At 42.9% G+C, this 264,130-nt stretch overlaps 16 protein-coding genes across 19 annotated transcripts; 10 read left to right on the plus strand and 6 right to left on the minus strand.

Moving 5' to 3' along the window:
* Positions 1 to 15,315: 15,315 nt before the first annotated feature.
* Positions 15,316 to 52,376, plus strand: cbfa2t3 (CBFA2/RUNX1 partner transcriptional co-repressor 3). Its single transcript, XM_061068923.1, has 12 exons — positions 15,316 to 15,419; positions 38,491 to 38,646; positions 41,286 to 41,527; positions 41,621 to 41,710; positions 42,622 to 42,803; positions 45,485 to 45,768; positions 46,662 to 46,747; positions 47,840 to 48,125; positions 48,574 to 48,642; positions 49,382 to 49,435; positions 51,029 to 51,219; positions 52,014 to 52,376. The coding sequence occupies exons 2-12, from the start codon at positions 38,517 to 38,519 to the stop codon at positions 52,374 to 52,376; spliced, it is 1,977 nt and encodes a 658-aa protein (XP_060924906.1). The 5' UTR covers positions 15,316 to 15,419; positions 38,491 to 38,516.
* A 7,290-nt stretch (positions 52,377 to 59,666) lies between these two features.
* Positions 59,667 to 63,098, plus strand: pabpn1l (PABPN1 like, cytoplasmic). Its single transcript, XM_061068934.1, has 6 exons — positions 59,667 to 59,741; positions 60,575 to 60,698; positions 61,206 to 61,273; positions 61,353 to 61,459; positions 61,575 to 61,662; positions 62,769 to 63,098. The coding sequence occupies exons 1-6, from the start codon at positions 59,667 to 59,669 to the stop codon at positions 63,096 to 63,098; spliced, it is 792 nt and encodes a 263-aa protein (XP_060924917.1).
* Positions 63,099 to 63,500: 402 nt separating this feature from the next.
* On the minus strand, positions 63,501 to 65,803 carry trappc2l (trafficking protein particle complex subunit 2L). The gene is made up of 5 exons (XM_061068940.1): positions 65,746 to 65,803; positions 65,276 to 65,448; positions 64,269 to 64,356; positions 63,726 to 63,805; positions 63,501 to 63,646 (listed from the first exon to the last, which is right to left on the minus strand). The coding sequence occupies exons 1-5, from the start codon at positions 65,776 to 65,778 to the stop codon at positions 63,601 to 63,603; spliced, it is 420 nt and encodes a 139-aa protein (XP_060924923.1). The 5' UTR covers positions 65,779 to 65,803; the 3' UTR covers positions 63,501 to 63,600.
* A 439-nt stretch (positions 65,804 to 66,242) lies between these two features.
* Positions 66,243 to 91,528, plus strand: galns (galactosamine (N-acetyl)-6-sulfatase). Its single transcript, XM_061068929.1, has 14 exons — positions 66,243 to 66,366; positions 66,589 to 66,712; positions 67,607 to 67,681; positions 67,814 to 67,916; positions 68,953 to 69,096; positions 69,830 to 69,896; positions 71,241 to 71,368; positions 71,495 to 71,634; positions 72,935 to 73,038; positions 77,091 to 77,233; positions 77,543 to 77,645; positions 83,268 to 83,389; positions 89,976 to 90,093; positions 91,189 to 91,528. Exons 1-14 carry the CDS (start codon positions 66,265 to 66,267, stop codon positions 91,273 to 91,275), a joined length of 1,560 nt encoding a protein of 519 aa, XP_060924912.1. The 5' UTR covers positions 66,243 to 66,264; the 3' UTR covers positions 91,276 to 91,528.
* A 486-nt stretch (positions 91,529 to 92,014) lies between these two features.
* LOC132999145 (chemokine-like factor) lies at positions 92,015 to 93,628 on the plus strand. The gene is made up of 4 exons (XM_061068939.1): positions 92,015 to 92,105; positions 92,545 to 92,700; positions 92,818 to 92,913; positions 93,307 to 93,628. The coding sequence occupies exons 1-4, from the start codon at positions 92,016 to 92,018 to the stop codon at positions 93,415 to 93,417; spliced, it is 453 nt and encodes a 150-aa protein (XP_060924922.1). The 5' UTR covers position 92,015; the 3' UTR covers positions 93,418 to 93,628.
* A 318-nt stretch (positions 93,629 to 93,946) lies between these two features.
* cmtm3 (CKLF-like MARVEL transmembrane domain containing 3) lies at positions 93,947 to 101,051 on the plus strand. 2 transcript variants are annotated; one of them, XM_061068937.1, is made up of 6 exons: positions 93,947 to 94,119; positions 97,742 to 97,897; positions 98,013 to 98,108; positions 98,204 to 98,321; positions 98,826 to 98,882; positions 99,046 to 101,051. In XM_061068937.1, the coding sequence occupies exons 1-6, from the start codon at positions 94,003 to 94,005 to the stop codon at positions 99,072 to 99,074; spliced, it is 573 nt and encodes a 190-aa protein (XP_060924920.1). In that variant the 5' UTR covers positions 93,947 to 94,002; the 3' UTR covers positions 99,075 to 101,051. The 2 variants fall into 2 exon arrangements, with proteins under 2 accessions (XP_060924920.1, XP_060924921.1); XM_061068938.1 differs by lacking the exon at positions 98,826 to 98,882.
* Positions 101,052 to 102,897: 1,846 nt separating this feature from the next.
* On the minus strand, positions 102,898 to 117,434 carry cmtm4 (CKLF-like MARVEL transmembrane domain containing 4). The gene is made up of 4 exons (XM_061068936.1): positions 116,730 to 117,434; positions 110,641 to 110,817; positions 104,667 to 104,765; positions 102,898 to 103,882 (listed from the first exon to the last, which is right to left on the minus strand). Exons 1-4 carry the CDS (start codon positions 116,913 to 116,915, stop codon positions 103,718 to 103,720), a joined length of 627 nt encoding a protein of 208 aa, XP_060924919.1. The 5' UTR covers positions 116,916 to 117,434; the 3' UTR covers positions 102,898 to 103,717.
* A 1,140-nt stretch (positions 117,435 to 118,574) lies between these two features.
* dync1li2 (dynein, cytoplasmic 1, light intermediate chain 2) lies at positions 118,575 to 134,555 on the minus strand. 2 transcript variants are annotated; one of them, XM_061068931.1, is made up of 13 exons: positions 134,258 to 134,555; positions 133,411 to 133,484; positions 132,802 to 132,918; positions 132,455 to 132,685; positions 127,281 to 127,444; positions 125,766 to 125,859; positions 125,468 to 125,603; positions 125,205 to 125,316; positions 125,000 to 125,059; positions 124,343 to 124,387; positions 124,088 to 124,205; positions 122,847 to 122,993; positions 118,575 to 121,999 (listed from the first exon to the last, which is right to left on the minus strand). In XM_061068931.1, exons 1-13 carry the CDS (start codon positions 134,341 to 134,343, stop codon positions 121,887 to 121,889), a joined length of 1,497 nt encoding a protein of 498 aa, XP_060924914.1. In that variant the 5' UTR covers positions 134,344 to 134,555; the 3' UTR covers positions 118,575 to 121,886. The 2 variants fall into 2 exon arrangements, with proteins under 2 accessions (XP_060924914.1, XP_060924915.1); XM_061068932.1 differs by having other exon boundaries at positions 121,908 to 121,994.
* Positions 134,556 to 138,234: 3,679 nt separating this feature from the next.
* On the plus strand, positions 138,235 to 143,168 carry si:dkey-56m19.5 (calphotin). Its single transcript, XM_061068927.1, has 2 exons — positions 138,235 to 138,358; positions 140,829 to 143,168. The coding sequence occupies exon 2, from the start codon at positions 140,839 to 140,841 to the stop codon at positions 142,561 to 142,563; it is 1,725 nt and encodes a 574-aa protein (XP_060924910.1). The 5' UTR covers positions 138,235 to 138,358; positions 140,829 to 140,838; the 3' UTR covers positions 142,564 to 143,168.
* A 22,771-nt stretch (positions 143,169 to 165,939) lies between these two features.
* nae1 (nedd8 activating enzyme E1 subunit 1) lies at positions 165,940 to 172,799 on the minus strand. The gene is made up of 20 exons (XM_061068928.1): positions 172,728 to 172,799; positions 171,814 to 171,917; positions 171,665 to 171,725; positions 171,546 to 171,576; positions 171,291 to 171,362; positions 170,956 to 171,035; positions 170,565 to 170,674; positions 170,223 to 170,332; positions 170,060 to 170,122; positions 169,895 to 169,958; positions 169,714 to 169,805; positions 169,508 to 169,567; positions 168,812 to 168,945; positions 168,161 to 168,236; positions 167,937 to 167,976; positions 167,241 to 167,327; positions 167,004 to 167,096; positions 166,582 to 166,696; positions 166,437 to 166,486; positions 165,940 to 166,340 (listed from the first exon to the last, which is right to left on the minus strand). Exons 1-20 carry the CDS (start codon positions 172,775 to 172,777, stop codon positions 166,231 to 166,233), a joined length of 1,602 nt encoding a protein of 533 aa, XP_060924911.1. The 5' UTR covers positions 172,778 to 172,799; the 3' UTR covers positions 165,940 to 166,230.
* A 1,690-nt stretch (positions 172,800 to 174,489) lies between these two features.
* Positions 174,490 to 181,083, plus strand: LOC132998159 (trichohyalin-like). Its single transcript, XM_061067657.1, has 7 exons — positions 174,490 to 175,440; positions 175,696 to 175,878; positions 176,023 to 176,226; positions 176,488 to 176,679; positions 176,740 to 179,502; positions 179,647 to 179,970; positions 180,088 to 181,083. Exons 1-7 carry the CDS (start codon positions 174,490 to 174,492, stop codon positions 181,081 to 181,083), a joined length of 5,613 nt encoding a protein of 1,870 aa, XP_060923640.1.
* Positions 181,084 to 182,802: 1,719 nt separating this feature from the next.
* On the plus strand, positions 182,803 to 189,233 carry ca7 (carbonic anhydrase VII). Its single transcript, XM_061068935.1, has 7 exons — positions 182,803 to 182,839; positions 183,634 to 183,831; positions 185,774 to 185,892; positions 186,339 to 186,434; positions 187,053 to 187,115; positions 187,242 to 187,397; positions 189,114 to 189,233. Exons 1-7 carry the CDS (start codon positions 182,803 to 182,805, stop codon positions 189,231 to 189,233), a joined length of 789 nt encoding a protein of 262 aa, XP_060924918.1.
* Positions 189,234 to 205,664: 16,431 nt separating this feature from the next.
* On the minus strand, positions 205,665 to 230,708 carry cdh16 (cadherin 16, KSP-cadherin). The gene is made up of 17 exons (XM_061068925.1): positions 230,664 to 230,708; positions 230,453 to 230,551; positions 228,145 to 228,279; positions 227,592 to 227,721; positions 227,233 to 227,391; positions 225,586 to 225,782; positions 221,260 to 221,385; positions 219,275 to 219,425; positions 218,097 to 218,309; positions 217,411 to 217,487; positions 215,066 to 215,257; positions 211,307 to 211,548; positions 211,087 to 211,217; positions 210,302 to 210,541; positions 206,853 to 206,969; positions 206,061 to 206,177; positions 205,665 to 205,765 (listed from the first exon to the last, which is right to left on the minus strand). Exons 1-17 carry the CDS (start codon positions 230,706 to 230,708, stop codon positions 205,665 to 205,667), a joined length of 2,472 nt encoding a protein of 823 aa, XP_060924908.1.
* A 794-nt stretch (positions 230,709 to 231,502) lies between these two features.
* rrad (Ras-related associated with diabetes) lies at positions 231,503 to 234,634 on the minus strand. The gene is made up of 5 exons (XM_061068933.1): positions 234,509 to 234,634; positions 233,973 to 234,365; positions 233,213 to 233,286; positions 232,887 to 233,091; positions 231,503 to 232,495 (listed from the first exon to the last, which is right to left on the minus strand). Exons 2-5 carry the CDS (start codon positions 234,343 to 234,345, stop codon positions 232,218 to 232,220), a joined length of 930 nt encoding a protein of 309 aa, XP_060924916.1. The 5' UTR covers positions 234,346 to 234,365; positions 234,509 to 234,634; the 3' UTR covers positions 231,503 to 232,217.
* A 1,561-nt stretch (positions 234,635 to 236,195) lies between these two features.
* LOC132998439 (ATP synthase F(0) complex subunit C3, mitochondrial-like) lies at positions 236,196 to 238,704 on the plus strand. The gene is made up of 5 exons (XM_061068087.1): positions 236,196 to 236,246; positions 236,504 to 236,603; positions 237,866 to 237,937; positions 238,043 to 238,242; positions 238,362 to 238,704. Exons 1-5 carry the CDS (start codon positions 236,206 to 236,208, stop codon positions 238,474 to 238,476), a joined length of 528 nt encoding a protein of 175 aa, XP_060924070.1. The 5' UTR covers positions 236,196 to 236,205; the 3' UTR covers positions 238,477 to 238,704.
* A 1,351-nt stretch (positions 238,705 to 240,055) lies between these two features.
* Positions 240,056 to 244,498, plus strand: nsun3 (NOP2/Sun RNA methyltransferase 3). 2 transcript variants are annotated; one of them, XM_061068453.1, is made up of 7 exons: positions 240,056 to 240,291; positions 240,860 to 240,963; positions 241,052 to 241,259; positions 241,341 to 241,536; positions 242,153 to 242,304; positions 242,893 to 243,014; positions 243,197 to 244,498. In XM_061068453.1, exons 1-7 carry the CDS (start codon positions 240,157 to 240,159, stop codon positions 243,531 to 243,533), a joined length of 1,254 nt encoding a protein of 417 aa, XP_060924436.1. In that variant the 5' UTR covers positions 240,056 to 240,156; the 3' UTR covers positions 243,534 to 244,498. The 2 variants fall into 2 exon arrangements, with proteins under 2 accessions (XP_060924436.1, XP_060924435.1); XM_061068452.1 differs by having other exon boundaries at positions 241,052 to 241,536.
* The last annotated feature ends 19,632 nt before the right edge of the window (positions 244,499 to 264,130 follow it).

Consider the following 264,130-nt stretch of genomic DNA (forward strand, 5'->3'; position numbering starts at 1 on the left):
GTAACCTCTGGGACGGAGACACCTGGTTCCTCTGTAATGGAAAGTGACAGATAACAGAGCAGGGAGGATAATGCTCTATATATTCAACCCTGATTTCTTTTTTATTTAGCCCTGGAAGGTCTTAACTCAATAGTAGAGCTATTTCAGGCGATCCGGGCCTTATCAAGCCGCCACCACACACGGGGATAATGAACTTGTCCCATCCTGGCACATTATAACCCTGTGAGTGTGTGAGTGTGTGAGTGTGTGTGTGTGTGCGCTCTGTTTTAACTCAAGAGGACAGCCTGTGTGTTGGTACATGGTGATGAAGGGCGCTTGGTTATCTCTACCTGGCGCCCCTTATCACATCTGCACATGTGACACCTTTCAATAACCCTCAGTCCCCAGCTCTCTCTCTCCTCTGCTCTCCAAAGAGACAGAGAGAGAGGGAGAGAGATGAAGAGATAGAGAGACTGTGTTGTGAGTGTATGTTCGTCTGCACAGGAGAGATGGTTGGTACGGAGATGATGAAAAATTGTGAAACCGAAACCTGAGAAGAGATGAGAGGGAAAGTGGTTGGAGAAAAAAGAGAGAAAGATACTGCGTACTCGTACTGCATTCGAGTAGAGTTTTGATCTTCTGTAACTGTATTTATTTATTCCAATATAGTACATGTATACAAGCTGCAGCCTCATTGTATATAAAATATGATGAATATATGGATTTTCTTTTGTACAATTCTTTTTTCTTTAGATTAAAAGTAGTGAATTCATCTAAAACAGGAGACTTGACATCCGATCACATGCATGTGATCATTTGCTCGTTGTGGGAACTGTTGGGTTTCTCTGTAATTTTCTAAGTTAATTGCTTTGAGATAATGTATGTTATAATTGTGACGTTGTAAAAATAAAATTGAATTGAACTGAAATAGACCAGAGTGCAATAAGTTAATTGGATACAACACTATGAGGATGAGGGAATATCTGCAGGTGATGGAACAATGAGACTTGTGGATAATGGTTGTTTATATAAAAGGGTTAGTTTATATAGTTTGTCACTGTAATAACATTGATCGGCTGCGGCTGGTTGAAGGAGCGAGTGGTGTCCCAATTTGGATCTGGTTTGTTTGGGGGGGGATACTCCCACTGAAGGGCACTTCAAATCTAGGGGTAGGGCCACTGGAGAGGAATTGGGAAAGGGCCTACACAGCCAAGTTATAATAAATCTGAAGTGTCTTTAAAGTAGGAATTTTAAAGTAGAGGAATTTCTTTTAACCTGTTTGAGTGTATGTGATATATAGGCCTAGATACCTTTACTCACAATCAGAGAAAATATCTGATAACATGTTCAATCACTGTAATGGAGGAAAAGAGCCAGAGAAAATGGGCAGCAAAAAAAAGAGAGAGAGAGAGAGAGAGTGAGAGAGAGAGAGTGGGAAAGGTAAGAGCGGGAAGTCAGAGAGCTAACCGGAGTGTGAATGGGCAGAGTATGGAGGAGAGAGCCAGGCCCGTTGGCCAGTTTCCAGTGGGGATAGTGGGTGTCCCTGTGCCAGCTGGCAGCCTGTCTCTCCCATCTGTGGAGCCTCGGAGAGTGTGCAGTAATCTCCTGGAGACAGCGGCTCAGCTCAGGCCAGATTTAAAGGGATATGGCCAGCTGGCCAGGCATGGACAGGTCTGTACCGGGGAGAGAAAGGAAGTGCAGGAGAAGGCCACGGAGAAAGGGGGGGATGAGCGGGCGAGCCGTGATGAAGCAGGTCAGGTGTAATGGCGAGGATGATAGGGGGAGCGGAGGATTGGTGGTCAGGGAGCAATAAAGAGCACTGGTAAGAATGATTATAGTCCAGCTGCCAGCAAATAATAGAACAGGCTGAATGTAATGTCCCAGCCTGTAACTGTGAAAACGACTGGGCTGCGCTGCGGTATCGAACACGTACCTGTGTCCCACCCGGGTTATGTAAGACTACACATCTCGCAGTATTGTCGCCTTCTCCCATCACATCACTGTGTCACAAAACCGATGAAGACAACTGAAGTGAGCGCTCCGTGCTTACTCCAGCAGCAGAGACACAAAACAAGCTGCGGGCCAAGTAGCTCTGCTCGGCGCTCGGTGATTGTTGCAGATGGCAATCAGAGCCCAGCTGGCCCGTTGGATGCAGCTTAAGGCCAACATTTCAAAATAATATCAATCTTAGCAAGTCATTTAATCCAGCATTATATTCACTGGGAACGTGTCCAATAAGATAAGGTAATTTCACTAATCCCAGCTAAAATGTTTATCCTCGCCGGCTTTGTTCTCCTTCCTACTATGAGCAAAATGCAATTCTAATGGAGAAATACTGTTTACGATTAATACGTATGTGAAGAATATTCATAATTTCTTATATTTCTGCTGCCCAGCTGTGAACTAATATAGGTTTTTCCCACTGAATGCATGTGAATGTCTGAGCGTGACGTCTTCCTACATTTCGAATGTGTGCCAGGTGAGAGAAGGGTGAAGTTATGAGGGAGACGGAGAGAGATTCCAGTTTACAGCTGGGGCCCGACTCCACGTGTCAACATGCGAGTGAAAAAACCACGGCAGGGAGAGATGCTTGAACACACAGACGCAGACAAATACACATATTGCAGTGATCAAAGACAGCAGCCATACATGCGCCTCTACATGCGCTCACATCTGAAAGCTATCTGGGAACAATATCACGCACACACGCAAACACAGGTGTGTGCAACTCGCACACAAATGCAGGGAGACACATGCCTGCGGCGATCGCGGAAGAATAAGCGAAGCCATGCAAATCCCCAGATGTGCAGGAAGACAGGGGGGAAGATGAGGAAGAGGGGACCGGGAGGAGGAGTGGAGTGCCTGGAAGGAGGGGAGGGGAGGGGAGAGGAGGGGTGTGATGGAGGGAGGGGACGGGGTGGGGAGGGCCGGGTGTTTACTACCATTTAAAAGGCAGTGGCTGCTGTGTGCAGATTAATAAACAGGAGGTAATAGCAGAAGGACTCTATATTTATTTTTTATCTTAAATGTTGCTTGTTTGTCGGGCTGGATGAATATTGACTGTGAAATTGGGATCAGGGTCGACACATGCCAGTGCTCTGCCTTATCTCTGGGATGCAGGCAGGCCCGGGGCCGTTATCACCGTGCCACAGTGGCGTGCCGGCACTCCAGCGCTCTCAAAGCCGCCACATTCCCTTTGTATCTGCCTGGAGAAGCCTGTTTACCTTTCACTGGCTTGATATTCCTATTAGAGCCGCTGACTATTTACTCACTGCCTCCTCCTCCTCTCCCTCCACTGGGCACTGTGCTGTCTCTCATCTCTTCCTCTTTCTCCTTCCCTCTCTCTCTCTCTGTTTGGCTATGCCTATCGAGCTCCTTCTTCGCTGTCTCTTTACAGTACATCTTTTTCTGCTGCCTTTGCTTCTGACCTTCACCATGACATAAAGTTCTAGACATGGTTTCACTGACCGAGAATGAAATGTCTGTGAACTGAGGGGTTACTTCCATACAGATATTACATAAATAATGAGACAGATTGTCTGACACTCTGCACAGTGGGAGCCTGTCCTCACCAGAACACTGACCATGTGTTCAGTCACTTTAAATAATGAAAACTGCTGGATTTTAACATCAAAGTTTACTCTTCATGTGTCGTCTCAACAGTGAACGTGTTTTTTTTAACCATGGTTATGTTTTCCTGACCTTCGCTTAAACATGACCAGACCTTAACCACATGATAAATGGTCTGAATTTACATATCTGTGATGGACTTGAAAAACCTTAAGTTCTTTTAGGTTTGGAAGAGAGCACTAGGATCTATGAGAGCTGATCAGAAAGAACAGCTAATAAAAAAGCTAACAAAGTAGCAATCTCTAATTATGAGGATATAGTCAGACTATATTTTATTAGATTTATCTCCTGCTCAAAAATACAAACAATCAAAGTCACGTGCATGTGAAACAAGGACAAATTTTGTTCGGGTGACATTATTTTTGTAAGGTTTCATTTGTGATCTCGGCTTCTTAACACGTTCTAAAATTGATTTAGGTATATTCTTTTACTACAAGTTAAACATATTAAATTGTTGAAAATAATTTATCAATTAATTTTAGATATCAAGCAATCATTTGTGTCACTTTCTCGCATTATGTACAAATTAAATTAAATACTTCACCTATGTACTACTTGCATAGTATATATTGTAGTACTTATACAACTTTCTTGGAAAACAGTATAATGTCAGGCAATAAAGGATTGATGAGATAAAAACTTTACCATGTAAAATATGATCCTACTGTTTCCTATAAACATTGTACCCTCTCTCTAACTGGTGTAGTTTACTGTTACCTTACAACTGCATGGAAACCTGTAGGACCACATAAATGAAACAGAAAGGAACTGGGTTTGGCAGCCAATCATTCATTAAAGCTCTAATACAATTAACAAATAACCTTCAAAAAACCTATCACAACAACCTATTGTTTCCCCTGCTCTCGTTTCCTCTCCTAAGGGAAGGACACGCAGATTCCTCCAGTGATGCCGGCCTCTTCTCTCGCTGCCATTTTGGTGGCAGTTTTTTGTTTGTTTTATCTCTCTCCTCCACGCAGGGTACGCTAAGGGGCTTGGGACGCGCTGTGCCGCATGCCATGCCACGAGGTGGGATAAGGAGCAAGCAAACACATGAGCAGCGCTTAGAAACCCTGATCAGAGTGTCTGCCAGGGTCCTGATAAGCTGACAGGCAGGAGAGGACAACGAGAGGGGCAAGGAATGGGCTGTGGCTGTGGGGACGAAAGGCTGTTGACATCGCAGGGTGCCCTCCCTCCCTGAGCACTGATGGTCGTGCACACGATGAAAGCCCCGAAGACTTATTTTTTAAATTGCAAAAGTCCCATTTCACAACCCGGAGGAAGAGTAACATAGTTGCACATTCATGTGTTCCTGAAAATGCCTAGAAATATTTTATATATTATTGACATGAGCCCATGGGAGTTTATTGCAGTCTGTTCATTCAGGATAAATGCACTCTACATTTTGGTGTAGGTATCTATTGTACTTAAGTGTTTGTCATCTTCCTCATATATGGAGGAGATAAGAATTTTAGGGGCTTTTTACCATCTATGATGAACTTGCCTCATCACCGTGTTTCCTTTGCACGTAACCATGACATCAAGAACAAATCTGAGGAGAGGGAATCCTCCAGCAAGTAGGCAGTAACTGACCCCACTTGTTATAACTATAGTAATAATCATAACTGAATTACATTTCTATTATCACTTCTAATATTAATGTTATATCACTTAAACCAGAATTTGCAGGTATATACAGTATATTTCTTAATCCTGGGTAAAATGATCTCCTTTACCATTGCCAGTAAAGGAGTTTGCGTCTGAAAAAGTGCAGTGTCAGCGTCTAGACTGACAAAAATAAAGAAGAAGAAAAATGTGAATGTTCACCTGGGTGTCATGTTTTCATCACTGTGGATTGGAGCCGGAGCTGATAGGAACCTGGGTCTTATTATTTGGCCCAGGAGTGTATTGCCATTACAGACAAAAGCATAATGTTGGTGGGTGGAGTATGGGACAGATTCACATGAGTGATGGTAACTACAAACTTTGAACTGCATTTTTACAAGAAGAAACTTTCTAAGATCAGGTGACATCATCTCTTCCCCTCTTTCCCTGAATTAAACGCCAATAAAGTGCTGCACATAAACTCTGCAGCCCAACATGTGATAAACGTCATGTAGTAAATCCACTTGGGATATTACAGGAAACATTTTCTTTTTATTATTTTGGATCCTGCACAACCCTAAAGTGTATTTTCATTTCATCTAACTACGGGAACATCTGCCTGTCTTTTGATGGTCGGTCAGTCCATCTGTCTGCTGATTAGTCCACATCTGTCCGTCTGTCTGTGTGCCAGCTTCTGGAGCCAAGGTGTGTGAGACATGGGCAACATTAACATCCGGTTGTGGAGCATTGGAGAGAGAGAAGACAGAAAACGATGAAGAGAGTGAGGCAGATGGAAGAAAAAAAAAACAAGAGATAACACACAAACACAAAGTCAAGTCACACTGCCCTGATATTCTCAATTGCAATTATCTAAAGAAATATGATTGAGACTGCTGCCAATGAGAGCAGCTGTGGCTCAGGACGCACCAGCAGACTGTTCACTCATCGGAGCGTCGATGGTCTGATCCTCTGGTTTCCATGTTGAAGTGGGCAAGACGCTGAATTCCAAACTGATCCTGATGGCTGCACCATCGGTGTGTGAGTGGTCGATTGATAGAGAAGCTCCAGTAGCTCTGTGTGAATGAGTGTGTGAACAGGTGACTGAAACCGATAATGTCCAGTGAGTTGAGTGGTCATTAAGACATAAACTCAGTCCATTTCCTTTATAACTTCTCACTGAAATACCTTCTGTAGGTATTGGTGATGTCATGCAAGACGACAAAGTGTCTTTATGGTTTCACCAGAGCCTGTTAAATACTTATTAAAAGCACCATGACCAGTTAGCAGCTGCTAAATAAGCCAGATTTACAGTTGGCTGCTTGACTTCATTCACTTTCCTTAGATCCTTAAATCCGTAGAGCCATCGAGGAAGGTGTCCGTCAGAGTGGGTCTTAAATCTTTAGCCTCTGCTAGCATGATATGAGCAAAACTCCCCTTCTTGTAGGAAAAATGATGATGTATAACCAATACCACGCTGAAATATCAGCTTTTATGTCTTGAAGCCAATATTTTTTTTAACCTTTTACCTCTATTCACTCCAGATCATTGAGGACCATCCAGTGACTGCCCTCTAGGTGAATTGCACAACTTCACGGACATAGCTCTGTGCCACTTTCATTCACAGTGTTGCACACAATAATGATGTACGACAATGTTGTAGTGATCAAATTTATTTAATATGCATTGCTCACTTCGACTAATCTCAGATATACCTTTAGAAATATTTCCAATCTATAATGAAACACATTCTTGAGAAGTAACCGTGCCAGCACTTTTTTCCCAACACCACATATGAGTTGTGTTTGAGCATCTGATCAGTTTCTATATCAGTGTTTTATCCCATTAGGCAAACCATGTGCTTCCCAACAAGTATAAACAAAGACTTGAAAGTATTTCCAAATATTGTTTGACCCAGGTCTGTTTACAGATCAGTGAGCTTTAATTGATGCTGTCAGCCATGGCTCACTTCCAGCCTCTCCTTTTCAATACAGAGACAATAACAACAGTATGGAGCTCAATAGCTCATATTCCTATGTGGCAGTAATATCTAGATCTTTCCTCCTCTCAGTGCAAATCAATGGCGCGAGATGGCCTTTGGCTTCATTTTTTATCTTTAATATTGATTGCTGTTCCACTTTGGAGTGCACTGTCAGTCCAATTACGGAGAATTTAATTGATTTTTCTTCACAAGCCGGGTTAGATTGGATTGGTTTATGCAAAGCAGATCAAACAGAAGTACTCCCTGGACTCGCTTCTATGTGTAAAATACAGCTCTAATGAGCAGGATCAGGAGTACACGTTCTGTACCTCCACCCATTCTCCCTTTGTTTCTGTCTCTCGGCAAAAAGTGAACACACACATACACACTCACACAAAATAGTGCAACACGTCAGCAGCAGCAGTAATTATTGTAAGAAGCCATTTTGACGATTCCGACAATGTTACAAAAATAATCATCTTCACCAGACCAAAGTAATTGCTGAGAATTATGCTGCTCATAGAGGGGAGGCTCCACTGTTGCATTTTCTCCAGAGACAGTTGAAAGTTATGGGCAAAAAACTGATAACTCGAACGATTGTATGTGATGAATAAAGCAGGTGTCTCTTCATTTAGGAATTCCACAATGACCTTCACAGGAGACCTCGACTAATGAAATATACATGACCCTGCACACAATATGTCAGACAGCGAGACAAGGCTAATTAGCTGCAGGTAAATTCTGAAGGCCCCCACTCTCTCCCATCTCTCTCTGTCGCTCTCACACGCACACGCACACACACATACACACACACACACACACACACACACACACACACACACACACACACACACACACACACCTTGGTCAAAGCTGTATCAAGTGACATTGCCATACATTTTATAATTGTTTTGCTTGTTATCGTCATAGGTTTTGTACAGAACCGTCTCAAGCTTCATGCTAAACAAATAATTTAATCCCGTATTCAGCTGTGATGACTCTCTGATGAGTCACAGCAAAGATTTATCTTTTTCACAAGGTGTGTCAGTATTTTGAACAAAAGTAAGGTTTTAAAAACAGAAACAAGCAGAACTGATAAAAGCCTCCAGCCTTGAAACAGTCATGAAGACATTTACAAATCAGTCCATATTTAGTGTGATATTGATCAGACTTCCCACCTGAAAGTCTGGACCTTGGTTTACATTTGATCTGGTTTGTGTTGGTTTCACATTGTAATTTAAACACCAGACATAAGACCTTTGTATGACATACGTATCCATTCATCATCACCTATGTGGAATGTGTCTACTTGACATCAATTGATTTGTAGACAAGCCGTGTCTGACATTGGCAAGCTATTGTATTGTTTTGGTGCTAGTGGAATATCATTATAGTTTTGCTAAGATCCTTGTTCAAACATCATATTGTTGGAGGTGAAGACTAAAAGCAAACCTGCAACCTCATTCAGCTTCTGTATCTCCTTCTATTGTTTGATGCTTTCTCTCAACTTCCTGCAACTGGTCCAATGGGAGACTCATTGTAGAGACCCACTGTGGACCCACTGTAGACCTAACTCAATTTCCCATTTAATTAATATTTGCTGGAGGACAGTGGGCTAATGTTTAATGGATGACTCTTCAGGCATGTGTAAGCTCGCTTGTTTGTGTGTCTGCAGTGAAGATGTGTTGTAGCCGTCTATCGCTTGTCTCCTCACTTAAATCTCTCCTTTCACATTCCTAGAGGCTAGTATTGGAGCTAACACGCCTCCTCTTTGCACCTTTGCATAGCCAAGTGTGTGTGTGTGTGTTTGTGTGCGTGAGTGTGACGGACTGAGAGGGAGATGGTGCTGTTTTCTGTGTCTCTGGGTGCCCCCTCGCTGAGCTGTCATCACTCCCTGGCACCGGGTACACATCACAGCTGCAGGGGAACCACTCTGCGGGGAACCTTCGTTTCCATCTGTCTCCAATTCACAGTGGCACCTATTTAGAGCGGCTGAGCGGCTGTGCATGCCACAAGCCACAAGAGAGAGAGAGGCTGAGTTTAGGGAGGTCAAGAGAAGTGGGCATCAATAGATCACATGTTGGAGTTCAGGGGCAGTAAGATTATGGGATTATACAGTATTTCACAGATGAATAATAAACCTGTCTTATAGGACGCTGTCATATTAATACATCAGGTCCAACATATTGGATTTTTCGTTTTATTACTTTCGCCACGGAGATTATATTTTCACATTTGTTTCTTAATTGATTTGTTTGTGGGTAAGATTACACAATAGCAACTTAACTGATGACCACAACACTTGTTGGAGGGAGAGTGTGGGTCAGGAGAGAAGCAGTTGCATTTTGATGCAGAATTTGTTTTTATAGCGTTTTCTTGCACCTTGAGGTAGGGTGTTTATACCCGTTTTCCCCATATTCCCACAAAATAATTCAGGGATCTTGATTGAATTGAAGGTGACTGTTGGGCCTTGGCGGAGGTATGCACTCTACTGAGTGCTATTCTAGTTTCTTATGTCATCCATTTGTCCCCTCTTACCTCTCTCTCTCTCTAATCGCCCCTATTTGCTTCCCATCTCTCCTCTCCTCCCCACTTTTCTCCACTCACCCCAGCCGGTCGAGGCAGATGGCCGCCTACATTTAATTTGGTTCTGATAGAGTTTTCTTCCTGTTAACGTGGGAGTTTTTCCTCTCAACAGTCGCCAAAGTTCTTGCTCATTGTGGGAACAGTTGGGTTTTGACCTTCTATGTAAAGTGCCTTGAGATAATGTATATTATGATTTGGCGCTATACAAATAAAATAAAAACTAACCAAACACAGTATGTTCATCCTCTTCTGCCAACAAGCAGCAAGTATATTCTAAAAGAACAGCACACGTACAGTATCAGTTTTAAACATCATTTTCGTTTGATTATTGACACATATACGTCTTAAATTGCTTAATATATTTTCAAAAACCACGATTAACCCTATCGATCCATATCAACATTTTGAGCATATACATCAGCTTTCGCGTGTGTCAGTGGGGGGGTATGTGAGTCCATTTTTCCATGAGTGTATACATTGTATATCCCTGAACTTGTGTTTGTGTGTGTGTGTGTGTGCGAATGTGTGGCTATGCAAGTATGAGAACGGGCTTAATTTAGCAGGTGTGCTTTGACAGTTCTTGAAAGAGTGCCAAGTTTGCTGTACAAAGGATAAGAAAGAGGAGGCGCTGGGTGTGCATCTGTGTGCAGCTCGACTGTGACAGATGGGGACGGTTTAACTTATAGAGTTCTGTTAAGATCTGGAGGTTTTTTCAGTGAAGCTGTCTTTGCCAAACAGGTGTATATTCTAAACACTCCGCAGAAAGGGAAGGTGAACAAGTCTCGACTGACTTATTTGTCTGGTAGCTGTGTCTCCACTGATATAGGGAATATGCCAGTGCATGCTGTGTAGCATTGTGTTCTCGTCTTTATGTGGGTCCAAATGTGTTGCAGTAACTCCCTTCTGAAGAGACATTATCCTTGAGTGTTCTCATTTATCCCGTCTGACTGTGGGCGAGTGGAGACGAATACAAACTCCAGCCACATCAATTTGCTTTGTTGAAGTCTTCCATGAATTGTTGTGGAAGCTCACGAGGTAACCGTTTAATTGAGGCTTTCGAATAAAAGGTTTTAAAAACTTAAGTTTCTAATCTATCAGTGAAACTATCAGTTTATTTTGCACCGTCGTGATCCACCAAACATAACATTACATTTACTCCTCTTTATTGCTTTTATTTAAACCCCCTTACAACTCAGAGACGGCACTTAAGCTACAGTACCGTAGGAAACCTTGATGTTGGCACTTAGCACTGAATCTGTTTAAAAAGACAACATGTAGGCGATTAGGTGACAAAGTGCAGAGAAAGTGCTAGTTTGGCATGTAAGGGTGTTAATGTATGAGATGAGGCGCTCTCCAAAAGAGATTAGCCTATATTTTGAGGGTTTCTTGAAGATAGAAAGGGACGACACTGCAGTGGTGGCATTTGGGAGGTCATTGATAAATCCTGTGATATTTAGAATATAGGACTAGATGGTGAATATACGTTTGAAGGTCTTCTGCACAATTTAAGTTACCAAGTACCAGTAGATGTTAGCAGGTGTTAGCGGCCACCAACGGATGTTAGGGTACGCTGAGGCTAAAGGTAAATCTGACTGGCTACTGGCTTGTATGGCAGTACTGGGAAAGCCATTTGGCCCAATCAGTAGATCAGATATTATTACCTCTATGCCTTTGTAATCACTTTAACTCAATTACAAGCCAAACCTTCCACAACCTTTAAGGGTTGTACTTCTTTGCCGTATGTGTCGGCTCAAAGGGCTTTAAGGACTGTGGCAGAGTTGAACAGTTCATCCAGTTAGTGGTGACCAGGTGTCTCAGAGGCAGACAAGACGCTTCACCAGATGGTCGCTTCTCACCACCAGACGCTCGCCGTCTCAACCGCTGACTTTCACATACTTAACTTCTGCTACGCAAGGTGAAAAGTTGCATCTGGCTTAAACCCTGACCGCAATGTGTTTGCCTTCGCTGGAGAGAAACGTGTTCCATCATTGTGAGGACATTGTCCTGATATGACCACGCTGACAATAACCATGGGTCGTAAACAAGAGACACAGATTTTATGCATTTTACTCAGGATTTCTGATATAGCAACAAAGTTTCAGATTATTCCGCTACTCTCCTGCATGCTGATTGGAGTTTTAAAGATGTAATGAAGTCCTGGTCTGTCCTCCTGCTGGGTTTACATTTGGCGAGGGGTGCCTGTGTGTCGCTGATAGAGGGATCTCTGTGACACGGCTGCTCTGGCCCGCCGCATCTGGGAGCCAGTTGCTGCAGCCGCCGGGGGGAGATAAGGCAAGGCTAGCAGCTCGCCTGTAACGCACATTTTCCCCCTCTCTGCCCTGCTCCACTCTCCTCCCCTGCTCCTCCCTCCCGTCATCCCTATGACCTTATCTCAGGGGAGAAGGCACCACTGGGTCGTTGCTGTGATAGCACCTGCCAGAACCAGAGCTGGCCTCTGGTGATTATGGGGGGAATCATTATCTCTCTCTCCCCAAAAACTCATTTTATACCTGCCAGCATCTGAGGGGAGAGGGGGCAAAGGAGCAAAGGCTTCTATAACAGGTAACACAGAGAAAATCCTGTGTGTGTTCGCCTGTGTATCGGGGGAGCAGGTTGGGATACGCAGACACCAATACATGCACAAAACCTCCAGCCTTTTTTTCTGAGTAGGATTTGAATTTGATGCAAATGTGATAAGATACAGATTCTATATGTTGATGGCTGATCGCCTGTTGTCAGCTTCATACAACCTTGCATGAGGGAAGAGGTGACCTCATCATCCTAAACGTGATTCCCATGTATATTTACTGAGGTTAAACTAACTATGACAAGATGTTCTGATTGATGCCATGTTGAGTTCAAGTAAAACAACCATTTGTATTTCATCTGATCATCTGCATCTCATCATCAGCTCCTCCTTTTTAATTGTGCTGCTTCTCCTCTGTCATTCTTTGTTCCCTCTCATTAGTTTAACAACAACTCTTAACAACAACTCTTTGTTCTTTCTCTTCAATTTTTTTCTCTCTCTTGCCACGATTATCTAATCAGTTTAAAACTGCAGAGGCAAATTCCTGTAGGTTCACATCATCCAATTACATGAGGTGAAAACCTGCCTTTACGCAACGAGAGCAGCCACTCTCCACCTGCCCGTTCACCTGAGAGGAGGTTTTCATTTCCCTTTTCCGTTTGCTGATTAGTGTCGGTACCAGGCTCTTCCACTGAAATCAAAAACAGTCCACGTCTAAATCTTGGAATGCAAACCTTAGAATTAAATTGATTTTGCATCGCTTAATATAGTCATATAAGATTCGAATGTTTTATGCATAAACACTTGTAAATGTGGGAAATCCCATTAGTTTAGCTGCTGGAAATAAAACAAAAACACCTAAATTTCATATTCTGGATGTCTCTCTCTCTCTCTCTCTCTCTCTCTCTCTCTCTCTCTCTCTCTCTCTCTCTCTCTCTCTCTCTCTCTCTCTCTCTCTCTCTCTCTCTCAGTTAGTATCTCTCACTTCCCCTCTGCTGATGACCATCTGTGTGTTGGTTTCGGCCAGGCACTTGGCACATCTGTGTACTCACATCCCCTCTCACTTCTCTCATCTGCGCACTACTTGCACCAACAAAAATACATGTGTGGGTGAGTGTGTGTGTGTGTGTGTGTGTGTGCAGCCGTGGGGAGTTTTGCTGTCACATGCAGACCGGCCACTCCGTCTGGTTTAAAGGGTTAATGAGTCCTGGGGGGGTGAGGGGTCAAGGGGTGATGGTTACAAAGTAGCTAGAGTTTCACATGAGAGTCGCTCTCAGCTGTCCAAACTTTGTAAAGTTTATTTTGAATCTTTGATTCCAAGTGTGCGACAGCAACGTTTCAACATGTGTTTCCCCGTCACCTCCCGAACCAGGCGCTGCTGTGTATCCTTTTTCTCTATTTATAGGTGATTGCTCACTGTTCCTCACATGGTGTTGTGTGATGGGGGTTGAATGAAAGTCTGTGCTCAAGAGCCACATCACATTAGGAAGGTGAAGTGATATGATCTTTGGTTAGAATGAAAAGTTCTCACGGCTCTCATCATTTACACCAGTTTATCGTTTCCAATAAACTAGCTTTAACCAAGTCACAGTCCCCGTCCAACACATAGTGACTGAGAGCTAAAGCAGCTGCTGAAGTCAATCATCTACCAGGCTATCAAGCCATTACTTTATTATATCATGATACCCAATGCACACATGAACCATCGTACACACACAAAATCTCAAAGAATAAAGTGAAAAACACAAAAGACCAGTGAAGAAGAGTTGATTAAAAAATATCCTAAACCTAATGTTGGATCCCTTGGAAAGACAATTACACACTCAACGCCTGATGAACACATGAGGAAGATGGGACTGTTCAAGGTGTGAAGGAGCAAAGTATCCTGGGAAGGAGAGTGGGGGGGTTAACTCAGGATGGAGGATGCAGGCAGGGAAGCGGTGGCTGCTGGCCGCAGACACAGCTGGTTCCTGACAGAGGAGGCCCAGGTCTTGCCGCCTGCTGCTATCACCACAGCCAACATGGCTGCCTGTCCCCTCCAAGAGCTGCAGCCCTGCAACATGCTGAAACCCACACAAACTGTTACACACAAACACACATACACACACACACACACACACACACACACACACACACACTTCTCTTTTGAGCCTCAGTCGCAGGGAGGGAGGGAGGAGGGTTCAGATGAGAGCACAGCCCCTCAGCCAGAGCCCAGAGGCAAGCTGACCTGCCACTGAGACACACTTATTCACAAACACACACACAGCCTTGGTGGCCTCACACCCACTCTGCTGGAGAGAAGAGCGGCTGTGAGAGGAGCGAAAAGAAGAAATAAGGGAGATGCACAAGGAAGGTCTGTCAAGTTCACCGACAGGAGACTGGCTTGTGACTGAGGACAGAGACGGTTAGTTGTGGGTTTTAATTTGTGATTATCATGCATGTTTCTAAAGTAAAGTTTCATGCAGATGCAAAGCAAAGACAAACTATCGGAGGATTGAGGGAATAAACGATGATGAGGACATGAGAAGAAGAAGAAGAAGAAGAATCAAACCTTGGTTGTTTCGCCTTTTTCACATTTTGGGGCTGTAACTCCAGAAAAGACCTTGTCCTTGCACATCAGTTCAGTGGTTCATACAAACATCGACTCTGGTGTCAAGGGGGAGAAACATGGAGAACCTCAAACGCACTTCATGACAAAAACATTCAACCTGGGAAACTACCCACAATAATTGAGCGGTTTGTGGAGCTAACCGTCTTGTGTGTCTGTCTGCCACCACATCTGGACCTACGGGTTGTCAGTGTTCACCGGAGAGCTTCACACCAACAGTGTGTCACTTAAACTCCAACAACCCCCCCCTCACCTCCCAAAGAAATTGGAAGTCGTAGCAGAGACCTTAGCGTGGAGATCTGAACGTCCGATCATGTCTGCTGAAATCAATTTGGAGCGACAGAAGAGGGCCGACCTGAGGAGCGGGACCTCTGCTTCTGCGTTCGCTCCACATGTGCCCACGGTCACGCTGATCAGCCACCGGGAGCTGAAGCACAAACACCGCAGACTCCAGCCTGGAAGCCTGGATCCCAACCTGGCACAGAGCAGCCACTACCGCTGCAGTGAAGGTAAGAGCTCGCTGTATCTTTAAAGGACCTGCTCTGGGAAATCTTTTGGCAGTGCGTTATCTTGATGAGTGATGGAGGGTCCCGCTGCTGTCTGGTCTCCTCATTAAGTTGGAGTGATTGACAGATAATCAGTTTGTGTTGACTTAGCGCTGCTTGCTATGAGGGCGATGTGAGGGTTGTTTCTTCTTGCTAGTTGAGCTGTTGTGTCATGACTGAAGCAGAGGTTTCAAGGTTAAAAAGACATCAGCCACTACCATCTATGTTTCGTATTACATGTAACATGGCTGTAGGGTCGTGTCCCAGGGCACTGATTGATTTTTTTTTTTACATTGAGGCCTTGTCTACACTACTGCGGATAGTTTTTAAACAGATATTTTCGCCTATATACACGACTTTCGTTTTTCAAAACAGAACCGTCCTGATGAGAACACAAAAAAGCGGGGGGGGGGATTGGGTGGGCGTCTTCCTTTGGGTTTCCCCATGCAGCTGCAGGGGAACAGAAGTAAGTCCTGGACTTTCACTGACGTCCCTCACTTCCTTCGAAATACACTTGGAGGTCACCAGGGTTCATCACAGGTAATAACGGTGGAAACTTTTAAAAGGGCATTTCGCGGATTTATGAGTGATACTCGAAATTCAGGAAAGAGAGGAAAAATGGTGTAATTGATTCTTAAAGGAGTTAAAACACTGAAGTCTGGCCTTTAGGTGAAAAATGAAAACCCTCACTTAAATCAGCAACGGGTTTGAGGAGAGAGAGATGCATTAACAGTCAGACATTAAAGGCCTAATTTTATAGACATATAAATATGTAGAAACTGTAAGCCAGCGTGAGGACTAATACCCTACGTAGTGAATTACCTGCAGCGACTGCCGGCTCTTGGCTGTAATGAGCTTTGTGAACGTTGCAGTGATAAGGCTTCTATAATTAGGCTTAGTCATAAGCATCCTCCCTGTAATTCTGCGATAAAAACCCAGTAGAACTCCTGGTGCTGGTGCTCCGGCCCATTTGTCTCACAAACACGCGCCGACGCAAACGCTGAGGAAATCAAAATGTGTCAATGTGAAATGTAAACACTGCTCTTTGTCTCAAGTAGTTCACCTGGTGTAGCTGCATGTGCCGTATGTGTGTGTGTGGTTATATAGTCCAACGATATGTTTACACTGTGTGAAGAAGCGGTAGTTGTGTGTGTGTCCGTGCACGTGAGTGTGAGCGCGCGCGTGTGTGTGTTTGTATGTGAGAGGTGTTGTGAGCTGCAGCATAGGCTTCCTGTGAGGGAGCAGATGTCGCAGAGCTCAGGCACAGCTGCGACGGGCGATAACCACGGTGGCAAGAATATGTCGGCACGCTGGCTCTTCTCCCTGGGTCTTATCAGCCGCACACACACACACACACACACACACACACACACACACACACACACACACACACACACACACACACACACACACACACACACACACACTCATATAGACACTCTACAATAAGGAAATAAGTAACAGCCACCCAGCACTAGCATATCCTCACAGCAGGGCCAGATAGAGGGAGGAAGGCAATGAGAGATGGTGAGAGGAAGAAAAAGGAGCAAGGACTAAATCAAGGGACTTTGATGGAAAGGTGCAGTGAATCCCCAACAAAGCCCTGGCTCATGTCTGCTGTATCATAGACTTCATAATTTGGTGCCAGTCCTAATCCTCTGTAGCTATGAATAGGCTATGCTTTACAGCTTTCTCTCACAAAAAAGAGGCATGACACCAGTAATAACTTATATATACCTGCACAAGTGCATATTGTCAACTACATCTTGAGTTTGTGGGACTTTACAATACAAGATCCATTTATATTCTTTTTAATTTGAGGTTTAAAGATCTACCAGACTGTATTTCAGTTCACTAACACACACGGTTTTAGATTTAGCAGATAAGTTTTATCTCTTTCTTGACATTTCCTATCAGTTTTGCTCTGTCACCACATATCAGCAGTGAAGCTGCTGAATAATGTCATCACCGACAGAACGATGGTGCAAAAGATTTGCAGACAGGTTCATTACACATGTGTTATGAAATGTTAAAACCTCACTGTTGATCTGAAAGTGTAGCGTCCTGTTTTAAAACATGCATTGCTTAATGACGACATCACTGTCTCTGTGGCACAGATCCAAGTGAATAAACATAAAAAGAATAACATCATCAATGTGAGCAACACGAGTTGATGATGATGATGATGATGCAAGAATAGAGAGAGAAGAAATGTGTAAATAGTAAATGGGGAAAAGAAAGTGAGGGGCATGTGGGAGGAGAGGCAAGGTGGTGATGAGGTGTGTGTGTGTGTGTGTGAGAGAGAGAGAGAGAGAGAGAGAGAGAGAGAGAGAGAGAGAGAGAGAGCGCGCAGTTATCCTCTCTATTTCCTCAGCACCAGCTCTGTGGTTTCTATGAGGAACAGATGTTCACAACTTGATACAGTGCCTCATCCCCCTCTACTCACTATCTCCAATGCCAGCACCACCAACTGTCTGCACACACACACACACACACACACACACACACACACACACACACACACACACACACACACACACACACACACACACACACACACACACACACACACACACACACATTCATGCAGAGCTGTGACTTTCTCATGTGAACGTATGAGGGACGTATTCACCTGCGGACTGAGGACTTTTTTATTGTCCATTTCCCTCTGTGCTCAGGCTGCATATCCTGCTCTTGAGTCAACACTTGATGTAATCAGGTGCCACTTCCTCCTCTGTCTGTTTGCACTTCTGTTGGTCAGCTGTGCTCTCTCACACTGGCCGAAGAAAAAACACTCTTTGCTTCAACTGCAGGCGTAGGGAAGTTTAAGTTCAAACATGAGATTCAAACATGAACATGACAATTTGCTAATTGCTAAAAGTCTGGGTGGCTCCTCTCATTGCTCTTAAAAGACTCTCAGTTCTTAATTGTATGGATTTCACTAGATGTTGGAAACGTAATGAAATAGATAAAAAAGGAATGAAGGCTAAAGCAAGTGAACTGTAATGTAGGTATTGCAATGGGTCATTATTTGCAAAGTGCTTGGAATACACAAAATAGCCAGACATAAAATACCAATAGCTGGGCATTGTCCATAGGGCTTTTATTAAAGCTGTTCTGTGGCAGAGACGACCCTGGAAGTCAAGTATTTCAAAGGCCATTATTCTTTCCAAAGACCACGGATTGAATTTTGAATTCCCATCATGTCTGGATGATTCAAACAACTGACACTTTGCTGCTCAATTGCAAACAAAATGTCAGCGGGTCTATGGAAGCAATTTGTAAAGGCAGCATTCCAACGTACGTGCTTGAGTGGGTGGGTCAATGATCCGTTACACCACGCCATATTACAGAAAGGCTCTCTCTCTCTCTCTCTCTCTCTCTCTCTCTCTCTCTCTCTCTCTCTCTCTCTCTCTCTCTCTCTCTCTCTCTCTCTCTCTCTCTCTCTCTCTCTCTCTTTCTCTATCTATCTCACTCTCTGTCTCTCTCTCTCCGCCTCATCCTCTTTCATAACATAATGGTGCTCGGGGACATACAGTACACACATTAAAGATGTTAACGCCCAAAGTGAGAGAACAACATCCTCTTCAACACAATGAAAACAACACGTGTGTAAATAACCAAACACATGGTCAGGGAGGATGCACGTGAGTCCAAAGGAAATGTCTCAAACACAAACCCCGATCATCTCCATCGACACTTAAATCAGCTTAAGACACCGCAGGTACTGTTTCTTTCTGTTTTAATTGAGTGGGCTGTTCCCTTTGTCCCTTCATGAGGCTTGGTGCCTTTAACGGTAAGTCCATGGCAGTGTCGTCTGCTCACTGTGCATGTGAGAGGAGAGGATAGGAGAATTGAGAAGAGCGCGTGAACACAAAGGGTCTAGCATTCCTTTCACTCGGCTCAGGGCCTTATCTCCTTTCAACACACTAGCCTGTGACTGCCACTATAGGAAAAGATTTACATTGTGCGAGGAGAGGAAATGCTGCAAACTTTCTCTCTCTCTCTCTCTCTCTTTGCTCTGATGCCGACATGCACACACGCAAACACACACATAAATACTCATTTCCACACCAGCACAATGGCCGAACCTGGTTCTTGTACCTCAGAGATGCCGTCAAGAGAACAGAGTGGAGAGCCGGGTGTGGATGGGGGTGTGGGGTGTTGGTGAGCCGACCAAAGGAGCAGACAGAGAGATAGAGGAGTGTGTGCGAAAGAGAGGACAAAGCTGTTTTTCCGTCATTAAGGCCATCAAAGGGACTTCCAGGCGCAGTATTATGGTTGCGGGGAGTTCATTGAGGCGAGCTCCCACCTTGTGCGCGTTCCATTGTGCAGTTTATCAGGCCGGCCACATGGAGTGTCAGCACTAACCCAGTGACCGCTCAACAAAAGGCCAAATTAAGAGGAGTGAGAGGCTGTCGCACGGGAAGGCTGACAGGTTGACTGACGCCATTCCCGAGGAGGATCGCATCCTGTCAATCTCGGATCCGTCACCTTGACAGGAATCCTTTCTTTGGATGCAACCCCCATCGCCCAACCTTTCTGTCACTCAAGGCCACACACAACACAACACACACACACACACACACACACACACACAGTGGCACAGCTCTTCCCTTTTCAGTATTCAGCACAAGAAAACAAATAAGCCACCTACTGTAAGATACTATGGAGCCACACATGCAATGAGAGGAGCCACCTCAGGCCGTAACTCTGAAAGAGAGAAAAAGAAATATAGAGAGTGGATTTCATTAACACTCCATCCATCTCCTTGACAACTGTACTTCCACCACGGTACGCTACACACTCTGCCTCTGACAGAGCCCGCCTGTAATGGCCTGTGCAGCTGTTTATATATGTAAACTTGATGTATTTCATTGTGTGACTGTGTGTGACTGTGCTCACAGCAGCAGCAGCAGCCTTACATTGAATTGATGTACTGTGTTGTGTTTACAGCTAAATCTCTGGCACTGGACCTCAGGTTACCTGAAGTTATTTCCTCCCACGGGCCATGCATGAAACCGAGAGCTGGGGTTTCCCCCTGTAAAATTGTTTTCACATATTTAACCAGACCTGGAGCATTTTTTTAAAAGGTCCTCACAGCTCCATGAGAAGGCTGCGTTTATGTTCGAGGCTGCGGAGAGTCGGGGACGAGCAGCTGTCTGTGTGTACTTTACAAGCTGGTCCTGTTTGTTCTGTAGACACAGGAGGGGTCAGGAGGGTGTCAGCTTTGTCTTCTGTCCCCCTCCATGGTCATGTGTGTGTGTGTGTGTGTGTGTGTGTGTGGGCGTATGTGTGTCCGGCAGAGGGAGAAAGAGGGCAGGTGGGTGGGCAGGGGGACTAACAGACCAGTGTGGACAGGTGGAGGATTCTCACCATGGATGGACCAGATACCTGCTACGTTCTCAGCCTCAGTTTATCTGCCTCACTTCTAAAGGTCATTCTAGGGAACTGTAAATGCAACAAAGTCTGCCAAAGGTAAATTTTTATCTATATGGTGGAGCTGAAACAATTAGTAGAAATATGAATTAATCAATAGAAATTAATATAACCTACAACAAATCTGAAAATCAATTAATTGTTAGACGGGTTTTGCTGATGAAAATGATCAAAACAGCCTTAAGACAGTTAAATAACATTGTTAATTGAACACCTTTGGCTTGTGGATGGTATAACAAAGCAATTTAAAGACGCCCCCTCACTTATTTTCCTGCATTTTATAAAGTAGATAATTAATAAACTAAATAACAAATAATATTGACTGATAAATAAATAAAGATAATATGTTTTTAACTATAATCAGTAGCACAACACTAGGCTACTGTATGAGCTACTAATTGAAACGTCAACAACCAGAAGCATATAAATACAAACAGCGCGTATAAAAAAGGAACATTAATCACTGTGATAATGGCACTATTTACTCTGCAAGACAAACACTGTCTTCCATCTATTCATATCTTTCCATCTTCACATCACTCCACGCGGCTGACGATTTATGACAACAGCTGACAACACAAAAGAAAACTACACACTTTACAAGCTATTCACTCTTCTACTGGTGAGTGTTCACACACGTGGGCAGAAACGTTATTTTACATTAATTATTCTTCTTGTGTGCATTTTGTTTTCCTCAAGTGTTATGAATAAAATAAATAAAATCTACAGTTTACAATGGACTCACTGCTGCCTGCCCTTGTTGTCCTCGTCGGCCCTGATATGAGGAAACAGCGCCCCCCATGGGCAGACAACGGGACAGTGACACTGAGATCATTGCTTTTTTTTATTCGACTGGTTTGAATTTACTGGACATGATCAAATTAGGTTTAGGGCGATAATTTTTAAAAAGGAAACAAAAAACATTTACATAATTAATAACATTTATATGGGGAATTTGAAGGCGTTTCATATTTACAGCCCATAAAAACTGATTATCAGTGCTATGCACGTGTCATTCTGCAACAATATAGATGATTGTATTGATAATAATAACTAATGAACCATTGTGGTGCTTGTGTGCTTTTGAATTGGGATCTTCTTCAATTTAAAACGGATTCCTGCATGTGTGGCTGCCAGCTCCTGCATCTGATGGTACCCGAGAGAGAGAGGGCGAGAGAGAGAGAGGGCGAGAGAGAGAGAGGGCGAGAGAGAGAGAGAGAGAGAGAGAGAGAGAGAGAGAGAGAGAGAGAGAGAGGTTAGGAGCTCCAGATGGTGTTTAAACGCAGACAGAAGGCTACAGCGAGGACAGAGAGAGAGAGAGAGGAGGAGGAGGAGAGAGCCGTGGATAGTGCGCACGGTGGCCCCGCCAGCTCGACTCATCACTGAAGACAAAACAAGTCCCAGAATTAAGACCATTGAGAAATCAGCAGACGAGAAAACACCAAATCGGCCGAGTGTGATTTTATTTTTGGAGGGAAATAAAAAAGAAAAGTGAGTATTATTTTCTCCAACACGGTCTGAAGTGTGAAGCTCGGCGCAAGATCGGCGCGTCGGAGCAGGAGCAGCAGCAGCAGGAGGAGGAGGACCGGCACCGGAGAACAGCTCGGAGAAGCGGAGGAGGAAGAGGAGACTGTGAAGAAACAGTTTTTTTTAATCTTGATTCCACAAAGGACACGAATCTACCCATCTCGTCGGATGCGACTTGCTCCTCATGACAAGCGGACTGTGGCTCAACTAAAGAGGACGGTTCCAAAGTTGTCACAGGGGGAATAAAGACGCACCCTGCAGACAACAGGATCCGCATCTTGATCGTTTTTATTGCATGGGAGCCAAGAGGAGACGATCTGTGGACAGAGTATAACCCGGTTTATAGTTTCGTCTGCGTAAAAACGAACCAAAAAGTGCGGTTTTTTTACGCAGCGTTAATTGCAAATCCGCTGTTTTCATTTATTCCTTCTCCCCGGATGGTGAAAATGAGCAAGAGAGAGGATTTACATGACTGGGGAGAGTTGTGATTTATTATCCACACATCCCAAAACACGAGACTGCAAAACCAAAGACAACAAGGATCCAACAGCCCTGCACAGTTTTCATTTTTTTTTCTCTTTCCATAAAACCCGAAGAGAGAAACACCTCATAATTTATTAAACCTGGAAAGTCAAGAGACCTTTTGAACTATCTCAAAAACAAACAACTAAACAAGGGAATAGTTCTCCACACTATTTACCAAATCGCTTTATCCCCTCGTTTCCCCCAAAAGAATGAGGATTAAGACGATATAAAAGGTGTTTCAGAGACTCTCTGGTGTGGATTATCACCGCTACCTCAGCTTGACTTCGACCTTCACAAAGTAAGTACAACCTGCAAAAATCTAAAAAAAGGCAAATCATTTAATTTTGCACTATGGTGTGAATTGTTTTTAAACGCACAGGGAGTTTATAATAGGATAGGTTTTGTAATAGTCCTTTAAATTGTTCATATTTCATATTTAAATGATCAAACTGATGAAATATCCTCAGCTGAAAGTCACATTTTTGATAATTTGAAGGTGAAGACAGACAAGGCTACTGTTGCATCTGTCTTTTTCTATATTCTTTCTATATTTTTTTTTACAAAGATCTATATTCATTTTGTACCTGTATTCAATTTAATTTCACCTTTGCATATACATTCTTCTTAAGTTTGTCTTTTATTTAAGTATGAACACATTTCTAATTAAGTAAATGTTGCTTTTAATAGATATAGAAACGGAGGCATGTGGACAGCACTGGAAACTACAGCAGAAGCATTGTTATTGTTGTTGTTGTTATACGATTATTATCTCTTTTCATTTACTTTTTCTGAGTTGTGGTTCGAGAGCTGAGGTGGAGAGGAGATGAGAGAGAGAGAGAGAGAGAGAGAGAGAGAGAGAGAGAGAGAGAGAGAGAGAGAGGTAGAGAGACACAGGGTGTGTGTGTGCTGTTTGCTCCATGAGCCTGTGCTGCACATCAGAGTGATGATTGAGACCAAGGTGATGACACAAAATCTTTGCTGTGTGTGAACCCGGCGTCCACCTGCACTGAACGGAGGTAAACGGGTGTGAAGGGATAAATTTAGACGCTTTGCCTCGACCTGAACTCGGCGCTGCCTCAGAATAGAATAGACCCCCTCCGCCTTTTGTGTGACACAGCAGCAGTGTCAGACCTTTTGTGTAGCGAAGCAATTAGACACTTGACCAATTCCTGGTGGGTGAAGGGTGCTTGTTGTGATATTATCTGTGACGACATTAAAGGGAACACGTTAAAAGACAAACTATGGCAAACAGAGGCTATTAAACACAATTTAAAGGTAATTCGATGTAAAGGTGAAATGGTGATGTGTGATTTGGACCAGTGGGACACTCCCTGAGAAGAAACAAGTCCAGCCAAAGGTTTCCAGCTCCACTTGAACAGCCTCAGCAGCGCACTCTTCCGCCCGTGAGTGCAACAGTAAAACACTCGGGCCTTTTTCTCTGCAGGACGCGGCCCTGTATAATTGGCCCTGGTAAATATCACCTGAATTATTGAACAGCTGATAATAGTCTCGAAACAATGGATGAGGGGGTTGCGGAGGTGAAACCGCAGTGCAGACACCCTGCCTCACCGCACATTATACCTCCATCACCTCCATCACCACTGAGTGGGCATCTCCCCTTTTCTCCTTCCGAAACGCCGGCCATCCCGTCCCATCGCTCAGCCCGGCTCGGGCCCGGCCTGCGAAGGCAGACGTCCCCACTTCATCATCAGGCGGCTCTCGTAAAAAGGCAGGCACATTCATTATGACCCCCAACTTGCCGAGGGTTTATTCACCTCCCATCTATACCACAGGTGCAAGGACGGGGTGTCTTCTTTTTTTAAATATATACAGAGGAGACAATATACCATAAAACATGCAAATGAACTGGAGATAACCTGTTTTTGTCTGAAGAGTCATCATTAAAAACAACGGGCCAGCAGAGAGTCACATTTACTTTTGTGGGCATATCATTGCTGCCTATTCAGGCACATCATGACTAATGTCTTAAAGGTCCAGTGTGTAAGATTTAGGTGAAAGGGATATATTTGCAGAAATTGAATATAAAATAATCCTGGGGATGTTTCCACTAGTGTGTTTCATCTAAATTGAACGATTTGTTGTTTTCTTTACACAAGAATCGGCCTTTTGACATTTACATCTGGAGCGGGTCCTTTCTACGGAGGCCGCCATGTTTTTTGGACCGACTAAACACCTTTTGAGTTTTAATGAAAACTAGAGGCTACCACAGGAGCAGATTCAGCTGAAACATGCAACTTCACCACTAAAAATGACTTAATTTGACCCACTGCATCTTTAATGGTTAAAGGGCACAATGTTTTATTTTGTGTTTGAGATGTGTTGATATCAGTTTCTTGCACAGCAGCTGTTTCACGATATGAATGAATGAATGGTGAAAAGCCTCTGTCTGTGCTGTGACTCCATGTTGCAGGGTCTGGGTACAGCTTCCGTGTTTACTGTGTGAGTGTGTGGGCTTTGTGAGTGTGCCTCTCGTGTGTGTGTGTGTGTGTGTGTGTGTGTGTGTGTGTGTGTGTGTGTGTGTGTGTGTGTGTGTGTGTGTGGTAATTATTGTGAGCTAAACGCGGGCTGTGCAGGTGAAACTGGCTGTCTCTTCATTAATGAGCGCAGCAGATGGCCTCAGGTGGGCGGGAGCGGCGGGCGCACGGCGAGCCAGTCAGGTGGTCAGCACAACACAGACACCTGGGCCGTCACAAACAAGACGAGCCGAGCGCTTGACAAAAGCCAAAGACATCAGGCTTGTGTGTATGTGTTTATGTGAGTCAACAATTAGATGTGTGGTGTTGTTATATCTGATATCATGTCCTCCCATGAAAAGGAACAATATGCCGAACTGAAAGGTTTAAGAGGAAACGCTATACAGGGAAGAAAAATAAGAAAAATACCAAAGAGAAGAGGTAGATTCAGAAAATATATACAATCATTTTGTTCCTGTTATCCACTCAGTCGTCTTGCTGGTGTTACTGAGCTCCCACGATGACACAAAGATACACAGTGTGTGTTGCTTATTTATTTGTGTTTGCTTGTGTGTGGCATCATCACAGTCCGGTGGTCCTGCAGATAAAAGGCTTTGTATATACATATAAGAGTACGATTTATTTGTCACTTCTGTAATACACTTACAGCTATAGGTCACATTTAAAAAACATAACACACTTTAAGACACGTCATCCATGTAACAAAAAATTAATAAAAAGTGGACATTACAAGTGCTGGTGCAATTTGTGCACATCTGTCTTCTTTTGGTTTAAGAAAAATTAGACCAAATGAGTCAAAACAAGGTCATTTGTGTGAAAGTCTCCATAGTTTTTTTCTGTTTTTCAAGTGTTTATGTCCCTCCAAATCATTTATTCGTGATCCAAGCTGTCACTCGAGACCAGTTCTCTATTTTCTTTTCCGATAAGCGAGAATCTTGTCTCCAGGGTGAGAAGGTTAACCTCCAGTAGATAAGGGCACTTTTAGAATGAGAGGGAAAAGTGCACCCTCTGTCCAACGTGTTTCACTGTAAAAAAAAAACCTGCAGGAGCTGGAGACGCCACAATTTAAAAGTATTCCAACTGTTGGTAAAAGTAGAAAAATGAAGGAGAACTGAACTGTGATTGGTTTTTAACAGAGGAGACGATGAAGTGCTACAGAGAGTTACGAGGCTTTTCTTGACTTTTGTTAGGTCTTTGGTATTTACAGTAGGCCAGGCCGACAAATGAAAGACAGTTAGTCTGGTGCAGAATCGATGCTCACAGCAGAGACACAGTGTGCGTATTGTTCGGATAAAGTGGGTTTTAATGAAATCAGTGTGTAAATGTGTGTGTATTTGTGAGAACATGGGAGCAAGTGACGCTGAATCTCTATGGTTCCTCTGCTGTTTGTTCCAATATATAGTGGGACAGACCAGTGGAGTTGTGGACGCCTCCTGCTCCCATCCTGTGTGTGTGTGTGTTTGTCTGTGTGTGTGTGTCTGTGTGAGTGTGTCTCTGTGTGTGTGTGTGTGTGTGTGTCTGTGTGAGTGTGTCTCTGTGTGTGTGTGTGTGTGTGTGTGTGTCTGCTCTGCCCCTGGTCTGTTCCACATGTGTTTGACATTACTGTGACAAGGCTGGCCAGCCTCTCTGGGGAGATGGAGAATGTCAGAGACTAGAGCAGAGGAGCGAGCTGCTTCCCAACATCTGATGGAATGAGAAAGGCACTCGCTGGATGGCTGGCCTGCCGACGCCACAGCGTGGGAGCCGAGCGCAGGGTGGAGGAGCCAAGCACAACCCCAAATGTGTGTGTGAAATATCACCCTCTTGCTCTTTTCCCGAATTCGCTTCCCTACATGTGCACAGATCCAGAGATTCCCGAGAATAACAGAGTACACCCTCACACACACACACACACACACACACACACACACACACACACACACACACACACACACACACACACACACTAACACACACACATTTACCGTTTATTCAATGCTGCTCATGACGCTGTTTTGCATCCACCGGAATTAACCGGTGTTTTCTTCTTTAGACGCATGTGGAGCAGGTGAAATCTTCCAATTACCTTATCTGTGACACTCAGAGATGAATACACACCATTATGGTTGAGAATTTCCAGAAATTATTTGTTCAATTTGCTCAATTGACTCTTCATTCTATTGAAATGACTTCAACATATACAGCACTGACAAATTGCACCCTCAATTATGCATTTCCAAAGGGAGGCACATTTCCAGCGCAATCACGAATACAATCGAGCGAATACAAATGTCACAACATCGGAGAATTCACACGTACACTGTGGCTGCCTCTCTGACAGCTCCAATAGAAACAACGACAAAAAAAGAATACCTTCCTCCTCCTCCCTTCCTCGCCTTGTGCCTATTTCACCTCCGCCTCCTCTCCGTCCTCACCTTTCACTTCCTAGCTTGCACTCTGACCCTTTCCTGACCCCCTTCCCATTCTCCCCCCCGTGGCACCTCCTCACCTCGGTGCCGCTCCTCGTGGCGGTAGGAAGTGTGTTCACATCGGAGTCGGACACAGGAAACAGCTGGGCTAATCTACAGTAGCGCTGAGCTCGGTTTTAATCAAGCCAAACGGACAGGCGGACAGGGAAAATGGGAAGTTCGTATTGCCACCGCCACCTGATATAATGGATCCCTCCCTTCTCGTCTGCCCTGTGTCGAGGCCGCTATCACAGGCGGCGAGTAAACAACACACTGAAGTTATTAAGGCCTCCTCTCCACGGCAGTCCTCTCTGGACGGCTGGGGGAAGTTCTGCGTCCAGGCCGAGGTTTCGGGAGGGAAGACTCACTCCATTCCCTCTCTCCATCGCTCTGTCTGTGCAGTATTTGTGAAATTAAAAAAAGCCGTTATCTCCTGGAAACAGATCCCGTGCCACACAGATGGTTCCGTCCCTCTTCAAATGGGAGGCTGAGCCAATGAGTGCGGTCGTGTTACCAGTTAGTCGTACAGACCCTAATCTTGGCTCCAGCCTTCCTTCCTCTGCCTCACTGTGTCTCTCCCGACACAGACACACCCGCACACACACACAAAACACACAGACCCACTCTATCCCTTCAGATAATAGCAGTGCTTGTGTGTAAAGAACTGATTTCACTGGTGAATCCACATTTCAGCTTCTCCAAAGTATTTGAAATGCGGAGAGGGGAAGGTCAGACGTGTTCCTGATGAGCACCGGTCACTTTGAGGCATGAGTCATCGTCTGGCATTTAAAGTGTCACCTTGTTGCCTCGGTGGGGTGCAGCGTCTGCGTTTGATGGTTTCCACTCTTTCCAGTCTTTCAAGTGCTGCCTCAGAGAGAGAGAGACGATCTCATTAGTAATATACCCTGCCCTCTTAGTTATCACAGGCCCTAAGATAAACAGGAGATCATATTTCTTGAATATACATTGTCCAGGTTTGTGACGTATTACTTTGGACCTCATGATAACACTGAGTATCTCTAAATGAGGAATATTGCGTGTAGTTGCCAGGAGATTACAGTGGAGTCACAAAAAGATTTCCTGTTTTAGTCCGTGACACAAAATGATGTCAGAATCAGTGGCATAAATGAGCAAAGCCTTCTTGACACAGCAGGTAAACCATCTGAGAAGGTTCTGATGGAGGCCTTCAGCGATCGTCTAACAGCTGATCAGCCTCTGTTGGTTAAAAAAGCTGTTTTAGGTCCACGCAACATTTTGGCTCATCTCCTCTGGCAGCTTTCTGTATTTATATAAACACAATTTGTTCGGCCTCTTACCGCTCACACAGACTGTTTACCTGCGGGAAACCAAAGGCTGCTCAAAAGGGATTGTTCAAACTAAAATGGAAACCTTTGGACAACCGGCCTCAAAATCTGCCTCACGAAATTCATATCTTTGGCTAATGCTAATCGGTAATAAATGAGAATGTTCATCATAAACCATTGAAATTAAGTGTAGTTGTCCAAACATGACAGATTTTGAAGGGTGAAAATGATTAAGATTTCCCTTGAAGTTCACGATTCAGAAAGGAACACTTTGTTTATTGCATCACTCTTTGTCGTCTTTCGATTCTGACCAATGGCGTGGCAGCAGGCTTGGCTTAACTTGACAATTAGCTCACGTAATCAGCATGTTATTGGCACCGCGGTCGCTCTCTCTCTTCTCCCACTCCCTCTGTTTTCACGGCGGCGTCCCGTAGTCGGCTCGAGTCCCAGAGGAGTCGCTGGTATTTATTTCGGCAGCTTCCAGCACGAGCCGGCCGTCGGGCTAAATGGAGAAACTGTCAAAGCTTCACTCTAACCTGTCATATGAATTCCCCCCCTCCCCCCCTCCTCTCCCAGTGGTTTGTGTGTGCACTGTGTGTGTGTGTGTGTATGTGTGAAACCTACGGGCTCCTGCAGGACAATGCACGACACCCTGCTCCGTGTCTGGCTAACGTCAGGAGCCATTGTTGCCGTGCCCGGGGGCCAAGTGAAGAGGTATGAGAGGCTGGCAGGCTGTGGAGCAGTTCAGGCTACGGATATTTTTGTCTCCGCTGACAGCTCCACAGTGACGGAGCCGACGTTAAACACTGAATGAAATGAAATACATGACATCAAGTAGGAGAGAGAGACTAATCTGCTGTTTGTTTTCCCATCGGAGCCGTAAGTGACAGCTCAGTGTCAGGTTTTAACAAAGTACGAAAGCAAGAGACACGGGAGGGGAAATTGACAGACGCACCCAAGATTTGGGTTTTTTATGAGGAGGACGGATGGTGCAGTTGCCGTGGCGTGCGTGTGTGTGTTTGTTGCCAGGGTTAAATCTAAGTCTTTTGTGCTCCATAAATCAGCAGGCAGCAGCGGTGACGTAAGAACAAACAGAGCTGCTCTCTGCTGCAGCTGGCTGGAAAGAGGAAAAAACAGGAGCGAGGGACACAGAGAGGGAAAGAGAGCGCTGGACAGCAGCTGTCAGGCCTCCATCGCACACCTGTCACACAGGAAGTGAGCGCCGGCCACTGTTTCCTGGATACACCTCCTCAAACACTGCTCCTGGAAGAAATGAAGGGAGGACATCTGCTGCGGGGGGGGGGAGACAGACAGGCAGGCCGGAGTGATACACTGACGGATCGATAGACGGGAGAGATTTGCTAAATGCCAAATAACAGAAGGAGGGAAACAAGCGCACAGTTTCTCATGGTCTGTGTCGCCTCTCCTCACATCGGCCCAGAGGATGTTTGTGTTCTGGCGTCGCTCAGTGACAGACGGGTCACTCTGCTGAGACTCCGGTCCAACTCTCCCACCAGCACAATGAGCCTGCACGCCCTGAACCCAACGGTGGGACGTTCCCACGCTTGTTCCTCGCACCGCCCCCCCTCTCCACTCCCTCTCCTCCCCCACCGCACCCAGCTCTCTCCCCCCCGCCCCCCCTGTGACCAATATCAACTAATCCAGATGTAGCGTGGCTGCTCACAGATGTGCGCATAACTCTCTTCGCATGGCCCCGGCTCCCTTTGTGTTCCACGTGTTCTCGGCGACTCTGCTTTCCCACCAGCGTCTCTCATCACTCGCTCCTCTGTCTGATCGGCCGAACTGATACGAGCAGGAAGTGATGTCACTAAAGTGCTGCTGATGAAGCACTTGGACCCATAGATTTATATATAAAGGCTAGATGTCTCGTCTGCGTTGCCGGCCAACGGAGACGAACGTACGCACATGGCGGCCATCTTGCCAGAGGTTGCTCGCTCACCCATAACATTGGTTGAAAATTGAGCAAGTTATGGTTATTTACCGCTACCAACACAATGTAATGGGTGAGCGAGTAACCTCTGGCAAGATGGCCGCCATGTGGTGACGTCCGGCTCCGTCGAACGAGACATCTAGTCTTTATATATATCTATGCTGGGACCCACGTTGTTTCCTGTGTTGCTTCCCCCCCCCCCCCCGGCCTCCAGAGCGTCCTCTTTGTTTGTCAGGCTTGTCAGGCTGAGTCCTCAGGAGGCCACCTTGCCCTATTCCCAGGCTGCCCTTCATGCTGCCTGTATGCAATTAACAGAGTAATTAAAAGCCTGATGAGCTAATTGGTGCTGGGCGAGGCTGCAGGTGTTTGGATCTTATTGATGTAATTGCACGGTGAACATCCTGTGAGGGGGCGGGGCAGATTGGGGACGATTCAGTGTATGTGCTTGTGACGTAATGATGGTTAGTGGTCAATTTAGTTTTTTTGCCTCTATAGTACACTCATTGTTTCCCATGATGCATCATGAAAAGTAGTGCACAACCGAGCAATATGAACCATCATGCATTGCGGATAAGAGAGGGAAGCAGGAACAGAGCACATAACTGCAGAAAACAAGTTTATTTCTACGTTAAGATTTTTAAAATAGTGTAAAATAAACATTTATAATTTATTGTAGGTTTTTCCACAATCATAAACCTGCAATAATACATAGCAAAATCCACAGATCATTTCATCATCATTTTTCTCTTTTGCCGATGAGCCCAACTGGGTTAAGGTTATTTTTATGTTATTTTACAATTTTATTTAAAGATTCATCTTTCTCTCTATCTTTCATCTTCAGCCGTGTGTTGCAAGTTCATACGTGAAGCTCACTGGGAAGAGGGAAGGAGACAGAGTGTATTGCATCACCTACCTGGTGAGCTCACAGTCAGTAAAAGAAATCAAATGAAATCACATTTCCATGTCTCAGGTCAAGCTTGAGTCAGATATCTACAGGGCGTGTCTTAAAGAGGTGGGTGGAGTTTTAGGTCCGTGTGCAGAACTGGAGAGATGTTAAGATGAATTACGTGATGTGTGATGGAGCTCATCTGAAAGAGAGCGAGATGAAAAAGGGTCTGATCTGCTGTTGGATGGCGGCAGCCCGGGGCTGAGCTCTCAGCTGGCAAAATCAGGCACACAGCTGACAGGATGAGGAAGAGAAGATGAAGACGAGTGGGAACAAAGTGGAGTTATCATGCAGAGCAGAAGCTCCATGTGAATCCTGCTCTCCGCTCGCGTCTGCCTGCCTCTCTGTCTCCCTGGCCCGGTCCCACATGTACGTGCACAGTCACTTCCTCATATGTGTGTCTCTCTCTTGTCTCCTACTTCCTCCCATATCTCTCTGCCGCCCCCCCGCCCCCGCCTCCTCCTCTCTGTGGCAGCTGTGCTGGTGATGGCTGTGTGCCCATGGTGCAAGCTGGCTGTGGGGTCCCAGGTGGCCCACATGACAGTTATTGATGTTCAGGTGTTCGACTCCTCTCACACAGAGACCCTGGAGCCACACACACACACACACACACACACACACACACACTCTGACACACGCAGGAGCACAATACATGCACGCACTCTTGGTTTGAGTTCACAGTCACACATATGCACAATTATGCACACAAACTGCATATTCTGTTGATTCTGAGCCGAAATGCAAACAATACAGTAACAAGCACAACAGAGAAATTGTGTGTAGAGCTGCTGGGCTGTCTGCCGGGCGTCAGTAAACACAGTTTTCGATGTATGAAAACAAAAAAAGCTTTGAGAAAACGTGCACAGTCCAGTTTGTGCGGGATTCCTACACAGTGCAGTTTTAGACCACTCTGTGTGTGTGTGTGTGTGTGTGTGTGTGTGTGGTGGGAGAGCCAGTCTGGGTACCAGTGCCCAGTGCAGCACTAACACACTCCAGATGTCTCCAGCTAGCCAGGGAGTTGTTCTTGGCACGGCCCGCCTCGGCTGAATGTCACAAATACTTTCCTTTATTTAGGAATGGGCTCTGGGTTGGTGGCTGGAGCTAAAGGAGAAGCCGAGGGGTGAATGGAGGAGGAGGGAGGTATGGCCGAGGGAGGAAAGGAAGATGAAAAGAGCAGAATGAGCGATTAGCCGAGTCGAAGGACAAGGGGAGGAAGGAGGCAGTCGGGGCACTGAGAGAAGAGATGTGGAGGGACAGAAGATGGAGAGGGAGGAGTGAAGGAGGGAGGGAGCCAGGCAGAAACGGCTCCAGTCTAGCATCTGGATTTTATTAGCAGCCGTTGGGAAAATCTGAAAAGGAAGTTTTTTCTCTGCGAGCACGTCGGCAGCAGTGATATGCCGCACATAACCACTTCACTGCCGACGAGAGGAGCCAGGCCCTCCCAGAGGAGAACAGATGGTCGCTGGAACTTCAATACAATTACATCAATAACAGCTTTCACAGATATAAGCACTGTATGACAGGATCCCTGCAGCTCAGAGAGAGCGAAATACAACTCCTCTACCCTTAGCACCTCTGGCCCTGGATGAATTGTCTAATCCATCCTCACTCTCCACTTGTCCTCAAGTTATCCCTGCTTTCCTCGCCAGGGTAACCGTTTAAAAAGAAAACGGCAAAGCTTTTGACTTGGAAAATGGTCACTTATCAATGATGTGTTCACGGTTATCTGATCAGAGACATCACTGCTTTTGTGACAACACACACACACACACACACACACACACACACACACACACACACACACACACACACAAACACAATCCTCCACTCACTTGTTTTCTGTTCAGCCTGTTTGTTCAGCCGGCGCTGCACGGGTACGATCACAGCGATTCTCAAGGAACGCAGGGAAAAATATGTGTTTGTGTCCACAACGCATGCATTCTGCAAACTTGCGGGCGTGTGTGCATGCATCTGTGTGTCTAAATGTGTGTGTGTGTGTGTGTGTACAGGCCTGTCTCCCACCCTGTCATTAGTGAGGGCTTTAAAGCCTCTGAGCTCTAAATCAGTTTAAGATGAAGTGGAGTCTGGGATCTGTCTGCAGAAGCGCTGACACACATATACACACACACACACACGTGTGCACCCGCACACAAAGACACAAACACACACACAGGTTCCCGTCTTACCTGTGACGTCGCACCTCAAGCCTGATAACAAGGCGTGTATCGAAATAATAGAACTAGTTGGCATGAACGTCTCTCAGTGGATTGACCCGAAGAGGTCGATGTGTTTCACGCTCCAGGTGCCAACAGTGTTTATATTATTCGGGTTCTAAGTGCTGTCTCCATGAGTCGCTTAGGTCCGAGGCACAGGGCTCCGATCCCCATGTTTTGATATGAGGGCCTGGTGGGGGGCTGGGGGGGGGCCAGAGGCTGAGGCTGTGTTTGTGTGGACTCCTCAGCGGCCTGATAGGGAACAGATGTGGGAAGGCAGGAGGCTGGGCAGCCAGCCAGAGCAGCTGGGAGAAATTAAAAACAACAGCATTCCTGGAGACTGGGGGAATTACAGTGAGAGGGAGGGAGGGAGGGAGGGATGGAAGGAGCGAGAGACAGAGGGAGAGTTTTAGGGCTATGTGGTCACTGAGAAGAGTCTCTGTGGAGTCCGCAAGATTGAATAGACGGAGGGGGGGGGGGGGACTGAGGGGGAACTGTTCTTCGGTGGTTAGCTCGGGCTAATAAGTTGCAGCTGTATTTCCAGGGGAAGCACAAACACACGTCCACGTTCACACACACACACACACACACACACACACACACACACACACACACACACACACACACACACACACACACACACACACACACAGATCTGCAACGCACGGACACATGGCAGCGTGAGGGGAGACCAGCGTCTGAACGGCCTTCTAATGGCCTGTCAGTGTGAGAGGGCTTTTATTTGTGTGTGTGTGTACGTGTGAGTGTCTTTTAAGAGGCTTTGATGACGGCGTGCAAATGTCTTTAAATCTATAATGAGACCCCGACATGGCTGCAGAAAACCACCAGAGTGTGTGCACACAGCACAGTGCAGGGTGTGTGGTTCTGTGTGCGTCTCACACACTCACGAATTGTTTAGCTTTTCACTTTGTTTCATCACTGCAACACGGGGAGAGGAGAAGACAGGGAACCTTTTTTTAAAAAGAACTCACAGACGACAGACTTGTTTCTTTTGGTGAGCAATCTCTGAGCCCCGGTTACGTCAAGCGTGTCCCGACCTCCGGCTGAGGAACAGAGGCAGAGAGGGAGGGAGGGAGGGAGGGAGCTGTGTGTAACGATTGTATCGCTCTATTTTCAGCGAAATATTCAATAGTGGCCGTTTGGGAGCGACAGCAGCATCTCTGTATCTATTCTCAGCCGTATCGATCCCAGAGTGGCTCCTTTTCAGAGGAGCAGATAAAAAAGCAGTTTGGGGTGAAATGGAGCAGCTTGCTCAGACAGGAGCAGAGCTGCACCTCCACCGCAGGTCCACTTTCATCAGCCTCTCTCTTCTTTTTCCATCCCTCTTTTTTGGCATGTGTGCGTTGTCCTTCAGCGTAAAAAACACAATGGGAGGACAGATGGCCGCGGATGGGGTTGCAGACCTAGCAGACTTTCTAATGTATTAAAAGTGAAATCCAGAGTGTGGATGTGTGTGCCCTGTCCCTGTGGCTGGTCAGATTAAACAGCTGTGTATAATCCCACAGTCGGGACCAGACAGGGTGGTTCCTCTCCTCTTCTCTCCTCTCTCCTCCTTTTCTCCTTAAGAAGTGACAAAAGTAGTTGTTCTTTTGTCATCTCCTCTCCTCTGCTCTTCTCCTGTCTCCCCTCGTTTCCTCTCCTCTTCTGTCGTCACCTCTCATCTTCTCTCTTCTTGTCTCCTCTCCTCTCCTCTCCTCTCCTCTCCTCTCCTCTCCTCTCCTCTCCTCTCCTCTCCTCTCCTCTCTCCTCCTTTTCTCCTTAAGAAGGGACAAAAGTAGTTGTTCTTTTCTCATCTCCTCTCATCAGCTGTTCTCCTGTCTCCCCTTGTTTCCTCTCCTCTTCTGTCGTCACCTCTCATCTTCTCTCTTCTTGTCTCCTCTCCTCCACTCTCCTCTCCTCTCTCCTCCTTTTCTCCTTAAGAAGTGACAAAAGCAGTTGTTCTTTTCTCATCTCCACTCGTCTGCTCTTCTCCTGTCTCCCCTCGTCTCCTTTCCTCTTCTCTCGTCACCTCTCATCTTCCCTCCTCTTGTCTCCTCTCCTCTTCTCTCATCTCCTCTCCTCTCTCCTCTCTTTCTCCTTAAGAAGTGACAAAAGTAGTTGTGCTTTTCTCATCTCCTCTCGTCTGCTCTTCTCCTGTCTCCCCTCGTCTCCTTTCCTCTTCTCTCGTCACCTCTCCTCTTCTCTCCTCTTGTCTCCTGTCCCCTTCTCTCATCTCCTCTCCTTTCCTTTTTTCTCATCTCTCCATGTCTCCTCGACTCTCGTCTCCGCTCCTCCCAAAGAAGTGATAAAAATAGAGAGAGAAAACCACCAAAGCGTTTTCACTGTTCATCCTCCTCCTGGTCTTTATGATTACATAGAGGAGTCCACCTATTGTTCATTCTAATGGAGCTGTATCTTCAGACTTACAGGGAACAAACAGACTCAGCTGCTGTCTAGAAGGGCGCTTGCTGGTTGAGCTTGCGATCTCACTGTGTGACCGTCCTGCAGCGCACACTTCACACAGCGGCACGGTACGATTCCATCAAAGACGAGGTTTCACTGGAACATATGGCAGCCTCCCTACAGGAAGCCGCGTGGCGATTCGGTAGCCCGGCGAGCTTGTTTGTGTGTTTGTGGGCTCTATCCAGGAGAATGGCTGCATCTATTTATACCAGCCAGCCTCTATCTACAACCTTATGTGTTTATGTTGGGAGCGTCTGGCGTGGGGCAACCAGCGGCGTGCCCCCTCGTGTTCCGAGGATCACTGAGTCAGTGGCCCTCGTGCAGCAGCACTCCAGAGCGCCACTCTTTAAATACAGACACCAGCTGTTGAACGCCAGCTCTGAGAAATGGGCTAAATGTGCCGCGGAGGAAAACACTGGATTTACTGTTGGCTCATGGGAGAAGGGAAATGAAAGACACGCTACGTGACAGTGATTTAATATGTTAGTTACTGCGATGTATTAACACTGCAGCTGGAAACTGGGTTTCAATCCAGGGGTGTTGAGAGTACTTCTACTTATATTTCTACTAAAAACACAAGAGGTTAGATTTTTTTTGAAAGGTTCCTTGAGTGATTTGTTATTTTACTGATTTTTTTTCCTCGGATACATTCGCTGAAAGGGAGAAAAAGAAGAAGAAGAAAGGAGGCTTCAAACAATTCAAACTTCCACATGCACACATGGATTAAAGCTATCTGCTCGCAGGCTGCGAAAGTCATCACACCTCTCAGCTCAGGTTGACATTGCAGAAGGATATGGTTCCAACAGCTGCACTGACAGTCGGACTCAGAGAGGGAAAGAGCGTCAACACTCCACCGATACATCAAATAATAGACACGGCCACTAGTTTGTCTCGGTGAATGTGCTTTTGTGCTTCACAGTGCATTCGATTTTCTTTCTCCTTCAAATACAGAAGAAGAGGCAGGAGTGGTTTCACACGCTCGCGGCCCTGGCACATCCACCCTGCGTCTTGTTTTCTTCTCGTGTCCCTTTCCGTACCATCCATCCCCTTCACGACACAGCGCCTGGCCTTGCCTTGTTTGGTCCTGGCAGCGTGTCTGGCAGAGGACAGGCGAGCCTCCAGCAGCAGCACGGAGCTCTGCTGAGAGCCGGGCCGCGGTGATGGACAGCAGCAGATCCAGCTGCACTTGTCACTGGCTGTCAAGCCGGCTGTCTGAACTAGGGGGACGAGAGGGGACAGGCGGGGAGGAGTGTGTGCGTCTGTGTGTGTGTGCGTGTGTGTGTCTGTGTGTGTGTGTTTGGGGGTTGGAAGTTGTAGTGAAGGGGCACTGATTGGGATGTCAGAGCTACATGGAGTGTGTCTGTGTGAAGGAGAAAGAGAGAGGGGAGAGAAGGAGGGGATTTCAGTCAGCAGCAGCTGAACGAGTGAGCAGGTGTTACTGTGTGTCTCCCAGGCCTCATGAGTCTCCAGCACAATACATACGTTTGGATTCATTTCCACTCTCTGCATTGATTTGTTTTGGTTCCTTTTATGGGGCTTTTTGGGGTTTCAGGAAACAATCGATGGTTCCCAGGTGGAAATGTCCGTGCTCTGCTCCTCAAGCAGCTGTTTCCACTTTGAAAGTATGATTTCTGCCTGAGCTCCATCTTGATGTCTCTCTCTCTCTCTCTCTCTCTCTCTCTCTCTCTCTGTTCCTCTCCGTCTCTCCCTCCCTTCATATCTCAGGTAGCAGAGTGCAGAAGGTTGGAACAATGCCAGATTCACCTGCGGATGTGAAAACCCAGCCCAGGTCCACCCCACCCACCATGCCTCCACCACCCCCGGCTGTCAGCCAAGTAACCAATCGCAGCGCTTCGTTCACCCCCACCACCAGTAAATCAAGTAAGGGTCCTTTCTACTGTGCTGTAATTTACAATATGCATTTACTATCAGTGCCATATAGTCCAATGTCTTTACTTAAAACTATTTTTTTCTGCACAGTTATTTGTTCATATGTTTCCTTTGACTTGAAGATGATCCTTTTGTTTTGATATGTCACGACCACAGGCAGTTACAGGCGACTGGAAGAGAAAGTGAGCTAGTGTGCATAGTGTAGTATGTGTGTTTCATTTCATAGTGAGCATTGAGGAAGTTAGCCAGAACTACAACATTGCAAACAGTGCTCCTCAACAGCACTGACTGAATATCTTAGCCTGTTATATTTTGTAGCTTGAATCCCATTTTGATCTTCAGGTTGAAACTGTTCTATACTGGGACAACCAGTGGTATACATGCAGGTATTAAAAATGCATTTGTGATCGCAATATCTTTGCGCTTCCGTATGCATCTTTGCTGCATATTCTTTCGCTCCATTTGTTTCACTTCCACTGTCAAATTTAAGCTGTAGTTTTGCTATAGTTCAACCGAAAGTTCAATCCAAAATAAAAGAGAGTCTAGATCTGATATAATAATAATAATAATAACTGTATTTGTAAAGCACTTATCTTAACAAGGTTACAAAGTGCTTCACAAAGGTCCATGGCAAAAATTGAATGAACTAAAATGAAAGGTATTCAATTCAATTCAATTCAATTTTAAGAGCCAAATCAAAACATAATAAGGTCAACACCTTAACATTTATACAGAAAGCCGACAGTTCCCACAATGAGCAGCACTTTGCCTATTTTGATATTTCATTGTGTCGTTAAAGACCTGCTACATGAATTAAAATCATTCACCCATCAATCTTTTGTAATAATATGCTCCAAAACCCCAGAGGACATTTACAATGAACTCCAGCTTCTTTGTTGGTCAACTGTCATGAAGGGAAATTCCAAATATGAAGGGAATGTTTGATAATATGTAAAACATGAAGGGAAATTCCAAATATGTGTTTCTCCCCTGTTCTAGTCACTTGTGTGTCAGGTGCGTTTCTGCAGGCGACTATGTGTGTGCGTGTGTGTCTTTTTGTGTGCAGCACGCCCTTGCTATTGGCACAAGTGTCTTTGAGTGCATGTGCGAGTGTGTCTGTGTTGTTTACCAGCTGGTCAGCGCCGGCGGTACAGGGGACATCGGCGCTCTTGCGGTGTGTGTGGACTGATTTCTTCCCTATATAGCAATGACAGGCTGTGTTGTTTCACCTGTTGTTGCCGGCGGTCAGCAGTGTAGCTCCCCCCCCCCCCCCCCCTCCAAAGCCAGAACACAAGCCCTGCTGCCTGTCGGGATCACATGGGTCAGTCCATATGTGTCGAGGCCCTCGACCCAAAGATTAGAGCAACAAGCACACGCCGGAGAGGAGCAGCAGCAAGTCAACTTCTGACCAACTCAACTCAGACGCTCTTGTTGTCAAGCTTAAGTTTCAAGTCAGTCTTCGGTGGCTCGCTGTCGAGGCTCAGATACGTTCAGTAAAGATTGTTGCTGCCACACAGATGCGATGCGTTCAAATGCTTGTTTTTAAAAAATGCAATAGAGACAGTAGAGATACATCAGAATCAGAAGGTATTCATTGCCATGTAGATTAACACCTACCTGGAATTTGCTCTGGTTATTGGTGCATACAATGAAAATAGAAACATAAAAACACAATAAATACACCACACATAAGAAAAACAATAATAATAATAAAACAAAAAAACATATATTTACTCACTTTTTACTTCTTATTTATTCACTTTTTCTAATAATTATACAAGGTAGCATTTATTTAGACATAAACATATCTATATGAAAATATATAAAAGACAAAAGATATAAAAAGTGAAGTAAAAAGTGAAATTCAAAATGACCCTAACAGTGAAGAGCATTTCATCCTCAGATCAAATCTTAGGCTGACAACATAGTTCGCATTTATTTTTTCCGCGTCTGGCACGGAAACTAAAAAACGTGAAATTAGGGGTAAGGTCAAACGTGTGTTGTGAGTGTGAGTGAGCTCCTGAGTTTGTTTGGGGCCTGAATGAAGAAGGAGATGTGAGTGATTCTCCATGTGTGTGAGTGCTGAGTCTATTCTGAACCTGAAAGCTGCAAAGCTACTTTCAGCTGGTGGACAGGTGCGGGTCCAAACTTGGCAACACACCTGCTATCCTGGAATAAAAGTAACATGGGCCGCAGGGCTATTTTTGGCAGCTCTTTAACAAGTTCCTCTTATAGTTGTGTCCTACTGAGTGAGGGAGTGAGTGAGTGAGGGGGACGAGGGTGAGGAGCAGGGTGGAATAGACTGATACAGGGGGGGGGGGGGGGTGGAAGGGGTCAGATGTACCACGGTGCCACTTGTGAAACAGCTGAAGTTGCTGCAAACACACAACCACACACATGCTGAAGAGGGCTCCATCAAACTGGGGCAAAAGTGCAGTTCACTTTGTGTATCGAGTCTATTGTGCCCTTAACTTGGATTTGATCTGAAGCCCCCTCTCCTCTATCAGCAGCGTACAAGAGCGTCTCCCCTCTTGCCCTCAGATCTGTCGGTCCCCCCCCCCCAGGCCCCCTCCACACTCACCCTCCTCACCTTGTCTCTTTCCCCTTCTCTCTGTCCGTCTCTCCTGCAGTGCTGAACGGAAGCAGCCACTCTCCCACGTCGCTGAATGGGGCTCCGTCCACGCCCAACGGCTTCAGCAACGGGCCGGCCATGTCCTCCACGGCCTCGCTGTCCAACCAGCAGCTCCCCCCCGCCTGCGGCGCCCGGCAGCTCTGCAAGCTGAAGCGCTTCCTGACTACGCTGCAGCAGTTTGGCAACGACATCTCGCCCGAGATCGGAGAGCGAGTGCGCAGCCTGGTGTTGGGACTGGTGGTGAGTTCTCATTACATTCCCGTGGGAGTTGCTTTGTGATTTGTGACTCTTGTGCCCACTCTGGTCTCACTCTGCCTGTTTTCCCCCGGACAGAATTCCACCCTCACTATCGAAGAGTTTCACTCCAAACTTCACGAGGCCACCAACTTTCCTCTGAGGCCATTCGTCATTCCCTTCCTGAAGGTAAGCGTCCATGTAAAATTAAATTAAGCCTCATATTGACCTGCACACCGCTAACTGCCCCTAGATTTACATACGGCCAGTGTTCAAAATTGGGTATTTTAATGCAGATGTGTATTCCTGTCCTCTCTGGTCCTTCTGACTTTGACCCAGAAAGTTTCATAGAGAGGAAAAGCCTGTATGGATCAGAAACCTATAGCTTTATAATCTTTATACTGTGTTTGCAGTACTTAAATAATATAACTTAAATGGTATAATGCGCTTGTGAATGTCCACTTAAAGTGGTGCGTGTGTGTCCATGTGTGTGTGTGTGTGTGTGTGTGTGTGTGTGTGTGTGTGTGTGTGTGTGTGTGTGTGTGTGTGTGTGTGTGTGTGTGTGTGTGTGTGTGTGTGTGTGTGTGTGTGTGTGTGTGTGTGCCTGTGTGTGTGTGTGTCAGACCTCCTGGCGTGCAATGATCCTCCACATCTGGGACGTTGCAGCACTGTCTGTGTTATATCAACCAGACAGGTCTGAGAGCGCTATTTGACAGCGATGTTACGCACACATACAGACACACACAAATACAATATACACACCGGCCAACCCCAGAGTGAGAGAGGGTGAGCGAGAGCGAGAGAGAGACAGAGAGAGAGAGAAAGAGAGAAAGAGAGAGAGAGAGACATGGCAGAGGAATGTGTCAGGCGACCTGTCTTATCTCATCCTGTCTCTTCATCTATCACTTTCTTTCAACCTAATCTCGCATTATTTCACCCTCACCCCATCTCTCCATTGTTCCACCAGGAGTTTCCAGCTCATCTCTTGTCCACTGAACACTGTTCTCAACATTAGCGTACATTGTCCTCGTTTATCCTTCGTTCAACAACTTCCTAATCCAGGATCTGTGTGTCCTCCCCCTTTGTCTTTACCCCTGAAGGCAAACCTGCCCCTGCTGCAGAGGGAGTTGCTCCACTGTGCCCGGTTAGCCAAGCAGACTCCAGCCCAGTATCTGGCCCAGCACGAGCAGCTTCTCCTGGACGCCAACGCCAGCTCGCCCCTCGACTCCTCCGAGATCATGCTGGAGATGAACGAACACGGCAAGAGGAGGACCCCCGACAGGTACAGCGTCTCTTCTTTAAACGCAAATACAAAACATCCACACACACACACACGCGAAACATCGGGCACAGACGCTGGCAGACTCTCACGCAGACAGGGTTCTAAATGAATTACTTCAGGGTCTTCCAGAAAGCCAAGCGACAACGGGAGGCTATAAATCCTCGGTGCGGGAGGCAGAAGTCTGGACAACCCTGATGCCAGGCCGGCTCTGCCAGCTGTCTGAGAGGGAAGGGATGAGATGAATGTAGAGCAGGAAAATAAAGAGAGAGGTTGAGAATGAAGAGAGAAAGAGAGAGCCAGAGAAGAATGTCCTCAGCGCAACCCAGAGACAGAAAGAGTGGTTCACTCTTGTCCCACATTTCTCCCCCAGTCCCTGCTCTCCATTATTCACCCGACTAAGACGACGACACATGAGAATTAAAAAGGCATTTCCCTCTTCCTCCTCCTTTTCTTCCTCATTCTCTTCCTGGCATCGCCGTGCTTTCCTGATTACTTCCTCACCCTTTTTTTTATCTCCTCCCCCTCTTGCTCTCTCCACAACTGCCTGACCTGCAGGCTCCCAGCAGCTGTCCATATGTCAGGGATGTGTCCAGATGGTGATGTGCTGACCGTAACACTTTAAGAGGGGGGGCAGAGGGGGGGGGGGGGGGGGTGGCTGATGGTGGTTTGGACGGGAACTGGAGGTTGGAGTTGAACGTGCAATCCCACTGTAATCCGCACACCTCCGCCTCCCGACCTCTGGTTTATAAACAGGCGGGGCTTTGTGGTGGTGGTGGTGGAACCGGGGGGGGGCACGTCAGGCCAGCTGTTCCTCCCGATTTGTCAGATACTAGAGCGAGTGCGGCCGACATGCACAAATACACACACACGGATAACCCAGAGCACGCACAGACACACACACGCACGTGGGGACCGCGGAGCATTTGATCCTCGGGATGATAAAGAGTGATTTCCATCCGAATGCCGGGCTAGTGCCGTCCAGCTAAACAGATTAATATCAACACTCCCATTTAAACTGTCCAGATGGCTCACCAACACAACCTCTCTCTCACACACACACACACACAGACACACACGCGCGCACACTTAAAGTACATGGACACAAATGAGTGTCACTAAACATCTGCCAAACACACAGCATTCGGCCCATATTGCCCTTTAAGCCTGAGAGGAGGGAGGGAATGGGGGTGGGGGGATGGGGGGGGGGGGACTCAGATTGAGGGAAACTCAGATTAAGAGCCTGAGACTCAGGGTGTGCAGTTTGACTTGGCCTTGTTTGGTACATATGGTGCACAGCTGCGAGAGAGAGGTAGAGTCTTACTGTTACTGAACAACAAGGAGCTCTAAGCAGGAATACACAGTCACGTGTGTGTGTGTGTGTGTGTGTGTGTGTGTGTGTGTGTGTGTGTGTGTGTGTGTGTGTGTGTGTGTGTGTGTGTGTGTGTGTGTGTGTGTGTTACTGAACTTTAAAACCCAAGTTTGTGTTCCTCACTAGAGCCTCATCTTACAGCACTAGATGTTGTAATTCTTTGAAAATAAATGATTACGACAGTTCGTGGTAAACTGTTATTTCTCACTCGACAGATGATCTGTTCTTTTTTCTCAGAACATGTAGTGACATCATTCTTACATCACTACATCATATCACAGCTCTGTAGAGGTGCAGCTGAGGACACATCCCGAATTTGTCTTGATTTGTTCATTAGTTCAAAGAGCACAGCCGATAATTTCCACGTCTGAGTTTTCTTCGTGCATCATAATTTGGCGCTACTCTTATCTTGACTGGTTTCCCACACATACACAGATACTCTGCACTGGTAATGTTGGCAATACCAGCTAATTGAAAACACATGAACAGATATGTGATTCATGATGTGTGTGTATATGTCTTGATTTGATGTTGAGGGCATCCAGGTCCTTTCTGGGGCATGTTTTCCTGAGCTATGAAGTAATTCAGCAGCAATGCACATTCAGCCTGGCAAAACCATCCAGTTTTCACATGACTCATTGTGGTCTGGCCCAGCCATGGATGAACTAGCTGGGGAAAGATGGTGTTTTTTTCAAAAGTAAATTTGTCTTCCTCCAGACATTAACACGGTGTCACAAATCTGTTTTAGGATAAAACTGGGGTGAGAAGGGAGCCACGGAGTTGCAGAGTTTTCGGTGACTTTAACCTCAGAACAACTTCTGACTGGTTCAAATTAAAAAAGCAGCTGAATTGTTTATTGGATTTGTGGAATACTGGTAAATGTGGTAATGGAAACAGAGCTTCTGAGAAGTAGCGTGGCTGTGCAAGGCCATTACTTAAAGGCAAGTGACCATGGGATTGTGCAAACAAGGATCTGTTATGTTGTTAATCGTAATATAACTGCACTGCACTGCTGGGAAATACAATTCAGGAATACAACTTTCCTCTTATGATTTAAAATTCTGCATTGTATATGTCATGTTTTTGACACAGTAGTTGCATAGCCTCTGCTTTTTCATACTGAATTATTCTACTTCAGAGCTTGAATTTCTTTCATTCTTTAAAGCATTTTTAATTTGCAAGCTCCTACAAATTAGTGGCCACGTTAATCAGTATGATAGTAAGCTATGGCATTTGACATTTCTGGTCGAGGTGTACTGTATCTCTTATCATTCTCTCATGTGTTGATCCTGTCCCCTGTCCTCCTCCTCAGGACCAAAGACAGCTCAGAGCGGGACGCCATGCACCCGGAGCACCTGGCTAAGAGGCCCTGCACCATCAGCCCCAGCCAGCGCTTCAGCCCCAGCACGGGCCTTCCTGCCCACCCGCCTCCCAACGGCCTCCCCTCGCACCCCCCCAACGGCCTGTCCCACCCGCCCAACCCCCAAATGGGACCCCAGCACTACCGCCTAGAAGACATGGCCCTGGCGCACCAGTACAGAGACGCTTACAGACACAACGAGCACCGGGACGCTCGGGACCGGCATCGGCAGACAGGTAGAGCAGCGGTCACACAGTTTACAAACATCCACGCTCACGTAGGTTACACTTATATTGTCAGCGCTGAGTGGGCCCGTGCATATGTCAGTGGGGTGTTTGTGATGAACAAAGGCCAGTTGTCAGTCCGTTGTGATAATCCTTGTGGCGGTGCATCTATATAAAGCCCACAGCCGTACATGCCTGTGTGCTACAACTGTGGCAACCATATATGCCGTCCGTCTGCTTTCCCAGAAGGAAAGAGATCAATGGTTAGACGATCGGTCTCACACGAGGCTCTTAGCCTTTAAGTCTCATCACATTTAGTCTGAGTTCTCAAGGTTTTCAATGAGCTTTGTATTACAATGCCTAGAGCAAAAAGTAACGTGACTATAATACAAACAATACACCAAAATGAATTCATGGAAGCCACAGACAACATCAAAGACATATGTACACAGTTACTTATAACAAGTCTGAGAAAAAACATAAGTTATAAGTTTATTATGTGGATGAATTAAACATTAAACCCTACCAGGTCTGTATGTTAAACACTTGAGAGGCTGATTGATTCATATAGCACATTTTAAAAGAATTTCCATTGACCAAAGTGCCATGCAACAAGATCAAATTAAATTAAATAAGTTCAAATAAAAGAATAGAATAGATAACTATAATATGGTACAACATGCTAACACTCAGATGTAGTTTACACATCAAATTGGGCCAGGTTTGAGTTTGATATCAAATTTCAACAACACAGAAATGCAGTAGGGAAGCTTCCTTTTGTCAACTGTACACATCGTTATACATATCCAACATGGACTGTTCTGCTCAGGTAATACTACAGTGTAATGTAAAGTGTCCGGTCCATGATCCTAACAGAGATTTGTCCCGTGTGATTTTTGTTGCAGCAGTGCACGGCGCTCGCCAAGAGGAGGTGATCGACCACCGCCTGACAGACAGAGAGTGGGCAGAGGAATGGAAGCACCTTGATAACGTACGTATCAGAGATTGCAGCTTAGCGTCAGCCGTCTCTTTGTTTAAATCATGAACATCATAATGCTGTTGGGAGAAAAAGAGAGCCAGGAAGGCCAGTGGGTGGTTGAAGCTAGTTTGAGTAAAGATGGAGTTTAGATAACAGAAACAGGAACTGATGACAGATGGAGAATCCTCCGTTCCATTTGAGTTGACAGATGAGGGACAGACGACCTTATGAGGTTCACGCCAGTGTGATGGACTAACAACACACAGACACCTATCTGGCTTCCCTGGCACCCAGCTCCATGTAGACAAAAAAATCATGTATAGTAGATACAGACACACACATGCACACACGCACAGAAACAGGGCCCCAGATGGAGCTCAAGACCCAGCAGAGAGCGGCTCCAGCTGGGCAGAGCAGCTGAGACGAGAGCTGCAGTCATGGAGAGAACCGGCCAGGCCTGGACCCCAGCCAAATTAGAAACACTTCACTGAAATAAATATAGCGAACTCCGGGGGGAGGGAGGAATGGAGGAGAGCGGGAGGGAGACGGAGGGGAGGAAATAGACAGAGAGAGATGCAAAGATGAATGGAAATAATGCTATGGATTGAATGTTAACCATGATAAACCCATTAAGAAGAGCGGGCCAGGTCTGGAAACACAGGGCGCTGTGGAGTAAAAAAAAAAAAAAAGTGACATTGTTTACAACAGTGGGTGCACGGAGAGGAAGCAGAGGGAATCTGCTGAGCTGGCAGGGAGCGGAGCAGAAGGGTGGAAGGAATTGGCTCAACTATTTCATCAGCAGTCCAGCTGTTAATTTATCGCTGCCGTGAGACTCTAAAGACTCTGGAAATCACTGACAAACACAGGATTCATGAACCGCTTGGCACAGACAGTGACACATAGTTGCACACAGACACACAACATCTGCTGGCTGCTATGTGTTCTGGGGCAGATTGCAATGGCCCCAAAGTAACTTGTTCCTCCTGAATCAGATTTGTTCATCCGGATTTATGATATTTGGTTCATTTCATAGAATCTACTACTGGAGTTTTAGTTATTTTGTATTTAATTCTGAATTTAAACGTTACCATTGCTTCACCTCAGCTCCTGAACTGCATCATGGACATGGTGGAGAAGACGCGGCGCTCCCTGACGGTGCTGCGCCGCTGCCAGGAGGCCGACCGGGAGGAGATGAACCACTGGATTCGGCGGTACAGCGACGTGGAGGAGATGAAAAAAGGTGGGAGCAACGGACAGCACTGCCTTCCTCCTCCTCCTCTTCCTCCTCCTACTCCTCACCACAACTCCTCCTCCAACACAGCTAGCGGCAGCGAGCCACTGCCCATAGGAACTCCCTCGGCTGCCGAAAGGCAGACGGGCAGACAGACAGGTAGACAAACGCACGCAGGGCATGTTTGGCAAAAGCAAAACACTCACAGCAACGAAGGGCTTATTCGAAATGCTGGAGAAGCTTTGATTCATGAATTTAAACAAAAAGAGTCGTGAGATGATACAGTTTTTCTTCAAATTTACAAATTCTAGCTCATAGTGTGAATACAAAATTAGATGCAACATCCTGGATCTTTAAACAACTGATTCCAGCCTAAGGTTTCCTGCATGCTCATTCATAAGTAAGATTTGTATCCACTTCTAACTCCCTTTCCTTCCCAGACATGGATGGAAAAGTTCATCGACAGCTTAGTTACTGATGTTGCCATGCAAAGTTTTTATTGATCCCTAATTGAAACCTGGAAACTATAGGGGAGGTTTGTGTGTGTGTCTGTCACAGTGTGTGTGTATCTGAGACTCAGTGTGTGCCCTGCATGTGTGTGTTTCAGAGATCCACCGAGACTTCTTACACAGGCCTCCCTCAGGATACCTGCCAGAGGAGATCTGGAGGAAAGCCGGTAAGAGCCAACATTTCCCCCTTTTTCTTCACTTTCTTCCTAATTGACCTCACACACAGACGAACAAAACACAAACACAATCACCATCATCAGTCTCCCTGGCCCTCGCCCTGGCTACAGAGACACACAGAGAAGAGCTCTAACAGCCGTAGGTCCATCAGGCCAGAGGATTGGAGACACCGTGTCATTATCGGGCAAGACGCCCTCCATCAGTCACCATTATGAAAGGCTACTGCAGTGAAAATGCAGTCATCCGGCCCAAGGCTTGCCGCAGCAGAGCAGCACAAGTTGGAGAGTAACTTGTCTCCATTGTCCTGAGTCACACACACACGCTCTCAAGTTTTTATACCTCTCTTTCAATTTTGCTTTCTAGCCACGTGCAAGAAACGTAAAATATATCACTAGAGTGCATCAAACACAGACATTTATCGATACAGACAAACAAATCTGAACCGTGGTGATTATATTCCACTCGTTCTGTAGAGAAATGGAAAGCAGCTGGGAGTGCTGCACTGTCTGGGCCTTCTCCTCCACTGCATGTTAGATAGAGCCCATCCCAGGAGTCACCTGACTCAGCCCTTGCTCCACCACCAGTCCCAGCGCTATTATGTTGCAGTCATACTCCAATACCCTGCGGAGCTGAGATGCTGCTGCTGTTGGCAAAATACTGTGCAGCATTTTCACCAGCAAGGAGAAAAAAAAAAGAAGCTCTTTTTAATTGCAGTTGTTTTTCATACAGGAACTACAAGCATCCCGCTCTCCCCAGCACTGAAGCACCTCCAGAACAAGCAGGGTGAGTAACACATCTCCCAGCATCTCACCTCTGTGTGTGTTTGTGTGTTTACGTGTCACCTGGATCTGGGCGAGCTGGGGTAGTCGGCCCGATGAAGCCGCCGCACCCCCTGCTTTTAATTAAAAACTACACACGTATTCTCCGGTCTGGTTCGGGTTGAGAGACTGCGGCGCTGTTTGAAAAAAAACAAGATCTGAAGTGTGAAAAGGCAGACCGAAATAACACGTTTCAGGGACTTGCCAAATCCCCGTGGAATTAAAACGTTAATATTGCTGCCCCCGTGTTTTCCATTAAGTGCTAATTGCCCCAGCATCTGCTGTGCAGTCTCCTTGATAAGAATTAATTAAATTTGCAAAACTAATCTTAGTGGTGCATGCATGAGGCCAGATAATTGAGAAGCCCGGGATAATGCAGATATTGTTTGCAAGGGGAAAGAAGAAAGAGGAGGAGGAGGGGTATTGGGAGGGGGAAGGGGGGGGGGAAGAGTACAAATGAATTGAAGGATGAAGGTAGAGGGAGGATGAGGGCAGGTACAGAGACAGTAGGTTGACAGGATTGACAGAAAATTAACTTTTTGGGCTTAAAAGCAGAGGAATCAAACACTGACATATACACACAGTAACTACTGGATAAGGTTGCCCCCCCCCCCCCAATATTTATGAGTTATCTTTCAAACAAACACTGACTGAAGGAAAACGAGCAGCGGAGAGAACAATATCTCTTGGTCGGGCTAACACATCATCCTGGGGGCCACTACTGTCTCCATGGCACATCTGGAGGAGGTGGAGCAGGAGGGAGAAGAGAATCATTTAATCCTTAAAAGTGTTACTGTCATAGATGGCAGGAGAAAACGATCCTTCAGGGGGAACCCGTGTCCTGTGATCAAGACACGCCGCCCATTAGCGTCTGATTAATAAATTGTGCATGTTTTCAACCTATTTCCCAGGTATAAAAAGACCTGCGAGAAATTGTCGTGCACCGTGAGGCCAATAATGAAAGATGGCAAAATGTAATCACTCCTGCCTCTGCGGGAAGTTTCTATTTTCGACTGCCATCTGGAAAAAGGAGTCTACACACCTGCCTGTTGTAAAAACACAGCCTCCTCACTCATACAGCTTGTGCCTGTGCTGGATGAACAGAGGGCCCCCAAGATAAAGAGCATCTACTATGTAGGGAGCCCAGCAGTGGAGAGATTCATGTCTGCTGCTGGGGAAATGATTCCCATCACAGTTTAACTCTGTCTCACATGTTCTCTTAAAACAATTCTCATGACAAGACGACAATCACGGGAACTAGGGGAATCCCAGGATGTTGGATGAGCTGCCGAGTTGGCGACAAAACTCCGGAGACATCTGCTGTTGTCAACACCGAAAAATGATGGTGGCCAGACGTGTTTGAATTAATTATTGAAGTCTGGCTGTTTCCCTTTTCTGGCAGAAAGTTTTAAATCTTGGATGATGTACATCTGTTCGCCGAGCTGCAACAAGATGGCAGCTTAAAGGGCCTTAATAAAGGATGACAGAGCAGGCAGGATGAGAGGACGGTCACAGGCACTAACACACCTCTCTCTCTTTCTCTCTCTCTCTCCCGTAGAGGAGGCCGTGAATGAGGTGAAGCGACAGGCGATGTCAGAGCTGCAGAAAGCCGTGTCGGACGCCGAGAGGAAGGCTCATGATATGATTTCAGCCGAGCGCTCTAAAATGGAGAGGGCGCTGGCCGAGGCCAAGAGGCAAGCCTCCGAGGATGCAATCACAGTCATCAACCAACAGGAGGACTCCAGTGAAGTGAGTACCACAGACTTCCTCTACTCACATTAACTCCGATCTCTGTCCCTGTGCTACCGATGTGGGCTCTCTTGAGTTGTGTAATCCACACAGCTGGCCGCTCTGGGTTTGGTGCAGCTCCAGGTTGTCATCATTATAGCAGAAGCAGTCCAGTTGTCTGTGTAAATAAAAGCAGACGGACCCAGATGGCTGGAGCAGAGTGCCAAGCCGAGGCCATTACAGAGCAGTTGACCACCACCTGCTGGTAACTCCAACCAGTGGGGCCGCTGCAGCGCTCCCAGCTTCAGAATCAGAGCACTCTGCAGAGAGTTACAGAACAAAAACTAGTTTATAATAATGATTTATTTATGGTTTAACATTAGTATTAAGATTAAGATTTAGATACATTTTATTATCCCACACACATGCACAGACATGCACAAGCACACTCATGCAAAGGGAAATTTAACCCATCTGGTGCAGGACACACAGAGCAGTGGGCAGCCATGTACGGCGCCCGGGGAGCAGATGTTGGCGGAGTAAGGTGCCTTGCTCAGGGGCACTAGACAGGGTAGGGAGAATCCTCTTGGATTTTTGGACAGATCAATCCAGGTTCGTCTTTTTGTTGTTTCTCCGTGGAGTCGAACCAGAGACGAACCAGAGACCTTTTCTGCCCATAGTCCAAGTTTCTGCCACTAGTCCACCGCCTCTCAACGTGTATGTGTTGTGTATCTAAGACTGAACATTCTTGCTGATTCCCTGGGACAAGAAAGAGACTTATCTTTATCAACCCACTCTCCCCACTGTCTCCACAGAGCTGCTGGAACTGCGGGAGGAAAGCCAGTGAGACGTGCAGCGGCTGCAACACGGCTCGCTACTGCGGCTCCTTCTGCCAACACAAGGACTGGGAGAAGCACCACCACGTCTGTGGTCAGGGCCTGCAGGGGCTGCCAGGGGGCAGCAGCGTCCCCCCCGGCTCCTCGGCATCCTCCGGTGCACCCCCCACCCACTCGGAGAGCAGCCCGCCAGGACCCCTGTCCCTGGCAGGCCAGAGCAGTATTGCGGGAGGAGCAGGCGGCGGCAGCGTCTCTGCGAGCCCCAAGGAGAGCAGCTCCAGCAGTGCCTCTCGCTCCACCACTCCAGCCACCCCCGCCCTCCTGGAGGCCACCTCTCGCTGACGCCTGACCCCCCCCCCCCCCTGCATACTGATGCGACAGTGCCCACACTCCACACAAAAACCAAACTGAGGAATCTTCATTGCACACCGATCCTTTCCTCCTCCCAGATGTCCCTCTCAGCTCTTCTGAACATCGTCTCACTACCTGATGACAGACTCAACCTATAACCTCCCCCCCCCCCAAAAAAAAAACCTTTTTCTCTTTTTCACAACCACATTCAAAGATTCCAGCCTGGGGTTCAGTGTAGTGTAAAGCATGAACAGTGCAGTGTCTCCTATCTCTGTGACAGAAACATATCAGATGTGTTTGCTGAGAACATGAACTTTGATGTAATGTAAGCATGGGGAACAGTGTCCATGTAAGGACACAAGACAAGGGCTGCAGTAAGGCAACATCGACGGGGGGGATGACTAAGCCGATTAGCACTTGGGTTGGATTTCCCTTTAATTAAGTACCAATGAGAGAACAGTACCCAGCCCTGAGATGTGCACTACTAGTCCAGACAGTTCACTGATGTGGCACTTTTCCTCCGGTGTCCTCATGGAAACAGGCAAGGAACATAATACCTTTTTTTTTCAAATGGATGATGGGAAGGGGAAAAAAAACCTGTGATGCGATTAATTCCTCAGAAACACAGCTTAGTATTTATTAAATGTTTCTTTCTGGCTTTAAGGGGAAAAATAAAGAAAAGTCCAAATATTCTAACTAAAGAATAATAGTGATGCTGATGCTAACAATAATGATATGAGAATACGAGAATAAATTAATTTTAAAACTGCTAACTACCTTGCTAGCGAGCCAAGAAAAATCTACACCGGACTCACCTCTCTGCGCCATTGTGAACCCAAATGAATTCAAAGATGAAAAAACAACATGATCCAAACCTTTGTATTACACTGCCAAAGTGAGTAAGTAAGCGATAAGGAGAAGCACTCATAACCAAACGCAAAGCAACACCACCTCCTCAGCAGATAAGCCAGCCCTGAGAGGACCAGGCTGCAGAGAAGCTGCAGAGCGGGACCCAGAGATAGACAAAAAAAAATACAAAAAAAACATAAAAAACTGTGACTTGGTTTGATCTGCAGCCGCGACAAAACGACAGTGATTCCTCAGCGACGGCCCCGACTAGTGAACCTGGACAATGCTGTGAACTTGCCTACAAGAGAAAGACTTCATGAGACGAATAGAAAAACCCTGCCACAGTGTGATTTTTGTTGTGACTGGTAACGGAGAGGACAGGAGAAGCTCCCCGGCCTCAGAGGAGTCGGTGCGCCGCCGAAAAAAACCTCAAGACAAGATTGAAAACATTTTCCGAGAAGGCGTGGCATACTACAGAGACGTACGGGAAGATTGTTTCTATATCGTTTTTTTTTTTGATATTTCAAGAAGGAATTGCTGTTACCTTTACATTCGCTTCCTCCGTTTCCAAAGCATGATAAACAGATGAACGAGCCGAGTAAAAGGGTGGTGTAGACCTGGTTACCCTCTCTCTTTCTACCTCCCCTCACCCCACACCTCCCCTTCTATGCTCTTCCCCCCCCCCGACTACTTGACTCACGTTTGCCCCCTCACCACACAGCCTGCTTCGGACGGAGCCTCCGAGCAGCCGCATGGGAAGGGTTCAAACCTGCTTGTAGATATTGTTCCTCTTTCCATTTTTTTGATAATGTCTCCTGTCGCTGATTGTCCACATGTGCTGCCCTGGTGTGTGTGTCCAGAAAGATGGACTTTGTTTCGGTTCCGTTTTTCCTTTTTTTTCATTTTCCTCCTTTGAGTTCGGGCTGAGCAGTGAAGTCAAAGCACGGACACTCGTTTACGAGAGGAAGTCCCACATTGTACTTATTGTTTGATTTCTTGTATCTATATTGACGAGATGAAACCCCCTCTTGTAGAATATTTTGTATTGCTCGCATTGTAAGACAGTGAGAGGACGGAGGTGCAATATGAAGAGAATTCAGCTACTGAATGGAACCTCAGCAACTGCCCATAGGGTGTCATATAATATAGATACATATAAATATATTTAAAGTAACATCAGTAACTTAATGTGAATGTACATAGTATTTAAAGAGGTCCAAAAATGTGTTTGCCAAATAACAGAAACCTTTAAAGTTTAATGTCCAGAATATGGTTTTCTCCCGGTTCATTTGTTTCTCGAATTTATCAATTTCTTTTCTTTTTTCTCTTTCTCTCAAGCTAAACACTTTCAATTTTACCTGTAAACAAAAGTGTAACACCACCCGGAGTGGCTCCATAGAAGGCCACGATGCATGTTGCTGAAAATGGATGAAAAAAGATTTAGGGTGGATGGACAAGACAAGACAAGACTTCCTGTGCATATTTTTTTTAAATAATTCGGCCAGAATTTACAATTTAAAATAAGAAAATCACCCAAATTACATAATCTCTGACACAAAATGAAATAAATAAATCGCTGTTGTCATGTGCTTCATCCACCACAGGTCTGTTTACATCCTGCAGGGCGGGAATCAACTGTGTGTGTTTTATCCTACTATCAATTAGAAAACCCCAGTATGGTCAATATTTAAAAAAAAAAAAAAAAAAAAAGGTGCTGTCTCATTTTCAATAGTTGCACCAAATGCAGAAACTGTCAAACTTGATATATCCTATCGAGCATTCTGTTTTTTCTCCAAGTGACCCTCTCTCTTGGCCCTCGTCAACTCGTGTGTATGTGTGTTTGTGTTCCTACCCCCCCACCCCTCCCTCCCAAAGATGCAGGGCAAACCATCAGTGTAGGTTTGAAATGCCAGTGTTACGCTACAGTAAAACTCTAAAGCTAATTTCGACAGCATATAAACTTGAGATTGAGGGAGGTCTAGGTTATTTTATTTCCTGGAGCAATACGATCGCCCTCTTGTAAACAGTCTCAAGGCCTTGAATTATGGCCTCATACACAATTGACATTTGTCAACACAACTTTTTGTTGACTCTGTGAAACATATAATTCATATGAGATAAGCTGCAAGGTACCCCTGCATCTGTGTGTGGCATTTTTTGTACTGTATGTGTGTTTCATAACTAATGTGGTGTTGATCTCAGCCTTTTTGTGTCGCCCCCCCCCCCCCCCTCCCTCCGTTCAAATGTCCGCCTCTTCCGCGACTGTCCCGCAGACCACTCTACACGACCCCCCCCCTCTCACACTAGCTACCTCCTGTGACCATACAGCTAACCACCAGGAGAGGTTGACCTGGACTTTGAAAAGAAAAGAAAGAAGCTGGGCTGAGCGCAGACATGGAAGTGCACATTGAAAAATCTATCATACAAATCTGTCTGATCACGAGCGTAGAAAGGAACTGCCATTCCTCATGATGTGTAAAAAAATATATCTACTCCCACCAAAACCTCACCTTTTTGATGACATCCCGTTAACCAAACTGATGCTGCAGGAATTTAGTAATACATTACCTGCAGGTTACCAAACTGACACATAGAATCCACCATGACATGTACATTTGTCGTCCAAAAACCAATAAAAGCACAGACCAAAGTACTTCTGCATTGCCATAGTAGGCTTTGACACCGTGTGTGTATCGACAGACCGTAATATAATAAGGTTAGACCACCGTTACAGCCGTTAACCAAAGTGTCTGAAATACACACACTCGGAGCACAAGAGAGAAGAACATGCTCAAGGAAGCGCCTAGTTTTGAAATGTGTAGAATTCCTATTCAAGCAATCAAAGCGCTTGTTGTCTACGTATTGAATAGTGCTTCTGTAAAGACAATAGAGGCCTCTCCTTTGGAAAAAGCCTCCTGATTGCGTGTTCTTACAGTTACAAAGCCTTGCAGAGATGAAAAAAAATGAATGCATGGTGGGTGCGTGTGTGTGTGTGGGTGTGTTTGAATTTGTGGTGTGTGATTTTGTAAAAAAAAAAAAAAAAAAGAAAAGAAAAATCATTTTTCTTTGTGTCTCTGTACAAACTACTTGAAACCTTCAGAGCTTTAATGAAACATCCCAGACAGACTATCCTGGCAGATCGATTTGCAATATGTAGCAACAGCTTTGTTCAGTCAGACACCATGTTTCACGCATGATATCCACATCAAACGACACATTAAATAACACTTCAATGGCAGTTCCCTTCAACTCAATGAAGAGCTTTGCATGTGCCTCCTTGTCTGCAAGCAAACCCTCAGAAAAACCTGACAAAGCCAAACCCAACAGACCACTTTTAAATGACCAAAATACAACCAAAAGCTACAACTTTCTTCTTTAGGTTTCTGTTTGGTTCAGGTTTTTTGTCTCGTGTCCCAGCTTTCGAGAACGTCACGTCCCACCAATGTGAGCGGGAGGAGAGAGAATCTGTCCTCCGCTGACTCCGATCGGACGAAGATCCATTCTTTGTTCCGCTCAGCTGGGTGTGAGCTTCGTTCAGTCATGAAACAAATGAGACTGGTGCCGAGGTGTCACGTACGTTTCTCTGTGAAGATATTTCTAGATGGCAAACTCATAAGGGCTCTGCTTTCGTTCAAACCATCCGAGGGTCTCCAAACACTTCACATCAGCCACTTTTCTGTCTGTTCAACTATGTACATGATTTGGGCAAAACGCATGTTTAGAGAAGACGAATATTAGCAGGTTGGCGTTCGTTCCTTCCTTCCCTACCCCAACCATTAACTCTACCAATGAAGTTTCAAGGCTCGTCTGATGTGATGGTGACACGTCCTTCCTGTGAAACAGGCACTGATGAACAGCTACAGTAGAAAGATAACAGTGGATTCAGCACTAGTTTTCCCAAAAGCCATGGCTCAGGATGGTCTTGTTTTTACCTTTACATGAACAGAAAAAAAGGTTTATGGTTTTCTATGTGTAGGGAAGCATTCTATACTGTATTGTGCAATACATTATTACAGAAAAATCAGTTTCTGTGGGAAAGGTTGGCGCTTTGAAGATCTTTCTCCTTCTTTTGTTTTATTTTCCTCTTCAGAAAGTCATGTTGCCGTTTTTAGATGAAGTAAACTGTGCCAGAAGAATTAAATTCTGATTTGTATTTATTTCTTGCATGCTTTCCTCCCTGTTGCTAATACCACTCTTTAACTGTTCGCTCTGTTGGATGTGTGAAGCTGTAAAACATTCTAATTCAGGTTATTGTCTGTGTTGAACAATGTAACAGTGTAATTAAAACATGAAATTAAGTATTCATTACCCTGGTTGCTTTTCTTCTTTAAATTCAGGAAGAGTCGCAGACAAAACCCTCAGAAAAGGAAAAGGATCTGTTCAACAACACTAAAGTGAACCTTGAAAGTCATATAATTGAGTTCTCTCATTTCTACAGAACAACAAAAACATTAAAAGTCCCATTTGTTCTTGTGAAACTTTTAATCAATTGTCAAAAACCGACTTATCATACTTTAGAGATCACAAACAAGTTCACACCATATCTTTGACAACGATTTATTGTCACAGTATAAACACATTGAGAGATGCTAAAAATATATCGATTAGAAATGTACCAGTTACACAAATGTCCTTCTGAAACAATTAACAATTTGATATTTAGATTAATCTAGAATATTCCCATTTGATGGAATGGTCCAGCCATTAAACTGTTGCTGGTTTTGGTGAATACTTTCTGAGTATAAACATCTTAAATAGCGACTTAAAAGAACTGTGAGATAGAACGAAAGATTATGTTATTATTTTAGTTGTAAGGGGAAATAAAAGGGAAAAACTTGCTAGGTGAATAATCTTCACACAGGAACAAAGAGAACTCTTTTCTTATTTCCAGGGGTTTCAAATTTAAAATAATTTAATGCCTGAAGTCAAAATCTGCTCCACATCTCTGCCAAATAAGCAGAACACTGCTTGATATAGAAAGCATTTTTCTTTTTAAATGGTTTTAAGACACCTAACCCTATGAAAATTAACGCATACACAGCATTAATGCAAATTAAAAATGAATACAGTACTATAAAATCATAGGCTGCAAGATAGCATTGGTCTGCAAAGACTAATTAGCCTGCTAATTAACATCTTGCTGATAAGAGACATTGTAAACCAAAGGAATTGGAGATGTCCCCAAAAGAGGGATTAATTATACAGACTTTGAAATATTACCTAGTTCTGAAAATGTTAGCCTATATTGCTAATGTCAGCTGACATTAGTTCACATCAAGCCACCTGGCAAATATTTGAAATATTTGAAGTAGCTCGCAAACTCACTAGCACTATGATAGCCTGTTTCATTTTATGTTTTTAACTGATGTAAGATATAATGTCACATAACATGACAAACGTACAAAAGAAAATTCTGCATTACCAACGAGCGAAATAATCCCTTAATACCTCCGAGCTGTGATTACCTAATCTGCAGTGAGTTAAATAAGCCCCGGACATTTAGGTATGCATTGTTAGTTTAGCACTCTTTACACTTTGATTACCTAAAGCTCTCGGATCCGTCGTCTTTGTCAGTGTCTTCTACGTGTCGGGCTCCTCTTTATCATACCGAAATATATTTGTATTACAGTTACGCATCCGTGTCGTGCTAGAAGCGTCATCAACACGCCAATAATATCAAAGACGTATATAGACAAGAAATAAAGAAAGAAAAAGGTAAATAACTCAGTAAAATAAATACATAAATAATGCCGAAAAATAGCTAGTTTGGTGAGGTAAAAAGGCTATTCATCTATTTCTATTATTTATTTATTTCCACATTTATACATTAATCAATTCATATATTTCTACAATTTATTTATTTCTGTGTCTGCATGTTAAGGGTAAACCGTTTTGGTTTAACTGGTCTTTGGATCAAGAATCTTTGTCTCTTCCGTGCCTCAGTGGTTTGCATGGGCCTCCCTGTTTGTAAGTTAGTCCTCAGAAAAAACTCAACAAAGTCCAAACCCAATAGAACACTTTTAAAACACAACCAAACAACTTTCTTCTTTAGGTTTCCCTTTAGTTAAAGGTTTTTGCAGCAGCGTCTTGGACCAGGTTGGGTCATTTCTATTTCTACCATTACCGACTCACTCCTGCTGCTGAGGCAGGGTGGGGAACCGGCCACCGAGCGGTTGGGGCGGGGGGCACCCGGGCCCCCTGGCCCCTCTGCTGCGGCACTGGGAGAGCGACACCCTCCTCCGGCTCGCTCACGTGCTCACCGCCTGTCAATCAAAGCGGCGCGTCATGCCACGCACACACAGGTGATGTCTATTATCTGTGCGTGATCAGGTGCGTCCCGCAGCACCCTCTTCCCCGCAGGACACGTTTCCGGTGGTCGGTGGGCGAGCTGCGGTGCTTCCTCCTCGCAGATGCCATGTTGGAGCAGTGAGCATGGCGGAGCATCATCTGGAGTACGGCTACCTGGAGGAGGGCGAGTCCATCGAGGAGCACTACACCGAGGACCCGGTGAGTATCTGCGGGTCGGAGGAGGAGGAGGTGCAGGTGCAGGGGCCGGATGGGTTTGTTTTGTCACGCAAGTCCGAGGAGAGGAGGAGAGAGGACAGGAGAGGAGGAGAGGACCGACATGTCCGCACACAATGTGTTGGCGTTGCATCAAACTGCGAGCAGACATGGGTGAGACACGTCCCGCAGCGCACCGCACGCCGGGAGGGATGGTCGTCATGGAGCCGGTCAGGTGCTCCGGATCATGTCCGCATGTCCAGGGTGAAGTCGTGGTGGGATTCATAGATTTGCGTCTTGTGCAGTGAAGGCTCTGAAATGACTGATGGTCAGAAACCTGGTCTCCCATCTCTTACCCGGAAATCCCAGACCACCTCCATGTGGGCAGTGGCCGGGTTATGGTGATGGCTAGGACACTCGTATGGCCGGACATCATGACGGATGCACAAATAATTATTATTAAAATAACTATTGTGCAAGTATTTCACTTCGATAAGGATGCACTGAGGATCTTTCTCAATGCAGTCAAAAAAGGCAAATGTACGGTGGCCCTGAGAGCTCATCACACTAACATTTAAGTAAGAGTGCTGATAAACGAAACATGCAAAACATTTTCTATCAATTTGACAACATGTGTTGTAAATAGTAAACACAGAGCCAAATACTTGCAGCGCAGGGCCCGACCAAATACAAACACTCCAGTACTCTACCTGATGTAGTATACTCACAAGGGGATGAACACTTCCGAGAAACTTTAACCTGCCATTTCAAGTTATCTGATGAAATGCACTTCGTTAATTCAGTGGCTTTAACGCCTTGTTTACGTTCTTCTCTCTCAGGAGCTGGCGGCCATCAAGGCCAGGGTTCAGGAGATGGAGATGGAGGAAGAGACAGAGCGAATGAAGGAGGAGGAGAGGTGTGACGCCCCGGACATGCAGCTACTGACCAGCAGCCCTCGGCCTGGTGAGACAGAGTCTTAACCATCTCACGGTTTGTTTGGTGCACAGCTTCACACTGGTCCTGAACCCGGGAAGCCTCGGCGGCGTATGATTAGCAAGGTGTGCAGCACCGCAGCCTCCAGGCAGGTGAGGTAACCGCATCGCTCACCATCTGGCCAACACCTGGGGCGCTTCACCGTGGTCAGACCAGCGCTCACATGTGCCTCATCACTGCCCAATGAGACGGAGCAGTGAGCCCCAGAGAAGCAGAAGGGTCCTCCTTGTTGCCTGTGGCTATTTTCTGCCTGTGTGCGTCTCCATATCCATTTCACCCTTCGCTTCCTCTCTTTTTGGTTCCTCCTCAGAACAGAAATATACAATCAGGGAGGATATTCTGATTTGTTTAGTCAGTGATGACACTAGAAATGGAAATGCTGGTTTAAGTAATCCCTGTTTATTTCACCTGCAGCAGTTGGATGCTACTTTTTCATATATTGCAAGCAGAGCATAAACCAGTTTGTTTTTTCCCCAGGACCGTTCTACAACATGACTCCTGAGGAGAGGATAGACGCTGACAACAGATCAGTCTATGTAGGAAATGTAAGACATGTACATCCTTTGTCATACTGTGCATGGTTTGTCACAACTGGGATCTGACGCACTGTTGAACAACTCCCAGGTAGACTATGGAGCTACTGCGGATGAGTTAGAGATCCATTTTAACGGCTGTGGGCCTGTGAACCGAGTGACCATCCTGTGTGACCGCTTCTCCGGCCACCCCAAGGGGTAGGTGCAACTTGTGCAGTTTAAAAAAAATAGTTTTTGCCACTGTAGAACACGTCTATAAGTGTTGACATCCAAGTTAATTTGTTGTGTGTCGTTTCCCTTCCCTCTTGCTCAGCTTTGCCTACATTGAGTTCACTGAGCAAGACTCTGTGCAGAGTGCCATTGGTTTGCATGAGACCTTGTTCAGAGGAAGAGTCCTTAAGGTGAGGTGCATCACACTTAGGGTTGCAAAATTCCGGGAATATTCAAAGTTGGAAACTTTCCATGGGAATTAACGGGAATATACGGGAATTAACGGGAATTAACAGGGATTAATGGGAATTAACGGGAATAAACTGGAAATGTTGTGGGTCATTTATACTAACTGTATTTACCTTGTCATATACAGACATAAATATAAACATTTTGTTTTGTCATAGGCTGATTTGAGCCCTGAGGAAACTTTGGGCACTTGACTATATGCCTTTGCATCATTGTGTCATTCTTAACATAGGTCTTTGCACAGTATTTGCAAATGTACACAGCCTTTCCTTCTACATTGTTTGGGGTGAAATGTCTCCACACATGAGATAGTGCACGTGGCATTGTTCTGTAGAATAAGATGAGAAAAAACTTTGTACAAAAACACTGATGCAATGCCAGAGATATAAATAGTTAGCCAAACAATTGGAATCGTCTGTAAACATATTTTACAATTGATGGATAAATGAATGGAAATAGGCTAGATGAACAGATGAACAATCCTCAATCAGCATGCTAATATATTTTCCCGAGTAATATCATTGAAACTTACCTGACTAGTCCGGCACACTACAGCAGGCCTCAATAGCCCTGCTGTAGAGTGAAGGATGCTGGGAATTATCTTTGCATGTGATGGAAGAATGCACAGTGGAGGGTTGAAACTCAACATGCAGTGTGCTGCATGCCATACATCTTTAAAATAGAGTTTTGAATGATGTTTTTATTGCTCAGCGTTTAATTTGCTTATTTTTTTTTTTTTTTCAAAATTCCCGAGCTTAACTTCCCATGGAAACTTTCCTGAAATTTACCGGAATATTTCCGCCCCTTTGCAACCCTTATCACACTACATGATTTTAAGTGTACTTCATTCAAATACACAAATATAAATGAGTGCAAAACTTAACCAAAAATAAAACCTAACCCAACTAGAATCATTTAACACTAAATAAGTTTCAATAGCTCAGTTTTAGGCAAACTGTAGACCAGGGATAGCTCAATTGCTGTTGAATAGCAAGTCTTTTGAAACCTTATTCACCCTAAACTGTAACCCGTTTCCTTTGTCCCACAGGTGATGCCTAAAAGGACCAACATGCCAGGCATCAGCACCACAGACAGGGGAGGACACAGAGGAGGTCACACCAGAGGACGAGGAAGAGGCTTCCGTCCCCCCAGATATCACAACAGCTCACGAGGCAGGTTCCGGTACCAGTCCACCAGGCCACCACATCAAACGCCCCACCCCTATTACGGAGGCCCTTCAGTGGGGAAGAGACAGTGGGGACACATGGACTACCACGAACAGATGCCTAAACGTTACCCATGTCTTCTACTTATCACTCCACCATCTGAGGAGTTAGGGGAGGGGTCGAGTGGACAACACTACCCCCAGCAGCGCTAACACCCCCCACACCCAACATCGCAAGTGGGTGCATAGAAATGATCATTTTGACAAATATTTCCAGGCATTACTGAGTTAAGCATTATGTGACAGGCACAGAACGGACAGCAAGAATGACTTTTCAACCCCTGCATCAGTCTTCAGTTACTACAGAAGTGGAGAATGGAAACCTGGGATCAGCAATGTTGCCTATAAGCTTAAGTTGCTGTGAATGCATGGACAATCCTCATTTCGTTATGCAGTTGCATCTCTAAATGTTTTTTATAAACTGAATGTTTTGTGTCGCTGCCTGCAATGTAAAGTATAAAGCCTCCCCATGTATAACTGTTTCTTTTGCTATGTAAGTGAATAAATAAAACAATGAACTGTTGCTCCACTTGTGGTCAAATGAAACACACGTGGTGATGTGCAACAACAACATTTAATAGTTATACATTTCAAATTTGGAGGAAAAAGAGGGGGGGGGGTATTATGTACAGAGCAGAAAGGGTTGGAAGGGCCGTCAGCCAGTTGGCACCATCATTCCTGAAACAATTCCATCGAAGACCCTGAGGAAGAGTTCAAGAACTATTAGAAGTATTGAAAAAAACCACTAAACAGAAAGAGGTTTCGCAAGACAACACTCACTTGGACTGAATGGTGTCCCCAGGATTGTGAAACGGGTTGCACATTACATCGGTGAAAGAGTTGTGCAATTTTCTGAACATCTGGAAAAGAACGATCACAAAGTCACTGAATCACTCAAAACAACCAGTTGTTTTTTATTAAGATGAATGTTCATAAAACTGTTTTAAACTGACAGTTATTTCGAATTACTACACAAAAGATTAACATGTAATGTATGGTGGTCAGAAGTTCTGTGGATATACACGCTCAACAAATCCAGGCTTTCTAGTCTTTTGTATTAAATGTTGATTGTAAGATTTTTGTAAAAGGGCAGGATTACAGATTTGCCTTGATCGTAGTGATAAAAGAACAAAAGCTCTATGTTGAAATCTATTTTCGATAATGTATCAATTTGAATAAACATCTGTTGGTAAGGGCTTGGTAAGGACCTAGGGCATAAAGTGTTATATACAGCACTTGCATAAAGAGGTCTACTGTATAAGCAATGTGACACATACATTACAACTCACTTGACTGTTTTGGTGCTCGATGGAATCAACTTACACTTCTTATTTCATTGTCCCGCAATGATGTATTTGATGAGTCCACAACGATAACAAATTTCACCTTGGAGTTTGTTACATATCCATATCTATTTTACAAGTCAAGGATACAAAATGTCCAGTTCCCACAAATACCTCTTTTTTTAAAGATCGTTAAACAAAATAAACGTAAGAAGACAAAATCAATGTTCAATTTACCAAACTGCATCCAACTCTACATGGATTTCCTTCTGGGATGAGAGATGTATATGATCATGTATGCCCCTCAGATAAGTAGCTAACTCATTTAGATCAGGTGAGCCCTCACTGTTAAGGCGGGGTTGTGACTGCACCATAGGCCCATTTCCTGTTTATTTGCCAATCTGAACAGTTGCCCAGTGGGGGGGACTGCCAATCTATATGTATAGGTGTATTGGTGCCTGGGCAGTCAGTCTCTCCTCTCTGGGTTACATGGTTTTGTTGAGATTCATGTAAAATGTTCCCTTACTCTTGCACACCCACACTACTGATAACTGACTGCATATTTAATTAGGGTTACTTAAAGTTTCTGTGTGTAGAATTAAGTGACATCTAGTGGTGAAGTTGCATGTTGCAGCTGAACCTGTGGTCGCCTTCAGTTGTTATAAAAACAGAAAAGGAGATTAGTTTGTCAAGTTTGGATGACTGTAAAAAACACAGGGGCCTCTGTAGAGAGAACCCGCTCCAGATGTAAAAATATAAAGGGCCGATTCTAGGGTAAACAACACAACTATACATACAAAGTAGATGATCACACACTAGTAAAAACACCAATAGCAATTTTTTTATATTAAATTTCTGCCAATAGATCCCTTTCACCTAAACCTTACACACTGAACCTTTAAATACATGTATTTAACTGTAATGAGTCATGTGTGATCTCCACTTGAGCCAAGTCGTGACAGAGTCCAACCAAACAGAAAAGGAAGATGATCTTATTAAACTGTAAGCACTAGTACTAACTGAGTACACTGATTAAACAGAGGATACACTTTGTAGTCTTCCGTGGGGTAGAGCAGCCCCAGGTACAGCTCCCTCTGGTCTCCCAGGGACTTGCCCACAGCTGAGATCTTCTCCTCCACCACATCCAGGGAGGTGTGCACGGTGTAGTGGAACTTCAGCTCGTTCTGGGTGGGCACACTGCGGATGTACAGCGGGTAGTTCTGGAGAAAGGACACGGGACGAGGGACAGAAACACAATCAATACACAGTGACTCCATTAGAAGCACCACGTCCTTTAAAACCACCATAAAGCCACTAAACTGCAGCAGCAGCTAACGATGCTAGCGCTGTTAGCTCTGTTGTTGGTGCGTTTTTGAGCCTGCGGAGCGTTTTCCGTCTCTTACCGGAAACTGACAGTTGATTCAGAGATCATTCTAGAAGGAGTCAGACATCTGTAAGGTAAAAATAACAGTATGCGGATTAAACATGAGACATTTACCATGAAAAACGACACTTACCTCTTTAGCTATCACTGATATGCACACCGCCATGTTGGAGTTCCGTCTCTGAGCTGTCACAGCCTGTCACGTGACACGCCGCGTTCACAGACACTAGAAAATTCGAGTATAAATTTAGATTTCTGATTTTTATATTTATTATTAAATATAAATTGGAATTTAAAATCATAATTTTAATAAAAATGTGAACGCGTGACCTGATCCACTAATAGTTTTTGCTAGGTGATCAATATCTTTACATTGTTTTGAAAGTTTTCAGAAAGTCCCTGAATGCACCAAAACTAAGGAACACTTTTACTTTTATTTCTCAGCCCAACGTGTGACGCCGCTACGCTCATTTATCAACACAAGTAACACCAACAAAGTTCAATTTAATTAATAATAATAAAAAAAGAAATTAATTCAAGCAGACGTCTGAAAGCAAACACTGTTCTGTGTCGTGTGTGTAAACATTAGTGTGAAAAGGAAGCACTTCCTCCCTCCTGGCGGATCACGTGACTGCAGCAGCAGGACTGAGTGATGTCTGCTCTGACTCTGATCACTGCTCTGATCTGTTGCTCGTTCACAGGAGAGACGACACATGTTTCACCTCCAAACATCATCATCATGCTCATGGATGATGTGAGTTCATCTCTGTTTGTAACTTTCCTTCGTCTGTGAAGTTTCCTCTTCATGTCTGAGGTAGTACTGTAGTATTTCCTGCTTGTATTCTCTAAGTGTAAGTGTAAGTGTGTGTGTGTGTGTGTGTGTGTGTGTGTGTGTGTGTGTGTGTGTGTGTGTGTGTGTGTGTGTGTGTGTGTGTGTGTGTGTGTGTGTGTGTGTGTTTGTGTGACTTGTCTTCAGATGGGCTGGGGGGACCTGGGGGTGTTGGGCCAGCCCTCTAAGGAGACCCCCCACCTGGATGCCATGGCAGCTCAGGGCATGCTGCTTCCAAACTTCTACACCGCCAACCCCCTCTGTTCCCCATGTGAGTCAGCAACAAGTGTGCTACAACACAACAGGGCGGGTTTTTTCAACATATTCATCGGGTTATGAAAAGCTGTGGTGAGCGTTATGCCGCCTGTCAGATCATCCAGCATGACCAGTTTGGCTGTTGGTCAGTGATGGTCAGTGATGGTCTGGGGAGGCATATCATTGGAGGGTCGCACAGACCTCCATGTCATGGCCAACAGGACCCTCACTGCTAACCCTAACCCTCACTTCCTCCTGGTGCAGGTCAATGCCCGGCCTCATGTGGTCAGAGTGTGTAGGCAGGTCCTTGATGACGAAGACATTGATGCCTCTCGTTCTCCAAGTTGGATCATCCTGTGATTACAGTTTTTTTCTTAGATTTTCAGCATGAATTTAAATCCAACCCTACATGGATTTTGGTTTCCATTGACCGTTGTTACATCATTGTGTTATCAACCAATTACAGAATTTACATCAGTAAAGATTTTCAACTTGAATTATTCGTTCATCAAGATGTGATGTGTGATTTGAGTGTTCCCTTATTATTTTGAGCATTGTACTTGAATTGACCCAAAGCCCTTAACGGCAGTTGATCGATTAACAGTGTTGCTTTGGTAGATATAGAAAACAAAAAAATCTAAAATCTGGAATAACCTAAGGTAAATATCAAAACTTAGATGAATACCAGAGTGATCCTTATTTCTGTTAACTTCCACAACAAAGCATTAATAAATGTTTAATTGGTTGAATTGGGGTTATGCTATCCAAATAGAGCGTTTGTGTCCGAATCAGGGCGACAGCATTCTCTACTCTTTTTTTGTTTGTTTGACAGTTGAAGAGAAATCTGATCAAAGCACAGAAATTCTAATCAGTGTTTTTTCCCAATTACCTTTCTTCATTTTAACCACAGCCAGAGCTTCTCTTCTCACCGGTCGGCTGCCTGTCAGAAACGGTTTCTACACCACTAACGCTCACGCCAGAAACGGTACCGTCTCATCCTGTCTGTTCTGATTCTCCAGCTGAAAATAATTTCTTTCCAGTTTCTCATTACCTATAACGAGCACTAAAGTAATGGAAAGTTTGTACACTCTCATTTTTTTTGCCTTATTTTTTCTAGCATACACACCGCAGGAGATAGTGGGAGGAATCTCTAAGGATGAGATTTTGTTACCGCGTTTGCTGAAGAAAAAGGGCTATGTCAGCAAGATAGTTGGAAAGTGGTGAGCTCCTCATCTTTAATCCAGGATTTCAGAGGTTTCTGGAGGTTTCAATCAGCGGTGGAGGACGTATTCCGATAAGTTAGTTTATAGCAGCAGTAAACGAAAACCCCGGACGACCTGGGATTCAAATCTCTGAGTGCAGCCGAGCCGCACGGAAACATAAATGTATTTTGATTTAAAGGCAGAGATAACTCTCATATGTGTAATGCATCATCCTCATTTGGAGCATACACACTTCTGCAGTCTCTCATGACTGGGTTCCAGCTGTGGATAATTTTGCTAACCACTGCCCCACCGTGCCATCCACTAATCTATGACAATGCATTATATTTCATAAACTGTTCATATTTCTTATGTGTATAATCTTGAATAATTTGAAATATTTAAGTACAGGGTTTCAGTTTGAAATGTAGTGAATTAGAATATATCAAGTCGCACAAAATAAAAGTGCTGGAGGAAAAAACAACAGTTCTCCAAAAAGTCAGTTAAGTACAGTACTCAAACAAATGTACTTTACAAACATAAATGCAAACATAGATTATTTACTTATTTAAAATTGAATGACCATTTTCCACTGTACATCTTTTTGTCCCTGATATATTGTTCAGATATTTGCATTTCTTCTCTGTTGTTAAGGAGATCTTTGTGCAGAGACCGAGAGCTCATGAGAAAGATCATAAAACAAACAAACAAACAAACAAACAGAGGAAACATCTGTCTGGTATCACCAGCAAACTTACATCTGACCTGATTCTCACAGTGAGAGGTTACCTCCCAGTATCCAACAAAATCCATGCCTCTGCAATTGGACTTAGATAAAACACTTAGAGGAATTGGAACCAACAACGGCCTAAAGGTTGAAACTGCAGCTCCAAAACATCAAAATAAGTATGTTGTGCTTTTGGAAATCATTCCGTCACACAAGTGTTTTTGATTTGCTTTGCCTGTCTAAATTTAATAATGTAAAAGCATGTAGTGTGATCCTTTAGTCCCACTGACGTCACGGTGAGTGAGCGCTCTTCATTTGTCACCACAGGCATCTGGGCCACAGGCCACAGCACCTTCCTCTGGAAACTGGTTTCGATGAGTGGTTCGGAGCACCTAACTGCCACTTTGGGCCGTACAACAGCAGCTTCAGGCCCAACATCCCAGTCTACAACAACTCTGAGATGCTCGGCAGGTAGCACCACACACACACACATGCAGCCTGGTACACGACAGCAGCCACAGAAGAAAATCTATAAAAACCTCCTCTCCCGGTGACTCAGTGGAATAGTTTGGCTGTGTGTTCCTCTGGATGAGTTGACTGTCTCCCCTCCTCTTCCTCCTCTGCACCAGCTGTGCTTGTGTATTCCATTTTCCGCCCATTTGTTTTCCCCAAAACAGCCATATGTGTATTCAGGGTCATTGGAACTGGCAGCCGGGCGTGTTTTTCGCTTAGCCATGGGTTTAATCAGCGCTGCATACCTGGGCCCTGGACAGACGTACACACAAACGTAGACACGTATACAATCCAGACACAAACACACACGCCCTCAAGAGACGGCAGGTTGCGTTGGCTGTGTGCGAGGACACCTGGAGGAAGTGAAGCGTTGCAGAAGAGAGATGCCTGTCACTGCCTCTGTGTTCGTCGTGCCACGCTTCAGCAGCACCTCCTAACAGTTCCCTCTGCTCAGCTCTACTGAGACGTCCCAGATATGTCTTCCACCAACATCTACAAACACAATCTGCCGCAGAGAAATGAGCTTCCATTGCCTTAATGATATTGTCTACATTGGTTTTGGTCAATTTAGAGGCAATCAGATAATTGAAAAAGGAAAAAACAAGGAGAGGAGAAAGGGCACGGAGTCGCCTTAGCAGGGATTCAGATGTAGGTTTATTTAATGAATCATATCAATCCACTTGTTTTTCAGATTCTATGAGGAGTTTGAGATTAACAGAAAAACTGGGGAGTCCAACCTCACGCAGATCTATTTACAGGTAAGTTAAAGCTCATCAGTTCTTTACATGGCTGCGTCTATCTCAAACATGGACTGTATATAATTCCAAATATGAATGTGATCGTCGCCACCTGGCGTATTTTGATTCTTACCTTGTGCAATTGCAATCATAGGATGTATCCTGTGATAGCCAGGTCCTGTCCATAGCCACAACCAATCCAAACCAAAATAACCAAACTTACTGGGATAAAATGAACATTTGGACATAAGTGCGATAGAAATGACTGAAACCACCACATTTTTATTTTAAATGTACTTTGCCCTGTACTGCAGCCAGCCACCAGGCGGCGATTGAGACGCTCAGGCTTCACTTTTGCGGAGCAGCCATGTCGTCAATCTTTATCCACAGTTGATACCCATGCTTCAGTGGAGCAGAGTATTTCAGCTACACCCAATTTCCTATTGTAAAATAATTTATGGAGTAGAATATTATACAATACAATGCTACTAAATTGTCCACAAGAGTCAAACATTGTCTTATATCTCAACATTATTTTAGCAAATTCAAATTGTAATTGCTCTTTTCACAAGCAGAAGTGGATTTTCACTTATGCTCACACTCAAGCTGATAATCTCTGCTGCCTACGTCATTCCCTCCCATTGTCTTCTGAAATGGATCAGAAGCAGCATGCAGAGACTCACAGTGTGATGGAGAGGTGTAATGTGTCATCACAAGAAGACGCTAGATAGATCTGTCGAGTGCGGCTCTGTGAAGTATCTCTTATGAGACTAGACAACTGACTTGTTTCAGTCGTGCAGTTATTAATATGGCAGAAGTTGTCAGATTATGTGTCTGATTGTTAAAATTAGTTTTGCCCCGTTACAATACAGCAACTGTAAGGTTTGTGTCAAGTGGACCGTTCTTAGTGAATAATTCCCATATAGACTGATTTTCTATTATTTTATGAAATTAATTTATTTCAGATAGATGTACAATCAGCAGCTTCTTGCTAATCTACAACTATCTACACCCAGGTTTTGCATCATACCAAGATGTGTTTCTTATATTTGGTTCACTATTAAATCAAATCAAATCAAATCCAAGTTTATTGTCACATGCACCTCGAACAAATCATATCAGCATACCGGTTTAATTTAAACAGCACCACAAAGTGCAGCCACTAAAATTATCATAAGGTTGAACTCGCTGTCCTTAAGAAACAGGCGGCTGAGTTTACCACCCACTCAAAATATGGTTAGAATTAGTATTCAAGTGAGAAAAAGGTTATTTACTTCATACAGCTTTACAGCAGTGCTGTGACAAGTGGTTTGTCATCTGTATTAACAGTGTTGTAACAGCCTCTCTCTCCTCCTTCCTCTACAGGAAAGTCTTGACTTCATCCTCCGTCAGGCTGAGGCTGGACGGCCCTTCTTCCTCTACTGGACACCCGACGCCACGCACGCCCCCGTCTACGCCTCCAGACCCTTTCTAGGGAAGAGCCAGCGCGGCCGGTACATTATATTACACCTCACTGACTCTTTTATTGACACACACACAGTTCAGCAGATGCATGAGGTCATAAATGAATGTATTTCCCATGTTGAAGGCCCTCATCTGTGATTGGCTGTGTGCTGTAGGTATGGAGATGCAGTGATGGAGCTGGACTACAGCGTCGGTCGGATCTTGTCACAGCTGCAGACTCTGGACATCGACAATAACACGTTTGTCTTCTTCACTTCAGACAACGGAGCCGCACTTGTATCCGCCCCATATGAAGGTAGGTAAACACACACACACACAAGTTTTCTTTCTGGCTCTGTGCTGATGACAGCCGCTGGACTTCTGTATTGTGCCACTTGATCCAAATTTCTCAAAAACACCTTGAAGGGATTTCTTTAAAAAATTTGGTACAAACTTTTCACTTGTAAATGCATTGTTTATTTTATTATGAACACCTGAAGAGAATTATTTTAGATGTGGCACACGTGTTGATTTACACATAAAGATTATCTGATTTGATTCTGGAGGTCAAAGGTAGGGTTGCAAAATTCCAGGAATATTCAAAGTTGGAAACTTTCCATGGGAATTAACGGGAATATAAGGGAATGTACGGGAATTAACGGGAAATGTTGTGGGTAATTTATACTAACTGTATTTACCTTGTCATATACAGACATAAATATAAACATTTTGTTTTGTCATAGGCTGATTTGAGCCCTGAGGAAACTTTGGGCACTTGACTATATGCTTCTGCATCTTTGAGTCATTCTTAACATAGGTCTTTGCACAGTATTTGCAAATGTACACAGCCTTTCCTTCTACATTGGATGGGGTGAAATGTCTCCACACATGAGATAGTGCACGTGGCATTGTTCTGTAGAATAAGATGAGAAAAAAGTTTGTAAAAATAAACTAATGCAATGCCAGAGATATAAATAGTTAGCCAAACAATTGGAATAGTCTGTAAAAATATTTTACAATTGATGGATAAATGAATGGAAATAGGCTAGATGAACAGATGAACAATCCTCAATCAGCATGCTAATATATTTTCCCCAGTAATATCATCGAAACTTACCTGACTAGTCCTGCACACTACAGCAGGCCTCAATAGCCCTGCTGTAGTGTGAAGGATGCTGGGAACTATCTGTTCTATTCCATCTGTGATGGAAGAATGCACAGTGGAGGGTTGAAATTCAAGGTGCAGCGTGTGCTGCATTCCATACAAATAGAGTTTTGAATGATGTTTTTATTGCTCAGCGTCTAATTTGCGTAGTTTTTTTTTTTTTTTCAAAATCCCCGAGCTTAACTTTCCGCCCCTTTGCAACCCTAGTCAAAGGTCAAGGGTTCAGTGGCCTCAGAAAACATGCTTTGGGCCTTTTGAAGAGGATATCTACAGTCTGTCTTTGGGGAATTTCTTCAGAGTTTGACCCGTTTTCACTAAGACTTCAGAAGTCAAAGGAAAGAGTCACGTGACATCTGTTAATCCAAGTTTCCTTTTTGTCTGACTCTTTAAATCTGCCCTGAATGTGGGTGTGTGTCCTTGTACACTGATGCTGCTGCTGCTGAATCCTCAGGTGGCAGCAACGGGCCGTTCCTCTGTGGGAAGCAGACCACTTTTGAGGGGGGCATGAGGGAGCCCGCCATTGCCTGGTGGCCTGGAACCATTAAAGAAGGCACGGTAAGAATTAGGGATGGGGGGAAAAATCGATTCAGTTACAAATCGCGATTCTTGTAAATGACGATTTTAAATCGCCATGCTGCCTCCCAAATCGATTTTTTAAACATTTTTATTGGTTTATACCGGGGCGATATATGGGGGGAGCAACATGACCCTAGAGCATGTTGACCAGCTCTTGTTTTTGCACAAGAATCTAAACATACCCAAGCACTAGCTTTGCATCGGCTACATGCAAACAACAATAGACTTCTTTTGGTTTATTTCAAAGTTTATATTTTAAGTAAACTTTAATTCATTCTATTTAATTTACCTTTTATTTATTGTTTAAAAGTAGCCTTAGTGGCTTACATTTCTTAATCTGTCAGTTTGTGTGCAGTTGACAGGGGCTATACAATAATAGGGCACATCTTATTTATTTTCTCTATTGGCTGCCCAGCGGTCATTAAGTTAATGTTAATATTTGAAATAAAACTTGTAAAGCACTCATTGAATTTGACTGTGTTGTATTTGAAGGTATGATTCAACATTTTTCCATGGTCCAGTATTTAAAAAAAAAAAAAATAACCAAAAGAAATCCCAGGAAATCGTAATATCGAATCGCAATACATATCGTATCGCCACCTAAGTATCGTGATAGTATCGTATCGGGAGGTCCCTGCCGATTCCCGTCCCTAGTAAGAATATTTCAAGCTTTTTGCAAGACGATCCATCACCAAACCCCCAGCATCTCCTCTTGAGGCTGGACTTGTTAGACCAGAGCCAGTTGTTTTCATTCTCCCTCTGGTTGCTCCGTCATGTTCTACCCATCAACAGGTACCAGGAGCTGTTCTGTTCTCTGTAGGGCTGCGGGCGATGCACAGCGCTGAGAATTAGTCTGACAATAATGGAATAATTATTCCACTAATCCCCTCTTTTGAATGATTGTTGCTTTTTTATTTCACTTGTGTATAATTTACCTCTTTGCATGTGCACATTCTGACCCTTTAACTGCTGCAGGATCTAAATCATTTGTTCAATTTCTGTCAAGTGACCTAACTCCAGAAACGGCGACGATAGACTTTGGGATTTCGGCCTCAAAACCGTGTGGGCACTTTTTCTTTTTTCATTCACCGTTTCCTCAAATATTTTTGGGCTGGAATTAATGCCCCCAACTCTCTCACTCTGTCCTTATTCCCTCCCCCTCCCCAATCGAACCCCCCCCCCACCCACACCGTGATCCCCTAAGCCCGTGCGTTCTGCAAATGACTTTTAATTGTATTAGGGGGCAGCTGTGACACGGGGCTGTGACGCAGAGGGATTTGGCGGAGGAGCGAGCGGAGGCTGCAGTCGGCAGTAAGCCTGGCCCCTGGCTCATCTCACGGGGGTGTGCTGGGGCCTGATAGCGCCGCGGAAGAGCGCGGGAGAGGGGGATTGGGAGCGTCTTAAGCGGCTAATCTGTTTGTGTGTTTGCTTAGGTTGGATTGAGCTGTAATGAGGACTTCAGTATCTGAATATGCCAGGCGCTCAGGATAAAGGAACGGGAGGAGAGGAGGGGAGGGGAGGGGGGGGGGGGGCTTGGTGCAGGGAAGAGGAGGCAAGGAAGAAGTAAAAAAAGAGGCGACTGGTGTAGAAAAGGGGGAAAAAGGAGGATGAGTGCTAAAGACGCCTGGCACTGCCGGGGACATTGTCGTGCTCGCGGGTCTTTGCTGCACCTGTGCCACATGAGAACCAGCCAGTGTGTCTCTGTATGCATAATGCTGAGCGTCCTACATGTAGGAATACTTTGGACTGTGTTGTGAGATTGATTGTGTGACTTTCTTGAAGAGACATAGATGTAAAAAAAGCCGAGTTTGGATTTGGCTGTGAGGACGAGGGCCGACATGGATCCTGAAGCTCCTCTGGGGCCGTGATGACAAAGCGGCTCTGTGTTGGAGCTACTGTACTCAGCAGCTCTGGATCCAGCGCTCTTGTGCTGCATGGGGGGGGACGACAGGCCAGACACAGGGCTGCCCCCCCCCCCCCCCCCCTTATTTTGAAATCTCTGTCGATCTGTGCATTGAAAAGTCCGTAAGCTCTCGGAGCAAAATAATGGAGACAACAAACAGCCATGCAAGCCTTTGTTAAGCAGGTTTATTGTAGCAGCTGAGCCGGAGCATCTTTATAGTATTAAGATGGGGTGGATCGTTTTTTAGGGGGGGGGGGGCTGTGTGTGCTGGATCAGGGATGGAACAAACACTTTACATCCTTAACGGAGACGAGCCCTGTCTGTGCGATAGTCATTTACCCGACTCGTGTGAGTGTGTAGGAAACTGGTTCGTCATCCACTCCCATTCAGGAAGCTGGAGATACGTGTACTGGAATGAAGCAGCGGGGGTGGTCTGAGCACAGGTGCACATTCAGCATTCTTCCAGTGCCCGAGGGGGGGGGGGGGCGAGGAGCCGGGATGACGGGCGGCTGGCGGCTGTGTACAGGAACAAAGACGCGGAGGTGGGTGGGGTGTCGGCCCGGCAATGTTGTCGAGTGTCACAATCCCTTTTGTTGTGTTTTATCAGGCAACAGACACACAGGCGGAGTGGCAGAGACAGGGAGAGAGGCCCCGCCTCCTCCGATAACCAGCAGCACCACTCACGGCACGGGAAGAAACGAGAGAAAGAGAGGGAGAAGGACCCTGACTTTAATAGAGAGTGATGAGTCAGACCAAAAAAGGAGAAGAACAAAGGGTGAAGAAACAATAAAGTTCAGTGTGGACTGCAAAGAAATGGTGCTGAGCTAATAAAGGAAGGAAATGAAAGATGGCGACATGAGAGATAGAGTTTTGAAAGGTTTGCTTTTTGGTTTTGAGAGTTGTTCACAAGTAAATGTCAGTTGTGCTGCTATGTGTCCTTTTGTCCTGTCTTCTATAATGGTTTGTGTGTGTCTGTCTGAGGCGGACTCTAAAAAAGAAAATGAAGTGAGGGACTGAATCTGTGTGTGTCTGTGTGTGTGTGTGAGGGAGAGTGTGTGTGTGTGTGTGTGTGTGTGTGTGTGTGTGTGTGTGTGTGTGTGTGTGTGTGTGTGTGTGTGTGAGGGAGAGTGTGTGTGTGTGTGTGTGTGTGTGTGTGAGAGGGAGAGTGTCTGGATGTGCAGATAGATCATGGAATGCGTTGCGAAGCCTTTTCTGTGGCTAGTTCTGTGGATACAGAAGAAAAGGGAATTCATTTCAGTGCTTTGGAGCTTGTGTGAGTGTGTGAGTGTGTGAGTGTGTGAGTGTGTGAGTGTGTGAGTGTGTGAGTGTGTGAGTGTGTGATTGTGTGAGTGTGTGTGCCCGTGTCTGCATGTGTGCTGGCTGCCGATAGCAGCACAGCGGCACACGGCGGTGCAGCTGCAGAGGCCTGATAGCGCTATCTGATGGTGAGCGTGCCGTCGCCCTCTAAGGCTCGCTCAGGAGAGAATGGAACGGAAGATCAAGGATGACAGCGAAAAAATGGCATTTTATCTGAAAATAGTTCAAAGTTTATAAATAAAATAAAGCTTTTCACCGGGACTGGGAGAAGGAGATAAAACACCAGCTTGCTCCAGCCGCCTGCTCGCCCCGGCCGTGTCCTCTCCTTACTTCCTCTCCTCTCTTTCCTTTCCTCCTCCCCCCCCCCCCACCAAAAAAAAAACCCCATTCAGACAGAGGCATTTTTGGAGGTTGTATAATAAACCTGCAAGCAGAGATTAGAGAGGAGACTGGTGAAATGCATCTCTTTCCTACATGTGTGCACACAACCACACATGCAAACATCCTATCGTGACCGAGCGTTATTGCCTTTATTTGTTCATAAAGACAATTCTGTGAGAAAGAGGAAGCTTGTCGTTAACGTCGTAAAAAGCATAAAACAGATCCTTCTTGAATTGTGCAACAAAAGGCAAAATCAGCAAGATGAACGAGAGATGGAAACATATTTTTGATGTTAAATAGCAATTGTACATTACGAACAATTTGAGTTTTATTCACTTTCTCCAATTCTAACTCACGGTTTGCGTGACTTGTTCTCTATGTGTGTCTCGTACTGCAGACAGTGGTTGTATTTAGTATTTCCTTTGTGCAGGTGAACTTCCAGTTGGCCAATGTGATGGACCTGTTCACCACCAGTCTGGCTCTGGCCGGCATCAGCCCTCCTGATGACAGAACCCTGGATGGACTGGACCTGACACCGGTGCTGCTCAGCCGCTCCCACACACTCCAGAACAGGTGCGTACATACACTGACCGTTACAGGATATTGGATTTGTCACCGATAGTTTGTGACCAATATCCCTCCCTTCATTTAATAAAACACTTTATTTTATGTTTGTATGTAGAGGTAAAGAACACTGAATTCCAAACAATTTCCCCCAAAATGTTCAGTCCCTCTGGGTAAAATGTGTGAATGAGTCGATGTGAGAATACAGTGGGACAATCACTTTTCCTCTCTGTGGTTCTGAGTGAAACATTTGCTCCTGTGTTCACTTTGGAAGAAACGTATCTCAGCATCTCTCCTCCCTCCTCTCATCATCAACAGGCCCATCTTCTATTACCGTGGCGACGAGCTGATGGCTGTGAGGCTTGGGCAGTACAAAGCTCACTACTGGACCTGGACCAACTCATTGCAGGAATTTAAAGAAGTAAGAGACGTTTTTTTTTTAACACAGCAACTCTGTCCCGCCTTCGTTTCCTCAGTTCTCCATTTACGCCGCCGCATCCCCCTCCCCCCCCGCCCCCTCTAATCTTCCTCAAACAGACAAACACTCTCAGTGTTGGTGTTATCTTGAAAATGGCTCATCAGTTGACTGCTGTGTACATCAGAGCGTAATGAATATTAATGAAGAGCCCCCACATCAGCGAACTTGCATCATTCATCAAGCCAGTTGACTTGTTTGTTCTAACTCCAGTGGAGATTGTCTTCATCTCCATTTACATACCGTCGTTCCTCGCTGTGGCAATTTTTTTTTTCTTTTGGCACCATGGAGCTTCAAATGAAGAGAGGTAGACGCCACAAGTATCTCATCAATCATATCAACTCAGTGCTGATTTGAATGCATTGGGATGAATGTGAAATCTGACACTTGAGTTTTGAGTATTGTCCGTCTTTCTCTCCACCTGTTCGTAAAAACAAAAAAAAGCATGTTCTCCTGTCCTCCCTCCGTGGCTCCGCTTTTCCCCGCGATCCAGTTTGTTTTATGCCCCATCGGTCGCTTAAATTGCTCTCTCCTTCAGGGCCGCTGAATCAATAGCAGCCTCCTTTATCAACTCATGTGAACTGAAGTGGAACTTCACAAATAATGGCATCTGATTGCCTGTGAGTTGCCCATCGATTCGGGTGTGTGTACATGAGAGAGAGAGAGAGAGGGAGAAAGGGAAACAGATAACGTGTACATGTGTGTTCCGTTTGGCTGTGCAGACTCTGCATGTCTGAGTGTGTGTTTGCTTTATGGTGCAGCATTAAATCTATAGTGTGCTTCAGTGTGCGCAATTATCGTTGAGTCTTTTATCAGTTTCTTTTGTAAAACCTACGGCTCCTTCCATAAACATGAAACATACAAACTACTTATACCCTCACTGTCAGACTCTGAGTCAAATGTTTTGTAAATCCGCTCAAGAAGAAATGCATGTTCCAAGGTCCATGGTTGAGCTTCTTTTCTTTTCTAGACGCACACAATCACGTCTCCTCTCACATCCACTTACAAAATAGCTCGACCCGTGCGGCTGTGGCTCGTGAGATAGAGCGGGTCGTCCACTAACCAGAAGGTCGGCGGTTTAATCCCAGTCTCCCTCTTTCTGCATGCTGAAGTTGACTAACGATCCAGTGTGTGTGATTGATGTGATGGAGGAAGTGCTGCACATAGATGCGCTGTGTGAAGGTGTGTGAGTGAACGACAAACTGTAATGTGAAGCACTTTGAGCGTTTTATAACACAGATCATTTACAACGGTGGACTATAGTGGCAGAAACTTGGACTATGGGCAGAAAAGGTCTCTGGTTCGTCTCTGGTTCGACTCCATGGAGAAACAACAAAAAGACGAACCTGGATTGATCTGTCCAAAGTCTAGTGCCCCTGAGCAAGGCACCTTACTCCCCCATCATCTGCTCCCCGGGCGCCGTACATAGCTGCCCACTGCTCTGTGAGTCCTGCACCAGATGGGATAAAAGCAGAGGTTAATTTCCCTCCTTGCATGAGTGTGCTTGTCTGTGCATGTGTTTGGGATAAATAAATGTATCTTAATCTATCTGTATCTTAAACGTATCTTAATCATTTACAACTCCCTTAAAGATTCAAATTTAGCTCGTCTTGACACAGAAATTCAAAATCAGAATCGTTTTCCCTCTTGCTCCTCAGTTTATAGGTACAACATTAAAACACGATATGATTGAAGGTGAAAAATAAACAGGGAAAGATGTGAGGAATGAAATAACAGGTTAACAGGTGGGAGACGTACTGCTCTGTCCTGGCCGTGCTCACAGAGCTCAGTCATGAGGAAAATGAGAAATTTCACAGGCGTAAATGGCTCTTATCAAACTCCTCAGGCACCGCAGGGACGTTAATATTGTCAAATATAGTTTGCCCAGGCTCTTGCTCCTTTTGTATCTGGACCGCTGAGAAGCGTGTGTTACACTGGGAGCTCTACGACGGCTTTTAATCTTTGTTGACGACTTCACACGGCGATGAAAACTGAAACGGGACGTGTTCTCCTGACGTTTAATGAAATTGACGGAGCCGGAGGTGTTGTACTCACTGCTGGGCTACAGAGAAACTCATGATATTAACTCAGCCTCTGACTTTATGGAAGAAGGGAGACGGGCTAACTGCTTCAGAGCACCATGTGTGATGTGCATTTGAGATTTCATACGACCAATCAACATTAATGTCTTCAACAAGTGGCTCACAGTGGTGGAAGTGGTAGTTAGATCCTTCATTTACGAAAAAGCACCAAAGTGGAAGTCCTCAAGTTAACCTCATGCATTTTAAATCGTAATTGTACTTAAAGGCTCACAAAGGTTGCTGCAAAATGTACGTAAGGAAATCAATGAAGTACACGCTCTCCATTAAAAGACCTCTGCGACTGATTAGCTTTATATATTCAATATATTTATTCAGAGAACTTAACATATCAAGGGAGATCTAAGCCTGAAGAGTAAGTAGTTACTACTAGTGGTGGGTTTTGTTCAGTATCGCGATATTTTGCGCCCGCGATTATATCGATACTGTAGCACAAAGTATTGCAATATTTAAAAAAAAATTTTTTTTAATACTTTATTTACAATAATATATGTAACAGCCCCTGGCTGGCAAAGCATGACGAGGAGAGTTTCAGAGTTTTAAAGATACCTAGTGTGTATGCGGAAAGGATGTTCTTCACTGCAGGAGATATAGTAACGGCCCAGAGGAGCACTTTAACATCTGAGCAGGTTGACCAACTCCTTTTTCTGAACAAAAATGCCAATATTCCCAAATGAATTTAACATTTTGGGTCATGACCTTGCAGCCAACTGGACTGGACTCTAGTAGTACACATGTTTATTTTTCTCAATTTGATTGAAGCTCTAGGTTACTCTTATTTATATGATTATTCTCAGGTTTATGTTACTCTATTATGTCTGCTTTATGTAACTGTATTGTATTTAAATAATTGTAAGTTATGTGCTGGGAGCTCAGTGTTCATGTGAGAGGTCTCCTATTCAGAAAATAATTACAAAGGTCCTGTGTCCTGAATGTTCAAGGACAAAGTTTTTGCACTACCCTTTCTTAGTTTTTGCACTTCAGTTAATGTGTAGAAGACAATGTTGTTCACAGAATTAAATGTGACATTTGAAGTGAGTTGAGCAGTCTTATTTTCCTCACTTTTTGTAATGCCTTTGAATAATATGGGGGATATGAATTGCAATATATCGCAGAATCGCAATACTATTGAATCGTCACATTTTTGCCAATTCCCACCCCTAGTTACTACAGCCGTTAAATAAATGTGGTAGAGTAAAATGTATAACACTAGAGAAACACTCATTAGAGTGCTTACCACCACCAAGGCCCAAAAGTCCCCTCAAATTCAATCAGGCTGCACCAGAGTGCATAACACTCATAGATATCAGTTCCCACAATTATGTTTTTTTATCAAGAACCATAAAGTGAAAACCTCCCAAACCCACTAAACAGGATCTGCATCAACCGACACCACGTCCTTCCAGTAAGTGTCTTGGAAATCTGTCCAGTAGTTTCTGCATAATCTTGCTTAAAAACAATCCAAACAGAAGAGTGAAAATATAAACCTCCCTGGCTGAGGTAATAATAGAAGATATATAAATACTGAAGAACAAGTCACTAGTGGATGTAGTAATTTCTCACCAGTGGTACATGGTTCACTTGGATTTTTATTATAGAATATTCTGTTGAAATGGAGAATATTTAGAAATTTGTTTAACACTTCATCCACAGTCTCCATGAATGAATCGCTCTTCCTGCAAATCAGACTGCCCCCCCCCCCCCCCCCCCCCCCAATAGTCAATATTGTCTTTAGAATCGGCGCTGCTCCCCCTGGATGCTCCTGAACCTTATCTTGTAACGGTGACGTCTCTGCTCCGGTCTGAAAGCAGCCTCCTTGTATCTATAGCATTAATGTCAGAGCAGATATGGAGTTCTGGCTCTCATGTCTTGCTACAGGAGACGGAGTCGGGGAGATACACTCCTCACAGCAGGCCTCTCGCTGCTCCGCTGAGATTGTGTGGTGCGTTTTTTTTTTTCATTCTTTTCTGCATTTCTAAGCTGTTGGCTTCAAAAGACAGGACACGTCTGGATCAGAGGAGGCTCAGCGGGGCGGGGGGGTATCTATCCCTCTCACTCCCCCCCCCCTCTCTCTCTCCTCTATATGTATTTTGAGGTGCTCCGTTTGAGTGATCTCAGAGGGGGGCTGCAGCACTGCCTTACAGATGAATGCTTTCTCAATATTTGTCGTGCTCATCAAAAATTGTTTGTGTATGTGTCTGTGTGTGTGTGTGTGTGTGTGTGTGTTGATGGAGGGGGCCGATCTCCAGGGGTCCTGGAGGAGTGAGTGGGACTCAATCAGACTAAGATCACTGTGAGGCTCATGAGAATGAGAATGGAGTCCGGGAGCAGGAGCGGAGAGGTGGAGAGACTTGGAGTGGGGAGGAAGGGAAAGTCCTTTATTTTGTGAAAAGGACTCGAACCTCTCTGTGTGTTGTGTCGACAGAAGCTGCATAAATAACACAACACACTCGCAGGCAGCGTGCATATAGACGAGAGTACAAAGATTTAACATTCAGCTTAAAGTCACAGATCAAAACTCAATCCAAACATCGAGATCTCTTCGGCTGAGTTTAGTACATTTCTTTTAAAACTGGAGACGTGAGTGAATGTTTGTCTCAGTGTCAGTCAAACAAACAAAGGACACTAAAAAGACCATATTTGACACATGTCATGGCAAAAAACAGGAAGTCAAAAAAGACAAATCACGAAGAACAAAAAAATATATTATTAACCAGAGGGTCACTTGTAGAGCGAATACCTCCGTCAAGGTTAATGCCTCATCTCACCTGGTTCAAACAAGAGGAAGATAAAACTCTGTTCACTCCAGAAGTTAATGGGTTCTTCCTCGGGTCATGCTCCAGCACCTCATCAAAGTTTATAGAAATCCATTCAGTAGCTTTTGAGTAATTCTGCTAACTAACAACCATTCTAAGTTTATTTTTTCGTTTTAACCTCTAATGCAATATTTTGTCTTCTTCTTGGTCAGGTGTTTTCTAGATTTTTTATCTTTTTTACCTGGTTAATTAAGGGATGTATTTCTGTGAGGTGCAGTAAAAGTAAATATGTTTTGGAGCTGAAACAGGAACGTTCTGCTCGTTCCTCTCATAAGATCCTCATAAGTCGTATTCCAGCAACAGAGCTCAGATTGAGTGCTGATCTGTTCCCTCAGAGCAGACGTGCTGAAGGCCTGTAAAATGGCCTCAGATGATTTGAAACATTTATAGAATTGTTTTTAATTTCCCCCTCATGTAAATGTTGCTTCCAAAGAGGCAAAGTCAATTTAATGAACAGTCTAAATTAGAGCTTTATACAGATACTCAGATTGTGTATTATTGTGCAATGGAGGCAGAGTGCTCGTGTTGGAAGGCCCCTCCCCCTTGTCTCATGTCTGCTTAAAGCTGTTTGCTGTGCATTGACTTGATCATTATCCAAAGTGGGATTGGCTTCAAATATGAAAATAAGTTGACATTAACATCTTCTCTTTTAGGGCATTGACTTCTGCCCGTGTCAGGACGTCCCGGATGTGACCACTCACGACCAGAGGGAGCACACGCCCAGTCCAATCCTCTTCCACCTGGGACGGGATCCTGGGGAAAAGTTCCCAATCAGGTGAATTTCCTGAAAAAAAAATGGATTGATTTCCGGTGAAACCGAGGAGAATGAGCGACGGAAGTCAAACGGGAGCGAGAGAAGAGATGTTAGAGAAGGAGGAGATGAGGTGTGAGAACAGGAAGGTTGTTTGCCTGTTGGAAGCACCGATTGTGTCTGAGATCAATGCTGATTCAGTGGCATGAAGAAGAAGAAGGCGGATTGATCCGCTCAGCCAGAGCGCGCCTGATTACACCCTTCTCTTTGTGATTGCAAACAGCTCCTTAAAGATTACTATCTGCCCCCCCCCCCCCCCCCACCCACCCGAGCCTCTGGTGCACCACTACGGGTTATAATTGCAAGATAAATTGTTCATGTCTAAATTGAGAGCGAGGTGCTGTTTAATGGAGTTTTGTGTGTCTGTGCCGCGGCTCCCAGGAGAGTTAAGAAGCTCAGAGCAGGAAGTGATGGTGGAGGAGGCAGGATACGGATTCATCCACACGACCAAGCTCCTCCTTTGAAAACACAACAACTCTGCCATAGATACACTCGGTGTCCAGAACTACTCCGGAGTTTTAGAGCAGCTAAACGGAGAAGTATGGAAATGCTGCGAGTTCCCTTTTTAGTTTGAAAACTCTTATTTTTAGTCTGAATGGGCAGAAGCAGAGGATGGGAATCGTTGAGGTAGTCACTTCTAGCCGCTTGTTGATTGGGTCTTTTCGGTCAAGATGTATCTTTAGCTGCTCTGTCCGGCTCCTGATCTGTCAGGATCCTAAAATAAGCAGCAACATCCTCGGCTTCCTGTGCAGAACACAACATGGATGATCTACCACCTGAAGATTAACCTTGACAAGACTGAACTACTTTTCCTTCCAGGGACAAACTCTCCCATCCATGACCTGACTATTAACTTTGACAACTCTGTGCTAACCCCCACTCACACTGCTAGGAACCTGGGTGTGACACTCGACAGTCAACTCTCCCTTTCTGCCAACATTACTGCAACAACACGGTCCTGTAGATTCATGCTGTACAACATCCGGAGAATACGCCCCCTTCTCACTCAGGAGGCGGTGCAGGTTCTGGTCCAGGCCCTGGTCATCTCACGCCTCGACTACTGTAACTCCCTCCTGGCAGGTCTACCTGCTACTGCCATCCGACCTCTGCAGCTCATCCAGAATGCAGCAGCTCCACTGATTTTTAACCTAAATTCTCTCACACTACTCCGCTCCTCCGCTCCCTTCACTTGCTACCAGTGGCTGCCCCGCATCCGGTTCAAAACATTGGTACTTGCGTACCGTGCTCTGAACAGATCCGGTCCAGTCTACATCCAGGACATGGTCAAACACTACACACCAGCACGTTCACTCCGCTCTGCTTCAGCTAAACGACTCGTTGCTCCTTCACTGTGAGCTAAACACTCATCAAAATCACCACTGTTTGCTGTTCTGCCTCCTAAATGGTGGAATGAGCTCCCACTCGACATCCGGACATCAGAAAGTTTACACATCTTCCGCCGCAAACTAAAAACACACCTCTTCAGACTATACCTTGAATAAAAAAAATTACTAACAATTTTCTAAACTAACAATTTAGTAGCACTTAAATGGCACATATTATTGCATTTTGTAGTTTTGCTTTATTTTTGAAGAATTTGTACTTTCTTGATTCTAGTTGTTCTGGGTTTGTACCCTCGGGGTTGAATGCACTTATTGTAAGTCGCTTTGGATAAAAGCGTCAGCTAAATGAAATGTAATAATGTAACAAGTAATCTTATCAAGAGCGTAGCTGACACTGTCAGTGCTAACAGCTGCTGTGCACTTGAATTCTCTTGTTCGTAGTTTAGCTCTTTCTGCAACTAACAACCAAATGCTTCCTGTGCATGACAGGTATTATCAGGGGTTTGAGGATGGACGGAGATTAAAACTGAGATGAAGTCAAAAACGCTTGTGTGGAGGGAGATTGTTTAAAGGTGACATATTATGCCCATTTTACCGCAGTTGATATGGTTCATTGGGGTCTGTTAGGCGTGTTTGTTTATCCTTTAAGAGAAGAAGAGCCGAACTCGGTCTGCTCAATCAAAGTATTTATTTAGGAGACAATGAACAGGTGATCGATCAGCAAAGCAATGGGCTTCCAGTACACTAGTTGTATCAGAGCGCCACGAACATCCGGCATCTGTCCATTTTATAACAGTAGATCTTCGTTCCTCCTCCTGGGAAGTGCGCAGGCGTAATCCAACCTCCTGGCTTTTGGAATACGGAAGTAGACAGGGAGACACTCCCAATGACGTTCCTACTACTCTGATAGTTGCTAGACAACTCTATCCAGCCAGTCTGATGTTGTCTCCTCACCTAGCCTTGAGTAGAACATGTCCTGCTCCTGCCATCTCAGCTGCACCAAATGAGCCATAACAAACTCTCTCTAGACTCTCCTATCAAGCCAGCTGTGAGATTCACCATCGTTGTGACGCACACACATTTCTAATTTGTAGATTAAACATTAGGAAGGAAAGGTTATTTATTAAATCATTTGTACAAAGGCCTTATATCTGGCTATAACTACTTATATCTTTATTGTTAAGAGTTCTGTCAGCAAAGACTATAGTTAAAAATTTGAAATCCTAACAGGTCTTAATGAAATGTCTGAAACATAATTTGGTCAAAATACCACAAGGATCATTTAAAACAGCACCTGTTTACCCTGTCTGAAGCAGCCCTCCTCAGATTCACCGGTTTTGAGTGCTGGTAGACATGCTAGATCCCCAAGTTAACGTGTAGAAGCTCTACAATGTCCCCTTTAAGTTTGAAAATTAGGTTTTTCAAGTAAAAATGGACGCACGCTAAAGAATGGTGCAAAGATGGATGACATCACCTTTCACTGCACGCTCTCACAGTAGAATATTGATTTGATCTTTTAAAGAAAAAAATGACGCAAGCAGAGAGCATGACTAATACATCAAGATCATCTCAGAACGGCTTTGATGAGAGAATATTCCTTGTGGCCCCCGCTGCCGTGGAAGCTCCCGGCCTGACCTTCTCTTCTTCTCCTGCCTCTCTCCCGCTCGGCTCTGACCTCATCCCTCCTTCACCTCATCCCTCCTTCACCTCATCCCTCCTTCACCTCATCCCTCCTTCACCTCGCGCTCAAACCGCTCCCGGCCCTGCCGTGTGAGATTGGATGATAAAACATTAATGTTGTTTTTCATTTGCCCACCTCTTAGCCTTTGCTATTTACTGGGAAGAATCATAAAAAGAAAACAATCAATATGCAGCCAGGTGTGGTGCTGGATGTACACACACACACACACACACACACACACACACACACACACACACACCACACCACACCACACCACACACACACACACATCATCTCTGTGGCCTCCCACGCCGAGGGGTCAGTGGATACTTCTCCAAGGTCACTCGGCTTCGTGACCTCTTCACTGCTCACCCTCCGTTCTCCTTCTTCTCTCCTCTCTGATCTGCACCGTTCTCCCCAAACGGTTGTCTAACTCCCCCCCCCCTGTTACTTCTCCCTCCCAACTTACTGATATGCATCTCAGCTCCCTCCTCAGCGCTCGGCCTCTGTCCCTCTGCACCCACTGGGACCGTTCTACTCCATCCTAGTTAAGCCTCTGTGTGTGTCTGTGTGTGTGTGTGTGTGTGTGTGTGTGTGTGTGTGTGTGTGTGTGTGTGTGTGTGTGTGTGTGTGTGTGTAGCGTACACATGTGTATGTGGGAGTTTGGTCCGTGTGCTCCTCGGTCCCCCAGCTGGACTGGCTGCCCGGCCGTCATTAATCTCTGTCGACACCTAAAGAGCCACTTAAGATGATGTAGGGCCTGTCTGCACACATACCTTCACTACTGTCGCAGGCTGTGATACGGCAAAGAGTGCACACACACACACACACACACACACACACGTATGTTATAATTATGTAACAATCATCTAGTCGTTTTTGAAGTTTCAGTTGTTCCTCTTCTGTCTTTTAATTAATGTCTGCCAGCCGAGGCCGAGCTGCCGTTGGTGGAGACGTGTGTGATGGGTACAGTGGGGGGGGGGGGTTCAGGTCCGTGCTGGTGGTCCGCCTGTCCGGGGGTCTGCACCACTAGAGGTCAGTTTGAAGTCCGTAGCCTTTTCCCTGCCCTCCACTCCCCCCGCCCCCCTCCTACCTCTGTGACCTCAGGCCTCGAGGTTAACACACCCTGCCCTTCTCACCACCTACCTCAGCTCACACACCCCCCCGCCCCCTGAGCCCCCCCCCGATCAACCAGAGCGGAGTCCCAACCGCTACACCGCAGGCAGCCCCCCCCCCCCCCCCCGCATGGCCTGGTCTCATATGCTGCCTGCCACCGCGCTCTTGTGTCCCCAATCAATAGCCCTCACTGAAGTGCTCAATTTCCACCGGGGGGTGGGGAGGGGGGGGGGGGGGCAGGACAGATGTATTTGATTGTCTCCTCAATTCCCCCACCTTCTGCCACTGTGTGTGTGTGTGTGTGTGTCTGTGTGTGTGTGTGTTCCAGCAATAGTGTTATGAATCAGTAATCAGAGTGGTGGTGACACACCTGAGCAATGCCCCCACCCCCCCCCTGGGTGCCATACATTATAAATCAAAAGACTCAATTTGCATACAGCCTGCTTATTATTCCAGATTTTGCCTCTCCACCAGAAAGCTAAGGGTTCTAATCATGATAATGAGGTGTGCTGACTGTGGGCTTTTCATTCTGTGTTTGCAGAGGAGGCACAAACCAATGATATTATTAGTGTTGTGATTTAGAGGTCTGCATTGTAAAGGTTCTTCGGCGCGGCCGCGGAAAAACAATAGGCAACTTTTGTGTCTCGTGCAAGTTTTCCTCCTGCTTTGCTTGCAGACTCGCACGGCAAAAAATGGAATTCTTCCAGCGCTCTGATAAATCTCCCTCACATTTACTTCTATTAAGTTGCTTCATCACTTATCGGCAGAATGAATCGCAGCAATCAGCAGCGGGCGCTGATCCGAGGGGAATGAAATCTCCCGCTCGCAGATCGGGATCGGGCGGAAGCAGGATTTGAGATGTGAGATAGCTGAAGCAATTTAATCTGGACGTCTGCGATAATCTGCTTTTTACTTTTATATTTTCAGTTTGGGGGTCACAACGCAAAGACAGCTCGGCTCACGACGAATGTGGCCACGCGAACGCACGGGACTAATTGCAGCGGGTTCAGTAGCAGTGGAGTAATTGCGGGGGGGGTAAAGAGTGAGAGTGCGGAGGGAAGGAGCAGGTGCCGGCTGATGGAGGAAGCCTTGCTGCCCTGTGGGAGATCTGAGAGGGGTGGGGGGGTGTGAGCTGGACAGAGCCGGGGGTTATTACTCTAATTGACACTTCACCTCACACACATGCACACGTTCCCCGGGGGCCAATCAGAGGGCCGGGCTCGCAGCGGAGGGAGGGTGGAGGGCTGGCACAGGTGCTGCCGGCGAGTGTATCCAGGGTGTAATTGCACTGCTGATATTTGTCTATCTGTGTGTCACGCCACCCGACTCCCACTCCCCCCCCCGCCCCCCCCCCCCCCCACACACACACACACAGCCGTGGACACACAGCCCATTAACCCTACAGGTCCTACAGAGAGCAGCGTTCCTCTGAAAGCCTTCGGGGGCCCCGGTGTGTTTTACACACTGAAGATAATAATGCACAGAGGTGCTGGCGCTCACCGGTGTCCAACGGCGGTAATTGAGAGACAGGGGAAGGGATGGAGGTTACATAGTCCCCCCCCCCCCGCTGAGCACGCCTTCCCAGAGGCAAACGAGTGGACGGCCGGTTTTTGTTTTTGTTGTTGAAGAAGCTGCAGCTTGTCCTCGCTGTAATATAATGACCTGAACACTTAAGTCTGTTGTTTGGTTTCATGACCGGACACATGGTCGCACTGAATCTCAACTTGGAGTAAAACGGCCCCAGACAAACGGGTTAAAGAGAAAAGCTGAAGGTTTGAGTCCATGGGTTTTCACTTTGTGTTAAACATATAAACATTCAGTGTTATCAGACTAATCTACGTTATTTAAACCTAAGATTTAAATTGTAAGATATATTTATTTGTATTCTGGCAGGAAGTCATTCTTTATGCTGAACATTAAGATTGAATGCGTTAGTCAATTGATCGAGTGGCTGTTTGGCAGAGAAATAATCGACTATTTATAAAAAAGAAAACAAATGTTGTCCATTTTCATGCAACGTTGCCAAGTATCCACTGGTTATAGCTTCTAATGTGTGAAGATTTGCTGTAGAAACAGAAATCATTGGGTTTTGGACTTGATGAGGCAAATCAAGACATCTGAAGATTCTAGTGATAACTTTATTTATACAGTACCTTTCAAACAAAGTTACGAAACGCTTAAAATCTAGTTAAGTACATCCATAACAATAAATACAACAAGATAAGATATTATCAATAGTTTTATTATGAATATGATAACAACAGATGATCAACTTCTCTTCTCTTTTATATATATATTTATTTATTTATTTTTAAAAATTACATTAGATGATCAAACTCTTAAGTGTTAGTTACTGACCATGCCTGTGGTGTGTGTGTGTGTGTGTGTGTGTGTGTGTGTGTGTTTGCAGAGTGTTTAATCCGGAGTACAAGGAGGTGCTGAGCAGGATCTCTCCGGTTGTGGAACAGCACAAGAAGAGTCTGGTGCCCGGGATCCCTCAGCTCAACATGTGTGACCTCTCAGTGATGGTGAGATTTACCTTTACTTGAATAAGTTAAATTACTTTCATGATGCACTTTATTGATAAAAAATAAGAATAAAGGCAAACTCCCGTTTCGGTTTCATCTAATTCTGGTTTGTGCGAATAATGTGTGTTAGAAAAGTTAATGGAGCTGTTAATAAAAGTTGCTAGGTTTACCTCCGTATCATCCATGTTCATCCTCCACTTCAACAGTGTGAGCTTTTATTATCACATTTTTTATCACTATTGTATCATGTGAATCATATTTGATGAAGTCATTAATTAATTGTCCTCCAATCTGAGTTTTTTCCTCTGGGTTATTTCAAGCAGCTGAATGTAACCGTGGCTTTGTCTCCTCAAAGCTGAACGACTCTGCTCTGGATTTATTTGTGTCATAGCACTGCCCCCTGGTGGTGAACAAAATAAACACAATTTTATTTAGGGTTAGTGTTTCCTGTGATGCAACGTCCTGTCCTGTGTCAAGATGAAGTTGAGCCTCAGTCAAAAAGTCTTTTAACAATATAATCAGCTCATTTTGAAACATTAGTAACATTTGTTGCATCATTTGAGGGTCGGAGGTCCACAACTCTTCCTTCATCTTCCTCATTTTAAAGACATGTGAAGTTTGAGGAATTTAATTATTTGGTATTTTGAAAACATTTTGAAGACTAAAGTTTGTGTTTGTAAACAGTGAAGTGTGAAGCTTAGTCTGTGAGGAGGCTGTGCTTGGTTAACTTGTAAAGTGCTGCAAAAAGTTCTAAAAGTAACGAGACCAGATGTATATTTTAAATAAATAAATGTACGAGTAAATTATTCTGCTCTTAAGAGATATCTTTCCATGTGAACCTGAAATAAATGGTGGCATGATAGTTCGGTATCAATAAAGGATTTTTAATATTGCTAAGCAGGAAGTAAAGACTTGGAAATGGACTGGATGTAAAGGACACGGGAATAGAAACCAACTAATAAGACCTTGAGGACAGGACTCAAAAAGGATCTTGTGCTTGTCCCCCCGAGTGAAAAAAGCTAAATTATTAGTAAGTAACATTATTGATGAATTCATATTCTGGTGTTTTACTGTGACGGCTGCTCTCTGTTGCAGAACTGGGCTCCTGCAGGCTGCGAGAAGTTAGGAAAGTGTCTGAAAGGGCCAAAGTCTGAGCCGTGGAAGTGTGACTGGCCACACTGAGAACAGAACTGAGGAGCCAGACACGAGGAAAAGGAAGCAAAACCTTTTTCTTTTTTTTAAAGTGCCTTTCTGCAAAATATTCATGTTGAGTACCACCAAGAGAATCATCTCTGTGCAACAACATTGATCTGATTGTGGAAATAACTTTTACTGCTGTGAATTTGGATCACGACTCATTTCAGTGATGTGGAGCAAACAGGAAAATGTATTTATTTTCATTGTGCCTCAAATAATAAAATGTACTTTACTATAAGTGGGATTCATGGATTGATTCTGTATACTTTGTGTTTTCGCTTTTTATTTATATATATATATATATATATATATATATATATATATATATATATATATATATATATATATATATATATACAGAATATATAAGTATTATTCAATTGTATCATACATTTGTTTGGGGCTGATTTGAGAAAGCACAAAAAACAGGGGGTGGATGTTAACACATTTACTGTAGTTCTGCTCATGGGTTAAAAAAAAACACATGACACATGATTTCACAATAAACATGTAACAGTAAGACATCTCATCATTTAGTGATTATGATATATAAATTAAATTCTTTGTATCTTATGTGAAAATAAGAAGACACATTTATTTACAGAGTCTCCTGTCACAGAGCAGCAGCTGGTGTGAAACACATTATTTTTTTACCAGCAGTCATTTCCTTCAAAGGAAACGACTTGTTTCAGGAAACTGAGCGACTTGTCGTTTATTGCATCAACATGTCAGCGGATCAGGGTCCGGTCACCTCCATGGACGTGGACGTGGCTTTTCTCAAATCCAAGAGGGGGATCCTGAAGGCAGCAGAGATGGTGAGATATTCTTCATCATCATCTTCATCATCGTGGCTTTGAAACAGCTGAACTTTAGCGACAATGCCCTGGACACGTTAGAAAACTGGAACAGACAAAGTGCACGAGGAAATAACTCAGAGGAGTCACATGTTTGCTGTGTAATTCAGTTACTTGGAACTAGTTTGTAATGACTCACATGTATGTTGTTGTGAGAGCGTTTTAGAGGCTGAAGCAGAAACGGGATCGGCTGCTATAGTTTGAAAATGTGAAAAGGAAAGTGACAGTTTAAGAGGTAGATGTTGGACCAGTTCCTCTTTCTCTGCCAGAGCTGCAACATGTTGGGTGACGGACAGGAAAAACCACAACCTGTGAATCTCTCCTCAGGAAATCACAGTTGAAGCATATCTTCTGTCATTGAAGTGATCTGTGGGGTGTTGTGTCTCTTCTCCTGCTGCAGGTGACTCTGTTTGCAGCTTTTGTGTGTTTCACGGTCGCATCCAGACCAAAGTACATCACAGCCACGGTGCTGGAGCTGCTCATCACCTCACTGCTGCTGCTGCTGTACCTGTTCAAACTCAACAAGAGGCTGACCTTCTTCTTCTGGCCTTTAGTTGTGAGTTCTGCTCTGCGGCACACTATTGTCATGAAGTATTCATGGGCCTGGTGAGAGAGGAGAACAAGCCGCTCTACATGTTGCATTGTCCCAAGTTGTTCTCTTGTTTCTCTTCAGGACGTTTGCAATTCGGTCTTTGCAGTCGTCTACTTTCTTGTCTTGAGCCTGTTGGCCATGAGCACACACACCGTCACAGGCACGCTGGTGGGAGGGGTGAGATATACCTTCTTTAACTTTTATTTAATACGTATGATCTCATTCTTGGTGGTTTCATTCATGAGGATTTCAGTTTCCCTGAATACTTTGTTATTTTAATTGAATCATTGCACCACTGCAGAGGATGTAACTCAAACTTGAGCATATTTTCGGCAGATTTACAAAAAAACATAAAGTTTTCAACTCTAATACTTAAGCAGTTACATACAGAGTTAACTGTAATTGCTTGAGTTTGTACACGTGTTCTGGAAGACTCAGAATCAACACTAACGTCCAAAGATTTACTTGCTATCTTGAAGTTGAGTCTCTAACGTGAGAGATAAACGTGCACTGAACTCCAGATGTGTTGTATTGTACCATTTACTTTTAAAATCCTCTCTCTGTTTGCAGATTTTCGCCCTGGTGTTGGCTGCTCTGCTCAGTGCAGACGGCTTCATTCTCATCAGGAACATCACATTCAACCAGCCGAGAGGTGAAGGCCAGAGTCCAAACAGTCAATAAGTGAATCGATCACATCAAATCAATGCAGTGGATCATGAATTGGTACTTTAAATATATGTGTAACGTGTAACACCAGCAGCTACTTCTACTTATGAGTACTGGAATGTACTGTGATGCTGTTCTGCAATAATACGTTTTGAAGGTTTACTTTAAAGTTTGCAGTTTGCAGCATATTTAAGATTCTTGCTGTAAGTATTAAGTGACTTCACATATTAATAAACAAATACAAACCTGTGACTCATTCGAACCATCTTTTACATTTATTTCCTCTTTGACATTTCTCGTTTCACATCTGGAGAAAGCAGATGTTGCTCTTTTTGGGAGCTCGCTTCCGCGCTGTCATTGTTTCCGTTTCCACCCCCGAGCTGCCTCTCTCTCTCTCTCTCGCTCTCTCTCTCTCTCGCTCTCTCTCTCTCTCTCTCTCTCTCTCTCTCTCTCTCTCTCTCTCTCTCTCTCTCTCTCTCTCTCGCGCGCTCTATCTCTCTCTCTCTCTCTCTCCTCCTCCTGTTTTTACACTGAGCCCGTTACACACGCACAGTTTGAGGAGTGTGCACTTGGGGCAGGGTCGCTTCGCTGTGAGGAACCATGGGGGACATCGAGGCTCCCGGCTCTCCGCCGCCGGCCCAGAACGTCCTGCTCTCGGTTCTGCCGAGCAAGGAGTTCGCCTCCTCCAAGAAAGGAATGCTGCTCCTCGCTGAAGTGGTAAGAAACTGACCGGGGGGGGGGGGGGGGGGGGGGGGGTGTCTCCTCTTCCTCACACGAGGAGCTGGAGCTGTGCCACAGTCTCGCCCTGTGCGCACTGGAGCCTTTGCGCGTTTTGGGTACTTTCAAAGTTTGGTGCAACTTTGGCAGCAAAGTGCACATTTACAAACAAGTTAGAGACACTGTGTCACTTTGAATGTAGGGCAGTCAGGTTTCCGTCACAAGGTTTCCATTAGTAGAGGGAGGACACTTAGGATAAACGTGTGTGGAAACATCTGGATTATGGACAGCGCATGAAAACTTCTCCATAAGCAGCTTATTCATTGTTAAGGCTCATCTGCAGCGTCAGTGGTCGAGCTGAACAACCTCCTGGTCTCATGGTGTTGTGTCACTTTGTGTCACTTTGTCACACAAAGCAGGAACTGAAGGACTGTGTGGTGCATCGTGTGTTGCTGACAGGAAAAGGCTCCTCTGGCAGAAGCATGAACCCTCACATCTGTGTCATGTGACGTTCGGCCCATAAGAGCAGTTATCTCCCCACAGTCACATCCTTCAGCCTGTTGCCATAACATGAGGCCGAGAGTACAGTCCTCACTGTGTGTGAATGCACAATTCTGCAGCCCCCTACACACACACACACACACACACACACACACACACACACACACACACACACACACACACACACACACACACACACACACACACACACACACACACACACACACACACACACACACACACACACACACACACACACAATAAGACCTCTTTACTGCCTCTTCACAGTGATTGTGATCATCACCCCTGGGCTAAAATTCTTCCTCTCTAACCCTGTTGGCTTCTGCTCACAGTCGAAGGCTCAACCGTTTCCCTCTTTGTGTTGAGATGAGGTCGCACACCTGGTTCAGGAGGAAGAGACTCGAAGCTCCAGATCTGTGATATATGGTGCAGGGTTTAAATATCTGTCTAGGACTATAAGTGCAATAACTGAGTGAATTTGGTGGAGCCCCTATCCTGTTAAAACTGTAGAAACTGGTTTAAGATGCTTTATTCCACACAAACGATGAGAAGGTTTGAAATGAACACAACTTTTAGTTAGGTCCTGATCATCGAGACGTGATGTGTTTGTATCTTATCGCCTCTTCTTTAAACTCTCAAACATTTTCTCATTTTCCTCTGCTGGCATCTGGCTTTGCAGATAGTTTGGTAAATCTCTTCCTGGTTTTGATATTTCCATCTCTGAGGGGACGGCACTGCTTCTTTCCAGAAACTCGATATGCTTGAATAAATGTTTGACTGGAATGAAAAGTTTGAATATATAGAAGGAAAATTTAACATATTGAATGAAAAGTTTGAATATAGAGAAACAAATCTGAATATATGTAGTTAAAGTTTGAATATGTAGAATGAGTGTTTAAACATATGGGTTTATTAAACCTTAGGAATAAAAGACGGAAAGTATTGAAAGAAATCAGAGAGAAGTGTGACACTGTAAATATAATGTGAAAAAATAAATGAAGAAGCTTTTTTAGTACAAATTCAGTATTACCTAAATTAAGTCCTGGTTCCTGATTTGCAACATCAATGGTATGTGATTTAAATGTTTGATAAACTCCATCTCACACTGTGTACAGTATAATATCATTAAGTTTAGTGGTATGTCTCACAGTTTGTGTTTCTGTTGCACCTCCTCAAGGCCGAGTGAGATCAGTCCCTGAAGTCAGCAGAGAGAAAACAGCTCGGGGGTGCACCCCTCTGCAGAGTGTTAGTCAGACACGCATCCTGCTGAGCGTGCACTATTATACAGTGTCAGACCAATGTGTACTTCTCTTTAGAAGTCTCACTCTCCGTCAGCAACGAGCTCAAGAAGGAATGTGTAAATTTTTGTAGCATTTTTAAATGTTTCCAGAACACAGTGGAGGTGTTGATGAAGGGCACGTGTTGTGGTAAATGTGTGAAAAGTGTGTCTCCTCCTCCTCGTGTTGTATGAACTGAAAGGATGATTAATATTCTTTACTCAGGGTGTAGTGTGTTTCTGGCCTCGGGGAGCTGTGATGTTTTTGAGTTTATAACTCTTCAAACTGCTCATTTAACTTTTTACAGGCGGTAAAATGCTGTTTTCCTCCTGATCCTGTTACAAAAGGATCAGACATCTTAATGTCAGAGTTTTGAATGATAACACAAAGTTGTTGAAATGATTTGTTGATGCCAAACATGTTCTGGTCCCTGCGTATTCGTGGCTTTATGTCATTGTGTCAGCCATGGAGGTCGGGCTGTTTATTTAGGCAAGATGACGTAAAAACTATTTGACAGATAAGCATGTGTCTTGGTGGGAGGATGTGGTGTAGATCAGGGAAGTGACCTTTCAATTTCGGTCTAGATCCACATTAGGGGGCAGAACCTGGAATATTATTTTTCAATTTCTTTAGCATTGACAGAAAAGGTGTTTTTTTTTATCCAGATCGATTGAATTTAAAGGCCCAACAGTCCCCTCATGAAACCTCAATGAAAAAAGCCCTATCTGGCAAATTTAAAGAAGGAAAGATAATTCCTGGATCTTTCTCCTGACCCGTATCTGCATTAAAATGCAATAGGTTGTTTTCTGACCCAAACCACATCCTCCTACTAAGTCTTGTGGAAATCTGTATGTGCCCTATACTGTCTACAAACAAACAAACAAACAAACGGACAAGGTAGAAAACACAATCTCCTTGTTGGACGAAATAAAACATATTTGGATTTTAGGCTGTTCACAACCAGACATTTGTTTCCAACTAAATGATTTAATTTATCAGGTTGGTCATAAAAGAAACAGAAGGAATCAGCAGTTAAAATAATAATTGTTCTCACAGCCATGGCACAGTTCAAATGTGTGATACCATGGAACTGTGGCGTATCAACATGGAGGACGATGTCCTCTACTGCCGGCCCCCCCACTGATGTGTCTTGTTTCACTGCTGCACAGCCACCGTCCCGACATCCCACAGATTATTCTTCAGAAGCAAACATTCACCAGGATTTTCCCCAGAACCCTCAGAGAAAAATCCCACTTCTCAGTCATGACTCTTTTCCTTAAAAGTGCAGCAGCAGCAGCAGCAGTTCTGGAGTCAGGGGGAGTTCCTGGCCTCAGGCTGCTGTGGGATGACTGACTGAGACAAAGACAAGATGGCCGGGCCTGTTACAGATTACAGTGTCTGGACTTGCTTTCATTTGGCACTGATATGCTGCGTCCACCTCCTCCAAGGCAGAGCTTCAAACACAAGCTCAGCTTTACTGCTTAACTGCACATCCAGCACGGGTTGAAACATCAGTGTGTGTTTGTGGGTTCGGTGTAAAAGCCTCCTGTTAATAAACATTGTCTTTAAACAGATGTATCTGCTTACAGGAAGTGGCCCTGAAGCTGTAACGCACACCGGCTCACAGCTTCGGTGCAGTGTAACATCTTCAAGGGAAAAGATTCCATTTTATTCATTATTCAGAGAAAGAATGTAAATGTGACCTCGAGCATCTTATTGAGAAATAAATAAACACAGAAATTTAACCAAAAAAACGGAGATTTTCTTTTTCTTGTTCTTGTCTCAAACTCTCTCTCTCTCTCTGTTTGATATGTTGTCTTCAGGCTCTCTCCTTCATCTCGTTTGTGTGCTTCGCGGCGTCCGAGGCTGCGGCCTTCGTCACCGTGCCGCTGCTGGAGTTCCTGGCCGCTCTCTTCTTGTTGTTTGCTTACTCCACCAAATTCAACGAGAGGTTTAAGGGCTTCCTCTGGCCTCTTATGGTGAGATCAAACATTTTAAAAATGAAATACCAAGCTTTTTAATGAAGAAACCCATGAAAAGTAGTGCTGAAAGAAGAAAGTAAGAAGTTTAAGTTTGATTTCTTTTCTCTCACAGGATTTCATGAGATGTGTGACCGCCTCCGTCATCTTCTTCATCGTCTCAATAATGGCGGTGTCCAAATACGTGGACGGGGCCTCGAAGGCTGGAGGGGTAAAGTCTACATCTCTTCATTAGTACTCAGTAAACCCATGTCCAATAACTTCCCCTCCTCTAACTCTTGGTTTCATATCTCCCTCTCTTCTCAGATCTTTGGGTTCATCGCGACCATTGTGTTCGCTGTAGATTTTTACCTCATCTTTAATGAGCTCGCTGCTTTCTTAAAGCAGGGGGGGGGAACCACAGAGGAGCCGTCGAGGCAGCAAGGTAACGGCACAAATAGGAATCTATATGAGAACATCTATTCTGAACATAGACACATTTACGATTTTATATATATCTTATTCTTATATAAAAAAGTAAATGTTATAATATGTAGCAGAAATAGTTTTTTATGTTTGACAATTCAGTATATAGGCATACATGTATTAATATATATCTATATATATATATAGATATAGAAATATGCTGTTTGAACATTCTGTGCTATATAATGCACACCCATGTTCACATCACCATAAAATATTTACTTTAATTTATTTATATTATAAAGAAATGTGGATATACATACATAGCCTAAGTGTTTAAAAATAGAATAGAACATTATTGGTATTGGTTTATATAACAAAATGAAGGTGTGGACCTCTTATAAATATATTGAATATACACAAGGAGTGAATTTAATCATCGCCAATCATTTAAACATATTTGTTTATTGTAATAGAAGCAGTTTGCACTGACCTCATAATCAACACTCTTTGATACCACTAGGGGGCAGTGAATATGAACCAACCCTCTACACAGCAAAGTTAACTACACCACGTCAGGGTAATAAAACCTGTTAATGTTTTCTTCAACACTATAACTGAGTTAGTTTCCTCATGTCCGAGTTATATTTGCACTTTCCAATGTCTCTCTCTTTTGAGCGCCCGGCGAACAGGAAGCACACGTGGGAAACTGACGCACGTGTTTTGTCTCTTTTATTTTCCAGATGAGTTTTCTGACTCTGACTCCGACTGAGACCTGGAGGGATCTCCACCAGCGGATACTCTTACAACAAGTCCACCTGTGCAGTAGAGATGTCCGCTGCTGTGCTGACATCTGTCTCATAGAGCCTCAAGGTTACGTTATTAGTGGGGGTGCAGTAGAAATCCCATCTACTCACTGACTGTGTCCTGATTCCTCTCATCTGGGATTCTCTGTTCGGTCCTCAGGGGTCAAACATGTTTAAATGGGAGGAACAGGATCCTGTGCAGTTTGAATGGGTTTCTTCTGCTGAGCATCAAATACGTTGTTCTGTTTAGTTCATTATTCACTGCTCATTACAAGTCATTGGAAAAACAATAGTAATGTTTCAGTGTCTCCGTCGATTTTGGTAAAATATAAAAGCTCTTTATCGACCTGATTCTTTAGTTATCATTAAGCTGTGAACTTGTTTGGTGTCATTATACTGAATTGTTAGAAGCTGTTTGTATCCACGTGTGAGATCATTCAGTCGAGATTGGAAATTGTGACTGATCATGACTTTGGAGCCTGTAGTGTGACCTTGATTACACACATCTTTAACACTAATTGAATGTCCTTAGTGAATAAATGTTTACGAATGGCATCTTAAATAAGAAATAAGGCCTACACTCACTTGGCAGTTTATTAGGTACACCTCACTAAAGCTAGGGATAGTGTTTCTGTCATTCTTTCTGCATTTATATCTATAAGGGTCGGCTTTATATCGGAAACAGCACTCTGTATAAGTTAAAGCAGCATAAATAACAACGTCCAAAAAGATCAAACTGTTCTATCAACTGGAAAACAGTTTGACACACTTACAAATAGAATCATGGCCGTGTGGTTAAATGCTAACCGGTGTAGTTTCAGTCAAACAGGTGCATGTATATGGCCAACCTGAAAACATAATGGTTCCACACCGTGGCATTAGTTCTAGCTGGGTGTACCTAATAAATTGTCTGTAAGAAGGATGTACTCAGCATTTATAGAATATTATAAGAAATTGTACAGAATATAGACAGGCTAGTTGGTGGCAGGTTGGCTGGTTTCAACCTCTGTCCAATCGTCTTAAGTCTACAGGAATAATTTGTTCAGAATTTCAGAATAATGTTTCTATTGCTTTTAAATTTGACTTTTGAATGAACAGACGTCCTGTTCCTTCTGCGGGTCACTGCATTGCAAATGTATTCAGTGAACACAAAGTTGGAGAGCCTTTTCAGCTTGTCTGCTGTATGTGTGTATGTGTGTTAATAATGCATTGGAGCCACTTAATGCAGTATTATTTTCTTTAATGCTAAATATCAAATATGTGAATCGTTTTTTCCAGTTTCTGCTTGTTCGTCTGATTCTTCAGTTCCTCCACTGCCACTACTGAGAAATCAGGTGCACTAAAAATCCCACAGCGACTGTCTATGTAAAACACATCAGCATAAAATGAGTGTTGTAAAACAAATGAAAGAAGTTTGATTTCAAATTGGCGTCAGTGGCCTCTGATTTCCATGTGGGATTTAAACTGATGATGGAAAGTTGAGCTTCGATAGTGATTATTCGCCATTGTGCCTTATGTGGGAGAGTTTTGTTTGTTGGGAAAGTAAAAGTGGTTCCATTTATATTAACATTCTGCTTTACATTTTTACATTTTTAGTCTAAAATGAAGAAAATAAACTCAAATCCGGGCCAGATGCAAAAGAACCAGACCACGACTGATGCTAAACAGTGTGTGATGCGGTGTTATCACTGTCCTGTAAAAAAACAAAAAAATTGTAGGACACATTTCCCATATGGAGGAACAGATAATCCTTCACCTAATCACAACAAAACTTACGTGTAAAGAATTTAGATATAATCTCATGGTGAAGACACAGTATCAACACAGGGTCATTTTCAGGACCTTGCTGAAAAATTGTAGGTGAAATATAAAGTGTGTTTTTTTTACTGTTATGCTCTTTTGTCTTTTGTGAAAAAAATGACTGAATAAAAACCTGAAGTTTTTTCAACAAGGTCCAAATCACTTTATTTATTGATCATTTTAAACTGAAGTGAAGTGTTTTTAATTACAAATATGCAGCTGAGTGCGGCTCCGTGCTGTACAGGACAGACTGTGTTGGATTTATTAACACAGTTAAAAGGGATCTCACTTTTAATTTCATTCAAACATTCATTCGTTTACACCTGATGTGTGTAAACTGTTTATAACACAACCTGGAAACAAAACTTTTCTTTCTCATAAATACAAATTCTTCATAACATACTGTAGCACTGACTGATTAAGAAGCTTTTATAAAACACAATTTTCAGGTTATATTATCAAATTGTGAAATGCACTTGAATGATTTTGGTGCTGTTCAACAGTTTAGGTGATTAATTGTTATAGTGTCACTCAAAAAAAAAATCTATCAATCAATGTTAAAGGTTCAGTGTGTAGTCTTTGGTGACATCTAGTGGTAACATTGTATGTTGCAGCTGAATACCCCTCATCGCACCCTCCCCTTCCAAACATGAAGAAGAACCTGTGGTAACCTTCAGTTTTCATAAAAACTTAAAAGATCTTTAGTTTGTCCAGTTTGGGCTACCGTAAAACATGGCTGCCTCCGTAGAGAGGAAACACTCCTGATGTAAATATCAAGTATTTAAATATAAAGGGCTCATTCTAGGGTAAACAAAAACAACAATTTGTACAATTTAAATAAATCACACAAGTGAAAACATCACTAGGATTATTTAATATTTAATTTTTGCCAATAAATCCCTTGCACCTAAATCTTACACACTGAACCTTTAAGTGACGGATATAAATACAAACGTGATTGTCTTTCCGTACAATTCTTTCAGTCGCTAAATCAAGAGATACACTTCTGGTCCTTTTACACAAACACACACACACACACACACACACACAATGCTGTCGACCAGGAGATGGAGCCACAGGGTCAATTCAGACCCTGCACAAACTCAACCGGAGCCAAATATACACACAGAGGTCTCACACAACAAAGAAAACACAACCATGTGTAACTGTAGTGTTGCTTCAATACATCATTACGATGAGAGATGACACAAATTAAATAAGCATTTCTTCCTTTAAACTAAAAAATAAGCAAAAATTTGATTTTAATTTTTTTTTAAACTTCCTGTTTCCTTGCCGACTACACTGGTCGAACAGGAACAAATAAAACCATGTTCTGCAATCTGTGTACGAGCTGCAATGTGGGATGACAGATTTCCTAACGAGTGAAATGTGTGATAATATACTGTGGATACACTGACATTTAATTCAAAGAGTTAAATACAGAGTTAAATGCTGTTAAATGTACCATTGTTCCATCCCAATGTCTCCACCTGTACTTTCCCATTGCTTTTTTTAATTAGAAAAAGGAATTATAATCCTCTGCGATGGTCCCGTCTCGTGTGATAATTTAGAAGGCAGTGGGAAATAGAGCGATCCCGTCGAGGCACCCTGTGATTTCATTTCAAATGTTTAAGAATGACGGAGTGTGTCGATTCCTGAGGTTCAGTTCAGACGGAGGGAATCGATCTGGACCCGTTCCTCTGCTGGTGATCAACAAAGTGAGTTGCTTAAAGCCTCTGATAGGAAAATATGGTTACCTTTTCATCTCCTGGCTCACAGAGACTTCAACATTCAATTTCTTTTAATTCTAGTGAGAATATATATATATATATATATATATATATATATTTTTTTATTACAACAATCGGGGATAAAAATTCAGACGTGGTATTAAGGAGGAGTGAGAGTTAGTTAGTGTGAGAGAGAGAGAGAGAGAGAGAGAGAGAGAGAGAGAGAGAGAGAGAGAGAGAGAGAGAGAGAGAGAGAGAGAGAGAGAGAGAGAGAGAGAGAGGAACAGGTTTTCTGTTTCAGTCAGATATTTGGACCTTTTCTTTCACTTCCTGTCTTTATTGCAGTAAAGAAAGACCCTGTACTGTTACTCTACGCGTATCAATGGCAGGGATCTTAATAGTAGCTCAAATAAAAGGTCATTAAAAGGTCATGTTGAAAGGCATTTTCAAAGTGTGATCTTGAAATATTAAATGTCACAGGTTGAAACAAAACACCGACCGGTGAAGCGGTGGTGCCTCGGTTTCCCTGCAGGCTGCCGTGGGTTTCTGGTACAGGGGCGTCCTGGATCCACAATCACATCTATTATTACCAAAGACTTCACAAACAGCAGCGTGATATAAGCAAACTGTACAAAAGCTGACCTTCCTCTACTTCACTTCATTCACAGTGAAACACAAACCGATCTAAAAAATAAAAATATATATCAACACCATCGTCACCGATGCACAGTTGGAGTGAAGTCGACCTTTGTTGGTTCTTCGTGGACATCATCCTTCAGACAGAAAGCGGATGAAAAGTTTTCTACCTTCAATTGTCAAGACTGTGTGTGGACCTGCAGCCTGACACACACACACAATCCACAGAGCTCATCTGCGGCTGGGAAGTGAAGATGTGTTCAGCAGCTGAGCAGCGAGACAGCTCAGCTCAAGTGGTGTGATGAGAAGTCAGAAAGCGCGTGGCGAGCGAGAGAAGGCCGTCCTGCCACAGACTTCACAGTTCTGAAGGCAGAGAAGTGTCTCGGCTGCCCCCCCGGTGGTGTGACTTTCTCTTAGTGTTCCTTTGGACCGTGTGCTGGCGCTCACGCGATCTCCGGCCGTGCCTCCACTTCTCCACGAGATGCCGTGCGCGCTCGCATGTACTCGCTGGTCTGGGGCGCCCTCGGACAGCCGTTGCCGAGGCGCATCTTCCGTACGGCCATGAAGGAGTTGATTCCATACGCACCCGTCACCATGAAGCCAAAGATCTGGTGCAAACACAAAACAGAAAAGAACTGTTAAATGTGAAACAATAAACCAACGGCTGCAAGTATCAGGATATCTCATTGCAAACTTGTCTGTACAAACTTGATTTGGGCGGGTGGAGTTAAACAAGAAAAGTCAGCTGCTCACATTTGACCAACACCGAGCATATGAGGCTCATGACTCTCAAGTTCCTGCCTCCTGTCATTGGCTGCCAGTTCAATTCAACATTGGATTTTAAGAGTCTTTTAATAGATTTGAAAGCTCAGCACAGTCTGGCCCACAGTTATATCACAGAGCCACTAACTCTCCAACACTTGCTCGTAGTTTTTAGAGCCGAGGCTGGTGACTAAGGGTGACTGGGCTTCTGCCATCAGGACCCAGAGGCTCTGGAACTCCTTGCCTGGTGAAATTAGACTTACCAGCACTTTAGGTCTTTTGAAATCATTAATTACACTCAGATTTTGACTGTAATTTAAAAGTTTAAAAGTTGTATTACCAGGTTTTACCTTTAGATAAGTTTAGATAAGTTCTATAGAAATGTTAATAATCCCTTATTTACTTAACTGTGAAAATCATTATGAACATGTTTTAAAGTTTAACTACACTTTACTACACAAAATGTGTCTGGTGTTACGAAATATGAATTCTGGTCTATCTGTGTGAGTCGATCACAAATCTGAGCAACTGATACTGACAGGAATCAATAGTTTTCAGATAATTCAGTATATTTATATTCATACATGAACCTGCAGGATCATGAAGGGTCGGTCGGTTTTGAAAACTCACCACTGCTGCGATTTCCGCTCCAGTGTTGTGGTTCATGCAGGCGAGCACGAGGGACGACAAGAAGAAGAAGAAGGTGCTGGCAGCCGTGTTAACTAGGTCCTACAGGAACACACACACACACACACACAGAAACGTACAGGATCACTTTGGTGAACGTTTCATACAAGCATAATACCAAAAATATAACAAAATACAGTGTGAAAAAGGTCAAATGTTTATTTAAAAGAATCTGTTCAAAGCATTTGGCGGATTACTTGATGTTTTTGTTCTCAGTGCTTAAGATCCATTACATCAATAATAACCAGGATCACAGTCTCAGGGTTTTTGCAGACAAACATGATGCGACAGTGAAGTTGACCTTTGTCCTTTTGAATGTAAAATGTTAGCACTACCTCATTTTATCCAACTGTTTATTTGTCTAAAAATGTTTCAGAACTAGTGAATAAATTCTTGAGTTATGGCCACAAACATGTCAAGTGAGCGAGCTTGACCTTTGACCATCAAATTCTAATCAGCTAATTCTTGAGTCCAAGCAGAAGGTTGTTTCTGATGTAATGAAATTTCCTCTGGACATTCCTGATAAATTATGTTCAGAAGAATGCGAGGTCACAATGACTTTGACCTTTGACCGAATAAAATCGAATCAGTCCATGTTTGAGTCTGAGTGAACGTTTGAGACAAATTAGAAGAAATTCTCTGGAGCCGTTCCCAACAAATCGCCTCCATGAGAAAAAGAGACAAACATACGAGACGAAGCTTCTGGCCACGACAGGGAAGAAAATACATGAGCTTGTAAACTCAAAGCACATCAATGAACATGTCATCTGAAATGTATAACAAAACAAAAAACATCTGAGGCCTTTTGACACTAATTAAACCAATATTAGCAACTTCTCTCTGATGTTATTACTCTGCTGCTTTCAGAGGAAAGGGTTAATAATGAAGTGCTCAGCTTGAATGGTGCACTGCCTCGTGATCAGATTGTGACCACGGCACACGCGCTCTCTCATATGACACACAGGGCTCATACAATAGACATCTCACACACTCACACACTCACACAAATGCAGACATTGAATGAAGCAGAATCAGTGGAGGGTTAACACTGTGATAATGTGTCACTGATCCTGCGGTTTAATCAGTTACACATTAATATGGACCCAAACTAACCGCCACGGTCAATGTGCACCGGTGTTTTAATGCCTTCAGTTGAAATCATAACCCCGTCCATCGCAAACTCACACACCCTCCACACACTCATTCTTCTCATGCACACAGTACTAACACTGCTGACATTTGCAGCGAACACACTCTCGAGTATCCTGCTCAACTGGTTCAACTGGTTCAACAGGTTAAACTGTATAATAAGGCTCCAGTGTCATGTTCCTGTTTGCAGCCTCATTACTTTACTCTTTACCTTTTAACCAGACTGACAATCTTAAATAACACACAGGACCAAACCACTAGCTCTGTGATTTATTATTTACTCGTCCCTAGAGGTTATGTTTTCATCTGCATTTGTCTATTAGTGAGCGAGATTACACAAAAACTACTGAACCCATTCAATGATAGTTTGTGAATGGGTGGGGCATGACCCAAAGAAGAAACAATAAAAGCTTTCTATGTTATTTAACATTGCAGGGTTGTAACTTTTTCAAATAATTGTAAATATCTGAAGGAATAATCCAGGGATCTTGATGAAAAAAATTGGATATGTGTAATGCGTGCTAATAGAGCGCTAATATCTATGAACAGGTTTGGTGCAGATCTGGATTTATCTGATCTTAATACACAAATGGTGATTAAGTGATGAATCAGCCACAACAGAGCTGTGCTTCAGTCTCAGAGTGAACCTTAGTTAATTTTAAGATCCTAAAATTTTTGATATTTACTTATTTTCTATAAGTAGTAAGAAGAAATAAAAAACAAACCGTTAGACATGTTTGTATCTCAGCACGTGATTTACAGTAATGAAGTGTTGTTTATAAGAAAGTCCAGATTCCAGAAAGGGGAAGGACTGAAATCTGACACATTCTGCAGTTTATTTTAGGTTTATATTTCTCGTTTGTGCACAAAAAGGGGATTTTTGATCCGCAGTGCCTGTTAGTAGTATAAATAACACATGCCGTTTCATGTGACTGTGTGTCTGTGGTTCAATATTTCAGTTGCGCTCTCAAGGTAGAAGCTAGAAATACTCATAGGACTGCATCTATGGAAACCCTGGAGGATGCAGTGGAAAACTAATTATGAAGCCAATGCCCTTGACAGTTGTAGCAGGTCACACGGGGCCAGGAAGCTTCATGCGAGAATAAGATCTCTCTCCAGCTTTCACATCTTCGCCTGTTTCTCTTTGAAAGACAAATAAAGATGGTAGAGATGCATTTCACGTCTTTTGGCTGCTTGGGTGGTAAGTTTCAGCTGCTTAAAACCAAACATGCTTTTATTGGAATTCACTTGTAGGTTAAGTAAATAGAAGAAGAGTAAAGTGGTTTCTGGTCTGAACTGATGATAGATTAATGACTGTGGGTAATAATAATAACCACTACCCACAGCTGTGTGGGTGAGTGGGTGCGTATGCGGATTCAGGATAAGAGATGTCGGTCATTAGAATAACACAGCGTGAGACAGAGGAACGAGGATGGGTTCACATACACACATTGTACATGAAGACGACACACTGCAACTTCACGTGAAGAAGAAGAAGATGCTCTGACACTGGTGTGTGTTTGTCGTAGGGATGTGGACAAACATCAAATACATTATTTAACCATGATTAATTATTAAATGCTCTTTGAACAGATACAAAAATCATCTGAATCATTGCAGTAATAACACAAACACAACACCTTCTTAAGCCGTTTCATGTTCTGGACATTTTCCTGAAGTTTTCCTACCAGTCCACAAGTAAAATATAAGAGTGAGCCCAGGTGAATATACAGCAGGAAAATGTCCAGAAAATTCACAGCTAGCGAGTGCGAGACAATGACGTTTCTAAAACACGACACTAAACTGGAAAAATACAACTATCTCAGGATGTAAAAAGGGTGTCATTCATGAAGGAATCAACTTGTAAAGACAACGGCGATAAGATAGAAAATAAAAAGGTGTCGAAAAACTATTTCTGCACTATCTCTACCCCGGCTTCACCCCTCATCTTGTTTGTTAACGTGTCTGACCCGGACAATCTCCCCCTGCGTTCTACATATGCAAACGGCTAACTACAAAAAAAATGGGTCCAGACATATCTCAGAGTTCGTGTCTGAAAAAAGACTGCAGGAAATGACTGTAGAGTACAAACTGTGACTTCTTGCAGCACTAGTATATGAATCTATCTGTATATGAGTTACATATGAAACTTCTGGCAAACAGATTGACAGTAGTGGCGTGTGAAGCTGTGACAGATGTAATGAAGTACCTCATTCACGCATGCATTAACTCTGATGAGATACAGTCTGCAGAAATCTGCCTGGAAACATGGCCAACAGTTATTTGGCTGTGATAATTAGGCATGGTCTTCCCTCATCTGTCTTTCTGTTGTGCAAAATAAGCTAATTCATGCAAAAAAAGGCCTGAAGTTCAACTAAATCACTGAAAGTCACCGAGCAGCTTCGCAACAAGGTCCCAGAGCTGCTTTCATTTGGCTGTGGGAGTGGGAGTGAGGTCAGGACCAGTGTTTCCCCCTTCATCGCTGCCAAAGTCATCATGGAGGATGAATCGGAGGAGATGGGATCATGTAGCATATAATTGTACAATCAAAATCTCATTCTGAGACACTCGGGCGCACGTTAAAACAAGCTCCCTCCATCGACTCAGTGTCAGCTCACAGTTTGGAGGTGGGGAAGGGAAGGCAGGCAGCACAAGGGTTAACAGTTGGTTAACAAGCAGAAGTGCTTACTCATGGCGACATTCCCTGGGGCCCGGTTTGACAGGAGCAGCTTTGAACTTGATAGACACACACAGCGGGGGGGTAGAGGCTCCACTGTGAAGAGCCACGTAGCATCATGGGCTTGTTAGCTACTTCAACAGTACAGCTCTACAGAGTCAGAGCAGAGACTGAAACCTGTGAAGGCAACACCTACTGTGAGTGTAGCTACACATTACTGACCAAACATGACCAGCAGGGGGTTATTGTGTCATAAACACAGAATTTGATGTCCGCTAAATACAGTACATTTTTCACAAACTATGAAAGACTTCTTATTTTGTGTGCATCATAGCATGATTCCTTGAAAAACCAATGAGTCGGGTTGGGTACTGAAATCCAGAACCAATCAGGCACACAGCTGATACAGACCGAGCTAGTAGCTAGCAGCCCAACACAAACTCAAGGAGACAAGACAACAAAATGCCGAAAGCTAAATGGTGGAAAGTGTGGCTGTATTTCAAGCAAAGGATTCCGATATTGGGACACTTATCAAATGTTTGAAAATGTGAAAAGACAAATTTCAACTTCCAATTTACCTTAGAAATGGAACAAAAAGGATTATTTCTGTTCTTATCTTTGTCGTTTTTGTGCCTTTTTTAAGAAAGTATTAGTTCTGGCACCATTTAGCCACCGGAACCTTTTTAAAAGTATCCACAGGAAACTAGAGCCTAATTTTGAACATTGTTATATATAAAATAGGCCGAGTTGTAATGTAGAATTGTTATGTGCCATATCTAAAATTACAAATTAAGGCTTTTGATCACCCAAGTGGAAACTTATTAATTAATGTGAAAGGCCAGTGAGTATCAGGAGAAAAGGAACTGTCCTAACAGAGCAGACTGAACTGGAGGATTCTTGATCAAATGGACTGTAACTGGTCACACGTATCTGGTCAAAGTTCCTTGATCAGCACTCTGAAATAAGCTCGGGTCTCTGAGACTTTAAAAAAGCTTTCATTTTGGGTCATACTGCTAGAAGTAAAAGCCAAAGGCACAACCCATATTTGAGGTAGAATATACTGTACCAAGGATACCATCAAGCAATCTGATAGCTATGGTGGTATTTGGACATATGGTTCAACATCCACTGCTTTACGGTAGGAGCACTCTAAGCTGTGTGGCCCCTGGAAATAAAGATGTTATTTCACTCCTGTTTGCAAAGGAGCTCGCCAGCGTGTGTGTAAACGCAAATACTGGAAGACAACCAATATCTGCTGGAGAACACCCAGCAGCTCATTTGCTTACAGGTGCTGACAATGCACTTATCCTGGTGGTAATGCTGAAGCTGTATGTTCTCAGCTCCACACTCAAAGTTTTTCCAGCTTGTATGAGTTTGCGCTGAGCTTCACTCTGATACTTCTGTATGTTATTCTTCAACAGAGAACTGTGCCGAGCTCGTCCCGCTCAGCTCAGCTCATAAAGGGAAGAATAGATTCAGGAAAAGCCCCAAAATATATGACAACTATGATTATGTCGATAAGTAAGGGAGAAAAATGAAGCTGAGAATGACAAGCACAAACACATTTATCACTTAACCCTTAAACTTTCCACGGACCTTTTCTCTGATTATATAAAGACGTACCATCAATTTAAACTCTAAATACAGAGGAATAACACAGAGAGTCTAAACGTCTATAAAGGTCAGCACAGCAAAGCTTTGAGCTAAATGCCAACCTGAAAAACCAGCACATCTAGAAGCTCCTGTTGGTGACGGCAAATCAAATCTAGATACAGCATATAATTACCATTAAATTAATTAGCACAAAACACAAAGCACTGCTGAGATTACCTTATCGTACAAGGGATATTACCATCTTGTCCTTTGTTCTAAAATACAATTGCTTTTCCAGTTTACTTGTTGTTGACAGAGCTTCCTTGGAGTTCAGTTTGGCATTAGCTTATCTTACTTTCGTTATGTGTTAAGTAAATTCACATCGGTCAGCAGTAGTCTGAGGACTCACTAGCACGTGCTAGACTTGTGACCTTCAGTGTCAAAAACCTACAATCCCCTTCATGTTAGTTATTCAGCTGGCTCTGGCCCTGTACGTACCGTGAGGCTCCAGTTGACATGGGGCACCTTGGTGTGCAGGTTGAGGCAGAAGATCAGGAGGAGCACTCCTGTCACCACGAAGGCACTGCAGCTGACAAACTCAAAGAAGTAGACGCCTCCACAGGGGGAGCACATCATGATGGTCTCTATGCAGATGAATCCGATGAGTGATAGGACCTGAGGAGAGAGGGGAAATAGCGACAGTTAAGCGGGAGAAGATGAAGGGGAGGTGGAGGCCAAGGTCTGCTCTCCATATGATGAATTGATTGTCCTATGAATAGAGCGGAGGCCATAAGCCCACTCCTGGCGGTCTGTGACGACGCCTGCCTCCCGCCAACATCCATCAGCAAACCACAGTATGAGAGGAATTCTGCTATTTAGGTGTTTCTCTGCCATCGAGACCCCGATGAAACCACACACAGATTACTGATTGGCTCAGCGCTATTCAGAACTGAGAGACGTAACAGCGCCATGAGGCCGTGAGACATCACTGACCTGAAGCAGCAGACCCGAGAACTAGTTCGGACCAGATCTGCTCGGTCTGGAACTGTTTGACATTTATTAGATGTTGATATATTAAATAATGGGGGGTTTGAGTTGAGGAGCAAGAAATAAAGCAGATGGCAACAGCTCCTCCAAATGGCAAAACGATTTGCTGCCAAATTGAGTTTACGTATCGGACTCATTACAAACTTTGACTTCCAGCCTTTGTCTTTTCTGTGTTTCTCTCTCCTTTTAACACTGGTGTGATTGCATGGAATTTAAAGATGTTCATGCAAACTACAAAGGCACAGTTCTGCATGAGTAGAGTAAAATTTGTACACAAATCTCTGTTAGTGTATTCTAATGCAAAGTAAATCTAATGTCCTATGACAGTTAAAAACATTATGACATATAATACAGTATGTTTCGAACAGTTTCTGTTCAGCTCATCATCCAATTTACAGTGCAACGCTAATAATAGAAGCTTGAAAACAATCAGCTGCGTGAACCGAAATGCTGCTTCATTAGCACCTCACGTCTCACTGATCCACTTTGTTTCAAAGACTCAATACAAGGGTTGAAAGGAAACGATCTGCTCTCTGACAATATAGGTTTTTTTCTCCCAACAGTTCATAGAATCAAAAGTGCATTGATTAAACTGGAGCGTCTCTGTGAAACGTCTAGCTTTAGTCTCAAAGGGAGGAGGAAGAGAGTTTTTGGTTTCTTTTTTCCTCTTTCACATATTAGTTTGGGTAAATAACAAACCCCTGGCTACAGAGAGGGCAGGATTATATATTGTTGTTTTTTCAGCCAACATTGATGCTCTCAAGTTTGAATAGCAACATTTCCATTACAGAAGTCACATTGTTAAACTAGGGGCACCAACCTCTTTGAAATCTGCGAGTCACCAGGCAACAAAGCAATGGAAGTTCTTAGGTTTTGCGTTCAGGAATGTGGTCAGATTATTAAAAATGAAAAAAAAATGGTGTGCAGTCAGAGAAGGGAGGAAATTACTATTATTATTATAAACTAATGAAAATACTCAAAACTTTGGAATAACTTGTTTTGCAAGTAGTTGCATTTCACCAAATGTACAGCAGACTTCTCTCCAAGAAGGATAAAGACTTACAATCCCATCCCTGGAATGGTTTCTGAAACCCGGTATGAATTGTCAGCTGATCTGGCTCCAAATTGAATCCAGGCCATCTAGTTGTAGCTCATTGCTGGAGACACAGCTGAAAACAAATGCATCTGAGAACAACCCCAAACAGTCTCATTTGCACAGGTCCATCCCGGCAGATCCCTCAGAGCCCAGAGCCGCTCTGTAGCCGATGGCGTTTGTCCAGTTTAATGAGCAGAGTGAGCCAGCTCTGAAAGTAAACTGTTCTTTCATGGTGACTCGTGTGGAGAACTCGTCTCCTTGTGACAGACTTTGCTTCCAAATAACTAAAGCACAGACAAAAAAGGAACAAATCCACTAGCTGAGCATCATTAAGAAGAAACCTTTGCTTTGTGCAGCTGCTGCCGCCTCATTAGACACTTGTACTGTTGTTGGACAGCAGTCCGTCAGTGGCTCCGGCTCAGCCAGAGTGGTTACACCCAAACAGGAGTGGAGGGCTGCTCGTGCTGGTGGATGATGTCATGTCTCTTGAAGAAAGCATAATGCCTTTCCCCAAGTCCCATTGTAGCAGGTGTCAGGCAGCCACATGGGAAGAGGCGGGGTTTCACAAAGCGTCACAATAAATAGTCTTGTAAGTAATGATTTTATGTTAAATGTCAGCCCTTTACGCAAACTGCTTATCCTCAACTCTTTGTCTTTCCTCCCCCACATGAGCCCATATCCTTATCTCGGAGATTATGCACATTAGAAGTTGCCTTTAGAGATCTCCTGGACTCAGATCCCCTTCTTATACGCCATCTGTTGCGGACACAAAACTCTGCCGGGTGAAAAGAGGCCTCGGAGCAGAAACTAGGCAACATTATACGCTGCACTTCTAGTCGTGTGGGACTTCAGGCTCAAAAAAGAAATTACCAAAAGCCCACAGTCATCTATGTGATGGAAAATGTGGCCTGAATGCAGGTTATATTTCACCCCGGAGAACACGAAACACAGCCTGGGCCTGCACGTCTCCACACATGTATGCACGGTGCTCCTGTTGTCTTAATGTCTCCCAACACGCTGCAAATAAGTAATGTTTCAACCAGAAGAGAGAGAGGGGAGCATGTGGTGTCTCTCTCAGAGCAGGAAGTGCTCCCTGACATGTGGGTGCACCTGGTAACTTCATTAGAGAACATTGACAGAAAAAAACAGCCTAACATAACCTTTAACTACAACTTTGTTAGAAAAATACTTGGGAATTAGAAGCTGTTCTCACACATGAACTTGAGAAAATGTCCGAAAAATTGGGTCCAGGACAGGGTTTACAGGACAGAGTCACATTTAGAGAAAGCCGCAGGAGATCGTCTCGGTCAGACGCGTTCACAACAACAGGAAAAAGGTCCAGAACATTCGGGCGAGGAGAGATGTCTGGGTCGAGCACGCAGGAGTCGAGACATAGAAATTCCGCTCACTCTGACTTTTTCCGAACATTTTACAAGGCGGCTGGCAGCAAAAGTTCCAGAGCCACTGACACAGACATTTGTATTCTCACAGCCTCTCCAGAAGGTTTCAGTAGAATATCAATACCTCAGTGCACGTCTGAACCGCAGTCAGCTTAAGAAATTGTTGGAACTTGGTGGAGGAATGTGCTCTACTGATTACAGTTCTACTTCACAGTGACATTAGAAGGCTTACTAGGAAACTTTGAGAGTTTAAATGGTGAACCATCGGTCCTAAGGTATCAAATTCCTCTCAGTGTAGAGGAGCACATGGCGAATATCAGTTGGACTTTGTTGACACAGTCACAACAAAGGGACAAAGACAAACCTGCTGTCAGGGTGGAAACACCTCGCTCAGGTTACGTCCCACAGGCGGGGTTGTGTCTGATCAGTGCAGGGTCAACAGTGACCTGTGTGTCCATTCATCCAATGACTGATGAGCGGAGTGGGCTCTTTAAAGAGGCCCCGTGCAAACGCATGTTAGTGCTGTGGTGAGAAACAACTATATACTCGTCTATTAGCAAACAGAACCAGAGAATAACACAGCGGTTCTCAGCAAACTGGGGTCAAAGCAAATGTCAGGACTCATTTAAATGAATTACTTGGTGCAAATGAGACCTGGGCGTCGAGGTAATCCTGAAAACATTTCCTTGGCAGAATAAAAGGAAGTATGGACAAAGGGGGGCAGACCAGGCGTTAAAGCTCTTTAACTTTGGACTGATAAGGTGCTTGTTGAAAGGAACATGTGGAACAATGCATCATGAAGTGCTGCACAGTCCACTCTGCACAGATGCCAACTCCATAAAACAGATTTCTATCGAGAGATGATTAATTCACAACACACGACTATTGCCTTTTCGGTTACAAGACAACCAACAGGCCTACTTGCTTGGCAGAGGACTGTTTACTGATTAACCATACATCTTTCCACATCAGGTAAGTTTTTTTGCATCATCATCGTCGTATATCAGTTCTAAAAGATCATCACGAAAGTCTCAGTGACTGGAGGACAGAGCTGTAAAGACTGAAGCTATTAAAGGTTGGCAGCACCTCGCAGGCTTCCTCTCAGATACTGGACGTAAACTTCCACGACTTTCATTCGTCCTGCCCTTGTTTGGGAAAGAGATACGACCGGCTCAAACTGGAAAGTCTGTATTTGAGTTTACCGTTAAAGTAAATAGAAAGTGTAAATATAAGATTCCTAATCTGCACCAAGAGATTGCTCATATACCCGTCTTATCTAAGCTGAGCAATAGTCAGTTTATTCTACTGCATATATGTGGAAAGTATTTTTAAAAAACTACCAGGCATGTAAATCCATATTTGCATGGCTTCACTATCGGCCTGTGTTTCAAAGTGTTGTCACAACGTTTAAATTATTTTGGCATCAGTTCTTTTATACATCGGGTGCAGGTTTCATGTTCTACTCTCTGTGTAAAGGTGTAAAAGGTTCTGAAACCAGCGAAGTGTTACTATCAGGTATCAGCACTGTGGTTTTACAGGAGATGAATCCCTACTATTCACATATTCAAACCTTCATTTGCCATGTCCAGGTATCGGAATGGGTTTAGAAACATCCATAGCCTGCACACACACAAATAAACCTTTTCGTTGCTTTGAAACAACAGACGACGTGTGAATGTGAACGCTCTCGGTTATTACATCCTCCAAACTTCTCCCCAGCCCTGTGACAGACGGCTTCTTCCTCCAACTTCCCACGTACGCGGAGGTGAACGTCCCAGGTGTTTGCGACAGCCCGGGCTGACTGTGCACTTCTGTCCCACCACTGGGAAACTCCACCACCCACAACTTGGATGATACCACTCCTCCAACACTGCTTTTACAGGAGTTAAAAACAAAAAAGCAGAGAGACCAGAACTGTGCAGCATTATCTTCCAAGCAGCTTTGGACTTTTTAGTTTTGCTTGTGCAACCCACAAATGTTGTTAGAGGTAATTGCTAGTTTCCTCAGCTCCATGGCTTTTCCTGTTGTGGACGCACGTACTTCATGTGTTGGAGTGTGCAGGCCTGTGTCTGGAGTTCTTGGCACCAGAAGAAGAGGAATGGCTGTGGCTCGATAGATATTTCCTCCTCTGGTGAATTGTCAGAGCGTTGGGAGCCCGAGTTTCTTGTGCTTATTTGCTGCCTCCTCTCCCAGTTCAGACATCTGGTTTAAGTGTGTTGATCTGAAATATCAGCTAGAATGTGTGTATGTGTGTGGATTTTTCGTCTTTCAGGACCTGAACAAATACACAGGTATCAGTGGAATAGCATAAAAGCAGTCAGGCATTGAGAAGGTGATTTATATCTCCGCCACGGAGGTTATGTTTTCACCCCTGTCCGTTTGTTTGTTTATAGGCAAGATTACACAAACACTACTGGACGGATGACCATGCAGCTCGGTGGAAGAATGCACCATGGTTCAGGGAGGAAGCTGCAGATCCGGATCAGTGGGTGGATCCAGGAATTTTCTGTTTTTATCGCTTTCTTAAACATTGCCAGCTAGCTTTTCAAGGACTGATTTTATTTAAGCGTGTGCAATACATACTCCAGTCAAAATCAATACGAGTAGAGTATGAAGACACTGTTGGGGATAACAATGAAATGTGCATCCTTTCAAAATAAAGGTTTGCTTGGGAAACACCGGCATGTTGTGCAATGCACAGACCTGAGGTACTTAACAACTGAGTTTATTCCACTTCACATGTCGTGAGGTAAACACGTTCAGCATGAAACCGGTCTGACCCACTATTTACGATGTGGTTCAGGGTAAACCAGGACCTCTGCGGGTACTCCTCAGAATAAACCATCTCATATTTGACTTCCAGGGACGGGAGTGAAAGTGCTAAAAGCTCAGAATAAGGTCCGGCAGTTAAACGTGTTAGGTCAGATGTGATAACAGTTCTAACGGTTGTTGTTCTGTACTTGTTTCCAGCTGCCCGGTGGAAGTTGGTGCATATTTTAAACTCTTTTTAAGATGCATTAATGTGTGATCGTGCTCTCACTCACCACTTCGACCACCTTCAGGATCCCGAAGTAGGACTTGAGGTAGTGCACGTCGCACCGGATCCCCCCGAACACGTTCCCGGCGTGCACGGGCTCGGTGGTGGGCTGGTAGGGGCTGCTGGCCCCGGAGATCATGGACGTGTTGGAGGCCTCGGCGTCGAAGCCCTCCGTCTCCTCGGTGGTCCTCATGATGCTGACGGTTCTCGCGGAGGAAGCGTGACTCTGGACCGGGGACTGCTACGGCATGTACTCACCGAGAACCGGGCTGTGTGGCGGCGGGCACACCGTGTTCCATGCGGGCTGGAGGAGGCGGATGGAGAGGACGAACCGGACGGTCCACTTCTCACAGCCTCCGTCCCCGCGGGGGTAGAACCAGCAGCCGGGGCGGGTGGACGTCCTCCTGCTCCCGGGCGTCAGGCTCAGGAGAATCGGTCTGGAGTCCGTGTTCCCTGCGGTGCTGCCTCCGGGCCACAACCAGCCGCTCGTAGCACTCTGCAGGGCGGGTCACTGGTTCGAGTCCCGGTGTCACTCCGCCGCGGACGGTTCTGGTTCACCAACAACAGAAGTGCTTACCGTGCGTGACCGGACCCGGACCAACATGGAGGCATTGTGGGAGAGAAGGCCGGAGAGGGAGCGCTCCTGTTCGCTATTGTGAACTTGATGAGGTCGGTGGGAACCAGCAGTCTATGGTGGGAACCAGCGGGGACCCTCGGGCTCAGGCTGCCTCCTCCTGCTCTCACGCAGCGGCCGCGGTGGATGCGGAGCGGGCGGGGCGGGCACCCGGGCGGGTTTGTCTCCGCCCCTCTAGAAACTGCACATTCTTGTGTCGGCTCTGCGCCAAGTTTCAAGGGTCCGCAAACACAGCCCGCAGCCCGGATCCAGCAGGAGCGAGTCACCGAGGGTTCTGGAAGCTTCTGCCCGCCATCTGCCCACCGTCATCTGGGTCCTGACCCACCAGTGTCCCACCAGGTCCAAGGAAACGACCCCTTTATTCCTCCAGGGATTATTATTATTATGAATATTAATATTATTAATATTACTATGGGGTGAAGGCAATGTTCTTTATATAGTCATAGAAATTATGAGATAAAACGTCCAAATTATTAGATGGTATGTCGATAAATCATAATGTGAGATGTTAAGTCATAATGTGGTTATTAAGTCATATTTTGAGTTATTTAATAGCTATTTTGAGTTGGCATGAAATTATTTTAATAAGTTATATTGAGATACTAACTTGATATTTTGAGTTAGTAACTCAGTTTTCAGTTGGTACGTCATTCTTTTGATAAAGTTTCACAATATAATGACTTAGGGGCTTCCATATGAACCATAAATATGAAAATATAAATATTGATTCCTGCCTTACTACAACCATTAGCCTACTATTACAATTTAATTGTATTTCTAAAGGGGAGAGAGAAGTTTTTAGATGGTATAAGAGTTCAGGGATTAATAGTCTATAAAATATAATACTGGATTAAACCTACAATTCTTTAGCTGGAATGATGTAACTCCACTTCCCTGTGCTTTACTGCCCTCATATGGTTTTTAGTGGGAACAAACTGTTGCCCAGGTTAATTGCTGAGGGCTGGAGATGCTGCAAAAAAATCGACATCATCACTATGTAAAGTCTTTACCTTTGGTGGAGCTCTTGATATTTTTCACATGTGAAAATGAGATAAATGCATTTGTTAAAGTGCAATTACATTAATGATTAGCAATTTTGTTTAGTGTTATTGTGTGAGATGGATTTAGGGTTCTAAAGCTATGAAAGTGGTAAATGTTTTATATCATGAAAAAAAAACAAAAAAAAACAATAGACACAAAAATGTTAGTCAACCACAGTTTGGATTCTTGGTTTTATTGAAGCCAGGGGTCTGATAAACATTTTCCTTATCTTTGTCGGTGTAAGAAGCGAGAATCCACGCGGCAGCTTAGTGGCTACACAATTTTGTTTAAGTGATACAATCAAACTTCTTAATTAGTTCAGGACACAGAAGAATGCAGCCGGCCACGTGTTTACAATATCATGATATCCTGAATACAAAAAGTACTGGAAGCAGAAGCTCTGTAGTCTCACATCGATGCAGACTGTCGATAGTGGTTGAAGGCAATTCAGTTATGACGTGAGGAGGCTGTCACCTGACGTCTGAGTACAAAAGTTAACATCATCTGGTCATTGTTCCATCTTAGAAGCCGCATCCAATCTTTATGAAGAGTTAAGTGCAGCTTTGAGACGGAGCAGCATGAGAGCGCTTCATTCCACTCAGCTAAAATCCAAATTCAAAAAGTGTGGTTCGGTTTTGTAAGGACAAATCAGCGCGGTCAGAGAAGCTAGGGTGACATTACAAAACTCATTTTTAACAGTGTAAATGGCCAAATTATATATATTTTAAACAACTGAAGCAAAACATGCCTGTGTAAGATGTAAAAAGATACAAAGGGATGTTTCATGAGCATAAAAAAAAGGACGACCCTGAAAATGAATGGACATTTATTTGGTTTATCTACTTCAAGATGTCCCCGAAAAAAACATTCCAAAAGTGTAATGACAATCATTTCCACTGGGTTGACATTGAACGTACAATATCACCGGCAGAAAGAAATTATTCCATGGTTAACCAGAAGGGGCACTTTCCATAACTTAAGCAGCAAATGCAGGTAAACAATGCAGTTTTAAGGTGTAGGTTAAATTCTATGTTCTTTGCTAAATTATCTAAAAAGGCAAGGCAAGAGAGAAAAATATGCATTCTGTGTTTTCAACTGTAGCAACAGGGAAATGATACAAGTGGCCATGGAAAAGTGCGAAAATAAACAAGTGGTGGTTCTGCTCCTGGCTGTTCTGAAAATTGTGCTTTATCCACCGAGGCAACAGACCCTCAGGTGCACGGCCCACCCAGTCACAAGAAATAAAGAGAAAATTTAAAACGATAAGAGCTTAATTTGGATCAAAAGTAAAAATCATAATAGTTGAGTAGCATCATGCATGTTGTGGTTATTCCCTTACAGAGTAAATGACGTTGAACCTAATTGCATTTCTGTACCACTTCAGTGAATTTGCCAAATTCTATCAGAACACAATTATGGCAGGTTTTTCTTTTGACTTCTCACATCGCAGATATGGTCGAAATAAGGCATTTTTTAGGGTGTTAGTCAAAACAGAGATCATAGGCAGGTCTGAAATGTGGAATGCAAGAGCTCCATGCAACAGTAGCACAAAAAAAATGGCCACAGATTAATCCTATGGATGATTATCATCTATAAAAGCAGAAAGTAGTGACTATGTATCTTTGGTTCCATGTTCCAAGTCCCGTTTTCTCCTTTTTGCTGTTATTTGAATAACAAACAGCTGCTCTCTTCACACATCCCATTTATCTGTGAAATCTACTGATGGTCATTATCCATTGGATTAAGCAGGGCCTTGCATACAGACTCAAGAATGATAACATGGCTCCATGAAACCATCAATATTATTACAGATGATTTGATATGGTACAGTTAATGGTTTTACTTTAACAAAAAAAGTGAAAAGAAATTACATAACACAATTAAGCAACCCCCTTAAGGACACACAAATGAATTAGGAGCATTCCTGTGAAGGCAGGGCGCCCAGTGTGACAAACTGTTAGCTGTACATTGAAGGCAAAGGTCGTGGTTTTAAAAAGGGCACCGAAAGAGGCGGAACGAAAAAGATCTGTCGGGAAATGAACTGCTTTCCTGCAGGGATGTGTCTCTACAACTACCTCACGTAGAAACTGGGAATGTTGTAACTGACATGCGAAGTACAGTGTGAATAAAACACGTGAAGCCAAAAGGAGGAGGACAGTGCCGTCAAACACTGAACAATACAATATCTCATTTTGTTCAAACCACAGAGAAGTGTTGTGTGTGTTTCGGCTGCAAAGCGAGTGGTTTCAACTACAGCGAGTGTTCTTCTGAGGGACCCAAAAAGCTCCACCCTGTGGTCTCTTCTTAATATCAGCAGCCTTTACAGTTTTCTATGAAGGCATTCAATCTATTGCTCTATTGAACACTAGCAACAAGGCCACAGAAACTTTCCATTCTGAAAAAGAACAGTGACCACAGGCTTGTTGTACATTAACAAAAATGTAAAATGAAATAAATTATTTGGATGACCAGAAATGGACAAAAAACGATTGTGCTACAGGGCCTCTCCTCTTCCGCAGACGAGCACCTCTACTAAGACACGAACAGCTAACTGTGCGAGGCACTTAGGAGTTATAGTAGGAAAGATGCTGCCCACCCCCCCTCCCCCAATATACATACCTGTAGCTAAAGAAGAGATTCTGTTGCAAACTCTACGAGTCTCATTTAGTTAAAGAAGCCTTTTTCAGAATTTGGACAGAATTGCATTTTATACAAAATCCAGATTAAACTGAATAGACCTTTTTTTTATATTTACAGAATCCTTCAGGATGACGAGGTCAAATGATGTGATATGCTGTCAGCTGTCTGGACTCGTCACATTAGTGTCATGACGTCAGTGGCATTTTATCGCATAACTACGTGTTGCAGATCATGATGTTTCATTAAACCGATAAATGGTGCACAAAATAAAATAAAGACAGAACTTTGTATAAATACATCAGTATCATATCCAACATTTTTTTCTTTTTACATACTACATATGTTTGCAAATATTTTAATTACTTTTTTTTCAGTGAATATATTTGTTGTTTAAATACCTTTCCAATCGCAACCGAATTCCTTCCATCAGATAAGCTGAACCAGAGGCCACAGGGCCAGTATATTTCCACTAAACCCATGAGGAGAGCATGTTCTATCCCAGGACCCTTGGTGCCTGCAGCCCAGCACACCAGGCTGGCTGCCAGGGAGTGTGCACACATTTCCATCATCCCGACATTCCCTCACAAAAGAACATTTACACTGGACGAGAGGACAGAAATAAAGCCAAGCCTTCAACGCGTTCCATCTCATTAACACCTCCATCTTTGTCATCTCTCTCTTCCAAACTCACCAGAACACCAGCATATCTGATAGCATCTCAAACTCATTTCGGTGACGCCCACTTGTGTGCAGACTGATATAGACATTGGGAATTTGGTCGTTATTTAAAAAATGTATTTTTTTTCCAAAGTATTAACGCAGTGGACGATGCAGTCGCTATTGTTGCCTTCACGCTTCGTTTTCTGCCGGCGGTGGGATGTTGTTAGCGGAAACCAGGGGGTCTTGTTTGCGAGTCATCCTGTCCAACTCGGCCTGGACATCAGTCAAACCCGGCTTCTGCCCTTGGGAAAAACAGGAGACAAAGCCCAAAAGGTAATCTCCTGTAGTGTCTGTGTGTTCATAAATAACAGTTTTCTATGGCCAGCAAGCAGAGAGATGGGGGGGTTGGATGGTGATGCGGTCCCATGCTGGAGCTGGGTGGCTCCCTGCCACAGTTAACACACATGCAAAACTAATCATAGGACAAAGGAATCATGTACTCATGCATTATCCTTTCAGCTGGTTCTCAGAGAGATGTTAACACTGCTCAGCACTGGAACAACAAGTCATGTCAGTGGTCTCAGACACAGATGAGTTATGCGATGAGTTCCTTGATATTTCCCTGGGTAGATTCAGCTATTTCATAAACAGTATTTGACTGTGTTATATTTACCAAATATAACAAAGCTTCAAAGAAGGGTAAAACTTGCAAAACAGCCGAGGTTACTGACAAGTATTAGTTGAGCAAAAAGCTGTGGGACATGGTGTGGAGTGAGTGACGTTAGTTTCATGGTGACACTCATGGTTTTGAGGTTTTGAGCATACAGGCCTGTCACATGTTCCCTCGGTCGACAGAAGTTCAGTCAAAGAGAAAAACTTTTCTTTCTCCCTTGTTTTAAAGTTCTTTTTCAGGCTGCGGAGATAAAACTCCAAACGGGAAAATGCTCCACTATCAACAAAAGACTTTGTTTCTAACTCCTGTTGTCTTAAGACTGCATGTTGTCAATGCTCTGAGATGGATGTAAAAGCACAGAATGTCAATAACACAACTGTTTTGATAAAAGGAAAACTGTAGACCTGCAGGGAACAAGTCTTTAGAATGGAGAAGACGTACGGAGGCGAGGTGCATTAAAAAACAAAAGGCTTTACCTGTTTTCTTGGCAGACCCTTGCACTCCAGCCCCAACTGCTGCAGCTCCTGGGCTTCCTGGGCTCCCCGGGCTTCCTGGGGACCCGGTCTTTTTACTCAACAGACTGTTGAAGAAGTTAGCCAGCACTCCCTCATTGGCAGCCCCCGCTGCATGAGAAAAAATTGCTTTTTAAATGAAACCTGCATTTCTTTTTAACATTGTTTAAGCTAACAAGATGACAAACACAATTTGGATACATTTATTACATAGAAATATATTGATAACAACTTTCACCCACAACACTTAAGATATGAATCACAATTGAACTGTTATTGCTTTGAACATTCCTCCCAGTCTGCATGGATTTAAACAGTGTTCTTTTAAGCATAATGAAATGCTTAAAGACAGATTGATGCAGAGGTGATCTTGATTTTATTCTGAAATCCGAGCCTGTGCTCTGATCCAAAAAGAAGACAGGATTGACTTAACCCAAGTCAAGATGAAGGGAGGGGGGGCTGCAGATTGTCCATATGTGGTTATATACAATGTTGTGTGAAAATAACTTAACATTAGTCTTTGTTAAAACAACTGTTAAATTCAGTCAATTATGGAAGAGATTTGGTTTGCGTGACCGCTGACTCTCATAAGTTCACCATTACAAATAAACATTTGTCTCAGAGGGATTTCCAGTCTTACAGACATATGACTCCCTCTATCTCAAGTAGTAGGTGCTTGGTAAGGAAAGAAAATATTCAACAAAACCTCCTTTATCAGGAAAAAAATTTATTGACTAAGTTGCACAGGACAGAGAACCGTCCTAATTTTAAGATAGTGAGCAAAGCTTAGAATATTAAATGTTAAGTATAGTAAAGGTCTAGTTAAAGCCAATATTCAAGGTGGAATGTAAAACCACATACTAAACTAAATGATGGAGGGAAAGTCAATATTTCTGTTTGGCCACCTCTGGAGTGTAGGAATGTTAAGTGTGAAATATTTTCACTTTTACCGCTTGGGGGCAGTAGTGCAGCAATTCAAAGAAAATGTGTTAATTTTACAAAACATCTAAGACTTGAACAATTTTGTTCAAGGCAGTTTTGTTTCACGGTTTTAGTTATTTTAATTAAATAACTGTGTAAGATGACAGAGTGTTTTGAAATCAGTAGAGGTAATTATGTCATTCACTGAGACTAACTACAGAGCACTGGAGTGTAAAGATCACAGTCACTAGATGTTGAAATATATGACCACTAAGAGCTCCTACCCTTCATGTTAGGGTCAGGCTTCTTGACTGCAGTCATTGGTGAGCCGCTGGTCGCGGTGGGTTGGCCAGCTCGACCTGCAGGCCTGGGAGACGCCGACGAGGGCCGTCCTGGAGACTCCTGCAACACAGAAACCCAGAGTGAGACTGTGACCACAAATAAATCGCTCAGTTTGAGTATCAGGAAGGAAACATGATACAGTTCAGAGAAAAAGGAGAAAAATAATCCACTGGTTTGAGGGATGTTTAGACACTTACTGTGGCCCCTCTTGTTGGTGTGGCTGGCTGCTTCGCTAACAAAGACTGGAAGGAAAAAGAGCACATAGTTTCACTCAGATCTCAGGCATGGTTTCCCAACAATAGGTTTCTATTCACAGTCAAATGGAAAGCACAAGGCCAAAATAAAACAGATATACAATTGTTAACAAATTTTGAATTTTCTGGGAATTATTTTATTCAGACAGTAATTACAATTAATCTAATTTTGAAAAATCTGCACATGTATAAAAGGACAGGAACTGAAAGCATCTATTCACTTCTGTTCAACTAACTACAGTAGAATCTTTTATTTGATAAATGAAAATTGGTGCATTTAAACATAAGAGAAGCAAGAGACTCGCTTAAATGTGTGTTTTAACTTCCTTCCTGGTATATTTATCCACTAAATAGGAAGCGAAGGCAACATTACTCATCAGGTGGAAGTTTAAAATGTTCCCCAGAACATGATTACGATAAACATTTGTTTTGCCATAAAAAATCCTGGAAAGGATCACAAGCCAACTAGTTGTTCACACAATTTTTGCCAAATACGTTTTTGAGACATCGTAATTCCATGCAGGAAATTAAATTTGATTTAGAAAACTTCTCATTGGCTGGAGAAAGAAATCATTAAATATAGAGGAAAGAGACTCTTACCTGTTGCTTCATCAGAAAAACCTGCTCATCCTCCGCATTTATCTCTTTATCATGAACCAGCTACAAAGAGGAGCATAACAGAGAGAAAGCCATCAAAACAAAATAAAGGAGAATTGCAGGAGGTTCTGAAATAGTTGATTAGTTTATTTATTGGCTTCAAAAATAATTGGCACATTTTGTATTTTCCGTATTTGCACTGTCATACCTTCCGAACTGGAGGCTTTGTGATAAAGTCTTCAAAAGGATCTTCGGGTCTGACTGTTGTGAAGTTTTCATGCAAAATCCCAATTTTCTTCTCATTATCCCATCCAGACGGACTAAAATACAAGACAAAGGTAGATTACAGGATGTGCAAACTATACATTCTGTTTTTTAGAATTAGCTGGTGGTAATATCTGCTGGTGGCTGCTAATAATACTGAATCAAAACTAAACAAGCCATGACAAACTAAACTAGAGCATTACTTACATGAAAACTGCATCCTTCTCCACCACTAAGGCAGGTGTGGTGAACTGGAAGTCATAAATCTTGTGTACTAAATATTTGTAAAGCAGATCCAGGTTCTTCTCCTCTTTGACTGAGGTGTAGATCAGGCCGGCTCCATCTGTTACAGTTCAGTCAAGGCAGCAATGTAGACTGATTGATTGATTGATAATAACCAGAATAACATGAGCCAAATCAAACTGACAAATGGGCTGTTTATGTTTAAACAGAAAATGTAAATCTAACGACCATGTTTTGAAACAAATATGCATGAAAAGGATACACTGTAAGCAAAATCGCCTGATGTTGGACTGGATGAAATCAAATTGCTCCTCTCTGTAGTCATGCTCCTTCTCTAGTACGCTGATTGAGTCACACTGGAGAGACGAACAGAGAGAGGGGGAAAGAAATGTTTTCATGAGAGACAACAAAATGTCAGCATTTACATGTGAACAAGATAACACTGTGCTCTGCATCTTTAAAACCCGCCGGCAATAACTGTGTTTTGTGCCGTGTCTAGGAGGAACAAATAGATTAGATTCCTAGAGATGCAGCACATTGATGCTTTGACCTGTGAGTCCTAGGAGATTATACTGCACCATTACATGAATATTCAGTACTCAGGGATCCACAGACGGAAGAACACCTGCCAAAGTACACAAAACCACCCTGTGTTGTAGTTCCCATGACAGTAGGTGTCTCCGGGGCCACATTTTTCCAGCATGACAAACACACACAGAGTGACATGGTGAAAACACAACCAGCGAAACCCTAAAGTCAGTCCACATTGACTGAGAAAGAACCAGTAATAAAAGCACCCATATTCCAAGGTTTCTGCATTATTAGACCTCATTAAAAATCACCAAAAAAGTTTAGTTGTTGTTTGTGATACTTGTCTGTCTGCTGACAGAGGGGGTGTGATGTGACAGCGACATCATTGAAATAATAGTATTTCCTGTCCCTAGATTCCTACTGCAGCTTCCCCCATATGTCATCATGACAGAAGAGATGAGGTTTAATTTAAGACTGAAATGCACAGTTTTGCAAGTATATTTCAAAAGACCTAGCCCAAACAGTTATAAATATCAAATAAGGCTCTTCAACAATCTTCTGCAAAGCCGAATAGTGCGACAAGAGCTAGACAGAGGCACTAAAGGGAAAAAAGGCACTTTCATAATTTTCTAGTCACAGCGAGCATGTGAAGCTCTGCTGATGGCAACACTGTGTTTCTCAGCACTGCTCTTTGCCTGGAGGATAAAGGAGGACGTATAATGCCAGCTTTTTATTAGAAGATACTGCCTCACAAAGCACAACATAAAACTAAAAGCATGAATAAAAGTTAACTCAAATGTATCAGCGGGGAGTGCACAGACACTATGAGTCCATATGTCCTGATAGCCAGTCAAGACTGCATCAGAGCAACACGACAGTAAAGGAGGCTTTCTTAGAGCCAAGTACTGACGAGTGAGAACGGCTGTGGCTGAAGAAGGGAACTAGAATTGCCGCCTTGCAGTCGTATGCCTCTGGCAACAAGTCACAGGAAATATGGTCAGAATCTGTTCAACAAGTTAAAGCGATGAAGACAGGTCAGAAATGAGTTTTTGCAGATAATTTTGTCACGGTGAAAATGACCTTTTAAACGTTCTGCTATAAAATTCCAACATTGTTTTATCCTACAGACATTTGTGTTTGATTGTGTCATAATAACTACTTGTATTACTGAGTTACGTAAACAACAAGTATGAATAAAATGTAGAATTTCACACTTCAGGCTTTCGAGGCTGTAGGACAGATTTACCTTTGTGCAAGCTATTAGCACTGGAATGCCCAGATTGTTTGTGAGTGTGTTTTCCCCGAGCGGGAGCACAACAGCCTCGTCTTCCCCTGCTGTTGGAGCCCGTCTTTGTGGGGAGGATGTGTTGGTATCCTCTGGTTCTGTGTACTCTTGGAACGCTTTTACCACTAGAGGGAAAAAGAGAAATATATATAAATTATTTACTATATATTACTTTTAGTGAATATACAGAGCAGCACAATAAAAACATTAAAATGTCTTTAATAGAAGTGTAACTGACGAGTACAAAATTAGGTACAATTGTTATGGTGCCTGGGAAAAAAAAAATGAATCATAAGTAAGGTCATTTAACCAACAAAGTTCTTCCACACTCAGGGCTCGTGACTGCGACTGATCTGGTCGCATATGCGACTGGAATTTTGGCCGTGCGACTTGATTTGAAATCACGGTCGCACGCGTGCGCCTATAAATATAAGCAAAAATTTCAGGTGTGCGCCTAGATAATGGGCTGCAGAACCAAGTCATAAGCTGGTATGAACGCTAGAAATAATAAGATCCACGCCCCGCTGGCGAAAACTAGTCCCCTGACAGAAACAAGCGATCAAATAAACTACTCTGACACAAGCGATAGAATGATAGTTGCTGTCACTCGCCCGCTTACACAGAACCCGGAAGCGCTATCGCTGGCAGCGCTAGCAGCGCACCGATCCATAATTTCCGCGAGTCAACGCGAGTCGCTGAAGAAACATGGCGACAGCAACGCGCACAAGAAGTGCAGGGACAAGTGTCGCGGACCCCAGCAGGGTAGATCGACCATTCAAGCGGCATTTGACCGGCAGGATGCCGCCCAATGCACAGAAGTAGAGGCGGAGCTTAAGCTTAAGTTCAACACTGCCTACATGATCGGTAAAGAAGAACTACCCTTCACCAAATTCAAACCAATGATTCAACTCATGCAAAAGAATGGACTCAATATCAACACCACATACAGCAATGACACGGCGTGTGCGAAGTTCATCAAAGCCATCAGTGATACACTGAGGGAGAGCACAGCCACACGTATCTCCACAAGTACCTATCTCTCTTTTATGATCGACGGGGATACCGATGTAGAAGTTAGGGAGGGACGAATCAAGAGCTCCACTAGAGCCAGCATGGGTGTGGGCACCGTGGAGGATTTAATCCGCATCTCTGCGGATGGTCCTTCACTGGAGGACTTTGATCCACTTCCTTCTGTAAGGAAGTGGATCAGAGCCGGCCGTAGAGCCAGGAGACCGGAGTTCAGCCGTCCCTGCCCTGTCTAATGAGCTGACCGTTAACGTTGTTGTTTTTTCTTATGTACATGTATGATGTTGAGTAAGTAAGAAACTTAAAGGACATTATATATATAGTGTTGTAACACTATGGCACATGTAGTAGATAGTAATATGTTGTTCTACTGATCATGACTGTAAAACTGATTATATTTTTAGCTATTAATGTCAAAATTAATCCTGATCTGTGAGGCCATTCTTATGTATGATGTTAAGTTATTAAGAAAGGACATTATATATATATATAGTGTTGTAACACTATGGCACATGTAGGAGATAGTAATATGTTGTTCTACTGATCATGACCGTAAAACTGATTATATATATAGCTATTAATGTCAAAATCAATCCTGATCTGTGAGTGTCACCATGGTTTCTTAATGTTATAATATTCTTGTTATTTATTTTTCAACAGTTGACTGCAGGTACAAGAGCAGTCTGAGTAATAAAGAATTTGGTTAAAACAAATGGTGTGATTTGTCCTACTTCCCCTACCATCTAAACCACCTAAAATACCGTGCAATTATTTTCCACCTATCAATGTAGGCCTTTATCTAAGCAAGGTCATGCCTTACATTTTATAATCTGTTCAAACATGTTATTCCAGGTTGTTAACATTGATCAATAGTAGTATTACTTGGTTTGGCCAACGTTTTATAGTGGTGCGCCTAGATTTTGGCTGGTGCTCCCAATTTTTCTGGGTTAGGAGCACAGTGCTCCTAAGCCAAAAAGTTAGTCTGGAGCCCTGCACACTGCATGTCTTCTTTGCTAGTACCTTTGGTAAAGCTAGGGAGCTACTTGTAGCCTCGGCAACACCCTGATGGAGAACTATGAATACATGCTGCACATGCAACAAGTCATTTCTATCATAGTAATAAATTAGTATCATTGGAAATTGTTAACTGTTAACCAAAATGTCGACAGTTTCTATAACAGGCCGTACGTGAAAGCTATAAGATAAATACGTGGCATCCTTTGCTTTTCTGTGCTACTGCAGCTTACCAGACATTTACAAAGCTGCGGGGGAGATGCAAGGGGGGTTATAGGCAGGAAGCCCTGGCCTACTTCCTCAGGAGCTTCGGGAATGCAATAGAGGACAGCCCACAAAGCCAGACAGACTTGCTGCTTAGAGCCAAGCCCTTTACTTTCAGACATGGGATTTAGTATATGGGCCGAGAACTTGTGTTACAAGCAATCCAAAACGTAGCTCTCCTTGGATATAGGATTACACAAATCCAGTGCATATGCACAAATATGTACTTTTTCAACACGAGGACAGGAGTTTGATGTGCTGACTTAACAGCTTTCACAAGCTAGATTTGGAGACATCTCTGGCCTTTTTCTGCCCTCACTGAAATATATATGGGAGAGGACATAACCTGATTAGATAGAGATTTGAATGGCTGCTAAAAGTACAGTCAGACTTCTCATCTAATCCCTTCCATTAGGAGGCAGACATCTGAGATCTACTGACTGAAAACACAGACAACAGACCATAACAACAACAAATGCATCCAAACCTGACACTGTTTACCTTACTAATATTTTCTTAAGATATCATAAATGTGTTAATGTATTAAAAACATCACTCAGCCACTACTGTCATTGTCGTTCATTGTTTATTCGGCCCTGTATCTATCACAGGAGGGTTTGACGGAGTGGTTGATAGAGCAGATGTTTATTCAGATGATTGTTTTTTGACATGAAAACATTAATCTCTGATTTCATGTGATTTCATGTGATGCAAAATAATATTTGGGTGATGAGAAACTTGAAAATACAAAGTGAAAGTGCTGAAGACAGACAGACTTTGCCCCACAACACCTTTTTATCTGCTCCACAAACAAAGGTGAGGTCAAAATTCATATGATGGCTCAGCCTTATGCAAATTATACAGCACTTTTTTCAAGTGCTCAAGCTGAACAACAATTATATATTTAAAAAACAAATAATAGTGACAAATTTACATTTCAGCAAAGATGCCTGTACAAGCTAAAGCTACAAATATATTCTTCTTTGACTAACACCAATAAAATAAATATGGTCTCAGTGAAAATTTCAAGACAAACCCAGGTTTAACAAGTGTTTAACTGTCCACTGGTTGCTGCTGTCTTGTGGTTGAAACACTGACAGCTGTCACACTACTTGCTTCCTCTTATTTAAGTGAAAAAGACAGAGTGAAAACAAAATACCCAAGTGGTTTTCTTACACACTTCTCCTAAACACTGCAGCTTAAAACAATCCCCATCCCGTCACTAACACCGAGGACACAGAGTGAAATGTTTCTCATTTCAACTTGTGGTGCTGGCAGTAGCGGGCTGAATCTGTAATTTGACTTGAGACCGTCAGCAGCCAGCCTACTTCAGTTACAGCAAAGGAGTCAGAACGTCCGGCCCACGGATTCAGACTCAGTTTACGTCCCTTCCCTGTTGGAGGGGAGGGAACAATGATGCAATACGACTGCAAGACTCTCTGGACAAAAGTCTCTAGCCAACACATCCATTCTGTCTATTTCCTTCACACACACACACACATCCACAAATACATAGTCTGACTCAGTGTCACCAATGTGCTACTGACATCACAGGATCACACTGATATGCTGGGAGATGATTTATCTGGATGATGTGTCTAAGCCAAACTGGAAATCTGACTGTTAGTGGGGGGGTCAAAAGGTTTGGTCAAAGAGAGGAAGGAGGACAGGCGCTTGAGAGATCTGGCAAACAGGTATGAAATGAAGTTTCACAAATAGACCAAAATTTTAAGTACAACTGCATATTTACAACTTGAATAATAAATGTTCAAGAAAACATCTTCACCATGTGATGTATAGATTCCAGGCAGTATTTCCTGTTATGTCAGGAAAGGAAACTGTAAAGTAAACCCCTTCAAAATCATTATGTGTTTTCAGTTTACAATGTGCTTTAGTCATCACTTGGCTACAAGCGGCACTTTTTTTTTCAATATATTTGCCAGCTCACACAACTACATGTTACCACTTGTCACTGTATTAACCTGTCACATTCAAAACACTTAAAATTAAAACGGCAAGACTTTGACATCTGAATGATAAATCATTTCAGACTTTTAGAGCAGCAGCAGCAAGCAAACTTTAGAAGCAGCAAAGGACCGACTGTACAACCCTGCAGGCTGACCTGACTCGTCTTTAAAGCAACAATCTCAGCCAGCATAAAAGATCTGTTCATAAGAGAGATATCCAATTCTAAAATTAACAGGAGAACAGCATCGGAGTGCATCACAAGCATTGATTTGCAGTTATTGCCTGCAGCCAGAACACACAGCTGAGGATCATGGGCCTCTCTGCTGATGAGCAAGAAACAGCCATGACAGGCTGTAATGTTGTACAGTGCTTCGCCTTCACACAGCGGCGAGCCAGCGCTTCTTTTTCCCAGAAACTGGTCAGCAATGAGTCTGATTGTTATTATGTAATTAACTTGTGAAGCGAGAATCTTTTCTAATTTTACAATTAACAGGGTAGCACATTAAACAATTAATCATTATTTAGTTAGAGGAAGCTGGATATTTTGTAAGTATAACATATGACCTATTTTATTGGCTTTCAACTGCATGAGTCACCTGATTATCTTAGTCATAATTGAGAGATCATGTCTGTGGTCAGCAACAGGCTAGTTCAGTTGGCGTATGATGGATAATAACCCTGAGACTGCAGACCCCCAGAGAACATTCATGTCCAAGGTGTATAGATATTTCAGTTATTTGACTGAAACAGAAAAATCTCGGTCTGAACCGAAACAAGGATTTGGGGAAAGGCTACACCCATTGAATGTTTAATTTCTAATACTGAGAGACACGTGTGGGTGGAGAACGTCATGTAGTACTTACTTCTCTGCTCCATTTCTCTCATGTTCTCAGGGGGGATCCTGAGCTTGTCCACGTGGTCACGCAGCACACTGGCCCACTTCTGTAGAGAATCCATAATGGTCCAGGGCCGTGACATGTCCACAACAAATACAGCTAGACAATCAGGTAGCGTCTTATCTGAAACAGCGAACTTGAGTAGGCCTTTGTGGTATACATCCCCATCCAGGATCCACACATTGCAACGGGAAAGGTCTGTAAAAGAGAAGCCAAATCCAGGTTACATACAGGCTGCATGATAATTGTTTTGTTATGGATCTATTTTACTAAAGGCTACTGCTGTGAAACAACAACAGAGCAGGTAGACTCACCGTCTCTGTCCTCATCGTGGACACTTAAGTACAGATACTCCAGCCCCCTCCCTTTCTTGTTGTGATCAGCTCCTTGAAGTTTGGCCATAAGCGATGTTTTTCCGGATCCATCCTCACCTGCCAGATATTTTATACATCAGCCGTAGCAGTATTGACACATGCATGCTAACATGATAGTTGTGATTAATGCAGAATATGCTGTGCAAATGTACCAATAAATAACGTGCTCTCTATTACAAAAAAACATAACTAAACTTCACAATATTTCCACCTCAATGCAAAATAATAGATTAATCTACTCATTTAAAAAGCAACAACACCTCACACACATCTTTCTGGGTTAAAAACAGTGTTTCTAAGGGGACACCCATATCAAAATGAGCCCACATAAGTCTGTATTTTTACTTTAGCTCTTGTGCATATCCCCTTGGTAGAAAGCCAGCTAAGAGAGCAGAGAGTTCTATAAATGTGGAGTCACACACTTTAGTAAATTCAGTGTTATTCTGCAGTTTGCGGGGCTCCACCCAACTTAAGCTTGACTAATGCAAGAGCACCGAAAACACTGCAGAAGCACAGGCTTCCATACGTGTGGCTTCAGAAAATACATACCAAACACCAGGATGTGTTTTCCTGATGGTAACTTTGAGGTCGATTGGTTGGAAACTTCACTCAGTATCGAAGTCCTGCAAGAAAATAACAGGACGTACAGTGAGAAAACCCCCGGCTACAGAGGTTAGCTTCACAGTCGAGTGGTTCATTGACAGGATCCTACTGTAGGTTCAGGTTGCTACCACAACACTAACTTGCCAGGTAGCGTTTCATGGCAATAACTTGAGATCTAAACAAGGATTATTATACTTTTTCTTATCCCGGCGATGGGTCCACGGTATCACAAAAACAGGAAATGACAGGTCATCAGTGGTGCGTTAGAATGAAGCAGTAAAACCGAGCTGACGATCTGAATCCTGAAAGTTAAAGCTTCATCATAGTTCGATTCTCATAGAAAGACATTGACTGGAGCCACTGTTCCTCCTCTGCATGCTTCGGTTTGTCAGATTTGGTGCTAGCTTGTTCCCATTTACGTCCATGTTCATGTTAGCTAGCTTTATAAGCATAAAAGGAGCTAACCGGCTATTGCAGTGACACTGTCCCGGTCCCTGACACCACGAATAGCTCCTCTCATACTTCACAAGTCAATTCAACAACACTTCTCGTATCAGTAAACCCCGCTAGCCGTGGCGCGGTGTTGTTTAGCTAACCAGCAGTAGCCCGGCTAGCTGACGTTAGCAGAGGAGCTAACACACTGACCGCCCAGCCTGAGCCAGATGCTAGCGCTGCAGCTAGCCCGGCCGGCGTCTGACCAACCCGGCAGTGACAAAGCAGAACCACGGAGGCTGGGCTCGGACACGAAACGCCCCGGGGGGCACAGGACTGTTGCGGGAAGAGCGGGGCTCACCAGAGGGTTTGTCCTTCTTCGTCTTCGTTGCTGTTGTCGCCTGCTCCGGCTGCGCCCGGGAGCTGCTTCTCCAGAACGGGAGCCATCTTCTCTTCCTACAACCACAAAGGCGAGGCCCTGCTGCTGCCTAGGCACCGCTAGCACCGCCCTCCCTCAAGTAGCGAGCGGGGTGCGCTACATTCGAGCACCGCAACGCCGCGCCGGACCCAGAGCGACCCTCTCCGCTATTATCACTTTAATATTAATTTCCAGGAGTTAATCAGCTTCTTGTACAAAGTTATGTACTAATAGATACACATGTAGGATATAGAATCAGGCTGTGGTGTAAGGGTGGGTTCAATTTGTTCACCGAATAATCGAGCCGCCCCTCTCGCCACATGCCAATACATGACGTCATAGCAGTTTTTCCGTTAACAGCTGATGATGACGAAGAAGAAGATGATAACAATCATTTCCTTTGGTCAGAAGTTCCACACACTCACAACCAGAGTATAAACACACATTCTGACTTTCAGGGAAGATCAAACCTCTATTTATTTATTAAATTTATATATTTATTTATTTATTCATTTATTGTGGTCAGAAGTTCAACAAACACGAACAGTATAAACACCGTTTGACTTTTAGAGGGGATCAAAACTGTGATTTTTATTTATTTATTGTAGTCAGAAGTTCATCGTACTTCCACCGAGAGTACAAGCACTTTATGTCTTTTAGAGAGGATCAAACCTGTGATTGTTATTTATTTATTATGGTCAAAAACATGTGATATGTATTTAGGCACTGACAGACAGAGAGACAGAAATTCTATGAATTGTATTTTAAAGTTGGTGCTTTCAAGGGTTGAGCAATCCTTGTTATTATTATAATAATTTTTTTCAGGCAAATTAATTGGCTTTTTGTTAATATACATTTTTTTTATTGATTAATTTAATTTAATTTGATTTAATTATTTATTTGTTTTACAATTTTATTGAGTCCATTTAAGCCAATTCATTCAGATGCGATTCTGAGGTTTCTTATTCCAGTTTATGATTAAATGGTGATATTTCTGGCTGAAAACTGAAAAGGGAAAAACACAATTTCTATTAGTAAAATCTGTAAGCAACAATTTTACTTCACTGTCGTTTTATTTGTAATAACTCTTATGCATCTGGCATTCTAATACATCAAATTTAATTCTGAAATATATATATGTTTTTAAAGGGATATTGTTTCGTAACCCAAAATACACTAACGTGCAGTTGTGAAAATATGATGTGATACCATGATGTAATCAAAGCCTTCTCACTGTGGACATTCCTGACATAAGCAGTGATAATGGTTTCATTCCATTTACTTATTCCTCAACTCTGATACTATGCATTCACTGAATTGTAACATTGGCAACTATCTGTTTATACCACAGAAGTATGAAATATGATAAGAATGAGATTGTACTGAAGTGAAGATTGTTTACTCATTAGGAGACAGAGCTTCAAAAAGGTTATTTATTTGTGTAAATGTGGAAGTGAACATCAAATATCAATCACATTGTTTTGTTTGAAATCGGATTATCATCAGTTAATTTATATATTCATGAAACATATTAACCTGCCCAGTGTATACTCTTCTTATAGGAATTCAACCCCAGCCAAAGCAGTGTGAGACATTCCTGCACTTTGATGTAGAGCGATTGGCCCATAGGTTGTTGTAGCCCCAGCACCTGTTTCTGTATTTCTCCATCTCCACTGCCTTTCAGTCAGAGCTGCAGACAAATGAGCTTTAAACATCAGCCTGATGAGAACTCGGGAGGGTTTTCCAAGGCCTCTCCTCATGTGTGTGAGCCGTCTGCCTGTGTGGAGCAGGGTGGTTGGCTGGGATGGAGGTCGGACTCCTGGGAATGCATTCCAGAGATTTTACATCATGTGAAACTCCGCCTTTGCTGTTCATTTGTCACTATTTAGCTGTTCTGTCAGCAAGGAAAACAAATAACAAAGATTGTTTTATTTTCCCCCTCCTCTCTAACTATATATTGGACACAGAAAAGTAAACAGAGCATTAAAATGAATCATTACTTATAGGTCTCAAAACTACAGAAAAGTTGTTATTTTTTTGTGGTAAAATATGTAGCTCGATTTTTCCCAACGTCATTGAAAAATCACCAAAACAAATAAGCACTAAAAAGCAATATTAGTATAATCTTGGTTGAGTATCGAGTTAATACCATAGACTATATATATGGGTTAATACCCAACAAAGTGTCGCTGTAGACACTGTGTTGTGCTATCAGTATTAGTAACAGGAGAGGGCGCTGTCTCCCCAGTAATACTCAAGTATTCAATTATTATGACATGAGTGATAATGTTTTTTAAGATCCCCATCTAGGGAAAAGAAAAGAATACAAAGGAAAATAAAGAAGAGTAAAGTAAAGTAAAATAAAGAAAAGTAAAGAAACACAACTCTTTAAACTACCAAAACCATTTGGACCATGATTTGATGTCAAGAACTGAATCTGTAACACTCTAAATATAAGATAAGATCATCTTTTGTTAGTCCAACAAAGGGGGACTTTGTTCCATTGGTTCACTCAATCAAAAGATATAATTCGGCCTATACAAAATATTATAAATATATAAAGATCTATTTACAAAATTCAATTCTTACCTGCACCAAGACCCATTCCTTGCATCCAAGCTACATTTCCAAATATGCTAAAACCAGGAGGAAATAACCGGTTTGGCTGCTTATCAGGACCGTTTGTTATTAAATACCAGGCCAGTTGGTTTTGAGTGATGTAATCAGTTTATCAGTGATTTCTTTGTGATTTTTTTCCTCCAGTTTCACTCAGAGAAACTGTTAAGAAAATGTGATCGTGTGCATCTTTCAGGGAAACACCCACTCTCACCTTTCATTTCAGACTCTACAAATGAATGCAAATGGTCTGATACTGGGAATTCCAGCCCTCATTGTGTTTGTAAGGAAACATTTTCGGGACGGTTTTACTTGTTTTTTGCTTTTTATATTTTGAAATGTTTTTTATATTCCAAACTGTTGGGGTACTGGATATAAATGGATGTGATTGTCATGGGATCTGTCAGGGAAACACCCACTCTCACCTCTCTTTTCAAAGACTCTACAAGTGAATAAAAAGGAACTGACACAATACATCTGATCGTTTTGTCCCTTGAGATGATTTGTCCCTTGAAAGATTCAACTGTTGAATTTCATCATGTCTCATCAAGTTTCACCAAACCAAGCTTGTCCTATACAAACTGTTTTGTATTTCTAACAAAAACACTAACATCATAAAGGAAACTTGTAACATCATATGATTAAAATGACTAATACAGGTGAGCAGAATCCAAACACTGAAGTTCCTTCTTCATCAACATCAATAAAACAAAAGTACAATATGAATACTCAAATGATCGACTTCACATTTATAAAATGTTCCCTTTTTGGAAAGTGTTTATAAATTCTCTGCTCAGAAGAGGTTAAAACCCACAACCTTCACTCTGGATGAAAATCAATCTTTAAACTTAAAAGTGACAGTGACATTTATTGTGATAATTATCGATACCGATTGACATGCTTTCTATTTTTTGTAAATCTTGCTGTGATGTTTAGCCACATCCTCCTGCCCTAACCAATGATTGCTAGGATTACCTGTAAGGTGTCACAGAAGAGAAACCCATCAAGGAACCATTGTAATTGTCTAAGGAGCTTAGTTTGTATATATACATCCCCAGTTGTGTATAGTCAACAGCAGAGGAGTATGCAGAGGAGTGGGTGTGTGCAGCAGGGGAGGGGTCAGAGCCCGGGAGGGGATGGGCTGCAGCCCGAGCAGTGGTGGGGTATAGGCTGGACTCAGATAGCGACAGATGTCGAGAAACTGCGAGGGGCGCTCCACGGCTGCAACAACCTCCCAGACTGCACCTCGAGCAGAGAGAGAGAGAGAGCGAGAGAGAGAGAGAGAGAGAGAGCAGGGGCGGAATCTGCAGCTGTCACTCTCAAGGTTTACCTCCATTATCACATCCAGCCTGCCTGAAGAGAGAGGGAGAGAGAGGGAGAGAGGGAGCCTGGAGAACAAGTCCTGCTGATCACTACATAGACAAACAGGTCGGTTACATCACAGTTTTGTCTTTTTTATATGTTTTATTTATCACAGCCTGTTGTTTTTCAGCTGAAACATGTGTAGGATTTGGGGTTTTGTGTGAGAAAGAAAGAAGGAAGGAGGAAAGAGAGACAGAGAGAAACGTGAAGTGATTGAGTCAGAAAAAAAAATGCCTTTAATCTGTAGCTATTGTTCTCTCCGTCTTTTCTCTTTTTTTTATCCTATTATGTAAATATGCTAATTATCAGGGCTCCCTTAATAAAGACAGGGTTCAGTGTTTTCGATGTGATGAAGCTTTATGCGTTTTTTTCTTGGGTTTGCAGCGCATGCAAGGTTTTTTTTACATTTTTAATTTCAAAATTTGAGGCGATTAAGAGCAACCTCAGATTTAATTTTTTTTTTAAAGGCGCAACGACAAAGTTACGAAGTTGTGTCTCTACTCATTTTGTCCTGGATGTCGTGTCTTTTTTCCCTCTGTGCCTGTGTGAGTTGGACATTTTGGAAAAGGGCTCGTTGAAACAAAAAGGGCAGAGCAGCAGCAGCAGCAGCAGCAGCAGCAGCAGTGGGTGGTGGGTGGGTGGGTCGAAGTGGGGGATGGAGGCAGCTTTTTTATCTCAAGTGTTCGTGGCCGCTGAATGACTGTATGGGCTTGGTGTAATTACCATATGCGGTAGCCTATAGTCCACTATAGACCGCAGCTTGGCATCGGTGTCTGCAGCCAACTCAGCCCCTCAACCCTTTCTACCCTGTGGTCAGTGAGAAGCCGCTGGAGACGAGGCACCATCCTTTGTTACCGGTCGGCACATGCTACCCGGTATCTGCTGCTGCTGCTGCTGCTGCCGGTATCTCATGAAATATCAGCATTACGCATCACGTCCACCATCCATTCGAATTGCCTGTCAAATTGACCAAACCGATGCACAATTATTAGATTTTATAATATGAGGTTTTTCCTCCTGTAACGGTACATTTGGCTTTGTCTGATTCGGTGGTCGGGGACATGTGCAAATTGAGTGCATGCGTTTGGCAAAAAAAAAAACTTGTCACCCGCAATTAAAACCAATTACAACGATATGGAAGTAGATTTAAAAGCAGAATTGGCTGTAGCAGTCGACATCTTGCTTTTTTCCCCCTTCTTCTTCTTCATGCCAACGGATAGCACAAGCATGGGGTGTAAATCTGTGTCATGGTGAAGCAGAATATCCCAGCATGCCTGTTGTGTGGTGCATCCGGTCTTGATTGCTCCAATGCAGCACTATGGACAGTTCCCGGATTGATCGTATACCTGTAATCACGTGCTGCCCTGCAGGGTAACCCCCCTCCTCCTGCTAGAAAAATAAAACAGGTTGCGTAAGATTCATTTGCTTTTGTGTTGAATATCCCCTGGCAATGTGGATTAGACTATTCAAATCCATGTAAACCCGAAATGATCGCCAGTGCAGAAAAATGCAAACAGGTCGATTTGTTCCTGGTAGCGTGAAACACAATCAGCAAGACAAACTTCCCGTTCTCTATTTTGCCTCTGAAGGGAAGTTAAAGTGTGTTGCAATCTTCCTCAAAATGTTGTGGCAATAACACAAATAATTATATGTCTGCAGCGTTTCCTCCGTTCACTGATCGTGTCAGTGAGATTTCTGTGGTTTTATTCTGATTTGCGGTGCATACGATCCAGTTTTCTCATGTAGATTTTTTATGGGAAGGAAACTTCCCTTTCTGGTCGCTCTACGTGTCTTGTGAGAGTCGCTCACTGTTCCTGGGTTAGGGTTAATACGCTGACTTAGCTTTAGTTCTGAATCTATACATGTTCAACTCAGCTGTGGGTTCATTTGGCACCAAGCCGTACCAGACACTTCTGAATGGCCCGAGAGGCTGTGGAGTTGTTCTCACCGAGGTTCCCATGCATTTACATTTGTTTTTCCTGCCAAACGGTGTTTGGCACAGAACAGTCTCCTAATTGAACTTATGGTTCACGTCTCGACAATAGACTTCTCTCAGTTCTCCTTTCTGAAGAATTTACATTTGAAGGATCTGCATGGACCCATGCTGCATTTTGGACTATTTTGAAACATGTAACTATTACTTGTATTTCCATGACTCAACGGATGTAGTTTAGATGTTACATATATAATCTGTAGTAAGAGAGTTTCTTTGCAACAACTGCTTGAGTAAACATACAGATGTGTAAATCACCAGCAAACATGGGGGACAGAGTATAGTTCAGTGGTTAGCACAAGTTCCAGGGGTCTCTCTGTGTGGAGATTCCTTGTGGCATGGGTTTTGTACCACACTCCAGAGACACATTGGTCAGGAATGAAAGGAATGAATGTGTTTGTCTGACTGTGTCTTAAAGAGATATTGCATTTTTCTTGGAGAATGTTTAAACATATTTAAACATCGATGATTAATGTCAGGCCAACATCAAACAAAGTTGCATTCCTCCTATTAAATATGATCTTCATCTACTTGTTCCTACAGGAATTACATCATGGGAAACAAAATTAGCCGGAAGAAGAAGGGATATGATGTGAGTGACCCGAAAGAAGCGAAGGATGAGATCGCGGCGTTGGCTGCTCGCGCAGAGGAATCGGTGAAGGAAGTGAAGGATGGAGCCCTGGCCGCAGGAGCTGAGGTGATAACTGAGGCCAACAATGTGGTGAAGGAAGTTGCGGCGTCGGCTGTGGCAGCAGTAACTGAAGCTGCAGCGGCTCCAGAAGAGCCCAAAACTGCACCTCCAGAAGAACCAGCTGCTGCAGCACAAGAGGAGGCTGCTCCAGTACAGGAAGTAGTCGCCGCAGCAGAGGAAGCAGCTCCAGTTGCAATAGAACCTCCCGCTGCAGCAGAGGAAGCAGCACCAGTCTTAGAAGAACCCGCTCTAGTAGCAGTGGAATCTGCACCAGTTGCAGAAGAACCAGCTGCAGCAGTAGTGGAAACAGCTCCAGTCATAGAAGAACCCGCTTTAGTAGCAGTGGAATCTGCTCCAGTTGCAGAAGAACCAGCTGCAGCAGCAGCAGTGGAAACAGCTCCAGTCATAGAAGAACCCGCTTTAGTAGCTGTGGAATCGGCTCCAGTTGCAGAAGAACCTGCTGCAGCAGCAGTGGAAACAGCTCCAGTAGTTGAAGAACCTGTTGTAATAGCTGCCCCAATGGTTCTGGCAGTGCAAGAGTCTGCCCCAGTGGAGCTCCCAGAGGCCGTCGCAGTAGCAGCAGAGGAACCTGTGCAATGTGAAGTTGAACCTGAGCCTGCAGCTGCACCTGCACCTGAAGTCCTCCCTGTAGAAGTACCCGCTGCAGTTGTGGAATCTGTGCCAGAAATAGAGGTTGTTCCTGCCATCACAGAGGAAGCACCAGAGGAACAAGAGGCAGAGGCCATCCCAGAGACTGTTACTGAGCCTGAAGCGACTGTGGAGGAGACAGTGGTGCCTGCTGCTGCCCCTGTGCCTGAGCCATTGGCTGAAACAGCTGTCGAGTCAGTGCTGGAGCAAGCCCCAGAGCCAGTTCCAGAACTACAGCAGGAGCCAGAGCCAGTGAAAGCTCCCGAGCTGGAAGCCGAACCAGAGCAAGCCCCAGCTCCAGAGAAAGTACCAGAGCAAGAGGTAGAGCAGGAACCAGAGCTTGAACAATCACCAGAGCCTGCAGCACCAGAGAAAGTACAACAACCAGAGCCTGAGCAAGAGGTTCTCCCAGTGGAACCAGCAGCAGAGGAACAGGTAGAAGAAGCTGAGCCAGAACCGATCGTAGCCTCTCAGGCTGTGGAGGTAGAAGTACCTGAGATCTTGGAGACTGCAGCAGAGGAGATTCCCGCGGCTCAGCCACACGCAGCAGAAGCCATCCCTGAGATCCTCATCTCAGAGTCTGTCTCTGCCAGCGATATCACCGTTGAGTCTGAAAAGGTCGCTGAAGCCTCTGAGGAAGAGTTTCCTGCCCCTGAGCCTGAGGTCGAAACCAAGATGGAGAACGGAGATCTGGAGAGCCCGTCTGTCCCTGCAATTCCAGCTGTGAATGGAGAGTGCAATGATTCCGCTGCCACTACTGTCACGCTGAAAGAGGAGTGTGTTAACGGAAATGATGAGCCAGAGGAGATGCCTATTAAGGAGAAGAGTGACATTGAACTGAAAAAGGACATGAACCTGAGCGGGGATGTCCAGGGAGTTCCCGACGCAATGCCCGACATGGTGGAGGGTCTCGGCACCGAGGTCACCCAGGCGGTCTGAGGGGACGCCGCCATTCAAGTCAATGTGAATTCAGTTTTAATCCTCCGATGGTGCGGAAGAGTCATCAAGGTATCACGAACACAGCTAGGCTTTCTGAAACGCCGTAACCACCGCAATGTCTATAGTGGTAACTCAGGCAAAAGGATGTTTCCTTTGAGTGACCAAAAACGAAATGCAACCACTGTAAGGTTAAAAGAGAGGGAGGGAGGGAGGTAGAGAGCGATAGAGAGACAGAGGGGGAGATAGCGGTTGAGATGGAATGCAGATTTTGAGTTTTGGATTTGAACGATGAGTGCAGACAGACAGGGAAACTTTGACAGGAGAGTGAAGATACTGGACAGTAACGACGATATTAATGAATGAAATGAATAAATCTGTGTTTGTGTGTGAGCCCAGTGAATATTACAAAGTGGTTTATCGGAACAGCATTCATTATTATTATTAGTATATTATCTGATTTAGAATTTCATATATCCTTTCTACTACTACTCGGAGAGACATGACAAAAAATGTTTTTGGCCTTTTATAATAATGGTACCTGTGAGAACTGTTAATTTCAAGCTGATTGTTCAGAATAGAGAATAAAGAGAGATTGTTATAGCCCACAGTGATCTTAGTTTCTTTTTCTTTTCATGCGTTCGCGCAGCATCAAGCATGTCACAATTGTTGGAGGCATTGGGTTACTTTCTACAAGATTTATTGCTTGTTGCTCAAGGCTTTGCATTTCGAAGGCAACTCATTTTCTAAACATAAAATCCATAAAAAGTCACAGTTTCGCTTCTGCAGTGGCAGGAGAAACATCAGAACATCACATGTCTGTTAATTTCAAACCACTTGTTGACATCCACTGGCACCACTGCTCCTATCAGCTCCCACGGGTCAGAGTTTGGCTGATTATTGATATCTGCAAAGAGCAATGTCCTGTTGGTCACCGGCCACCTGACAAATATTTTGGTTGGTGCAACACGGCCGGCTAATGTATGATGGGGTAAATGAAAAGGATCCCACTGTACACAGAGGAATCCATCTGCTTTCTCTCCTCGCCTCTTCCTCTCCCTCACATCGCAGTGCCTATTGCTGAGCCTCTGTGCCATAGCAGCACCCCCTGCCAACATTTCACAGATCCATACCGGCAGAGGGGGACCTATAGGAAGGGGGGGAGGGGGAGGGGCAGGAATGCTTCCATTAGGCGTAGAAACAGAAAGAAGAAGAGGGGGCTAGGGGAGGGGAGGGGCCCGGGATGAAAGCAAATGCTACGATGCCGCGCAGGAGGAAGAAAACGAAGATGTCAAACATATTTTCTCTTCTGGCGACAGACATCTTGCAGACTGAAATGAGACGCACGCTGGGGACGAGTCGAGCTGGATGGTGGCCGGCCGGGGACAAGCATGTTTTGACATTTACCTGACGCCTCCTTGTAGAATGCTGCCACGCCTGCTGCTGACACTCATGTCACAAACCGGAGGGTCTTTGTCGTGCAGGTGCCAACGTGCGAACATTAACAGGAGGCAGCAAAGTGATAAATTAACGTTACTGTGCATATACGTATATATGGACAGTGGGAGGTGTGCGGGCGTAGGAGAGAGCGAGAGAGAGGTGGAAGGGTTGGTGGTTTTTGTAAGAGTACGGTCATCCAACCTTGAAATAACTACTGGACCATGGGTCAGATCATGAGAGGAGATCTGATCGAGATAACAGAAACCTCCAACAGAAGTAGCTCCATAATGGGCCCATCCACATACCAGCTCTCTCCGGTTTCTTAAAGGAAAATACTCCAGCGCTGCACTTTTATGAAAGGAATGTTGTGGAGAGGGGTTTCAGGGGGGCCAGGAGGATGTACACGAACGTGAAGTCTTTCCTCTTTATCTCTGCAAAGCTCAGTCACAAATACTGTGAGTCGCTGCCACCGGGTTGTTGGTTATTTAAAACCATTTGATTGAAAAACTAGAAACGCACATATGTCTGCCAAGACAGCCTCAAACTGCACCAGATTGTACACACTCATTCATATCAGTTTCACAAACATGAATGATTCATGACTTATTTCCTGGGAAAACGGTGATACTGTTGAGGGTGTGTTTTTACCCCAGTCCGTTTGAAAGATTAGACAAAAACAACTGGACAGATTACCATGGAACTTGGTGGAAGGATGCCATCCATGTCAAGAGAGAACTCACTGAATTTTAGTGCGGATCTGGTATTTTATTTCACTTTTATTTGAAATTGCGTGATAAGGCCGATCGAGAGAATTTAAATGTCATTTCCTAGGGGTAATGTTGGGCCTCAAAAATTGACTAGATCCGCATTTTATTGCACACACTCATAAATATCAGTCCTAAAAATGTTGATATTTTCATATAGATCCATCAGTTATTCTCAGAAATCAGTGAAAATGTGGGGAAAAAAAACCCTATCATCCAGATCTGCTGATCAAGACCAGCATTTTGAGAGAGTTAGACAACACACCAAGCTTTGTATAGTATTTACCCACTAAACGCCAAAATTACACTGCATGCCCTTCATTATCTGTAACCGAAAGCTGACCTATGCAAATAGAGAACAGTTTTAATCTAAGGGTTGTTGTGTTCATCTGCAGGACTGTATCTCTGACAGAGTCAGTTTGGCAGCGACATGACCGGCTCGTTGCCAACGTCGCAGAATAAAAGCTATAAGGGGGAGTTGTCGGTAAAGGGGACACACACAAACCGATCTGAATGGCAGTGCCAGGAGCAGTTGTATAGAGCACTTCCGCAATGAAAAGCCAATGTTTTTAAAAGTTAGCCATGTTTGTTCTTGCCAACATTATCATTTATATAGTTGCTCCTGGCGGCTCATCTTTTCCACATCCCCCCTGTTTTCACTCTACTTCACTCTCTTTCCCTTTTATGTGTCGATGTGGGAGAACAGGGTCCTTGTCTTTTGGATTTTGATTTAAACACTGCCTTAATGTTGCATAGTTGTGAAAAGCCAGCTGCACTGCCTGGTTACCCTGACACTATGTGCTCTATATGCAAGGCCCCTGCACAAAGCTCAGACTGTGTTTCGGCTCCTTTTTCTCCCTGCGTGATGACTTGCCTGCAGGCTTTAGCTGTCCGCAACTGATGCCTGTGAGAAGCAGAGCGAAAACGTGAACGAAATCCAGAGGGTATATTATGAGGAAATGTATGAGGCACCAACATATCAGATCGGGTTTTCAAGTTCCGTCTCCAAGACGAAGGTCTGGATATGTCTTTTCAACATATACACAGAAACGTTAATGGATTTATTGTTAATAAGTAAGTTTGGGCATGAATGAGAAGAAGATGGGCGAAAAGACAAGAGCGGCACGAACTAATTAAGCCAATATCCTGCAGAATATCAACAAGTGATTTTGTATAGTACCTCAATACATTTCTAACACTTACAAAATCATCTGAAAATTTAACATAGAATTCACCGACATGGTTATTTATTTCCAGTTAAATGCAGGGAAAGGGTTTTATTATTACTGCTTCAATGATTTTCCCTCAATGATGAAGCCTCTTTGAAACTTTGTTTTAATTTATCTGTTGCTATGTGTCAGGAGTCACTCACTATTCACTGTGGATTGCACAGAAGCGTTTTCACATCCTCTGCTGAATATAATTATTCAAAAATTCTCCATTACAGACTAATCTTTCTGCCTGGAGCAGTCATTTAAATGGATCCATCTGAGAACACTGGCAGTGAAACTGTTGACTAGAAAGTCATAGAGTCATGAACAGGAGGAAGAACAAGAACACTGCTTGTTTGCAGAGGATCACAAAGCAAATAGAAGGGAACCACTTGTGTTTGACAGTGCACTGTATCAACTTATCATTTCTGTGTAATCTGTAAAGTAAGCAGAAACTAAAACTGTCAGGAAAGTAAAAAGTAAAAAGTCAACTCTGAAATGTCCAGTTAGTGGACAGTAAATTGACTGTATGGAGCTTTTCTAGTCATATCAACCACTCAAAGTGCTTTAGAGCACGAGTCACATTCACAGATTCATAGAATATCAGAGGTAGAATTAAACTATTCATTGAGCACTTCTATTTGCAGAGCTTTTTTTTTTTTATCACACACCATTCATGCAGCGTTGGCACAGCTTTCAGGTCTCTCTACTCCCCCTCCTCCCGAGCCACGGCTTGTCTTATAGGTGGGCTTACACCAAAATACACTTCTTGACTAAATAGTTAAATTCCACACCTGATGGTGCACCATATGTAGAAGTAGGAAAAGTATGAACGAGAGAGTGACATGACCAGAATAATGACAAAACTAGAGCGTGACTCAGGACCACATTTTAATTCACTAGATTTGTTTGGACCTGAAAAAAAATTGCCAGAATTTATAAATATCAGTCCCTTTAACCTGCATGATCAATTAATCAATCAATTGAATAATTATTCTCCAAGAAATCAATGAAAATATGGAAATGTTCAAGAAAATGAGAACATTTTATAAAATTCTGCCCCTGATCCAGATCTGCCTGACCCATATCGGATCCTTCCAACCAGTTTTGTAGTAATCCGTCCTGTAGTTTGTGTGTAATCTTTTAAACTGACTGGGGTAAAAACCTAAGCTCCTTGGTGGAGGTGGTAACAATACAAGTTCAGGATTTCAAAAATACTGTAGTTATTAAGAGTTTAAGACTCAAAAACTGCATCATCAGGACTAATGACAGTGGCCTGGCACATAAGCAAAATCATCTGTCATCAGATTTGGATGAAAAAATTCTTAATTTGGTCTGGTGAACAGGAAGTACAGTGAGACTTCGCCAGTTCAAACCAGTAAAGATTAAAATGTTTTAAAAATAACAGACTCATGTGAAAGGAATACAACTTTGGCAGAAAGTTCCTCTTTTCCTGTTTGACTCTGTGACTTATAGAAAGAAGCTGATGATAAAATGTGTTTTCAGCACCTTTAAAGTTTTGTTACCCAGACGAACGAGGCTTCTCACCCTTCACTGAACCGACTGTTCCTCTTGACACACTCGCCTGACGCAATGTTTAACTTCAGTGTGTATTTACATTCCTTTTCCCTATTTAGAGCTCAGTCATATTAAATGGCTCCAAAGCCCTGTGAGCTTCTCAAAAGGAATCTTTGAAAGCTGGTTTCAGACGTGTACTGCACTCTGGACATTTTGGTGAATTTTTGCAGAGGGGGCTGTTTGTCAAATGTTCAGCATGGTCAGTTGCTCCGGACATTTTTGGGAACTTTTCCTGCGAGGCCTCTTTGGGAGAGTTCAGGACGTTTCTCACATGCTGCGGATGCAAAATAGAAAAACCCCAAAAGAAATGCAAATATCTCAGCGCCGAATCTGTAAACTTGGAAAGACAATGAGATGTGAGTGCTTTTGGTGACGTACTCTATACAAAAACAAGATTTCTGAATTTTCCAGCTGTTGTGTACACGTCTGACCTGAACAATCTCCTGCTGTGTTGTTCACATTTGAAAGGAAAAATCCTTTCTGGCGTTTATGCTGAAAACAACTCTGGCTCCTTCTTGGTCGCCGCTGAGATAAACACACATGGAGGACGTGAGTGTGTGAGACTGCTCACAGATCTGAAATGCTTTCTGATGGAGGAGATTACTCCCTCGCTCCATCCTTTCAGCTGACAGAGTGGATAATAAGAGTCAGGTGGCCAAATTACAGCAACAGCTGATCACTATTTATTATTCAAGCAAGAGGGTGTCGGAGGATGCACAGACAGGGAAATATGCACAAGACTCGGCCAAGCACAAACAACCTCCTTTTTTCCCTCTCCCCCTGTCCCAGACAGAGCGAGTCAAACACACGCACTAATGTCCGATGCTTTTATTATGATTGCTGGACAAAGACTTCCTCTCTTTGCCTCCGCCTGCTCTAAAGTGGTCGCTCAGGAGAAGATGCACTAAGTAACCGACTAAGATGCATTAAGTAAAAGGAGGAGAGTGTTGTATGGATTCATCTCCTGCTCGGATCAAACTCTGCCTGCATCAGCAAACAAGGAGCGTTCTATTTCTCCGTCTGTTGAGATCTCTCTCAGCCTCTCGCTCTCGGTGTCTGTCTTGCAAACATCATCAGCATTACCCCCTATTATTTTCTCCTCTGGACCAGTAAATCTTTTTTAGCCTCTTTATCACTCTCTCTTTCTCTCTTGTTCGGTCTGTGGTGTACCCTCCCACCCCCGAATCCATTCATCTGGTCATGTACGCTAATGCTGTCATTGTATCGGGGCAGGCAGGAGCCTATTAGAGCGAGCTCGGTGGTAGTGAGGATCAATATTGATCTGCACGGTTGGTCTAATGGACGCTGAGAGTGGCACTGATTCCCCTTTGTCTGCTCAAAGATCCCATCTCCCTTAACTCCTCACACATGCGCACACGTCTCTCCAAGTCACTCAGGCACGTACACACACACACACACACACACACACACACACACACACACACACACACACACACACACACACACACACACACACACACGCACAAACAAAGAAACTGCTTTCTATTCTGTCTCAGTCTGCTGATGCAGCTGCTGAGCTGAGTGAGCACTTTACATTTGCGCATTTTCTCTGTGTATGTATGTGTGTGTGAAAGAGGCGTAATGCTGAGCATTATTATTTGTACTGTACTATCTACATGTATTTCCCTTTACCAAGAATTTCAGGCTAATAAGACAACAACAATCAGAAGATTAAGGGATTAACGGCCACACAATACTTGGAAAACCCCAACTTAAACTAATCTTATAACATGTCTTCATTGTTGAGACACCCGATGAAGAAGCCAAGTCTTTAAAATGTAACTCTATACACTGATGCAGGTCCGCACATTAATACCTAGAAAAGGAAACAAGCTGCTGTGGTAGCACACCTAGTGTGGTGTGAACTAAAAGTAGCAGCAGGTAGCTGAGCTGATTTTATCTCAGTTTTCACTTTGGCTCGACACCTGCTGAGATTTCCAGTGCCCAGGCTGATGGATCAGCAACTATTCAATGTCGCAGTGTTTGCTGGCACCAAAAGGAAAGTTGAGCCAACCCCCACTGCATCCATCATTCTTTAAAGTCTGGATACAATAGACAACCCTTAGTGTAGAAAGAAAAGTTTGCCCAACAACTTCTGAAACAAACTGTGTGAGGGGGGGAAAGAACCTTAAACTGATTTGGATTTACTTCTCGAGTTCCCTTTTTTAATCCCTTGCACAAATAGTTCGGTCAACTTTGATGTGTACAAACAAGTCCAACACTATGAATTTCTGTGAGGAGAGAAAATGTTTGCTGTTATTGTCATATGTGCATAGGCCTATCATGTCTCACCACACGATGGGGGGGCAGTAATGCACCTTGACGTTGATCGCCACCCGCCAATAAACCAAACAGAAGAAGAAGAGTAACGTCTCATCACCCTCTGTGATCTCTTGGCTTTTCACTCTGTGGTTATGGCGGCTAACGTGCTCAAGTATAAACATTTACGGATATTTTTCCAGATAGTGGGAGAAAGTGGGGACTCGTCTTTATTTACAGTCTATGTTGCAGTTATAGGATCGTATAGGAGCGCAGGAGTGTGAGTACGATCTATAACAATCTATAAGAAGTCTTCAAACCAATCCTCACAGCAAAGACATATAATTCCACATACATAGTTTCCCACTGAGCGACCGACTCTTCTACTTGTTATCTCAGCCTGGTCAGTGAAAGAATGGCTGCTTACATGAAGGGAATAATCTCAATGTGTGTTTAAGATTAGAGATGGAAACTCATTCTGTGCGCTGCCACCTTGATCCAGCCTCCAGGCCCTGTAGGTTCCACAGTAACATGCAGTGTTAAGCTCATTCCATCCCATAGTGAAAGATGCACTCCCTTATGTTGTGAATGATACTGAACGTATCTTATTAGCTCATGCACTGAACTTAGCACTTGTCATTTCATTTCAGCAAACTCAAGGGAACAGGGCACACTTGTTTCTTCAAATGTTTAACCTTCTTGGCTGGACTGCAACAGCAGAGTCCGTCACTGACTAACCGATAGGCTGACAGAGTTACACCATTGGTCCACCGGCCCAGTGTTGGCCTTCTCCCATTGGTCATTGTTCCTTCAATATGATTTTGAGAGTGCTATTAAGCCATAAGGGAGTGCAACTCGTTCCTCCTGGCCGCCCAGATACTCTCGGCCCCTGTGTCATGTGTTTGCTGAGTTCTGCCTGCTCGCGGAGAACTACATCCTTGTTGTGGGAACACGTGCAGCCAAAGTGGAAACTACCGGTGTAATGCCAAATTAATACCAGCTGACAATGTTGTCAGCAGGAGACACTCTCAACGGAGTGGGAGGATTTCATAACCGTGCTGTGACCCAGACGCCAACTTTCTGTCGATATGAAAAAGAGGAACTGAAGGGTTGGATGTGTCCATACACAGTTCGGCAATATACTGGGTTTTATGGTTTTGTTACTTGAAGATTAATTGGGACCACTCTGGAAATTTGGATGACCCTAATGAAGTTTGATGACCCCGATGAAGCCAAAACCCGTTGGTCAAACAATAAAATTGTTCCTTACACTGTATTTTGCTGGAGTATTGAACCTTTTAGATTGTTTTCCTTTCTCTGTGTACCTTAGCACTTCTGGCAGAATCTTCTACTCTCCTCCTACACCATTACAGAAGTTGGCAAATTTCATGTCACAATGTCCCATAAACCGCAAATTCATTCAGTCAAGAATAAACTATTTGGACCAAACACAGTGACTGATTAAAAACATGCACATTTACAGTTGTGTCATACTTTTGGAGTCCACTGTAGGTGCGGTCTTCTTTGGTTTGGTTAAGCTAGAGCTATTTGGGACATTTCAAGTAACCTAAATGTCTAAGCTTCTTCGTCTGCTATAGCCAGTGGTTGGAAGCATTAGATATCTGTGTTGTCCATGACATGTCTATGGAGGTCAAACAGCAAGGTCACTGTGACCTAACAAAACCATTTTTTGCCTTGTTATCTTAAAACTACCTGGAGAGAATCCTCTAAAATTTGGCTCAAATGTTAACTTAGACACGGCTTAACTGATTAAAATTGCGTCGTCAAATATCAAGGGCGAGGTGGATCTCGTAAAACATGTTTCTGGCCTCTTAAAACATGATATCTCAGATCTGCCTTCAGAGAATTTTTTTAGAAATCTTAACAATTGTCACTTGAATTTAAAGATGAACTGATTAGATTTAAGTGACATGAAAATGGAAAAGAATGTGTGTAGATTGAAACTACACACGTTGGCAGAGGCACAAAACCGCAGTGTGTTACTTCTAGTTATTCATATATCGAAAAAACACAGAGCACCTTCTCTTTTTATCAAAATAAAATACCAAACTGCCTTTGTTCCCTCATAATTTAGTTACTGTTGTAAATTGTTCCAGCTCTAGACACCATGGCTGCAGAGGAGTGTCCATTGGGGAGAGGTGACCTTCACTGTGCCTCTGGTGACAGAGCTAAATCAAAGCTGCTGCTTGTTTAAGACAGCCACTGTGCACTGGCTGCACGGCCCCTGGTGAATTATTTATACATGAAATGAAATGACCTCTGGCACTTTGAAGACGTAATGGGAAGGACAAGGACAAAATGGATGGAGTAAAAGGTGAGGGAGTAGCCAGAGAGAGACGTGCTGTAAGGTGGGAAGATGGAGACGGATGGAGAGATAGAAACAGATAGGTCAGCTCTTGTAGGAGCCTGCAGGGGTTCATGTTTGAGGTTTTTCCCAACCTGTCGGAGCAGCAACATGTTCTCCCACTCTCTCTCTCCCTCTGTATGTTTCTGTCGTCTCGAATGTCCGTCTTTGTGAGGACAGTTATGACTTTAAAGCCAGGAAAAGGGTGTTTATGGAAAGTCTCACTTCTTCACAGCAACATTTGAAGTTCAAGACCTAGTTTTAAGTTCAAGTTTAAGATTCGTATTAGGCAAAGATTAAAGTGAGGGATAAGGTAGAGAATACATTACGTTAATGAGTGTCCTCTGAGTTACAGCAGTACAAACATGCGTGTGTTGGCTTGTGAGAGGCAGTAGTCTGCTCACAAGCCGGCTTGTCAACTATGATAACATCCACCTGAAAGCTATTCAAGCAAGATATTCTGTTATGCAACACGGAAACACATACATGCTTTCACAAACACAGACCGGTCCTGCCTACTGCAAATTCAACTCATACGCAATCATGCATTGGTGATTAACCTCGAGAGTCAGTGTTCGGTCAGTGGCGGAGCAGGAGGTTCATGCAGTTCAGTAAAATATACTGACAGGTCAGGGAGATGGATGGGGGGGGGGGGCATGTCTTCTGCCTTTGGCTCTAGATTCCTGGGTTTGTGTCTCATTCTAGTCGATGTTTTATTTACTCGACAGTGTAATACTTCACGTATATATATATATATATAAAAATAACTGGGAGGGCATATAGAGCTTCAGGGCTGAGGCACAGATTATAAATTACCAGCTTGCGTCTGAGCGGAGACCAACTCACTGTCTCTCATGTCAGCTCATGTTGCAAATTAGGGACAAATTAGACAAGTGGTCTGTTTAGTACAGAAAACTGAAAGAGATCAACCAGAAAGCACAATGTTTACTTAGTATTTTGCAAACTAGAATGGAACTCTGTAGAGCGCATACCTCCAACAGTTCTTGGATCTGCCCCCTGATCTGGATCCGCTGCTAGATTTTAAGGGGTTTCTTCCCTGATCCATATCTCATCCTTCCGCCAAGTTTCGTGATAATTCATCAAGAGGAAGAGTTTCTGCGTAATAATGTTTACAAGCAAAAAACAAAAACAAACAACGAATAAATGGACAGTGGTCCAACAAAAACATATCATAACAGGACATTTTTGAATACGGACAAACTAAGGGTTCGGTTTGCTGCTGAAATGGAAGTAAATTGTTTATTCAAATTTGTATTCAAAATACACGTGCTGGGCTCTGGCAGATGTGCCTTTGCAGACACCACTGAATATCACTGCTATCACCGTGGAGATTCAAAGTTGATGAAGTGCTTGACAAAAGAACGATCTTTGTTTTCCCATCCATCATCACCAAAACCTGCAAACCTCCTGAATGAACTGACAGCTTAGCATAGCAGCTGGCTTGTCAACTGTTTGTTTAACCTCCTTGAATGACAGGCTGAATATAAAGAGCTGCCCAGATTTGCTTTTGTTTCCGCGCAGGCAAACTGAACCTGACACAGGAACGTGTCGCTCCTGTTCAGCACTGAATCAAAAAAAACATTTTCACTCTGGGTCAAGATGTGAATTCGACAGGTAAACAGTCTGGCAGGTCGTATGATGAGCACAACGAGCAGAAACACAACAGGAAGCCAACTGGAACAGAAATGTAATGATGCGGTGTGGGGCATCGTTATTATAGGTCAGCTGACAGGGGGTAGTGACTGACAGGTATGGTAGCCTGAAATGTCACATTCCTCTCCCACCCACCTCGGCTCCCCTCTCACGTCTCACACGCACATTAGGCGGGTTATAAATATACATATTCACAGTGTGGAAAAGTAGAGATATTACAGAGCGACTTCAGGTGCAAATCAGACCCAGTGCTCTCTCTCTCTCCTCGGCCCTCCAGTTGAGTTTAGTGTATTGGACACTCATGGTCGTTCGGTGGCAGGCAGATGTGAAAAGGTGCCTTTCAGCAGCCTACTGGAAATAGCAACATGAAGCATCTGTCACCTACTGTCCAGCTGCTTTAGGCACATGGACGACAGTCATGTGGACACACAACAAGGGTTAAATGGTGGAACGACCAGTCTTTGTTCAGAATGCCGTGGTTATGTTTGCCCTGTGATCAGTTTTCTCCCCAAAGTCTCTGATTTTACACTGTTGCCCAACGGCTGAGAAATAGCAGCTTTGTAATGAAAGGTGAATTTCCGTAACGTCTGAGAAAAACGCACGAGATAATATCTCTCAGACTGAATACATGCGTGTCGTAATGACCACTGATATTGTTTCACATCACGCTGCACTCTTTGTGTTTCCTTTGTCTTGGCCTGTCAGCATTTGTTTAACAGCGGAGGACCATAAAGTGCTCTGACAGATCGTCGTACCAGCTTTTCACGACCAGTTACGTCAACGCAGAGGGAGACTCGGAAAGGGAGAGCCAGAGAGATTCTATTCTATTCTATTCGAGTGCATTTTAAACCGATCACATCCATTAACAATGTCTGCATTTTTTGGAGGGTTACATATTTCAGCAGCATAACCACGGACGGGAACATTGCGGACATTTTTCTTTCTATAGGACACAACGCTCCTTTGTAAAGTAACACATGCGCCCCTATACAGCTCGCCTCCATATGACTTACACCATGTTACGGCAATGCAATTTCCCCACATACGACCATACACCATCAATTTACTCCACCGTCTGCATAGGATGGGCATTCTGTGCAAGGCTCATTTTGTACACACGACTAAATTCCAGCTGATGTTTTCACAATGAGGCAAGCAGGGCTCATAAAAAAAAAAGGGAATCTGTCCAGCCTGGATACACAGCAGATACACATAAAAACACACCCAACCCCCGACAAACACAACCGCAGTCTTCTTCAGCCTCAGGTTGCTCGGTTGTGGATATTAATCACCAATTCCACGTATCAAATTGTGCATTCGCTGGCTTATAAAATATCTGCATGTGAGCACGTGTCCACTGAGGAGAGAGTGAAGAGAAGGTGGTCGACAAAAGAGCTGAGATAGGAAGTGTGGGTTACATAAAGGGTGGGTGGAGGAAGAAGGGTGGGGGGGTAGGGGGGGTCTTATTGTATTAGAATAACAAGGAGTTCCAACTGGCCCCTCCCTCCTTCGGATGCACTTACAGAGAATCACCGGGCAAGTGTCGGGACCTCCTTCTGCTGCTGACCCCCCGCACGCCTCATTAAATCCTTTAACTTTGTCACAGATTCACCGCAACATACACACTCAGACACACACACACACATATATAATGCACACTGTGCCCTGTGCCTCCACCCCCACCCCCCCCATAGTGCCCCTGGCCCACGGCAGTGCCATATGTCCACCACACAGACACTGGCAGCTCCTCCATGCTTTGTACTCGGCACACACACACACACACACACACACACGCGCACACACACACACACACACACACACACACACACACACACACACACACACACACACACACACACACACACACACACATACACACACACACACGCACGCACGCACGCACGCACACACACACACACTTACTACCAACCTACTGCAACATTTGAAAGAGACCCTGCAAAAGACATGCAGGCAGCTAACAATCGCCCAAGGCGTGATTCAGATGTTCTCACTCTTACTACACGGCCCTAAAATGGGTCCACGCATAAAAGTGATGCAACACAGTTGTCCAGTGAAAACTCTCCAACATATTGAAAAAGTAAATTTTTATTGTTTAAATGTTACATTTCTACAGGCTCTTACGTTCTTTATTATATTCAATAGAGTACCTGAAATAACTTTTGACAGTTTCCTTTACCTGATAGCAACAAGATGTTTTGTCATGAACACTGTATGTGCTGCCCTGCACAGATGAACCAGTACACTGACATGTGGATTATAAGAGCTCAACAGTCTCTGGTGTTGTAATGTGTAAACATGTGCCCTCACTGAGCCAGTTCTACCGCTCTATAACATGACATGTTACGTGTGCATGCTGCGCTCAGTGAGAATCGCTGCAGTCCGGGTTGGGTTACTTAGTACAGCAGGTAATCATTTGACTGTTGGTTCTCTATCATCTAGGTCAAGGCAAACATTGACACGGGTCCGGTATATGTATTCTTAACGCTCGGGATCCGGTTTTAAAGTAGGATGAAGTCTTTTTTTTTGTTTTCGCAGTAACGTTATTCTACTTTAAACCTTGCGATCAGTTCAGAGTTAATGGTTAGCTGCCCTGGGTCTTACGCAAGTGGTCACAGTGTCTTATTTCACGAATGAGTGTAACATGGTAACAAACTGCACATACATGTGTGATGCATGCACAGCTTGCAGGTAGAGCACTTCCTAACTTGCATTCTTTAAAACTTGGGAAAACTGGCCCCAATTCTATGATATTATTGAACAGCATAGTGATAGAAAATCATGATTTTTTTATGAATAAGATAAAGTTGTACTCTTTAATAAACCAAAGAGATGTCAAGGAGGATTTTATGAAGTGTGAAGAAAAGAAGAGGGGAGAAATAAAGTGGTGAGAAAGGACTCGTAGCTCTATGTTCACTGAATCTTCTTCAGATGAGAACTGACAAGCTGTTAACATTTTGATGGCAGAGTCAGGCACACATATTCCTGCTGCCTCCTGAAAGTAGAAGACTCAAAAGATCAGTCAGATGAGTTGAGCATTCGCCTTTTTCTTAATCCGGGAGTTTGCAGGCATGTCTGGGACCTTTCAGTCAGCAGAGGTACAGCTTCAGACTGAGCACCTCCATCCTTTCATGCTCCACCCACTGAACCTCACGTTGTCCTGTTCGCTTGCTGAAGATGTCTGTGAAAGGTGCAAGAAGCTGCCTGGATCCACAGTGAGTCTGAGAGGACAACTCAAAACTATAAACCTTCTGGATTTCATTTCATATCTCATGTCGGCAAAAGTGTTGTTGCACATTTCGGCTTAGTTTGTTAGGTATCAGTTGTATTTAACTTGCATTAGCTTGGTGGGATAACTTCTTTGTAAGTGTTGCTGTCACCCTAAACTCTGTTCGCCAATATTGGAGTTACAGGTGCTGCTTGTATGTAATAAAGTGACGTGAGCTTTTTAACAATGTGCTTAAATACAGACACATTTGAGATTGAAAACTAGTTTTGCACCTTAATTGTCAGTGACAAATTAGGATATCTTTTTCAGATGATTGACACATAGGAGAGTTAAGGATGGATTTATTGATCGATGTTTTTTTTCTCTATTTCACTGGGCTTCTATGGTTTCACCCAAACCAGCCTGGTGAGCGGCTGGAACAGGTAGAGCCGGCAGAATGACTCAGCACGGAGACGTGGCCCAGATCCAACACTGCTGTGCATTTCTGATGGACAAGTGGCAGGCAAAACAGGTCTGGGCCCAACATCCATGCAAAGTATTCGTGAATACCTCCCTGGCACTACCTTAGCAAGAAAGTCAACTTGCTTAGGCTCCAGGGAAAGCAGAGAGGGAGCAAGGTGGGAGGGGGGGCCGACTGTGTGTGTGTGTGTGTGTGTGTGTGTGTGTGTGCACAGAGCTCCTAAGAAGTAACCTCCCAGAAAGATTCCCAATAAATTTCATTCCAAAAAAACAACAGTGAGTTATCCTTCCTAATTTTACTTCTACAGCCACAAGGACAAGCTGCTGACTTCCTCCTGACCCTTGCTGCATCTCCTGTTGAACACAGAGGAGGAGGATCATATTATGCTCATGCGTGTGCAGAAGAACCGGCCGTGCAGCATCGATCTCGACATTCACTCACACTGTTCAAGTCCATTCAAATATGAGCTTACGGCTAATGAACCGTCTTAACCGTTAATAGGATCCTATTGTAGGGAACTCGACTAACAATGTTCTATTGTTTGGGAGCGGCGGACGCAGCCTGCTGCCGAACATGGAATGTAAAACACTCCTTTGAGCTGAGGAGTCTGATGTTTTTCTTCAAAGCGTGCCTGTAAGACGGAAGGAAGGGTCGGGGTGGGGGAGGTCTGTCGCACGGCAGTGAAGGGACACAGTTACCTGAACCTAGGCTGAACCCAGCCTTGACCCAAACCAGCTGCTGCAATGCCTAACCATAACTTAATCTAAGCCCTGACCCCAACGAAAGTGATCCCCAGACAGGAAAGGGCTTGGAGATAAACTTAACTTGCTCTCCTGCAGAGGTTTTAGGAGGGCACAACTCATTCCGGTCGACATGAAGACAGACACATTTACCCAGAACACCTAATGGTCTTTAATTCATATATTTCATCATGTTTGTTTAATAGGGCGGCATAGTGATGCAGTTATTAGCACCTCACAGCAAGAAGGTTCTTGGTTGAATCCTTACTGTGTGGAGTTTTACAGAGTTTATGGAAAATTACAGAATCCCTGATCCAATGGACGTTATTTTCAAAACTGAGATGTTTGAGACAGAGATGAACAGAGATTAACAGAGATGGAGAGGCTGCTGTGAAAACATGATAACTGTTGCATCAGCGGCTCAGATTCATTTGTTTTGTGTGTCTGCAGCTGTGTATCTCATGTTTTCACAGAGGATTTTGTACTGATTTGATGTGTGTGTGTGTGTGTGTGTGTGTGTGTGTGTGTGTGTGTGTGTGTGTTTGTGTCTGCAGCAGATAATATTCTTACAGCCGCAGCCATCTTCCCCCGGTGCTCTGCCAGGCCTCGGTCTCCCCACACTCGAGTCTGATTGCACCACGCACCCCCTGCTGTCTAATGAGAGGATTAGACTCCACATATTTGTTACAATCCCTTGTTGAGGTTCCCCTCTCCTCTCCCTCCGCCTGTCTCCTCCTCCACTCCGGTGGGGCAGAGTGCTGCGTTTATGGGTTTCTGCGGTTTAAGTGCATCTCCTGCCCTGCTGACACACACACAAAGCACAAACACAGGCTCCAAATGCCTGCAACACACACCACACATGAGGGCACAGAAACTCATGTTGTCCAAACACACACACACACACACAAAATAAGGCTACTCGCAGCAGAGGAAATATTTACACCCACTCAAAACTGCTTTTTAAATGACCACGGGGCAGCGAATGGAGCAGCCTCGGTTTTGCACTGAAAAGCTGATTGTTCTGCGTAGTGTTGATGCGAGTGTGTGTTGTGTGTGTGTGTGTGTGTGTGAACAGAGACGGATCAGAGGGTGATCAGCACCATCTTCCCAGCTTGTTGATAAAAAATATAAAGCTGAATCAGACCTGCCAGTATAATTACAGGCAGGAATCTGAGGAATGCTGTGATCTGGACTGAGTCTGACACCATGTATAGGGCCCCATGCAGCTGATTTACCCTCTCCCAGTATATGTGTGTGTGTGTGCGTGTGTGTGGGTGTGTGTGTGAGTGTGTGTGTGTAAATGACACATTTTCCACATGTCTATAACATCCTGTAATGTAACAAAACAGGCCGCAGAGCACCGAAGTTGCTTATTATCAGGATAATTATTGGAGACTGATCCTGCAGAGCCCAAAAGAAAAGAACCCTCTCTAACTCACTTTCTCACCGTGCGCTCCGAGCTCACGAGTGTGCACGTGTGTTTCTGAGGTCTACCATGTTGGGCTCAGGGTGTGCTGTGCTCTGCTTCATCCAGAACAGATAGAGGTCATGTCACTTATCTGAGGAATTCACCCTGGACATCTCCTCTTCATAAACACTCCCCTGTGGAGCCCATCTCTGCCTCTCTCTCCTCTCACACACATGCACTCTGGACCCTCTGGATCTCCACGGTGTGCCGAGAGTTTAGCCTGGTGAAGAGCAGAGACCTCAATGTACACAAGAACTTGTGTAACTAAAACAATATCCATCATGAAAATCCTGCACGGCCCACAAAACGCCACCTGGAACCTCCATAAAAGCGCTCACATCGCTGACATAGTTCCCCCCCGTCTTCATGTTTTTAATGTCATGGCTTCGGCAAACAGGTGGTCCTCATTAATGCTTGCCTTGGAAAAAAAAAAGAAAAAAGAAACGGGTGGAGACGGGGTGAACACATGCAAGCTCCTCTCACAATGGGTTTTTAATGGGTGGAGGGTTGTGTGTGTGTTTTTTTGTTTTTTCTGTGCTCTGCTCTCCGAGTCATGAGAAAGACATCAGATCAGGAGAAACTCCTTTTACGGAGCAGTTTGAAAACCTCCTCCTCTTATCTCCCGCTGCGACCCATCTCCGCTCGGCTCAGGATTCATGTGATGTGTGGAGGTACGGAAGTGATCCGTCCATACCTCGACTGGGGGCGGTTGTATATCTGACAAGAAGCATGGGACGTACACAGACATGGCGGCCTCACAGCAAGAAAAGGCAGTTCTTTCGCTCCACAATGGAATTCCAGCCGCCTGGTTTCCGACTGATCTGAGCGATGAGGAGAATGTCAGAGAGCGACGACTCAGATAAGAATGGCACCTGCAGAATGTACTGACGGAAGTGATATGCCAGAAATGAGCAAACATACTTTCACAAAGACTACTCTCATTCACCTTCCTCTTAAAGGTACATGTGGACAGTTCACCTGTCTCTCTCTCTGTGTGTGTGTGTGTCTGTGTGTGTACAGTATGTACAAATGTGCCTGATGGTGTGTTTTGTGCGTACACTGATGTGCTTTGAGGAGTGTAATGTGACACCTAGGTCCCGGAGGGGGGGGGGGCGAGCCTCTGACCCATCTGGAGATGCAGACGTCCAGACTCTCCGAGGGCCTGGCTGCAAATGGAAGAAGGATCCAAATGAATAGTTGTCGGACGCATGCAAGACAATAAGCAATTTAACACCCCAGCGCCAGAGTAGCATGTGTGCGACATGACAATAATATAACGTGGTTACTTTTGTGTCATTGGAATCACTTAAAGGAGAATGTTTAGATAATAATAAGTTGAAAAATGAATCAAAAATTCCACTAAAACAAGCCTTTTAGATAAGGCCACATTAAACTATTGGCGATTGTTACATCTCTCTGGTCCCATTTGTTACCATAAGGCTTAAACAGGAAATACCAGCTGCCTAAATCTGACTCTTTTAAACAAGATTCACACATGACTTTCTGAGATATCAACAAAAACAATGAAAAACACCCTGTCTCTCAAATGGAAAAGAAAGTGAAAAATAAAAAAGATTCCTGGATTTGCTCCAAAATGTAATGGCTCCTTCCCTGATCCAAACCTTCCCTGAGTTTGGTGGTCATCCGTCCAATATTTTTTGCATAATGCTGTTTATTAACAAAAAAAACAGAAAACAGAAACTGTTACGTAACCATTTGCATCTCCACAAGAACTTCTATCTCAACTAATCTGATTTTTGCTTTTTGGATCTGGGGACTTATTTGCAGACAAACCCCTCAGTCCCCCCCCCCCTCCCCCTGTTTGCACGTGCGTATACTACACTGAAGTGTATTCATACCCAATGTAATGAGGTGTGCTGATACATCCGATTGGTCGTCCGACACCTTGCACTTAGCCCCTAGCCCCTCCTCTGCCAGCGGATTGGAGGCCGGCTGCCATGTGCCTCCGTGTGTTACATGAACTCATTAATGATGCATCTGAAACACACAGAACCATTAAGGCTCTGGAAGCCGAGGCAGCTCCACCCTCACACACTCTGGCTGGTCTGAACTAGACTGAGTGTCAAAATCACAGATTGCAATAAACAAGCTGTTAAATCCTTGAGTTTACGATGCAACATATTTGGGTTTATTGATAACACATGATCAACTAATTCCATGGCATTAACTCCCAAAAACATACAACACATGAGTAGCTCCACTCTCTCTCATTTATTAAGGTTTCAGAGTGATCAGACTGTTGCTGTGGTTTTTCCCTCTATCCCCACAAGAGTCTGCATGTATTGTACATGTGCCTTCATCAGTCACAGCTCCATCTGTTTGTAGGAAGAATGGAGAGGCCCTCGGCAGACCCCTGAGAGGTTTAAAGTATGCCGGCCTCCTGCAGTCTCCCGGCAAACATGCTGAAAACTCCACTCCGCTCCGCTCTGGCAGAGGCCGACTTTAATTCCGCCCGGGCCTCATGTGGAGGTGAACTAGTTGGACGGCAGCCAGGAATACGGCTCAAAGCGAGCAGCCATGAGCCATCAGAAAGACATCACCCTCGACCTCCCCGTGCCTTCACCTCTCGCTGCTGATGTGCTCAGCAAAACGCGGCCGTATATCCTGTGAGGAGGTTGTGACAGGGGGCACATTCAGCCCTCCGCTTCTAGGGGGTGGGGGTGGGGATGGTACGACAAACCAATCTGCCGCTTTTTACTTTGCAGTTTCCTTCGTTTCCCTAAGCTGAGTCATCCAATACCACCACCACCCCCTCCCACCCCTCGTCCTTTCAGCCTTTATTGCTTGAAGCTCCCAGTGAGCGTCATCGTTGGCACTGTGGCCTTTCTGCAGGCTGTGCGTCTGATTTAGTGATTGATTTTTAGCAGTTACGACCGGCCCCTCCTCCAAGCTCCCCCGAACAAACACACACAGACAGACACACACACACACACACACACACACAATTCTGTCCATTGTCGGGCCTCTCCTGTGGTTCCAAGATAACACAGATCCAAGCATGGGTCTGGACACTGAACTCTTGATAATGCAGGGAAGCAACAGAGAGTACAGATGTTTGTGTGAAAGTGGGTCTACATGTTTTCTTTTGTATAATTTGATAAAATCTAAAATCTGGAGGTGTACACAGCAGAGAAGTGGATGATAATATCTCCTATAATTTGCTAGGATTGATATTTTACAATTATTATTTATCAAACGAAGACACGACAGAGAATTATCACCCAAATCTGTGGCTCCCCTCAGTACTATTGGGCATAATATTACATTTCAGCTCATTATTTAAATGTCCGGCCTGCAGCTCTGCACTTGGTTCACTCTCACTTGGTGTTTGGCCGCAGCACGCAGCTGTTTTCAGCATTAAAACTCTAAACACCCACTGTAAACTATCTGCTCAGCAACACACAACAGATAGAGAGAGTCAGTGATTCGCTGATGAGCTGATGAGCCTAGTGGAGAATCAATCAGCTGAGGAGCCAGGGACAAAGAAATACCTGAGATAAAAAGTAATTTATCATTCATAACATAACTTCAAATGAATGATACAGCTCCTCTGTAACAGATGGATGCACAATTAAGTCAACTTAACTTAGAAAGGGAATGATATGACAGTGTTGTTTTAAGAACACTGCCCCCAGGTGGCCAAAAAAACAGTGACAGCTATTACACAATAAAACTTCACAGTTATTTAAATCTTTCAATACATCCAAACTTCCCTAGTTTGCCCCAGACTGTTCTGCTGATTGAGGAGATCTTGAGACCTGAAGAGGAACATGATAAAGTACTCAATGTTCTGTGTGGTACATGTGCACTGCATGAGCCCTGACATGTCCATGTTATGACCTGCATTCATGCAGCAACCATGAGGGTGTGTATGTTCCGTGACACATAAAGATAAATAAGACGTATGTTGGCACAACATGAAGGAAAGTAGAGGAGAAAAGTTAGAGACACAAGATATATAGTGGTTTGGTTCGAAATTAATAAATCTGTTCAGTATCAAATAATTTGGAGTTCTGAGTGCAAAGGTGCTGTATAACATAATAAAGACATTACGCTTAGTGTAAGTAAAATGTATTTAAGCACGACCAATTCATATTTTAGACACATCTCCTGATTCTGATGTTATAAAACCCTTAAGGACCCAAAGATCATATAAATCGGATAATTTTGAGTGTGTGTAGCATCAGTATGAAGGGTCCAGCAAAGGAGTGGTCTCCCTAAAGTTTGACCTCCACTCAAATCAATTCACTAAGTTTAGCACATTCATCAACCACACTTCACCCTGTGGAACCAACGTTAACTCAACAATGTGTCATTTGCCAGAGGTACAGATGATTTGATTTAGGGCTGCAGTCACTAGCGTGGATTATATGTCTTGTTCTCAGAAACAAGAACAATAATTATAATAATAATGTGAGCTACGTTCGCATGTAAAATCAACACGTTCTCCCTCTGAAGTGTACAGAATATAACTGAAGAGAATATAATTGTAGTTGGGGGATTGTGTCTTTAGCTTGTAAGGGAAATGTAACATTTTCACCACAATATAATCATGTTTGTTTCCCCTTTGATTGATCATAATTGAATCTCATACAATGTAACCTTGATCATGCTGTATCCTGTACTACTGAATGAATCTTGGCCTGATTGCTTTAACTAAGGCATTGTTGTTTTCATGTCATCAGAAGATCACAACCTTTGACTTTGTAACAACCCCAACCAGAGTGGGAGGGGTGAGCCAAATGTAATAAGACAAAGAACTGTTTCCCATCGGTGTGCATATTACAAACTAACCTTTGTCCTATGCACCATGCTCTGAGCATTGGTGCATAGTAAGAGATTACTACACACTGTAAGAGATTTGTGTCTCGTTCCTCGTTGTTACGGTTTGGATTGTAGAAATTGCCACAAACTTTTCAAATAAAAAGAGAAGACACTGTCTGGTTTGGACTGATGAACCCTGGCACTGCTTCAGGACAGTCTGAAGAGTTAGTGGGTGGATGGATGGACACATGATAATCTCTAAGACTCAGAGGACAAAATCTTCATTTAGGAAACGGCCAGACGACTCGTTGGCAAGCCTCTCCATCCCTCTCAGACGGGGGGGGTGGGGGGGGGGGGGTATAAGTGTGTGTTTGTGTGAGATATCTGTATGGGGGGGGAGCTGAGAGTGTGTGGGTAGAGTCTTACAAGGAAGAAAAAAACATCTGCTGAGGGCAAATTTCCATTCTGCCAAGTCTGGGAAGAGACAGCAAATGAAAATCTCTCCCCTGCCCGACAGTTACATCACAATGACCCCCCCCACAGCCTCATTCTCCGACAGGGCTCTGTGCTGCACGTTGGATCAAACCACCAACACCAGTGTCTTCTACATGCATCCGAGACACAGCTATTGAGACATTTTGGTCAATGAGTAACGCTGCAGTAAGTTTTTGTTAACATCCTGCAACGAAAAAACGTCGGTGTCCAAGGGTCAGCTTTCAGGAATAGGTCACTGAGCAGGTATGAACAGCACACAATGTGTTCACCTGGAGAGCGAAACATGGAAGAGTGCCCTCTAGTGTTGGATAAAATACTGTCATGATAAAATCATCAGCTCCCAGTAAAGATTCCTCTAAACCTGGTTTGCGGGTGAGTCCTGCCAGGGGGCGAGTCACATTACAGGCCGATCAAAAAGCTCACGTTTGTCAGCTCACATTTATTCTGCTAAATAACTGTGTCATCCTTGTTTCAACTTCTGAACAAGTCAACAATTTGCTCTGTGGGTTTTACCAGACTGTATCTGGACTGTGGGGGAAACAGTGGAAAGCCCAAAAGTAGGCAGAGCGGACGTTTAACCACAAAAACATGTTTCACCTTTGGTGTATAAAAATAAACAGATGAGCAAAAGGTCAAATGTCTCTTTTTTTCACTTTCTTTAACATTGTAAGTTTTTTCCCAAAGAATAATTAATGGATCTTGATCAACGAAATCAAGCCAATTTAGGGGAAAGGATATCAATAAGTGTGTAACGTTTTCGTTCTAACCCAAATTAGTAAGAGAGAGCGGCGACTAAAGTTCACAAAGTGCTGCTACGTTGAGCTGAATCGAGTTTCTCAAATGAAAGTACTACACAGATTTTGATTTCCAGCTTTGTTTAATGTTTATTGACAACAGTACTCTCCTTAAAGACATCAGAACAACAGGACGAGATTTTATGAGCAACGTAATATTTTGTCTTAAAAGTCCAGGTAACCCTGGGAATCACTTTAAGCTTTAAGTGCACACATTAGTGTCATAACCCCATTCAAAAGTGATAGAAAATGCAATTCCTTCTTCTTCTATCAAACCCCCAGTTTCCATTTTGTTACAGCAAGTTGGTACAAGGAATGCTTTTTTCAAATATTTCCCTATTTTCGCTGATATATTTGTTAGAAAACTCTTTACAGATTCAGGGTGGCAGAGGTCTGTGACATTGCGTTGTAAATGAACGTGTTGCTGAAGGGCACAAATTGGTGGCTCACGATCTTGATGGCCTCTTGAGCAGCACATCCTAAAGAAACAAGACAGAGATTAAGAGACATTTCTGATTTATTAGCAGTGTTTGGGACAGATATGCTGCGCATTAGAATGAGTGATAAAGCATTACCTCCCAAAAATGCTGCAACTGTGTGTGGCTCTGCTGCACCGTATCGACAGCTGCAGGTTATGAAAGATAAAGGAATTGGATCATTATTTGGCAAAATTTTTAACGACTGCTCTAAATATTAAACTTAGCACTGAACATTACTTACAACTCGTGGATATAGTCGTCTTTGATATTGACATTGAGGCTGTACTCCTGCAGAAGGCTGTTTACACACAGCTTCAGTTTGCTGATGTCATCCTCAACTTGGTAGTTGTAAACTCCTGGTAAGAGACGATATACAGAAGCATAGGAAGGAATTATCAACATGATTCTTAAAAATCATACTATGAAGTGTGCAGTATTGTAGTAGGCAGCTCATCAAATGTAATCCAAAGACCCAACAAGTGATAAAAACTTTGAAAGTCTGTCAATGACTTAATAACTCTGTCCTGTTAATAACGAAAGAAAATCTGCAACTTGCAAAACAACGCAGAAAACTAGATTGCACGATTATTACTTGGTTCCATTGAAGTGTTTTGAGTTTGGTTCAATTCTTGAAATAAAATGATGTATGAAGTGTGCCTGGACCTGGGTAGCGGGAGTGCTGCTGATAGAAGCGATCGACAGCACGAAGCATGAGGTAGAAAACCATCTCGCTGTCAGGACTGTCCATGCACGAGGCTGGAAGACACACGAAAAGACACTCTGGTTGTTAGGGGAACATATACGTTGCTAACCATTATTAGAGTTAGCTGAAACATAACAAACGACCACAGACGACACAGAAAAGTTTTTAATCAGAAAGAAAATGAACCTCCAACTCACTGATTTCATCTTTATTTACGGACTCCACACTATATTCTTCAGCCAGAGATCTGCAGCGCACCACTCGCAGAAAGGAGGCATTCTTACCTAGATGTCCAGACAGATGACTACAGTTAGGAGTAATTAAATTAGCCACCGATTAGATTATGTCATTCCTGCATCTAGACTAGTTAGAGTTATGTTCAGTCCAGGAGCAGCGGTGACAACATCACGAATCTGAACAGCAGCAGAAAAATAAAAAATTTGTGAATTCAGAAAAGGCAGCACTACTTCATGACGGCAACATTTGTAACTGATGACTAAACAGCATGGGACTGCTCCAATTTACACATTATACCCACATATTTACATCCATGTAGAGTAGTGTATATCTAAATTGAACCTCAGTGGTTATGTTTACATGGATAATATAATAATTACCAAGAATAATCACATCAGGCAGTGTAACTAATGGGTGTGTTATTTCAAGTAAAAGATGTTTAAATCAATTTCTAGCCGTGACGGTTCTTATTTGAGAATGTTCTTACAGAACTGCAACAAAAGGAAAACTCAAATTCCACATCTCAATATAAAATAAACATAAAAACACGGTGGTATCAACAGTGTTTGGCTTTAATCAAATTCGAGGGAAAAGCAAAATATAAGTGAATATAAAATTTGATGTAAGGATTGTTGTTCAAAGGAAAGTTTACTTACAGAATAGCTTGATGTCCTTTTCACAGATGCTCTCTGGTGGCTGGGAGAAAGGAAAAGGAATCTCAGTTTCAGAGTGCATGCTGTGACCCATTCCATCGAGAATTTCCAAGTCACAGCTAATTCATCGGATTTAGAAACTTTTATTTTGAGGCGACTAGACACTATTGAACACAAGTTTGACTTTAACACTCTTAATAAGGGAGTAAAAAGTTTTTATAACATACCTTTGCAACGGATTGCAACAGACGTTCTACGTGCTTGGAAACAGCAGCTGCATCCTGCAGGGCCTTTTCCCTGTAACTGAAATTAAACAGAAAACTAAAATTATCTCTTTGCCTCAGACAACCAGTCGAGCTGCAGGAAACATGGTCACAAAACCCCCTTGTCCTCCTCGGTTATGATGTGAGGTTATGGTAAGAAAAGTGTTTTCGTGGAAAATTATGAGGTCACAGTAAAGTCGACTTTGGGATATAAAATGTCATCACTTGTTTTGTAATAATAAGACATTTGTGTGAAATGTTGCCAAAGTGCTGCATTCATTCTTGATTTATGGTCAAAATTGTTTTTGTGTGACAACAGTGACCATGACCTTTGACCACTAAACTCTTAGTCAGAGAATCTTTGGATCCAAGGGAATGTTTGTGGAATATTTGAAGTGAATTTCAATATTGTGTCGAGTCGAACATTGAGGTGAGGTCACAGTGACCTTGACCTTTGACTCCTGATCACACCCTCACACAGCCACATTATAAAAGCATGCATGGTTAGAAACAGACATACAGTATAGAGCAACTCCCCCGTTGACCGGAACACTTTTCATGAAAGTTCCTCTCGACAAATTCTAAACAACAAACAGTCCCATATTCCACACTTACACATTTTGAAGGTTGATAAACTTCTGAGAGTCTGCGATCATGTCTGGGATGCTTCCCCTCACAGGGAGGCTTCCATTTCCTTCATTGTGAACAAACTCCTTGACAGCTCGCAGCATCACCCAGAAGGTCGGAGTCTGCAGCACAGACACGCAGCACAGTTAGCAAGAATCCAAATTACTACCTATTTTAAAGTGGGATAGAACTGTAGCCCAAAGGCAGACCCAAGTCTCTCAGTTCACACGTAACATCAGAACGAATCTCCAAATAAACGCATACATGATTGCTGTTTGCAGAAACCAAATCTGCAGTTGTTTTTGGCAGACGAGTCCACTGTCAATGTGTATTTGTGTGAGTGGGAGAGGAACAGAGAGAAACACAGGGAGAGCCAGGCAGGGAGGGGCTGAGCGAATCAATGTGCTGTGAACAGTTCCACAATGAAATCAAATTCTACCCATTTGAAATAGGAAAAAATCGATACGAAAAATCAATATGTGGCCACCGATGCTGATAGTGTATGGGAAACACAGAGACTCTTTAAGAATATTGACCTGTAGCAGGTCAGAGTCCTTCGATGAGACCCAGGAATCCTTTGTGTTCACAGAGCTAAAAGAATGTGACCATGTGTGTCCCAGCGCACCCCCGAAAGATAGGAACAGATGCAGTTCTGATAAATTAGTTTCAGGGAATAGTCCGAACCTGTGAGGTGATGTTGTTACACTGCTCACTGTTGAAGAGGTCTTCAAGAGCACTATTAATCTGCAGAAAAAAGAGATGTGACATGAACAGTCGAACTACTAACTTTGCATCTAAAGATAACAGACTGTTTCAGGGTTAATAAGATTAGATATTTTGCATGGGACAGATGTCTCTTGAAAACCAAATGAGTATTTGAGATCTGGCACCTTGGTTGGATTTAAAGCCGTATTGACATTTTTTATAGCTTCCTCGAAGTTTTCTTCATCCTCTGGGCAACCGTTGTCATTCTTCAGGACCCCTGAAGAGACACAAAATAATAATCAATCACAGACGGGGTTGAGTTACACAGACGAGTCATTGACCTGCAGTCTAGAGGTCCACAGATACCTTCCCGAATGACTTGTCTGAATGCCTCTTTCTCCTTGTAATTTTTTGGTGGCTGGCAGTCGTGCTACAAGGACAGAGGAAGAGGACATTTATTGTTTAGCAACATTAACAAACCACATGAATAAATATGAGTGACGATGTCTTGATCAGAAAAATGTACTGTACCTCACTGAGCCATTTCTCCAGATATTTCGCAACAATGATGACCCAAGGTGTGTGACTGTGATCCTACAGGATAAATGAAGATTTAGTTATTGTCACTTTGTGTAAATCTTTACAGGATTAAACTGGTTTAAACTTGCTAATGTGCCGAAACCAAAATAGATACCTTCTTGTCCATTTTGTCAAGGTCATAGGACTGAATGTGTTTCTTTAATTCACTAAAAGGCTGATCTAACCTCAGGTCCTCCAAGGCATTGTCTGGGTGAGATTCAATCACTGAAGAGAGACAGTAAAATATGCTGTATAATATTTATTATTTTACATTAAAAACATTTCTAAATAACATGTATAAGAATCAAGCCACCATGAAATACCCATATAACATGTATATATCACAGAGCTACATTGTTGTTGGGTTCACTGAAAGTCTTATATATGTAAAAATATAATACCAATCAAAAGTTAACATAATAAACTTGAGTCAATATTTGATAGTATCAGAACTAACCTGTATGCTCCTGCACCGCTAGCCTCATGTAGCCGATGAGGCCGTATGTTTTACAGATGAGGAAAGGAACCGAGGCGCTCCACAGAACGTAACCTAGCCTCAAACACGTGCTGTTGAATTATAGAGATAATTTGATAGTTTAGTTGGACAGTAAAGAAACGATAACAAATCAAGCCAAATCAGGTTCTGCATGAGATGTAAATCTTTGGCTGGATTGGAACCAACAAGCCCCTTAAATTAAAACCCAGATAAAACTCTTGCACTTGCAGAATGTGCATTACATTTTTTCCTCAAACACAAATTGCTTAATTTTATTAGTAAATTAAAGAAAAGTCTAACAGTTCATCCATTTAGAGTTAAGATATTTGTTTTCAAAGTGTATGTCTCATACCTTTCTGGCAAATGGACACCGATGACTATGGTAAACCTGTGGAAAAACTCTGGATCGTTGTCAAGAAGTTTGTCTGGACTCTGCAGGAGAAACAGAAAACAGATCACCGATATACTGATTGTTGCATTTACATAAATGAACAGTTTATGCTGTACCCGTTTGACTTATAGACTTGTAATAAATGTGCACATGGCCTCGTCTCTTTTAGCGTATGAAGAATTGTAACAGTTTCAGTGGATTTTCGTGTGACGTATTGTTATTGTTACAACATGCTACATATTTGTAAACCTGTTGTGACAACACACACACGGCTCAATGAGCTAAACAAAACCAACCTCCTCCACAAAGTTCCCAGAGACATCGCTGTTCAGTTCCTGCAGCAGCTCTGTGGCGGCCTGTGCTCTGTTCTGCAACATGAAAGCTAAGATCAGGACCCACACAAATATCACATGTTTAATCCTAATAAGAATATGAAAAATTCTTATTAGAAGAAATGCAGAGAGCAGGTGGGAAGACAATAGGAAATCGTGTGTAAATCAAAAAAGTACAAGATTAAAGGATATACATTTATTTATTTTGGCAAAGAATACCTTTCCAATGCTGTTGTTGCTCAGGAAAAAGCTGCAGGACAAGATGACGAGGTTCATGAGCGCACACGCAAAACCAACACATACTATTCACAACTTTCAAAGGAACAGCACTGTCTCACTTGTTTCCAACATCTTCCCCAGACACTGTGTGTCCATCGACTATGGTGAACGCACCGACACCTGAAAAACACACACATGAATCCAACAGAGAGATGCTTTCAGTGGCTCCTGCAGCATTGTCACCAGCCCGGAGGCACATCTCTCATACCTGGCAGCACCAGGTTCTTCAGGATCTCCGTCCCAGTGGCTGTGGCGTTGATGAGGCAGACGTGAGCGTTCTCCAGTGACTCCTGACCGTGGTCTCCCCACAACCTGCAAGCAGCACACACCACATCCCATCTTGATGCTGGATCATGATCTTGCTGGCTGCTGACCATAGACTATGATTGCAGCAGGACTTATTGACATATAGTATTGAAGTTATCCTTCAAAATCTTTACCCTTATCAATGCTGCTAAAACCTTTATCCTGATGATGTTTTCCTACACTTGACATCTATTGCACTTGTGTCCGTCCTGGGAGAGGGATCCTCACATGTGGCTCTCTCTGAGGTTTCTACGTTATTTTTACCCTGTTAAAAGAGTTTTTAGTAGTTTTTCCTTACTCTTGCTGAGTGTTAAGGACAGAGGATGTCACACCATGTTAAAGCCCTATGAGACGAATTGTGATTTGTGAATATGGGCTATACAAATACAATTTGATTGAGTGATTGATTGATCACAACATGGACACGTGTCGCCCTCTAGTGGCACAATCCCACCCTCAGCCGCTGTAAACACACACACAGCCTCAGAGCTGGTGCTGGGACCCTATCCCAGCTTCTATAGCATCGGGGTGCAGAACGAAATTAGCCCCCCATGCTGTGCTCGTGTCACTATGACAACGGGCCCACCACTGGCGTTGATGTGGACAAGTAAACAGCAAGGAGACAATCAGAGAACCCCTCTCCATGCCCCGTTTACGTCTTCTGAATGACACACACGGAACAAGCTAACGCTAGCTAGCACTGTTGTTAGCTTCACCGCCTCAGTGTTCTCACTACTGGAATGAAAACCTTCCCAGCAGTTTCCCAGGGGATCGAACCAGTTCTTTAAAGGAGCTGCGGGGCTGTTTAACACGTACCTCAGCTGTCTGTCGTATTTCTGCTCTTTGGAGGCTTGTGTCGCTGCCATGGTTTCTTCTCTACGACCGAGACCTATGATGGACGCATTTGAACTTCCCCCCGATAGCAGATTCGACGCAAAAAGGTCCGGCACGGAAATCAGGACTAGCACTTTCTACACAGATTCTCCCCGAAATAAGAACAGAGGATGATCAACTGAGATATTATGATTTATATTGTTTTTAATAAAAAAACAAAAAACTTAAGTACAGATTTACCCTCTGCTTAATTATTTCCACATAACTTCACATTGACTACAAGTGAGGCGAATGCTGCTGTTTTTACCCAACTAGGCCTAAATTTAGTTGATAATTGTGGATAGTCCACTGTGTAGATACAAAATATACAATTTACAAATAAAAAACAATAAATAATAGTGTCTCTGCATAATATATTTAATGTGACATAATGTTTACATAATATACACTGAAAAAAATATTGAAAAGTATCGACAGCAGTAGTAGTCCCTGTTTGAAGGTTAAGAATTGGTTTTAAGGTTAGGGTTAGATTTAGATTTAGGTTAAGGCCCGAACCGACTCATTGACCTGCTCTGTCCTGTCAGCAAATACTAAAATCTGAGAGCCCGTCCTATGTGGACTTGTGGTGCAGATGCCAATGTTGATAGTGGGGAGTAAAAAATCCAATACCAATATATTGGCAAATATATGAACATTAAAATAATTCCGAGATAGCTTAACCTAATTAAAACTTTGTATGTAATATTTTTGTGGATTTAAGACTTTAAATTCAGATTATGGAATTTTTGACTTTTCCAACCAGCAGTAATTGTGCATTCACAGTTTTATTTCATTGTCTGAAACAATATGAGACAAAATATTTCTTTTACATTTTCACAGAGAATAATTCATGGATCTTGATGACAATAATAATACATTTAGGGGACTGGTGGAATCCAAGATTATTAATCTAGATTTTTGCATTTTGTGATGAAATATAATTATTGAAAGTAAACATGTAAAAATAAAGAAATCAAGGAATAAATGGAATTTTCCGGAAGAAGAGAACTGTTTGGGATGGCGTTTAGCCACCTGGTAGAGCTGCTGACCCAAAGAGGAAAGCCTTCAACCTGCAGACGCCCGTTGGATTCCAACCCGCTGCCATTTATGCATGTCCTCCCCCACTCTCTCTGTCTCCCTTTCACAAGTAAGCCTCTGTCCTATAAAAATAAATAAATAAAGGTTATAAAAAGCCCCAAAAATACATGTAAAAGAAACGGACTGTTTAAGATCACAAACACGTTTAATGTTAAAGATTAAAGACACGTTCAATGTTCTATATATTAAAGGCTCATGCTATTGATCTTAAATGTTCCATTGATACATTTATCATTATTTCCTCTATAGCATCAATAAGAGGAAGGGGATATACCCACCCTACAAAGGATAATGTGATAAAGGATTACAGACACGTTCATTGTTCTATATATCAAACGCTCATGCTCTTTGTTCTTAAATGTTCCATTGATACATTTATCATTAGGTCCTATATAGCAACAATAAGAGGAAGGGGATATACCCATCCGTACAAAGGATAATGTGATATCGATTTCAGAAAGTGACACCCCATTGTGATCAAGAAAAAACTTCTACTGACAAAGAAATCTGTCCAGAATAATTCTAACTTTCTATTTCAAACTAATAGATTAAACCTGTGATGGAAGGTTTTTTTCACCAAAACGTGGGGACTAGTCAAGACCCAGCAATGATTCAGCAGAACTCTATTTGCATGTCTCAACAAATAAGCTACCTCATAGACCTGCTGGCCAAGGAGAGTGCCAACCTTAGTACAGAGTATCACTGGAGGATCCAACTGAGCCAAGAGTTGGAGGAGCACAAACAAGAGCTGGTTCGACAGAAAAAGCTGAAGGAAATGTTCATTAACAGAGGAAAGGAAACAAAGCAAGAGCTGGAGCAGTTACAAAAGTACAGCAATGCAGAAGCCCTCAGCGCCACAAAGATTGCCTCTCAGGTAAACAACACTATCAAGAGGAAGAAGAAAAAAGATCTTCAGAAAGATTACGAGGAGCTGAAGGTGGCATACATCATCAACCAGGAGAAGTTTAACAATGAGGTTCAGTTGGAGAAGGATAAAAACAATATTCTCCAAGAAGAGATGGAGAAGCTCATAGCGTCCTTTGATGAATTCTACCAAAGTCATGCAACCAATCAGGAGAAGTTCAACACCGAGCTCCAGGAGGAGAAGAAGAATAACGCTCTTCAACAAGAAGTGGAGATGCTCAGAGCTTCTGATTCTGAGGTCTGCCAACGTCATGCAACCAGACATGAGAATTTAAACACTGAGCTTCAGGAGGAAAAGACGAAGAACAACTCTCTCCAAGAAGTGCTGGAGAAGCTCAAAGTTTCTTACCAGTATATGAGCGAAAGCTATGAAGTTGATGTTCTCAATGCCGGACTGCAGGCGGACCACTTCCTGCATGAGCTTGCGACGCAAATAAGGTTCCATGATGATAGAGTGTCACAGGATGAGCTCCTTATGAAAAACCTGAAGGATGAGCAGGACTCTCTCCGTCGTCAGATGGAAGAAATAAGACTCATGCAGCAAAACGCTTCTGAGCAGGAAGCCATTTTGCAGCAAGGGATGGAGGAGCTCAAAAATCAGTTCTATACTGAGTTCTGTGGAGAGAGTCAAGGGGTTAACACAGTGAAGTTGTCTCTCTCCAATCTTCTCTGTGTTCCAGTCCAAGAAGAGCTCGAGAAGCTCAAAGCTTCTTATCATATTGTCTGCCAAAGTCACACAACAAACCAGGAGAAGTTCAACACCAAATTCCAGGAGGAGAAGACGAAAAAGAACCATCTCCAAGAAGAGTTGGAGAATCTCAAAGCTTCTTATCACATTGTCTGCAAAAGTCACACAACAAACCAGGAGAAGTTCAACAAAAAGCTCCAGGAGGAGAAGAAGAAGAAGAGCGATATCCAGGAAGAGCTGGAGAATCTGGAAGCTTCTTATCACGAGGTCTGCCAAAGTCATACAAACAACCAGGAGAAGTTAAACCCAGAGCTCCAGGAGGAGAAGAAGAAGAAGAACGATATCCAAGACGAGCTGGAGAAGCTCAAAGCTTCTTATCACGAGGTCTGCCAAAGTCATACAACCAATCAGAAGAAGTTCAACACCGAGCTCCAGGAGGAGAAGAAGAAGAAGAACGATATCCAAGAAGAGCTGGAGAAGCTCAAAGCTTCTCATCACGAGGTTTGCCAAAGTCATACAACCAATCAGGAGAAGTTCAACACCGATCTCCAGGAGGAGAAGGTGAAGAAGAACATTCTCATAGAGGAACTGGAGACGCTAAAAGCTTCTTATCATGAGGTCTGCCAAAGTGATGCACACAACCAGGAGAAGTTATACAGCGAGCTACAGGAGGAAAAGAAGAAGAACGTTCTCCAAGAAGAGCTGGAGAAGCTCAAAGCTTCTCTTCACGAGGTCTGCCAAAGTCTTACAACCAACCAGGAGAAGTTCAACACTGAGCTCCAGGAGGAGATGAAGAAGAAGAACGTTCTCCAAGAAGAGCTGGAGAAGCTCAAAACTTCTCATCACGAGGTCTGCCAAAGTCATACAACCACCAAGGAGAAGTTCCATACCGAGCTCCAGGAGGAAACGAAGAATAAGAAAGTTCTCCAAGAAGAGCTGAAATATCTCAAAGCTTCTCATCACGAGGTCTGCCAAAGTCATACAACCACCCAGGAGAAGTTCAACAGCAAGCTCGAGGAGGAGAAGAAGAAGAAGAACTATCTCCAGGAAGAGCTTGAGAAAGTCAAAGCTTTTTATCACGAGGTCTGTCAAAGTCATACAATCAACCAGGAGAATTTCAACAGCAACCTCCAGGAGGAGAAAAAGAACAAGAGCCATCTCCAAGAAGAGCTGCAGATTCTCAAAGCCAGTTATCACAAGGTCTGTCAAAGTCATACAACAAACCAGGCGGAGTTGAAAACCGAGCTCCAGGAGGAGAAGAAGAAGGTGAACGATCTTCAAGAAGAGCTGGAACCGCTCAAAGCTTCTTATAATGAGGTCTGTCAAAGTCATACAACCAACCAGGAGAAGTTGAAAACCGAGCTCCAGGAGGAAAATAAGAAGATGACCGATCTCCAAGAAGAGCTGCAGAAGCTCAAAGCTTCTTATCACAAGGTCTACGAAAGTCATACAACCAACCAAGAGGAGCTCAACAGCAATCTTGAGGAGGAGAAGATGAAGACGAACATTCTTACAGAAGAGCTGGAGATGCTTAAAGCTTCTTATCACGAGGTCTGTCAAAGTCATACAACGACCCAGGAGAATTTCAACACCAAGCTCCAGGAGGAGAAGAGGGAGAATAACATTCTCCAAGAAGAGCTGAAATATCTCAAAGCTTCTCACAACGAGGTCTGCCAAAGTCATACAACCACCCAGGAGAAGTTCAACAGCGAGCTCGAGGAGGAGAAGATGAAGAAGAACTATCTCCAAGAAGAGCTGGAGAAAGTCAAAGCTTTTCATCACGAGGTCTGCCAAAGTCATACAACCAACCACGAGAAGTTGAAAACAGAGCTCGAGGAGGAGAAGAAGAAGATGAACAATCTCCAAGAAGAGCTGGAACAGCTCAAAGCTTCTTATAATGAGGTTTGTCAAAGTCATTCAACCAACCAGGAGAATTTCAAAAGTGAGCTCCAGGAGGAGAAGAAGAACAAGAACGTTCTCCAAGAAGAGCTGGAAAAAGTCAAAGCTTTTTATCACGAGGTCTGTCAAAGTCATACAAGCAACCAGGAGAAAATGAAAACCGAGCTCCAGGAGGAGAAGAAGAAGATGAACGATCTCCAAGAAGAGCTGGCAAATCTCAAAGCTTCTTATAATGAGGTCTGTCAAAGTCAAACAACCAACCAGGAGAATTTCAACACTGGGCTTGAGGAGGAGAAGATGAAGAAGAACTATCTCCAAGAAGAGCTGGAGAAAGTCAAAGCTTCTTATCACGAGGTCTGCCAAAGTCATACAACCAACCACGAGAAGTTGAAAACCGAGCTCGAGGAGGAGAAGAAGAAGATGAACAATCTCCAAGAAGAGCTGGAACCGCTCAAAGCTTCTTATAATGAGGTCTGTCAAAGTCATTCAACCAACCAGGAGAATTTCAAAAGTGAGCTCCAGGAGGAGAAGAAGAACAAGAACGTTCTCCAAGAAGAGCTGGAGAAAGTCAAAGCTTTTTATCACGAGGTCTGCCAAAGTCATACAACCACCCAGGAGAAGTTCAACAGCGAGCTCGAGGAGGAGAAGAAAAAGAAGAACTATCTCCAAGAGGAGCTGGAGAAAGTCAAAGCTTTTTATCACGAGGTCTGCCAAAGTCATGCAAGCAACCAGAAGAAAATGAAAACCAAGCTCCAGGAGGAGAAAAAGAAGATGAACGATCTCCAAGAAGAGCTGGAACCGCTCAAAGCTTCTTATAATGAGATGTGTGAAAGTCATAAAACCAACCAGGAGAATTTCAAAAGCGAGCTCCAGGAGGAAAAGAAGAACAAGAATGTTCTCCAAGAAGAGCTGGAGAAAGTCAAAGCTTTTTATCACGAGGTCTGCCAAAGTCATAAAACCAACCAGGAGAAGTTGAAAACCGACCTTAGGGAGGAGAAGAAGAAGATGAACGATCTCCAAGAAGAGCTGGAACCGCTCAAAGCTTCTTATAATGAGGTCTGTCAAAGTCATACAACCAACCAGGAGAATTTCAAAAGCGAGCTCCAGGAGGAGAAGAAAAACAAGAACGTTCTCCAAGAAGAGCTGGAGAAAGTCAAAGCTTTTTATCACGAGGTCTGCCAAAGTCATAAAACCAACCAGGAGAAGTTGAAAACCGACCTTAGGGAGGAGAAGAAGAAGATGAACGATCTCCAAGAAGAGCTGGAACCGCTCAAAGCTTCTTATAATGAGGTCTGTCAAAGTCATACAACCAACCAGGAGAATTTCAAAAGCGAGCTCCAGGAGGAGAAGAATAACAAGAACATTCTACGAGAAGAGCTTAAAAATCTCAAAGATTCTCATCACAAGGTCTGCCAAATTCATACAACCACCCAGGAGAAGTTCAACACCGAGCTCGAGGAGGAGAAGAAGAAGAAGAACTATCTCCAAGAAGTGCTGGAGAAGCTCAAAGCTTTTTATCACGAGGTCTACCAAAGTCATACAACCAACCAGGAGAAGTTGAAAACCGAGCTCGAGGAGGAGAAGAAGAAGATGAACATGCTCCAAGAAGAGCTGAAAAATCTCAAAGCTTCTCATCACGAGGTCTCCCAAAGTTATAAAACCAACCAGGAGAAGTTGAAAACCGAGCTCCAGGAGGAGAAGAAGAAGATGAACCATCTCCAAGAAGAGCTGAAGAAGCTCAAAGCTTCTTATATTGAGGTCTGTCAAAGTCATACAACAAACCAGGAGAATTTCAACAGCGACCTCCAGGAGGAGAAAAAGAAGAAGAACGATCTCGAAGAAGAGCTGAAGAAGCTCAAAGCTTCTTTTCACAAGGTCTGTCAAAGTCATACAACAAACCAGGAGAATTTCAACAGCGAGCTCCAGGAGGAGAAGAAGAAGAAGAACTGTCTCCAAGAAGATCTGGAGAAGCTCAAAGCTTTTTATCACGAGATCTGCCAAAGTCATACAAGCAACCAGGAGAATTTCAACAGCGAGCTCCAGGAGGAGAAGAAGAACAAGAACGTTCTCCAAGAAGAGCTGAAAAATCTCAAAGCTTCTCATCACAGGGTCTGCCAAAGTCATACAACCACCCAGGAGAAGTTCAACACCGAGCTCGAGGAGGAGAAGAAGAAGAAGAACTGTCTCCAAGAAGAGCTGGAGAAGCTCAAAGCTTTTTATCACGAGATCTGCCAAAGTCATACAAGCAACCAGGAGAAAATGAAAACCGAGCTCCAGGAGGAGAAGAAGAAGATGAACGATCTCCAAGAAGAGCTGGAGAAGCTCAAAGCTTCTTATAATGAGGTCTGCCAAAGTCATACAACCAACCAGGAGAATTTCAACAGCGACCTCCAGGGGGAGAAAAAGAAGAAGAACTATTTCCAAGAAGAGCTGGACAAGCTCAAAGCTTCTTATCACGAGGTCTGCCAAAGTCATACAACCAACCAGGAGGAGTTCCACATCGAGCTCCAGGAGGCGAAGAAGAACAGTAACATTCTCCAAGATGAGCTGAAAAATCTCAAAGCTTCTCATCACGAGGTCTGTCAAAGTCATACAACCACCCAGGAGAAGTTCAACACCGAGCTTGAGGAGGAGAAGAAGAAGAAGAACTATCTCCAAGAAGAGCTGGAGAAGCTCAAAGCTTCTTATCACGAGGTCTGCCAAAGTCATACAACCAACAATGAGAAGTTCAACATCCAGCCACAGGAGGAATTGAAGAAGAAGAAGAAGTATGTTCTCGAGGAGGACCTGGAGAAGCTCCAATCTTCTTTTCACAAGATCTGCCAAAGTCATTCAACCAACCAGGAGAAGCTCCACACCGAGTTCCAGGAGGAAAAGAAAAAGAACAGCGTTCTCCAAGAAGACCTGAAGAAGCTCAAGGCTTCTTATCACAAGGTCTGCCAACGTCAAACAACCAACCAGGAAAAGTTCAACACCGAGCTCCAGGAGGAGAAGAAGAAGAAGAATGTTCTCAAAGATGAGCTGAAGAAGCTCAAAGCTTCTTATCACAAGGTCTGCCAAAGCTATACAACCGACCAGGAGAAGTTCAACACCGAGCTCCAGGAGGAGAAGAAGAAGAAGAACATTCTCCAAGATGAGCTGAAGAAACTAAATTCTTCTCTTCAAAAGATCGCCCAAAGTCATACAACCAACCGGGAGAAGTTCAACACCGAACTCCAGGAGGAGAAGAAGAAGAAGAACGTTCTCCAAGAAGACCTGAAGAAACTTAATTCTTCTTATCAAAAGGTCTGCCAAAGTCACACAACCAACTGGGAGAAGTTAATCACTGAGCTCCAGGAGGAGAAGAAGAAGAAGAACGTTCTCCAAGCAGAGCTGAAGAATCTCAAAGCTTCTTATCACGAGGTCTGCCAAAGTCGTACAACCAACCAGGAGAAGTTCAACAGCGAGCTTTGCGAGGAGAAGAAGAAATATAATGTTGCCCTAAAAAAGCTGGAGAAGCTCAGGGTTACTCATGATGAGGTCTTCCAAAGATATAATCCTTGTGTTTCCAGAATTGAACTCAGTGAGGACGTGTCTGTTTCCAATGTTCTCCCTGATCCCAAGCCCAAGGAGACGGGGCTGCCTGAGGAGACAGAGAAACCAAAGAATGCTTCATCGTGGAAGAGAGTCCGCCACCTTGTGGGGTTGTGAAGGAGGTGGAAGAAGTCAGCGGCGCCAACATCCCCAAGCAACTGAGTTGACTTTACCTTCTTCACCTGCTTTGAGGACTGTCAAGGTTAATTACAGTTTGATTTCAAATCATCATAAAAAACAATAATGTCCTCACAATGATAGTATCGCACCAAATAAAACGATAAAAAACAAAATTTCTTGCATATGTTGATGCATTTAAGATAAGGTAAGATAAGCGGGAGAGCCGGAGAACGGTTCCAGATGTATCACTGCAAGAGTCATGAACCACAGTTTAGGCCTGTGCATGCACCACCAGTTTGGTTCTCGAGGTTTTCAAGGTATGCATGTGTCAGAATCTATATATACCACATTTTATTCTCTTCTGTAAAATTTTCCTGGATATACCTTTTTATTAATATAAACATTTATCACAGCCATATCCCTACATAATAAACATGAATCAGCTGTATGCCTGCACACATGCAAATACAAATATACAGACACTGATATCTATATGTATATCTATGTAGATATATCTATGTAGATATACATATATGTAGATATATCTATGTAGATATACATATAGGGCATATAGCGTTTTTCTTTTACTTTATACAGATTTTGTGTGTTTTTTCAAGGAAACACAAACTTGGGAGAGCTTTTGTTGACCTTTGTTTGGGCACAGTCATGGAAATCTGAGCTGAGATATAGAGTGCTACTTAAAGCTGTTCACTATGCCACCAGTATATTTATTTGTCTGTGATAGAGTGCTGGGTTAGGGTTGACTGAGGGAGGTGACGGTAACAATGGCGGCTGAAAACTACAGATATTGTTCGTCCATCTTGTTGTTGAGTCATACCCCGTGACAACTAAAGGGAGGCAGGACTTGTGTCTCCATCTTATCTCTATCCTCATATTTTTCTCACCATCCTTGCTGCTTGTGATCCTTGTCTCCCAGAGATCTTTGTGCTTTGGGAGCTGCTCACGTGACTACACCACGGTGCAGTGTTGCTGTTCTTGTTAGGCATTTAGTTGTGGTGGTTCAAAGTTCATTGTGTAGGATTTATTGACATCTAGTGGTGAAATTGCATGCTGCAGCTGAATACCCCTCACCTCCCCCTCCCCTTCCAAACGTGAAAGAGAACCTGTGGTGTAGCCTTCAGTTGTCATAAAAACTCAAAAGATGTTGCGTTTGTCCAGTCTAGGCTACTGTAAAAAACATGTACTCCAGATGTACATATAAAGTATTTAAATATAAAGTCCCATTCTAGGGTAGAGAAAACCACTAATTGTGCAATTAAAAAAAAACACAATATTGAAAACATCACTAGGATTATTTTATAGTCAATTTCTGCCAATAGATCCATTTCACCTAAATCTTACACACTGGACCTTTAAGGTTAGGTGCCAGGGAATGCATTATATCAATGAGTGTCGTCACAACCGTAGAGAGACGTGCACGTGTGTGTGTGTGTGTGTGTGTGTGTGTGTGTGTGTGTGTGCGTGTGTGTGTGTGTGTGTGTGTGTGCGTGTGTGTGTGTGTGTGTGTGTGTGTGTGTGTTTGTGTAGGGGGCGTGTCAACACGGGGGTAATTGCCCTTCCCCTTTGCTCACTACATAAACTTCATCAACAGCTCCACCGGCTGATGCTCGTGTCCGTCCTCCGAGTGCGCAGCAGAGTGCACGCGTCAAGCAGCGACGGTCAGCTCGGTCACACTTGTCTCCACACACGGGGACAATGACAGGGAACCACTGGGGATATGGAAAGGAGGACGGTAAGATCTCACACATGCATCCTGCAGCTCCAGGCATGCATCCTCTCTCTGTGTGTATATAGGCTGCACAATGGATTCGTGCTGTTCCTGCGTTTTGCTGGAGGGGGGTTTATTGCATTGCGTGTTTTATCCACAGGAGTAACCTAGATGTGAAATGGCTGTTAATGCGAGATTAGCCCCGAGCTTAAAGGGATGACCGCTCTAACCTCAACCTGGCTTTTGCCCTGATTTGTCCCTCAGAGAGAAAACGTGGCTTTGCATCAGTTTCCTCACTGAGCTGTTATATCAGGCGCCTCAGTGCACCTGCTTTTTCACTCCATTCAATTTTTCAATCAGCCAATCAGCTGAGCAATGCGTGAAATCTCCCAGATGCAGGTCAGACGCCTCAGTTAACGTGATTATGTCAACACGTTGTGTAATGCATGCCATAAAGAATCAAGACTGTTTGAGAGAAAAGGGAGGGACCTCCCAGAAATGGTAAATAATAAATAAAGTGCTTTGTTCCATTGTTCATTGTGATCAAGAAACAAGAGGGTCTTCTCACTGATTCATTTTTTTAATATTTAATCATTTTTAAATTTACCTGAATGTTGCCTCAGAAGAGAGACCTGCTTTTAAATAAATGTTATTTATTATATGTAAAGAAAATAAAGCTTTACCCTTTTGAGAACTGTCCCTGCAGTGAAATCTGTTTTTTGTTTGAGCTATCACGAGACACAAGGACAGAAGTAGGTATATCAAAGTCTAAATATAAAAAAATGTTGTCTTTATTGCTCACTGGCTTCTATGACTAGGTCCCTCTGTATGGCACAACAACTACCCTGTGGCCCAGGGCAACCGGCAGTCTCCCATCGACATCATCCCCCAGCAGGCTTCACATGACCCCAGTCTGGGCCCGATCGTCCTCAACTATGATCAGTGCACCTCCACCAGCATCTCCAATAATGGACACTCTGTGGTTGTGGAGTTCGACGACTCGGACGACCGTTCAGGTAAGGAACTATAATATCTTAACGTGTGTAGCACTTCTCAAAACAAAGTTACATAGTGCAATGAAAATAAAACACAAGTAAAATGACATTAAAATTAACAAATAAAAACACCGGTAAAAATACAAAAATGTTTTTTACAAACAGTCATAAAAGAATAAAAACACTAAATGTGTTACAGAAATGTAGAATGGGGTCAAATCAGGTCATTGCAGTACAATAAAGCTTTGATTTACTACTGACTCACTCCGTCGTATTTCCTCAGGCAGGATGATCCTGAGCCTCTGAGCTGTATTAGCAGTGACTTTGTCCATTGATGCTACATGACCTATGATTTTTAAATATATTAAACATATTTACTGCCATGCAATTACCACACAGCTCACTGTTCATTGATGATCATGGTTGTGGTATTTGCTGCTGGCCACATTGCACTGTAAGTCTGTGAACAAGAACCAACGTATGACAAGAAAGGTGAAATCACCTTAATTTCCCAGAAAGTGCAAACCATGTGTATAGCTGCCCATAATCAGAGGCTGCAGATAAACCTGTGATTATGCTGCGGGAAAAGTGCATCCAGCAGTTAAATGTATGAGCATCTGTCTGCAGGACAAGAGGGATAATAACCTTTGGTGATCTCAATTGTTATTATGACCCTATTTTGTTCTTATCACTGGGTGGATCCATGTTTACCACCCCATCATTACCATGAATGATCAGCTCAGAGACGCGGGGCGGTTTGGCTCAGACAGTTTCCGTAGAGCAGGCAAGTGGTTATCGGTGAAAAACAATTAATTAAAGAGGAAACCTGGAGGGAAACTAATGTATTTCATCAGTGTTTTTCTCCCATAGTTCACAGCGAGTGCACAATTCCCCTGAACCTGCTGTTGTCAGTTTTCAGTGTGTGCGGCTGGGTCTGGGAATACTCGTGGTCATATTCCCAGATGCCGGTGTTCTGTGTCACTGTTGTTTTGTAAAGAAGAGCAGGGCAGAGGAAAACAAAGGAGACCCACGTACAGTATGTAACAGATTTTTAGACGTTAAACAGTATTAAAATGTTATGATATATGTATAGTTTGGCTTTGAATGAATAATAATATGAATACACAATTTATTTATATGACACCTCAATACACAGCTTCAAGGTGCTCTAGATTAAAATGAAGAATTTAAGCACTTTGAAGATCACACAGCATTAGACAACATTAGAGCACAAATCAAAACATATGAGGGGACGACAGATAAATTACAGTAAAAACATAATATGAGACAATTAAAACACATGGGAAGTTCAGAACTAGGTTATAAATAAATAAGTCATAATTGAAATGAATGTACAGCAGTGGCTTTCTATTAATCACCTTATTGACATTCAATAGTATAGTACGTCTAAATATAGCATTCTTGATATATACTACCACATTTTCTATTAATTATTTTCCCAAAAAGATCACGTTGTTGTCCTACATCTGTGCCATGAATAAGATGAGCGCTTTGCTTCGTGCCATTTCTGCCTGGAGTGATGTGGCCTGTTTGTCAGAAAGATGTCAGCAGCATCACAGTGAATAACGATCAAAGTAGACTGGAGTAGAGGGCTGTACCCAGGCAGCAGTGCAGATCACAGGCTCAGCAAACAGTCTGTACTCACTTAATGACAATGGGCTGGATTTGACTGTGAATCTGTGTTCTCCAGTGGACCTGGAATAGAAAGTTAAGTGCATCTTTATCTTGGCTTCACGGCAGATTGTTAGCTTTTTGCATCTCAAACCAAAACCTGATCTTCAACAGATATGTTGGTGAAGCATCAGCTCAGAGAGAAAAATTTAATAAAAGTAGTTTTTCGCGTTGCACACTAGCTGCCCTGTGAATCATAACGCCCACAGGGCGGTGAATGCATGAGCCAAAATGTTCTCGTCTTTTTGGTTTGACATCTCCTCCTCTGCAGTGATCCAAGGGGGCCCTCTCGACAACCCCTACAGACTGAGGCAGTTTCATTTCCACTGGGGCGGAAAGGGCTGCCACGGCTCTGAGCACACTGTTGCAGGAAATAGCTACGCTTCTGAGGTCAGTGTTTGGAATCTAGAATATCGTCATCGTCTGATAAACAAAACACAGACTATAACCGTTTATCTCAGGTGTGTAGTAAGGAATACTTGTTTGTGTATGTTTCCTTGGATACAGACAAAATACTGCTTAATTGCTAAAAAGAATACCCAGCATTTGGGTGCACATTAAATTTTTATATGAGAGTCAAAATAATGATATATGAAATATAACGATAGATATTTGAGCTTGTTCATCCCAACTTTCTAAACTTCTTAACCACAGAAGATTATATGCATTATATACTAAAGCTTAGAACAGGATATGGGAAATTCCGGCTGTTATCATCAGCACACTGGGATGGCGATAATGTACAGTAGCATACAGTAGTATTAATTTATTGAACTACAAAACCCCTGTTAATATTTTTGTTCCTGTCTGTCTTTCCTCTTGTTTCCGTCCTCTAGCTTCATTTAGTTCACTGGAACGCTGTGAAGTACAGGACATTTGGGGAAGCGGCCGCAGCTCCAGACGGCCTCGCTGTCCTCGGCATCTTCCTAGAAGTAAGATGTCTTACTTAAGTCCAGCTTTCTGTCCCCATTCCCCCTTTGCTCTCCATTTAGTACTACAGTAGTTTTGCATTCTGCATTAAGTTTATCATTTGTTGTTGTTTGGTGACTGTCACCAGGATTTAATTTCCTGTTCACCCCCCCCCCCCACACACACACCATTTACATAATATTTGTGTAAAGGTTGTGAAAGAAGTTGAGTTATTTTGGTAGCAAAGCTGCGAGTGGCTGTGTGTGAGAACACAACTGTCCGAGCCAGTTTTTTTCTGACTTTTTCCAGAGCTTTTCCTACTCAGGAAAAAGTTAGAGTAAGAATACAGCAGGAAGTATCGGAGTGAGCAAAAATAATACAAATAACTCTGGATGAAAAAAGAGGTGTCGTACACGCAGAAGATATTAGTTTTAATATCTGAAGCGAAATTAATGTTTTTTCCATGTCCTGCTGAAGGCTCTATTCATGTTCCGCACATTTAACTGTGAACTCGTCTGACTCGGACAATCCCCTGCAGTGTTCCTCTTTCACGAAAGGCAAATTTCTGGAAAATGTGCAGACCCAATCTTCTGGAGTTCATATCTGACTAATTCAGAAACTGCATGTGTGTGTTATGAAAGACAGGTGACGACCACAGATGGCTCCACACGATAACAGACGCTCTGTACATGGTGAAGTTTAAGGTGAGTACTGTTGATTGTTATTGGGTTTTATTGCCTGTAATGTTTTTGTTATGTGTGGTTTTTACGCCCTTCCCTAGCCTTGTTGCACTGGTGTAAACTCTGTTGTCTGGTTTGTTTCTATCACAGGGCAGCATCACCGATTTCAAAGGTTTCAACCCCAAGTGCCTCTTACCCAGCAGCCTCCAGTACTGGACCTACCTGGGCTCACTGACCACGCCCCCTCTACACGAGAGCGTCACCTGGATCGTCCTGAAGGAGCCAATCATCGTGTCTGATAAACAGGTGCATGTTACAGACATGTTCATTTGACCGCATCGTTTCATAGAACATGTGGCTTTTTTCATATTATTTAAAACTTTAAGACGTCTTGAAGCATTGGGAATATTTTTGTTTCAGTGCTGTAGTCAGGGTTTAAATTATAGTGATCTTCTGCATCATGAAGAAGATAGGTAATAATGAAGACAAACAAATTATATATATATATATATTTTTTTTTATTAACTTGCATGTAGAGATCATTGTTTGACACCACTTGGCCCAGTCAGTCAAACACAGCATTGACCGAAGTCCAGCTTTCTTAGCCACAAACAAGTAATGAGGAAAGTCAATGATTGTTTTAAAGCTGTAGATCTCCTAGTTTGATTAAACTAGATCTTGTTACAGTTACAGCATCAGAACAGTGTAAACCGAACTTCCCTTGGTCATGATGAATACACTATGACTGTTGTTTGCTTATTTATAAGCAAGATTACGCAGAGTACTGTGAAACTTGTTGGAAGGATGTGTTTTGGGAGGAACTCATAAAAGTTTGGTGCAGATCCAGGATTTCTTTTACCACTTAATCTAACATTGTGAGAGGGGTTTGGGTTAGCATATTTAGGGAACTATTTTCTTTGTGAGTGTGAAATTTGGTGCAGTTTGGCCTTGGACTTGCGAGCTCTACTGATTTTCACCTAGTTGAAAAAGATGTATCTGAAATAACAAGTAAGCTACCTAAAATAAAATGTAATTATTATTTCTTGATCTAAGACTGCACATTGCTTGTTTGATACATTTCCAGGGATCTGCACACGGATTTCTCTAATCCCAAGTGTGATGTTTTGTCTGATATGACTTTGTTGTCACGGTTTCCCTCTGTACTTGGAGAAAGTAATTGCATGTTTTTTAAGTGGGGCTTAAGGCACTGATGCAGCAGTTGATCAGTCAATTGTGAAACTCCTGTTTCCTGGCCTGCATAATGTTAATGGCTGTGCTCCACTGGGCTGTGAGGATCCATTGCCTCCTTTGTACAAACCAAAAGTTCAGTATCAGTGGGTGGTGGGGTGGGCCGCCACGATTTAGAAAAATTCTTAGTGTTTGACCAACGTGTGACACTATATTTAGATGCCACAACAAAGAGCAGCTCATCATTCAGGGGGGATTAACTTGTTTTTAATGCGGCTCTCTAAGCACTGAACTGGAAGTTTAGGTCTAATAACTCCAGGTTGCTGACAAGTTGATCTGACTTAACTGGACATCTGCAGGAGATTCCCTCCTGGTCTCCCCTTGAGCTGGACCCGTGGCGACTGCTGCCAGGGTTCGGATTAGACCCTCGCACTTTGTTGGTCTTTTTGAAGTCAGAGAAAACAGAAGTTGTATTGATGGCGATGTGTAGTCAGGAAGGGTCTCTGGCTGTAGCTTAGCTGGGGGGTGAGGTGTAAGCCACGCAACCGGGCCCTGCTACTCATGACTCCAGGTCCTGAAGCCTTTGAGCCCCTGCAGCTGATTATCCTGATGGATGGATAACTGCATGGGTTCAAGGATTCAACTGAGAAATGCATGCATGGAGACCCAACAGGCCCAAAAGCCTTTATGTAACAGGATATTATTTGTTTTTCATTTCTCGACATAATAACAAGGGGCTAAAAGAAAAATGCTGCAGCACAAAGGGGGTATGATGTGGTTATGATTATTTTTCTTGTGAACATATCTTTTCTTTTTCACTCTCTCTCACTGCAGATGGGCAAGTTTCGATTGCTCCTGTTCTCTGGAGAAGAAGAGGATCAGAGGAAACGCATGGAAAACAACTTCAGGCCCCCCCAGCCTCTCCAAGGAAGGAAAGTGCGTTCCTCCAATTAACGTGACCGAAACAAAAGCTCTACTAGATGACAGTGAATGCATTAATTTGAGTGTAATTGTATTTTTACCTCATGGTAGCTTGTCCTGAGGAGGAAGTTTGATATGTACAGAATAAGTTCAAGGAGCAATTCTCACCACTGCCAGCACATTCAGATGCAGAGTAAGAAGCATGGAAGGAGATCAGGGGGAAATAAAAGCACATTAGCAATATTTAATAAGCAGTCAGCTAATATTATAGTGTCATTTGACTACTATTACTGCTATTTGCTGTTTAGTGATTGTTATCCTGAGCGATACTGAAAATTCAAAGGTGTGTTTTTATCTCCGTAAACTGTTGCTGAGGCAACAAGGTGCTATCCATCAACTAACATAATCCTGTAACATGCAGTTGTATGCAACAGGCACATTCATTCAGCAGTACAGTGGGGCTGTTTGCAGGCTGGTATCTCACCACCGTGCCCTCTGCAGATTCACGTCCTCGGCCTCCTTGCTGATCCACAGTGATCCCCCGTTGATCCAGCCTATCGCTGGTGGATTCACAGTCCTCCTGGCCCCAGAGCCCTTCCAGTCCAGCAATGCCAACTGGAGGTTTGGATTGGATTAGAGCTGCATTTGCTCTAACCATGAGGAGGAGGGTTGGGTGGCGTGAAAGGCTCAGATCCTTTAGAGCTCAGTAGGGAGATTTATTATTTTTGGACTGCTCTCCACGTTTAACAAAAACCTGCGTTCGTACATTATGTCCCATACAGGATTTATTAAACACCAGCAGCAATAACAAGCGCAGGTTTTGGTTTTCTTAATTAAAGTCTTTGTTTTCGTGATCTTCATTCTGAGATGAAACTGCGTCCTGCCTGAAGTGTCCCGGCTCCTGGTCTAATGTCTCTACAGGAGTTGGTGCACACTGTTATTAACAGCTCAGCCCTGAAGCTGCATTTTGTAAGAACAATATATGCACAGTCCAGTATGTGAATGCCTGACGGAGGCCCTGGTGTCTCCCTTTGGTGACTTATGGCAGCTTTGTGTAATGCTGCTCCTTATTTAGATGGGCTTGGATTTTACTAATACAGAGGCTTGGAAGGGGATAAACTTATGTTGTTCCCATACAACAAAACACGCACATGAATACAGACGCCTCAGATGTGATTGTTTGATGTTGTTGATGTGGAAAAAAAACAGGAAACAAATGTATTTTATGGGTGGTTTGAATATTTTTGTAATGCATTCAGAATCTTGCCATGGCTGCCGAATTAAATAATTAAAACAATATATTGTTTTAGTCTGATATCCCTACACATTGAAGCGGTCTCATCAAATTTGAAGATCAATATTTTCTGTGTTTCTGTCATCAATCATTTGTCTCATATTTATTTGTATTGTCTGTGTTTAAATACGTGAGCATGAACGCTTACATTCATGTAATATTCCTTCAGTCAGAAGTTTCTCTTCCAAGCACGTTAAGCTTCTTTGCCTGAACCTTGCACCTGGTATCCACAGTGTAGTTTTGAAAGCAGTTTCCCTCGAGCCAATGTTTAAACTCAGAAAATCATGCACAGGGCTCACAGTCGATTATTAACATACTACGTTCATTTGACATGTTTTATTTGTCCCTTCAGTTCTGCAGAGTGTTAATATTTTATTGATAAACTAATATTTTAATAGATGCACATTGTGGCCAAAATTTTGAATGAGGTATTTCCTCCCATATGAGATTCTGAATGGGACAAATGAAAGAACAATGATCAATTTAGGCATCACTATTATATCAATAACAGTATGAACAGTATTTTTGAAAACTAATAATTCCACCTGCTATAATCATTGGTCGAAAAAATCTAAATCTTTAACACATCAGTTTAATGAATAAAGAATTTAGAGAAACAAAAGATCACCACATTCATTTTAGGTGATAAAGAAAAGAAAATACAGACATTAGTAAATCAAACATAAAAACGTTTACATATGCACCAAGCTATTATTTTCAAACTCACTTCAAGCACTTTACACTTTTATGAAATTGGGTCTATAATATTTCCGCTTTAATTCAAATCATGTGCACCATACATGCAGCTTGTGGGTCCTCCTGTAGGTGGCGGCATCTACTTTCTTTTGAATCACACACAGTTGTACTGCATGACTAAATCCATGTCTTTTAGGATTTAGTCATACAGTAAAACTAAACCACATACACAAGTGTTGTGTATGGATCTTATTTCATATATAATGGCAGACTTCAGCAGAACACGTCATACATCCGAGCTTCTTCTTTTTACCATCAACTACACTTGACCTTGCCTCTGATCGCCCGCCTTGTCCACTGTGGAAGGTGTAAATGTAATTTGTATCAAGGGGTTGTTTGTCACCCTGTCTGGTTTCATTTCCATTGAACCTCTGATGGTTATGAAAGGAATGATTTCTGCGTACACGTCTGTGTATTTTATATCAGTGTGTGTAAGAATTATATTTAAAGTCTACCAAATAATCCTTCCAACATAGCATCCTGGGAGCTTCATTGAGACTGAGAATACCTGAGAGAGGCACATCATCCTCTGCCGCGATCGATGTGCCATGTAATCAGATATCACAGTCAAGCCTCAGAAATAGAGTCAGTCACATGTATTTTTAGCATCAGGAGATCTACTTGCTTGTTGTAGTGTATTTTTTCCAGACACAGCAACATCTGAGCGACTTTTGAAATGTAAACCTGCAGCAGAGGAAGTCGTTGGTCACACATATCATGTTCTCTCTTTGAGGGAATTGGTGAATGATGCAGGCTACGGTGGGAGTCTGATTAATGATGACATCACATAGACATGTATGAGTTACTGGATTGAGACACCAGACCCTTTATGCAGCTTAAAGAATTCACATGAATAAGCAAATATCACATGCCTGATTGTTTTACATCAAGGTCCATGAATCCATGAAATGTTAAAGAAAGTAAAAATATCTTGGTACATCTCCTGATCTGGGTCAATACCCAAGATGTATGGGTTCTTCTCTGACCAATACCAGACTTTTCCACCAAGTTTTATGGTAATTTGTCTTGAAGTTTTTTCTGTAATCTTTTTTTACAATCAAATGCACATATATGGTGTATTCCTTCAAAGGGGCACTAGATTAATTATGTGAAAGTCCACTTATCATGAGGATTAACTATCAGCCGTCTCACAATGTCCTCTTTGACTCAAGGTCGAGAAAATTTCCCATGGTGTAAAAATTCTCCAGGTTGAAGTAAAAGCCCAGAATCAAACTGTAAATACTACAAAAGCATTCAGTTTTACGTTAAAGAACTCGGGTTAACAAAGGGACAGTGTTTAATCAGTGCATCTACTTATTATTGGATTACGCTAAGTGATGCATTAATGCATATGTATGTGACCGGACAAATTAATGTTGCTTCATATACTATTAAGATTAACATTTTCATAGCACTGTATTTTATAAACTCAAAAGGTTTTGTATTTAATTACTGAATCTGAAAAGTAAATAGCAACAATAACTGTTGAATGCAGTGAGAGGACGATGTTTCCCTCTGATATTTGGTAGATTTGAAGCATGAAGTCGCATAAACTAGAAATATTCATGCCTGGAGAAAGAGTTTACCAGGCAAAAAGGAATTGACGTTAAAAATTCTGGCAATTTGCATGATGGGAAGTGTAGGACTTTGTGTTTTTGGAGCCTCAAGAGATGATAAGTCAGAGTAACTTCTCCTCTGCTGTGATTTGACTCGTCCAATATGTCCCTTTTGACTCTCCTAAACTGCTGAGAGCCTCTTTAAGTGAAGCTACATTATCTAATCTAATTCTTCCACAATTCATAAGACTTTATTCGACAGTCATGAAGCTGCGGAGGCTCAAACCAAATGTGCCATTAAACCGCAGTCACCATTTACTCTCGACCAAACTACTGCATTTAATCTTCTAATCTCACAGTTTTGAAGACACCACGTAGAGTCTCATCGGTAACGGCCAAAAAACAGGACGCTCCGCACATAAATCACTTTAGGTTGCTCCATATTGTCAAGGACAGCGACTCTATCTGGCAATCAGGGGACACGGCCATGTGCAGTTGCCATGGATACAAAAAGCACATGTAACACAACACAAACGCTTGGCCCGGCTCATATCTCCCCCCTACTTGTCTATGAGCCAGTGATCCATCGGCATCACGCTGTCAGAAAATTAAACCGTACCGCAAAAATATCTGATGTGTCTTTCTCGTACGGTGACACGTGGACGGTTGGGTATTTATTACGACGCTTTATTTAGCAGCGTTATCTATTTTCTGTGGTCGCTCGGCAAACACGATGTGATCTCTAACTTACTCCGGCCAAACCGTCCACTCACCCGCCACCTGTCCTTCCCGGATGTGGACGTCTGGCCTTCACCCAGGTTCAGGGCCTTGGGTACAACCAGAACAACTTGCTGGACAAGATACAGCTTTTACAGGTTATATACAGCAAATAATATTAAGGTTGTCAGGCAGTGGCCTTGACTCACTGAGTGGGTTATAAATCACAGCAGAAGAAGAGATGAGGTTCTGTCTCTTTGGCCTTGGGCTCACTGTTGGTGGTCTATTATGATAATTTAATAAAACAGTGCTTCACCGTCATGAGAGAGGTCACGATCCGTAATCCTACACTTGGCCGTCAACTCAAACACTATATACACGTTGATCTATCGGCTATTTTTCCTCTAAATATCCGTCAGCTTCCCCGCGGCCTTGATGTTTTATTTTTAGCCTCATGGTTAAGTTACTCCGTCTACCTACAGTAAAAGTTGACACAGTGTGACAGTAACATCCTGAACCTTGAAATCGGAGCTTGGTTACAGAGCATTGAACCATGAGTGGGCAACAGACACCTACACGCTCCTCAGGGAAGTCATCTTGACTTTACTCTGGGACTCTTTAAGCTCCTCTGAGTCAACCCCAGATCCTCTGTTTGTGCTGGATGTCTATAGCAACGCCCGGTCAGCCCTGCATCACAGCTCGGTCAGACCCTATTAGTTTCCTACAGTCTGTCTGTTTACAATCAGCGTCAGAGACGTTTGGCTCGCTGAATCCCGAAGGTGTAAGAATCAAGAGATTTTACATTTGGAGCGATTTCAGTCAAGGTTGAGGGGAGTTGATCTAAACCAGTGGTTACAGAAGTCCATTATCATAATAATCATAATCATAAACATGGGTTATAATTGGATGTGAGAACAAAGGAGTCACAGTATTTTTATCTGTGGCATCCATGCATGTATGAGAACCTAGGACTGGATAATGTGACCAAAAGTGTCAAATCTTTATTTCTTACAAATGTATAGGGACTGATTTTTGCTTGATTGAGGGTTGTGGTAGATCGATGATGTGTAATATGTCCTCACTGTATTTGCACAATGTGTGAGCATTGTATCGATATTTATTGGAGTTTTGTTATTTTGCTTTTGATAAAAATCATATTGCAATAATTCTTGATATCATTTGCTGCCCAATCCTGTAACAACACTATCTACTCAGTTTTTAAGGGGTTCCAGAATAATAGAGTTTATTTGCAATGACTGTCTCATTAGACATGTAGTGTGGTCTACTAACTGACTTTTAAGTAATAAGCCTAATAATCCACAGCCTAAGACAGTTATGATTGATACACTGAGGTATATACGGTACTAATTATTGAAATTAAGGACAAATCATGCATTGAATTTTAAAATCTACTATATAGTTTTTCCTTACTTTTGTTGAGGGTTAAGAACAAAGGTTGTTAAGCCCTATGAGACAAATTGTGATTTGTGAATATGGGCTTTACAAATACGATTTGTTTATTGATTAGGTAATGTATTAAAGTTTAGCTCATGATACGCAGCAAACTGCAAAAAAATATTTGTGCTCCATCACAAGTGACCAATACAGACAGTGTAAGGAACAGGCAGCCGACTGGCTAACTGGCTAGCAGTGTGTTTGTCCTTCGACATACATCCTTTGTCCCACAAGGAAAAGCCACACCTAAAGCAGATATGATGCAATCAAAAACTAATGTCTGTTGGAGACAAATGTTAAGAACGTTTTATAAGCCGGACATCAACAAAGTATAGAACACAGGTCTAATTGTTTTTTTTAGACATTATAATAAAGTGTTATGCATTATATCTTTAATTCATATGAGTTGGACTGAATCAAAGCTTATTTAAAGTCCATCCCCAGACAGAACCATTACAGAGTGATCCGATAACTTAATGGGTCTGACTGGGAAAGACCCATGTGATCATCTGTCTGCCCCTCTGGATCGTCTCCAAAAACATCACAGGCCTTTGGCCAGTTTGATCCCCGCCGCATCTGCTATCTGCTGCAACTCCCACAACCAACCACCACGGACACGTTCAAGTCAGAGGGGTCAGTCATGCACCCAGTAGCGTCACAAGTTTCCAAGATCCCCCTCCCCCCCAAGCCCACTGGTTCAAAAATAGTCCCCGTTAGCCTTTTATAAATCAGATAGTTTCTATTAAAAGCCCTTGGCTGAGCAGAGACCTGGGCTGAAGCCACATCACCCTATCTTTAGCTTTATTTATGTCCTGGTGTTGACAGCACCACTTGCAAAGCTTTCCAGTCACCGTTCAATAGGTCACATGTGTGCTCCGGCCTGGGCCCAACGCTGGAAAGCACCGTCGAGTAAAAGCAGTAATCAGTGGGCCCACAGTGCCGGGCAGCCTGCGTCCCTTTCAGAGACCAGCCGCCTAACAGCTGCCGAGTTAACCGCTTGATGATTCCTGCCCTCGGATTCTTTCCATCCACTTAGTGTTTATGGAGCTCGCATCTGTTGACAGATAAGCATGTCCACTATTGTCAAATGATAATTGGCATTATTACAACCGTCACATGACAGGAACTATTGTTACACCAGACCTATAAAAATAGACCCATATCTGTGGCTTTATTCGAGCAATGTAGGTCACACTTCACTGTATCTTCCCTAACTTCTCCACGAGATGCTCATCCCCGGCTTTTAGCAGCGAGCGCCTCGGTCCCTCCGGCTTTTACTGTTGAAGCATGCAGCTGGAGTTCACAATAGCAGGAAGCACTATCAGTATCCTTGGTTTCTATGATAAGAGCAGATATGAAAAGAGTAATGGATGAGAGCAGGATCAATACAGACGAAGATGAAACAGAGATGAATATATAGGCAGAGTACAAAGTAATGGGTTTTACATTGAAGGACGCTGTAATATGTGGCCTTGCTGTTAAAAAGAATGATATGGAAATATAGAAACGGTTGGAGTCATTCAGTGCGTCTCAGTGTTTTTCTTCATCACACCTGGTTAAATGAAATAGATTTTCCATCTTGTTTGTGTCTGATTTGTTTGCCAAAAATATAATCGTGATCGGACTGAAAGGTTCACTTTATGGTATCTGTTTCTGTCAAGTCACTGAGAGTCCTCTGCCAGAAAGTCAAGATGCATCCAAATCCAGCTTAATTAGACTTATTTCCATAGGATATAAGCCGCAAAGTTAGAAGTGGGAATTTCTCCATTGAAACAAATAAGAATACGTGAATTAGAATTGAATTTAAACAGAGGAATAAGACTGTGTTAAATGCCCCGCAGCAGTCCTATGAATTAGGTTGAGGTAGGTCACTCACAGATTGTGGTAGTGAAGTGAACAGCTGAATGACACGAGGCAGCGAGAGAATTTTTAAACATTGACCGTTTACATGGGATTGGCTCAAAGCAAGTGTTCCAGGCTGTGATTGGTTGAAAAGAGGGCATGAACTGTGCAAGTCTTTCTGACTGAACTTTTGCTTGTAGCCTCATTATCTGACCTCCAGGTGCATAACACCAAACCTAAAAAAACAACTCTTTCTGTTTCTTATTGAAACATAACTAAAACTCAAGATTAGACGCTAAATAGCCTTTACACCAAAGTATCTGTGAGACGTTCTCCAGAAATGATAACGTCTTGTTTATTAAATTTGATTGAACTCTTTGTAGATGTGGCTTTGATGTTTTATTTCATTGTTTCAATGACCTGGACAGCTCAAGTAAGCTGAACAAACATGTCAACACACATGGAAACACACTGATATGGAAACGCAGTTCAGAATGACCGACCGAACAGAAATGTTATAAATCAGTACATATACCTAATGACTGTGAGTTAGTTTTAAACTTCTGAAACTCTTCTTAATTAGCCGTGAACACTTCTTATTAAGAGGAGCTCTGGGGAGAAGGTCAATGTGTCTCCATCCCTCCCAGTGGAAAAAGTGAGTCCTCCTCTGTCATTTTCATTCTTCTTCTCTCCTTTATAACTGCACTGCAACTATTTCAGAGCAAGTTTGCCCACACAAGGACAGAGAGGTCTCATCCCACTCGAGCTTCAGTTCATGACTGATGGCAGAGGCCGGATTCACAGTGAACAGAGATGGTGTAGGTGGACAGTGTGTGTGTGTGTTTGTGTGTGTGTCTGCATCTGTGGGCTTGTTATTCTGTTCTCAAGAGCAAAAGCATTGTTACGCCAAAGCACTAGAGCGTTCAAATGCGGGGGCCGCCATGTCTTCATTTACGAGCGCCTGTTGCTCCTCCAATGTCTCCGCGAATTGTCAAGCGCCCGGTGGAAAGGCGATCGTCTCTTCTATTTATATCTCTTATTGAGCCATGCATTGATCCGCGTCGAGTCTGAAGAGCACAATCATGCAAATGTCTGTGCCAAGATGGAAATGTGTCAGCGCTTGGAGAAGATGTGTGTGGGATGAGTGAGTCTGAGAGGAATGAATGATTGGAGCATTTTGCTGTGATTATTTTGCTGTGATTATTTTTGTCAAATACGTTAAATGGCAACATTATTATTCTGAGAATACTTTGTCTGCTGCAAAAAAACTATCGCTAATGGTCAAGATGATCTAACAACAAATATGGTGGTTTATAAAAGGTAACATATTCATCATAGATTTACCTCTACCTGTATGAATGTGGTGTAGGTATGTGTCAGGGAAGAACCCAGTAAATCTAGGTGCTGATCTGGATCAGGGGGGCAGAAGCAAGACCTTTTTTTACTTTCTTCAACTTTTTGTTTTCAACACTCTCACCTCTGGAATAATTCATGAATCTCAGTGAAAAAAGTCTGGCATATTTGGGGGATTTATATCTATGAGTGTCAGATATGTGCTGCAGCTTGATTGGAATTAAATAATGAAAATTATTGATTGTAAAAATTTATAATAAGTGTGGTGAAGTAAAAAGTACTATATTGGCCCTTGAAATGTATTGAAGTGGACATATTAAGTAACACAAACACAAATGCTCAAGTTTACCCCTAAGACTCCAGAAGTGTTTTGTGGACTCACACACTTCATGAAATTTTCACTGTAATAATCCTAGACGATTTTTCTGTTGTTCCCCAGTTTGAGGAATTGTGTTGCATTTGATGAATTAAAGGACGAGTGTGGTCGTAGTCAATATTTTTGTCATTGTCAACGAATAAAAAGAACAAAACTGAATTGGTCACACTAATTAGTATTATCTCTGTTGCCTAAGCCTGAAGCAGCATATTCCTCTGTGCCTCTATTGTCGCGATAAATACATTACAGTTTCAGATTGGACAAAATCACAACCAAAAAACACCCACAATCCCTTTGGTCGCCATGCAGACTGGTAAAATGAACGTGCTGTGTCTTGTCCTCTGGGTGTTTTCCAGTCTGTGGGACACACGCTGTCGGGTTATGGCGTGCGTTCTTGCAGCTCCGAGTGCGAAGCCTTGTCTAGCCTCATTAGCATCTCTGTACTGTGTGTAGCCCATATGAGGTGTAACTAGGATGTATCTGCTTTAATAACGCTGTGGTGGGCCGGTGACAGGTGTGTTTACAGCATTGGTCCACTCTGAGAGATGTCACAGTGCAGAGGAGGAGGGGGGGGGGGGGGGGTGGTGATCATGTCTCATGTTTACATCAGAGCTGGAGACTGAATCAAATGTATGAACATGCACCTGCACAAAAGGGTTAATCATTTTGCTCAGTATGTATTTTATTAATATGTTTAGGATTTCACTATGTTGTTCAGATGGGGCTGAATTGTTCATTGAGTAGTTTCCTTAAGCAAATTTAATCTTTACATTTTATATTTTGGAATAATCATTAAAACTCAAATTGTCTCATCAAAATATCTCCTCCATTAACCAATGATAACATCTACACCTAGTCCCTCATCAATATAGGAATTTTATTATTAATTCCAACCGAGAAATGCATGAATACCAATTCTGAAATTTGTGGCGAATGGATTTATCTGTGAACACTTAAAATACAACCCCCTCCACAGATAACGAGGGTAACATCTTTGCAGTACAGGGTAGCAGGGTCTGTTTTTCTCTATGTGCATATATTCCAGCTGCTTGTAAAATCAAATTGTTGATTTCCAGCTTCCTGTCTTGATAGTCTGAGATGTGCGAGTGATTACGGTCTCTGAAATGCCAGAAATAGCAGAGTGACGCACATACTCTGTCAAATGTCCATTTCATGTGACAAGCAATTTAGGCTGTTTTCCTGTTCCGAACATCAAATTACTGTGGAATAAAAAGAGAGCAGAGCCATGACCTTCTTGGCTTTTAGTGCTTTTTCTGTGAACATTTTAGGTCTAATGTGTTTCAATGAGAGCTTTTGCTTCACATCCGACCGTCATCCTCGTCATGCGGAGGTGGAAATTTGCTTTTTACAGGGAATTATCAATAGAGCAGGTGACCTCTTAAGGGTTTTTAAATGAATACAAAAATCTGCCTTTGTCTTCAATCTGAAGCACATTTGTGGATCAAGAATTCAGATCATCTGCTCGTGTAAAAAACAGGACTACTGGAATTTAACACCCTGCTACCAGTTCCTTTTAAAAGTACAAGTCACGCATGAAAAATTGTACTTATGCAGGTTGAACGTATTTAAATTTCATCAATCAATTTATCACCAAGAACAAAGTGAAAACCTAGTATGCCTGTGAGTGTAAATATTCTATATTAGACTTTTGGTTTATTATTATTTTGGCCTAGTAGTGAAGTAAATCAATGTTAAATATTTCCAAATTCATGTTCTCACAGTTGTTACTTACACGTTAATATATTTTATTATTTATATCAGCATCTTTAAGAATGTTAAAGTGATGAATCTGCCTCAGTCCAAGTCCGTTGCCGAGCTGCCATGGTGGACAACAGTAAAGTTGTCTGTCTCCATCCATCTGTGTATTCTCATCTAGAATGATCCAACCAGCACATCTCCAACCTTCACTTTAAATTAGTGATGACGTTTGGATGTTAAACTGAAACTTTTCTCAGTAGCCGCCGCTGTGACAATTTGAAGATAAGGCTAAATGTCAAACTAGTGTTGTATTCCATGTAACCACAACATATGACTCCAGACAGTGATGTCTGCAGCATGTTGTCCCTCGCTCCTTCACTCTCCATGTTTTCTATTTCACTCCACACACTGTCCAGCGTGTGTGTCACGATTAGAAAAGAGTCATAAGATCAGTGACTCTGTATTGTGAGTTATCTAATTTTTGTCTAACATTAGCCAACATAAGCAAATGTGAACAAATGAGATGAGCACGGTGTGTTTGCTCATCTCCACCACCACCACAATAAAAACTGGAACCTGTGAATTTAAATGAGGTGTCATATCTATCATCTACTTTGCTGAGATATCAACGTTTGACTTGTAAGAATAACAAAAAAAGGAGGGCATTTCTTTTACACTCTCATTTACATCTCCAAAAGTGCATTATATAACGATATATCTATAAAGCAACTGCTTGTTAAAGTTGTCAATAAGTCAAAAAAGTTAATTATTACCCTCTGAACAAGTGCTTAAGGTACTTTTTTGCAGAAGTACAGTACTTGAGTAAAAGTACTTGTTTTACATTCCAGCACTGCTGGAGCGGAGCTGTAGCACACAGGATTAACAGCTTCTCACGCTGCCACTGACAGTGTTATGTGAAACAACACAGCCTCGCAAACTCCCACAACCACAGGTCAACTTGATGCAGCTCGGTTTTAAATAAAGAGGTCGGGCGGTGCAAGCAAACTGTTTATACTTCAGCGCTTTCATTCACAATTCCCCTGCAAAGACGAACGCTGTTAGTCAAACGTCTGCAGCGAATGTCGACTTTCCTCCAGGCCGACCGTCAAAGTGCGGTTACCGTAAAGAGTGGACGGCTGGAGCACGTCGGTCACAGTGATGCAACGCAAAGCACCAGTGAGTCGTGCCACTGCTACGTCGCACCATTCCTGTCAGCGAATCAATTCATCACGCAAATGGAAAACCCTAACAGCCCCTGACATTTCTCAACTGCCAGTAATTGGAGGCAATTTATATTAGTCAAACAGAATTTACTGAAAGAGCAGGAGATGCTGGAAGAACTAAGCGTATTCCCACACTCTGCAGGGTGTTTATTGCAGCATGTCTTGAGGTCATTTCAAAGGGTGAGCGTTTGTGTATTTAAGTTTCCATTAAAACAGGAAGCAGACACCATCATACCTTTCTTTGTGGGGGCTTATATTATATTGATATTCAAATGAAAGCCTGTAGGCTCTGACTGCAATCAGCAGCAATCCATAAGGTGATAAAGACGTGTTTACCTCCGGATGAAATGTAATTAAACATACTGCAATCAAAATGCAAATGAGAACTGTATATGTGCCTGGTCACGACATCTCTGTAATGTACGGAGATAAGACAAAGTACTGATCACAAATACGATACGTCTCCCTCTGTCTCTGAGGAGGTTTTTATCACAACAAATACAAATTGGATTTCAAGCTTTAAACTCTCAAACATACCAGAGATGGATAAAAACAGGGGAAAGAGGGAAAAATATCTTGGTAAGGGGGAGGGTGGAGGGGGGGGGTCTCACTGGACTGACTTTCACAATTACTTTGTCACTTGTGATCACAACTGTGAAATCCAGCCTAGAGGGGATATGTCTACTTTGATTTGGCAGCAGGAACCAACAGTTTTCCATTCAGTCAGAAGAATCTGTTGTGATCCATTTTTCTTTAGGGATATTTTTTCCATTCTCAGGAAAAAGCTGGAAACGTGACACTGACATTATTATGTTATTTAGTGGATAAGGCAAACTTTGTACACCTCACACATCTGAGTCAAATTCTAACTGTTTTTTTAGCTCCGATTTTGGTCGCCTCCATTTCACACCAATAGCTCCACTTGCTAGTTGCTAAAACTATCAGTAATTTGTTGCTGAGCAGGTAGAACGCAGTGGATTTCTTGAGCCTTTTTAATGTGAGAAGCTTTGAGTTGTGAGAGTGAACAAAAACAACAACGTTCCTGGAAACAAAACCAAACTAATACGACGTGAAAAGGCTAAATTAAGCAGAGGGGAAACGCAGAGACTCCAGTTGTTTGAAGGTTTATTTGTATGATCAATCGATTTCAATAAGTCATGTATTCAATATTAGTGTTGATTCCAGCTGCTTCAATTGCACAAATGGCTTTTGTGGGTATTTCATCTAGGAATTAGTTATGTCTTGTATTTAAAATAAAAAACTGATTTGCAGTAGGACTAAAAAACACCAACCCTCCAACAGCTAGAGATGGAGAAACTGTCAAGTTTGGAGCCAAAGTGAAAGTACTCCATGTTAAAGCAAGCTTAAAATAGCCAAAGCTGTGGGGAAAGTCAGTACAGAGGGACGACAGATTGGAAAAAACACTTGTGTCTGCCGGTAACCGAGCAGTGGAAAACCAGCCGGCCACTTGGGGGGGAAAAAACCTGCTACTGCTCTATGTGTCCGTCCCTTAGCGTCCTTCTATATGTGGCGAATTATCTCTCATTTCCCAAGCTGCCTGGTGTGATTGGAAGTCTCAATCCCATTTCTCTCTGAGGCCCCGCATCCCAAGTCGGCCAGCTGAACCATCTCTGTCCTCGGAGGATCTGTTGGAACACATCAGGGCTAAAGTTGGAGGCTCATTAACTCCCAAATGTAACGCTTGACCTCAGGTCCCAAGCTAATCCCTTCCCCTATGCTCTCTCATCTCCCTCAGGGTCCTTGGCAGTGTATTTTTCTTCTACTTGGAGCTACATGTTCTGCTTTGATTGGAACAGTTAGCGGAGATAAAAATAACCTAATATAAATGGGCAGTGGGTGCGTAGGCTATCAGCAGCAGTGTCTGTAGTTGGTGAGTCATAGCACTTGGAATGTCCAGTTAAAGGGATATCTAGTCTTGACAAACTCACATTTAATATTGAATATGTAAATGTGGTTCTTTTCAGATTTGTCAACTCACATCTCCTCTATTGTTGCAGTATTTCTCCTCCATTTCATGTCTGCTCTAACATGAGCAGCTAAAATGTCGTAGTTTGACCACCACACAGATGAGGCTGCTTCTGTGGAAGTTTGGACGTCATCATTTCCAATCTCTGATTCATGCCTCTATTTCTAAATCTGCCTGAATTCATACTCTGGAAATTACAGAGAAACGACACACTTTGGCTATTTCTACAGTCAATGTCCTAATTTTTAAACGAATGTCTCTAGATACGTACAACAGGCTTTTTTCACCAAGGACATTTGGTCAAAGTACTGTAGCAAACACGTGTGTAAGTAATAAAATGAATAATGGGTGATTTGCATTTAGCTCATTCAGGTTCAGGGTCCTTTTCTTGCCTCCCTCACTCGTCATTACTGGGACACTTCAGAAAGAAAAGAGTCAACAGCAATGTCCTTAGTCAAACTCCTGCATTCTCCTGCTATGACAAGTAAAAATAGCTGCTGTAAAAACGTTGTTATTCATTTTTTGAAGGATTTGGGTTTGTGTCTAGGTCACAGTCACATATTGCACTTAAAGCTGTATTGACTGAGCTCTGGTTTGGTCACCACCAACTCCTGTGAAAAAAAAGTAATAGCTAAGTCCTGAAAACATATTTGACTTTCGTCACTAGCTTATAGTTAACTTACTCTGTTTACCTGTTTGGAAAATTGATCAAACAGATGTTTTATTAGACAGTGGCTTGCACTGGTGACCAAACCAGGGCTGATGAAATTAAAAAGATAACAGAATACAAAAAGCTAATTTAGGAGATACAATTCTCAAAGGCTGGGAATCCAAAAATGTAAAGGCCACCTATACAATTCTGATTTGATGAAGATGATTTATCCCTAAATTGAATTCAGTGTCTGTGAGAGGAAATACATTTTCATAAAATCACTGACAATGTGGCTCAGACCCTTTCTTATCCTCAGAATCACATAGGAGCAGTTATTTAAAATCAAACCTTTGGTGAAGCAGGCTGATGAATGAGTATGTTGCATGTATTTATTTGTAAGGCCCTGTCTTCTGTGAATTGAAGGTGATTATTTCGTCGGACACTGTGGTTGAGTGTCATTCAGTGGACCTTCAATTGTTCAGCTATTCATAGCAACACTTATGTCTGTATATAGCGTTGCTTTCCTGCTCGGTCGCCTGTCCCGGGTTTCTAATGCCTTAATCACAGGGACAGGAGCTCGATGCAAATGAAGTGACACGAATACGATGATTTCAGGCTGCCTCATTAGAGTAGATGTGTTAATTACGTGGGGGAAGAAATGAAGATATTTGATGCTATCAACTGGTGACGACCAAATCTTTAGCTGCAGGTATGACTGCTTCGAAACATTACAGTAAATAAACAGTTAAAAAACAAGGGTATTGGTGTGAAAATGTTTTTATTCTGTCGAGGTATCACATTAAATTCAATTATATATCAGAATTTACATGCAGGTTTCTTCTAATTTAGGGTTTTACAACAATCCCTCTGTAGTATTTTATCATATCACATCAAGGATCAACTAATTATGATTATGTTTCAATGACCAGATGCAATGACATGAATGAATATCAGAATATGTAAATTGTGTATCATGTCCAAAGTTGAGACGAAGAGAAGAAGTTTTGGAGAATAATTTCAAACACTGAGAGAATAGTCAATAAATTTACAGGAAGGAAATCACTGTCTTCTTTCAAAAGCAATTAATTGCAATAATATGACTTTAATTTCAACATTTCATTAATGGTTTCCCCAAAAAAACTTTCTCACAAAATTACAACTAAATTTAATATTCTAAAACAATGATGACAGATAATGACTTTGTTTTAAAAATGTCCCTAATATAATATAATAGGAACCATGTACTGATCTACAACAATACAAAATGACAAACCTAAAATGAAAGTCAACATCGGGTCCCAGGCTCAGGCCCGAGTACTGAGCATTCACATGACATCTTGACTAACTCACAACTATTATGGGATTTTAATTTTTTAGGTCAGTGTACATCAAACCTACAAAGTGAAATAAACTATACATTCATTTTTTGACATTCACAGTCACTTGATGGATTCAGTGCCCTAAAAGCAACGTTATTACATTAGCCCTGTTGTCCAGGACATTGAGCAGGACGGACAAAACACTATCTTCTTAATTAGATTGAAATCTTCAGGGGAACTCTCTCCTGGTTTGTTTCGCTCGGCCTCTTTGGGTTCTGGTAGGACAGTCTCACAAAAACAACAACGAGGATAGTTCCTGGAATAGAAGAAAAATACAATTTTGTTAAAATATTCTGGGATATTTCACAATTAGTTAGTTATAAGTGAACATTCACAGTTTCATCGAGTATCGGTCAAATCTATATCATCTTGTATCAGCCTGCCACCAAAGCTGCTTTCAGACATTAGCTGAAGTTTGCACAATTCCCTGAAAGTTTCCAGCGGACCTCAAATCTCAAAGTCAGTTGCTCTGGAGTTTCTATGCAATTGTTCCTGCTAAGTTGAGTCTGTGAACTGAGTCTGAGTCGCTGAGTCAGCGCGAAGCCTCTTACCTATGACTGCAAAGGTGCCGAGCAGAATTCCCACTGCTGACTGAATAGTTGGCATGCCCTGCAACCGCTTGGCAGCCATTTTGCAGTTCCCTCTGACGTTGCAGGGACACACTGTCACTGACAGGAAAAGAACAAGAGGAAACAAAGACTCTCAGATTCTTGTTTTTTTTAAAACATCACACAAAAACGTAGTTGTTAATTAAAAAAAAGAAATATAAGTCACTGGAAAAATGTGTTATGTTCAGGACTGTTTTATTTGTTTTGTTTTATAACTTCACATGTCCTTGTAATAATGGAAAATGCGTTTTGGAAGCATATCTTCATTCCTGCTCATATATTTGACAACAACGCATGAAAACTTTATCTCAATTGGAAGGTAATAGCTTGTTTTCACACATGCTTCACTAGTGACTTCTCTCACTGAGGTGCTTAAGAACTTCACCCTGATAAGCTGTAAAGGTACAGGCAGTTAAAAGCAAAGGTCAATACTCTTTACACCTCTGAAGCTTATATTGAGCAATATAGTTTATCTATCTGCACGATAATTTATGTGCTGTTGTGTGGTTTGTATATAAGGTGTCAGCAGCTTATATTAGGCAGAACGCACTTTTCGGATCGCTGTGTAATCACACGCCTGCAGCTGGAAAAAATCATTTGTAAAGCCACATTAGAACAGAGTTATAGGACAAGCTGGCACACAGGGCTTGATCTCTATTGATTGTTCTTGTACGCTTTTGTCCCGTAACCTCCGCGGGCTCGCTTCGGCTCATCAGCAGGAGCGTCAGCATTTACCTGGCAGGTTTATGAAGGTGCTCCTGGGGGGGGAGCTGCTGTCAGAAATGGTGAAGGGCACGGTGTAGACCTCCGGGGACAGGTAGGGGATGTTTAAGGACAGGTTGGTGTGAGTATCTGAAGTAAAAAAACAAAAACAATTTGAAATTTACTGATTATTACATTTTTCTTATAAATATATAACAATTATAGACAAAAGGCGCTTCACATTTTCATTGTATAATAATTCATTTTTGGGGGGGAGGTACATTTTGATCACACTGGCATATAATCTGCACTAGTCACTGTCTGTATGTGGAACTCATATTTCGGGAACCATTCATCTTATCTGTTTCAGTCTTTGCATGTGAATTGTTAACGGCCAAATGAAGAGCAGTGATAAATTTGGTGTAATTTGGAAAAGTAATATATTATAATATATATATATAATATTAATAATCTTCGAATAAACCTGCGACCAGCGCTCTGTGGCAGCGGCGACTGAAACCTATTGGTGTTAAGCGAACTTTAAATGAAAAGCTTCGGGGCTGCATGGACTAAGTGGCCAGTCTCCACTTTGCTGTGGATCGATTACTGGTTACTTCCACAGTTTCAGAGAGAAAGCTGCAACCAGCATCACCACAGACCAAGGGAACAGCCCATTCCAAACAGGCAGGTTTAGAACTGCACTGCTAGAATGACTGAACAGCAGGACACAGAACAGACATGATGACGTTTGATAAATAATAGGTGTACATATCCTGATACTCCTATTTGGTGGCCAAAGAAACATGCACAAACAGCATTGCTTCCTGTGCAGCACGAGTTGTAATGCACAATCCAGGCTTACTGATCAGAAAAGGTTTTAAATTAAGCCATAAAATCTTTGTTTCATCTGCAACACTGAAGCCTGTGTCAAGATTTTACTACGGAATAATTATCACATATACCACTTTACAATCTTTCACAATTCTGGTTACCACTTAGTGCACAACACAGAAGGAGAGACTGGTTTTAGCTGTGTATGGAGAGGCCTGTCGAGAGTGAGCCTTTATCTTATCTAAGAAAATCAGTCTAAAATACACGGCCGGCCGAGTGACGTAAAAGCCCTGTCCAGTAAAGAGAAGTGTTTATCAAGCTGTTTGAACTCTTATCTGAAGGTCTTAAACTCCACGCTCGCACCTTTACCGTCATTCCCCCTCATGTTCCATTTGTCAGCCGGGGAGGCACAAGCTGTGCCGTGCTCCTCAAGAGACGCCTAATGTCTTTATCCTCTATCGCCGCGTTGTTTAGCCTCTGATGTGACATTTTCACAGAGCGGATCTGTGGCCGGCTAAAGTATTTATACATCGCAATGTTATTAAATGTGTTAATGTCAGACTGGATGTACCAAGTCTCTCCCGTTACGGCTGGACAGCACATTTGTGAGAGGACACACACAAAAACAAATGCATGCACCCACCCCCCCACACACACACACACAAACACATGCATGCACACACACACACACACACACACACACGACCTTTCACAAGTGGTTGTGGTTGTGCCACGCAAACGGGCAACCCTACAGCTGACGTTACACTGGCACAAGCACACATCATTGGTGTACGGCCATTATTGGCTGCAATCAGGTGCAAAGCATTCTGGGAGGTTCCTCTTTTAGCCTCCATTAGCTGGCAGGAGCCCAGCGGTGACGCCATAGAAATTACACAGATGATATAATTACAGCTGGGCTCAATCAATAGCAACAGGAACAGGGGAAGGAAAGAAGGAGGTTTAAAAAAGAAAACAGGAAGGGAAGTGGATGAGCTGTTTGAAAGACTGAATATGACAAGACGTCAGTGGCAGTAAATAGTTGAGATTAAATAAAGCCCAACACGAGCGGTTTTCGAAAAAAGAACAAATACATTCTATTTCCCGTCTCAGACAGGGCTGGGGAAATTATGCGGAAGAAAAATAGAAGAGGGCGATTTGCACATGCTCAGGGACACATCGCTCTGTTTCTTTCACTCTCTACCCATGGACGGTAATTCCTGTAAGTGAAAGCATAAGTAAAGGGGCTGCTTTCGAAAATCCATTTATCAGTGATGTCACATTGCTCGGCCTTGTGTCTGCCTGATAATCTGTCTTCTCCAATAAATTCACTTTCTCTTCACTCTCCGTATCGTTCAGAGGCAGATTCTTATCAATACAGACTCAAAGCTGTTTACTTTGAACAAACCAGTGGACACAAACCATCTCAATCTGCAGGGGTAATTTATCTCCATGTCCATGTGAGAGTCATTTTGAAAATCGAACATGATGGAACGTTTTAGATGTCCTCTCAATTCTTTATTGTTCTGTTATTTTAGGAGCAAATGTCAGACGGCTCACTGTGCATGCTCTCCAGATCGGGTCAGGATTTGTGGATTTGATGAATACGAGCCTATTTTGCAGTATTTTCTACAGGATTTGAATATAATTGATAATTTGATACCCTATAAGCACGGTCATGTTTCGGTCCCTGTGTGTGTTCGTGTGACAGATAGAACTTGAGGAGGGACGTTGGTAAAGTGCAATATTCCATATTCCCACTCTCCAGCTGATTCACTTTTGGGTATGATCGGGCAAAGGTCAACATAAATAAGGTCAGAAAAACGCATTTTCCGAGATATCTCTGCAAATAATGGAGCCAGAGAGAGAGACAAAATCAGATGTAAGTGAGATCAGGAGGAAAAGACAAAGAAGTCTGAGAATGACATCATGCACCGTTTCAAAATTCATCTCACGAGGTATCTCTGCATCCTGTGGGACAACAGACATGACTAATTCATGATCATATCTGGTATGAACAGGGCAGGAATGACATCATTATGACATCGCAGTGAAGTCAGAAAATGACGTCACATAGTGTCATCAGGCATGAACTGTGGCAACCAATAAGATTGGAAACAGAACCTACCACCTACGCAGATCATGACGACATCATTATAGAATATAAAAAAATTGAATGGTATATTAAATTCATTGCACCCCCGATGCTTTCCATTATGAATGAGTCCACTTTAATAATCAATAAGTTAGTTGTTTTAATTATGATGAATGTAGAAAAGTAGCTTCCCCTGATAAACCTTAAGAAATTGTGCATGTGTATATTGGACAGTGGACTGGCTTGGGTTTCTTTAGGAAGTTTCACCTCTCTCATCACCTGTGTTGAACGTCCCCCCCCACACCACTGGGTGAGGTTTGGTCCAACGACGCCATTAGTCCGTTAAAACTGAGGAAGCCTCTTTAGTAGGAGGTGAAACGTCTTGAAGAAACAAGTCCAGATACCCACATACAAGACCATACCGTAGATACAACGCCCTGGATGACTGAGAATCTTCACAGATATTCTCCTGACAAAGAGTGACCCTCCTCTTCTCTCTTATCGTCATGACTAACAACACTAATCCTGGCTGGCTTCACCTCGTCTGCGTTCACCTCACCGTTTATCGGCGTTAGCTTCCAGTTCCGCCGAACCGTGGCGTCACTGCGCAGGGAGAAGTTGAGGCGTCCTCCGTGCTGAGGTCCGTCACTGTCCCTCGAGGCCAACACCAGCGCCTGGTCCTCCCAGCGAGGAGTACACAGGTACTTCCAGGAGTAGTCTCCAACCAGCACCGGGCTGTTGTCATTCACATCCAGGATCTGCACTGTCACCAGGGTGGACGCGGATAAGGAAGAGTTTCCTGAGGTGAATGGAAAGAGATGTGGACAAAAACAAATTCACACCAAGGTAACAAAGCCTACAGAACAAATCCATATCTCAGTTATTATGTTCCCTGTTCAAACTAATCCCTGAAAAATCAAAGTAGCTGTTGTGAGAATCAGAGGGATGGAAGTTGAGCTGGAAAGTTGATCTAAGTCAAGAAGGTTTGATTTTCAGCAGGATTTGTTTGCTGCATTACGCAAAAGCATAACTAAGTTTTTAGAGAAATGATATCTGTGAGTGAGAGCAAGGCAATTTTTGGGGGGAGGTATGTGCTGTACTGAGTGACGTACTGGTGCTAATTATCGTATTTCATCGGGATGATTCCCAGTACATCCCAGTGCAACCAGATTCACACAAAGATGATTCAGTAGAAAGAGAAAGAATGATTAACTAAATAAATATATTAATAGGTTGAATCATACCTGAATAACATTTAGTTGAATCGATAGAACATGCACAAGCACAGACCTCTTTGATAAAATACTTGTTCAGTATGAAGAAAAAGACTAAAGGTGAACTTACGTCCATCCACTGCAATGACCTCCATGGTGTACGTGCTGTTCTCCTCTCGGTCCAAGGCCTGCACAGTCTTCAGTTCTCCAGAGTATTTACCTATTGAAAAGTATTTCTTTGTGTCCCCTTGAAGAGAATATCTGCACGGAGAATAACAAGTGCATCTCTCTCAAATTAGAGCTGCATTATTTCACGAGTGTCATTCATACAGTTTTGATCCAAGGTCTACCTGATGGGGTGAGAGTCGGGGTCATAACCTCGGATGGTGGCGATGACCCGACCCGGCTCCTCCCCCTCTCTGACGGTCACCTCGTAGTGGCTCTGCGACAGGATCGGACCCTCGTTCACATCGTCCACGTAAATAGCGACTGTGGCTGTGGACGCAGGTCCGTACCGTCCTCGGACCAGAGCCACCGGGTTCTGACCGCTGAGCACCAGGATGTACTCGCTCTCACGCTCAAAGTCCAACACCTGGGAAGACAAACAAACACCCACAGAGGACAGAATATACCGTTATTCAGAACATTTAGTTTGACTTGATCTCAGTTGCAGTGTTGCCATCAATTAGGGTTAATAGTATTGTCTTGAATTCATTAAAAGCACTGCAAATTCTAATTAATGCCACAATGTGAAGTAATCCCATTGAAGAGACAGTTTTTTATCAAAGACAGGAACATTGAAGATATTTTTGTTACCATTTAAATATCCAAACTGTTGGAGGTTATTTTGCTATAGTTTTCCATTCCCATCATGCAACATCGTCATTTCACTATTGGGTGCACAATTGTACTGTCATGTGTCATCTGTATCCCTGACCCTTAGTACAGTACCGTCTCGGAATGAAAGTTTACAAATTATAAAACCATGCCTATTGAAGCAGTTATACCTTATCAGCAAACTTTATACCAAGTTCAATGGAAAATTCAATAAGATGATTCACACGGCAGAGTTCTCGGTGGGAGAAGGTGACTAGAAATGGACGACGTAGGGCTCAGATTGAACAGAAGAAGAGAAGCATATGGAGGGCAGGAAAAAGTATTGAAAGGTTAAGCGAAAAAAAACTATTTATTTAATATTTGCATTCTTCAATAGGCTAAATCACCCCCCCCCCCCCCAATATTTAATGAGATTATCCCTATTTTCAAAGATGCTCAACATCTCAGAGCGACAGCTCAAGAAACAAATTCAAAGACAAACCTTTGAATTTCTTCTGTGGAATCAAGTGCATGTAATAAGGCTGCTGACAGACAGCCCAACACCCACGCAGTAAAGAAACACAGCATGTCATCTGGGACACGATACAGCCCCTTGTGTCCACTCTCTTTATCTTTCGTCCAAGAAAAATGATTTTACTGGCAGAGTCTTGCTGCGTTTCCGATACGAAGCAGACACTGAAGGCACAGCGGAAAAAACAGTTGATTTAGTGTGGTCACTAATTTTCCATGATGTTACAACGACTGCTTCGTGATAAAGCAGTGAATATCCCTGTGTAGGACAGATTTGTATGAGAATGGAATTCATATAAAATGATGTTGACAATACAGGACATTTGATATATAAATTGTTGATTGTAAAAGACTATAAATGACATTTATAGGTACATGAGTTTAGCCATGAACCACTTTCAATGCCTGTCTGGGATGAACAATACATAATAAGGAGTACAGATAATAAGGTCAATAAGGAGTGGTCGATTTCAAATAATATAATCTACAAACAAAACATAGTAACTGGGACCTGTTGACTTTTTTGGACAGAATAAAAAACGTGTGATAGTAAATATTCATTGGAAATTAGTCTCTAAACACACAGATTGAAGAGAAAGGAGTCATGATTTATCAGAATCTCCTATTTATTTGATTTTTGTAATGTAATCTCCTGGATCTCATCTTGGAGAGCGTGTGAGTCGTCAGGTTTTCTCCTCGAACGTGTTCTCTGTGGCCACAAAACGAGACACAATTAAACCAGCGCCGCCTCACATCACGCTGCGCTGTTGCCAAGGAGAAGAAACACAGACCTTGGAGGGTGCATGAGGCTCGCTGTTGACTGGAAGTGACGCATCCAACTACTCAGCGTGTGTCAGTGCATCAGAACATGTGCATAGACCCTGGAGGCTGTGGTCAGTCATCTGAACCACCATAACAGGTGCCAGTGAACGGATGTATTTAACCTTAAAACAAATACAGAAGTTTTTTAGACCCCTTCAATTCGTTGTAAAATCTAATTTAGCATTGATGACAAGGCCAATTTTGATTTGAGATGTGTTCGTCTGCATTTGTTTGTTTGTTTCTTAGCAGGATTTCTAAAAAACAGCTAGACTGATTTCCATTAACGTTGTGGAGGGTTGGGGCATGACCCAAGAAAGAACCCTTTCAATTTTGGAAGGGATCCGGATCAGGGGGTTGATCCAGGATATTCTTTTTTTCTCTTTCTTTAATATTTCAATATTAGGCTGTTGGTTTGCCAAGAAATAAATCAGAGATCTTTATAAAAAAAATGCGATCCAGACTTTACAGTGAAAAATATTCCTTTCAACTGTATCAGAGAATGGATATTTCGCAGTATTGTATAAGTTTACAATACACCAAGTTCCCTTCAAGTTTTGTTTATCAGATCATCTTTATCTTTTTACTTTTATATTTCTACTATATGAGTGTGTGTAGCTTCATTCAGCCTTAGTGGATCTCTGGCTCAACTGGGTCTGATTCTAGTTACCACTGAGATACGTGTGGAGCCTGGGGTTCACTTGGGGTCAACTCATTTTCTTACAACAGGAAATTTGCACTTTAAACCGACGACTCATTGAGTTAGTGATGGATGAATCTGAATTTCGTATCTACGTGATTAATTGAGGAGTTAAAAGCCTTGTAAAGTTCGATTTCATTTTTCTTTAACAAAGAGTGACACGTCAGACGTGTACAGTTCTTTCCCCTTGATTCGATTCTCCTCACTTCCTCTAGTTTATTATACATTTACCTCAATGGGCAGCCTCGAGCCCGGGCGGTAAACTGCTATTATTGTTCAACACAATCTAATTATTCACTCATGGGCTGTGAACAGTGTGTAATTTCTAATAATGAAACTTGTTTGCCTTGTGGCGCTGACCTCACATTCTGGCACGACGTATTAAAGGATTTGCTCAGGAGCGTGTGAACCCTCTGGGGGTTTTACTTCCAAAAGATTTAGATTTCAGCTGTATTATTATATTTCATCTCATTTGCTAAATAAAACAACAGTTTCCCTTCGAATGGTGCACATTTAGTCATAGGAATATTTCACGAGGTTATTAAAAGAGCTTTAAACACAGCTTCTCAAAGAGAGTCTTCATGTGTCAAACTGACGTAAAGCTACATCATCCATTTTTTTGCTTTTTGACATCTCCTGCTTTATCTCAGACCTTGTGCAACTCACAGTTCAATCACATCCATCAACTCCCACAGAGAGTTTGAAAGTAATAACCTGGCTCACGCTTCGCCCTCTTATAGAGACAAGATCATTACACACACACACACACACACACACACACACACACACACACACACACGAAGACAGACACATTCCCCCTGCATCCCTGAAATGCTGTGCCGGATTGTATGCTGCTGAAAGGGGGACGGTCCCTCGAGGACAGCAGAGATTGTTAGGCCGAAACAGTTGATTGTCATCTGGACTCTTTACTTTATTTGAGGCTAAAGTATTGACGTATTGGAATATTCTCCTGAAATATGACTCGAGCCAAACGTGACATCTTGGGACTGCACAGACACCGAGGACAGACACAAGGCACCAAGCCCCAAAATTGTCCTTGACATTTATAGTCGTGCCCCTGAGAGTGGAATCTGTGTGTACGCTTTCAATCCCTAAACAGGATTTCCCCAAAAATATTTAATTAACATATCGCAATTTGGACTAAGCAAGAGTTTCCCGATCTTGGTATAGGTCCGTTGATGTTGTGTTTATAGAAACTATGGAATGTTTTCGTGTTGTTCACCTTCGAGAGCACAAGCGACACCTCATTGGTCTGCTTGTCCGTCACTAAGGTAAAGACCTCCTCCTCGTTTCCAGACTCCAAGCGGTAGTCCACCTGCCAGCTGTCTCCTCCACGCACATCTGCGTCCCCTGCCAGCACAGCTGTGACTGTGGTGCCCACGGGGGCGTCCTCCAGGATGTGAAAGGGACCATACTGTTGGGGCATAGAGAGAAAATATACAATCACTGAACAGAAAGTGTAACCTATAACACCTATGACATAACTATGGATATAAATTATAATCAAAACAAACAGCCTCAAAATATAAAATTTGTTTTTACACTGCAATACATTTTTTTTGGCCATAACAACTATAAACTGTAGAATGTGCAGTCTGCTTTTTTTCTATATTTGGTTGTTTTAACTGTGTGATATATTAATGTGTTATTTTTAACTTTATAATAAGCATTTACACTTTTAGAGTTTTTGTATTAATAATGAAATAAAATAAGATAAGCAATTATTTTAGCAGATAAAACAAAGTGGTCTACAAACAACACAGAGTCAGGACCCATGCATCTGATAATATTCTTTTCTGATTTATACATTTGACGAAAATATCCCTGAAAAGTAGTTTTCAGAGAGCTGCAGTACTGGAGGCAGGGTAGTTTGAGAGCATTTGTTTTATTCAGCTGCAGTAGATACTGAATCATCATATTAAATATTAATTTCAGCAAGTTTCAGCTACTGTGTGTTGATGTTGTCATTTTATCCTCACAAATAAGTCACGCATCAATAAATCTGCTGTATGTGACTACATGTGAGTCTCCGTTTGCCCCGGCTTGCCCTCTCGGCGTGAGGTGACCTTTATTCACACACCTTTGTGTGTTTGGACAGCCGTTTAATCTACCACTCACAGATGTCCTCTGGTGAAGCAGCCACAGGCTCTGATCTGGCTGCCCCATCAGCAGGGTCTCTGAACCCAGCCCTGTCACCACTCGCCTCCCACATCACCCCCCTATAGCGCTGCCTTCACATCGGCATGGAAAAAGCTGCACTACTCAGGCGTGACCCGCTCAAGAGCATTTTCCACCTCTGTGTTTGTGGTGTGTGTGTGTGTGTGTGTCTGTGTGGTGGCCATTATCTGAGCAAACACATCTCAGCATTCAGCTTTAACAATTGTTTGTTTGAAAGGCTTATAATTAAAATCCTGGTTTGTAATAACGACACAAAGACGCCAGATATTTTTGTCAAAGATAACAACCCTTTAATATTTTATCATGTATCCTTTTGTTGGTCTGGACAGTCATGCCAAATCTCTGCAGCCAATTTCCGCTGTTAGATTTAAAAGCGGTGCCTCTCTCTCCTCCGTCAAAATAAAACGTTCCTTCACAGCTCATAATGTCCGCAAAAATCTTTCAGTGTCACCGCAGTCTGACGGAAAGAACAGCCTGAGACTGCCTCCCCATTATCGCAGCGTGATGGCTCTCCCACGTAACTATCAACCCTCGTGACTGTTCTCTCTCCTCTATTATATATGTGGGTGGAACTGAGGGGATTTTCTATAATTGCCTATCTTTAGCCTATTTTTTCTTTCATATACTAGCAGCTGCAACACAACGATGAGAGCAACGCCTTGCTTCACTGGATTTTGCTGATGTGTTCAGTTACACGCGCCATTTACTGCACTTCTTGTCTGTCCTGGGAGAGGGACTCCTCAGATGTGGCTCTCTCTGAGGTTTCTACATTTTAATTCCCAGCTAAAAGGGTTCTTTAGTAGTTTTTCCTCACTCTTGTTGAGGGTTAAGAACAGAGGATGTCTCCCCTTGTTAAGCCCTATGAGACAACTTGTGATTTGTCAATACAGGATATACAGATAAAATTTAATTGATTTGAAAATAGTTTTTAGGGTCCCTCTGAGAACTTGCTTATTCCAGCAAACCATTGAAATAAAGAATCATCTGATTCAGTTTGTTACGTAACTATCTATCACGCTAATGCCACTGGATGTCGTCATGACGTAGATTTGGCCGTTAATTAATGAGTGGAAACTAGTCTCCAAAGAAAGCCTCATGAGATCAGACTCGGATAACAGGATCCACTTGTGAGTACAAAGAACTGAATAAAACTCCTCCAATAACACGGTCCTATCGCCATAAGCCGGAGATTAGAGGACATATTTAGTTCCCCGCCATGAAAATTAGATCAGTGACCTGCAGAGTAGATTCAAAGTCTGCAGTCCAATAGCCACTAATTACGGCCTGTGATGTTTAGCTTTAGTCTTTTCTTACAACCACATTGTTTATCTTGTCCTGAATGCTACGTGTGCTTGTGAGTGAGTGTGTTTGAACAGCGTGATTCCGTACCTCATGTCGGGAGAAGACTGGCGGGTTGTTGTTCTCGTCCTGCACCGTCACAACAACAGTGCAGGAGCTGTTTAAACCTGCCAGGGACATCATCACAGCCTCTGTTAGTGACTCAGGTTCAGCGCCCCCCCTCCCCCCCGATCCATGAGTCATTCTCATTCAGACCACATTATCTGTCACCCGACCAGAGGCTAGCATACATCCGATGGACGCCGTAGCATCATTGAAGCCACTGACGCAGTCGCCCACGAGGTTAAATAGCTTTTCTATTATGAGAGCTGATTTACATATGCATGGAATTATGATGCTCTCTAGCACATCCGCTGCTTTATGAATCAACTGGTTCATAACAATTTCCTCAAAATGATTGTTGTTTAAAGGTTCAGGGTGTAGAATTCAGCGACATCTAGTGGTGACGTTGCATGTTGCTGCTAAATACCCCTCACCTCAGCCTTCCCTTCCAAACATGAAGGAGAACCTTGAGTAACTTTTAGTTGTCATAGCTAGTCCAGTCTGGGCTACTGTAACATGGTTGCCTCCGTAGAAAGGACCCACTCCTGATGTAAATATGGTCTATTTAAATATAAAGGGCCCATTCTCGGGAAAATAAAAAGAGGAAGGTGAGGTTGTTAAATTGAATATGGCTTTAAAAAGAAGGCTGCATTCATGCATCTATCCATAGTCACCTTTGGCGTCCTCAGCAGTGATGGTGAGAGTATACTGCGGTGCTGTGCCCTCCATACTGTCTGCTTGGACCGAGATGACCCCCGAGTCACGGTCCACTCTGAAGAGGGCACGAGGACTCTCTGGAATTTGCCCGACTAAACGGTAAAAAATCCGCACGTTGTCCGTCTTGGGATCGTCGTTGTCGGCCGCCTGCACTGTGAGGATTTCTGTCCCTGGTTTGGGATATGACAGAAAAATGATAAGCTCTCTCAAACTCAGGACAAACCTAAATTTTTTTTCTTTTTTTATATTTTAAATATAAACAACTGTCATTGACTACATCACACTTCATCCCAGTTTTCCCAGGTCTGTGCACATCCAAAGAACCTAAACAGTTTCTCTCTGTAGGGAGATACAGTAACACACCAAATTAGAATCAGGGGGAGGATGGATATAACAATAGCTGTCTCATTTAATCCTCACTCAGCGATTTCATTTAGATTAACAGATTGTCCTGGCTGATTCATTTCCCAGAATCATCCGTTCTCGAGCGTCAACAAAAAAGCTTTTATGGCGGGACCTTATTTGTCATAACACGCCATGTGCTTTTTATGAGCACGGGCAGAAGCGATGGTGCTTTCCCCTCCGAGTCCTGGCAAAACTCCCACTCTGCTTTCACAAAAGGTATCTGGCACTCTCGGCCTTTTCATCACTGCAGCGTCGCCTCCAGACAGCGTTTCTCTGCCTTGTTGCAAAACAATATTCCCATTATGGAGTAAATGTGACCATTACAATTATTCAGAGGCCTCATTATGATGTTCTTTTATGTGGGTTGTGAGTAATTAAAGACACATTAGTACTGCTTTTAATTTTCAACTAGAAATATCACTTCTGTGATGCAATATGTAAAATTCCTACTGTAAACTGATTATTCAGAGCAGTTCTGGACAGTATTTTCTAGGACTGAAATAAACAATTATACTCATACCTTCGTAGAGACGTTACGTTTTCCCCAAAGATAATCAGTTTAATATGACTGAAATCTTCATACTATAGTGTTCAGTGATTATCCTTCTATCATCAATTGACAAATCACTGCAGCCCCTTTCCTAGTAGCTAAAGGGAGACTTAAATAAATGCAGTCAGTCAATTTCTACAAAAACCTTTTCAATTGTTGAGTGAGGAACCGGCCGGTTACCTCGAGCGGCCAGTTCCTTCACCACAGTGTGGTACTGAGCTTGTGGGAAGGTAGGTCTGTTGTCGTTGGCGTCGCCCACCATCACCCTCAGCTCCACGGGCTTGGCTATTTCTCTGCCGTCCGGACGCTCAACCACGATGCTGATCTGGAACTGTCAGGACAAATATTATTGATTGTAAAAGCTTTTATATTATTATATTGAAATAAAGGAAGTAATGTAAAAGATAAAGTTATCCTGCAGTAGACGGATGGGCTGATTTATAGTGGATGGATGGACGGATGGACAAATGAATGGAAGTGAAAGTGCACCTCCAAATTCATCACTTTGTTCTCCCCTGGCAGACGGATGCATGAAGCTTACGCTGTGAAAAGGCTCCACAGGCTCCATCACTCATGAAGTTCACAGCCTGACTGATGGAGCTGTATTCAGACAAGAGGCTCTTTAACACATCCATGGATTATCATTCATCCTTGGTGTGATGGATCTAGATTCTTTCAATCAGTCAGGATAGAAAAAAGTTTCCTTACTTCACCTTTTCCTTTTTTTCTTCTTTAAATCAATTTAAATGTCCTGGAAAGTGACATTTTTATAAATGCGAACTAATCTGATCTTTTTCTATTAAAGTCAGCTACAGTTGGGATGTAACTGTATCTGTACTTAACTTAAACAGCTTTAGTTTCAGGTTATTTTAACTTTTACTCCACAACATATATCAGCCAAAATCCGTGCTTTCTTTTTTACAAAGCATTGTGTGACATTTCCACATTGTTTTTTCTATATATTTTTGGAAAGTAATCGATAACAAAAGGGAAATTGCTCCATTGATCCAATCAGAGCGACAGGTAACATTTAACCCCACCTCCTTCCACAAGAATAGATCACCTGCAGCAGCAAATACGCGACAGCTGAGAATCAGACCCATGCATTAGGGAATAGGAAACACACTGCAAGTACTTTAACTTTTGGATACTTTATGTACGTTCAAGAGCAATACATTTCTTTCACTAAAGTAGAGAAGTTAATTTTGTACTTTTGCTTTTGCTCGAGTACAATTTGGTCTATTACCTTTTCTTTGGTAAAATGTTTGGGAACTTCCTCTACCACTTAATCAGTAGAGCTGATCAGGCTGGTGATGCATTTTCAACCTACATGTCTCTACAGAAGACAGAAAGTGCAGTGTGCTCGACACTTTGGTTTAAAGATAACCACTTCCTCTGATGTAGTTCAGCATTATGTATTAGTCCGTGTTGTTCTTTGACCACTTGAGCATTTGTGCCAGAATGTACTGTTCACTGAGCCAGTCAGGGGTCTCAGGGGCTTCACTTGTGTTCACAACTCAAGAGTGTAACCAAGAAATATTGACCTTTCTGTTAGTCTGAAGCAAGGAACTTTTGAACTGGAACATATGGTTTATAACCCTTGTCATAATACAATTATTGTATTGTGCCAGAGGCTGGATATGTACAAGGAACAGAGCAGCTCTTCAGTTTTTTCTCCTTAATCACCCCTGTTCAGTATAAAAATAGCTTGTTCTCTGCGCTCAGAGGTCCTTTAATAAAATCATTAAGATTCATAAACTGTTTGTAAATTTGAGTTTTCTTTTCATGAACAACATGAGATATTGATTACTGCAATTGCATGTGTCGCTTGATGATGTTTTTCTTTGGCATATTAATTCATGATCCTGCTCTGGTGCCATCAGCGGCTGCAAATAATTAAAAAGTGGATAAAATCTGTGTGGTTCCGTTGGTTTTATAAGAGAGCATCTTGTGAGAACCTGTAAGTAAAGTACCTTTGAATCAGAGCGAACCTTGTGGACAGATACAGTTTTGTTACATATTCAAATATATGAATTAGGGCTTGTGCCAGGCCTGAAGGAGCAGTGTAGCCCTACAGCTCTAATGTTTAGATATGTTAAACAGTAAACACATGAGCACATTCACTACTGGGCACTGGAGGTGTTTTTGCTTGCAGCTGCACAGACCTGGTCTTGAGTCTCTCTGTCCAGAGGAGCATTGAGATAAATGACTCCTTCTCGGCTGATGGTGAAGAGCATCTCTGGAAACTCCCCATCTAGACTGTACTGGGCCCGACTTCCACTCCATTTGACCTACATACACACACACAAACACAAAGTTATGAAAACAAAAAAAAATTATGTTATTAAAGTTTATTATTTATCTGGGTGCGCCAATATACTACAAACCTGCGCAGCTTTGCAGCAGGACCTGCATGATGTGTAAGCACAAAGCTAAGCAACCATTTGTTTACATGATAAGGAGCCATCCAAATGCAATGACAATGATGTGGAACAGAGAGCGCAGCCAAAACTAACTATGCAGGCTGAAGGGGATTTTCCACTCTGCTTTACAGCCCTTGACAGAGCGCTGTTCAGTGGAGCTGAAAGGACGCATGTTCGCCATCAAACAGCACCCAACAAGGAGAGGAGCCCGGTCACGGCACAGCTGATACACACCCAGGGCATGTGTATCTGCTCAGCTCACTGTCACACACTCCTCCCTTGTTTTGGAGATGGCTGCCCAAATGCTCGGCTCTTGTATACACCAAGCCACTTCAATACAGCTGGCCGCCTCCGAGTGTTATGCTGTGTTTCTGGACCTCAGAAGTTACATGTTGATAGAGCTGATTGATGACCACTGTCTGCTCTATATAAAGTTCTGTACAAAACAACTATTAGGTCATCTGTTTTGCCTCCGTCAGTGTTCGAATCTGCAGAGCACTTTCCGTCTCCCTCGATAGTTCGGGCTGCGTCAAGAGTGTTTTCTGCGTGTGTGCTTTTCTCGGAGGCGCTGCAGAGAGGAAGCAGTTGCTGAATTACACAAAAAGAGCGTGATGCCCTGCAGCTAATGCAACTTGTCTGTTCATGGATCCAATCGATAGCAAATTAATCTGTTTCTATTTTGATAATTCAATAATCGTCTTTGTCCATTGTCAAGTAAAAAGTCACAAAATGTTGCTGTCATTGCCTCTTATTTGCTTCCTTTCATTGTCTTTAGTAATAACAAACTGAATATCTCTTGGTAAAAGAGGGCTAGCAATCAAAATATGTCCCCTCTGAGAAATTATCATTAATGATGATGATTTTTTGGCGGTTTAAAAATTCAAATCTCCCTCTTGGGGGCAGTGTAAACAAGCTCGGGAGGCCATCAAACACATTATTTACACCTTCAGCAGATAGGGAACTTCATCTGATTTACTTGGAGTCACTTTTCTGGCCACCTTTTAATTCTCACACCTTAAAGCCTTGTTCTATCTCCACCACCTCTGGCTTTTTAGTCATCTAAATGGGAAACTTTCCTCATCAGCTATATCTATGTCTGTTGTTTGTCGCGGCGCAGGTTTAGCAAATGAGCTTACACTGAGTTTTCAGAGCTTCTTGGAGTGAGAATGAACCATCAGCTGTAAACAAAGATCTGCGATGCATCTCCGCTTCCTCCAACTAACCAGAAATGTCTCGGAGTGTAAGGAGAGTCTAAGCAGTAGTCGATCAGTGATCAGGGGACGGACCCGCCAGGGTCCTGTCAAAACAACTAAAGCGTAAATAATTAATTGAAGCCAAAACCAAACATAGCATTCGAGCAAACATCAGTGTGATAAGAATGTTCTAAATTGAGGAAGATGTATTTTTGTTGCAATTTTTTTTTAGTTTTCTGTCAATCTAATAATATGGAGGAGGCGGGAAAACACAAAGCTAAAAGAAGCTAAATGGTTCTGTAAAGCGAAATCGACCTGAGGACTTGACAATATGAGTGAGGCCTTCGACATTATATACAATCATCTGATCTATTGTTATAGTGGAGAAAGTACTGACTATAGCAGCCTGGTGTTCACACCAACGTCAGATCCTGTCCGATGAGTAACGTTCGCTGACGGGTATTGATGATGCACATATCAGTCGTAGTATTGAACGCTGGTGATGATTCCATGACGAAGGTCAGGTGGGGCTCAGGCCAATCCTGCAGCAAATAATCAGATTTCATTTGACTGCGAAAACTGATGCGGTTAAGAGCTTTGACTCATTCATTCGCAGGCTCTGAGGACACACTTCCACTCCAAAGTCTCAATGGATTGCATTACTAAGTTCAAGTAGTTCCACTGATTACATTACATAACCCAAGTTTTAGGCAGGCAATCAGAAACATGCGATAGATAACAGATTTAAATTAACCTCCCGAGCCCCAGTGACGCAAACCTATCATCACAAATGCCTCGGTTTCGTATTAAGAATCAAACCCAGAGCTCATTTTGATCCGACTGCAGAATCAGTCAAATTGATCTCAACATCCATCTCAGCTTATGACTGATTTCCACACAGAGACAGACGACGGAGGAAACGCAGAAAAGCACGTTGAGCAGCAGATTTCATTCCAGCATCTGTCAAAATTTTGTCACACCAAGGACAGTGTGGGCACAACATCTGTCACTGATGAGCGGATGTGGACTCGACCGCTCCATTTATCCCAGGCAGCAGCGGAGGGAGGAGAGAGATCCACGGAGTGTGTGTCTGAACAAGACTGTATCTGTGTGTGTCATAACAGCGGTGAGTCCCACCACCCACGGAGCGCAGCATGTACGATCACTCAGAGTGGGCGAGATGAGGCTTCCCCCAAGTAAACATCCACGTTCACCTAATCCTGTTCTGTGTGATTTAGAGTCAGGGTGAGGACAAATGGGACGCTGTAACTAAATGGTTTTACATGATTGAGTGAGACATGGAACAATAGAGGCTTTGTTTCTCACTCCCTTGCATATTTTTAAATTAAAACATAAAGCGAATACACAATCTCAGCAAAATAACATCACATACCCGCATTTACAAATACGCTTATTTATTAATATCAAAATGATTAATGAATGAGTCTCAGAACTATCTGTCCTGAAGCGTTGTTGGGGAATTAAACTTGCAAGACACATTTTTTTTTTGGTAGATTTCAACTCGCCTTTGAAAATATGACAAACAAAATAATTCCAATGTGCCCACGCTTGTGAATCCACACATGTGCGGTGGGTGGAAGGGGCTGTTCGAACAGGAGAGATGAGAGGCTGAGGGCGAGTGAGGGGGAGGTGGGAGAAGACAGGAGGAGGGGGAGGTAATGTGATGTATCTACTGGCCACGGTGACTCGCAGCAGAACCCGCACGCTGCATTTAATTCAGCGGCAGAATCGACTTCACACGAGTCTTTGTCTCACTCACTCAGTCTGTGCATTTCAAGATTTCTTTAAAAAGCACAACCGCCGTCGGCCATTTAGTTTTCTTTACTCCATTTGTTTGGAAAAACCTATGAGGGCTATTGAGCTATTTATAGACATGTAGCTGATATGGATATAATGATGAGCCAGAGGTAAGATGGTGTTCAGACACAGAGACCTGTCTGTTACAGGAAGCTGAGAGAAACCCTCCAACAAAAGAGTTAGCTGCTTAAAAATATCAATTTTAACCAGATTGATGATCGGATATCGTCAGGCAACACTTTTGTTTGGAGTTGGTCCTCAAACAAACAGACACTGAGTCTGTGGGCTTGGGAACATTTTGAGAACATCCAAAAAGTTCTGTGAACAGAAAATGTACCCATATCCTCACAACATCACCATAGTTACGGCTGTAGCTTCCTCCATTGTTCTAACAAACTTTATTGGCATGCAGGGCGGAAACAAACTCAAGTGAGAAGCTGGAACCAAATCATGTTCGGCTTTTTTGCTTGGAAAAATGACTATGAATTATTGAGTTATTAATAAAAGTAATTGCTGATTCATTTTTCAGTTGTTGATTGAATTAATAAACAAATCAAATGTGAAGGTTGTTTGACACTTGAGGTATCAAGCAGTCTGCAACATATTCTTACTGTTTATTGAGTCTGACACAAATTTCTCCGTGTTTGAAACATCATTTATTTTACTGGACATTAAGCTGTTTTTTAATCAAACTGCTCTGAGTGGTGGCTGTGGTGGTCAGTGGGTGGGAGAGTGGGTGGTCATGGGAGTTGAAGTGACTCAGTAGCCTGAAAGGATCCATGGCATTTGCACAGCATCAATAATTCAGCGTTTGGTCACTTAGGAGGACCCAAGAGGCTCTAAAAACAGCAGCTGGCAACGTGATGCCACTTTACTCAGTCCAGGCTATTGACAGAATTTGATTAATCTTAATATGATAACAGTCGGAACTGCATTCACACAATGTCCCGCACTTGCCCCACGTTGTTTGCATGATTAATGCTAAAATAAGTAAAAGTGGCTTGAATGAAGATGAGCGAAAACGCTGGAGGTTGTTGTGTGTCTGCGTTGCACACACCTGAGAGATGGGGATGGGGTAGGGGCCCGGCAGGTTCTCCTGGAGTCGCACCGGGTCAGGGGAGGCCCAGGTGTTTCCTGTCACCTCAACGGTAACGATGCCGGTGGTGAAGAAAGCGTTGGCCTTCCCGGCCATGTCCTTCACCATCACCGAGAGCTTGTAGCGGCCGCACATCTCCGGGTCCAGAGTGGAGGCTCCTGGTGGTCACAGGGGGATGAATTCAATACAAGAACTCTTTATTTCACAATCACTTTATTTCAGCATGTATCTCTTTTACAAATACATCGGTGCTGTATTTGACGCAACGGAAAATAACCCATTTCAAGAAACACTCAAATAACTACACGTGGAGACTTGTGGAAAAACATGAAACCCGTCATTGGCTGTAGTTCCCATCAAAAAGATGCGACATTTCACACATCACACGCTTCATTTAACACGCTGCTGCCTAGCAGAGCCACCTGTGTGCTGTTTTTTTATCACTCCATTTCCAACTTATTGCTCAGATGGAGAGAAATGACAAAAACACCCACTGCAATGGCAATTCTAACCGTTAGTCACAGCTCACTTAAAAAAAGAAAATCAAGAAGGTAATTTGAAGGGAACCAGTGGAGATGTCGGCCGGAAGCGAGAGACCAGCGAGCGTGGAAGTCGTCCGGCTCCTGCCAGGACGAACAAAGGACCAAACCAGAGGCTACAGGAATAGCAGCAGCACACACAGGACTTTACTGCATCTTGAGTATATCTGTGTGTGTGTGTGTGTTCGTGTGTGTGTGTTTGTGTGTGTGTGTGTGTGTGTGTGTGTGTGTGTGTGTGTGTTCTGTATGTGCATGTGATTAAATTAACTGTTATTGGCCAATAAAGTCTAAGTGCATCATGTTGTGTCTCATCACAAGATATTATTTGTATCACATTTCATACATAGTAAGAACACAGTAAGAATGACAAATAAATAAACTCTTTGAAATAACTAATGAAATAAGGATGCATCACTGAAGCTTTTTCATTTTCATGATTTGAAACTTTTCCTCGTTTTTCAAATCATGTTGTAAAAACCACTGGTATTATAACTAGTAGGTATTATGTGAGTTAAAGAGAGGGAGTTCATTGGGTGACCTCAGTCTATTTCAAATGTAACATCAATTCTGTGCAGTAACAAACCCACAATTCTATAATTATTAGTATTTATTAGTCCCATTTATTGTTTTGTGTCTTCAGATTTGAACCATTCTGAAACTTTTCTTTTTAAATTAACACTGTTTTTCAGAAGCACCTCTATTTGTTTTCTTTTGTACATGCAGGAATGGCTCTTTTGTATTCTATTCTATTGATAACCATATTTAGCATTTGAAGTAAATTGATAATTCACTTACTTCTACATAAACAAACACAGTTTCGATATTTGGAACACATTCATTTTGTGTCTTAAAGAAATGTGGCCAGTGTAAATACTGTGCTTCATTACTGACAATGCTGCAAAACTATTTCTTGTTACTCATTGGTTGATATGAATAAATGCAAATTATTAATTGGCTGTTTCTGTGGCAAGGTTAGTAATTAGCTACTACGAGACTGGTAGCATTCAACAAAGACATGAGAACGCCTCAAGTTGTAGGGTGTTCTCCTCTGTCACTGTCTGGGACTGACCTTCCTCAGTGAGGGAGACCTCTCCAGTGATGGAGCCGATGGAGAACATTTGGCTGGAGGGAATCCTGGGCGTCTGTTCCATGAGCCTGAACCGCAGGTCGGCATGAGCAGTGTCGAGGTCGTCTCGATCCAGCGCCGCCACCTGCATGAATGGGATCCCTGAGGGGGGGTGCAGGGTCAGTAATGTCCTATCTGAGCCCATGTGGTTGTTGAGCCTTGTAGCAGTTTGCAGAGAAGTCATTTTAGCTGTTCTGCGTCGCCACATCATTTATTCTATTATTACTGAGTTTAACATAACATTTTAATCGACTGGCCCAGATTGAGTCAGACGGTGGCTTCAGGGCTCCAGGTTCTCGTACCTTTGAGGAGGCCGAGCTGCACGCTGCCTCGCATGCTCTCCCCGAGGAACGTGGGCACGTTGTCGTTCTTGTCGATGACACACACTTCGACAGTGAAGCTCTGTCTGTGCACTGAGGCTCTGAAGGACACCTGCACGCACAAACACACAAAGCATCTTTAAATAGCCCCCTCTGGAAGTGGTGCGCATGAGCCTTCGAAGGAGAACATCACGACAATCCAAAGACCAATTATTCCTCAGACTCAACCCTGGGAAATTGTGTCCACACAGTTTGCCTTTCTTAAAAAAAGACAGCAGGAGTTTGTCAGAGTGTCAGACGTGGACACAACAACAAGAAAAGTTTGCAGTTTTACATCTGTTGCCAGTGAGAAAGTTCATCAACACAGCCACTTGTTTTTATGTGGACATTTTCCTGCTGTGTTCTCAAATCGCCGTACTCTGATATTTTCTGTACAAATACTATGGGGTGTCTGAAGTACAAGTTCTGAAAAATATCCCAAGCAAGACTTAGATATTTACAAACTCCCCACTAGTGACACAGTGTGGTGTGCTACCTGCAGAGAGTACGACGGCTGTTTCTCTCTGTCCAGCGGTTTCAGGGCATAAAGAAACTGAGCGTCGACGCCGAATATCCCCTCATCGTCCCCGGTTACCACCAGGTCGCTGTAATTACTGGGCAGGCTGTGGAGCTGCAGTGAGGAGAGGAACATTCATTAAACAGTTTGTGGCCCAATTAAAAGCAAGTCACGTGCATCCTAATGTGCACTAATCACCATTAACACGGCCATTTACATGCATATGCTGTCCTGCTGCTTTAAAAAGTCATTAGTACATTAAATGTGTATTAATCAGCTGCGGAAAACAGCGCCCACCTTATTGTTGTTTGAACAGCTGAACCCACATTGCCAGCTGTTTGGGGAAATACTGATCTGTTCAAACTGAAAAGCTGTGACCCACTTGTAATGGTTTATGTCTTCAGGATTAATTAACAGACCTAGGGGTTTAAAGATGAGCCAACACATTGTTGATTTCAGTCTTTTCAATGGTTTTATGGACAATATGAGAAATATAAAACAATTCCAAATGTACCTTTTAAATTCTCTTTGTGCCAGCACTTTGCCTTTTCGACTGATTATCCCTAAATTATCCCTATACAAGGCCCATACTTTGCAGCAAGGCTTGAATAAGCAGGGATAAGGTTTAGATGTTCTGATTTCTCTGAATGAAGTTTAAACTTTCTCTTGAATGGCACATCGCCAATAAGGCAAACAGTCCCCTTGTGAATTAACATTTAAATTCACCGGATCCAGATTTTTATTTGGATCTGCACCAATTTGCAGACAATCGTAAATATAAGTTTGATTTTTTCACAATTTCTATCCTCTGAGAAATCATCACATCATCTCTTGCAATGTTAAATAGAGTTCTGAATCGGCCCCCTGATCTGGATCCGCACCAAGATTCACCTTTTCTACAAAAAGAAAACAAAAATTCAAGTTCTTGTATAATCCTGCTAACTTACAAGCAAACACACAGATGGAAACGTTCTCCTTGGCCGAGGTAAATATAAATATCACAGGACCCGAACATTTTCATTTTTATCCAGATCTGTTTAAGGACAACTCCTTCACAGTAACCCACAAGATAAGTTCAACCTCACTGTGCTTCTGCACTTAGTAAGGTTAAAAATGTTGATAATTGAAGAAGCTAAAATGAAAGATATGACGAGTGAAAGCTGACAAGTGATCACACCGGCATGAGGAGCTTTTACCTTGAACCAATCTGCAGCAATTATTGTGTCCTTTCCATTTATAGCTCAGGAGTAGGACTATTATCCCACTCATCCACTCTGGCCATTAACGTGCTGTTTAAACGTGTGTTAATGACATCAGTCAGACGAAAAGACTGAATATACAACTGGGTTTCATACAAAATGAGATGACTTCTAAACTCAACTAATGAAAGTGCCAGATATTCACGCTGTTGCACATCCATAAAAGCTGCCTGAGTGACACGGGCGAACAAAACCGCCCCGTGTCTGCCGTGCAGCTGCATGCAGAGGCTGAGTGTGACGCCTGAGAACCATTGTGAACACTCCAATTATAGTCTGGGAAATGACGGCAGCATGTTCGTACATCTCCAACCTTGCGGGTTAGAGAAAAAGAGACGATTTTCTATTTTCACTTGCTACTTACAGAGCCATTATGGTCTTGGCTCAAAAGGCTGAAGAAAGATGTTTTCATTCACCTGATTTATTCTTAACGTCACTCCCATATGTGGAGTCTTACACGTTCCAACAGTATTAATTTATCATCTAAACTAGAATTACTGCCAACCTGTCAAAATGTAATGTAACCTGCATCCTCATTTAGTATATAACGAATATAACATCTAGAGGGATACTCAGATAATACATATCTCAAAAAGGCCCAAAAGTCCTCTTACACATTGCCGTTTAAATTCCCAATTTCTTATTTCAATTGGCACCAAATTGACATCGGTGCCTTAAACATTTTTCATTAAGATCCAATAATTGTTCCCATGAGAAATTATTGAAGTTAACTAAAATGTGAAAAACTAATCCTTGGATCTTCCCCTTGACCGAGATCTGCACCGACATTAAATGGATTCTTCTCTGACCCATCCCGCATACTTGCATTAAGTTTTCTGGTAATCCCTTCAAAATTTTTTGTGTCATCCTGCTAAATAAAAGACTTAGCTATATGCTTTAACCCTTCCCCCAGGTTTTAGTTGGAAAATATTTAAAACTAACTCATAAGGATTGCATATTTAATATTTTACCAAAAAGCACAATATCTCAAACATTTGCGTGGTTGATTCAAGTAAATGGAAATGTCTTACCTTGGCTAGATACCATGGGAAAATACCATCGTAGTTTTCAGGGACACCGATTTTGACATTTGCCCCAGAGCACGGTGCTAAAGTGTAAAGTATCACCAGCTGTGAAATGAGATATGAAGTTGCGTCTTAGTGATGCTGCTCATGCAGTAACATGCTTTTGTAAATGAAAGATTAACAGTTTAAAGTATGTTTTTTAATGGCAGCATCTTACTATGAGAGCCAGGAGCAGCATTGGTGTGGCTCCTGTGTTCGCCATGAGTCTCTGTGAATGTGGCATATTCACAGCATTTCAAACCACATGGCCTCAGACCAACTAACAACACAATGTCGGCCTCGTTACTGATTCATCACCAATGGAATACTTTTATAAGCAAAGATTTCACAGTTTTAAACGTCGACCGCAGTTAGATTTTAATGCATAACCACCTTTAAAAAAGCTTAAAGCAACAATTGAGCAACTGCAGTCAGTAGAACAGGAGATAATAACAAAGCTGATTTGTAAGTAAAACAGCTATTTGTGCCAAACACATTTTAGATAAAACTGTTTCTCCAAGCACAATAACACAAATCACAAAGATGGTAACACTAAAGCCCTCTATTCTTCTTTAACTCTATTTTAAAGCACAAAACTACACAACAGACTTCACGTACACTGTAGCTCAACAATAAAAGAGGATGACACGGTCAAAAACAGCAAGAAAGTACTTTCAAATAACTTCACCTATTTCAGACAAAAGGTTTTGTGTCTTACCTTCTCCAACTGATGTGTGTGTTCCCTGTGAGAGGTGTGAGGGGGCTTTAAATTGGATGGAAAACTTGGGTACTTGTACTCCTTCGGTGGTTTAATGGTTAACGCCTTCAAATACACATGCTTAACTACCATGTTTCCTTCCTGTAAAACCAACGGCCAGTCAGGTTCCATTCCGCTGATACAATCAAATGAATATTTATAAGGACTTAAATCGCCTGAAGCGGCCGCGACTGCTTTTCTTCTGGTTTATTCTGCAGGACATGTTGCTTCAGGAAATAACGGCAGAAAGAGATTTAAGGTTTTTGTTTTCATGTTTTATTGAAAAAAAGGAAATCAACGTAAACAAAGAATCCCCAAATGATGTCAAAGTTCACAAGACGGATATAACTTATTGCTTTACTCATACATTCACAACCTGGACTCGATGTTATGGAACAACACACAATAACAGAGGCTTCCTCTCGTCTTTGACATCTCTTTAGTGACTTGGCCGAGGCACGAACCTGCGTGCCACGTTTCAAGTAGACACGACTCCAGATGACCTGGTACAGTGATCCTCCACCGGGTTTTGAGGGATAATGAGATGTGTTACATTCAGCGTCATTCATATACGTATATACACCAAATCCCCTCCAATACAGGAGCACAACAACAACAACCCAACAGCAAGGCAATCTTTTCAAGTCATTAGAAAAAAAACAAGCCTTGATTTTAGTGGATTTTTCCGACTGATCATTTTATGACAGCAACATGGTATAAGGCAAACAAAAACAAAAGAACAGAAAAGTTTGCAAATCTTCATGCAGTCTATCACCATTATCATGATATGACTTGAATAATGTCAGTCGTGTTTTATCAATCAAGTCCTCTCTTTGCTCTCGGTTGGTGTCTAAAAAAAATATAAATATATTTCTGTACAGCTCTATTAGTCCTTTAGGGTTAGTGTTAAAACACACACAGCGTCTGGTCTTCAGAGGCCAAAGAAAAGAAGTGTCCATCTGTCACACATGACCCTCAGAGAACTGTGAGGTCGTGGCAGGACTTTGACTTCTGCCTGAAAGCCATCTTCTTGTTCTTGCGGGCGACCATGCGGCCCAGAAACCTCTTGGCCTTCTTGCCGATGCTCTCCCGGCGCCTGCAGTTGGCCATGCGCCGTGCGTTCTCCTCCTTGCTGTCTTTCCTCAAGCGGATCTGTCGGACGATGCCCTCGAAAAGGTCCCGCACGTTGTGGTGGAGGGACGCGGACGTCTCGATGAACTTGCAGTCGAACACCACTGCACAGGCACCTCCCTCTGCGATACAGAAAAAATGGACAATAGGAAATTAAAACTCGGAGGAAGAACAAACAGAGTATTTTGGACATTCTAAAGTGCATATATATAAGCCTTCAGAGATAATAGTTTGAAATCTGTGGCACAGTTTGGAGTAGTATATGAGCGTGGGCCTGTGCTGATCCTGAGCAGTCAAGTGAGAAATGAGGCCTGAACCCATGAAGGATGGTCAGGCCCCAGTAGTTCTCTCAGATTGGAGCATTAACAGCCTAAAGGGCAGTTTTTATGCTTCAAATGATACATATTACATTATTTAAACTCACTAAAACCCACTTCCCTTGAACTAATAATGTCTTTCCGCACCACTGGTGCACATTTCAGGCTCAACAGTGAGTCAATTACACGGACTTACCATCAACAGACACCTCTCTGGACCGCACCAGGTCGCTCTTGTTGCCCACAAGGATTATGGGAATGTTCTCGGACTGTCTGGCCCGACGCAGCTGAATCCGCAGCTCTGACGCCTTCTCGAAGCTCGACTTGTCCGTCACTGAATACACGATGATGTAGGCATCTCCCATCCTCATGCACTGCTCCTTCAGCCACTGGGAGTTATCCTGCAGGAAAGAACAACAGATGCTGAGTTAGGCATTATTCATGTCTGATACAATCCTGTAGCCTAATATCCATGGAGTCCATGTTGATGGATAAACATTTCATCAATAATATATAGCTCACCTGTTCCCAGATGTCGTACAGCACAATGGATGCCTCCTCTTCATCCACCAAGATAGATCTGTCATAAGTGTTTCCTGAGGGGGCAAAAAAAATGAAATATTAAACATCGGCGCAGACGCTTATCTGAGTTTGTCTCCAATGTGTGTTTTTGCTTTTCATCAAACTGATTCTAGCACATTTCTATTTTGTAGTCTGTACACTGAGCTTAGCTGATCACAGCCTGTGATCAAACCAGGCTTTTATATTTCCCCTTCCCATTATGCTACTGGATGTGTCTGACAGCTGTACGACTGAGCGCAGCACTGGTGCCTGGCTGAAGATGGAAATAGTAATAATCAATGCAAGTGTAAAATAAGAAGCCCGTCTGTTTTTATATTAAATCAGCTCCACTTTAGCACGATACATCCTAGATATAAATGTTGAGTTCAAATGGCTTCATATGACTTTCATGAAGATAAAAAATTATGTGTTTTTTAAAATGTGTTATTTTCCTTGATTGTTTTTTATGTAAATGTTGAATTGTTTTTAAAAGAAGAACTTGGTCTTTGAACTCATGTTCAAAAAGCATAACACCTTGTATCTAAGTATAGGTCATCAGTACACACTGACATATTGCTCATTATAACGTGGACTAAATTGACCTTGGACAGACCTAATTATCACACGTGACTAAACAGGCAGTGCACATCTGGAGTGCATCTGTGTGCGTGGGTTTCAAGGGGAAGATGAGTCATCCCCATCAGCATCACCGTGTATTTACCTGCTTCATCGCAGTCGTGACCGGGATCCTCGACTCCCCCAAAGACGCGCGCCAGGCTGGACTTGCCCACGCCGTGCTCCCCGAGGAGGACCACCTTGTGCACCTGGGACTCCGGCTCGCTGCCGGTGGAGATCACGGAGTCGGAGGAGTCGGAGGCGCAGCTGCCCCGGTGCTGCTCGGTCGGGGAGTAGGAGGTGCAGCGCAGGAGGTTGGACAGCTCGTCGGTCTGCCCGGTCTCCGGCATCGTGACGCGCAGGTCCCGGTCGTCCACGGGCATGCTCCTGCGGTGCAGGTTGGGCAGATTCATGGGGAAGGGCATGCTCCCTCTCCTCTTGTCCATGTTCCGCAATTTGTCCCCCTTGTTCAAAGTCATTGTGCGTGTGTGGCGCGGATCTGTGGACACATGCGCCGTGCGTAAAATTGGGGATCTCATTCTCATAGTCGACCTGAGCACACGTGTTCTGCTCTACTCAGTATAATAAAAAACGCCAAATAACTAATACTTCAAATGTCTCGTCAGTAGTGAAGACACTTACCCGGTGCTGGTAAATAAATCAAACGAAGGCAATATAATAATCCTCGGTTTGAAGAGATCCTGTGATCGGTGAGGCGTGATTTGCTCGAGTCTGATGAGAGTGTCTGCTCAGTGTATTTATACAGGAGCGGGAGTGACGTCGGCAGGGATTCGCCCCTGAGAATCACGTCTCCGCTTATTATAGTAGTGCGTAACGGTGCCATCATACATAGGAGGGAGGGAGGGCAGAGGAATCTCCCTTCCGCATCTCCAAATGGAGCTTTCTTGTGAGGGGGCGGCCAGGGATGAAACCCTGAAGAGGGGAAGCCCACTTAAAGCCAGAGAGATGGTGTATAAATATTTAATAATAATATAGAGCATAAGACGGTGGAAGGATATCCTCATGATGCAAGCTAAAGTGTATAAGGGCGCAGATGAGTGGAAATGTGATCCCCCTGTGTTGCTTAAATCCGTTTTGAGTCTCATGGTCTTTGTCATGTGGAGTTCTCTGCTTCACTTATTCCATTTTAGTGTGGAGGAAGGTTGTTTTGAGTTATCTAATTTCAATTTGGATTTATTTTATGAATGGTGGATGATGTTGCTTTTAAAATTTTAAATGCACTAAACCTGAGGAGCACATCTCTAAACTGCCATCACACGTGGATACATTTTCTATCATATGTGCAAATAAAACGAAACGTGAACTCGTAAGAATTCTACACACGGTGGAATGTATTTATCATTCATCCCCCATTCCTCCTCCCGCCACCTCCCTGTCTAGAAAAATGAAGACATGGCTGAAATGTAATGTCCTTGTATTTGCAGCTGTAATCATTGATCGACCTCAAACACACCATGTGGTTGTCCTGATCCATGCCTGAGATGAATGATACAAAAATGCCATAAGATATCTGGTCTATATACCAATGACACATAGTAAAATAATAATAATAATAATAATAATAAATACATAGTCTATAGTCTATTAGAGGAAAACATGGGAATGTCATGTCCTAAAGAAGCTCATGACTCCAGGTCATTTTTCTGTTTTAATTCTGCATGTGTTATGGTTTCATTGTTAATTGTATTTTACATATATTGGTCACACAGAGGCAACAAGGAGGCTTCATGTGCTTCCCAGTGTGAACAAGACTCATGATTATGTGTTGCTGCCCCCTTGTGACTGTACTTGGTACAGGCACTATTTCACCTTTAGAACTCTTTGCATTGATGTGTTTACAAGCACTATTGATAACATTATGATTATAAATTCCTGAAAACGACGTTAAAAAAAATCTGCATTTAGATATTTCATAACTTCATCACATGCTTAAAAACTATTCAAGTGTAACTCAGAGTATGTATTTCTATCTTAATCTCTATCTACTTCTGTATCGCTATATATATACATATGTATCTGTATCTATACATTAATCATTATGTATTTTCTCATTACTGTACTTACTGTACATTACTGTGTTATATCCTTATTTTGCTTGATATCTTCCTCCAGACTATCTATAACATTTTAGGTAGCTTAATTTAATAAAGCTACAGAGGAAGGACCTATAACTATAACATATAACATATAATCATATAACACACTACTCTAAAACATGCTGGTCTCAAGGTCCTGGTTGTGTTTCCATGATGACCTCTCTAGCGCCCTCTGTCGCTCCAGGAAACCGGAAGTCGCCGTTTTTAAAAGCGACACTGCGCATGTGCGAGCCTCTCGTGTCTTCGACCTCTACTACAGACCGGTGAGATCCTCTCTGCTCTGCCTAGAACTCACTTCATTTTAAATATAAAGTCGTAACTCGTGTGTGTAACTGGGTGTGAGTGCAGCTGCTCTAACCTCAGCGCCTCTCTCCGGCTGCTAGCTCGTCTTTTAGCACCATTTTCTATCCGCAGCTGATTCTTGACCTTACGTGTGTCCGTTTAACTTTGCACACTCTGTTCCTGCTCGTCTTGTGAGGTGATCACACGTCGAGCCTGACTGTTGTGTTGCTTCGTGCAGACTCCTCGCATCACCTCCAGCCTCCTGTCGTCGACCTGAGCCTCTCGTCCCCGTCGTCATGTTCGCCTGCGCCAAGTTTGTCTCCACGCCCTCCCTGGTGGTGAGTGGGTCCTCCTGGGGGGTGTTTGGGGGGTTTTGCAGAATCCTGTTCTCCGTGTAGTTTAGTGTCCGATCCTGCATATGTGCCTGAAACTCACGGTTCTATCACGTTAGCTGACAGTGCTAACACTAGCTCTCAGCTGTGTAGCTTCTTTGACCCCCAGCTGCTGTCTCCTCCTGCAGGGACAAACCTCAGTCTGTCCCCTGTGTCCTCGTGTGCAACTGTTTATGCTCCACTTTAGACTCATGTGGATCTGTATTGTCCTAAGTTATTGTAAAATACCCCTGAGACATCTGACAACGGATCTCTTAGAGCCAGCTATTGTCACAGGAATAGTCTGAATAAAAATTGTCATTCTATGGTCATTGTGTTGAAATGTTACTTATGTAAAAGGGTGTACTATAATCAAGATAATGTACCTTTCCCCCCACAGGGTGTTAAATATGTTGGAAAGTCTGATATTCCATCATTTGAATTTCAGGCCTTCAAAAAGTCTTGAAGGTCCAGTCGAAGATTTAGGTGAAAGGGATCTATTGGCAGAAATTGAATAGTAAATAATCCTAGTGATGTTTTCACTTGTGTGTTTCATCTTAATTGTACAAATTGTTGTTTACTTTACCGTAGAATGGACCCTTTATATTTAAATACTTCCTCTCTATGGAGGCCGCCATGTTTTTTTACAGTAGCCCTGACTGGACAAACTAAGCACCTTTTTGAGTTTTTATGACAACAGGTTCTCTTTTATGTTTGGAAGATATCACTAAATTCTACACACGGAAATTTTAAATGTCTTTCGGCATATCTTAAAATGAGTTTCTTTCTTTTAAGAAAAATGTTTTCAGATTGTTCCTTTAGTCGAAAGTATTGAATTAAAATGATATTATTATTATAAAGAAACACATAAGTTCCCACAATGAGAAAGCACTTGGCATCTTACACTATCATAAGAAGAGGTTCCATTCCTTTCTGGCAATCAGCTGATATTGTTCCACATGTATAAACTGCTGGGCAGCCAATACCCGTCATTCCCCTTTTATACACAGAACTCTCATTTAGCAAAGTAACGTTGCGGTAAAGTTTAACTTTTCCGTCTGAAAGGTAATGGAGTAGAAGTAGAAAAGTAAATAGAATAGCAAATATCTAATTAAGTTTAATATTTCAGACAAATGTCAGTGTAAGATGCAGGTAGGACAATCATCTATTCAAGTGCATGTAATTTAGTATTTATTTGATTGTTTATTTTTATTCTGTTCTGAATACAGATCCGTGCTGGATCCCGGGTACTGTACAGACCGCTCTCAGCAGCAGTCGTCTCAGATGCCAGGAAAGCAGAGGTGAGTGACAAACTGTACTAGAGATTCTCCCCGACACACTGAAGGTATCACAACTTAATTGATCTCTTTTGCTATTCTTTTTCTTCATTTGCGTTTGTGTTTCAGACTGCCTCACTCCTTGCACCACAGTCTATCGCAGCCTCTCAGCAGCAACTGGCAGTGCGGGGTTTCCAGACCAGTGCCGTGAGCCGTGACATCGACACTGCCGCTAAGTTCATTGGTGCTGGAGCTGCCACTGTGGGAGTGGCTGGATCCGGGGCTGGAATCGGAACAGTGTTCGGCAGCCTTATTATCGGTTATGCCAGGTAAATTAAACGCATCATCTGTCATTTAAGGGCATTTAAAAACTCCACCTATGAAGTGGAATACCTGTCGGAGATATTATTAATGCTTTGTACCTCTAACTTCTTCTCCTTCTCCACAGGAACCCCTCGCTCAAGCAGCAGCTGTTCTCTTATGCCATCTTGGGCTTTGCTCTGTCTGAAGCTATGGGTCTCTTCTGTCTGATGGTTGCTTTCCTAATTCTGTTCGCCATGTAAACTAGCTCAGCACTTGGTGTTAAAGGGAAACACATCACAAAGTCATTCTCTTATCTTGTTGCTTATTAGCAGTTATTCGTGCTCGTTAACAAAAATGTGATGTCTGAAACTCTGGCAAACCATTGCTCATATTAAATGACGGTTTGACACCATATTGTATTTTTAATCAAATGTTTATGTTCACAAACGTGCAACCAATAACAGAAGTAAAAGAGTTAATGAATCAAATGTGCGTGTACATTTTTTTGTGTGTTTTTACATGTGTCCAGGTTTATTTTGTCTGTTTATTTCACCTTAGTTAGGCTGCAACCAAAAATCATTTTGATCTTCAATACAACGGTACTAATCATTATTCTCAGTAGCTCAAGTGATCATATTTTAATTGCTTTGTTTTTTTAACAAATAGTAAAAAGTCCCAATGATGTTGAGTTTACTATCACAGAAAACTTGATAAATAGCACAGCAGAGAAGTTAGTCTAATATTTGATATTCAAAAGGCAATCACCACCGATCATAGGAACCATCAATAATTCACTCTTCCTGTTTGAATTGGAGATAGTTGCATTACTTTTAATAGCATCTGCTTCATGTGACCCACTGATTCCAAACCAACTCTATTATTACCTGAGACAAACAGGGCACACCTCTTTTGTGGGGATTGTAGTGCTGCTTATTTTATATGAAAAATAATATTAAACTTTAATCATATTTGTTCAATAGGTCAATTTCATGTGACCCTCTGACTTTGCATCATATCAGATAGTATTGCTTCACTAGACAAGCAGGACACATCTGTTTTATTTGATGGTCTGTCCTCCATTTTATGAATATTTAAAAAAAAGGATTTTTCAATAACTTCCATTCCAAACCAATGCTGAACGGTATTATTACCAAACAAACACGACAACCATTTAAGTGTTTGTGATAGTGTATATTGAATATCAATACATCACAATTTATTTTGGTGTCTTTCCTTTAAATAAATAAAACAACAAAACTCTTGAAACCAAATTCTCTTTAAACCAACTTGTTGATTAATAATTTCAATAACTAGTAATCTGTGGAAATAATGAAACCCGTCATGTATATTAGGAGTAAGGTGGAGCCCCGACAGCAAATCTATAACATCAACTGAGTGCCCTGAAAAAAGTTATGAGAGTATGTGAATATGTAAATATAACAATTAAATATTAACAAAATCTATGTTTTTATCTCTACATAAAATACAGATCCTCGACTGAATCTGCATCTGTTTAAAATACATTTTCCTCAACAATATGTATTTATGTTATCCCAATTTTTTTTGCGTATATCAAGCTGGATATTTTTGTATGTTGAAGATGTATGTTGTGAACAAATCAGGGAATAACACGTGAAGTACTGAATTCACAAATAGGGCTGCAATTAAAATAACACAAACTAGACTAAATCCATCATCTGGTCCCAAAAGTGTTAATATTAGATTTTTGATGTTGATCATTTGCTCTCGCCTCTGCACAACAACAGGTTTCTACGTGGAACTGAAGATTAGTTCCATGTTGCGGGAGGACAGATTTGAAAAACGGACCTGTCAGTGTTGATCATCTGCTGATGTTTCTAATGAAAGTGATTTAACAAGAATGTAGATAAATCCGAACGTGTGCGTTCTGCAATAAAACGGAGACACAGACATCTGAATAAATGTTCCTCTTACACCAGGTTCACAGTGTGTGGGGGAGAATTCGCTTTAAAACCGAGACGTCGTGTTTGTGTTCGCGTCGCTGTCTCACTTCTCTGTTCCGACCAGAGCAGCGAAGAGGAGCCGCTGACAAACAGGTACAGAACCAACAGGGAGGAGGGTTGTTTGGGTTTGATAATATTGAAGTGTCTCCTCATTGGGTTAACAGGAGGCTCCAGAGCCCATTAGAAGGATTCCTCTATGTGTAGGAAACTTCTGATCCATGCTGACACGACTGTATCCCATACTTTCTGCAGATACTGTCACACCTGTGTTGCTAATTATACCACATAACTAAGATGTAAAAACCCAGATAGACTTTGATAGTTACTTGTATTAAGGCCCCAAAGTGTGATGCAAACATTCTCATGTTCATGTTGCTGACTCCAAAATCCTGACCCATCAGCTTTCTTTACTTCTACTTCAATGATAAAGTATCAATCTTTGGAGCTGCTCAGTATTTGAGCAATGTTTACTCAAAACACATGAATATAAGATTCAAAGCTCTGAATCAGAATTACAATCAGAACATGTATCCACCAATCAGGGTGCTGTCATTTAACTTACCTATCGGGTATAACAATCCTCCCAATGGATGCCGGAAAAATTGAAAAACAGATAATGTACCTCTCTATAACTCTCTTCCCTACATCCTGTTTTTAATAGGTAACCAAAAAGGGCAAAAAAGAAAGATCCACCTGTCAGCTGGTTCTGGAACTCTTTGACCAGCAGTACAATCAGGAACTTGGGGACTTGTGGGCGTCTGCAAGGTAATTTTCTTTCTGAATCTGTTGATAACAGATTTTACACAGACAGTGTTTGTATCCTTTTACCTTTGGGATTTCTTTTCTCCTGCAGGTCAGTGCTCCTGGACCCTCGATCCTGGCAATATGGGGTCATGCTGAATCGCTTTACAGCTGTGAAAGATATCACACAGATTCTCCAGTCACAGGGTTTCTCCAGTTTCCTGCCACAGACTGACGTGTCCTCGCTGAACCAGACAGGAAAAGACTCTCTGTTGTCACCTCACGGCATCTCCGAGTGCCCTCCTGATGACTCCAGTCCTGTACGTGTCAGCACCTCTCCTGCACTCGGTCGGGACCTTCAACCCAATCCGTCTCTCAATTTGCCCCGTCCTTCTCTCCAGTGTTACATCCACCCACACCCACTCAGGTTCCCCTCTCAGGCTCACAGGCCGGGCCAGCTGAAGCAGTACTACCTCCTGAACGCTGCCTCCCTGCTCCCTGTGCTGGCTTTACAAGTCAAAGATGGAGAAAAGGTTTTGGATCTTTGCTCCGCCCCGGGGGGGAAAGCCTTAGCAGTAATGCAGTGTGCCACCCCAGGTGAACTTTTCAAAGTTTTGTCTGATTTTCTTTAAATCATGCCCAGAGTTTAAATATTGTGGATATGTTAATAAGTTAATATACCTTAGAGAAATGGAGATATTCTTCAAAAAATATTTTTCTAATATTTATTGTATGGACATTTTTTGTCTGCTGGGATTATAATGGTCAACATTGCAGTTCTGGCGGTTAGACTATCATTAATTTTCTCAATAGATATTTTTATTATTAGCCATAATATTATAAATTCTAAATAGACCTACTCTCCTGTAGAAGCCACAAGTATAATATCAATTGATATCAACTGTGTTTTAAGAAAAACATGTTTTTTCATAATAACAAGGAGATGTACAACACTACCCACAATTCTCAGTTATCAAAGTCTGATCGATGATTGGATGGAAATGTTTACCATAATCGTTAAAATCCTGATTGACTATGACCTGATTGTTTCCATTACATATGCAAATTCTGACACATCAGTGGATAAAATAAATGGGAAATTTACTTCAGAAACCAGAGCTTTTTCTAGAAGTAGAAGCTCACTGTTGCACTCTATTGACTACTGAGAGTGGATAAGTACGTTATAAATAATTCTGATGCTGGCTTGTTCCAGAACTTCTCTGCTGTAATGAACCAGATCCTCAGAGACGGGACTGGCTTGCCAAAACCCTGGAGTCTTTTGTGCCTCACTCACTTCACAGCAAAGTGATGGTGTCTGCACAGGATGGACAACGCTTTCAGAGTGAAGATGTGACGTACGACAAGGTGGGCAGGGAACTCCGGTCATGTGTATGGAAGCTTGTGCTTTAAGGCAGACATCCACATGAAATGAAGAAAATTGTTAATTCAAAAATAGGAGCCATGAAGAGGGAGACAAAACATTGGCTGGGAGGAATCAAAGTGATGGTACTGATAATGGAATAAATTGTTGGAAAAAGGAAAGTTAAGAATGAAAAGGTTAACTGAAGGCCATAGAGTAGATAAAATAGACTACACACCCAAGCTGTATTGTGGTAATTACGTTGTTTTTGTAAAACTTTCAACAGAACAGATTTGTGAGAAGATTCTAAGCTGAGGTCTCGGAAGCAGTCATTTTTTACTTTTTTGCCACCTTCACTGAACTTTATTGTTCCCTTTGATTCAGGTGCTTTGCAGGAAATATAACATGTACTTTGCTTATTTTAGAGACCTGCAGCTTTTAAAGTCATTATTTCTTTCTGTCATTATCTATTTCATTTATCTTACTCCTTAATTTTCTCCTCTTGACCTCTTCTGTTTCTCAATGCCCCTGCACTCTCGTGCTCTCTAACTCGGACTCTGAATCACTCGGGTTTCCGTCTCTCTTGGTTTCAGGTTTTAGTCGACGCTCCATGTTCCAATGACCGGAGCTGGCTGTATTCTGGCAGCGCCCAGCAGGGGGTGCAGAGACTCAAGGAAAGAGCCAGACTGCCTGTGCTCCAAGCTCAGCTGCTGAGGTAAGTCCAGTTCCCAATATGTAAACATATCAGCTATATGTTCCCATGGGGTATTCACCTGTAGCATTACTGTCCAAAGTTGCTTTTAAAAAAAATCCTTTCTTTTTGGTCAGATTAGGGATTATGAAATACTTCCACACATTTGGAAAAAACAACATAAACTATGAAACCTCTCTTTTCAGGTCTGCCCTGTCAGTGGTGCGTCCAGGGGGCCTTGTGGTCTATTCAACCTGCACACTGTCCAGCTCCGAGAACTACTCTGTGGTTGAGACGGTGCTGAAGGACTTTCCAGACGCAGAACCTGAAGACCTGTGGGAGGAGATAGCCATTCCTCTATCAGAACACTTTGTGTTTAGACCCTCACACCCTGGTTATGGACAGACCTCTCACCAGCCCTCGCTGCTGCCACAGAATAATGATGTGTCTTCTTATCCCAATAGACTCGGCATCTTAGTGGTTCCTCAGCCTGGCAGGACCTGGGGACCCATGTTTTTGTCTCGGATTAGAAGAAGGACATAGCGGCTGACTGTCCCGTGAAGATGTTTAGAAACAAATGGCTAAGCATACATATTTTCTTTGTGCAACTTTTGAGATGCAAAGTACCTCGCAGAACTGACTCGCACGGAGAAACTGTCAATGTCAATTTGTGAAACTCTTAGAGAAGCACAGTAGTTCTAAACAGTGGTTTAGACATGGAGAAATAAACATGTCTGTGTGCCAAAGCCAAACTGTTGCAGGTGAAACAGTTTTCACTTTTTAGAGGAAGTGTTGCAGCCAAAGTGTTTGTGGTAAAAAGCAGCTGCTTTTTGAGTGTGAATGTTTGTTTGAATACGAAAATACAAAGTAAAATTATAACTGTTCAAATCATTTAGACTTACCTGCAGTGTTCTGCATCTAAGAAAGATCTGAGACAACATATATTTTTATAAAGCAGCTCAATTGATATTTCATAGCAGGGAATCAAATTGTAATGTGAAAATATAAAAAGAGTTGGGTGTGTGAATTAACTAGAGTGTTATCATCAGTGTCTGCAGTTTTTTATGTGCCCAGCTGCTACTGTCAAAGCTTTGTTTTCTTTTTTATGTAATTGCTTTTTGAGGCATTTTATTGCCTTTATTGACAGGATCGATTGCAGAGTGAAAGGATGGGAGGAGAGAGAAGAGAAGATTCAGCAAAGGGCCTCAAGTCAGAGTTGAACCTGCGGCTGCTGCTGGGGAAACAAGCCCCAGTGGGACATGTGCTGAGCTCTAAGTGGAGCATTTAGCAGCTGAAACACCAGATTCTTCCCTCACAAGTTCGTAGGGACCAAAAACGGAAGGTGAATATTGAACGTGCTTCATCAAGTGGTCCAATGAATGTTAATGTTGATTCCTTGTTGCCAGGGGCCAAGAGAGTTATAACGTCATTGATGTTTTCACAACTTGTGTTTGGTTACACCGATTGGCCCAAAAAAATACATGATCTCTTAGCCTCTGTTTATTATTTATATGTATTATTTATTGTTCATTACACTGGCTTTACAGTTATGCAATATTGATAAAACATGTTTTTCAAGTGCTCACATTCACATTGTGTCCACGTTTGATCATAAAACAGTCCTTATAAGACTACAACGCTCTGTAATGATATGGATTAGTCAGGTGAAAATTTAGTCACTGATAATTCCATTGGCAGTGAGTGATAATGCCTCGAGTTTTATTTCAGTTTGTTTCCAAACAATGAATTAGAGATGACATGAGACTTGGCACCACAGAGGCTCAGACTCTCAGAATCTCCATCTCACACACTTTGAATCTGTAAATTAGGTTGTGCTCATTAAAATTTGATAACCACTTAAGTCAGAAGTTTCTATCTGAGCATCCACGACTAATTTAAAGTTTATTGGCCAGTTTGTTTTTAAATATTTAACTGTCATTGCAGTAACCTCACTGTAAATGTTTTCATTGTCGACAAACTATAGCCGGGCGCTCAAGGCTTCCTGCGGGAATCGATTTCATAACCATGAAATTTTTCGAAGCAGTGAGGACAGAATTAACACACAGTTTATGTCTGTTTCTCCATCCCTGCATTGTCCTCCTCTGAGTGAACAGAGTGTCTTACATCCTCCATCCTGCCTGTGTTCAAAGTGATTGAGAAGCAGCATCATCTCGTACAGTGGCTCATTACTCTGTGGTTCTTGTCTCATGCTTGAGTGAAAAGCAGACGCTGTTTGTCGGCACTGCTGTAGCTTTTCATCAGGCTGTGATTGCTCAGACGAGAAGCTGAAAGTATTCTGGAAGTGTCAATACACAATAACGCATGAGAATTCATGAGCTGTGTTTTTACCTTTTGAAACATAACAGACTGAAGTAGAAGTATCTGCCGTTGAAAAGGCGTATGTGTGTATAAAGCCTTATTTCTTCCTCTCAAATATATGAGGCTGGAGGTTCCGAGCGAGCCTGTGACACACTGTCACGGGGATGATTGCTTGAATAGGAAAGCTGCAAGAGCCAGTTTCATCCTACTACCCTGCGTGACCATAGACACAAGCGTTATTCGGTGCATTTATACAGCTATTTTTATTAGCTGTCCTACTTTTGCTTCCCTTCTGCATGTTTCAAAAAGGAGCTCTCGAACGCGAGCGCATCAGTGTGGGGAGATGAGGAGATGAAGTGGGGCTTCATCGGGGGTTAACCATGTTACTGACCTCTGCCTGAACTCTTGGTTTGTTGATGCTCCCCCTCATTTCAGTGTTTCCTCCAGGGGAGAATCTCTGAGCAGCTTTCCCTCCACTTCAAAGGAAGAGAATGTAGGCCTGCTTTGCATAATCAGGTGGAGAACAGCTTTTTGCCAGAGAGGCAGGAATTAATTTGTGGCACCGCCAGATGTAATCATTAAAACGCTAGTCATTGACAATAAGGGGAGAGGAGGAGGCGAAACCAGAGGAGGAACAGTAGATAGGACCAGAAAGAGATATGGAGCGTATAAGGACCTGAATGCCAGAGGACACTTGAGGCTAATGTGTCCTGCGTTCTGTTCTACGTGAAATAAGCTGTTATTTGAATAGAACAAGACCAAATATCCTGGAAAGAACTTTAATAGTATTTTAACAGATCGCCCATTTAAACTTCATGGTATCTTTTGTTTGAAATGTAACTCCCGGTTTGTAAGAAGCTGTGGAGGATGATAGATATGCTTTCTCCTTAACTATAGGCTATAGGCTTTGACAATAACTCACAGCTTGCAGTCAACCAGGTAGTGTGATTTTCTTTCATTTTTAAATTATTATTATGGAGTCCCTTGTTTATATGAGGGATCCATTATCTAGAGCACTTATCCTTTGAGGGGCTGCAGGGGGAGCTGGAGCCAATCCCAGCTGACGTTTGGTGACAGGCAGAGTTCACCCTGGACAGGTCGCCTGCGAATCACAGGGACGACTTTCAAAGACAAACAACCATTCATTCACATCTTGAGTCTCCAATTAACCCACCCTCAGTCTGCATGAAAAGAAAGAGTTGACGTATGTGAAGTATATAGTTTATCGATCTAACACCCACGACCCTTAAAGGATGAGCGGGGAAGACAATGGATGGATGGATCTGTAGAACATCACTAACTTAGAAAAGTGTCCAATCAGATTTCGCAATCACTGTCTGTCAGTCTGATATTTTGCCGTTCCTGAAAAATGTTTGACTTGAAGTGTTTGACAGTGGGTGGATGTCAGTTAACAAGTGGATCTATGGATTTAGGGCCTTTTGGGAGAATCCATCATTCATTTCAAATGTCATCGTTTGTCAATATTCCATCAGTGGAAGTGAGAGACCGGGATTGGTGCTCGTGATGGATTGTTACACGACTAATCTCGAAAGGGAATAAAGTCTGTGAAGAAGGAATGTCTCGTAGAGGTCACCGTGTCCATCCGCACAAAGACAGAAAAGAGCTTTCATAATTTCTTACTGGAATGAGTGTGTAGTGTTGGAGAATACAAGAAGAAACCCACTTAGAACGAAGAAGCTTGATCTCTGCGGGAGAGAAAACACATTACGGACCAACTCCGACGTAACTGGGATGCAACCCCTCAAACAAAGCTGCTTCAATCATCATGTTGCCACTTCCGGTTAAACAAGTAAAACATGAATGAGCACAAGTGTTTGTCTAATCCAAACCCAATAAATAATGCAGAAAAACAATCAAGGTTTTATTTGAGGGCTGACAGAACAAAGTGTTTTAAGCCCTGCAGGGACATCAGGTGCCGTCGGTGTCACCACAGGCAGAAGACGTCACAGGGAAATGAAGGGGACTGGTAGGATATTGAGAGGGCAACAGAAAAACTTTAAGATCAAGCGAAAGAACACAGACATTTTTCGGTCACACACCTGTAGAGACTTAACATGCAAACAAAGCAAGAGCAAAGTGTTTTTGATGTTTTTTTAGATTTTCCGGAGAGCCTGGTGATCAAGGACTTCTCATAAAGATGCCAGAAAAATACTGAAAACATGGGAGACGTGTGTTACAGGGAAATACAGAACTTGGAGCAGCAGTTTTAAGAATCAAGTCATGATGGTTCACAAATTAAATGTAACTTTGAAACTTAAATTATTGATGTGAGTTAACTATCAAATGTGTTTAGTATAATTATAGCATGGATTTCTCCACGTCGTTACAAAATTATAGTTAGCTCATGACCTCATAACTGCCCTAGATTACAGTTTATACATTGATATGTGAAATATACTGGGTTTGTGGGAAATGTTAGTTAAAGCAGCCATTTTTAGAGAATAAACCAAAATTTAAGTTTTTCCTGTATCAACAAGAAAAAGGACACATACACTTATATTGCCAGGTCAGGATCCATCTGACAGACAAGGGCGGATAATGGACATTCAGAGCTGCTCACATCGAAAGGGATTTCGATCAAAACAATTGGACTATAAGTGTCAAGTTCTGACCCAGTCCTGGGACAATGACACATAAATACGACTTTAGCAGATTGGTCTTTTGCAACAAGACATTTGGCCAGTTTCAGCAAAACATCCTCATGTCATATTAATTTAATTATTTATAGCTTAACTTTGCTAAATATCCTTGACTTGGACTTGGTTCGAAAAAGTTGGCTTAACCCTGGCTTTAAAGTAGCTCTTCTGACATATGCAGCTTAATTTTCCACCCTCAACAAAATACAGTGTGAAATGAATGCATACGGATGAAATTGAAATAAGTTCTAAATTCGAAGTGACGATTTCCTGCAGCACTGGATTCTTCCTTCTGTGGTGTGATAATGAGCCACTCTGTGCCTGGACGGTAGAAACTCCATGCTTCATTATCACTTCATCGTCATTCTAGAAAATCCAATCCGCCTCATGTGAGGCTGCTCCATAGCTTTAGTTCATGACCCTGTACTTAAATGAAGCTGCACACTGAATCCATGTGCTAACACTTATTAGACCCCTGCAAGTGCACGTGCCCCAAGAATAACATGTTCATCCAGAGCAGGTCTACGCAGAACGAGTTGCCTCATTTCAGTTTTACTTCACTTCTATTAAACTTCCAGACTTCAAACCTTGTCGGAGTGGACACTCCCCGAGTGGAGCAGGAGCATGAATAATAGATTCTTTACCCAAAGGGAGAAAAGGGTAAAGGAAGTCAGAGGGGAAGAGGTAAGAAGCTGCTGATTAAAACTGATAGATTTAGTTCCAATACTTTCAGGTTAAAAGGTCATAGAAACATCCGATGGGGGTGTTAATCAAACGAGGGGACACCTCATCAAGTTGGGAACATATTTGCAAGTAATCCAAGCAAAATGGATTCCTCCTGGTGCCTCCATTCCAAATCCTTAGATGGGATATTCAATAGTCTATTCATCACATTTTATGCAGGTACTTAAGCACTTATATATAATATATTTATTATTCATACTCAGTGGAATGTTTGCAGCTGTAAAGTGGTACAAGATGCCATCCCTCTCTCCTCTCGGCGTTCTCACACCCTCTGTTTCTAATTTGATGTCAGAAAAAAAGGGCAGTTTGCCGTTAAAATATGGCACCGATAAAAATACACTGAGTACCGACAGTGACGAACGGGTTGTGCTACTTTGGTGATTTAAATTTATCATGGTCGTGTTTGGTACGTTTGGTGTTTGGTACGCTGTTTTAAGACTGATACATATTTAAGCCTGCTGACACTAACAGTGTTTACAGGCTGATGCTATGGAATGTGTACATTGGCATTGGTAGCAGCAAACACAAAGTAGAACTGAGGCTACGGAAAACATAAAAACTCAATATTGGCCTGATGGTTGCATCACTGTAATCATAAGGACCATCTATCCCTCAGTTATTGAGACGTTTCACTTGAGGAACGAGCGACCCACAGAATGTCGGCCGTCGCCATTGGTTGTGGCTGATGAATTGATCAATGGTGTAAAATGGGTGCTGCACTATTCCTCGATGAAAACATGTTCACTGCGGGCTTTGTTCCAATTAGCATGAGCCAGTAGTCGGCGTGCTGACCACACCGGTGCAGCAGCCGCCTTGTTCCGAGGCGGTTTCACAAGGCGCAGGGAAGGTGACACTGAGGCCGAGGCGGCGCGTACTCTGAAGTCAGCAGCAAGGGAGGTGGCAGAAGGGAAATGTCTTCTCTTTATCCTCCCTGTCGATGGTTCTCTTCTTCACCTGCCTCCCTGGCCCTTCTGTGGTTTCAGAACTTGCTATTCTCTCTGTCTCCTTGTCGCTGGACGACTTTCTCTCTGCCTTGCTCTGCGCCTATGTCTCTGGCTGTCTTTCTATTCCCCCCCCCCTCCCCCCCTGCTCTCTCTCCCTGTCAGACTCGGCCTTTGATCTTGCCAGTCCTTGCACAGAGGTAGACAGTGATGCTGTATGACTTTTCTCTGCCTATTAATGTCTTAACTCTTGCTCTGCCTTTTGCAAGAGGTCTACTGAGACATCATTTCCCCACGCATCCCAATCTAATGACAGGCCTGGACTCGCTTAATCACTAGCATACTGTGTGTGTCTCTCAGTTTGTGTGTTTGTGTGTGTGTATATGTGTGCGCGCATCTGTGTTTGGGGCTCATATGGAAAATTCAAATGAGGTGAGGAAAAGGTTTGCAATGTACATATAGAGACTAAAATAAATGTGGTGACAGCAATAACACTGCAATGTCCTTATCAGTGACAAACACACCAACCTGTAACCTGCTGTTTGTTTCTATGGATAAAAACACAACACCACAGCCACTTGTAATCTGAGGCTATTCATCATTCAGAGGCATAAGATAGATAAATGAGATATGATGAGATAAACATTGGATTTGTTATATAACACGATACGTTCATTGCCAAGTCCTTTTATTACTGTATTAGATATGAATATGTGAAGGTGCCAGAAATATCTTAAACGCCCAAATATTTCACTCTCAATCATCGCACGAACCTCTTGTAATTTTGAATCATTTCTGCTCAGGAAGAAAATGAAAGAAACAAAACTTCTCCGTGACAATAAAGAGGTAAATTAAGACAAATATCCATTAGAGACGCGACAAAGATTGCTTTTCCAGTGTCACAGGGAAAAAAATATATTATATCAAGAGACAACAATCCTCAGAGTGGGGATGAATTAGAGCTGAAGATGTATTGAAACAGTTATGAAATTATTCTGAGCCACACGCTGCCACATTTAATCATGTACCCAAGCGATAGCTACAGTCAAACAAAACAATACTAATGTGGACATACTTCAAGTAGCAACTTTAAATTGTGTTTATTAGAGATCCGGAATTTATGGAAATACATTGGCAGAAAATGTTGTTATGTTATGCTATGTATATAAGTGTATAATTACCTGGTGAGTGATAGTCATCTGGATGCAATATGTAGCATCACTAGAAGCCACGTAAAGGAGTATTGCACTGATTAAGCACTGTATTAAAAAGTATTAAAATCAATGCAGAACAAGAGAATTCGCGTTTTGTATTTTACATTCTTCCCTCTACATTACCCACAATGCAACATGCCGACTGACTATTTGGTTATCTGGACTATAACCTCAAACTTCTAGAAACAAGCAGAGAGGAAGAGGAGGCAGTGCAGGTTGGGTTAGCTCTCGTCTTTTTAACTTCACACTCCAGATTTCTCTCTCTGTTGTTTAAATACTTTAACCAACAGTTTATTTTGTACACATGTAAGAGTTTTCCCACATCCCTTAGACCTGTAAATCATCTACAGGCTAATTTATGTTTGGACAGATGTACTTGTATGGAGCCTCTGTCCATTTTCAATACAACTGCAGACGATAAAAGAAAAGATAAAGTTGGTAGCATCCGGATATTTCACCCTCGGTTTTGGACCACAGGAGGAAGTGGAGTCGCGTTGTTCTCTCTCTCTCTCTCTCTCTCTCTCTCTCTCTCTCTCTCTCTCTCTCTCTCTCTCTCTCTCTCTCTCTCTCTCTCTCTCTCTCTCTCTCTCGCTCTCTCTCTCTCTCCCTGCTGTATATTCATTTTGCTGGAGTGATGACTCAGTTACTCGTCGTCACACTGAGGCTTCAAAGGTGAAAAAAAATGAACCAGGTTTTCTGAACTGGGCTCAGCTGTGAATTATGACAGCGGATAATTGAGGAGGTTTCTGGGCTGGAGCTGCAGCTTTGGACGGATTTGACGAGGAGGGTAACAACTTCTCAGTGAATGATGAATGTATGAGAGAACCAATTAGTCATGAACTCTGCTTGCTTTAAAAACTGCTATGAACAATGCAATATCACCCAGTCTGGGTTTTATATTAAAATATCTTATCGTCTGGCGCCAACAATATTAAATGACGGAAAGTAATTTATCCCAACCTTTCAAGTCATCTCTTCTCCAAATGCACATCGTTCTTCATCCTCCCTTTAAGCCTCTGAAGCTCCTCTTCCTCTTCTCCCGCCGTCCTCTCTCTCCCTAAGTGCTAGCTCCCGGTCTCCAGCCTCAGGGATCCACACAACTTGATTGTGTTTTGATGTTCTTGTGAAGCGTACAAGTGCACTCAGCACTCAAGAACCATAACATACATTTTCAGGACCGATCACCCAGAGGAGAAGTGGCAGAGGAGGAAAGGCCGAGTATTTACTATTACTGCTGTCAATACAGAGCACACACTCAATGCTCAAATTCACACATTATAAGAAATCATTTGCAAATTCTTGAATCCGTAGCTTTTCAGGTCCTGGACTGTATAGTGCAGATGCAATTTCTGTAATTTTTGCCGTCTGTCAAAAAATATTTCTAAAGCCATTTTCAGAAATGAAGTCCAAAAAAATTTTTCTGGGAAATTGCAGCTGCAGGCAGAGCATGCAAGAGGCAGGATGTGGCAAATACATTATCCTCTGGAACTTTTGTTTATGACACGTCAACTTCCACGTCAATCCTCATCGTCAAAAGATTGCGAATCTCATCGCCTTTTCAAGTTGATATCTTGGTTTGGTGTTCTTTTTTGTCTGTTTTGCATCCTTTTAAAAGAAACGTCATGAGATCACCCTCTTGTTCTCTCTGGATATTTCCCTGCTGTGTTCTCACGTGGGCTCACTCGGGGGGGCTGGCAGGAAAAGTTCCAGAAAGTGTCAACTGACTTGGATGTTCGCTTCTCACATGCGGTGATGTTTTTGTGTACATTCAGTCTGTCTGCTTCCTGAGGGTTGGATAATAATCCATGTGATGGTGGCTGTGGGCCAGAATATAAAAGCTGGACAGGCTGAGGCCATGTTTTTAATCCCTGACTAAGTCCCATAGAATTCTTCTTGGGGAATTCAATATACTGAAATTACATTTAATAAATCTTGTAATACAGTAACTTTGAAATGTTCTTTGGGAGTGAACGTTATACATTTTTATATGGGAGTCCAACCTCGTTAATGAGTGATCGCAGAGGGAAAACGGTGGATCGGTCCATGTCCTGCATGTGAACTGTTTCCTCCTTAACAAGCACCGGGAGACTCTGACGGGTTGAGGCCAATGTGGAGAATCATGGCTGAACATTTACTGAACTCGAGGCGGTGAAGCAAAAATTGATGTTTAATTTTCTTATGTCTCAGAAGGACTTTTTCTTTGAAGTGTTGTGTCTAATTTCATGCTGCACTCAAACAGGGAACAGTGGGCTGAGCAGCACTGCAGGAGCAGGACTGGTCATCATTACACACACATGCAGACATGCTTTCAAAATAAACACATTGTATGGGATCAGATGCACAAACAACAAACAAACAGCGGTGACGACATTAAATGACCTTTGCTTATTTGTATTTAATATCTTTTTTCTAATCCGACACATACAAATTTAAGAAAAGTCTGTTGGTTTGTTTTTCAAATTAAGCCCAAAGAAATATCAACAAGCAAAGAAACGTGAATGTCAAAGCCTCGGGGGCAAGAACACCGGCCCGAGTGCGAAAAACAGGAACGGTCTATTGTGTTGTTGCTGTTTTGCCACATTCATTATGCACACCTAGTTTGGATGAATAATGCAGGTGACTAAATGGTTCTACAGAAGTAGTTCAATTATCATGAATAATTCATTTATTATTAAAAGGTGCTTGGAGATTTTATTCACACTGTGCGGCAGTGTATAATCACTTTGCCAGATTTGTGTTTGTCAAATGAGGCACAAACACCAATGAGGCCGACTAGACACTTTTGCAGAGGATGCTCACAAGTTTTTGTAATTTGTACAGAAAGTGAAATCCCACCGTTCAATATAACTGATGAATTTTTGCTCTTTAAGTAAATGAGTCAAAACTCTAAAGAACATAAATCATACACCTCGTGAGAGATGATCTTATTTTCTCTTTTCCAATCTGTCAGCCCTAATGAAATGCTCACATTAAACTTAAATCTCCGTCTGCCTCTTCAACTCCCTCAGTCTCTTTTCCCAGCCAGGTTTTGTCCACTTGCCTGTCCACCACTCATCAGCCATCACGTGGAAATTATTACATTATTAATGGGCTTTAGGTTCCAGCTGAAACACTTGGGAATTTCACATCATCCATCCATCCATCCATACTGCATTCTGTTCCAGTGTCGGGGGTCAGTGGTATCCTTCCCAGCATGCATTTGGTTAAAAGCAGAGAGAACCCTCAGGCTTTGATCACATCGTTCACAACACTATTTTTATTTTCGCTAAATCCTTCATCCCGTCACACTTTGCATTATTCCCATAAGAAACTTAGAGTGCACACAAAGCTGAACTAATATTATCTGTGTTTTTGTATTACCACATATAATTAGATCAGATGGAATGAATAAAATAGGATGACAGAAAACCTGCTATTCTACATTTATAGGGCACCTAGGGTAATTGAATAAAAAAACTGAATGATTCATAATTAATGCACCATGAAAACATCAGTCTTTAGAAAATTAAATTTTTTAATACTGACTATTATTTGTGAAGGTAAGATTTACCACATTTCCGCTGAGTAACTAAATAATTAAATATCAATATATAGTTTTGAATGTGATATTATGATTCTCATGCAGGCATGGTAATACAAATGTGACACTTGTTGAAGACAATTTGACGAAAAGCAAGGTTAATCATGTTAACTGGAAGGTAATGAAGTGCAAGATCCTGTGGGGAAGAGTCGTTGGCAGGAAGTAGAAAGACTCGGGGGGGTCAAATGTGCATGTGACCTTTAAATGGGATCAATGAGCCGGAAGATGAAGGTGGAATATGAAAAGATGGCAAAATGTTACCGACCTGAAACAGAATGAATTGAAGAGTGTATAAAGATAGTGAAGAAAAAGATGCCTTTAAAGAATGAATCAAGGGTACATGTCCTGTGGGAGACTGTGTGAGGTTATATTTAAACACAGGTGTGCTTTAATAAAAAGTACACATAGCCTTGTACACAAAGTACAGCTGAGGCTGACAGGAATATTAGTCATTAAAAGTAAAATGCATTGCAAATAATCTTGAATTAAAAACAGGTCTAAATTGAAAATTTAAGGGATCCCTAAAGTTTTACATTTCTTTCCTGAAGGCAGGGACGGAGTTCCAGGGGGAGTCGGGGGGTCCGGAATCCCTCATTCAGAGAGTTGTCCCCCTCATTATCATTGAAAAAACAAGCAACCATACTGCCTACATAATTTTAAATAGTAGTACAACATGCAATATAATAAAATAGCATGTTAGCTAATTATAGATGCAAAATATAGCATTCATAAGCATGACAGATTGCAACCCTCGTCCCCTCCTGGACTCACAGTGGTTTGGTCCACAACAAACAATAACTGTGGCTCATCCTCTTAGGACCATAAACATCTACATAAATGTCACGTCAATTAAAATCTGCTTCTTTTCACCAAGATCCATTAAGTTTTGTCTGAGAAACAAGTAAACACGTGGGAAAACAAGATGCACGATCTTGGAATATCCTTCCAACAGGTTTTTCTGACAATCCGTCGAGCAGTTGTTACGTAATCTTGCTTAAATCCGAACAAACCAACCGATAAGCGCACAGGAGAGGAGACATAACCTCTTTGACGGAGCTCATGAGAGGACAAGGCTCTACATCTGCAGCACACTAATCCCGCTGTCATCCCTCCTCTCAAAGGCCTGGGAAACGTATTCCTGAATGAAATAGATTGTAAAGCCCCGGCTCGGCTTCATGCTGTGAGGCTGCAGCTGGCGGAGAGAGTTGCTGCGTTCGCTGTCTTTGTGGTCAACAAAAGGGCAGCAGCCTGGTGTCACCCTTTAAAACCTCCCCTGGAGCAGAGAAACGTGGCTCTCACTGACTCATCTCATCACACCGGGTCCAATCCTCATCAGGACACGTTGCTTGGGAGAGAAAGCGCTGACGCGGGAGCTTTTCATGAGCGCTCACCTCCTTGTTGTTTTTTCCCGGGCACAACCATTTGGACTCGTAATGAACAGATGCACCTGATTATGCAGGCTGCTGAGTCACCCTTAGCAAACCACTCTCAATCAAATTATTTAAACACAGACCATGTGCAGTTTTGTCACATTGTTATGGTGCTCGGGGCGAATACATAAATGCTGACGGCTCTTTCAAAGAAGAGTAAGAACATACTTTTGAAGGGCACTGAGCCTCTCACCTTCGCTTAATCACGCCGACGATTCAACATCTCCACCAGGGCCTCTCGCGCAGCTTCAATCCAATTCCTAAACCACAGATCTTGGCCTCTCCTCCTCCCGCCACCACGATCGATCTTAGAACAACAGGTGTTCACAGGTGTTTAAGTGTGGTCACGCATTGACTGAGAGCCTTTCTGAGCTCGAGAACAAAGGGAAGCAGCTCAGTGGGCAGCAGGGGAGAGGGAGGACGGCGGTTTATGTGATGTCCTCTGGATGTTTGATATGTCACCTTCCTTTTGTGCCAGGGATGTTGTTTTGAATGTTTAAACGCCCCGGTGATGCGAGTGACGTTCATTAACTGTTCTGGTTAAAATAAACCCGAAACTCATTTAGTTGAACTTGCAAAATGATATTAAGATAAATTCTAATTTCATTTCATTTGATTTAATTCTTAACCTATAATAAAAATTTCACAACCTCACATAATGACAAGTAATGATCCACATCTGATCCACAAATCACTTTTATCGAACCCAAATAAAAACCACACTGACTCATAAGCCTGTCTGAGTCTGGACCTGTAGGTCAGAGTATAACTTACCTGATTAACATGCTTGCCTTGAGATTTTGTGATCTTTTTTGCCAACATGATGATGATGGTGACTGATGTCCTCATGAATAAAGTTTACTTTTGCATTTCTTTGAAAGGTTTCTAACGTTATCTGAACTGTTGGATGTGAACATTTTCAGGATTATTCTCTCTGGCGATTGTAGAAACATAAACAAATGTTAATTGTGACCTTTTTCCATTTGACTAAAATGAAACTTCTCCCTAAGGGACGCAGAATTGATCAATCAAACACAGCATGCTTTGCAAAAAGGGCAGAACAAGCCCAGAGGGAATATTAAACTTAACATAAACATGACTTCATTTTTCATCTGGCCCATTTTCTTTCAGCTCTCGGCTATTTCAATGCTCGCTGTTCTATTTTATAGCAGCAAAGTTAATAATCACAGTGAAGGAAGACGATCCACTCAACTGTAATGTGACTGGAAGCTGATGCTCCTAAAGGCAAATAACATTTTAGCACACAGTCACTTGAATGTTAAAAACCAAGATTATCAAGATTATTGATAACTATTTTCGAATGCATGTATAAACAATGTGTATGGTGCTTTTTCAGTTTTGCTTTAATGTATTTAGTAGATAACTTGTGTCTGTTAAAGTTCTGCAAGTAAAAAAGCCCAAAGGAAACAGAACAGAAAACTCCCCTGAAACTCCTGAGGCTCCTGAAACGCCTTGTCAGTCGTCCGCTGAGACTTCTGGGTATCGTGTTGACACATGACATCGCTATGTTGTATTTGCATTATTCACAACTAGCATATAATCTGGTACTCAAATAAGAAATCTATTTTAAAAACCTCATGTTTTGACCTCTTAGTTGTAAATGGATTATCTGTGTTCAGTATCTTGCAAAAGTTTACTTCAGAATACCAATAGAAGAAGCCGGGAATTGAACCAACAACTGTCTGGTTAGTGTACAACCTCCTCTGCCTCCTGGGCCACAGCTGCACTACTTAATGTCAGAGGACGATCAGAATCAGAAGAGTGGGAGTCATGACCGTCTGTACAAGATGACAGGACAATCCATCTGGAATCGATGCTGGTGTATGGACCCTTTGTTTGAGAAAAGACCATTTATGAATCACTTGGTTGAACATTAAATTACCCTCTCTAAAAGCTTATCTTGTTGTTTATAAAATCATTTAAAAAAAGAACAATTTAAACACTCACACACAAACACATGCGTCTTTTAAGATGATGGTCCTTTTGTATTTATTCCACTGTTCTGATCACAGCCAATGAAATACAATCATGGGTCTGCTTCTCATGTCTCCTCCTCCTTCCACTGGCTCCACTTCTTCTTCCTCCCCTGCCCTTGCTCTTCTGCATGACCAGTTCCATGTCAGCCCTTAATTGTGTTTTGATGTTCCTCCAGACCAGCAATTGAGCCCCATTCTCGCCAGCCGAAACAGAACCGACATTTGTCAATGCACCGGCACTCGGAGTTTGCTCACTCTCTCTCTCTCTCTCTCTCTCTCTCTCTCTCTCTCTCTCTCTCTCTCTCTCTCTCTCTCTGCTGTTCACCTCCATTTAACCTCCCTTTCCTTCAGTTTTCTCCCTCGTTCTTTTGTCTTTAACACACTTGATATTTCTATCTATGTTTCTATCTATCTATCTCAGAGGTCTTCAGAGACCGCGCAACGGAGCAGTAACATCAATGTAGGATGAGACCAAAGACCTCCTTCCCCCCTGGGGCCCATGTCACATGTAATCACTGTTACTCATAAGGCCAACACACACATACACACACACACATACACACACACACACACACACACACACACACACACATACACACACACACACACACACACACACACACACACACACACACACACACACACACTAACACACAGACAGATAGACAAACACAGACAGAGACACACACACACACAAACACACACACACTGTTAGTCTCCCAACACTCAGCTAAGCTCAGCTCGGGGAGTAAATATTTGTGCTGTGCAAGCTCGAGACTGAGGAAGGCTCCCCACCTCAGCACTGTGCCACCAAATCATGAAATATTCAGAGATAGAGAGATAGGAGGAAGGGAGGAAGAAATGAAAGTGTAGGAGTGAGAAGATAAAAAAGAGAGAGATAGAGAAAGAGAGAGAGAGGGGTCACGCATAACAGAATAAGATGGACTGAGGGGAGAGAAGTGCGTGGGGAGGTGGCTTGGCGCTGCAGCAGAAAATCTGAAGGGAAGGAGCGGGTCGTTTGTGAAAAGGAAGTGAAAGGGAAAGCAAAGGAGGTGTTGAAGGAGTGAGATAGGAAGGAGCAAGGCTGAGGAGCGAGAAAAAGAAGGTGAAAGGGGCAGCGGGGGCGAGGGGGGGGCCGGTGCTCCACATGTGGAGGATAAATAAAGATGTAGACTGGCAGGAGGACGGAATCGGAAATAATCAGGCAGCACAATGCGTGGTGTCCGACAGCGGAGGAGAGATGTGTGAGAGTAAATGGATCGAAGGGGGACAATGCTCTGAAGCTCTTTCTGGTCCCAGACAGTCTGCAGCTGAAGAGTGATAATCCCCATCCAGGACTTAATGAGGGTTTATTCTTTCACAGGTCGTTTTGTCCTGGCATCTTGAAAGTCATCTCACCGCTAGAGCTGCTTCATTCACTTCCACTCACTGCTCACTTTGTGACTTTGAAGGACCATTACACTCATGCATCCCCCCATTCCCCCTCTCTCTTTTATGGTACCTGTTACTGTGGTTTAGTAAAGTTTTTCACCAGGTTTTAGTCACTGATTTACACCGCTCAGTCGCCTGGTCCTGCTCTTTGTTCCAAGAGAGATGGATAACATTTGTGGTTCCCGGACATTAATGACCTCGGCGATCACCTCCTCTATCGCCTGGCAGCTGGATCGAAGCCAAGAGTGGCATCTCGGGGTTTGTACCAATCAATCGGGAGTGCCCGCGTTAGTGAGGGAAGAGCCTACTCGCAAGTCTCTACAACCTTCTTATCCATTACCCTAACCCTAACCCTAACCCTAACCCTAGCCCCTAACCCTAACGGTACCCTAACCCTAATTGCAACCCTAACCCTAACCCTCACCCATAAACCTTACCCTAATCACGACCATAACCCCAACCCAACTTGAACCCAAACCTTAACCCCTCTGGCAGAATACAGGCAAAAGAGGCTGCGATGTTCATTTTCTTTGAGGATTATCAGTAATAACTTTAAAAACATTAAACACTTATCTCGCTTAAGAGTGATGCTCATTTTTTATAATGGTTTAAATGAAAGTAATTTATCATGATGTGGGCATTTCATCACTATCTAATTAGCATCTTAGATATAATGTTTGAAGAGCTGATGTTTTCTGGAAAGTGATGCAATAGGTCAAATTCAGATGGTTAATCCTCCTGAGAGCACAAATGAGCTCAGTGTGGTAAGTGGAAATATGTTCATGAGATTCTTCAACAAACACACACTGTTGATTCGTCACTGCACTCCTACAACATTGAGTCATGATGGAGAGAAAATCAAAGATAAAAACCGAGACAATCAGAGATTCCATAATCTATAGTCTATGCATCCTCCTTCCTTGTCAAAACCTGACATCAATCACAATGCAACTCTACCACTGACAGTTCAGTCAGAGAGAATACTGCTACTACTACTACTACTGCTACTACTACTACTACTACTACTACTACTACTACTACTAGTACTACTACTACTACTAATAATAATAATATTAATAAAAATAATAATAATACATTTGGTTTATAGCTGCCTTTCACAGCACAAGGTCACTTTACAAGGCAGAGTATAAAACAATATCAAACACATTATCCAGGATCTGGGTGTGTTGTGCTGGTAGCAGCCCCCCCCCCCCCCTAGCCTCCAGCTGTGAGCCTCCAGTAGAGATGAGGAGAGATCTGCAGTGTTCTGGGGAATCTGGGCTATTTTTCATATTTGCAGTCCTTATATGCCCCAAATGCTGCGGACTCGCGTGACATCACTTCAGGCAATTTACGACAATTTCCTGATTCGTTGACACATCTCATGCCCCAACCTCATGTTTTCACCTCCTGTTTTATTTTCTAGTAATTCTGCTCTCCCTTTAATTCAGACGCCATCACTTCCTGCCTGAAGTGTCAGTGTATCTTAGTCTGTGTGTTTCTCTAAACTCATCACCAGATACCCACCTGGAGGTTATGAATATCCAAATTTCATGGATCTGGCCAACGTTGTTGAGATGTCAAGTCTGGACAAGTAGGCAAAAAAAACAAACATTTGTCATGCTTTGTCACCACTGCTCGTATGGAGAACAAATAGAATCATGAGCATATGAAAATCAGTCACACTCCAATCACTCGGCAAGAGCTATATTCACATCCCACAGCCACAGGCAAGAACAAAACTGAAAACAAAACTAAAGAAAATAAAGAAAGGTACTGTGATAGAAATCTGGAGATACAAGAGGCTGGAAACAACAAAGTTATCTATGTGTATTTAATAAGGGGCTTTCTGCAGAAAGGATCAGTACTTAGATTAAGGTCAGTCTATGAAAATCCAAAGGTTTTCAAACATAATGAATCCGAAATAGTTATTCCCAGTTATTCTGTGGTGTTGTGCTGTTGAGTTTAAACACCATAATGCTGTAAGAAGACGATCCATTCACTCTATATATACTCATTTTATTCTGCCAAGTTGAGCAGAGTGCCAACATTAGTCCCTGGAAACCAGAAGCAGCCGTATCACAGCACTTTGATTTAGTTAGCGACATAAAAATAACTTGGAATAGGAGGAGAAAGAGTTTATGGTTTATTTTTGACTAACACTGTCTGTGCTTTGCAGATGGCACAACACACAAACGCCTGATTTAAGATCCAAACAAAGTCAAACTTTTAACCAACTAAGGCAAAAAGTTTCCACAGATTCAAAGCCCTCAGTCCTCTGGTGTCTCTGTCCGTGGTGCTGAAATGCTGCAGTCTCCAAGCTGCCAGCTGCGATGGACTCAGAGAAGAGACAGGATCTATCTTTGATCTTTTTTCAGATGAGCTAAATTGTCATTAACAAACATGACACTACTCTATATCTTTATTTGTATTAAAAAAAAGACAGACTTTTCTATAATATTGTAACCACAGTTGACTTGGGACTTTTTTCTAAGCTTTCAAAAAAACACATTTGATGTTTCTTCTGTGTTTTCAAGGTGAATACAATCTCCAAAAAACATCTAAGCCTGGAATGCAAGAGGAAGGCAGTGCAAGTTGCTGGATTTACAGGAAATGTTTCACAAAGACATCAACATTGAAACTTTTGGAGCCCCAGTCAGCAACAAATCAACTTTTAAAGTCACCTGGATGAGTCATTCTATCGGTATAAGGCAAGTCACCAAAATGTCGACATTCACTGGGTATCTACAACACCGTCTTTATGTAGAAGACCAGTAACATACAGCGAGAGCATTTCTTTTTAGCAACCACATAATGGAGCGACACTTGTGAAGCAGTCGAGGCAGACACCTCATGCTGTGCTGTTCTAGTCGTGTCACGTAGCTCGCTGTCCACGACCCTCTTTTATACGCACCCTCCCAATTTGGCGGTCTATTTAAGCTGCTAGGATTTTTTTCATCTCTCCCGTCGCCTGTCAATGCCTCTGCTGCCCCACGTCAGCGCTACGTAGATTCAGCCCCCCCGCCTCCGCAGCATCAACCTGCAGGCTCCGACAGGGGGTTAAAGATGATGGCTCATCCCTCCCCATTATATCAATGTTAGAAGTGATGAATTCAGAGCCTATCAAACTCTGTGTTCTGCTGCTGCTGATCCCCAACAAATCCCAACGTGAGTGGTCTGGCTGAAGTAGCATTGTTGAATTGTATGCACTGAATACTGCAGTGCATCCAGGAATAACTTGAGCCATCACCTTTACAGACAGTAACTGATTGATGTCACCCATCGGTCCAAGCAGCTGAGCTGTGACTCCAGTGGCGGAAAGGTTATTATACGTTCACCATGACTGTGGGTTGCCTGGGAACTTCTATTGTGTTAAAGCTCCCAGACCATTAGTCAGGACAGGCAGAAGTATTGGAGGGAGGGAACTTGTGGGTTCAGAGGGTTTGTTATTGATGAGCCGGAACTGCAGAGACCTATCAACTGTGACATAAATGTGAAACATGGACATTTACAGAAGTACATTAAACTTTTTCTTGGAAAACATTAACAGTAATCTAAAACCCAAAAATAAAAAATGTGACAAAGGGCGAAACATATTAATGAATTAATGTTGTGCTGCACGAATCTATTATGGTGCGAGTTACATTCAATTACAGTCCATAAATGGGCCACAGCTTCACTAACAATGCAGTGAAGTGATTCATAATAATGTGTGTGTATGTGTGTGTGTGTGTTTGTGTGTGTGTGTGTGTGTGTGTGTGTGTACTTGTTTTTAGGTTTACATTTAGTTTAATGTTAGGTTTTAGTTGGTATAAGTAAGGTTTAGGTCTGTCTCCAGGAACTCAATGCAAGTCAATGTAATGTCCTCTAAAGTCACGGAGACAGGCTTGTTTATGCGTGTGCATGTGTGTGTGTGTGTGTGATTGTGATTGTGTTCCTGTACGTGCGTGTATACCTTCAACCCCCACCATGCCCTGTATCATCTGGTATCTGTCTGTCTGCTCGCCTTCCTCCCCTGCCACCATAAATAGGAACTGGCCCAGACACATTACTATTCCTACAACATAATCCAATGCAGGTATAACCTAGATCATTGCGCAGGGGTGATACAGTCGTCTAGTAATGGCTTCATATTTCCTTTCACCACCACCACCTCCTCCCCCTCCTCCACCGAATCAATAACAGAGCAGGAGCCCACACATGTCTGCTCCTCCCCCCCCCCCCCCCCTGCTGGTGCTGGAGGAGTAAATGACCAAAAGCGCGTTTTACGTGATGTAAAGTGAGGAGTGAAGACCAAGTTTGATTAAAACGCATTGACTTTGCTCGTAGATCTCAGACCGTTGTGGAGGAAAGTGTGTCGTCTGCGCCAGAAAGGGAGAGGGCGAGAGAGAGAGAGAGAGAGAGAGAGAGAGAGAGAGAGAGAGAGAGAGAGAGAGAGAGAGAGAGAGAGAGAGAGAGAGAGAGAGAGAGAGAGAGAACAACGCGACTCCACTTCCTCCTGTGGTCCAAAAACTAGGGTGAAATATCCGGATGCAATGCACGCAGAAGCGATACGCAGAGGGAGCGAGAGAGAGATGTCTGAAAGTGAAGCTGGAACTCCGGGATTCTCCCTCGTTTTGGGATAAACACGTTAAATTATCAATTTACGCACTTTTACGCAAACACTCCCCGGAGAAGTTCGCTTCTGGGCACTTTCGGGACAGTCCGCGCCTGTAGATGTTTTGAGATTTACAAACAACTATACTTCACGTTTATTTCTTATTTTGTATTTCAACTCCCTGCACCTGAGGTGGTCGGGGTTTCCGTGCGCAATGGCTGGCTGTTTAC

The sequence above is a fragment of the Limanda limanda genome, chromosome 3 (genome assembly GCF_963576545.1).
Source record: "Limanda limanda chromosome 3, fLimLim1.1, whole genome shotgun sequence".
Classification (NCBI taxonomy): domain Eukaryota; kingdom Metazoa; phylum Chordata; class Actinopteri; order Pleuronectiformes; family Pleuronectidae; genus Limanda; species Limanda limanda.

Coding starts and splice junctions, on each gene's coding strand:
- cdh16 (XM_061068925.1), bottom strand. CDS start 230,708: ATGGCGAACACAGGAGCCACACCAATGCTGCTCCTGGCTCTCATA. Junction 221,386..225,585: donor ACCCCATCCCCATCTCTCAG/GTGTGTGCAACG, acceptor GTGTGTATGTAG/GTCAAATGGAGTGGAAGTCG. Junction 211,549..215,065: donor TGTCGCTTGTGCTCTCGAAG/GTGAACAACACG, acceptor TTGTCTTCCCAG/GTGTTGGACTTTGAGCGTGA.
- LOC132998439 (XM_061068087.1), top strand. CDS start 236,206: ATGTGCGAGCCTCTCGTGTCTTCGACCTCTACTACAGACCG. Junction 236,604..237,865: donor TCTCCACGCCCTCCCTGGTG/GTGAGTGGGTCC, acceptor TTCTGAATACAG/ATCCGTGCTGGATCCCGGGT. Junction 238,243..238,361: donor CTTATTATCGGTTATGCCAG/GTAAATTAAACG, acceptor CCTTCTCCACAG/GAACCCCTCGCTCAAGCAGC.
- cmtm4 (XM_061068936.1), bottom strand. CDS start 116,915: ATGAGGACCACCGAGGAGACGGAGGGCTTCGACGCCGAGGCCTCCAAC. Junction 110,818..116,729: donor TCCTGAAGGTGGTCGAAGTG/GTGAGTGAGAGC, acceptor CTCTCTCCTCAG/GTCCTATCACTCATCGGATT. Junction 104,766..110,640: donor ATGTCAACTGGAGCCTCACG/GTACGTACAGGG, acceptor GTGTTCCTGTAG/GACCTAGTTAACACGGCTGC.
- pabpn1l (XM_061068934.1), top strand. CDS start 59,667: ATGGCGGAGCATCATCTGGAGTACGGCTACCTGGAGGAGGGCGAGTCC. Junction 61,274..61,352: donor GATCAGTCTATGTAGGAAAT/GTAAGACATGTA, acceptor AACAACTCCCAG/GTAGACTATGGAGCTACTGC. Junction 61,460..61,574: donor TTCTCCGGCCACCCCAAGGG/GTAGGTGCAACT, acceptor CCTCTTGCTCAG/CTTTGCCTACATTGAGTTCA.
- dync1li2 (XM_061068931.1), bottom strand. CDS start 134,343: ATGGCTCCCGTTCTGGAGAAGCAGCTCCCGGGCGCAGCCGGAGCAGGC. Junction 127,445..132,454: donor GAGAGAAATGGAGCAGAGAA/GTAAGTACTACA, acceptor TTTTCCCTCTAG/TGGTAAAAGCGTTCCAAGAG. Junction 125,604..125,765: donor CAGGCGATTTTGCTTACAGT/GTATCCTTTTCA, acceptor GAACTGTAACAG/ATGGAGCCGGCCTGATCTAC.
- galns (XM_061068929.1), top strand. CDS start 66,265: ATGTCTGCTCTGACTCTGATCACTGCTCTGATCTGTTGCTCGTTCACA. Junction 71,369..71,494: donor GGGAAGAGCCAGCGCGGCCG/GTACATTATATT, acceptor TGTGTGCTGTAG/GTATGGAGATGCAGTGATGG. Junction 77,234..77,542: donor TCCCACACACTCCAGAACAG/GTGCGTACATAC, acceptor CATCATCAACAG/GCCCATCTTCTATTACCGTG.
- cmtm3 (XM_061068937.1), top strand. CDS start 94,003: ATGGGGGACATCGAGGCTCCCGGCTCTCCGCCGCCGGCCCAGAACGTC. Junction 94,120..97,741: donor TGCTGCTCCTCGCTGAAGTG/GTAAGAAACTGA, acceptor TGTTGTCTTCAG/GCTCTCTCCTTCATCTCGTT. Junction 98,322..98,825: donor GGAGCCGTCGAGGCAGCAAG/GTAACGGCACAA, acceptor TGATACCACTAG/GGGGCAGTGAATATGAACCA.
- rrad (XM_061068933.1), bottom strand. CDS start 234,345: ATGACTTTGAACAAGGGGGACAAATTGCGGAACATGGACAAGAGGAGA. Junction 233,287..233,972: donor TCACGACTGCGATGAAGCAG/GTAAATACACGG, acceptor TTGCCCCCTCAG/GAAACACTTATGACAGATCT. Junction 233,092..233,212: donor TGTACGACATCTGGGAACAG/GTGAGCTATATA, acceptor TCTTTCCTGCAG/GATAACTCCCAGTGGCTGAA.
- nsun3 (XM_061068452.1), top strand. CDS start 240,157: ATGTTCCTCTTACACCAGGTTCACAGTGTGTGGGGGAGAATTCGCTTT. Junction 241,537..242,152: donor AATGCAGTGTGCCACCCCAG/GTGAACTTTTCA, acceptor GGCTTGTTCCAG/AACTTCTCTGCTGTAATGAA. Junction 243,015..243,196: donor CTCCAAGCTCAGCTGCTGAG/GTAAGTCCAGTT, acceptor CTCTCTTTTCAG/GTCTGCCCTGTCAGTGGTGC.
- LOC132998159 (XM_061067657.1), top strand. CDS start 174,490: ATGATTCAGCAGAACTCTATTTGCATGTCTCAACAAATAAGCTACCTC. Junction 175,879..176,022: donor TCAAAGCTTCTTATCACGAG/GTCTGCCAAAGT, acceptor ACAACCAATCAG/GAGAAGTTCAACACCGATCT. Junction 179,503..179,646: donor TCAAAGCTTCTCATCACAGG/GTCTGCCAAAGT, acceptor ACAAGCAACCAG/GAGAAAATGAAAACCGAGCT.
- si:dkey-56m19.5 (XM_061068927.1), top strand. CDS start 140,839: ATGGGAAACAAAATTAGCCGGAAGAAGAAGGGATATGATGTGAGTGAC.
- nae1 (XM_061068928.1), bottom strand. CDS start 172,777: ATGGCAGCGACACAAGCCTCCAAAGAGCAGAAATACGACAGACAGCTG. Junction 166,487..166,581: donor GACGACTATATCCACGAGTT/GTAAGTAATGTT, acceptor CATAACCTGCAG/CTGTCGATACGGTGCAGCAG. Junction 166,341..166,436: donor AGTTGCAGCATTTTTGGGAG/GTAATGCTTTAT, acceptor TTGTTTCTTTAG/GATGTGCTGCTCAAGAGGCC.
- LOC132999145 (XM_061068939.1), top strand. CDS start 92,016: ATGTCAGCGGATCAGGGTCCGGTCACCTCCATGGACGTGGACGTGGCT. Junction 92,106..92,544: donor TCCTGAAGGCAGCAGAGATG/GTGAGATATTCT, acceptor CTCCTGCTGCAG/GTGACTCTGTTTGCAGCTTT. Junction 92,914..93,306: donor CAGGCACGCTGGTGGGAGGG/GTGAGATATACC, acceptor CTCTGTTTGCAG/ATTTTCGCCCTGGTGTTGGC.
- trappc2l (XM_061068940.1), bottom strand. CDS start 65,778: ATGGCGGTGTGCATATCAGTGATAGCTAAAGAG. Junction 65,449..65,745: donor TATCAGTGATAGCTAAAGAG/GTAAGTGTCGTT, acceptor TCCTTTCTCCAG/AACTACCCGCTGTACATCCG. Junction 63,806..64,268: donor GGGACAATGAAATAAGAAGT/GTAAGTTGATTC, acceptor GTTCTTTTCCAG/ATGTTCAGAAAATTGCACAA.
- ca7 (XM_061068935.1), top strand. CDS start 182,803: ATGACAGGGAACCACTGGGGATATGGAAAGGAGGACG. Junction 183,832..185,773: donor CGACTCGGACGACCGTTCAG/GTAAGGAACTAT, acceptor CCTCCTCTGCAG/TGATCCAAGGGGGCCCTCTC. Junction 187,398..189,113: donor TCATCGTGTCTGATAAACAG/GTGCATGTTACA, acceptor CTCTCACTGCAG/ATGGGCAAGTTTCGATTGCT.
- cbfa2t3 (XM_061068923.1), top strand. CDS start 38,517: ATGCCAGATTCACCTGCGGATGTGAAAACCCAGCCCAGGTCCACCCCA. Junction 46,748..47,839: donor AATGGAAGCACCTTGATAAC/GTACGTATCAGA, acceptor GCTTCACCTCAG/CTCCTGAACTGCATCATGGA. Junction 48,126..48,573: donor GCAGACGGGCAGACAGACAG/GTAGACAAACGC, acceptor TGTGTGTTTCAG/AGATCCACCGAGACTTCTTA.